General features: G+C 38.7%; 11 protein-coding genes and 1 long non-coding RNA gene across 22 annotated transcripts; 4 read left to right on the forward strand and 8 right to left on the reverse strand.

Moving 5' to 3' along the window:
* The first annotated feature begins 3,971 nt into the window (after positions 1-3,971).
* On the forward strand, positions 3,972-10,343 carry LOC309501663 (exostosin-like 2). Its single transcript, XM_082173829.1, has 4 exons — positions 3,972-4,399; positions 5,595-5,665; positions 5,837-5,952; positions 9,146-10,343. Exons 1-4 carry the CDS (start codon positions 4,006-4,008, stop codon positions 9,537-9,539), a joined length of 975 nt encoding a protein of 324 aa, XP_082029955.1. The 5' UTR covers positions 3,972-4,005; the 3' UTR covers positions 9,540-10,343.
* Positions 10,344-11,778: 1,435 nt separating this feature from the next.
* Positions 11,779-95,726, reverse strand: LOC309501653 (vascular cell adhesion protein 1-like). 3 transcript variants are annotated; one of them, XM_082173815.1, is made up of 7 exons: positions 95,113-95,726; positions 28,473-28,780; positions 28,101-28,379; positions 27,349-27,648; positions 13,642-13,902; positions 13,295-13,555; positions 11,779-12,345 (listed from the first exon to the last, which is right to left on the reverse strand). In XM_082173815.1, exons 2-7 carry the CDS (start codon positions 28,549-28,551, stop codon positions 12,212-12,214), a joined length of 1,314 nt encoding a protein of 437 aa, XP_082029941.1. In that variant the 5' UTR covers positions 28,552-28,780; positions 95,113-95,726; the 3' UTR covers positions 11,779-12,211. The 3 variants fall into 3 exon arrangements, with proteins under 3 accessions (XP_082029941.1, XP_082029940.1, XP_082029942.1); XM_082173814.1 differs by lacking the exon at positions 95,113-95,726 and having other exon boundaries at positions 28,473-29,086; XM_082173816.1 differs by lacking the exons at positions 28,101-28,379; positions 95,113-95,726 and having other exon boundaries at positions 28,473-29,086.
* On the forward strand, positions 14,748-20,835 carry LOC309501693. The gene is made up of 3 exons (XR_014206972.1): positions 14,748-15,029; positions 15,196-15,699; positions 20,703-20,835. It is a non-coding gene; the product is annotated as an uncharacterized lncRNA (long non-coding RNA).
* On the reverse strand, positions 50,402-52,922 carry LOC309501270 (piggyBac transposable element-derived protein 4-like). Its single transcript, XM_082173308.1, has 2 exons — positions 52,724-52,922; positions 50,402-52,349 (listed from the first exon to the last, which is right to left on the reverse strand). Exons 1-2 carry the CDS (start codon positions 52,864-52,866, stop codon positions 50,471-50,473), a joined length of 2,022 nt encoding a protein of 673 aa, XP_082029434.1. The 5' UTR covers positions 52,867-52,922; the 3' UTR covers positions 50,402-50,470.
* Positions 76,116-83,697, forward strand: LOC309501659 (exostosin-like 2). Its single transcript, XM_082173823.1, has 5 exons — positions 76,116-76,237; positions 76,997-77,424; positions 78,621-78,691; positions 78,863-78,978; positions 82,414-83,697. Exons 1-5 carry the CDS (start codon positions 76,134-76,136, stop codon positions 82,805-82,807), a joined length of 1,113 nt encoding a protein of 370 aa, XP_082029949.1. The 5' UTR covers positions 76,116-76,133; the 3' UTR covers positions 82,808-83,697.
* On the reverse strand, positions 85,706-95,114 carry LOC309501651 (vascular cell adhesion protein 1-like). The gene is made up of 6 exons (XM_082173812.1): positions 94,820-95,114; positions 94,448-94,726; positions 93,630-93,929; positions 87,789-88,049; positions 87,441-87,701; positions 85,706-86,777 (listed from the first exon to the last, which is right to left on the reverse strand). Exons 1-6 carry the CDS (start codon positions 94,896-94,898, stop codon positions 86,629-86,631), a joined length of 1,329 nt encoding a protein of 442 aa, XP_082029938.1. The 5' UTR covers positions 94,899-95,114; the 3' UTR covers positions 85,706-86,628.
* Positions 95,727-102,328: 6,602 nt separating the features above from the next.
* cdc14aa (cell division cycle 14Aa) lies at positions 102,329-122,895 on the reverse strand. Of its 3 annotated transcripts, none has more exons than XM_082174380.1 (15): positions 122,446-122,892; positions 119,583-119,673; positions 119,414-119,489; positions 117,079-117,171; positions 116,655-116,734; positions 114,668-114,734; positions 113,692-113,754; positions 113,155-113,242; positions 112,492-112,722; positions 111,955-112,093; positions 109,602-109,767; positions 109,418-109,515; positions 108,356-108,484; positions 107,882-108,257; positions 102,329-102,886 (listed from the first exon to the last, which is right to left on the reverse strand). In XM_082174380.1, the coding sequence occupies exons 1-15, from the start codon at positions 122,537-122,539 to the stop codon at positions 102,857-102,859; spliced, it is 1,821 nt and encodes a 606-aa protein (XP_082030506.1). In that variant the 5' UTR covers positions 122,540-122,892; the 3' UTR covers positions 102,329-102,856. The 3 variants fall into 3 exon arrangements, with proteins under 3 accessions (XP_082030506.1, XP_082030507.1, XP_082030508.1); XM_082174381.1 differs by lacking the exon at positions 122,446-122,892 and adding an exon at positions 120,320-120,719; XM_082174382.1 differs by lacking the exon at positions 107,882-108,257 and having other exon boundaries at positions 122,446-122,895.
* Positions 122,896-126,218: 3,323 nt separating this feature from the next.
* On the forward strand, positions 126,219-136,764 carry LOC309501648 (lipoamide acyltransferase component of branched-chain alpha-keto acid dehydrogenase complex, mitochondrial-like). Of its 4 annotated transcripts, XM_082173806.1 has the most exons (12): positions 126,221-126,506; positions 127,442-127,559; positions 127,708-127,783; positions 129,327-129,508; positions 129,607-129,716; positions 129,811-130,045; positions 131,315-131,481; positions 132,600-132,677; positions 132,797-132,988; positions 135,186-135,257; positions 136,107-136,315; positions 136,507-136,764. In XM_082173806.1, exons 1-11 carry the CDS (start codon positions 126,456-126,458, stop codon positions 136,272-136,274), a joined length of 1,449 nt encoding a protein of 482 aa, XP_082029932.1. In that variant the 5' UTR covers positions 126,221-126,455; the 3' UTR covers positions 136,275-136,315; positions 136,507-136,764. The 4 variants fall into 4 exon arrangements, 3 of the variants coding, with proteins under 3 accessions (XP_082029932.1, XP_082029931.1, XP_082029933.1); XR_014206966.1 differs by lacking the exon at positions 136,507-136,764 and having other exon boundaries at positions 126,219-126,506; positions 132,797-133,027; positions 136,107-136,169; XM_082173805.1 differs by having other exon boundaries at positions 136,107-136,764.
* Positions 136,765-137,371: 607 nt separating this feature from the next.
* On the reverse strand, positions 137,372-161,727 carry xpr1b (xenotropic and polytropic retrovirus receptor 1b). Its single transcript, XM_082173790.1, has 15 exons — positions 161,347-161,727; positions 156,107-156,158; positions 149,223-149,324; positions 147,855-148,075; positions 147,419-147,568; positions 147,170-147,253; positions 146,998-147,079; positions 146,628-146,824; positions 143,550-143,729; positions 143,244-143,409; positions 142,950-143,144; positions 142,537-142,697; positions 142,272-142,411; positions 141,752-141,973; positions 137,372-138,907 (listed from the first exon to the last, which is right to left on the reverse strand). The coding sequence occupies exons 1-15, from the start codon at positions 161,413-161,415 to the stop codon at positions 138,853-138,855; spliced, it is 2,076 nt and encodes a 691-aa protein (XP_082029916.1). The 5' UTR covers positions 161,416-161,727; the 3' UTR covers positions 137,372-138,852.
* Positions 161,728-162,373: 646 nt separating this feature from the next.
* ddr2b (discoidin domain receptor tyrosine kinase 2b) lies at positions 162,374-179,915 on the reverse strand. 3 transcript variants are annotated; one of them, XM_082173784.1, is made up of 17 exons: positions 179,820-179,915; positions 178,911-179,001; positions 175,890-175,992; positions 175,570-175,801; positions 173,574-173,721; positions 172,957-173,059; positions 172,692-172,875; positions 172,038-172,278; positions 171,821-171,886; positions 171,303-171,439; positions 170,913-171,063; positions 168,929-169,155; positions 168,731-168,852; positions 168,394-168,591; positions 164,033-164,267; positions 163,813-163,962; positions 162,374-162,824 (listed from the first exon to the last, which is right to left on the reverse strand). In XM_082173784.1, exons 2-17 carry the CDS (start codon positions 178,978-178,980, stop codon positions 162,693-162,695), a joined length of 2,499 nt encoding a protein of 832 aa, XP_082029910.1. In that variant the 5' UTR covers positions 178,981-179,001; positions 179,820-179,915; the 3' UTR covers positions 162,374-162,692. The 3 variants fall into 3 exon arrangements, with proteins under 3 accessions (XP_082029910.1, XP_082029908.1, XP_082029909.1); XM_082173782.1 differs by having other exon boundaries at positions 170,913-171,114; XM_082173783.1 differs by lacking the exon at positions 179,820-179,915 and adding an exon at positions 179,283-179,389 and having other exon boundaries at positions 170,913-171,114.
* An 11,026-nt stretch (positions 179,916-190,941) lies between these two features.
* Positions 190,942-202,967, reverse strand: nos1apb (nitric oxide synthase 1 (neuronal) adaptor protein b). 2 transcript variants are annotated; one of them, XM_082173819.1, is made up of 11 exons: positions 202,632-202,967; positions 202,344-202,553; positions 201,954-202,025; positions 197,741-197,833; positions 197,507-197,565; positions 196,868-196,976; positions 195,438-195,516; positions 195,174-195,277; positions 193,514-193,636; positions 192,830-193,001; positions 190,942-191,605 (listed from the first exon to the last, which is right to left on the reverse strand). In XM_082173819.1, exons 2-11 carry the CDS (start codon positions 202,440-202,442, stop codon positions 191,250-191,252), a joined length of 1,266 nt encoding a protein of 421 aa, XP_082029945.1. In that variant the 5' UTR covers positions 202,443-202,553; positions 202,632-202,967; the 3' UTR covers positions 190,942-191,249. The 2 variants fall into 2 exon arrangements, with proteins under 2 accessions (XP_082029945.1, XP_082029944.1); XM_082173818.1 differs by having other exon boundaries at positions 202,344-202,966.
* Positions 202,968-212,309: 9,342 nt separating this feature from the next.
* rgs5b (regulator of G protein signaling 5b) lies at positions 212,310-213,998 on the reverse strand. Its single transcript, XM_082171929.1, has 4 exons — positions 213,862-213,998; positions 213,460-213,605; positions 213,010-213,176; positions 212,310-212,910 (listed from the first exon to the last, which is right to left on the reverse strand). Exons 1-4 carry the CDS (start codon positions 213,903-213,905, stop codon positions 212,737-212,739), a joined length of 531 nt encoding a protein of 176 aa, XP_082028055.1. The 5' UTR covers positions 213,906-213,998; the 3' UTR covers positions 212,310-212,736.
* Positions 213,999-253,858: the final 39,860 nt, after the last annotated feature.

The following is a 253,858-nucleotide window of genomic DNA, read 5'->3' on the forward strand; positions in this document are numbered from 1 at the left end:
TCATAATTATGACTATGTCATTATGAAATTATGCGATAAAGTCAAAATTATGATAAACTTAGTCATAACTAGCTAAATAAGGCCTAACTATGACATACTAAGTCATAATTATATTAAAAAGAATAAAGAAAAATAACAATGATACAAACAAAGTCTAAATGATGACTGTTATAATTAGGAAATAATTATTTCTATGACATAATTTCAACTTTTCATCTCATAAATATCATCTCATGATTTATATGGTACCCAAAATTATGAGTCAGACCGGCCCAGTCAGATAAACAAGCAGTGAGTAGAAACACTCTTCTATCCTTTATATGTTGTTGCATTGGGATGTCATAAAGGCGCTTGTTCTCACCTAAACCCAGAATGGGAATGTTCAGTCCATTCGACAGCCCAACCGTAGGACAGGACAGCGCAGTGCAGCTGCTGGGAATTGTCAGCATATTTTATTTAGACCAGGGGTCGGCAACCCGCGGCTCTAGAGCCGCATGCGGCTCTTAAGCGCCGCCCTAGTGGCTCCCTGGAGCTTTTTCAAAAATATGAAAATGGAAAAAATATTTTTTGTTTTAATATAATTTCTGTAGGAGGAAAAACATGACAAACATTCTTAACCCTTTCGCACCTACGATCGCATCGGTGTGATCAGAACAGTCAGTGCATGACGTGATCAACTGCTAAATTCAAATGTGCTCTCGCGCGTTGGCTGGCGCTGAGCCAGAGACAGGCGCGCTCAGAGCTGTCATATATCACAACTTTTCAGTGTTTTCAACCACATAATGTTTATTTTAGGTTTCAGACATATAACGTTAAGTACTAAAAAAACAATACATTTGGAGTTTGTAAAATACACACTGATGTTAAAGGAAGAGGCAATAATCCTTTCCATTATAATTAGACACGTTTTATTCATATCAGATACACATTGTGTAAGTAACTTTAAAGTTTACTCTATTCTTCTTCCAGTTCACCAGCCACTTACTTTGATGTATTTCGGGAGAAGTGGATGAATTCACGTGTTGTAAATCCAACAGATCCGATTCTCTGAACTGCGTCTGCGGCCATCGCGCATAACGTTACAGCTCAACTAACGCGATCGTTATGGTGTTTAAACAACAAAATACTTCCACTTGCATATATTTGACAATCGGAATATCAGATATTTCATGCCATATCTAACAAATTTGTGAAAATTTTGAATAAAAAAGGAAAAATGACATAAAAGCAGATCATCATTCATTCAGCTCTGTTGTTGCTGCGGTGTGTCACGTGACACGAAATGACGCGTCACCTTGGAAACCATAAAGTGACACATTCTAAATAACGGTCGCCTTGAAAAACTTTAAAAAATATTTTAAACTTACGTGTGAAAGGTTTAAAGTTTTTCCACGTTGTAAAAATAATACACAAATAAATAAAACGTAATACATTAAAATTATAATGGAAGTTAAACTTAAAGCACCATCGTACAGCAGAGTAGTCACGTGGTGCGTCATTCTCTCCAGGATGCGCTGCAGGGAAAATAAACATTTAATCATGAATGCTCATTATGTATTTGTAGGCTACTTATCATTTTGATACTAGGGGGCTAATAAAGCTAATATAGACACTTACAGCATGTGTTGCCTTCATTATAAGGCTTATATAAGGCTTCTAATTTTTTGCGGCTCCAGACAGATTTTTTATTTTTTTTCGGGTCCAATATGGCTCTTTAAACATTTTGGGTTGCCGACCCCTGATTTAGACTAAAGCTCATGTGCACTTCTATGGACACAGCACGATTCGATGTGTATCAGAGAAGAAAACCCTAGTTTCTCACTAACTACCGCTCTCTGCAGGAAAGAACGCGAGCGTTTCTATAAATGTCTCTGTAAACTCACAGAATAAAACATGTGAAATGCCTCACCTATCTCTAATTTACAGATATTAGCGTCGTGAACGAAATTGTTCCGTTAAGTCGAATCTTTTAGTGAACCGAATGAACATGAATCATTTGCTAAACTGACCGAATCACTGACTCTAGCGGATCATTCGGACAAGAAAATTATAGTTATTGTAAATGCAAATAATATTTAGTTTCTAAATGGCTTTATGTTTTTAAAAGATAAATTGCTCCAACAAACTGAAATGGGATACATGGAATTATTTTTATTTTTTTTAAAAACAAAAACAAAAAAAACACCTGGCTGTATAAACCTCGTGGCCAACGCCAACCTTTTTTTTTTTTATGCTAAATAACATAAGAACATTGTCAATGAATTACATACAAATACATATACATATGATAATAATAATAATACAAAAATAATAATATTAATACAAAAACAATGAAAAAGAAAAGAGGACATGGCAAGAGATATAAGAAGGCATACACTACAAATGTATTTATACAATAACATACATTAGTGTACAAGGAAAGCTTTTAAGTGCATGTATTTTTAAATATATATATTTCTTCATAATATTTAATAAATCTTGGGGCTTTTTTTATTATTTATATATCCTAAGAGATTTAAGAAGTGAGATTAATTCAGTGTCAAAATAAGGATAGGATAGAATACCATTTGCTAACTTTTGTTTATTAATGAAGAATTTGCCATATAAAATAAAGAAATTAACAATATACTCTAGGGGTGGCCGACGCCAAGCCAAGTGGAATGACACCCCCTATGGTGACGTAAAGAACCACTGAACCGCGTTTGGAACCGATTCACGGAAATGAGTCGGACAGCCGTTCACTATAAGAAACTCAGTGCGCACGCGCGAGCAAGTAAACTTCCTTCAGGAGTCTTGGGTTATATGATGGGAACACACTTAATGAGGTACTTGTTGCTTTGTCTTATTTCAAAATGCAAATCTACTCATGTTACTGTCTATCATGACAGGTCTGTTGAGTTTATTTGCTTCATGACATGCATGTGATAATTCGTCGCATGCAGTGTCTTTCACCGTTAAAGTTTTAATTACAATGTTTTCTGTTGTTTTTAGACAGGCACACAGTCATTTTTCGTAAAACTGTTGGCATGCATGAAAGGCATCCGGGTATGATGAACATATGTGTTAGCACGTATTATTCCCTGTTTGTTGTGTTTGCTCGATGTGGACCTTTTATGTTTGCGCCATTAAACAACAACTGAAAATTCTGAGAATAAAACTTGCACAGATTGTGCAATATCTACATTTAATGTTTCCCCCTTTATTAAATTCCACCAATAAGTCCAGCTTCAGTGTGGAACTTTTTCACATATTTAGGCGAGTGGGTATAAGATTTTTTTTTATATTTTTGAAAGAAGTCTCTTGTGCTCACCAAGACTGCAAAAATACATTAACACCTGTAATATTTTGAAATATTATTATACTTTAAAATACCCTTTTTCTGTTTAATATCCGTTTATGTTATTTATTCCTGTGATGTCAAAGCTGAATTTTCAGCATCATCACTCCAGTCTTCAGAGTCACATGATCCTTCAGAAATCATTATCATATGCTGATTTGCCGTTTAATAAACATTTCTTACTATTATGAGTGTTGAAAACAGTTATGCAGCTTCATTTTTTTGTGGAAACCGTGATGCATTTAAAAAAAAAAATTATTCTTGATGAATAAAGTTCACAAGAACAGCATTTATTTGAAATAGAATGTTTTGTAATAAAGTAAAAGTCTTTACTGTAACTTTTTATATTAATGTTTTTTGAAACAAAAATATTGCATATCTCGTGTTTATGAGTATAATACATATGATCAATCATTGTCTAAGACGTTATTTCAGTAATAACAACATTTTGCTAAAAAAAAGAGAAAAAGTCACATGATCCTTCAGAAATCATTCTCATATGTTGATTTGCCATTCAATAAACATTTCTTACTATTATGAGTGATGAAAACAGTTGTGCAGCTTCATATTTTTGTGGAAAACGTGGTGCATCTCTGCATCTCTTCAAACCTCTTGTCTATTCTCCTGTCTTCAGGATTGGTTGGTGCTTCTGCAGATCATAGGGCCGCATGCGGACACACTTCATCATCATCTCTATTGTGTTGCTGCTTCTGGCCGGAGTCTCTCTGACCTTTTTATTGCCTAACAATGAGGACGGCAGGATTCTCCGACAGCTCCGCCATAGATCCAACGCCTCACTCCCCCTCCCGGACCCAGAGGACAGTTTTACTATAATCATGCAAACGTACAACCGCACCGATATACTCCTCAGGCTCCTCAATCATTATCAGGCTGTGCCTCACCTGCAGTGCATCATCATAGTGTGGAATAACCCCGGCGAGCCACCGCCCAGGAAACTATGGGATGCCCTCGGCCCACACCCTGTGCCCGTCTTCTTCAAAGAGCAGAGCGTCAACAGAATGCGCAATCGACTGCATCCGCACCCTGAGATCAAGACTGACGGTAGGTCAAGTCAAGTCAAGTTTATTTGTATAGCGCTTTTCACAATACAGATTGTATCAAAGCAGCTTCACAGTATTAAATTAAAATAATACAACAAAGTTTTTTTTTTTTTCAAGAGGAATTTATTGATTGATAAAATTAAATTAAATATCCCCAAAATATCCCCAACTGAGCAAGCCAAAGGCAACAGTGGCAAGGAACCGAAAAAACTCCATCAAGTGACCTAATGGTGTCCTAAAACTCCATCAGGTGACCTAATGGAGAAAAAAAACCTTGGGAGAACCCAGGCTCAGTCGGGGGCCAGTTCTCCTCTGGCATTTATGAGCTAGAGGCCGGATTGTAGTTTGAACTATAGGATTATATGAATGCCTGGCTGAAGAGATGCGACTTTAATCTAGTTTTAAACTGGGAGAGCGAGTCTGAGCAACGAACAGTATCAGGACAGTATAGGGGTGTGATTCTCACGTGAAGGAGAGGTGACCTGCCAGGTAGTTCACACAAAAAAAGTTAAAAATCCGTATTTTTCCCATTTAGGGTCAGGGGTCAATGACATTTGAGACTGCCCACGATAATAAAAAGGAAAAGTCTTTTAAAATCTAGATTAAAACACAAATGAGTGTACACATTTTTATTTAACGGGAACAGTGCAGATTACTAAACATTTTATTCATACAAATGTCATAAATTATTTATTCCTAAATACCGTCAAGATTTTAGGGAAGTCACATTTTAGAGCTGGGACTAATTTTGGCTTGTCATAAAAAGTCAAATAATATGATATTTTAAGAAACTTGACCGTAACACAGTCTTGAAGGTCCATTTGGACCGTTTTTACTTTATGCCCTACAAAATTATCTAAACAAATGTTAATTCAGAAATGAAAATCATGCTCATCATAGAAGTAGTGATGGTATGTATGAACCGCATTTTAATGTGCTATATTTTTAATAAATTAATAGATAAGTTAAATATGATTTCTGTCCTATTTATTTAATACAATGTAATGTTTTCTCAGAAGTATGTCAGTCAAACAGGTTTGGAACGGCATGATGGTGAATGAATTATGACAGAATTAATTGTCATTTATGGGTGAACTGTCCCTTTAAAGCACAATCCTTCTAGATTCATTACGACTGTATTTAATGTGCTCTTGTCTTTGAGATTGTACTGACCGACACTCTCTTTCACCCGGCAGCTGTTTTGATGCTAGACGATGACACATTGGTCAGTGTTCCTGACATCAGCTTTGCATTTTCTGTCTGGAAGGTAATGTTTGCCATAAGCATTGTGTTATTGACATTCTGTGGAGATATTTTCTGAAAGCAACTCTAGGAAATTTGATCTGTGTTTTACTTGACTATCTTTTTACATTCTGTTTCAATTTCTCTCTTCAGGGACAAATACATAAACTTGTTTTCATTTAAATTTGTGTTGTAGCAATTCCCAGATCAGATTGTGGGTTTTGTTCCACGGAAGCATGTGACCACAGCATCTGGTGTGTACAGCTATGGCAGCTTTGAGCTTCAGGATCCAGACAAAGGTGGAGGCGACAGGTGAGATTTGGAAAAATTCTGCATTTCCAAGTTAATGCAAAAGTCGGACATGAAACCAAAACTGACCTATAACTCGCTTCACCTCGGAAACAACTTTCCTTATATTTTTCATGGTTGAATATTCTGAAATATTACCAAGCAGTGTGAAAACATTGCTGTGACTAATAGCTGTAAAAGAGAGTGCGCTTCATACTAGGGCTAAACGATTAATCGCAATAAAACCGCACGCGATTTGGCAAAGGCTGCGATTATTTTATGCGCAGCTTGTCAGTGGAGTGCGGCTGATTGATAGTAAATACTGCCCCATTTGAACGCCAGAGGGCGCTCTCACACAGACACGATAAATATGCCCCGCCGCAGAAGCTGAATAAACAGAAGATTGAAACGCTTTGATTAAACATGACTTATAAATACACGACTGCCTTATTCTGTGTAAGAAGGCACATCATCTCACAGAAGGAGGAGCTCAACTGTCGTTATGAAGTGAGTTTGGAGTAAATGCATGTTATTAAATGTTGTCTGTTGTTGGACAAGAGGTTCATAAATGCTTCTCATGTTTGGAAAGATGTTTGACGCGTGTTGTTTTTTCAAATACTCGTTAAGTGACTCAAACTCACAGTGCTTTCAGATGGAGCAGCGTTTGCAGAGCCGTACATCAATGACAAGCTGCGCATAAAAAATTGTCGCAGCCTTTGCGATTTTAAAATCATGATAAGCCATCTCGATTTAAGTGCGATAACATGGAAAGTGCAATTAATCGTTCAGCCCTACTTCATCCCTCCTGAAAAGTGAAGCCAAAGCATTTCGATCGCCCCCTGGTGGCTGGCTGCAGTATAGGTCATAAAGTAAACCGCTATAAAAACGAAGTGTAACGTCATGATTGACAGCTGTGCTGCGCTTGCGATTGAGGGCTGCGTTTAAGTCCATTTGTTTATGCCCTTCCCTCGCTAACTTCCCCGTCTTGTTCACTCGGATGTACGACATTGCTTACATTGCATGAGTGCCCACTAGGAGAACGACTTCAGATGTTTTAAAGTTGACATTTATGTGATTAAAGTCAAGTCGACTAGCCGCTGATGACATCAGTAATGAACAAATAAGCCTGAACCTCGAGCTGAGACTCGAATGCGGGTTGCCTTGTTCTATGGCATATGACACACAGCGCTACCCACAAGGCTATTTCTCCTACATAACAGCTTATTTTGATCAGTTCTTTTGTCTTTGGGTCTTTATATTTCTCACAGATTTCTGCTCGTTCTAGATCACATACAGATAAAGCAGCGCAGTAAAGATGACATTTATATGAATGCATTAGTGAGAGAGCGATTGCGTGTGAATTAAAGGGATACTTCAGGATTTAGCATTAAGCTTTGTATTAGTAGAAAACCTGTAGTATTTTCGAATTACCGTGCTTTCCACCCTCATATCCCCCTGAGATGAGAGATTTATGTATTTTTTGTCTGGAAAAAATCCTCAGATGACGCAAAAATCGTCATTTTGCGTCATCGGAGGATTTTCTGGCCAGAGGCTAAAGACTACAGCCAATAGGAGGGGCTGTCCCGCATGTTTTCAGCCCGCCCATAGAGGGTGGGATCTCACTCACAGAATGTACACAGTATCAGCCGTCTTTCTTTGGAAGCTAAGCTAGAAGGCTCTTGTTCTGTGGAGAAAGCGGAGTAGTAGGGGTTACCATCCTCTTTCCCGGACATGTCCGGCCGTCGAGATCGTCCAAAATGTCCGGGATTCGGCTTTTGCTTTCTGCAGTCGCCATTCATTGTTTACATGCACACCTTTTGTTTCAATCTAACTGAATTCATTCCGATTGGTGAATCTGAATGTAGTGTTTACATGAACGCTAAACAAGTGATCGGTTGATGTGCGTTTTAACATTGCTAAGAAAATTCCCGCTCCTCCGTGAGAGATAGGAGATCGGCGCGTCTCAGTAATGACGCCACCGGCCTCTCATCGTTCTCCCGCGGCCGTCAGCCTCGTCCTGCTCGCCACAGTAAACATGATGAATGGCGACTGTAGAACGCAAAAGCTGAATCCCGGACATTTTGGGCGATCTCGATATCCCGGGCAAACTCGTCACGGAGACTCACTAGTAGCCTAACCTTGTTGTTTTCAACTGCGCTCTCTAACCGGGAGGCGTGGCTTGGGAGTGGCCTCGTAGAGCAGCAAAGCAAGTGCATTCTGGGAGTTGTTGTCTTTCATCCACATAAGCCAAAAATACATTTTCTGGCTTTTCTCAGTCTAGAAAGCTCCAAATTCAAAAATTTCTTTACATTTCTTATACATAAATGACCTATTTTAAATACACATTCATCTTTCCAGAGGTGAAGTATCCCTTTAATTATATCTGGCAGCGTCGCTCTACTAATAGTGAAGCTGTGGGTTTTAGTTAAGAAATTGATGCTTGAACTTTTCGGTTTCTAAGCTATTTTATTGATAAATCACAAAACAGTGTTGAGACAATACATTTCTGCACTGCTGAATGTTTCTGTGTGATCTGCATGTGATGTGATGTGTGCGCTACTGTCTGTATGTGTGTGTGTTACAATGCAGCAGTGCATTAGTTCAGAACGGCGATTAACTTACGTGTACAATAAGCGGTTTAAAACATTCATTCACCCGATTAATTTTGAGCATCCAGATGGTATAATCAAATATGTCTTGTGGTGCGCTCTCAGAGTATACATTTATTTGTCATGTTAACTTTGGAAATGGAGCGTAAAAGTGTACTTCAAAGATTTCTTATCCTGTTGCGCCCTCTATAGCCTATGATCAGCGACTAGTCGACTTCAAGTCGAAAAGTATTAATACTAAAAGTATTATTATAAGTAAATATAAATACTAAATATAAAATAAATACTAAATATAAATATTTTTAAAACCCCAAAAAGAAATAAAAATGACAAAAGCACATAATACAATTACTAAAACTTACGCTAATATGAAAAATAAAAATATAAAAGCTGATTTAAAATATGAATAGATACTATAATAGTATAGAAATAATCCTAAAATAACATTGGTTTTAAACTTTACTGATGAAGTGTTCCTTGTTGTGGACACTTAAATGCATTTGATCCCTATTTCACATTCTGAAAGTAAAATGTGTTGGGAAAAGAGCAGCACAAAAGTCACAACCACGCAATACAGCCGAATAAATGTCATTTCATCATTCCATTAGCTATTCAATGATCCTGGTGGGAGCGGCGTTCTTCCATCGGCGCTTCCTGGAGCTGTTCCGAGATCAGCCCGGTGAAGTGCACACTCTGGTGGACCAAACCCAGAACTGTGACGACATCGCCATGAACTTTGCTGTGGCACATCATCTCTCACAGGTGTCCGGACTGAAGCGCCCCTCCGGGGTGTTCGTGAGGCCCGTGGACATGCGTAACCTGGAGAAGGAAGCCAGCAGCGGGTATGTGGGCATGTGGCACAGAGCGGAGCACATGCTGCAGCGCTCCTACTGCCTCAACAAGCTGACACAGATCTACGGAGAAATGCCGCTCCGCTACTCCAACATCATGATCTCACAGTTCGGCTTTCCCAGCTATGCTAATCACAAGAGCAGGATATGATGTCAGCACATTTTGAGAGACAGGTGCAATCTCAGTAATGAGATATTATGTCATCTTTTTGGACAATTTTCGAGATTTTAAACACTTGAAAGTGCACATCTCATAATACATGAGTTTGTCCAACACAGGTTTGATGGAATTCTGCAACCGTAACATTTCTACATTCTCAGGTCTTTGTGGTTTTACATTTTTAATAGCTAGAAATGTAGTCTTAGATTCTTCTCCTTTTTTTATTTGAGAATTTATGCATGTTCTTATGATGCTATGAAAGCTTGTTTTCACCACAGAATAAAAAGTAAAAAGGATAATTATTTGTGACTTTTATCTCGCAATACAGACTTTATAACTTGCAATTGCGAGTTTATCTCATAATCAGGAGAAAAAAAGTCAGAACTGCGTGATAATACGGAACCTTTAAAGAGAGAAAATGAAGGGAAAAAATATGACATAGGAGTGAAAATGTATATTTATATTTAAAATGAAAAATACATTCTATATTATATAATGTATTTCAGTGCTTTTGCTTTCGCTCGCAAAAAAATATGTTCCCCTGAGAAAATTTGCTTTCGCTCGCAAAAAACACACAAGCTTGAACGCAAAGCATTGAAATATATTTTTTATGTATTCTTCCCATCTCCTATTTTTTCCATCTGCATGTCCCTAGAGGCTCTGTAAGATATAAACTTGCAATTGCGAGTCAGAATTGATATATAAACTCGCAATTGCGATTTATAAAGTCCAAATTGCAAGATATAAACTCACAAATCTGAGACAAAAAGTCAGAATTGTAAGATTAAAAAATTATATTTTAAGTTTTTATATGTGAATAAAATGTATCATTTTGTGGTAACTATTGATTTACATGCTGCAAACAGGAGAGAGAGAGACACTGACTGAAAGAAAGAAAGAAAGAAAGAAAGAAAGAAAGAAAGAAAGAAAGAAAGAAAGAAAGAAAGAAAGAAAGAAAGACGTGTGATTTACAGATCAAAGTGATCGCTACGAATGGAGCCAAAATAACTGCTGTGCCATAATCTATTTCCTGAGAACAAATCTGAATCCTTTAATTACAACAGCTTATCTCACACCAGGAAAAGCTTAGCAACTCCCTCATCTTTAGTTTATTTAAAAAAAAAAAAATTGTAATCAAAAACAAAAATTACATACAGTCCTTGTTACACGTTACATGTAGTTACTAAAGTAATAACAGTAAATTATGCATAATTAAATGCAACTAACCCTAAACCAAATCCTAATCCTACCCTAACCCTATAGTAAGTATATAGTTGCTTAATATTACTCAGAGTCAGCACTTAAATATATAATTACACTGTAACAATGACAGCTTAAAATAAAGTGCAACCCTCTATAGTAAGGAAATGTAGTTAATTAGTATTACTTAGTACCTGTATATATATGTTTGATATATTGCATATTCAGATAATCATACAACAACAAAAAATCTGGGGGCCACTTGTGCTGGCAACTTTTTTTTTTTTTTTTTTTGCTGGCAGGGAAATCTATAAATATTTTCAAAGAATTTAACATTTCATAATGTTTGTTCAAATTATAATTTTTTTTTTTTTTACTTAACAGTGGTCATCAAAATATGAATTTTGATATGAATCAGAAAGCTCTCAGATTTACTCAAAAATATCTTAATTTGTGTTCTTAAGATGAACGAAGGTCTTACAGGTTTGGAACGACATGCGGGTAAGTAATTAATGACAGAATATTTATTTTATTAGAGAGTATTTGGCTAAGCATCCGCTATAAGTTTATGGATATTCACAGTTCATTGTCAGGTATCAAGATATCAAGCACATGATGCAAGATAATATAAGGAAATGAGGTTAAGTAGAGAAAAGTGTAACACTTTATTTAAAGCTGTCAGTATTACTGTGTAATTATACATTTAAGTACTGAGTAATAATAACTATATGTACTACTTACTATAGGGTTAGGATGATGGTTTGGTTTATGGTTAATTGCATTTAATTATGCATAATTTATAGTTATTATAAGTAATTAATGAGTTTTAATTTTTGGGTGAACTGTATATACGTTGTATTTAGAGATTGTCCATCAAATATCCATCTTATTAGAAAATAACACTGTTAGTATAAACGCTAAGCCTAAGCTTAAAGCAGCTGAGGGCTACGCAGAGGTTTGAAGTCGGCTAGTTGACGCGCTTGCCGTGGCCGCTTTGTTTGGTTCAGAAATAATGTAACAGGAGTTCAAGTTCTGATTTCCTCTCTGTCTTGAGAGATATGATTTATTGTTACACAAGGTCTTCATTATCCATAACGGAACAATTTTCCATCTTCATCGACACTGTCACATTATCAAACATACACCCACCGCATCCGTGGCGGTCAAAAACTAGTTGGCCATTTCCCCTCTGGCAACACCTGTGTCTGATTACACCTACCCTCCTAAGTAGATGAGCCCCATTTAGCTATGCCATGACCATAGTACCACCTACTGGCCAAACCTGGAAATAAACGCTGAAATGGCTCTAACAGTTAGTAATAAAATGACTAAATAAGTACAGAAAACACAGCCCAGCTATGTATTCACCTGGCTGTCTATGAGACATTTACAGTATAGATAATGTCCAGGTGAATGTTCCTTTCAGATCAATGCTTCATTTTGTTGATGTGCTCTTCATCTGTTTAGCTGAGTGTGATGTTACTGGAGTTTGTCCTGGCTTTCTTTCTGCAGTATCGGATCAGCAGCCCAGCGATAGTCAGCAGTGACACCGACCCTGCAGTGGGCAGTATTGCCATTTTCACCACATCGGGTAGTGCTAGATTTAAAGGGTAAAGAATCATTGGAGTAGAGAAACATCATTGTAAGTGAAATATTATATTCCAGCCTTATTGAATAAGTTATGATTAGTGCTGTTGTATAATGTCTCAGCCAAAGGGGGTTGTAGATATTTGTATGACTTTTTTTTAATTAGAGGCAGTCATGGCCTAGTGGTTAGGGAGTTGAACTGGTAACCCAAAGGTTGCTGGTTCGATTCCAGAACCGGTGGGAAATGACAGGTGCCCTTATCGCTCCCCGGGCGCCACACAAAGGCTGCCCGCTGCTCTGGGTGTGTGTATCCACGTTTGTATAATGTGTTAACTACTCACTACTCTGCTCCTAATGTGTGTGCATTAACTTGGATGGGTTAAATGCAGAGGTCATATTCCAAGTATGGGTTACCATACTTGGCCATCACTTTCACTTTCACTTAAAGTTATACTATGTGACCATTTTTTTTTTTTAAATAATAAAATATAAATAATGAGCAAGTACATCATAAAACCATCTTTCAAAATGTGTTACCATAAATCAGTATGGTAGGCCTATAATAATTATTCCCGTTTTAGAGTTGTCAGCATGGATTTGCCAGGAAACTGTATACTTTCATTATTCCTCCGCGCATGTTTATGTTATGTCCATAAATAAATTATAGAATGTCAGGCAGGCTACTATGATATGCACTGAAAGTAGCTTAAAGCCACAACAACTGAATCTGTAACTGAAACGAGTTTGCGAGCAAAAAGGGAAAGTGACAGAAGCTACCCGTCATAAAACATGAGTCAACATATTTGATCACAGGAGTTGAGTCATTGTCCAAATTGAAAACTGAAGAATATGAATAAAAACTATAATAGCCTATAAATACTAAAATAAGACTGGTGCAAAGTGACTTCCCATGCAAAGACATTTACTAAGCGAAATCTCCAGAAATGTTCCAAACTCACCTTCGACTGTAATGTTGATTGTGCTTCTCTCAGTGCCGAAGTCATTTTTTGCTTCACAAATGTAAATCCCTCCGTCTGTTATTTGGACTGATGGGATGTTTAAAAGCACAGCTTGTTTGTTCAAAGCTCCTGACGCAGCGCTCTGTTTATACAGAGTCAGTCCTGCTGACCCATCGTCTGAAGAACACAATATGGTTATGTTCTCTCCTTCTTTTGGGTCTCCTCTTTGGCTTAGCTGGATTTTGGGGATGTTTGGAGGACCTGCATTTAAATGGAGTTTAAAGATCATGGACAGGTTTAAAATGGTTAGCCAAGACAGCTAATCTTATCCTGATTCATTTACCCACCTTGAACAATGACTTTTACCCTCCTTTGCTGGCTTCCCACTGCATTGCTTGCATCACAGCGGTACCAACCTGCCTGAGACCTGGAAGCGTTATTTATTATGAGCTTTTCATTCTGGCTCTTAATCTGTGCAGGTTCAGTCTCCTCTTTCCACCACAAGATTGTTGGTTGGGGATCTCCATCTGCCTGACATGTTATCTCCAAATGTTCACCAAGCTTTATTGAGGGATTATTACTGGAAATTGTAATAGTCCCTGGACCATCTTAGAAAGAAATGTAGAATCAATTATGACAAATGAAAAGTGATTTAATTTAATTGTTAATAAACTTGTATTATTGAATATTCCGTGTTCAGTACAAGTTAAGCTCAATCGACACCACTTTTGACAATGTTGATTAAAAATTCCCATTTATCTTTCCTTTTCTTTAAAAATAAGCAAAAATGTTGGTTAAAAGGTGCTTAGGCTGTGGTCATGCTAGACTTTGAGCAAGCACATTTTTTACGGACTCCGCAATGGTCATAATATGACATCACACTCTGCTGCGTTAAAAAAAAATGTATGCAATCTACTGCACTTCTGCAGATTTAAAGTTTGCGTTTTTTATTTATTTAGCTAAGATCTTCTATTGGACACACGTCTTCACAAGATACAAATTCATAGGGCAAAGTTCACCAACACAGTGAAATCCATACATGTTTGCATTTCCTGTCTCCAGCATAAAATTTAAGCTTCCCCGGGCGCCGCCATTGATTAGCAGACCATCACCTGCTGTTAGCATTCCATTGACTCCCATTCATTTTGGTGTCACTTTGACAGCGAATAACTTTACATCTGAGGCGTTTAAAGACTCAATTTGTCCATTATTTATTTCTAAAGAAACACAAAAATGTATAAAAGGCTCCATTACCTTGTATCTTACGTTATGGCCCCGTAGAAGCTGTTTTTGTAAAAATAGGCTTACGATTGCGTCATAACCACGCGACTCTCTGTCACACAGTAGAGAGATTACCGTATGGACAGGAGGAGAAGCTCGCAGGCAATCGGGGGGACGTGGAGGCAAAATGACAAAATAATTAATCAGAATACTTAGCAAAAGTTGCTCCTGCTCCTAGCTCATGGACACCTCCTGCTCATGGACACCTCCTACTCACACTCTCCGTCTCTGCAAGTTTCGGAAGGGAATGATTCAGATTTCTCTTGGCACAGCTACTAGAAGACAGACGGGTTGCTCACGTCTCATCTACGTCGTCAAGCTCAGTTTGAGTCTGCGCAGTACGCTCGGCCATCAGGAAGTGAGTGCTTCTAATTGACTTCACTTTTCTCCGTTGAATCCAATGGGGTCGCTGTGTCCATTTATATTACTGTCTATGGCAGTGGTTCCCAAACCTGTCCTGGAGTACCCCCAACACATTTTCTTTGTCTCCCTAATCAAACACACCTGATTCAACTCATCAGCTCATTAACCCGTGTGATAATGAGCTGATGAGTTGAATCAGGTGTGTTTTGATTAGGGAGACAAAGAAAACGTGCAGTGTTGGGGGTACTCCAGGACAGGTTTAGGAACCACTGGTCTATGGTACACTTTGTACACGAGTACAATGTGCTATTTGTTTACTTTCAGACTGACGGCAGAAGGTCTGGACTCCATAACAGTGTCATTGGCCAAGGACAGCCTAAGAGGACGTCTGACTGACATGTCACATTTCGTTATGTTTAGGGGCATGAAAATGTAAAATCAATGTCCCTACAATATTTTAGACTGGTGTGTTTGTTTGTTCGTGTTAAAAATAGAGTTGTTCTGGCGCTGGGATGTGTTGTCTTTGAAGTCATGATGAGTGTTCGTTGTTGCTGTTATCAGGCAGAAGGGAACTGTGCTCTCTTGGCGCTCGTGCACAGTCCTAACAGATTTACAGCGATAACAGGAAAATAATGCAACAAAGTTTGTTTCGGCTGTATAGCAGCTCTAGTAGAAAATAGCGTCATAGTCCAGCTTAAGTAAGTTCAGTGATGGTTAATTTTTGTTGTAAAAAAGTGATCAATTTAGTGCATATATGTCAAGTCAAGTCAAGTCAAGTTTATTTGTATAGCGCTTTTCACAATACAGATTGTATCAAAGCAGCTTCACAGTATTAAATTAAAATAATACAACAAAGTTTGTTTCAAGAGGAATTTATTGATTGATAAAATTAAATTAAATATCCCCAAAATATCCCCAACTGAGCAAGCCAAAGGCAACAGTGGCAAGGAACCGAAAAACTTCATCAAGTGACCTAATGGTGTCCTAAAACTCCATCAGGTGACCTAATGGAGAAAAAAAAAACCTTGGGAGAACCCAGGCTCAGTCGGGGGCCAGTTCTCCTCTGGCATTTATGAGCTAGAGGCCGGATTGTAGTTTGAACTGTAGGATTATATGAATGCCTGGCTGAAGAGATGCGACTTTAATCTAGTTTTAAACTGGGAGAGCGAGTCTGAGCAACGAACAGTATCAGGAAGACTATTCCAGAGTTTTGGAGCCAAATGTGAGAATGCTCTCCCTCCTTTGGTGGTTCTGGATATCCTAGGTATGACCAAAAGCCTTGAATTTAGTGATCTTAAAGAGCGCGATGGATTATAGGGTGATAAAAGATCCGTTAAATAGACTGGAGCTAAGCCGTTTAGGGCTTTATAAGTCAGTAGCAATACCTTATAATTAATACGGAACTTTATAGGTAACCAATGCAGTGATGATAAAATCGGTGTTATATGATCATATTTTCTTGATCTAGTAAGAACTCTAGCCGCGGCATTTTGGACTAACTGTAGCTTGTTTATTGAGGATGCAGGACAACCAGCTAGTAAAGCATTACAGTAATCCAGTCTCGAGGTCATGAATGCATGAACTAACTTTTCTGCATCAGAAACTGATAGCATATTACGTAGCTTAGCAATGTTTCTAAGGTGGAAAAAGGCTGTTTTTGTAACATATGAAATATGATTTTCAAAAGACAGGTTGCAATCGAGTATAACACCCAGGTCTTTTACTGTAGAGGATAAAGTAACAGGACATCCTATGATGTTAAAGTTGTATTGTGCGAGGTTTTGTGGGCGGTTTTTTGAACCGATAAGTATTACCTCTGTCTTGTCTGGATTTAATAAAAGAAAATTACGGGTCATCCAATCTTTTATATCTTTAACACACTCTGTCAATTTGGAAAATTTTGCGTTTTCATCCGGCCGTGATGAAATATATATTTGAGTGTCATCAGCATAACAATGGAAACTAATTCCATGTTTCCTTATAATATTTCCAAGTGGCATCATATATATTGAAAATAACAGAGGGCCTAATACAGATCCCTGCGGCACTCCATAGTTCACTGGAGTTATGATCGATTTTTCTCCATTTAAATAGACAAAATGGTAGCGGTCAGATAGGTATGATTTGAACCAGCTTAGTGCTTGTCCTTGAACACCAGTATAATTTTGTAGTCGATCTAAGAGTAATGTATGATCTATAGTATCGAACGCAGCACTAAGATCAAGTAAAACTAGTATTGAGATACAGCCTTGGTCAGAAGCTAAAAGTAAATCATTTGTGATTTTAACGAGCGCAGTTTCAGTGCTATGATGCGGTCTGAATCCAGACTGAAACTTTTCATAGATCTCATTTTGTTGCAAGAAAGAGCCCAGTTGAGCGGACACCACTTTTTCTAATATTTTAGACATAAATGGAAGATTTGAAATGGGTCTATAATTTGCTAGATTATTATGATCTAATTGTGGTTTCTTAATGAGAGGTTTTATAACTGCCAGTTTAAATGTTCTTGGAACATGACCTAAAGATAAAGACGAGTTAATAATATTGAGGAGAGGATCTTCCACTACAGGTAACACTTCTTTCAGTAGTTTAGTTGGTATAGGATCTAATAAACATGTTGTTGTTTTAGATGAAGTGATAAGTTTATTTAACTCTTTTTGTTCTATAGTTGTAAAGCACTGTAATTGTTCTTTCGGGGTGATAATTGAAGCTGAATTATAAGGCGCGATTGAAGATTGAACGTTTACAATTGTGGTTCTGATGCTTTCTATTTTCTCAGTGAAGAAGTTCATGAAATCATTACTACTGAACTGTAACGGGATATTTTGTTCGGGTGGCGTCTGTTTATTTGTTAGTCTAGCCACGGTGTTAAATAAAAACCTTGGATTGTTTTGGTTGTTTTCTATTAGTTTGCGGAGGTGCTCAGCCCTGGCCGCTTTTAGGGCCTTTTTATAACGTGACATACTGTCTTTCCACGCGATTCTAAAGACCTCTAAATTAGTTTGTTTCCATTTACGCTCTAAAATACGCGTTTCTCTCTTTAAAACATGCGTAGTATTGTTATACCATGGTGCTTTATTTTTCTCTCTGACCTTTTTTAATTTAATAGGTGCAACCTCATCCAATGTTCTAGAGAGAATGGTGCTCATAGTGCTAGTTAGTTCTTCTAGTTCATCTGTTTGTTTGGGTTCAGGCAGCAGCTGAGACAGATTAGATAAGCAATTTGAGAAATTATCTATGGTGGATGGGAGGATTGTTCTGCCTGGTTGATAACGCGACGCCGCATGACATATTACAGCAGTACGTAATATGCAAGTTACCATGTAGTGATCAGTGACTTCATCACTTTGTGGAATGATATCTATATCGGTTGGATCGGTTCCATGTGATATAATTAAATCGAGTGTATGATTAAGACGATGTGTTGGTCCGGTGACGTTTTGCTTGACCCCAAATGAATTTAATAAATCTGTAAACGCAGCTCCTAACGCATCATTTGGATTATCTACGTGTATGTTAAAATCTCCAACAATTAGTGCTTTATCGACATTGACTAATAGGTCTGAGAGAAAATCTGCAAACTCTTTTAGGAAATCAGCGTAAGGCCCTGGCGGTCTATATACGGTAGCCAAGGCTAGAGATAATAGGGATGTTTTTCTAACATCTAAGAGCGTAACATTTAGTACAAGTACTTCAAATGAAATAAACTTATAACCCGTTTTCTGGGTAACATTTAGAATATCTTTATAAATGGTTGCAACACCTCCGCCACGACCAATCAGACGGGGCTCATGCTTATAACAGTATCCAGGAGGAGTAGACTCATTAATACCGAAATAATCATTTGGTTTAAGCCAGGTTTCAGTAAGGCAAAGTATATCGAAGCTATTATCTGTGACTATTTCATTTACAATAACTGCCTTAGGTGTGAGTGATCTAATGTTTAGAAGACCTAGCTTTAGAAATAGTTTTTGTTTACTAATAGCAACATTTTCTGTTTTAATAACAATTAGATTTTTCCTAGATCCTGCATTAGATTTATTATTTGATCTCACTAAACGAGGAATAGACACGGTTTCTATGCAATGTTCTACACTAGTATTTATATCAGTTGAATTGGTGCAGCAGAGACTATGATTTGGACTTTTGGTTACTAGTCAAAGGGTATTTAACATTTTGGAGATGTTATCTGACAGAAGATCCGCTCCGAATCTGCTTGGGTGTAAGCCATCAGCACGGAAAAGCCTAGGACGCTCCCAAAACAGATTCCAATTATTTACAAAGAGCAGTTTCTGCTCATTGCACCATGACATTAACCATTCATTTAGCGCAAATAATCTGCTGAACTTTTCATGCCCTAGTCGGTACGTGGGAAGCGGTCCTGACACAATGATCGTTGTTTCAGGCGATGTGCTGCGTACCGTATCGATTAGATTCCTGAAGTCTTTCTTCAGAATCTCCGTCTGGCGCAGCCTGATGTCGTTCACTCCCGCGTGCAGGACCACAGTTCCGACGCGCTCGTCACCGTTCAGGATCTCGGGAACGCGAGCAGCGATTTCAGAAACACGAGCACCAGGAAAGCAGTGACTTTGCACCTTACTTTTACCTAACGTAGCGTGTACATGCCGAACGATGGAATCGCCGATGATCACAGCATCGCGTTCTGTTTCGCGTAGAGGGGAGAAGCGGTTTTGTGTCGATAACTCGAAAACCGGGAGGGTCGGAGAAAGTCTTGGTCTAAACCTGACTCGCGTCTTCCGCTGCGGAACCACCCAGGCTTCGTGGTGGCGTGTTGGAGCCGGAGTGAACGAGACCATGGCTGATTTCGACCGATGCTGAGGAACGCACGGAGTAGACGCGGTCGGAGTCAGCGGGTTAGTAACGTTAAACACTGATTTGTGTGCATCGGCGCGTGATGTTTCAAGAGCCAAACACCGGTCTCTCAGCTCGGCCTGTCTCAATAAAAGGTTGTGGATCTGTTTCTCAACAGCTTCCAGCTCAGACTGCAGTGCGTGAAGCTCAAATGTGTCCTCACCTGCACCAAGCGGTAGACTACTTACATCTGATATATTCGCCATTTTAACAGATGGACAGTGAGTTAGCAACGAAGCTACCAGTGATGCTATCAATATTAATACTAATTTATATTATAAGTTTGTTTGTAAGTGAGTGTGGAGAAGACGCGTTCAGCCGTGATCCATGGACGTAACCTTTAAGAGTATGCAGCGTTGGATCACTAATAGGCTTGAGACGCGTCTGCTCAACAGTCCGCGTTGTAACTATGAGGTTTTTTAGGTTTTTTAGTGGTAGGGGTGTAGAGTAGACGCACGATAGGCGAAAAAAAAATGTTTGTTTATAAGTGAGTGTGGAGAAGACGCGTTCAGCCGTGATCCACGGACGTAACCTTTAAGAGTATGCAGCGTTGGATCACTAATAGGCTTGAGACGCGTCTGCTCAACAGTCCGCGTTGTAACAATTAGGTTTGAGCAGTAACATTAGTGCTTCTCAGTGAGGAAAAGTAGAAAATGTTCGTTGTAAGCGAGTTTAAAGAGAAAAATCAAGAATTATAAATCAAATCGATAGAGCTCCAAAAACAACAACGCATTCAGACGCAACGCATGATAATAACAGGACAAGACATTACTCACCGTGTTTGTTGAGTGTTTCTTACTCACCTGAGCTTTTCTGAACTCAAAGGCGCGAGCGCGCGAGAGAAAATAAATAAATAAAAATAGCTGAGCGCACACGGGTGGCGTGTTTACAGTGAGAAATATGAGCCACATATTATGAGATATATATGAGCCACCGTGATGTCATCGTCCAGCTCAGTTCAGTTCTCATATAATGGTGTCAATGCAGGAAGATCAATAATATTATTGAATATCACGTTCAAATAACAGGTTCTCTTACGAGAGGTACTCTCGTACTGCGTAATATCTTACGCTAGGGGAAATCTCTTTTCCGCGAGATACTGAAGCCAAAAAATTATCCTTAATTTTGAAATAATGTAAAACGCGTTGCGGCAGCATGCAGACATAGGCGAGACAGCTCGCGCGCCTATTGGCTGCCCTGCGGCAACTGCAGCAGCCTATCGATAAGGCCCTATCGTGACGTCATCACCAATGGGGGCGCTTCGCGCCCCATACGTCACGTCCCGCTGAAACGGGCGTGGCCTGGGGCTATAAATATAGCATCGAAAGGCTAGCTTACCGATTTTTCATCTCTTCAGCGGAGCTCACGCATCGCTGGATCCAGAGAGAAGAAGCCGCGCCGTGGAAACAGCATTTCAGCGGGACGAGTTCGGTACCTGGAGTCGCTGGGCGCGCCGCCTTCAACCACCGTTCCTGCTACGCTATCCGGCGTTATATCCTTTCATTGCTTTGTGTGTGTTCGCCGCCGCGACTCACACTCCCTTTCTAAAAGAGCAGAGCGTCTTTTTCAAGATGTCTCGTCCATCCTGTGGCTCGTGCCGAGCCCCACTCAGCGACGGGGACCGCCATGTCATCTGCGTTTCCTGCCTGGGTGAAGGACATGCGGCTCTAGCGCTCGCTGACGGCGGATGCCCTCACTGCGAGCTTATGCCTATGGCGACTCTGAGGACTCGCATGGCAACTTTCCACGAGCCTGCACCCCCCGCTTCGACGCCGCGCCGTAAAAAGCGCCGTGCTCAGCGGATCCCTGAGCCTCCCACCGAGAAAAGCTCGCCGGTGCGCCTGCCAGCTTCGCCGTCTGCTTCTCTCGAGTCTCTCACTCCCGGACAGTGGCCGCCGCTGGCCGCCGCTTCCGCCGGAGATGACAAGGAAGAAGCGGCAGTTTTCGAGGAGGACAACTGCTCTATCCTGGCTTCGGACAGCGAGGATTGGGCGAGCTCTGTGGACCTCGCCCCTTCTTCTGCCCGCGAGTCGTCAGGAAAACGGGCCAGCATTGAAGCTGAGCTGATGCGTCTGCTCACACAGGCCACAGAGAGCCTCGGCCTCGAGTGGTCCGCGCCCGCCGAGCCTACACGCAACCGTCTGGACGGCTGTTTTCTGCAAGGGGACCGCGTTTCCACGCCCTCAAGACCCGCCCCGTTTCTTCCTGAGCTTCATGAAGAACTGGCAAAGTCTTGGAGCGCCCCTTTTTCAGCCAGGCTACGTTCCTCTGCTTCGGCGGCATTCTCCGTGGTGGACGGTGCCAAAGACAGAGGATACCTCGCTCTCCCTCTAGTGGAGGAGGCGGTAGCAGCCCATCTTTGCCCGCCCTCTGCTGGACGGCGGACTAAGACGGCGCTACCTTCAAAAGCCTGCCGCGCTACTTCCACCCTGCACAGTCGCGCTTACACCGCCGCTGGGCAGGCTGCATCAGCGCTACACACTATGGCCACTCTCCAGATCTTCCAAGCTAACCTTCTCCGAAAGCTGGACGAGGAAGGCACGGAAGTAATCAACGTGGCGGATTTAAGGAGCGCTACGGACCTCGCACTCCGCGCTACGAAATCCGCTGCACAGGCCATAGGGCGGAACATGGCCTCTCTCACCGTTGCTGAGAGACACCTCTGGCTGACGCTTTCAGAAATGCCGGACTCGGAGCGCTCTGTGTTCCTCGACGCCCCCGTTTCTGCTACTGGCCTCTTTGGATCGTCCGTCAAAGATTTCGCGGACAGATTCGCTGAGGTACAAAAGACGTCGCAGGCCATGAAGCACTTTTTGCCAAAGCGCTCTAGCTCCGCATCAGGCCGCTCTAAACAGCCGTCTGCTCGCAGCTCGCAGCCACCGCCCCCCGCCGCCGCTTCACAGCGTCGACAGGCCCGGGACCAGAGACCACGCTCTCGCTCTGCCGGCCGCCGCCCCCCACAGCGTGGGACTCGGCCGAAGGTTGAGATGAAGCCCGAGGCCTCAAAGTCTTCCTAGCCAGCTTAGGAAAACGACGGTGTTCAAGCCCCGCTGCGGCCGGGTTTCCACCAAAACTTCCCGCTCGTCCAGTTCCATTACATGCGACTGTTCCAGTGTACTCTGCAGTAAACAAGTCGGTTGCATTACCCGCTTGCCTGTACACAAACGCCGTTTTCACGGCGACCCAGATAAATCCTGTAAAGAGCGTATTTTCTGGTATTCCGGCCACGGCCGACGGTGTTATGAGTGTAGTAAAAATGCCCACTGCCCAGTGCCCATTCCTACACACAGACACAGCCCGCCCCACAGGGCTCGCGCACATAAAATCGACTCATGTCGATTGCGCACAGAATGTAGTGAACGTGCCCACGTCCCAGTGCCCACAAACACTACACGCTGCATGTCTCTTGGTTTCTGTAAAAACGAAACCAACACACATACAACCGACTCAGGTCGATGGTGTTTTCAGTGCAAATGTGCCCGCTGTCCTGCGCCCACATTCACTCACAGACATGACGAATCCCTCGGTTTCCCCCACGCTCGCCGTCTCTCAGCTACCTGCCGTGAGAGAGCCGAGCGCGGGCGAACCGCCCGCTGTGATCAAAACACTCCCCGCCTCGAGCGCTGCAAATGCGGTGTCTATAATACAGCATACCGAAGCTCCCCGGTCGCCACTATGTCACGACCAGAGCTCCAATCTCATTCAACCCTTAGCTATGCACGCACATGCGTGGGCAAAGCTTCCCGGTGTATCAGAATGGGTGCTGAACATTATAAAAAGAGGCTATTCGCTACAGTTCGCTCGACGTCCCCGCCGTTGTGCGGTGCGAGTCGAAACCACGGTAGAAAAGGAAGTAGCAAGTGTACTTCGTACCGAAATTGCGAAGCTGTTGAGCAAAGGGGCAATAGAGCCTTTATCTCAAGCTCAGAGCGAAGGGGGGCTATACAGCAGATATTTTCTGGTTCCGAAAAAAGACGGGGGTCTCAGACCCATTCTAGATCTAAGACAACTGAACGTAGCGCTTTCAAAACGCAGGTTCAGAATGCTCACAACCAAGAAAATCCTCGCGCAAATTCGCCACGGGGACTGGTTTGTGTCAATAGATCTGAAAGACGCGTATTTCCAAATACAAATAGCGTCACGTCACAGGCGATTTTTGAGATTCGCCTTCGAGGGCCAGGCTTATCAATACACAGTCCTACCGTTTGGCCTGTCCCTAGCACCCCGTACATTCACGAAGTGCATGGACGCAGCCCTCGCTCCCCTGAAACTTCGGGGAATGCGAGTTTTGAACTACTTGGACGATTGGCTGGTTCTAGCTCAGTCACATACGGAGCTCATAGAACACAGAACCATTTTACTCGAACATCTCGAGAATCTGGGTCTCAAAGTCAACTGGGCGAAAAGTTCACTGTCTCCCAGTCAGAGAATATCTTTCCTGGGCACAGAACTGGACTCGCTGTCAATGACAGCTCAAATATCGCTACAGCGCAGATTGACTATTCAGCGCATGACAGAAACCTTCCGCCGCGGCACTATAGTCCCGCTAAAGAAGTTTCAAAGGATGCTCGGTCTCATGGCAGCAGCATCCACAGTTCTCCAGCTGGGTCTGCTTCGCATGCGCCCACTGCAGTTCTGGCTACAAGCGCAAGTACCGCGTCGAGCATGGACTTCAGGTCTCTTTCGTCTCAAGGTCGATCAGGAATGCGTCTCAGCACTGATACCCTGGAGAGCGACCGACTGGTACCAGTCAGGTGTAAGCCTGGGGACTTCCTCGAGTGTGAAGGTGGTGTCCACGGACGCCTCCACCTCGGGATGGGGAGCACTGCTCGAGGGCAGACCGTTTTTTGGCCAGTGGTCAGAACGGGAAAAGCTTCTGCACATAAACTGCCTGGAAATGATGGCAGTCGACAACGCGCTGAGGCGCTTTCGTCCCCAAATAGCAGGACACCACGTCTTGGTCCGCTCGGACAACATGTCAGTGGTAGCCTACATAAATCGCCAGGGAGGCATCACATCCCGAAACCTATACAGGTTAGCGAAACGCCTCCTGGTATGGGCTCAGCACAATTTGCGCTCGCTCAGAGCAGCGCATGTGCCTGGCCACCTGAATGTGGGACCAGACAGACTGTCCAGGAACAATGTTCCAGCAGGAGAATGGTCACTGCATCCGCAGACAGTCCAACTGCTGTGGCAGACATTCGGCAGAGCAAAGATAGACCTGTTTGCGTCTCAAGAAAACGCTCACTGCCCGGAATTTTTCTCAAAGAGCAGGGATGCGCTGGCCCACGTCTGGCCCCGCTGCCCGCTCTATGCCTTTCCCCCCATCACGCTCCTACCTCAGGTATTAGAGCGGATCAGGGAAAGCAGATGCTCAGTGTTACTGGTTGCTCCGTTCTGGAAGAACCAGGCTTGGTTCCCAGTTCTTATGCAGCTGACGAGCACTGCCCCATGGCCAATACCAGTGAGGAGGGACCTCCTCTCTCAAGCCAGGGGCTCGATCTGGCATCCTCGCCCGGAGCTTTGGTCCCTACATGCGTGGGCCATCAACGGGTACCCTCTGATATCCCAGAGGGAGTGTTAAACACGATCATGCAGGCTAGAGCTCCCTCTACGAGACGGCTCTATTCCTCAAAATGGTCAGTGTTCTCCAGCTGGTGCACAGCACGCGGCTTTTCACCCCTGGACTGTGGAGTGACGGAGGTTCTCTCCTTCCTACAAGAGCTACTGGGTGAAGGCAGAGCCCCATCCACGCTCAAAGTCTATGTGGCGGCTATAGCAGCGTTTTCCAAACCAACGCTTGGTCAGTCACTAGGAAGGAACGATCTGGTCATTCGGTTCCTTAGAGGAGCTAAGAGGTTAAATCCTCCCAGACCTCCCTCAGTCCCCATATGGGACCTTTCTACGGTCTTGGAGGCCATGAAGGGTGCCCCATTTGAGCCTATCCAGTCAGTAGATATCAAACACTTGTCTTTCAAAACGGTGTTTCTTCTGGCTCTCGCTTCAGTGAAGCGCATAGGGGACTTACAAGCGCTCTCAGTGAGCGCGACGTGTATGGAGTTTGGGCCAAATGACTCGAAAGTCATACTCAAACCAAGGCACGGGTACGTCCCTAAATCCCTCAATACACCGTTCAGGGCCCAGGTAATTTCCCTGTCTGCCCTGCCGGTCTCTAACGAGGAGAAGGACGCCAGCTTCCTTTGCCCAGTCAGGGCGCTAAGGGCTTATGTGTCCCGCACGTCTGTTTTCAGACAGACGGAGCAGCTCTTTGTTTCACTCTACGGACGTTCTAAGGGACTCGCCGTTTTGAAACAGAGCCTATCCAGATGGATAGTCGATGCTATAGCGCTGGCTTACACCTCTAAGGGCTTGCAGTGCCCATTGGGTGTCAGAGCGCACTCCACGAGAGGCGTGGCCTCGTCGTGGGCTTGGTCTAGTGGGATTGCCTTGCAAGATATCTGTATGGCGGCAGGCTGGGCCTCCCCGTCTACATTTATAAGGTTTTATAACCTAGAGGTTCCCGCTCTGCAAGCTAAGCTGCTTTCAGTCTAGAAATCGGTACTGTCTGCCCCGAGTACGTCCGGCCCAGAATACCAAAATAGCGCGAGCAACGCTCGTTTAGATCGCGCAGCTCTATGGGCAATGTGTAAGACCCACTATATTCATCAGTCCAGGCCGGGGTCGCCCTGACTGAGTAAATACCATCACTATAACTGTTCTTATAGGATGCTGCATTACAGGAATGATGCTATTCTAGCCACTCTTCCTGGGCTCTCTGTGAGTCACTTATGATCATGTACTACATGAGCCCGGGCACCTGCCCTTGGGACTTTGGTGCTGGATCATAGCATGCACGGCGTTTTACACTGTTTCCCCTAGCGTAAGATATTACGCAGTACGAGAGTACCTCTCGTAAGAGAACGTACTCGGTTACTAACGTAACCTCGGTTCTCTCTAGAGAGGAAACGAGTACTGCGTATCTTGCCGTGCCTGCGCACGCTCCGGTTCGCTCCGGCGATGAAAAACCGGTAAGCTAGCCTTTCGATGCTATATTTATAGCCCCAGGCCACGCCCGTTTCAGCGGGACGTGACGTATGGGGCGCGAAGCGCCCCCATTGGTGATGACGTCACGATAGGGCCTAATCGATAGGCTGCTGCAGTTGCCGCAGGGCAGCCAATAGGCGCGCGAGCTGTCTCGCCTATGTCTGCATGCTGCCGCAACGCGTTTTACATTATTTCAAAATTAAGGATAATTTTTTGGCTTCAGTATCTCGCGGAAAAGAGATTTCCCCTAGCGTAAGATATTACGCAGTACTCGTTTCCTCTCTAGAGAGAACCGAGGTTACGTTAGTAACCGAGTACGTTTTTCACAAAATAATTTATGCATGTGCTGTATAAAATCAACATTTCTGTTTTTAAATCTTCTAGAAATTGGCCACATTCTCTTTCATTTTAAGTGCCTCACAACCTAAAAGAACTTGTGCTGAACCCAGAATATTCCTTTAATAAAATTTAGCCAGTGTTGCTCTACAACTTACATTCAGCATTCGAATTACGAGTTTTTTCCAATCCAATTTCAGCGATATTCAGTGTTGCCTTGCAACTAATATTCTTGCCCAGATCCGAGTCAGACGGCGTATAATTGAACACAGAGGAATAACTCAGAACATTATCAAAAGATTCTTCAGGTTGATCCACATGGAGTGTCTTATCTCCACGAAGCCACTCAATTTGTATCCTCTCCAGAGGGTAAACGTTGTGGACCGTGCAGTTGAGCTTCTGTGTTTGGTTTGCTATCAAACTCTTTATTTTGGGCAGTACAGGATCTTGTGGAAATGCTGCAAACAATACACTTCATCATAACAGCATCCAAATCATTTACCATAGTTACCATATATTGAACATATATGTTGAATACTGTTCATTTGCTACTGCCTAGTCTAATCGATTCCAGTTATTACTGATAACATTTCTATCAGTACTTAGACAAGCAGCATTATGTAGTCATTTCAAAACAAAAGTATAACAGCAATTGGAACAACAATAAAACTGTTACTTGTAAGGAATGCAATCATCAAATAGTAACTTAACAATAATTATACGAATAGTTGAAATGAATAATCATGGCCAAACTGGAGTAGGTAGGTATTATTAACAAGGAATATTTAGTATATTAATCCTGGTAACTTGTAGACCTACTATTAGCCTAATTATAAATGTTAAAATGGTTTTCCATATCCATAAACTCAAAATCACGTCTAACTGGGAGAACAGGAGAAACATTACTTACAGAACACTTTTATATCTGACGTTCTCTCTTTGGTTTTTCCCTCACAAGTAGCTCTACACACCATTTTAATATTGTGTTCAGTTGTGATGTTCCTGATCAGCATGCGGGAAACAGTCTTCTCATCTTTAATTTTTCCGCCGTGAAATGTGTCCTGTAATGCTCTCCACGTGAAGGTCACATTAACTGGACAACCTTTCACGTGACAGATCAGCTCCAAATCCGTACCAACATGTTTAACTGGCTTTGTTGGGGTTAATTCTATTTCAAAGTCTTTTTTTTCTGTAAAAAATACAAAATAAATGTCTACTGTCAAAATTATGAAATGTAGAAGGTTAAAATTGTTTAAAAAAAGTGTAAGCTAGTTCTTCTTACCTGTTATTACACTGAGAATATTAATCCACAGTGCAAAAGTGATGCATTTCACTCCACACATCTTTCTTTCGTTGTGCATCAATTCAGCATGGATTCAGAATATTGTTGGATATTCCCAGAACGGCTGTTTCTGACCAAGATACTGATCAACCATCCCCCCTGTTCCTTTTTACTTTCTTTTTCTTCAACCAAACCAAATCCATTTGGTTCACTTCTCTGTCAGACTCCAAGCCACACCTGCTCACTTTTTCCTCATATTCTCCAAATTGTGCATATAACAAAAATGGTAGAATACTTTCATTTCTTACCTCCAATAACCGTGTATAATACTATACAATAAGGATCCATTTGTCAACATTAGTTAACATGAACTAACAATGAACAATACTTAGAATGTATTAATCTTAGTTAATGTTAATTTCAGCATTTATTAATACTTTATTAAAATCTTAGTTAATGTTAATTTCAGCATTTATTAATACTTTATTAAAATCAAAAGAGTTTGGTTCCAATGATAAACATCATAAAAAAAAAAAAAATTAGTTCCTGCAAAAATCAGTATTGTATCTGGTCGGTATTGAAAAGTGCCGGCTGTTGCTTGTTCTCACACGACGCAAGAGAGTAAAGAAGAGGGCAAACTTCAAGCCAAGTCAGCTTCCCAATTAAAACTCTGTGAAATAATACAAACGATGTTGACTGTGACAGTCATGAAGAGTATCTGCCCATTATGCCAGCCTTTTGAGAGTGACCATTCACTGATTTCTTAATGAATGATAAGTTGTTGAATGTTTTTAAAAAGAATATTGTTATAATTATGCAATGTATTTATAGTATGCACAAGACAATCAATTCAATACAAAGATGTCTTAAATATGAATGTAATTTTCTGTAGTCTAATACAAGAGGTGTCATGTGCAAATCAGTTGTCAATCTTCTTTACAGTTCTATTTTGAACAGTTTTACACAGATATTATATTAATGCAATGAATTTATAGTATGCACAACACAAGAAAATGAATGTGATTTTTACTCATTGTTTAAAACTTGAAGCATAACTCTGGCATTACTCAACCCATAGCCTTGTTGAGCAAGGTCACTGTGAGCTATTGATAGCTATTCCTTCACAATAGCTTGTGGTGACCTTGCTCAACAGGGCTATGGGTTGAATAAAATCTTTAAAAATATATTTTAGGCCTACAAGTGATATAAAATTGATACTATAATATGTGAATCTTCTTTAGTGTTCATAAAATTGATACTATAATATGTGAATCTTCTTTAGTGTTCTTAATATGACGAAGTATGTGTTTTTGTATGTGAATCTTCTTTAGTGTTCATAAAATTGATACTATAATATGTGAATCTTCTTTAGTGTTCTTAATATGACGAAGTATGTGTTTTTGTATGTGAAACTTATTATACTAATATTATTATACTAATAAACTTACTTTGTTGTGTATTTTCAACAGTTTCAATATGAAAAATAACTTTTATATTGATTCAATGGATTAATTGCATTTTGAAAAAAAATTGTCATGGATTTATTGCATTTTGGGGGGAAAAACCAACCATTTTTATAATAAATCTTTGAAAATCAAAATCTGGATTTGAATTTTTTATGTTATTATAATCTCAAAATGCTATGTGAAAGTTTGAAACAGAAAATAGTGGTTTTCATTTTGCCACTTTCTTGGTAAAGAAATACATTTTTACTCAAATTAATCAAAATGGATTTATTGCGTTTTCGAACCAAACTCTGTTAATTGTATTTAATGGATCTGAACTAACATTGAACAGTTGTATTGTTTATATTCAAGAACAGCTGGGACATTTTGTAAAATGTAACATAAAAAAATAAAAAAATATTCTCTTTAACCTTTATTTAACTGGCAATAGTGCAAAGGAAAATTTTCCAATGTTCACTGACCAACTTTATTGTATTTTGTAAATATAATTTTTATTTTATTTTGATGACTGCAACACACTATAAAAAATTTGGGACAAGTGCATGTTTACCACTGTCACATCACCTTTCCTTTTAATTACACTTTTTAACCGTTTGGGAACTGAGGATACTAATTGTTGCAGTTTTGATATACTAAGACAGCTGCTCAACAGTCCGTGGTCATCGTTGTCTGATTTTCGCAGTGGTAACGCTGCTCGGATTAATGCAAATGAGACCGCTTCAGCACTGGCTACATGGCTGAGTCCTGAGATGGGCATGGTGCACACTCCGTGTGGTCTTCACACCGATCTGTCGCAGAACCTGGTCATAACTTGCCTTTCTATGGGCCGGAGTGCCCTTAAAACAAGTGTCTAGTCGCGTTGTTGTTACAACAGATGTCTCAAGAACGAGCTGGGGCGCTGTGTGGAACAGGCATGCAGCTGGATGGGACCACTGCAGTGGTATACCAATTGCCTGGTTTTGCTGGTTTTGACCGTTGCTTAAGGGCAAGCACGCGTTGATCCGTACGGAAAACACTGACCGTTGCGTACATTAACCACCAAGGCGGGGTACACTCACGTTGCATGTCACAACTCACCCACCATCTCCTCCTCTGAAGTCAGAAGTGCGGCTCAAATCGCTCCTTGCTGTTCACATCCCGGGCGAGCTCAATCATGTGGCCGACACGCTCTCACAACAGCTCTACACTTCCGGGAGAATGGAGACTCTATCCCCAGGTGGTCCAGCTGATATGGAGTCGATTCGGGGACGCACAAGTAGACCTGTTTGCCCACCAGGAGTCCTCCCACTGCCAGTTGTCCTATTCCCTGACCGAGGGGACCCTCGGCACGGATGTACTGGCTCACAGCTGGTCCAGGGCCTACGCAAGTATGCGTTTTCCCCAGTGAGCTTGCTGGCACAGACACTGTGCAAGGACGGGGAGCAGGTCTTGATGGTTGCGCCTTATTGGCCCACCCGGACCTGGTTTCCAGCCTTCCCTGGCAGATTCCCCTGAGGCAGCCTGCTTTCTCAGAGACTTGGCACCATATGGCACCCACGTCCAGACCTCTAAAACCTCCATGTGTGGCTTCTGGACCGGACATGGAGAACTTAAGTGGCCTACCACCGGCGGTGGTAGATGCTATCATTCAAGCCAGAGCTCCCTCTACTATGATCTTATGCTTTAGAGTGGAGTCTGTTTGCTGAGTGGTGTTCTTCTCAGCTGCATTTTCAGTCAGTGAATCGTGCCTTGAGTTTGGGCTGGCACTGTCTCACATGGTCCTGAGACCCCGGCCCAGATATGTGCCCAAAGTTCTCACCACTCCCTTAAGGGACCAGGTGGTGAACTTGCAAGCACTGCCGCCGGAGGAGACAGACCCTCGTTGCTGTATCCCGTTCGGTCGATCAGCCATTGTACTGGGCTAGATGCCCATTTGCTGTGATTCTCTCTTGGTAATCCCATATGTGTAGTCTGTGTTACCTTAGAATGAGACATTTCTATCTGCATACACCGTGGGCCCCCTTATATTGAAATAGCCATTTTCACTGGCATGTTTCTACAGGACCCCTAAATGGACAAACGTGTTTCGTCACTGTTTCTTTCTCTCTCTCTCTCTCTCTCTCTCTCTCTCTCTCTCTCTCTATATATATATATATATATATATATATATATATATATATATATATATATATTGTGGTAGATTTTTCCCTAAACCTAACTATCTGGGGCGTCTTCAATCGACACCCAATTGATCTTATTAACTGGGGGCGTCTCCAAATCGACACCCAATACCTTTATCTGGGGCGTCTCCAAATCGACACCCAATACCTTAATACTCTAGCTCTTGCATCTTCAGTCGACAACTGGCTGAGTTTCTTACTCTAACTAACTTGCTTCCCTAAACTAGCTCACTTCCTGCGCAGGAATAATCGAGTAAACAGGAATAAACAGACTTCCACAAATGTCCTTTAAATGCTTTAATCACGGCCAGGAGATCTTCCCGAGCAGTTCTCAGGGAATCTCTCCCAAGAGACAAGGCCGGAGGATCTCAGACAAATTCCATTGAGAATCCCACCAGAAAACACGGATACAATAGATTTTATAGAATCGAGACAACAAATAAGATTATCGTGCAGGGCTCCAGACTGCGACCAAATGGTTGCATTTTGCGACCAAAATTTGAGAGTGTGCGACTGAATTTTCCATCCAGTCACACATGTGCGACCAGTAAATTTGTTTTGTTTTTACACATTAAACGGAAGGGGCACGTCAATGAATCCGGAATGTGTGGCAGGCCAATGAGTGTGAGAAGAATTGGGAATGGCCACTGTAACTGGCTAATGTGTGGAGGGGGAGGGTCCTAGAGATAATCGAGCGCGCGTAAACGTCCGTGGGAAGGAGACGGAGACAAATATCAATGTCACAGACACAGCCGGATGATGATTCAGAATCAGAGGTTTGTGAGGTGATAAAGGCCCGAACCCACCATTTTCGGGAAGACTGGCTGCGAGAATTCAGCTGGTCGAGGGTACTGTAAGGAGACGAACTTAATGAACTGCGAATGTTGCAGTCGCTACCCCAGAACTGCGGGGAAAACGAAGTTTGCAGACAGTGCAGGCACTTCGCAGTTTAAACACAATATGCTAGTTAGACACAATCTCAGCCTCAAGCATAGAGTATGCCGTGACGTTAATAAATCAAAACAATATGAAAGCGGAAAAAAAACTGCGCTACTCATTTCTGCGTCACGGACCGTTTAATAGTTCGAACCAATAATAGACAGCGCAGAGCTTCTCTCGCCAGTCGCGGGCGGATCTCGATTACGCGACACCGTTACATCATGGAGATCCAGTGAAGAAATCCATTGAGTTCGCGACAGAATTAATAACATCGCTGCGAGATCCAGTGAGAAACATTCAGATTCGACGTGGAAACGTGACGTGGAAACCAGGAGAAACATGTGCCATGAACGAACAAGTTATAGAAGGCTTTAGGTCCACAGATCAGCAACATTCACCATGGATTTAATGTAGTAACACTAACTGTAACTATGGTATACTGTGGTTATAACAGTAGCCTACACATATCTTTTTCCAGCACTTCAAAACTATAATATCATATTTAAATGTTGTTTTTAATGTGTTGACCAAAAAATTTTTTGTTCATCCTTTAAAGATTGTCTCTATTTATAAAACTAAAAGTTTCAAGAAGTAGGAAAACTCACACTTATAAAAAAAATAAATAAAAAAAAGATTAAATTACCATTATAAACATAGCTGCTGAGGGCGCTTATTGGCTATTTTCACTCCCTAATATCTATTTTGTCACTCATTTTGCTTTTGAATTAAAATTAACTTTATGAATGATAATAGTTAATGTCTTAATATTATCTACACCTCAAATTAAGCTCAGTGCTTTGTCATCCCACAGTGCTACCAGATACTTTCTGTAGAACTTAGTGCCGCTGCCCTCAAATGTTAGTCTGTAGCCCTGTGAACTTAAAATAAAACTGCACATTGTAATTTCTGTACGTTAAGTCTATTTATTATCAAAGCATTTGTCAGTAATACAGTTATTTTGGGGGAAAATGTGAATAATTGCATTGCAAGGTGATTTAAGATGTGCCCCTAAATTTTCTGCTTGCGCTCCTAAAATTTTAAGTCAGGGGCTACAGCGCACCTAATAAAAAAAGTTAGTCTGGAGCCCTGTCGTGACTAACATGCCACCTTCAATATGATTGTTCAATTGGTTAAAAAAACCCTACCTTTTCCCTCTGTCACTGGCACAAGCAAACTCTGTTTTTGTGATTACTTATCACAAGGTTTGAGAACTAGTCATCTGTAGTTTCACTTTCCCTATTTGTTATTTACAGTGGGGAGAACAAGTATTTGATACACTGCCGATTTTGCAGGTTTTCCTACTGACAAAGCATGTAGAGGTCTGTAATTTTTATCATAGGTACACTTCAACTGTGAGAGACGGAATCTAAAACAAAAATCCAGAAAATCACATTGTATGATTTTTTTAAATAATTCATTCGCATTTTATTGCATAACATAAGTATTTGATCACCTACCAACCAGTAAGAATTCCGGCTCTCAAAGACCTGTTAGATTTTCCCTCCTGTTCTCCACTCATTACCTGTATTAACTGCACCTGTTTGAACTCGTTACCTGTATAAAAGACACCTGTCCACACACTCAATCAAACAGACTCCAACCTCTCCACAATGGCCAAGACCAGAGAGCTGTGTAAGGACATCAGGGATACAATTGTAGACCTGCACAAGGCTCGGATGGGCTACAGGACAATAGGCAAGCAGCTTGGTGAGAAGGAAACAACTGTTGGCGCAATTATTAGAAAATGGAAGAAGTTCAAGATGACAGTCAATATCCCTCGGTCTGGGGCACCATGCAAGATCTCACCTCGTGGGGCATCAATGACCATGAGGAAGGTGAGGGATCAGCCCAGAACTACACGGCAGGACCTGGTCAATGACCTGAAGAGAGCTGGGACCACAGTCTCAAAGAAAACCATTAGTAACACACTATACGCCGTCATGGATTAAAATCCTGCAGTGCACGCAAGGTCCCCCTGCTCAAGCCAGCGCATGTCCAGGCCCGTCTGAAGTTTGCCAATGACCATCTGGATGATCCAGAGGAGGAATGGGAGAAGGTCATGTGGTCTAATGAGACAAAAATAGAGCTTTTTGGTCTAAACTCCACTCGCCGTGTTTGGAGGAAGAAGAAGGATGAGTACAACCCCAAGAACACCATCCCAACCGTGAAGCATGGAGGTGGAAACATCATTCTTTGGGGATGCTTTTCTGCAAAGGGGACAGGATGACCGCACCGTATTGAGGGGAGGATGGATGGGGCCATGTATCGCGAGATCTTGGCCAACAACCTCCTTCCCTCAGTAAGAGCATTGAAGATGGGTCGTGGCTGGGTCTTCCAGCATGACAACGACCCGAAACACACAGCCAGGGCTCCGTAAGAAGCATCTCAAGGTCCTGGAGTGGCCTAGCCAGTCTCCAGACCTGAACCCAATAGAAAATCTTTGGAGGGAGCTGAAAGTCCGTATTGCCCAGCGACAGCCCCGAAACCTGAAGGATCTGGAGAAGGTCTGTATGGAGGAGTGGGCCAAAATCCCTGCTGCAGTGTGTGCAAACCTGGTCAAGAACTACAGGAAACGTATGACCTCTGTAACTACAAACAAAGGTTTCTGTACCAAATATTAAGTTCTGCTTTTCTGATGTATCAAATACTTATGTCATACAATAAAATGCAAATGAATTACTTAAAAATCATACAAAATCAACGATGTCAAAACTAGCCCAAAAGCAGTAGCAAATACCTTTGCCAAATATTATGAACAATTATATAAGGGTCAACATCAGGAATTGAAAGAAGAAAAAAATACATGAGTTCTTTCAAAAATTTAAATTAGACAAGTTGACGGTGGATGAAGCCTCTGCGTTAGTAGAGCCAATTAGAGAAAAGGAGGTGAAAGAAACAATTATTAAATTAAAAAATAATAAAACACCAGGAATAGACGGATTTGCAGGAGAATATTATAAAGTGTTTGTTGATGACCTCACTCTGATATTATGTAAGTTATATAATTATGTGTTAAATTCAGGGAATCCTCCAGAGTCATGGTCTGAGGCTATCATCACAGTCCTGCATAAGGAAGGAAAAGATCCATTGCAGTGTTCTAGTTATCGTCCTATTAGCCTCCTGTGTGTGGACTATAAAATATTAACATCTATTTTAGCAACTACACTGTAAAAACTAAAGGAGCCTCAAATATCCTGTCGGATACTCAAGGAACTTCAAAATGTAATTTAAGTGCCTCAAAGCTCTTTCTCCTATAGTAGCCTAGGGTTACTGGAGGAGCATTGACAATCTTTGAGGTTCTTGCTGGAACTTATGGGATCCTTTAAGCACTTTGTATTTAGTTCAGAGGTTCTAGAGTCACCTTTTCATTACCATGAGAGCTCGAAGTGCTTTGGGGGAAAGAGGAACTTGAATGCGATAAAAGGGTTACTGGAAGATCTTTTAACATTTAAGTGGTTCCTGGAAGATCTCTTATGTTAAAGCCAGCATCTGGAGGAATAAGATTATTAATATCCTATTATTATTATTATTATTATTATTATAGGCTACTTAAGTTTGATTCAGTATACATACCCAGGTGAAAAAGACGTAGGCTACTATAAATGTATTAAAAATGTACTTGAGTGTGTTTTTAGTATAGGCCTACAATACAAATATACTTTAATGCATTTGTAATACATTTAACAGTGGCCTACGTCTTTTCACCTGGGTAGCTTACATTTATTTAGTATCTAGGCCTATTTTATTGATTAATTTAAACCTTAAACTACAAAACTAAATAATAATAATATTAATAATATGAAGAAGAAGAACCAGGAGGAGAAAAGTTTTAAGTTAAAAGTTTTATTCTGTCACGAAACTGCTGCTCTCTCCTCTGCTGTCGTCGCTTCAGTGATGCTCAGCTGATCGTCATCTGGTTTGAAAGTAACTGCTCCTCTCATCAAAGCTTCCGCCGTTTGTTCGGCTCTCCGTTACAAGGTTTGTAAACTCGCCAAATAAATATAAATACAGAGTCTACTCACTATATATTCAATCACACATATATATAAACTACATTTATTAGGCTATACAATACTACGTTTTTACAGTGTTTACCACTCGTTTATTGCACAGTATCTGGTATGAAGGTTTTAGCCGCGATGCTAGATCCCAGATAGCAACATTGTTTCGGCCCGGATACGGCCCACATCTGGCACTTGTGGAATACGGATCTGGCCCACATGCAGCGTGGAATGACGGCCCTTGTGTGGCCCACTCCTGTTTGCCAGATCTGGGCCAGAAGCAGGCCATAGCAATGCCACATGTCAGCCAAGAGCAAAGAAATAAACCAGAACTGGACCTTATCTGAGCCATAAAATCTGTGTATATTAAATATGGAGTCATTTCAGCCTAAATAAGCCTGTTAACAAGCAGAATCACTGAAGGAAAGAAGAGAACAGAAAATGAGACGAGCAGAAACACATGTGAACTACAACTGACTTCAGACACAGCCTGAGATGAAATCAACTGAAGAGAAAAGAAGACATTAAATCTGTGAAGATCTCAGCAGAGGAGGATTAAACAACTCCACAAACAGCATTACCAGCTTCACTTATTACTAACCAGACTGACTTTATTTCTGTCAGACGTCTACAGAAGTTTTTATTGAGATTTAACAGAGGTTTAACTCTAATGTGTTTCATTTAAAGTCACCATAAGAGTGATTAGTGTTTCCATTAGTTGGGATCTTAACTCTTATTATATCTTTTGTCTTTTTTGGCCGCTGTGACAGTGTGTTTGTCAAACACATTTGCAGCAGCAAAGAAAGCTAAAGTGAAATGAGTTCAGGTGATGATGGTTACCTGTTGATGATTTTATATTCATCATGAAATAACCTTTTTCACTGATGTTTTTGGAATCTAACAATTGTGTTGTTGCATTAATATTGTCACAACACAAACCCTGTGTTACTGCAGAATGAGATCCAGCAATATCATAACAAGATAGAAGACTTTATCAAACATGAGCACAAAAAAGAAGTTTAATATGACACACACAGACATCAACAATCAGTGTATGAATCTCAACAATGGTGACAATCAAAAGTACTTTGCTGCAATGCATGCTGGGTACCAGCATAGTGCAAAATTCCCAGAATGCATTGCAACTTGAATAAATTATGCAGCTGAATTGTCCTATAATTTTGTTTGATTCTAAATATTTGCTTTTATCTTTTGCTGTTGTTTTTGTTGTGAATTAATAGCTTTTCAGTGATGTTCTGAATTTATCTGTTTATCTAAATATTTGTGATTGTCACCATTGTTGAGATTCATACGCTGATTGTTGATATCTGTGTGTGTCAGCATAAGTTAATCTTTTGATCTCATGTTTGTTAAAAGCTTTAAACTGATTGTTATAATATTGCTAGATCTCATGCTGCAGTAACACAGGGTTTGTGATGTGACAATATTAATGGATCAACACAATTGTTAGAGTCCAAAATCATCAGTGAATCAGTCTATTTCATGATGATTATAAAATCATCAACAGGTAACCATGATCACCTGATCTCGGTTCACTTTAGCTTTCTTTGCTGCTGCAAATGTGTTTGACAAACACACTGTCACAGCGGCCAAAAAAGACATAAGTTATACTAAGAGTTAAGAGCCCAACTAATGGAAACACTAGTCACTCTTATGGTGACTTTAAATGAAACACATTAGAGTTAAACCTCTGTTAAATCTCAATAAAAACTTCTGTAGACGTCTGACAGAAATAAAGTCAGTCTGGTTAGTAATAAGTGAAGCTGGTAATGCTGTTTGTGGAGTTGTTTAATCCTCCTCTGCTGAGATCGTCAAAGACAACTTCTTTTCTCTTCAGTTGATTTCATCTTAGACTGTGGCTGAAGTCAGTTGTAGTTCTTGTGTTTCTGCTCGTCTCTTTTTCTGTTCTCTTCTTTCCTTCAGTGATTCTGCTTGTTAACAGGCTTATTAAGGCTGAGATGACTCCATATTTAATATACACAGATTTTGTGGCTCAGATAAGGTCCAGTTCTGGTTTATTTCTTTGCTCTTGGCTGACATGTGGCATTGCTATGGCCTGCTTGTGGCCCAGATCTGGCAAACAGGAGTGGGCCACACAAGGGCCGTCATTCCACGCTGCATGTGGGCCAGATCCGCATTCCACAAGTGCCAGATGTGGGCCGTATCCGGGCCGAAACAATGTTGCTATCTGGGATACGTTGATCTAATGAACAAATGGAAATTATTGACTTATTGTCTTAGATTGATTTAGTCATTCAATTCAACATGTACAACTGTGTCTTCAAATTGCTGATATAGCCTGACAGTGTTGTGCCTGAACGCGTTCATTGAACGATAGTTCATGAACTCGTTCATATTTTGGGCGAACGTGATCTGAACGTAGGCTACTCTATTACTGCCTGATGAACGTTACTGTGAACTCGTTCATTCTGATGTCTGTGAACGGCACGCTCTCTCAGTTTAACTTCGTTCAAAAGGGTGCAAGATTTCTATAGAAATGTATTTGTCCCGTTCGGAACCTCCGTTGTCCCGTTTATTGACGCTGATCTAACCACTGTAGGCCTATGACTGAACAACACGGCACTTGATCACGACACCGGTCATCATCCAATCACAGTCCACACTCACGCGCATCAGACCATACGAATAACAAACTCTAAATTGAGAATTCAATTAATTATTATTTTGGGACAAATCATTATTTGATTTGCGCACAGAATCCTCCGCTGTCTGGTCGCTTCGATCCGGACTCGCGCTAACGGCAAATCCCTTTCACTGTCCGACTGGGTTTTGATTTCGGCAAATCAGTTTTAACGAATTCAAACAACGTGATTATTGTGAGTCCAACATACATCCAGCCACGCAAGAAAGCATGAAATCGTCCTGAGGGAATAATATACTGATGTGATTTGCTGCCCAAGAAACATTTCTGATTATTATTAATGTAAAAAAAAAAAAAAAAAAAATCAGGATTCTTTCATGAATAAAAGGTTCAAAGTAAATTTATCCAAAATAAAAATGAGTGTCCCTCATTTTCCTGTAAAGAACCATGCACGATTGTCCCGCATTTGTTTAGTTGGCAACCCTACCCTCAATGCTATGTAAACCCTGGTTGGATAAGGATTTTAAAATTGGATATGAAGATGAAATCTGACGCATAGTTTCAGTGTTAAAACTGATAACATAATTGCTGTCTGTGGTTTTATATGGGCTGTGGCAATAATTTTGAAAAATAATAGCTCAGCAACATATGGAAAAAAAGAACTGAACTAGTTCATTTTTTGGAACTGTGAACTTTAGTTCAAAATTTTGAAGTTTGAACTATGAACTGAACTAGTTCATGAACTGAACTTTGAACTAGTTCATTTTAAAATTTGTGAACTGAACTTCCCCAAGTGAACTTTCCCAACACTGTAGCCTGACTAATTTAGCTGATTCCTGCTGTCGTCATTGGCGTTTTTTATGAATAACAAAAGCAGGTTAATATAGTTTGGTCTGTTTTTGTTTAGCCTAACTTTAAAGCCATTTACTGGTCAATAAATATTTGTGAATAATCAGCTTTGTTCTTTTGTTTCCCCAGAACAACCAGTACATTTCTAAAATAATCTGAACATTTCAGTGGCAACATTGAATTACAGTAAGTTACCTATACACCACATGCAAGTACTTTATTACTATGAACTTTCTCTGTGTGAAAATGTATTGTTTGACTGTGTACTTGTGTTTTTTTAATCAGTTATTCTCTGAAAAAATTCCCTCATGCTCTCAAATCTCATTCATGTTACTCGGAAAAATAATATCACAGGTTTGGCGCCAATAATGCTATGCATTTTTTCTTATATCTTTATCATTTGCATTTGAAGACATTTTAACTCTGAATTATAACTTCAAGTTTAGTCTTTTTCGACAAAAAAAGAGGAAAAAGCTATTATATGGCTTCAGAAGACTTATACACAACCCATAACACATGAGCTGGGAACTCATTGATTATTTTTAGGATCTTTTCTGGGACATTTTTGGAGCTTAACCATTTTTACATAAATTGTTGCATTGAATTGAAAACGAATCTGCTGTACCTTTTCACTTTTCTAACTCTTTAAGTACCTCACATGTCCCTTGTGAAGATTTTATTATTGATTGCATTTTATGTTGCAGCGAGTTGAATTTCGTGAAATTACACAGGCAAAAAAGTCCATTGATCATTGTCAGCAGTGTAGCGACGTAATGTATGAAGCACAGCTCACACAGGAGTCACTTTCAAGCAGCTTTCTGTTGGTCAAATCTAGCAAATTCCAGTAACCAACTTGGTCCCATAGTGACATTTTTTACCACAAACGAAATTGCTGATCCTGTGGATTCTTATTGAAATTACTGGAATTCTACTTCTCCATCTCTACCTCTACTTCCTCTATCTTGTTTCATGAGAATACTCAACAACCATTTATGAACACTGTTGATTCAAGTCACACATTTAAGCTTTTCAAAAGGCATAGTACATTACAGTCTCCAGTCTAACGGCATCCCAGACTTCAACACTTTATGATTCAAAATAGCTGAATAACTAATCATCAGAGATTTCTGTATAGAGATAAAGGTTAGGATCATAATTTTCAGGAATATTACAGCACAATGAGTGCATATTAGCACTGGTTGTTTGTTTTTGGCATCTGATAGAGCTTTTGGACTTGAAAACAGTGATGTCAGACTTACCATCGGACTGAAACACAAATGTTTTAAAGTTAAGTGAAGATGGACATTTTTAATTAGTCAAAATAAGATAAAAATTACATTGATTTATTTCGTGGAACATATGTGTTTCCATGCATTTTGTTGAAATGTCTTTTCTTGTATAGCCTATTGCATATACTTGGTTGATTATTCATGTTGCTTATGTATTATACAATTTTTTTGTGTATTCATTGATATTAATCTATAGTTAGCTTTTTTTCCCATGTGTATGGAAGTGTATGTATAAAAATGAATATAAAATATGTAATAAACAATTCTTATTTTGTATTTGGTTCAATTTGTTTATTATAATAGAAGTCAAAGGTAACCATAGTTACAACATGAAATTAAATATTAAAAAAAATTTAATTTGGTTCCTGGAGGCACCCAAAGTGGTTCCACACAGTGCCTAATATAAGAGTTCCTCAGGAAATTTGTGTGGTTCTTCAGAGAACCGCCCCTTTTTAAAGGGTGCCTAGAGGATCTACAGACGGTTCCGCCGGTGTGGCAAAGTGAAGAACCCCAAAAGGTTCCTCCAGGCACCTTTTATTTTTACAGTGTAGAGTACAAAAATACATTAGGAAATTAGTAAAACCAGATCAGACGGGGTTCATTTCAGGTCGCCAAGGGACAAATAATATAAGGAGAGCATACTCAAACGTCAATGCTTCTCAGCTTAGATGCTGAGAAAGCATTTGATCGGGTAGATTGGCAATTTTTAGAACAAACATTAACTGAGATGGGCTTCAGTGAAAAATTTACATTTTGGTTTTGGCTGTTGTACAAGAATCCCAAATCAAAAATTAGAGTTAACGGACATTGCTCTGACTTTTTTTTTATAGATATGATTCTCTCTCACCCATTCTTTTTGCTCTCAGTATCGAGCCTCTAGCGGAGGCAATAAGACAGGATGTCCAGATTGAGGGGGTTGAGGATGGTGGGGGGAGAGTTCATAAAATGTCCCTTTTCGCTGACGATATCCTGCTCTTTATAAAACATCCCCTTACTTCAATACCTCGACTAATGCAATGCCTAAAAGATTATGGAGACATTTCTGGATACAAAATTAATCAAAATAAATCAGAGGCAATGATGATATCAGGTATATGGCCTAAACAACTAAACGAGATGGAGTCATTTCACTGGTCTAAACAAGGATTTAGGTATTTGGGGATTATTATCACACCTGAAACTACAAGACTTTTTGAGGCAAACTATAATAAGCTAATTAATCAAATAAGGAGTGATTTAGTTCGTTGGGAAGTTCTTTCTTTATCTCTGTTTGGAAGAGTTGAGACCGTAAGGATGAACCTGCACCCAAGTTTCCTATTTTTATTCCAGTCATTGCCCATAAGAGTTCCAATTTCCACCTTTAATACGTTAAACAAATTAATTTCTCAATTTATATGGCAACACAAAAGACCTAGAATTAAACTTAAAACACTTCATCTGGCTAAAAATAAAGGAGGTTTGGCTTTGCCAAATATAAAATTGTATTACTGGGCAGCTCAACTAGCAGCAAATGTGACTTGGATCAGTGGAGATGAGGAAGCAAAGTGGACTCAAATAGAGCAAGGGGAAGTTAAGGGTGCACAACTGTCTGCCCTACCCTTTATGGATCTAAAATATGTCAATAAAATTAAAATTGAAAATGAATGGATAAAACATACAATAAAGGTATGGGCAGAAGTAAAGAAAATGCTTAAGGATGTTGGAACAATTTCTCGAGCCATGCCCATAGTGGGTCATGTAGATTTTCCACCTTAAATGTGTGACCATGGTTTTAGGAGATGGGCAGTTAAAGGCCTCTTTATTTTTAATCAGCTCTTTGAAGAAACACACTTAAAGTCTTTCACACAGCTTCAGGAACAATTCGATCTTCCCTCAAGTGATTTTTATAGATATTTGCAAATAAGGCATTACATTATAAACCATAAGGAAAAATAAAGAATTGGCAAAATCCCAAATGGCATAGAACAATATTTTATCACAATTTCATAAAAACACCTCCCTGTTTGCAAACATGTTTCTCATCTTTATAAAAGATTGTTAACAGACATGGTTGGAAATACTTACAACATTAAGGAAAAGTGGGAAATAGAAGCTAATACAGTAATAGAGGATGAGTTATGGGATAAACTCTGTTATAGGTGCCATAAGGGAATTAATAGTCAACAGTGGAAGGAATTTGACTGGAAAATTAAAATACTTTATTTTCATACCCCTCTGGTTATTTCAAATTTTGTAAAAGACTCCTCTGCAGCTTTATGCTGGAGACAATGTGGTAAAACAGGTGACCATACACATATATTTTGGGACTGTCCAGTAATCCTTTGCGTATTGGAAAAATATTAAAGAAGAGATGGAGAAAACTGTAAAAAGAGAAGTTCCCTCAAATGTACAGTTTTTCTTACTGGGTGTTATATCAGTTGATGTTTTCAATGCTGACCAAAGATATATTTTACGTGTATTACTACTAATTGCCAAAAAAAACATTACTGCTAATTGGAAGTCTGTGAAATCACCAACTGAATGGAAACAGAGACTAAAACAGATTTATATGATGGAAAAAATGAATGCATCATTACAATTGAAAACGGACCTTTTTAATCAGAGATGGCACATGGTTAAAGAATATTTAAATAAAAAAAGTGTTTATTTTTATTTTATTATTATTATTTTTTTGTTATGTACATTATATATTTTATATCATTATATGGCTGTATATTATTGTATCATGTTTGTTGAGATGTGAACATTCATATTAGGTGCAGCAATATATATATATATAGCCTACAGAATATTTTTATTTATTATTATTATTATTTTTCTCTGTATTACTTTTGTTATTTTACCACTTGTCTCAGATAATGTTCCTTTTGTTTTGTTTTGTTCTGTGAAAAATATAAATAAAAAGTAAAAAAAAAAAAATATATATCATACAATGTGATTTTCTGGATTTTTGTTTTAGATTCCGTCACTCACAGTGGAAGAATACCTATGATAAAAATGACAGACTTCTATGCTTTATAAGTGGGAAAACCTGCAAAATCGGCAGTGCATCAAATACTTGTTCTCCCCACTGTATACACACACATACACTCAAAGTCAGAAGTTTTCCCCAAAGAGTGTGGAAACATTTAAAAGCATATGAATTTCGTTCCTGCAAGAAAAACAAATGTTAGTTGATTATATATATATATATATATACACACACACACACACACACACATATATACTGTGTGTGTGTGTATATATATATATATATTTATTTATTTATTTATTTATATATATATATATATATATATATATTTATTTATTTATTTATATATATATATATATTTATATATATATATATATACACACACACATATATACTGTGTATATATATATATATATATATATATATTTTTTTTTTTTTTTTTTTTTTTTTGATGGATTTTTTAATTAATCAACTTTAATTGCATTACAGAAATAAATTATATTTTTTAAAGTATATTAAAATAGATAACCATCATTTTAAATTGTAATAATTTTTTTCTGTATTTTTTATCAAATAAATGCAGGCTTGATGCGAATTCTTTAAAAAAAAAAAAAATAGTATAGTATATAATATAGTAATGTGTGTGCACATTTTTGACTAGCAGTACTGTAGCCTACTATTATATTATTGCTGCAAAATTATAAAAAAAAAATTTTTTAAATAATAAAGTCATCCTTTCCCCTGTTGTTGTCAGCCTACACTTCACATAATAGGCCTGTAGGCCTGTGCTTCATTTAACAAACTATGATAGTTTCATCAAATGGTAAACAGTGTATCAATATAGACTAAATACAAGTGACCTGAAAACTATAGGCCTACTTACCATTAATGCTACTTTTGGTGCTGGTTTTGTGCAGTGCTTTGTAGTCAATTAACATCCATTAGTTCAACGATGCAGATTCAGATCGCTTCATAAATGTAAATTCGTCTGTCCATGTAATTTTCAAACTATTTATTTTATAAATGACCGGAAAATTGAGAGGGGGTTAAGCGAAAAATCGGCAGCTGGCAGCAGGAAGTAGCTGCCACTGGCAGCTGACGTCAGCTGACGCTAATAACCGGAAGTCGGAGGAAAAAAATGTTTAGTACTTATTTAAATAAAATACTTCTATTAGTAATTATTTTATATTATTTGATGAAAAAAAAGGTTTATCAAATATAAATCAAGTAACGAAGATCATAGACAAAGCCTAATACAAAAAAACTACAATTAAGCTACACTTGAAATTATGAATTTGTACGTGTATAAATATATTTTATGAATGAGTGTACATGTTTGTTAAATAATGAAATCTATACATACAGAAATAAATGCCTGTAATCATATTGTATATTTATTAAATATACATACCCATTTATTAAACTTAAATAATGAGAACAGGCAAAGGCAAAATTCCTTTCAGGATAAATCTCTGTCCAAATAGGCCCTATCTTAATTAAATTATAAATATTGTAGCTAATGTAGCCTATTTAAAGGTTTTTCATAAAAAAAAATCAATTGGAGTGTTCAATCCAGTTGTTTCAACTGGTTTCGCAGTTTTAGAATGTTTGAGCAGTGTGTATGATTGTCAACAATCTGGCCTTATTTAAACATGAACTGCAATTTTAACGAAACGCGTTCATGCCAGCTAGAAACGAATGCGAGTGAGCAGCAGATACAGAGCGCTTTAATTCGCGATCAACCTCGTTTTATTGTAGTCCTATAAGGTGAATTCAAAAAGGCATTATTTTTCTTTGAAGCAACAAAGGCTAAATCATTTGTTATAGTTGTTTTTTTGTTTGTTTTTGTAATTAGTGCGGATAACGCAGCGAAATATAATATAAGGATTTTAGATACACCGTCTGGTGCACCTGGACATATCATCAGTGATGTAACCTAGGATCACGGGGGTTTTCGGGTCTTTCAACAATCAGACCCCCTCCCCTAGGCGACCCAGCCGGGGTGATCAGGTCCCAGCTTATGTCCAGGTAGCGCTACTACCCTACACGCCATACCTCTCCTCTCCTGATCCACAGACACCTTGATGCTACTTCTGCAGCATCAGTGGCCAACTTGATGGCCCTTAGCTGGCTCGCCCCTGTGATGCCAAGCATTTTGTAGGCCCTGCAAAGGGATTGGCCCACAAATCCTCGACATCCCACTTCGACGGGTTGGCATATTGCCCGCCACCCATTGCTCCGGCAACCCTCCACAAGCTGGGAGTACTTTGCCTTCTTTCTTTCATTGGCCTCCTCCATGCGGTCCTCCCAAGGCACTGTGAGCTCCAAGAGAATTACCTGCTTGGAGGCCTCTGAGGTGAGCACAATGTCTGTGGTCTTCACTGGGCGGAGGCTCTTGCTGTGGCTAATTCCACTGCAGATAGAATCCGCTACGGCTTTTAGGACCTGGTCATGCCGCCAGCGGTAACGCCCTTCGCCCAGGGCTTTTGGACAGCAGCTCAGGATGTGTTCCAACGTTCCTCTCCTCTGGCAGAGGGGGCATGCTGGTGTCTCCACCTTTCCCCAGGAGAAGAGGTTGGATGGACTTGGCAACACGTCATAGACCGCCTGGATCAGGAATTTTATCCTGTAGGGTTCAGCCTTCCAAAGCTCAGTCCATGTGACTTTGCGCTCCACTGTTTGCTCCCATCTTGTCCAGGCGCCCTGTTGCCGCATCCCAGCCATCTGACAAGCTCGCTTCTCCTCAACTCCTGCACGCACCTCCTCTAGGATCAGCGACCTCCTCTCTTTCCCTTCCGCCTTGTCGTAAGCGAGGAGTTCTTCTGCTGCCCAGGCCAGCTCTCCCCTGTGCCACTGAGCCCACCAACACCTTTTGCCGTAGCCTTGACTCTGCGTCGTCCACTGCCACGGCAGCCCTCCACTTCCGCCCTGTCCTGACCTCAATCCCAGCCTGGGCAACCTTTGGATCACTGGAATCCCGATACTGTAGGACCTCCCTGGACCGCGTCACCATGAACTCCTCGCTCAGGCTGCTCATGGGAAGCTTCAGCTTGTTGTTCTGCCCATATAGAGCGATGCTGCTCAGGCTTCGAGGCAGTCCCAGCCACCTGCGCAGAAACCTGCTGATCCTCATCTCAAAGCCTTCCACCGTTGAAATGGGGACTTCATACACCAGGAGGGGCCAGAGAATCTGAGGGAGAATACCGTGCTGGTAAATCCAGGCCTTGAACTTGCCAGGAAGGCCAGACTTGTCCACCACGGCCAGCCAGGTCTCCAGGTCTTGGTTGGTCGCTTTTGTGGAAGCTGCGTCTCTCAGGCTGCAATTGAACACCTTCCCCAGGCTCTTCACAGGTTCCTCTGTCAGTGATGGTATCTTGGTGGTGCCAAGTGAGAAGTGGAACTTGTCAGTAACCTTCCCTTTCTTCAGCACGAGGGACCTTGAATTAGCCGGCTTGAAGTTCATGCGAGCCCAGGACATCAGCTCCTGAAGACCGTTCAGGATCCACCTGCAGCCTGGGAAAGATGTTGTGGTCACTGTCAGGTCATCCATGAAGGCTCGGATGGGTTGCTGTCTAACTCCAGACTTAGAGAGGGGCCCCCTACACTGCATTTCCGCAGATTTCACCAGCATGTTCATGGCGAGTGCAAAAAGGATGACTGAGATTGTACAGCCAGTGATGATCCCCTTCTCAAGCTTGTGCCAGTCTGAGGTTGTTGTTCCGGAGGAGACTCTCAGATGGAAGTTGGCATAGTAGTCCAGGATGAGGTCTCTGAACTTCTTCGGGGTGTGATGCCGGTTCAGTGCCTCTTCGACCAGCTTATGGGGTATGGATCCATAAGCATTTGCGAGGTCCAGCCACAGCACAGCCAGGTCCCCCTTAATAATATATAATATATAGCCTATTATAAATATAATATATAAATTATGTATTTTTATGTGTATACATATAATTTATGAATGAGTGTACATCTTTGTTAAATAATTAAATATATACATACAGAAAGAAATGCCTAGTAATCATATTGTATATTTATTAAATATATTTTTTATACATATTAAATATACAACATTTCAACTTACATAATGAAGTCCTGTCTAAAAGAAGAAGAAAAAAGAACTTTGTCTCATCGATTACCTTTATTTAAAATCATATTTTGCTATCATTTAAGTTCAGTTTTACATTTGTAGTACTACTGTAATACTGTTATAGTGTTAGTTCAGTAAATACATTGTTTGTTACAGTTATTTTAGATTCAGAAGGGAATGATTCAGATTTCTCTTGGCACAGCTACAAGAAGACTTACAACTGTCAGACAGGTTGCTCACGTCACATCTACGTCATGAAGCTCAGTTAATGTGACGGCCCGAGTGGTGGCCGCACAAGAGCGGTAATGTGGATGTATCCAAACACGCATACACGACACACGCACACACATATGCACACATTTACACGAAGGACATTAATTTCAGAATAAGCTTAAGTTATACTTTTATTCATTTTCATTTGTTTCGGTATGATAGCATAGTAACCACATGAAACACAACATCATATTCATTCATTCATTCATCATTTATTGTTAGGTTTGCATAAGTTTACATTTACAATACATTGTTACTGATTTGAAGTGCACACAAATTAGTTACGTTGTATCTGTTATTTATATTTGTTTCTATTTTGAGTTTAAGTTTACCGGTGATCAACTTCAGACATGGTCCGCTGCAGCCGCATCCTGGTGTGACGAAAAACTAGAGTCCAGCAGGAACACCGTATTTGAGCTTATTGGTTCCGCCCGGACGTACCATTCACTGGGAGTTGCCCGGGGGGAGGAAGGGACGTTGATGTATATATTAATTGATTTATTTAGTTGTACATTTATGATATTTGATTACATTTTGCTTTATTTATCTTTATTTACAATGTATCTCTGTTTGATTTGATTTTGATTTATGTAAGGTTATATGTTGTATGTAAAGTTAAATTGTTTCCCCTCTTAATTTGTAATGGGCCCATCCTTTCCTTTATAAGCTGTTGCTTTGTTCATTTGAGCAGGTCAGTTTTAGTTTGTTTGGTTGGTTTTTGTCTAATTGTTTTGATCTCATTGGCTGTTTGTTTATTTTTGTTGTAAGTGTGTAAAGTTATTTTTTTCTTGGGTTCAAATAAAGACCCATTTTTTTGTGCAAAGCTTGTGTTCCTTGTTCTTGGCTTCTTGGTCCCTCACATATGGTGGCAGCGGTGGGATATTTCAGTCAAGGACACAAAGCTGTGTTTTGTTCTTTTCTGCCCCTCGAGGCTGTTTTTTTTTCCCCCTGTTAACCCTCTGGGGACTAAGCCCTTTTTGGTCCGTTTTCTCTATTTTTACATTTGGGCTTATAAACCATATGTAATGGAGATGGAACACCATGTGTTTGGTATCTATGGATTCAGAAGACCCAAAGCTAACATAAGAATGCATGTAATGTGTTTATAAAGGAAGTATGAGTAAAAAATTTACAATAAACTAGAGAATTTCAAAAACGAAAAATTTATTTTAGTCATTTATTACTGAAAATCACACCTCACACAACAATAGTGAAGAGTTTTTGAACACAAAATATATTTTTCAAACCCTTTGCTTGACAGATATTTGTAATTGTTCAATCAAAAATGTAAAGAACCATGAAATAATTAACTATATACAAACAGTCCCAGGCGTTTTTTTCTCAGGCATGCCAGTGGGCAAAGCAAGGCCTCTCCAGGAAGTTGCAGAGGGCCACCTGGCATGCCCCACACTGCCAGGGGGTCTTGTTGTACACTCTGCTTGCCTTGCAGTGCTCACAGTACTTTCTGGTATCTGCAGGCTTGTGTGCAGGGTTTGCTGGGTCCAAGGGGGCAATGGGCAGGGGTGTGTGATGAGTCGTCCTGTCTGCAGCCACTGTTGTCTGAACCTTAGATGTCACCCCAGCAAGTTGAGCACAGAGCTCCTCCGTAAAGGCTCTGTGTGTCAGCGGTGTACTCTTTTGCTCTTCACACAGTTCTTTGTGGAGGATGTAGCTGTTGCATGTGGCAATGTCCACAAAGTGTAAGAACATAGTCTTATACCATCTATGCGCTTTGTGGTGAGCAGAAGTGTACTGGATGAGCTGATCAGACAAGTCCACACCCCCCATGTATTTGTTGTATTCCACAACTGGAGTGGGAACTGGAATGCTCACTTTCTCCCAGGTTCCATCTCTCTTTTTTTGCCTTCTCGCGACCTTCTCAGATGTGTAGGCTTGATGGATGGTCGAGCAGATGGACACCTCTCTTGTGTCCATCCACTTGACAAAGAGCAAGTCCCCATCTCGGATCCATCTGATTGTGCCTCTTTGGGATTTTTTGGAGAGGGCATTCACGGTGGATTTAGGGGTTTCCTTCCTCCCCTCTCTATATGTACCACAGGCTCTAAAGTGCAGAGACGACAGGTGTCTGAATAGCTGAGGGTTTGTATAAAAGTTATCACAATAAATGTGATAACCACTTCCCAAATACGGTTTGTCCAGGACGCCCACAACTGCGTCATAGGAAAGTCCAAAGCCAGTGGGGAACTTTGCCTTCCCCGTGTACACAGTAAAGCTAGAAGTGTATCCATTTGAAGAGTCGGCCAAGATGAACAGTTTGAATCCCCACTTAGTTGGTTTGTCCTTTATGTACTGTGTCATCCCTGTTTTGGCTTTTGTTGCCACCATCCTCTCATCTATTGCCAGATTTTTGTTTGGCTGGTAAAAGGACTTGCATGCTGCCTTGATTTCTGTCATCAGAGGCTTGAGGCGAAACAGTGGGTCATGGTCTGATGTGCCCTTTTTGCTGTCATTCACAACGTCCTCAGCCGGATCGCTCATGTGCACATTCGAGGAAATGCAGAGCCACCTGTCCCTTGGCATCACTTTCTTTGGAAATGGCACTGAAAATATGTTTTTTTGCCTCCAGTAAGCTTTCACTGATCCAAGTTTTAGCAGTCCCATGAAAATGACAAGTGCAAGATATTTTAGAAAGTCTGTGGGGGTGACATCAGTCCATTTGAATTGCAGTCCTTCTGCTATCCTCTTTGTAGCTTGCTTATTTGTGTTACTGCACAATTTTCTGATGACATTATTACTGAAAAAATGCTGGAACAAATCAAGTGGACTGTACACTTTGGATTTATCCAGTTGCACTCCTGGGGGCCTGGCAGGGGCAAACCTGGGAAGAATGGGTGCCACATCTAGATCGCTTTCGGTTTTCCAGTGTTGTTCAGGTGTTGTACGGTGTGGGGAGCGATCACGGCTCAGTGTGGGCCTCTGAACACTCTGTGTAGATTGTCTGCGTCTCCTCCTCGGTGAAAGCTGAGGTGCTGGTGCCGGTGTTGCTGATGTGCTTGGCTGGCTCAATCTCCTCCTCGGTGGAAGCTGAGGTGCTGGTGCCGGTGTAGATGACGTGCTTGGCTGGCTCAATCTCCTCCTCGGTGGAAGCTGAGGTGCTGGTGCTGGTGTTGCTGATGTGCTTGGCTGGCTCAATCTCCTCCTCGGTGGAAGCTGAGGTGCTGGTGCCGGTGTAGATGACGTGCTTGGGTCATTATCATTACTGAAATAAATGTAAAAGGAGAGAGCAATTACACAATGAAACTGGAAGCTTCTTTTTGTGTCAAAATTCAATGTAGAAAAAATAAAAACTCCACTATAAACTCATGTAACCCTATGAAACTCCACTGTACACTAAAAACACATTTCACCTCTCTTGACCTGAGCTTACAGTGAAGGGTGAGATGGTAAGTCAGTTTATTGAAACAAATTTCACACCACTCTTGAACTGAGCTGACAGGGAAGGGAGAGGGGGGTACACTAAAACAAACATTTCATGTCTCAATCTCTCTCTCTGACTAAAAATCCAATACATACAAATACTCAAGATGCATGAGACAATAAATAATGATAAAGAGGTTATTTGAAGTTACATACCAGTCCTCAAATGGATCTTCCCCATCCTGGTAAAATATTTCGTCATCTGTCAAAAAGCTGTCAGCTTCGGATTTCTCCCCGTCACTTTCCAGTAATTGTTCCAGAACTTGTTCTGAGGTAAATCTTTTACTGCTTGCCATCATAAAAGTGCTAAAACAATAAAATAATAATGCTATAACTGCTAATATGCTATATATATATATATATATGAAGAGTTCAGATGCAAAAGCCTCTAAATGCCATCTGAAATTTTCTTATAGAATGATCATTTTTATCAAGCTCGTATATTTAAATTGAATAATTTCACTTAAATGGCAATGAAGATTACCTATTAATTGTCATTTAAGTGAAATTACTGAACTTAAATATACAAGCTTGATAAAAATGATCATTCTATAAGAAAATTTCAGATGGCATTTAGAGGCTTTTGCATCTGAACTCTCCATATATATATATATGTATGTATAAATATTATAATCGTTCTGTCTCTCTCTCATATAAATCTCTGTTCAAAAACTCCGCACCGTTCGCTCTCTGTCTCCTTCTCCACTCAACGCTGTTTGCGTCATATCATTTACTATAGTACCACCCCTTGCAAGGCTACAGAGTCCTCTGATTAGCTAGAATAAGTCATGGTAACCTTCCTCTGATTGGGTAAGAAAAATATTCCTCCCAGCGGCAATTTTTCCATTGGTCTTTGCGCGTGGAATACTCCTAACAACATCGATTTCATTGGCCTTATACGCAGTGGTATTGCGCAACAAGGAAGTGTGTATGCCATATACCTTTGTTTTCAGCGGAATCTGAGGAAGACGGCAAAAAAGACCGCATCTCTCTATCATTAATAGTTTTTAAGATAATTACCAATTTGTAAAAGTATGCCATTTTGGGCGGTACCGCCCAATCCGTCCCCAGAGGGTTAATATGAGTCGTACCTCAAAGAGAGGTGGGCCTAAGGCTCCTCCCTTGCAGCAAGAGGAAGAAAGGGGTGAGGAGGACCAGGACATGGTAGAAGGAGCTGAAGGAGGTGAAGCAATGGGAGACAGAGAGGTTTCGGTGACTGAGTTGGCAAATCTGCTTCGAACCCATATGGCCAGGACGGAAGGCCGGGAGACTGTGAGACAGCAGGAGCAGGTGGATCAGGAGCGACGGTTTAAGGCTCTCCAGCACCAGTTCGGGCTTTTGCAAATAGAAGTCCAAGCACGCACCTCTCCTAATCTTCACTTATCTGATGTTGACCGGGAGTCCCGGGAAAGGCCTAATGCGGATCCTTTAGATTCTGATGGAAACTCCGTGGCTTCAGCTCATCAGCAGAGTTTTAATCAGGTTGGGAACAATATAGGCCCACCATTATCTCAGATACCTCGATTGGAGAAGCTGAGTGACACGGATGATGTAGAACACTTCCTTGTGACTTTTGAAAGGATTGCTGTTGCTTGTAGGTGGACTAAAACAGATTGGGTCTGGCATTTAATCCCTTTGCTGACTGGTAAAGCAAGAGCAGCTTATGTCCATATGGATGTGAACGAGTCTACTGACTATGATAAAGTGAAAGATGCTATATTAAAGAAATATGATGTCAATGCTGAAACTTATCGACAAAAGTTCCGTTCCTTATCCGTAGATCCATCGGAGAGTCCCATAGAGCTTTATAACCGGCTCAAATAACTCTTTGGAAAGTGGATCCAGCCTAAGAGGAAACAAGTGGAGGAGGTGAGTGAAATCATCATTCTGGAGCAATATCTTAGAATGCTGTCCCCTGAACTCCAGGTGTGGATTCGAGAGAGAGATCCTAGAACCGCAGCGGAAGCAGCATCTTTGGCGGATGTGTTTGTTGCAGCCAGAGGAAAGAGTAAGCCGGGGGCTTGGAAACCTGTCAATGACCGCCGTTCTCTCGACATGCCTCACTTTCAGCAAAGGAAGTCGGAGGGGTCTGGTAAGCCCTACGTGAGGAATCCTACTTCAGCCAAATTAAATTTTGCTCCTAAACGACCTCCCATATGTTACCTGTGTGGTCAAGAAGGGCACACTAAGCCAAATTGTCCGAAGATCTCAGCTCAGCTTACACAGCTATGTTTCGTGCCAAGGAGGGAGGTAACCAAATCCCCAAGCTCTTTGAGAACTACAAATGTGGAGATAAATGGTGAGAAATTGACTGCTTTGATTGACACCGGCAGTGATCAGACTCTGGTAAGAAGAAAGTTCATAAAACCCTCGTTGATCAGTACAGTCAACAAATTACCTATTTGCTGTGTACATGGAGATGAGAGACTGTTACCAACCGCCAATGTTTATGTCAAAATCGAAGAACAGACTTACCTGGTGGAAGTGGGGGTTGCTGATAACTTGTCTTTCCCTGTGATTCTGGGTCAAGATATACCAGTGCTGCTGGAGTTGTTGCACCCGACTCGACAGTGTAACGTGGTGGTGACCAGAGCAAAGGCCAACCAGTCAGAGGGGATTGAGCACCAACCACAGTGTGTTCGAGAGATGGTGTTACATCTAAGTCACTCGATTCCTTGGGCTGGCCACCTGGGGAAAAACAAGACTACTGCATTGAAGAAACGTAAAGTACTTATACTTTACGTTTCTTCAATGCAGAGATTGAGACCGGGGTGTCGAAGAGGAGAAAGACTAGAAGAGAAAAAAGACAAGAAAAGGTAAAATATGCTGCTCATACAGTGTCTGAAAATATGGCCTGTGACTTACCTGTGAACTTCCAGGTGCCCACCAACATCGTTCAGATGCAGCAGGAAGATGCTACTCTCACAGAGTGCTTTGCTAGAGCTGCAGAGGTAGGAGAGAAGCCTCTAGATGACAGTACAGCCAGATACGTGATAACGAAGGGAATACTCTACCGAGAGATCGGGGTCCAGAAACAACTTGTGGTTCCACAGTGTGTTCGAGAGATGGTGTTACATCTAAGTCACTCGATTCCTTGGGCTGGCCACCTGGGGAAAAACAAGACTACTGCAAGAATCAAAAAGTGTTTTTTCTGGCCCGGTTTGAAAGTAGATGTGGCCCAATTTTGTAAAAGCTGTCCTGTTTGCCAGAAGGTTTCCCTCAGACGTCCATCAAGAGCACCACTACAACCACTTCCTATTATTGGTACTCCGTTTGAGAGGCTTGGAATGGATGTCGTTGGTCCAGTGGAGAGGAGTCGCTCAGGGAACCGTTTCATGCTGGTAATAACGGATTACTCCACCAGATACCCCGAGGTATTTCCGTTAAGATCTGTGAAGGCGAAACCTGTAGCTACTTCCTTGGTCCAGTTATTTTCCAGGGTCGGATTTCCTGCAGAAATTCTAACTGACCAGGGCACTAATTTCATGTCTACCTTGTTGAAGCAGGTCTACCAGCTCTTAGGAATTAAGAGTCTGCGTACTACTCCCTATCATCCCCAAACGGATGGGTTGACTGAGCGATTTAACCAGACTTTGAAGCAGATGTTAAGGAAGTTTGTCAGTGAGACTGGTCAAGACTGGGATCAATGGTTGCCCTATCTTCTATTCGCTTATCGGGAAGTCCCTCAAGCTTCCACAGGCTTTTCTCCTTTCGAGCTGTTGTATGGCCGTGATGTCAGAGGCCCATTGGCTCTGCTCAAGGAGATGTGGGAAGGGAGTCCTGAAAAAGAGCCCACCAGTGTTGTTTCCTATGTTCTACAGATGAGGGAGCGTTTGCAGAAGATGACCGGTTTGGCTCAGAATCATTTGGCAGAAGCCAGCGGAAAGCAGAAGACCTGGTATGACCCTCTGGCTCGAGAAAGAGATCTGGAGGTTGGTAAAAAGGTACTTGTCATGTTGCCTAGTCGAGAGAGTAAACTGCTAGCAAAATGGCAGGGTCCTTACGAGATCAAGAAACGCCTGGGTCCTACAACTTATGAAATCAGTATGCCGGGTCGAGATCGATCTAGTCGGGTCTTGCACGTCAACCTGTTGAAAGAGTGGGTTCCTCGTCCTGAAAAGTCACAGTCACTGATGATTCGCTGTATTGAAGAGGAAGAATCCGATGAGCAATATCTGCCGCAGCCAGTTCCTGAGGACATTGGGTTAGATCATCTAACAGCTTCCCAGCGGTCACAGGTACAAGTTCTCTTCAATTCAAAGGTATTTTCTGAATATCCTGGGTTTACCAACTTGATCGAACATGGTGTAATACTGAAGCCTGATGCTGTCGTGAAACGCCAGAGCTATAGGATACCTGAAAGATTGCAGGGGACCTTGCAGGAAGAGGTAGACCTTATGCTCCGCTTGGGTATTATTGAGCCTTCGAACAGTGAGTGGTGTCACCCCATAGTTCTTGTGCCAAAAAAAGACGGGAGTATAAGGTTCTGTATAGATTTCCGATATCTCAACTCAGTATCACAGTTTGATTCCTACCCTACCCCTCGCATAAGTGACCTAATTGATCGTTTGGGCCAATCCCAATATCTCACAACCATGGACCTTTCTAAAGGCTATTGGCAAATTCCACTGACTCCATCCTCGCGGCCCTTGACTGCATTCAGAACACCAAGGGGCCTTTTCCATTTTAAGGTGTTACCTTTTGGCCTTCATGGGGCCGTGGCAACGTTTCAGAGGTTAATTGACCAAGTATTACGTGGCTTACCTTTTGCTGCTGCATATCTTGACGATATTGTCATTTACAGTAACACCTGGGAGGAACATGTGCAGCATCTCCGAGAAGTCTTGCAGCGTCTTCAGAAGGCCGGTCTAACTGTCAACCCCACCAAGTGTGCTATAGCTAAACAGGAGACTGAATACCTGGGATATGTCATTGGCCAGGGTGTTGTGCGACCGCAAGTGAAGAAAGTTCAAGCTTTGGAGAAGTGTGCAGTACCCCAGACACGTAAGGACCTGCGATCATTTTTGGGGATGGCTGGATTTTACCATCGCTTTGTCCCTAACTTTTCCAGCAGGGCTGCTCCATTAACGGACATGGTGGGGGCACGTTGCCCGAACCAAATGCAGTGGACTGAGGAGAGATTGAAAGCCTTCCGAGACATCCAGGGAGCTTTGACAACCAGCGCTGTGCTACACAATCCTGATTTTAGTCGTCCTTTCGTTGTACAGACTGATGCCTCTGAGAGGGGACTAGGAGCCGTTCTATTGCAAGGACCGCCAGAGAGTCGACAGCCAGTGGCTTACATTAGTCGTAAACTGTTTCCGAGAGAAGTACGTTATTCAACGGTGGAAAAAGAGTGTTTGGCCATAAAGTGGCCGTTGGATTCCCTACGATACTATCTACTAGGCCGTGAGTTTACCCTAGAGACTGATCATAAAGCATTGCAGTGGTTGGAGAAAATGAAGGATTCTAATGGAAGGATTACAAGATGGTATCTCGCCATGCAGCCCTTCAGATTCAAGATACAACACGTTTCTGGTAAAGTCAACGTTACTGCTGACTATCTCTCCCGCTCTACTGGCGAGATTCCTGAAGGGGGGGGAAATGTGACGGCCCGAGTGGTGGCCGCACAAGAGCGGTAATGTGGATGTATCCAAACACGCATACACGACACACGCACACACATATGCACACATTTACACGAAGGACATTAATTTCAGAATAAGCTTAAGTTATACTTTTATTCATTTTCATTTGTTTCGGTATGATAGCATAGTAACCACATGAAACACAACATCATATTCATTCATTCATTCATCATTTATTGTTAGGTTTGCATAAGTTTACATTTACAATACATTGTTACTGATTTGAAGTGCGCACAAATTAGTTACGTTGTATCTGTTATTTATATTTGTTTCTATTTTGAGTTTAAGTTTACCGGTGATCAACTTCAGACATGGTCCGCTGCAGCCGCATCCTGGTGTGACGAAAAACTAGAGTCCAGCAGGAACACCGTATTTGAGCTTATTGGTTTGATTTTTTTTATTTTTTTTTATTTTTTTATTTGACATGGACATACAATGACATAGGACGAACCATATGTATTAGTATGAGTGTTACAGCACACATGCTAATTTTCAACACCTGTCCACGGGAGGCTTTTAGCAAAGAAATACAATATCAAGACTAATATCACAATAATAATAACGATATTGACAAAAAATAACTACAGTATACCATTTAGCTAAAAAAACAACAACAAAAAAACAAAACAAAAAGAATAAACAACAAAACATCAGAATCAAAGACTATTAATAGTAGGCAATTCATGTGAGCACTGTTGCTTTGTTTTTAGCCATTGTTTAAGTCCTCTTTTAAAAGCATTTCCATCGGTCTCTAATTTTAAATCAGTGGGTAAAGCATTCCAGAGATTTGGCCCCTTTACTGAGAAAGCAGACTGACCGAACGAGGTCTTACACTTCGGGACTAGACAGTCACCTCTGACAGTAGCTCGTGTGTTCGCCCGATGAGAGCTTTGACGCCTACTTACTAGTTTAGAAAATGATGGTGAGACATAATTATTTAGACATTTATAAACCAATGTAATATAATTAAAATCAATAAAACTTTCAAAGCCCAAAAGCTTATGCTTTCTCAAAACATCACAATGATGCCATCTCATGGGTTTCTTGTCCATAATTTTTATTGCCTGTTTGTAAATTGAGAAAATTGGTTTTAATTTAGATGGAGATGCTTGTGACCATGATGTAATACAGTATGATAGATGTGAAAATATCATTGAATGCATATATAGTTTAGCAGTGTGACAAGACAAATCCCTTCTGATAAAACGGAAACAATTTATAGTTGGTTTGACCTTCTTGCAGATGTGCTTAACGTGATTATCAAAATTTAAATTTTTGTCCAGAATAATTCCAAGATACTTGACTTCATTTACCGCTTCTATTACCTCATTTTTTATCTGTACCTCAAATATATTACTTATAGGCCTATTTCGTATAGAGAAACACATGGAAACGGTTTTTTTTAACATTAAGAGATAAATGAGATAACTCCAGCCATTTAGAGATATTCTGTAATGCCTTTGTCAGGCACTCACCTGCCAGACTTGGTGTTTTAGCAGAAACATGAACCACTGTGTCGTCCGCATACATCTGACAATTTACCCCCGGACAGCATTTTGGTAGGTCGTTTATATACATTGTAAACAGCAATGGGCCAAGTACAGACCCTTGCGGTACTCCCATGTTGTTAGCATGTAGAGGTGACTTAACCCCATTGACCCGAACACATTGCTGTCTCCCACCCAAATAAGACCTAAACCACTGTAAAGCTTCAGAGGATATTTTAAATTGATTCAATTTATGTAGTAAAATACAATGATTTACAGTGTCAAATGCCTTTTTTAGGTCCAGAAACACTGCCCCGACAACATTTCCTTTATCCAGTGTTTCTTTAATTTTGTCAAGCAGATAACAGTTAGCTGTTTCTGTTGAATGTTTGTTTCTAAATCCAAACTGCAATGGATAAAGCAGCTGGTTAGACTCTAAATGTTCCGATAGTTGCTCTGCGACAATTTTTTCCAGAATTTTAGAAACTACCGGAAGGATAGCAATAGGCCTATAATTGCTTGCTACTTCCTTATCACCTGATTTATAGACTGGTACTATTATTGCTGTTTTCCAGCTCTCTGGGAAAATGTTTGTTTGTATTGATAAATTTACTAAATAAGTAATTGGCTCTAACAGACAGCTTTCATATCTCTTGATTAATGCAGCATGTATGTTGTAAATGTCTTTGGACCTGGAGTTACTCATATTTACAATCACCTTTTTAACTTTATCACAAGATACCTCTTTAATACAGAATAAGCCTGTGTGGACATTGTCAGGCTTTTCAAGAGATGACTCGATACACTTAAAATTACTAGCTAAATCTTGTACAGATTTGATAAAAAAAGTATTAAAAGCATTTGCAATAGCCTCATTACCATGAATCAAGTTATGACAAACTTTAAGACCACTTATTTGTGAGTATTTTTTTCTGCTTGAATTGGATAGTCTATTTATATGTTGCCACAATTTAGAACTATTTCCACTAGCTTCTTCAATTAGTTTAGAAAAATAATTAGTCTTGGCTTTTCGCAACTCTGCTACTACTTTATTCCTCAAGCCTGTATAAATAAGGTGGTCAGTAATTGTTTTTGTTGACAGAGACTTTTTAAGAGCAATATCTCTCTTTTTAGTGATCTGAAGGATGTCATTATTAAACCATGGTAAAGAGTATTTCTTAGGGGATTTTTTCCAGGTTTTTGTATGATTACTTGTTAGATCATGTAACACAGAGTTAAAATAACTTATACTGTTGTTTAAGTCTGTTTCTTTAAATACCTTTTCCCAATTAACTTCCTTTAAATCATGTTCAAAATGTATTTCTCTAGATTTGGGAATTCCTGTTGTTATAATTGGATTTTCCGATTTATTATGGTGAATTAGACGTTTTTTGGTTAGCTTTCTCACTATCAGTGTCATGTTATGATCTGAAAGGCCAGTAATGAGATTATATGTTTTTGTTACTCTCTCTGGCCTATTGGTGAAAATCAGGTCTATAAGAGTTTCACTCTTTCTAGTAATTCGAGTGGGTCTATCAATCAGCTGTTTGAATTTAAATTTGTCCATGGATGCCTTTAGTTGTAATTTACCACTTTTAACCATCCAATTAATATTAAAATCCCCAAATATCATACATTCACAGCGATTGTCAACAAGAACAAGAAGATTTTTCAAATCGTTATAGAAATTCACATCATAACATGGAGGATTATAAAGCACAACTACATTAAATTTCATGTTTGGAGAAAGAATTACATTTAATCCCAAACACTCCATATTTACTTTCAAATCAAGTTCCAACATTTTAAAATGCTCCCTAATATAAATTAAAACACCCCCTCCCCTTCCTTTGACCCTATCTTTCCTATAGCAAGTATATTCTGGTATATTAATCAAGTCAGTAGGAACATTTCGATTTAACCAAGTCTCAGATATACACAAAAAATCTAAATTAGAATCAATAAGTAAATGATGTATCTGGTCTATTTTCGGCAATATGATTTATTCCATGTGTTTTGACCCTCACGGGACTCGGTCTTTGTTGACTTTTCTCCACCGTCATTGACGGGCCGTCATAAAATCGATCGTTTGTAGCTGGTGTACGTAGGTCAGTGTGAGGTACATAACTCACCCCAGTGTCCGTGATAGTGGTCCCAGACTGATCAAACGCTGCCGCCGCTCCTGCCCCTCCCGTCAGACACTCCGAGCCCGGAGTCTGCAACTTTAGCCACTGCTTGAGTCCATCCTGCTCGTCCAGAGCACCTGTTGATTCACTACCACCCGGCTCCGCATCCCCACCAGAAATGGCCGGACCAGCCCGTCCACTCGACCATGCATCCCCTCGCGAACCACGTCTACGAAAACCCCCTCCGACCAACTGACACCCAGGGGCAACGCATGCAGCTCCACCGGAAGAAATGCTTTCCAGCATCGGAGTTAGGGTGAGTAACGAAGATGTTTTAGATGTTATAACGGACTGGAGTGTCACTGTCTGCAGGTGATGCTGACTGCATCTGAATGATATCATGCGCTGTTGAGTTAGGCTCTGAGTGAGAAAGTGGTCCAGGATTCAAATGAACATCTCCCGATAGTAGCAGCAGTAGCAACAGTATTTTGGCTGAAGACAAGCTATTTGTACGCCGCCTTGTGATTTTGAACGCTGGCTTAAAAACCAGGGCTCTGCCATTATTCAGAATCCGTGTAAAGGCTGCGACATAACCAAATCCAAAGAAATATAGTTGTGGTTTTTCTGATAAAATGCCCAGTGGATCAATGATAAAGAGATGATTAAGATGAGTCTTTGGTGAATTGCCCGTGAGTAAAACAGGCAGCAAAACCAAGATGCCACAGGTGATCAAATACATGCCGGCATTGCTTTGCTCGTGTTTGCCTTTACTATTACAGCTCTGTTTCACACTACCTTGCCGCAGATTGTTTGAAGGCCAAATAATTACCTTAAAAAGTAGGCTGAAAAAATATCTGATGGCAATTTTAAAAGGTTTATAAAATCCTAGCACATGAGTGGAGCCTTCCAAACCACTCAAGACAGGTGCTGCCATCTTGCCCCCATCAATGGAAAGTTGTTCCGCCCGGACGTACCATTCACTGGGAGTTGCCCGGGGGGAGGAAGGGATGTTGATGTATTTATTAATTGATTTATTTAGTTGTACATTTATGATATTTGATTACATTTTGCTTTATTTATCTTTATTTACAATGTATCTCTGTTTGATTTGATTTTGATTTATGTAAGGTTATATGTTGTATGTAAAGTTAAATTGTTTCCCCTCTTAATTTGTAATGGGCCCATCCTTTCCTTTATAAGCTGTTGCTTTGTTCATTTGAGCAGGTCAGTTTTAGTTTGTTTGGTTGGTTTTTGTCTAACTGTTTTGATCTCATTTTCTGTTTGTTTATTTTTGTTGTAAGTGTGTAAAGTTATTTTTTTCTTGGGTTCAAATAAAGACCCATTTTTTTGTGCAAAGCTTGTGTTCCTTGTTCTTGGCTTCTTGGTCCCTCACAGAGTCTGCGCAGTACGCTCAGCCATCAGGAAGTGAGTGCTTCTAATTTGCTTCACTTTTCTCCGTTGAATCCAATTTCACAATCCACTGTGTCCATTTATTTTACTGTCTATGGCTGCACGGAGTTTCCCTTCCCCCATCGGAGAGGCGTGGCGCTAGCAGTCTGCCAAAGCTAGTGCTGCTGTTGGCTGCCGGCCAACTTTCACAGACACTACTAAACAGCCCTGCAAATCTACATCGAAGCTCACAAACCAGAATATATTTCAGTATATATATATATATATATATATATAAAAATTCAAGCTAAATTGTAATATAACATGGATGTGGGTGAGCCAGAAGTCCAACTTGGAGCATCAGCTGCTCCAGACCCCCCACAGTGGCTACAGGCTGTGCTGTCACAACAAAATAAGGAACTTCAACATGCCATTTCACCTCTGCTCCAAAGATTGGAAGCGACAGAGGCTAGTTTGTCTGCCCTCACGCAGCAGCGTCATGCCAGTAAAGTAACACGTGGTCCCCACCAACATGACGACTCTACCACACTTGCAGCTGCCCCTGATAGAACCCTTATGACAGATTGAGATGCTACAGGGCCTTCAGATGCTGAACAGCTTTTTTGCTGCTGAGCTCGCGGTCATTGATAGACACGTACGGAGCCCAATTATTTCCTCCACACCTGGCCCCGATGTAAGACCTAGAAGCCGTGCACAGGGACCCAGCCATTATAATGGCTCTTTCAACTTGGGCCCAAACATGCACACACCTTCAACTGCTGCAGCGCCCACCCATCACCTCACAACCCCTCGTGGTAGAGCTTCAGATGGACCTAAAGCTAAACTTGACACTAACGATGGTAAGGATGACTGGGACTCCTTCATCATTCCTTTTGAGCGCAGAGCTGTCATTTACAGATGGAGTACAGTAGAGAGAGTGGATAAACTCCATGAATGTCTACGAGGAGCTGCTGTCAGATATCTGTGCTCATTACCCGAACACATACGTGAAGATTACTTTCTGCTGAAAGAACAGCTGGCTTTCCGATTTGGCCAGAAAGAACCTCCCACCACAGCACGGAGGAGACTTGGAGAACTGCGCCAGTCTAAAGAAACTGTTTCGGAGTTCGCAGAGGAGGTTCACAGGCTGGTCATTTTAGCTTATCCTGGAGTTGACACTGAGCTCAGGGAGCAAATTGCTGCTGATGCTTTTCTCAAAGGGCTGTGCAACCAGAAAGTGGCATACAAGGTTATGAACCGTGACCCTGTATCACTGGATGAGGCACAACGGCTAGTATCATCTTATGAACACAATTTCAAAGCCACACTCGGACGAGACTTTGATCTGAAGGGGAGGACACGTAGAGTATCCTGGGCTGATCAAGACATGGACTCTGATGAAGAGCCACCGGCCTTGCAGTCACGTAGAGTGCAGTCACAGCCGGGTTACACAGCACCAGTTGCAAACACTCATTGATAAAGTTGAAAAGCTCCAACTAGCCATAGCCTGCCTGCCTCCTTCCTCTTCTGTTGCTCTTCCTTCTTCCGTAAGACCCACCCAACAAATAAATTCCAGTGTGGCAGTTCAGTCAGAGAGAGGACGTGCAGCTCAGACCTCTTTCAAGTCAAGCAGATACAGACAGCAAAATACCAGCCCCACCAGAGCTTCTAGCGGGCCATGTTTCCAGTGTGGAGAGGAGGGACATTTCAAACGAAACTGCTCACGGTCCCCCAGTCCATCTACAAGTCCCCCTGCAAATACTGTGGCCAGAATGGAGCCCTCAAATCAAAATCACTCCGAACACGCAGAGCAGAGTCTGTCTATTGTACATGTGAGCACAGCTGAGAGTTGAGGGCCCAGTTTAATGATTTTGCTGACTGTTGATGGCGTACCAGTTAATGCAGTTATAGACACGGGTGCTGAGGCTACAATAATGTCTGAAGAGACGTACAGCAAATTACCCGCTAAATCACCTTCAGGACTGAAAAATGTGTGTCTCCGAAATGCAGAAACTGGAAGGGAGATGTCAGCAACAGGCGGAGTAAAAGTGGAATTCAGAATTGGCACAAAGGTGTTGGAGTGGACAGTTTGCATTGCACCAATTCGTGATGCCCTGCTCTTGGGCTTAGATTTCTTAAAAGCTGCTGATTTCACCATACATGCCTCTGGTAAAGTGTTTATGGGCTCTGAACTCATGCCAGCCTATATATCCGAAGGCAAGGGCCCAGACTATGCCATTTCGAGAGTGATGTTAGAAAGTGATGTCACTGTGCCGCCAGAGTGTGAATGTTTAGTTTGGGGTGTGGTAGACGATCCAAAACTAGAACTCCCGGCTGTTCTAGAGCCTGTTAGCCTGGCTGATGGAGTGTCTTCAGGCAGCATCATGATTAACATGGAACAGAGGATCCCAGTCAGGCTATGCAATGTCACAGCTTCCAGTAGACCCTTATTATGAGGAGTCTGTTTGGGTGTGCTCTTCGAAGCATATCCTGATGCTCAAGAGGAGGGAGATAGAGCCTATTTAGTTCCAGGCGACACTCCATTGTATGCAAAAGGCGGGAACTCAGTGCCACAAGATCCTGACAATGAGCCTCCTGATGAGCATGACATAAGAAGGGTGTCGTCACCAAACGCTCTTGACCTTCCAGAGCACCTCAGACAGTTGTTTACTTCTGCAAGCAAAACGCTCACTGAACAGCAACAAGAGATGTTAGTAGCTCTGCTGAGTGAATATCAAGCAGTTTTTGCAGCAACTGATGATGATCATGGGAAGTTTTCTGCTTTGCAGCACAGCATAGACACAGGAATGTCTAAGCCTGTTCGATAGCCAGTACGACGTACCCCTTTAGGGTTCTGGAATGAGGAGGAAACACATCTCAAGAAAATGCTTGATTCAGGTATTGTTGTCCCCTCAAGCTCAGAATGGGCTTCCCCTATTGTCCTTGTAAGGAAAAAGGACGGGGGGGTCCGCTGGTGCATAGATTATCGCCAGCTTAATGATCTTACCATCAAGGACACATATCCCCTACCAAAAATAGAGGAATGCCTGGACGTGCTGGGTGGTGCAAAGACATTCTCAACACTTGACCTTCAGTCAGGATATTGGCAGATTGAAGTGAATAAAAAAGACAGATCCAAGACTGCTTTTGTGACTAGGTATGGACTATATGAGTACACCAGAATGCCATTTGGTCTGTGTAACGCACCCAGCACATTTCAGAGGGCCATGGAGCTGGTTCTACGAGGGTTGCAGTGGGACACTTTACTGATATACCTGGATGACATAATCATCTTTGGTGAAGATGTGGAACAGTGTATGGAGCGCCTAGCAGAGGTTTTTCAGAGGTTGCAGGAATATGGACTAAAGCTGAAGCCCTCAAAATGTCAGCTGCTAAGAGACAAAGTCCTGTTTCTTGGTCACGTTTTGAGCGGCGAAGGAATTAAGACCAATCCAGCCCTCATTAGTGACGTTAGGAACTAGAAGACCCCAACCAGTGTCCAGGAACTCCAGTCTTTCCTGGGTCTGTGCAACTATTACAGGAGGTTTGTTGCCAAGTTTGCTGAAATCACTACACCCTTGACAATGCTACTCAAGAAAGGGAGTCCCTTCTCCTGGGAAGAGGAGCAGAACAAGGCCTTTGCACATCTTAAAAGGAGCCTCACAACTGCACCCATCTTGGTGTTCCCAATTACATCTGGACAGTTTGTCCTGGACACTGATGCGTCCAACCAGAGCATTGGAGCAGTGCTCTCACAGTTACAGTGGGGGGAAGAGAAAGTTTTCTCATTTGCCAGCTGTCTCCTCACACCAGCTCACCAGAGGTACTGTGTCACACGTAAGGAACTCCTAGCAGTTGTCAGGTTCACAAGACAGTTCCACCACTATTTGCTGGGGTCTAACTTCTTACTCAGGACGGATCACAGCAGTCTAACGTGGCTATACTGGTTTAAGAGACCAGAAGGCCAACTGGCTAGGTGGCTTGAAGAACTCAGTCAGTACAATTTTGTCATCGAGCATAGGCCAGGTACACACCATTCCAACGCTGATGCTCTGTCCTGAAGAACTCTGAATGAAGAACCTTGTGACTGTTATCAAGCAGGAAGAGAGCTAGATAGCTTGCCATGCAAGGGCTGTCGCTTCTGCCGAAAGCTCCACCATCAGTGGGCTAGATTCGAGGAAGATGTCGATGATGTCATCCCCTTGGTGGTAAGACACACACACTCCCTTGACCGTCAGAATGAGGGTACTTGCACTAACACTCCCAGTGATGTTAATGAAGTAGGTGAGGACAACCCAGGTCCTTCCTCAAACTGGCTGCAACCACTGAGTCCCGAAAGTCTCAGGGAAGAACAGTTAGCTGACCCAGACCTTTCAGTTCTACATAAATGGATGTCTGATGGTTCTTTGCCTGCTAAGGAAGAGGTCATGATGCAGAGCCCAGCGGTTCGCAAGTACTGGCTGTGTTGGTCTCAAGTAGAGATGCGACATGGGGTCCTCTATTACCGGTGGGATGATGTCAATGGAGGTATGTCATCTCTGCGCTTACTTGTTCCTGTTTTCCTGAAGAATGAGGTTCTCCAATCCTGTCACAATCCAGCACAAGCGGATCATGCAGGGGAGGAAAATACGCTTATGCACCTCCGCAGGTGTTACCAATGGTACAATATGGGGAACGATGTACACCTTTTCGCCAAGAAGTGCCCACAGTGTAGTTCCTGTAAAACAACCAGTCCAATGGGGAGGCCCAAGCTTCAGAACTACCAGGCTGGAGCGCCAATGGACAGACTACACCTTGATGCCCTAGGACCATTTCCAGAGTCCAAGACAGGCAACAGGTACATCCTCGTTATAATTGACCAGTTTACTCACTGGGTAGAGGCGTTCCCTGTCCCCGAACAAGGAGCTGAGACAACAGCAAAGAGGTTGGTGTTTGACTTCATCTCACACTTTGAGATTCACACTGACCAAAGACGGAACTTCGAGAGTTTGCTCTTTACGGAGGTTTGTCGTCTGTTACAAGTAACCAAGACCGAGACCACACCATATCATCCGGCTTCAAACGGGCAAGTGGAAAGATTCAATAGAACGCTCTTGCAGATGATACGGTGTTATGTGGATCAAAGTCAGCGGAATTGGGATGAGCATCTTCCCTTACTCACTGCAGCGTACAGGAGCACTGTACATTCAGCGACAGGTTTCACACCAAATCAGCTGATGCTGGGGCGAGAAGTTTTCCAGCCACATGACATCTGGCTAAGGATGAACGAGGTTACCAGAGAAGCTAAAGGTACACCTGAGTTTGTCCAGGAACTGCGAGCTAACCTCCAGCAGGCTCATCAAGTAGCGCGCCAGAACTTACGCTCCGCTCAGACTCGCCAGAAAAAGGTCTTTGACTTACGAGCCAGAGAGAACTCCTACCAAGTAGGTGATCTTGTGTCAATGAGGGTCAGTAGCAGGAGAAAGGGCTACAGTCCAAAACTCCAACCCCCATGGCAAGGGCCATTGGTCGTCACAGCACGCCTTGGACCAGAGCTCTACAGAGTCAGGGACAGACGAAGTGAGAAAGTACTGCATCATGATCGTTTACAACCCTATCTAAGTGACCACATACCTGCCTGGATGCAGCGTCTGCGACACAAATACACCTGCACTGAGGAAGGCTCCCTGGTTCCAATCACTGCTCAGATACCTGTTGCCACAGGGGCAGAAGCACCAAACCCGTCGTCCTCTGACAACTCTGTGTCGGAAGAGCCTCTGACCCTTGTAACTCTAACTGTGACCCTATTCCCTGTGGAAAAGAGGGGACGAAGACAAAAAGGGGGCGACTTATAGTGTTAGTTCAGTAAATACATTGTTTGTTACAGTTATTTTACTTGTATGCATAATGTGTTCTTATTAGCCAATCAGATGTGGCTACGTCATTACATAGGGATTAGTTCACTGCTTGTTTACGTTTAGCATCAGATGCTCGTAGACTCCGGTGTGGATGGTTGTATATAAACCCATCAGCGCTGGGCAAGAGCATAAAACCCCCGCTGATGTAAAGTTGTGTCTTAATAAGTAAAGTAAAGTTCCTGAACATACTCTCTTTGTTGTGTGCTTGTGGCCATGGCCTCTATCATTTTTATGGAGTCGTCCGCATATTTAATAATGGTCCTATTTACATATTTGCTCTGACACATGTTTGTATATAGAATTCACGTGAAGGAGAGGTGACCTGCAGGTAGTTCACACAAAAAAAGTTACAAATCCGTATTTTTCCCATTTAGGGTCAGGGGTCAATGACATTTGAGACTGCATGCCCACGATAATAAAAAGGAAAAATCTTTTAAAATCTAGATTAAAACACAAATGAGTGTAGACATTTTTATTTAACGGGAACAGTGCAGATTACTAAACATTTTATTCATACAAATGTCATAAATTATTTATTCCTAAATACCGTCAAGATTTTAGGGAAGCCACATTTTAGAGCTGGGACTAATTTTGGCTTGTCATTAAAAAGTAAAATTATCTGATATTTGACCGTAACACAGTCTTGAAGGTCCATTTGGACCATTTTTACTTTATGCCCTACAAAATTATCTAAACAAATGTTAATTCAGAAATTAAAATCATGCTCATCATAGAAGTAGTGATGGTATGTATGAATTGCATTTTAATGTACTGTATTTTTTATAAATTAATAGATAGGACAGAATCATATTTAACTGTTCCTTTAAAGCACAATCCTTCTAGATTCATTACGACTGTATTTAATGTGCTCTTGTCTTTGAGATTGTACTGACCGACACTCTCTTTCACCCGGCAGCTGTTTTGATGCTAGACGATGACACATTGGTCAGTGTTCCCGACATCAGCTTTGCATTTTCTGTCTGGAAGGTAATGTTTGCCAAAAGCATCATGTTATTGACATTCTGTGGAGATATTTTCTGAAAGCAACTCTAGGAAATGTGATCTGTTTTACTTGACTATCTTTTTACATTCTGTTTTCTCTCTTCAGAGACACATAAACAAACTTGTTTTCATTTCCATTTGTGTTGTAACAATTCCCAGATCAGATTGTGGGTTTTGTTCCACGGAAGCATGTGACCACAGCATCTGGTGTGTACAGCTATGGCAGCTTTGAGCTTCAGGATCCAGACAAAGGTGGAGGCGACAGGTGAGATTTGGAAAAATTCTGCATTTCCAAGTTAATGCAAAAGTCGGACATGACACCAAAACTGACCTACTTACTTAATACTTGTTTCTGGACTTATTGTCCATGATTCATTGGAGCACATTATTCCAAAGGAAAAATAAATGTATAACTCGAATCTGAAACAACTTTCCTTCTGCTCTTTTTATTGTTCGTCCCCTCCCCAATCAATTTCTGATAGATAAGGTTTGCCTTGTCCTATATGGTTGAATATTCTGAAATATTACCAAGCAGTGTGAAAACATTGCTGTGACTAATAGCTGTAAAAGAAAGTGTGCTTCATACCTCCTGAAAAGTGAAGCCAAACCATTTCGATCGCCCCCTGGTGGCGTGCTGCAGTATAGGTCATAAAGTAAACCGCTATACAAACGAAGTGTAACGTCATGATTGACAGCTGTGCTGCGCTTCCGATTGAGGGCTGCGTTTAAGTAAGAACGACTTCAGTCGACATTTATGTGATTAAAGTCAAGTCGACTAGTCGATGACGTCAGTAATGAACAAATAAGCCTGAACCTCGAGCTGAAACTCGAATGCGGGTTGCCTTGTGCTGTGGCATATGACACACAGCGCTGCCCACAACACTATTTCTCCTACATAACAGCTTATTTTTATCAGTTCTTTTGTCTTTGGGTCGTTATATTTCTCACAGACTTCTGCTCGTTCTAGATCACTTACAGATAAAGTAGCGCAGAAAAGATGACATTTATATGAATGCATTAGTGAGAGAGCGATTGCGTGTGAATTAATTATATCTGGCAGCGTCGCTCTACTAATAGTGAAGCTGTGGGTTTTAGTTAAGACCCGCCCGCCCGCTCCACTTTTTGAAAAGTTTGATTGATTCACAAGAATGATTGACAATTAGGAGGACCAATAGTATAGGTTACCCACCAGGAAGTAAAACATCCTCCGCTATACCTTTAAGAAATTGATGCTTGAAGTTTTCGGTTTCTAAGCTATTTTATTGATAAATCACAAAACAGTGTTGAGACAATACATTTCTGCACTGCTGAATGTTTCTGTGTGATCTGCATGTGATGTGATGTGTGCGCTACTGTCTGTATGTGTGTGTGTTACAATGCAGCAGTGCATTAGTTCAGAACGGCGATTAACTTACGTGTACAATAAGCGGTTTAAAACATTCATTCACCCGATTAATTTTGAGCATCCAGATGGTATAATCAAATATGTCTTGTGGTGCGCTCTCAGAGTATACATTTATTTGTCATGTTATCTTTGGAAATGGAGCGTAAAAGTGTACTTCAAAGATTTCTTATCCTGTTGCGCCCTCTATAGCCTATGATCAGCGACTAGTCGACTTCAAGTCGAAAAGTATTAATACTAAAAGTATTATTATAAGTAAATATAAATCCTAAATATAAAATAAATCCTAAATATAAATATTTTTAAAACCCCAAAAAGAAATAAAAATGACAAAAGCACATAATAAAATTACTAAAACTTACACTAATATGAAAAATACAAATATAAAAGCTGATTTAAAATATGAATAGATACTATAATAGTATAGAAATAATCCTAAAATAACACTGGTTTTAAACTTTACTGATGAAGTGTTCCTTGTTGTGGACACTTAAATGCATTTGATCCCTATTTCACATTCTGAAAGTAAAATGTGTTGGGAAAAGATCAGCACAAAAGTCACAACCACGCAATACAGCCGAATAAATGTAATTTCATCATTCCATTAGCTATTCAATGATCCTGGTGGGAGCGGCGTTCTTCCATCGGCGCTTCCTGGAGCTGTTCCGAGATCAGCCCGGTGAAGTGCACACTCTGGTGGACCAAACCCAGAACTGTGACGACATCGCCATGAACTTTGCTGTGGCACATCATCTCTCACAGGTGTCCGGACTGAAGCGCCCCTCCGGGGTGTTCGTAAGGCCCGTGGACATGCGTAACCTGGAGAAGGAAGCCAGCAGCGGGTATGTGGGCATGTGGCACAGAGCGGAGCACATGCTGCAGCGCTCCTACTGCCTCAACAAGCTGACACAGATCTACGGAGAAATGCCGCTCCGCTACTCCAACATCATGATCTCACAGTTCGGCTTTCCCAGCTATGCTAATCACAAGAGCAGGATATGATGTCAGCACATTTTGTGAAACAGGTGCAATCTCAGTAATCTCAGGTTAACATGAGGCACAATTCCACCGCGATCCTTCAACTCATTCAAGTGACGGATGAGAAAGTTACTCACTCCAATGGCACGACACAAACCTGCAACAAGAAGAGGGGACATGATCAACTGTCTGAGTTACTGTCATTTGTTCTTGGAGTTGTTTTCCCTCCAAGAAATTATGTCACTTCAAGCAAGTCATGTGATTTAGGGCATACGCTTAAGATTATAAAAGGCAAAAAGCACTAATGTAACAAGGTGGACTGGAGTTTGAGGGACACAAACTAATTTAATGATTTTACACATTTAATTTATAAGTAAAGGGGTATGGCAACATTCAAAAACAAAGAACAGAACGTTTTAGCACATTGTGTTTCAAAGTGTTAGCATGTTAGGCCTAAAAAGAGAAATAAAGTTATGTTAGAAACATGGTTAGTTTAATATACAGTTTACTATTTTATTAATTTAAAAAATTCATCACAGGGTACATCTATTTAAAATCCACCAAACTGTAGGAATGGCCCTATGTCTTATCCCGCACTCCTGTAGAGCATAAAGCACCGCCTCATGACTGTAGCCTCCATGATGAGATGTCCCTGATGAATGAGAGACCACAAAAATTCAAAACTGTTACGCTTGTGTGTATGTAGTGACAATAAAGACATTTGACACTGCTCAAATATACACAAATCATTACTGGTAAAGAGTACATGTTGCCAATTTTGGTGTCACTAACAAAAAACTGGCATTTCTGTTGAGAATTTTTTTTTTTATTAAATTATTTTTTAGTCTTGTCAGAGGAAGAAAATGTCTGTCTATCATACAAACACACTGGTCAAGCTCAGACAAGTATAACCTAATAATCCAGGCCACATATTTCAAATTTCACATTCTATGGCATTTGTCCACCCTGTTACATGACATATTTACAATGCAGAGTGTAACAGGGTAGGTGTTTTAAACTAATAAAGCCCATTACTAGCTGGGAAAGAACAACATGCTAACAGAAGATTGACATTTAGAACTTTAACAGATAAAATCTATTTTTCATGTTCAGTATAATTAGAAATAACAGGGTGGACATGTTATGTTTTACGGCAGTGTTTCTCAGTGTTTATTGGGCCAGCGCCACCATTATCTAGGTCCGCTACCGACAACACGACAAATGGATTTGAAATGTTTGCTTTAATGTGTCCAAGGATGTGCTGGTGTAGACGATGTTGCAGACCTTCTTTTTTTTTTTTTTAAGTAGTTACAAGTTTCAGATCGTAAATCTTTGACGTCGTAAAAAACACCCCCCAAAAACACCTCAAATCCCCCCTTTGGAAAATATTGCCCCTGATGTTCTCCGAACGCCTCCATTGAGAAATGCTATTTTATGCCATTAGATAAATCTTCAAAAATTATGAAAAAGAGAGAAAAGTGTATGACTGATTCTTACTTTGTTCTTGGAGTTGTTTTCCTTCCAAGAAATTATGTCACTTCAAGTAAGTCATGTGATTTAGGGCATACGCTTAAGATTATAAAAGGCAAAAAGCACTAATATAACAAGGTGGACTGGAGTTTGAGGGACACAAACTAATTTAATGATTTTACACATTTAATTTATATATATATATATGGTTCTTCCTATGCAAACCCTTCTGTTACTAGGTAGGAACAAATTCTGTTTTGATGATAACTTTATAATCACCAGGTTTCAAGCCCAGTCATCTGTCTAGTTTCATTTCCCTTATTTGTGATAACAACCATAATAAAAGGGGTATGGCACACGACCAAAGTAAAGGGGTATGGCAACATTCAAAAACAAAGAACAGAATGTTTTAGCCCATTGTGTTTCAAAGTGTTAGCATGTTAGGCCTAAAAAGAGAAATAAAGTTAGATGTTAGAAACATGGTTAGTTTAATATACAGTTTACTATTTTATTAATTAAAAAAATCCATCACAGGGTACATCTATTTAAAATCCACCAAACTGTAGGAATGGCCCTGCCCTAACAAACGGCTGTAAATTACCTATGTAAAGTCTATAGAGTCTATGGAAACCCATTTTGTTTGTTTGATAAATCTTAATTATGACATAAAAAGTCATAATTATGAAATAAAATGTCGAAATTAAGACTTACTAGGCTAAGTCATAATTATGACTATGTCATTATGAAATTATGCGATAAAGTCAAAATTATGATAAACTTAGTCATAACTAGCTAAATAAGGCCTAACTATGACATACTAAGTCATAATTATATTAAAAAGAATAAAGAAAAATAACAATGATACAAACAAAGTCTAAATGATGACTGTTATAATTAGGAAATAATTATTTCTATGACATAATTTCTACCTTTTATGTCATAATTTCAACTTTTCATCTCATAAATATCATCTCATGATTTATATGGTACCCAAAATTATGAGTCAGACCGGCCCAGTCAGATAAACAAGCAGTGAGTAGAAACACTCTTCTATCCTTTATATGTTGTTGCATTGGGATGTCATAAAGGCGCTTGTTCTCACCTAAACCCAGAATGGGAATGTTCAGTCCATTCGACAGCCCAACCGTAGGACAGGACAGCGCAGTGCAGCTGCTGGGAATTGTCAGCATATTTTAGACTAAAGCTCATGTGCACTTCTATGGACACAGCACGATTCGATGTGTATCAGAGAAGAAAACCCTAGTTTCTCACTAACTACCGCTCTCTGCAGGAAAGAACGCGAGCGTTTCTATACATTTTTCTGTAAACTCACAGAATAAAACATGTGAAATGCCTCACCTATCTCTACTTTACAGAACTTAGCGTCGTGAACGAAATTGTTCCGTTAAGTCGAATCTTTTAGTGAACCGAATGAACATGAATCATTTGCTAAACTGACCGAATCACTGACTCTAGCGGATCATTCGGACAAGAAAATTATAGTTATTGTAAATGCAAATAATATTTAGTTTCTAAATGGCTTTATGTTTTTAAAAGATAAATGGCTCCAACAAACTGAAATGGGATACATGGAATTATATATTTAAAAAACAAAACAAAAAACAAAACACCTGTATTAATAAAACCTCGTGGCCAACGCCAACCTTTTTTTTTTATGCTAAATAACATAAGAACATTGTCAATGAATTACATACAAATACATATACATATAATAATAATAAATTATATTATTATTATACCAAAAATAATATTTATACAAAAACAATGAAAAAGAAAAGAGGACATGGCTAGAGATACAAGAAGGCATACACTACAAATGTATTTATACAATAACATACATTAGTGTACAAGGAAAGATTTTAAGTGCATGTATTTTTAAATATATATATTTCTTCATAATATTTAATAAATCTTAGGGCTTTTTTATTATTTATATATCCTAAGAGATTTAAGAAGTGAGATTAATTCAGTGTCAAAATAAGGATAGGATAGAATACCAATTGCAAACTTTTGTTTATTAATGAAGAATTTGCCATATAAAATAAAGAAATTAACAATGTACTCTAGGTGGCCGACGCCAAGCGTGAATGACACCCTGTGGTGACGTAAAGAACCACTGAACCGCGTTTGGAACCGATTCACGGAAATGAGTCGGACAGCCGTTCACTATAAGAAACTCAGTGCGCACGCGCGAGCAAGTAAACTTCCTTCAGGAGTCTTGGGTTATATGATGGGAACACACTCAATGAGGTACTTGTTGCTTTGTCTTATTTCAAAATGCAAATCTACTCATGTTACTGTCTATCATGACAGGTCTGTTGAGTTTACTTGCTTCATGGCATGCATGTGATAATTCGTCGCATGCAGTGTCTTTCACCGTTAAAGTTTTAATTACAATGTTTTCTGTTGTTTTTAGACAGGCACACAGTCATTTTTCGTAAAACTGTTGGCATGCATGAAAGGCATCCGGGTATAATGAACATATGTGTTAGCACGTATTATTCCCTGTTGGTTGTGTTTGCTCGATGTGGACCTTTTATGTTTGCGCCATTAAACAACAACTGAAAATTCTGAGAATAAAACCTGCACAGATTGTGCAATATCTACATTTAATGTTTCCCCCTTTATTAAATTACACCAATAAGACCAGGCCAGTGGGTATAAGATTTTTTTTTATAAATTTTTGAAAGAAGTCTCTAGTGCTCACCAAGACTGCAAAAATACATTAACACCTGAAATATTTTGAAATATTATTATACTTTAAAATACCCTTTTTCTATTTAATATGCGTTAAATGTCTTTATTCCTGTGATGTCAAAGCTGAATTTTCAGCATCATCACTCCAGTCTTCAGAGTCACATGATCCTTCAGAAATCATTATCATATGCTGATTTGCTGTTTAATAAACATTTCTTACTATTATGAGTGTTGAAAACAGTTGTGCAGCTTCATATTTTTGTGGAAACCATGATGCATCTCTTCAAACCTCTTGTCTTCTCCTGTCTTCAGGATTGGTTGGTGCTTCTGCAGATCATTGGGCCGCATGCGGACACACTTCATCATCATCTCTATTGTGTTGCTGCTTCTGGCCGGAGTCTCTCTGACCTTTTTATTGCCTAACAATGAGGACGGCAGGATTCTCCGACAGCTCCGCCATAGATCCAACGCCTCACTCACCCTCCCGGACCCAGAGGACAGTTTTACTATAATCATGCAAACGTACAACCGCACCGATATACTCCTCAGGCTCCTCAATCATTATCAGGCTGTGCCTCACCTGCAGTGCATCATCATAGTGTGGAATAACCCCGGCGAGCCACCGCCCAGGAAACTATGGGATGCCCTCGGCCCACACCCTGTGCCCGTCTTCTTCAAAGAGCAGAGCGTCAACAGAATGCGCAATCGACTGCATCCGCACCCTGAGATCAAGACTGACGGTAGGTCAAGTCAAGTCAAGTTTATTTGTATAGCGCTTTTCACAATACAGATTGTATCAAAGCAGCTTCACAGTATTAAATTAAAATAATACAACAAAGTTTTTTTTTTTTCAAGAGGAATTTATTGATTGATAAAATTAAATTAAATATCCCCAAAATATCCCCAACTGAGCAAGCCAAAGGCAGCAGTGGCAAGGAACCGAAAAACTCCATCAAGTGACCTAATGGTGTCCTAAAACTCCATCAGGTGACCTAATGGAGAAAAAAAAAAACCTTGGGAGAACCCAGGCTCAGTCGGGGGCCAGTTCTCCTCTGGCATTTATGAGCTAGAGGCCGGATTGTAGTTTGAACTGTAGGATTATATGAATGCCTGGCTGAAGAGATGCGACTTTAATCTAGTTTTAAACTGGGAGAGCGAGTCTGAGCAACGAACAGTATCAGGACAGTATAGGTGTGTGATTCTCACGTGAAGGAGCGGTGACCTGCCAGGTAGTTCACACAAAAAAAGTTAAAAATCCGTATTTTTCCCATTTAGGGTCAGGGGTCAATGACATATGAGACTGCCCACGATAATAAAAAGGAAAAGTCTTTTAAAATCTAGATTAAAACACAAATGAGTGTACACATTTTTATTTAACGGGAACAGTGCAGATTACTAAACATTTTATTCATACAAATGTCATAAATTATTTATTCCTAAATACCGTCAAGATTTTAGGGAAGTCACATTTTAGAGCTGGGACTAATTTTGGCTTGTCATAAAAAGTCAAATAATATGATATTTTAAGAAACTTGACCGTAACACAGTCTTGAAGGTCCATTTGGACCGTTTTTACTTTATGCCCTACAAAATTATCTAAACAAATGATAATTCAGAAATGAAAATCATGCTCATCATAGAAGTAGTGATGGTATGTATGAACCGCATTTTAATGTGCTATATTTTTAATAAATTAATAGATAAGTTAAATATGATTTCTGTCCTATTTATTTAATACAATGTAATGTTTTCTCAGAAGTATGTCAGTCAAACAGGTTTGGAACGGCATGATGGTGAATGAATTATGACAGAATTAATTGTCATTTATGGGTGAACTGTCCCTTTAAAGCACAATCCTTCTAGATTCATTACGACTGTATTTAATGTGCTCTTGTCTTTGAGATTGTACTGACCGACACTCTCTTTCACCCGGCAGCTGTTTTGATGCTAGACGATGACACATTGGTCAGTGTTCCTGACATCAGCTTTGCATTTTCTGTCTGGAAGGTAATGTTTGCCAAAAGAATCGTGATATTGACATTCTGTGGAGATATTTTCTGAAAGCAACTCTAGGAAATTTGATCTGTGTTTTACTTGACTATCTTTTTACATTCTGTTTCAATTTCTCTCTTCAGGGACAAATACATAAACTTGTTTTCATTTAAATTTGTGTTGTAGCAATTCCCAGATCAGATTGTGGGTTTTGTTCCACGGAAGCATGTGACCACAGCATCTGGTGTGTACAGCTATGGCAGCTTTGAGCTTCAGGATCCAGACAAAGGTGGAGGCGACAGGTGAGATTTGGAAAAATTCTGCATTTCCAAGTTAATGCAAAAGTCGGACATGACACCAAATGTCGGACATGACCTATAACTCGCTTCACCTCGGAAACAACTTTCCTTATATTTTTCATGGTTGAATATTCTGAAATATTACCAAGCAGTGTGAAAACATTGCTGTGACTAATAGCTGTAAAAGAGAGTGCGCTTCATACTAGGGCTAAACGATTAATCGCAATAAAACCGCACGCGATTTGGCAAAGGCTGCGATTATTTTATGCGCAGCTTGTCAGTGGAGTGCGGCTGAATGATAGTAAATACTGCCCCATTTGAACGCCAGAGGGCGCTCTCACACAGACACGATAAATATGCCCCGCCGCAGAAGCTGAATAAACAGAAGATTGAAACGCTTTGATTAAACATGACTTATAAATACACGACTGCCTTATTCTGTGTAAGAAGCCACATCATCTCACAGAAGGAGGAGCTCAACTGTCGTTATGAAGTGAGTTTGGAGTAAATGCATGTTATTAAATGTTGTCTGTTGTTGGACAAGAGGTTCATAAATGCTTCTCATGTTTGGAAAGATGTTTGACGCGTGTTGTTTTTTCAAATACTCGTTAAGTGACTCAAACTCACAGTGCTTTCAGATGGAGCAGCGTTTGCAGAGCCGTACATCAATGACAAGCTGCGCATAAAAAATTGTCGCAGCCTTTGCGATTTTAAAATCATGATAAGCCATCTCGATTTAAGTGCGATAACATGGAAAGTGCAATTAATCGTTCAGCCCTACTTCATCCCTCCTGAAAAGTGAAGCCAAAGCATTTCGATCGCCCCCTGGTGGCTGGCTGCAGTATAGGTCATAAAGTAAACCGCTATAAAAACGAAGTGTAACGTCATGATTGACAGCTGTGCTGCGCTTGCGATTGAGGGCTGCGTTTAAGTCCATTTGTTTATGCCCTTCCCTCGCTAACTTCCCCGTCTTGTTCACTCGGATGTACGACATTGCTTACATTGCATGAGTGCCCACTAGGAGAACGACTTCAGATGTTTTGAAGTTGACATTTATGTGATTAAAGTCAAGTCGACTAGCCGCTGATGACATCAGTAATGAACAAATAAGCCTGAACCTCGAGCTGAGACTCGAATGCGGGTTGCCTTGTTCTATGGCATATGACACACAGCGCTACCCACAAGGCTATTTCTCCTACATAACAGCTTATTTTGATCAGTTCTTTTGTCTTTGGGTCTTTATATTTCTCACAGATTTCTGCTCGTTCTAGATCACATACAGATAAAGCAGCGCAGTAAAGATGACATTTATATGAATGCATTAGTGAGAGAGCGATTGCGTGTGAATTAAAGGGATACTTCAGGATTTAGCATTAAGCTTTGTATTAGTAGAAAACCTGTAGTATTTTCGAATTACCGTGCTTTCCACCCTCATATCCCCCTGAGATGAGAGATTTATGTATTTTTTGTCTGGAAAAAATCCTCAGATGACGCAAAAATCGTCATTTTGCGTCATCGGAGGATTTTCTGGCCAGAGGCTAAAGACTACAGCCAATAGGAGGGGCTGTCCCGCATGTTTTCAGCCCGCCCCTAGAGGGTGGGATCTCACTCACAGAATGTACACAGTATCAGCCGTCTTTCTTTGGAAGCTAAGCTAGAAGGCTCTTGTTCTGTGGAGAAAGCGGAGTAGTAGGGGTTACCATCCTCTTTCCCGGACATGTCCGGCCGTCGAGATCGTCCAAAATGTCCGGGATTCGGCTTTTGCTTTCTGCAGTCGCCATTCATTGTTTACATGCACACCTTTTGTTTCAATCTAACTGAATTCATTCCGATTGGTGAATCTGAATGTAGTGTTTACATGAACGCTAAACAAGTGATCGGTTGATGTGCGTTTTAACATTGCTAAGAAAATTCCCGCTCCTCCGTGAGAGATAGGAGATCGGCGCGTCTCAGTAATGACGCCACCGGCCTCTCATCGTTCTCCCGCGGCCGTCAGCCTCGTCCTGCTCGCCACAGTAAACATGATGAATGGCGACTGTAGAACGCAAAAGCCGAATCCCGGACATTTTGGGCGATCTCGAAATCCCGGGCAAACTCGTCACGGAGACTCACTAGTAGCCTAACCTTGTTGTTTTCAACTGCGCTCTCTAACCGGGAGGCGTGGCTTGGGAGTGGCCTCGTAGAGCAGCAAAGCAAGTGCATTCTGGGAGTTGTTGACTTTTATCCACATAAGCCAAAAATACATTTTCTGGCTTTTCTCAGTCTAGAAAGCTCCAAATTCAAAAATTTCTTTACATTTCTTCTACATAAATGACCTATTTTAAATACACATTCATCTTTCCAGAGGTGAAGTATCCCTTTAATTATATCGGGCAGCGTCGCTCTACTAATAGTGAAGCTGTGGGTTTTAGTTAAGAAATTTATGCTTGAACTTTTCGGTTTCTAAGCTATTTTATTGATAAATCACAAAACAGTGTTGACAATACATTTCTGCACTGCTGAATGTTTCTGTGTGATCTGCATGTGATGTGATGTGTGCGCTACTGTCTGTATGTGTGTGTGTTACAATGCAGCAGTGCATTAGTTCAGAACGGCGATTAACGTACGTGTACAATAAGCTGTAAAACATTAATTCACCCCGATTAATTTTGAGCATCCAGATGGTATAATCAAATATGTCTTGTGGTGCGCTCTCAGAGTATACATTTATTTGTCATGTTAACTTTGGAAATGGAGCGTAAAAGTGGACTTCAAAGATTTCTTATCCTGTTGCGCCCTCTATAGCCTATGATCAGCGACTAGTCGACTTCAAGTCGAAAAGTATTAATACTAAAAGTATTATTGTAAGTAAATATAAATACTAAATATAAAATAAATACTAAATATAAATAAAATTACTAAAACTTACACTAATATGAAAAATAAAAATATAAAAGCTGATTTAAAATATGAATAGATACTATAATAGTCAAGTCAAGTTTATTTGTATAGCGCTTTTCACAATACAGATTGTATCAAAGCAGCTTCACAGTATTAAATTAAAATAATACAACAAAGTTTGTTTCAAGAGGAATTTATTGATTGATAAAATTAAATTAAATATCCCCAAAATATCCCCAACTGAGCAAGCCAAAGGCAACAGTGGCAAGGAACCGAAAAACTTCATCAAGTGACCTAATGGTGTCCTAAAACTCCATCAGGTGACCTAATGGAGAAAAAAAAAACCTTGGGAGAACCCAGGCTCAGTAATAGTATAGAAATAATCCTAAAATAACACTGGTTTTAAACTTTACTGATGAAGTGTTCCTTGTTGTGGACACTTAAATGCATTTGATCCCTATTTCACATTCTGAAAGTAAAATGTGTTGGGAAAAGAGCAGCACAAAAGTCACAACCACGCAATACAGCCGAATAAATGTCATTTCATCATTCCATTAGCTATTCAATGATCCTGGTGGGAGCGGCGTTCTTCCATCGGCGCTTCCTGGAGCTGTTCCGAGATCAGCCCGGTGAAGTGCACACTCTGGTGGACCAAACCCAGAACTGTGACGACATCGCCATGAACTTTGCTGTGGCACATCATCTCTCACAGGTGTCCGGACTGAAGCGCCCCTCCGGGGTGTTCGTGAGGCCCGTGGACATGCGTAACCTGGAGAAGGAAGCCAGTAGCGGGTATGTGGGCATGTGGCACAGAGCGGAGCACATGCTGCAGCGCTCCTACTGCCTCAACAAGCTGACACAGATCTACGGAGAAATGCCGCTCCGCTACTCCAACATCATGATCTCACAGTTCGGCTTTCCCAGCTATGCTAATCACAAGAGCAGGATATGATGTCAGCACATTTTGTGAAACAGGTGCAATCTCAGTAATGAGATATTATGTCATCTTTTTGGACAATTTTAGAGATTTTAAACACTTGAAAGTGCACATCTCATAATAAAGAGTTTATCCAACACAGATTTGATGGAATTCTGCAACCGTAACATTTCTACATTCTCAGGTCTTTGTGGTTTTAAATTTTTAATAGCTAGAAATGTAGTCTTAAATTCTTCTTTTTTTATTTGAGAATTTATGCATGTTCTTATGATGCTATGAAAGCTTGTTTTCACCACAGAATAAAAAGTAAAAAGGATAATTATTTGTGACTTTTTATCTCGCAATACAGACTTTATAACTTGCAATTGCGAGTTTATCTCATAATTCTGAGAAAAAAAGTCAGAACTGCGTGATAATACGGAACCTTTAAAGGGAGAAAATGAAGGGAAAAAATATGACATAGGAGTGAAAATGTATATTTAAAATTAAAAACACATTCTATATCATATAATGTATTTCAGTGCTTTTGCTTTCGCTCGCAAAAAAATATGTTCCCCTGAGAAAATTAGCTTTCGCTCGCAAAAAACACACAAGTTTTACGAGCGAACTTAAACTTTCTCAGGGGAACCCAAAAGTTTTGCGAGTGGACACAAAGCATTGAAATATATTTTTTATTTATTCTTCCCATCTCCTATTTTTTCCATCTACATGTCCCTTTAGAGGCTCCATAAGTTCTCTTATAAATTCAGAATTGATATATAAACTCGCAATTGCGATTTATAAAGTCCAAATTGCAAGATATAAACTCACAAATCTGAGACAAAAAGTCAGAATTGTAAGATTAAAAAATTGCAATGATCTTTTTATATTTTAAGTTTTTATATGTGAATAAAATGTGAGTATCATTTTGTGGTAACTATTGATTTACATGCAGAGAGAGAGAGAGAGAGAGAGAGAGAGAGAGAGAGAGAGACACGGAGACACTGAAAGAAAGAAAGAAAGAAAGACGTGTGATTTACAGATCAAAGTGATCGCTACGAATGGAGCCAAAATAACTGCTGTGCCATAATCTATTTCCTGAGAACAAATCTGAATCCTTTCATTACAACAGCTTATCTCACACCAGGAAAAGCTTAGCAACTCCCTCATCTTTAGTTTATTTTTTTTATTTTTTTTAATCAAAAACAAAAATTACATACAGTCCTTGTTACACGTTACATGTAGTTACTAAAGTAATAACAGTAAATTATGCATAATTAAATGCAACTAACCCTCAACCAAATCCTAATCCTACCCTAACCCTATAGTAAGTACATGTAGTTGCTTAATATTACTCAGAGTCAGCACTTAAATATATAATTACACTGTAACAATGACACCTTAAAATAAAGTGCAACCCTCTATAGTAAGGAAATGTAGTTAATTAGTATTACTTAGTACTCAAATGTGTAACTACACTAACAAGGACACCTTAAAATAAAGTATAACCCAGAACTGTTTGATGAATTAACTTTCACTTTTGATTGCATGTGTTCAGAAGCAGATAAAGAAGCAGTCTGATCATTTTGCTTCACTGGAGGAACAATGGAGGGCTTGTCTGTTGACACATGGAAATATAAAAAATGTTGACCATATAAAGTGGACCCAACCCCCCACCCCCCTTCAGACTAATAGCTGTGTAGACTACAATTGTGGGAAATTTGCCCTGCAATGAGAAATGTATCCAAAATTTGTCTCCGACAAAGTGGATTTGTGCTGATTGACGCTTCATGGAACCTTGAGAAACCTATAATATTTCACCATAAAAATGTAAGATTGCATAGATTGCTTTCCTGCCAGTCTCTCTGTCTGCATCCTTGTCAAAAATGGGTGAAAATTGACTTCAAAACAAAAAGCCATCAACACAGAACATCTCCTTAGGAAGGCAAATGAGAGATTTTCTCAAACAGCTCAGGATGTTAGAGGTCAGCCATTACAGAATCAAGCGCATAGACAAAACAACTCGGACAAACGTTATAAAAACCTAAAAGATCACTGGATCTTTACTTCTTTGCGTTTACACAACAACAATGTACTTGCGTTTTTGAAAAGTTTTGTGTACAGGCGACACCATTGTCAAAAATATTCCAGTTTACACAGATCCGTGAAAACGACTAAAAACGCCGCATTCTGCTGCCAGGCCAGTAGTTGGCGATGTCACTTTGTAAAGAAACACAAATTTGTTTTTTTGTTGTTTATACTGAGACGATAACAGTATCGTTTACAAAAACTTGCACTTTGAAACCTGATTTTAGGAGTTTACGTTTTCAGGCTGCCCAAAACGCCATTGTCGTGTAAATTAACAACCAAAACGCATAAGTAAATGGGCCCTAAATGAAAGTATGAATACTGAGTAAATATTTTACTCAGTTAAAAGAATCTAGCTAAAAACATACTTGAAAGTAAAAAAAAGAAAGGAAAAAAAAGAACTTCATTTTATTTTTATTTTTTTAAGCAGTTCTTTATTTTGATATATTGCATATTCAGATAATCATATAACAACAACAAATCTGGGGGCCATGAAACTTTTTTTGTGAAAATGATCAAAAATGCTGGCGGTGGCCAGTTTATTAACTATATTATATTATATTTAATATAACATAAACTTTATACACTCCCAGGTAAGAACATCTATAAATATTTTCAAATAATTTAACATTTCATAATGTTTGTTAAAATTATAATTTTTTAAAAGTTTATACAATTTAATTTAAAAAAATAAAAAAGCGTAATAGTGGTCATCAAAATATTTTGATATGAATCAGAAAGCTCTCAGATTTACTCAAAAACATCTTAATTTGTGTTCTTAAGAGGAACGAAGGTCTTACAGGTTTGGAACGACATGCGGGTAAGTAATTAATGACAGAATTTAAATTTTTGGATGAACTAACCCTTTAATCAAGTAAAATCACTTGATATAACCATACCCCTAAGAGCACTTAAACTGCAGCAGTGTATTTTAACACCCGGAGTGTTGGAACAAAGGATGGAACTTCCTGAAGAAATCGTGTACTTTGACTGATAGGAAAACTGAATGCACAATGCCTGTGATAATTAACAGGTCAAATAAACTCATTACATTGTTTTTGGAGGAAAAGGGAAAGTCTGTGTGCTTCAAAGTTTAGAGAAAGGAATTTCCTTTTATCTGTGCCAAGATTTCAACACACGCAGTGTGTAAAACAGTGGTTCTCCGGTTTTAGGCTATTTGCTGAATATGCCATGTGCAGTTACGTACAGATTAATTAGAGAGTATTTGTCTAAGTATCCGCTATGAGTTTATGGATATTCACAGTTCATTGTCAGGCTGATATTAAGCACATGATGCAAGATAATATAAGGAAATGAGGTTAAGTAGAGAAAAGTGTAACACTTTATTTTAAGCTGTCAGTATTACTGTGTAATTATACATTTAAGTACTGAGTAATAATAACTATATGTACTACTTACTATATGGTTAGGATGATGGTTTAGTTTAGGTTTAATTGCTTTTAATTATGCACAATTTATAGTTATTATAAGTAATTAATGACAGAGTTTTCATTTTTGGGTGAACTAACCCTTTAAGTGTCCAAAAACTTTTTGGGGACACTGTATATACGTTCTATTTAGAGATTGTCCATCAAATATCCAACTTATTAGAAAATAACTCTGTTAGTAATAAATTGACTAAATAAGTACAGAAAACACAGCCCAGCTATGTATTCGCCTGTCTATGAGACATTTACAGTATAGATAATGTCCAGGTGAATGTTGCTTTCAGATCAATGCTTCATTTTGTTGATGTGCTCTTCATCTGTTTAGCTGAGTGTGATGTTACTGGAGTTTGTCCTGGCTTTCTTTCTGCAGTATCGGATCAGCAGCCCAGCGATAGTCAGCAGTGACACCGACCCTGCAGCGGGCAGTATGGCTACCGGCAGGTCTGCCATTTTCACCACATCGGGTCGTGCTAGATTTAAAGGGTAAAGAATCATTGGAGTAGAGAAACACCATTGTAAATGAAATATTATATTCCAGCCTTATTGAATAAGTTACGATTAGTGCTGTTGTATGTCTCAGCCAAAGGGTGTTGTAGATATTTTTATTACTTTTTTTTTTTTAATTAAAGTTACTATGTAAAAAAAAATTGTTCAAAATTAATAAAATATAAATAATGAGCAAGTACATCATAAAACCATCTTTCAAAATGTGTTACCATAAATCAGTATGGTAAGCCTATAATAATTATTCCCGTTTTAGAGTTGTCAGCATGGATTTGCCAGGAAACTGTATACTTTCATTATTCCTCCGCGCATGTTTATGTTATGTCCATAAATAAATGATAGAATGTCAGGCTATATGATATGCACTGAAAGTAGCTTAAAGCCACAACAACTGAATCTGTAACTGAAAGGAGTTTGCGAGCAAAAAGGGAAAGTGACAGAACCTACCCGTCATAAAACATGAGTCAACCTATTTGATCACAGGAGTTGAGTCGTTGTCCAAATTGAAAAATGAAGAATATGAATAAAAACTATAATAGCCTATAAATACTAAAATAAGACTGGTGCAAAGTGACTTCCCATGCAAAGACATTTACTAAGCGAAATCTCCAGAAATGTTCCAAACTCACCTTCGACTGTAATGTTGATTGTGCTTCTCTCAGTGCCGAAGTCATTTTTTGCTTCACAAATGTAAATCCCTCCGTCTGTTATTTGGACTGATGGGATGTTTAAAAGCACAGCTTGTTTGTTCAAAGCTCCTGACGCAGCGCTCTGTTTATACAGAGTCAGTCCTGCTGACCCATCGTCTGAAGAACACAATATGGTTATGTTCTCTCCTTCTTTTGGGTCTCCTCTTTGGCTTAGCTGGATTTTGGGGATGTTTGGAGGACCTGCATTTAAATGGAGTTTAAAGATCATGGACAGGTTTAAAATGGTTAGCCAAGACAGCTAATCTTATCCTGAGTTCATTTACCCACCTAGAACAATGACTTTTACCCTCATTTGCTGGCTTCCCACTGCATTGCTTGCGTCACAGCGGTACCAACCTGCCTGAGACCTGGAAGCGTTATTTATTATGAGCTTTTCATTCTGGCTCTTAATCTGTGCAGGTTCAGTCTCCTCTTTCCACCACAAGATTGTTGGTTGGGGATTTCCATCTGCCTGACATGTTATCTCCAAATGTTCACCAAGCTTTACTGAGGGATTATTACTGGAAATTGTAATAGTCCCTGGACCATCTTAGAAAGAAATGTAGAATCAATTATGACAAATGAAAAGTGATTTAATTTAATTGTTAATAAACTTGTATTATTGAATATTCCGTGTTCAGTACAAGTTAAGCTCAATCGACACCACTTTTGACAAAATGTTGATTAAAAATTCCCATTTATCTTTCCTTTTCTTTAAAAATAAGCAAAAATTTGGGTTAAAAGGAGGTGCTTATGCTGTGGTCATGCTAGACTCCGCAATGGTCATAATATGACATCACACTCTGCTGCGTTAAAAAAAAAAAAAAAAACATTTCAATATATAATACATAAAAAAAATTAAAATATGCAATCTACTCCACTTTACTGCAGTGCTGCACTTCTGCAGTTTTAAAGTTTGCGTTCTTTTAATTTAGCTGATCTTCTATTGGACACACGTCTTCACAAGAGACAAATTCATAGGGCAAAGTTCACCAACACAGTGAAATCAGAGCCCGTCTACGGAGAGCCTGGCCACTCCCTTTTAAGTCCTATTGTTCCGAATTTTGGTTGTAGTTCCACCAGAGTTCCACTGGGGGCAATCGCCCTTGAGTGCAAAATGAATGGGAGTCAATGGGGCTAGACAGCTAAATTTGTCTCTTTCACCCGATTGCCGTTGAGAAATCTCAGATTTGATAGTAGGTTTTGCAAGTTCAACATGGGTTATAGGTCGAAAGTTGAATGAACGAGTACTTATGTCCTTTCGATTTCTTACAGGTTGAGTTGTTGTTGCCCGTAACACGCTAGCATTCTGCTAATGAACGCTTGATTGGTCAGTGAAGGACTGATTACGACCAGAGATACCGCTTGATGGCATCGTGTGTGTGTGTATTTTCGGCGTGGTCTTTTAAAACAACAAAACAAAAACTCATCTAGCACGTGTATTTACCCGTGTCAGCTGTGTTGTCGATGCCTAGAGAGAAAAAAAAAGTGCAGAGCGCGAAAGCACCAAAGTGACTGAAGGATTGCCGTAAAGCAGTATCTCTGGTCGAACGATGTGTATGATGTCACTGACATTTTAAAAGACTTTTTAAAGCAAATAAGTAACTCTAAAAAATCTAACACCCAGCCATGTGTAATTTCTTTGCATCTCCTTTCGAATACAACATTCAAATTACTAGACAAAAAATTATATCCTGAGAAAAGTGGATTTTGAGGGGTATAGCTTCATAGACCTCCATTCATTCTGCACTCGTCCTGTGAGCGCCCTCATATGGAACCAGAGTGGAACTGCAACCAGTTCAGAAGCCGGAAGTTTACTGAGAGTGGAAGCTCTCCCCTTATTAGACATTCTCTGGTGAAATCCGTAGGGGAGAGTGGGGTGATTTGTGCCAGGGGGGAAGTAGTTCCACCCCTTGTTCTGGAAAACCATAGAATAATTTGGTCATGTGACCACATAATTTTGAAAAGCAATCAATTTTACTCATCCTCCAAAGAAGAGAGATACATGGCATGAGAGTTAAGCACATTTTAGTGCAAAAAACTGTTTTTTCCCTTTCAAAGTACATTTTCTATGATTAATGTTTTTTGATTGTAGTGTCTGGACAATTATAGACAAGTTTGAAAACATTTCACACATGTTTTAGTGCTTTAGTAGGCTACACAATGAGTCTATACAGTAAGCATGATGTTAGCTCTTAACTGCTGGATCATGCTAATTATTCAAACTTGTGGGTCTGGGGTGATTTGTGCCAAAGGGCATGGGGTAAGTTGTGCCAGATCCAGACCACCTAGAGACTTACATACTCACAGGGGATAATCTTGAGAAGTGAGGAGATGGGCATGCCTCATCAGTGTTTGACTTAGGCCTACCTGCTATTTGTTTAATTTAGCTAACACTGATTTCAGTTTTGAGTTTGCACTATGTTAATAAAGATAAGTTTTATTCAGTTTTTAAGTGGCCTAAGTCACAATAGGATGTTTAGAAATTAGCCTAGTAACTTTATTCTTATGTTACATAATTGACAGACAGTGTTCTGTCAACAGGCATCTATTGCCAAAGCCTTTTTTGCCTGAAATGATTCACAAATATCATATATTGTGTTGCTATGGTGCTCTAAATGGTTGCTAGGGCGTAGCTTGATAGCTTCACAATGATCCTGAGAGACTGATTGGTCGTCTGAGTAAAATGAGCCCGCCCCCTTGTCTCTGTGACACTGTGATCCAGAGTTGTGTTCAATACAAAATCCCTATGCAATTGACCATAGTAGGAAAAATGCATGCTATGGTATTCCAGGGTGACAATATCTAAATAAACCTTAAATTAGTCATTTTGTATTGAATTTGTCTTGCTTTCATATAGCATACGGTTCATAACAGTAAAATGTTCTGTTTTACTTCAGAAAGCACTGGCACAATTTACCCCAACATATTTCCCCAAAAGGCACAACTTACCCCGCACCAGGGGCAAGTTGTGCCATGAGACCACTTTTTTCCCAAAAGCTATATTTCTGAAACTATTTATTTCAGATCCAAAGTAATTATTCTCAGGGATGCACAACATCCTGAAATACATGCACATCCTTAAGTTGAAGGCATTACTGTCATGGCCTCACTTTAAAGTCACTTTGAGTAAAAACTGGCACAACTCACCCCAGGGCCGGCCCGCGGCATAGGCGGTATAGGCAAATGCTAGGGGCGCCACTCATCCATAGGGGCGCCAGAATGAGTGAACGAGTGAATTTTTTTTTTTTTTTTACATTATTATTTTTTTATATATAATACTATTTTAAAACCATTAATTCGAAATACTACCAAAAAAAAAAAAAAAAAGGCCGGCTCACCAATCGTCCCCCGCCCATCGAGTGCTTGAAGTGCGTCAGAAACAGAGCGCGCGCGCGATTAGTTGTTGGTAATTTGTTGTGTAGCGTGCGCGACTCCGCATCCAATGTAGACAGCACTGCTTTTGTTAACACACAGCTCGTAGAAACGGGCCTGGCAGCTCGCGCCAGTTCTAGACGCGGTGAAAGTTTCCTGATTGTGACGGAAGGCCGAATTTACATGACACATTATAAATGAGCATTATAGTCTGCGATAGATACAGTGCCAAAAAGAAGAGAAGAGGATAAAAGGGGATAAAGACAGAGGTAAAGTGATGTAGTGAATGAACAATTTATGGCATAGGAGTAAGATACTATAATTTCATGGCAGTTATTTTTACCTTAAACTTAATGTTAGCAGTTGTTCTGAGTTCTCCAGAGTCCCCAGACTGTGTGGTTTTGTAACAATCATGTCAGTTTTAAGACGCATTTTTTATTATCACTTTTTTATTAATGTTTTACTCTACAGTTGTGCAGTTGTGGGGATACAGTACAGGCCAAAAGTTTGGAAACATTACTATTTTTAATGTTTTTGAAAAAAGTTTCTTCTGCTCATCAAGCCTGCATTTATTTGATCAAAAATACAGAAAAAATTATAAATATTGTGATATATTATTACAATTTAAAAGAATTGGTTTTCAATTTATTATACTTTAAATTATCATTTATTTCTGTGATGCAAAGCTGAATTTTCAGCATCATTACTCCAGTCTTCAGTGTCACATGTGACATCCAGTCTATCACATGATCCTTTAGAAATCATTCTAATATTCTGATTTATTATGAGTGTTGGAAACAGTTCTGCTGCCTAATATATTTGATGAATAAAATGTTAAAAAGAACTGCATTTATTTAAAATAAAATAAAAATATTTTCTAATTATATAAATCATCTTTACGATCACTTTTTATCAATTTAACACATCCTTGCTGAATAAAAGTATTGATTTTGTAGTGTATATTGTTGTTACAAAAGATTTCTATTTTTAAAACATTTAAAAAAATTTTTTTTTACTATTTATTTATCAAAGTATCCTAAAAAAGTATCACAGGTTATGAAAAAATATTAAGCAGCAGAACTGTTTCCAACTTTGATAATGAATCATCATATTAGAATGATTTCTAAAGGATCATGTGATAGACCGGATGTCACATGTGACACTGAAGACTGGAGTAATGATGCTGAAAATTCAGCTTTGCATCACAGAAATAAATGATAATTTAAAGTATAATAAATTGAAAACCAATTATTTTAAATTGTAATAATATATCACAATATTAAATTTTTTTCTGTATTTTTTATCAAATAAATGCAGGCTTGATGAGCAGAAGAAATTTCTTTCAAAAACATTAAAAATAGTAATGTTTCCAAACTTTTGGCCTGTACATTTTATGGCATAGTAATGATATTTATTTACAGGTTTATTCAAAATAGCAAAGTTCACATTAAATCTTTATTGTAAATCGTGCTATAAAAGATAATGGGGACTTGACTTGAATGCTATGTAATGCTCTTGGTATTTGTGTTTAGGCTGTAATGTGTGTGTGTGTGTGTGTGTGTGTGTGTGTATAGGCCTATATATATATATGCTAAATCATGAACACAATGACGGGGTGAAATGGGCTGTGATGCATGGGGCGCCAGGTAAAATCTTGCCTAGGGCAGCAAATTGGTCAGGGCCGGCCCTGACTCACCCCACTCTCCCCTACAGGTTTGCATTTCCTGTCTCCAGCATTTAAGGGGCCGTTTACATGACATCGTTTTCAACTAAAAACAGAGAACTTTTTATGCGTTTTGGCCATTCATTTACATGACAACAGCGTTTTGAAAACGATACCGTAATCGTCTCTGTGTAAACAACAACAAAAAAATTATTTGTGAAAACAAAACGGTAACATCATGCGTATTAACTGTTCAGTCTAGGCGCGTAGTGTTTCTTTACAAAGTGACATCTCCAACTACTGGCCTGGCAGCAGAATACAGCGCTTTTAGTCGTTTTCATGGATCTGTGTGTGAACTGGGATCGTTTTGACAATGGTGTCGCCTGTACGCGAAAAATGTAAAGGAAAAACGTTTCAGGTTTTATAACATTGTTGTCGTGTAAATCTTGTGTAACCAGACTTTCAGACTGACGGCAGAAGGTCTGGACTCCATAGCAGTGTCATTGGCCAAGGACCGCCTTAGAGGACGTCTGACTGACGTGTCACATTTCGTTTTGTTCAGCGTCATGTTTAGGGGCATGAAAATGTAAAATCAATGTCCCTACAATATTAGACTGGTGTGTTTGTTTGTTCGTGTTAAAAATAGAGGTGTTCTGGCGCTGGGATTTGTTGTCTTTGAAGTCATGATGAGTGTTTGTTGTTGCTGTTATCAGTGGCGGAAGGGAACTGTGAACTCTCTTGGCGCTCGTCACGCTCGTGCACAGTCCAAACAGATGAGGGCTTCAATCTAGCGCTTAACGCCGTTGTGGAAACTCTATTTGTTCTAATGAAAAGATGCAGTTGGCTCGATGTAAGGATGAAACTATCAAGTCAAGTCACCTTTATTTATTTAGCGCTTTTAAAATACAGATTGTTTCAAAGCAGCTTTACAGCGATAACAGGAAAATAATGCAACAAAGTTTGTTTCGGCTGTACAGCAGCTAACCACATTCTCTTTCATTTTAAGTGCCTCACAATAACCTAAAAGAACTTGTGCTGAACCCAGAATATTCCTTTATTAAAATTTAGCCAAGTGTTACTCTACAACTTACATTCAGCATTCGAATTACGAGTTTTTTCCAATCCAATTTCAGCGTTTTTCAGTGTTGCCTTGCAACTAATATTCTTGCCCAGATCCGAGTCAGACGGCGTATAATTGAACTCAGAGGAATAACTCTGAACATTATCAAAAGATTCTTCAGGTTGATCCACATGGAGTTTCTTATCTCCACGAAGCCACTCAATTTGTACCCTCTCCACAGGGTAAACGTTGTGGACCGTGCAGTTGAGCTTCTGTGTTTGGTTTGCTATCAAACTCTTTATTTTGGGCAGTACAGGATCTTGTGGAAATGCTGCAAACAATACACTTCATCATAACAGCATCCAAATCATTTACACGTTTTTTTTTGTTTTTTTTTTACTTCCTGTTTAAATCATAAAACAATAAAACATATTACCATAGTTACCATATATTGAACATATAGGCTATGTTGAACACTGTTAATTTGCTAGTGCCTAGTCTAATCGATTCCAATTATTACTGATAACATTTCTATCAGTACTTAGACAAGCAGCATTATGTAGTCATTTCAAAACAAAAGTATAACAGCAATTGGAACAACAATAAAACTGTTACTTGTAAGGAATGCAATCATCAAATAGTAACTTAACAATAATTATACGAATAGTTGAAATGAATAATCATGGCCAAACTGGAGTAGGTAGGTATTATTAACAAGGAATATTTAGTATATTAATCCTGGTAACTTGTAGACCTACTATTAGCCTAATTATAAATGTTAAAATGGTTTTCCATATCCATAAACTCAAAATCACGTTTAACTGGGAGAACAGGAGAAACATTACTTACAGAACACTTTTATGTCTGACGTTCTCTCTTTGGGGTTTCCCTCACAAGTAACTTTACACACTATTTTAATATTGTGTTCAGTTGTGATGTTCCTGATCAGCAGGCGGGAAACAGTCTTCTCATCTTTAAATTTTCCGCCGTGAAATGTGTCCTGTAATGTTCTCCACTTGAAGGTCACATTAACTGGACAGGCTTTCACTTTACAGATCAGCTCCAAATCCGTACCAACATGAATAACTGGCTTTGTTGGGGTTAATTCTAGTTCAAAATCAGTTTTTTCTGTAAAAAATACAAAATAAATCTCTACTGTCAAAATTATGAAATGTAGAAGGTTAAAATTGTTTTTAAAAAGTGTAAGCTAGTTCTTCTTACCTGTTATTACACTGAGAATATTAATCCACAGTGCAAAAGTGATGCATTTCACTCCACACATCTTTCTTTCGTTGTGCATCAATTCACCGTGGATTCAGAATATTGTTGGATATTCCCAGAACGGCTGTTTCTGACCAAGATACTGATCAACCATCCTCCCTGTTCCTTTTTACTTTCTTTTTCTTCAACCAAATTCATTTGGCTCACTTCTCTGTCAGACTCCAAGCCACACCTGCTCACTTTTTCCTCATATTCTCCAAATTGTGCATATAACAAAAATGGTAGAATACTACCTCCAATAACTGTGTATAATACTATACAAAAAGGATCAATTTGTCAACATTAGTTAACTACACTAGTTAACATGAACTAACAATGAACAATACTTCTACAGAATGTATTAATCTTAGTTAATGTTAATTTCAGCATTTATTAATACTTTATTAAAATCAAAAGAGTTTGGTTCCAAAACGCGATAAACACCATTTAAAAAAATAAATAAAAATTTGTTCCTGCAAAAATCAGTATTGTATCTGGTCGGTATTGAAAAGTTCCGGCTGTTGCTTGTTCTCACACGACGCAAGAGAGGAAAGAAGTGGGCAAACTTCAAGCTAAGTCAGCTTCCCAATGAAAACACAGTGAAATATCAAAAAAGGAAGGATGTGCTGAACTTGCTCTCTGAAATTGGTGCGAGTGCCAATGATAATGTACTCTCTCAGTCACAGACAAACGATGTTGACTGTGACAGTCATGAAGAGTAGCTGCCCATTGTGCCAGCCTTTTGAGAGTGACCATTCACTGATTTCTTAATGAATGATAAGTTGTTGAATGTTTTTAAAAAGAATATTGTTATAATTATGGAATGGATTTATAGTATGCACAAGACAACCAATTCAATACAAAGATGTCTTAAATATGAATGTAATTTTCTGTAGTCTAATACAAGAGGTGTCATGTGCAAATCAGTTTTCAATCTTCTTTACAGTTCTATTTTGAATAGTTTTACACAGATATTATATTAATGCAATGAATTTATAGTATGCACAACACAAGGAAATGAATGTAATTTTTACTTATTGTTAAAACTTGAAGCATAACTCTGGCATTACTCAACCCATAGCCCTTTTGAGCAAGGTCACTGTGAGCTATTGATAGCTATTCCTTCACAATAGCTTGTGGTGACCTTGCTCAACAGGGCTATGGGTTGAATAAAATCTTTAAAAATATATTTTAGGCCTACAAGTGATATAAAATTGATACTATAATATGTGAATCTTCTTTAGTGTTCTTAATATGACAAAGTATGTGTTTTTGTATGTGAAACTTATTATACTAATATTATTATACTAATAAACTTACTTTGTTGTGTATTTTCAACAGTTTCAATATGAAAAATAACTTTTATATTGATTCAATGGATTAATTGCATTTTGAAAAAAAAAATTGTCATGGATTTATTGCATTTTGGGGGGGAAAACAATAAATCTTTTTTATAATAAAAAATCAAAATCTGGATTTGAATTTTTTATGTTATTATAACCTAAAAATGCTATGTGAAAGTTTGAAACAGAAAATAGTGGTTTTCATCTTGTCACTTTCTTGGTAAAGAAACACATTTTTACTCAAATTAATCAAAATGGATTTATTGCGTTTTCGAACCAAACTCTGTTAATTGTATTTAATGGATCTGAACTAACATTGAACAGTTGTATTGTTTATATTCAAGAACAGCTGGGACATTTTGTAAAACTTAACAAAATTAAGAATCTGTGTTTTATTTATTTATTTTATTTTATTTTCTCTTTAACCTTTATTTAACTGACAATAGTGCAAAGGAAAAATTTCCAATGTTCACTGACCAACTTTATTGTATTTTGTAAAAAAAAAAATGTATTTTGATGACTGCAACACACTACAAAAAAATTGGGACAAGTGCATGTTTAACACTGTGTCACATCACCTTTCCTTTCAATTACACTTTTTAACCGTTTAGGAACTGAGGATACTAATTGTTGCAGTTTTGATATACTAAGACAGCTGCTCAACAGTCTGTGGTCGTTGTTGTCTGATTCTCGCAGTGGTAACGCTGCTCGGATTAATGCAAATGAGACCGCTTCAGCACTGGCTACATGGCTGAGTCCTGAGATGGGCATGGTGCACACTCCGTGTGGTCTTCACACTGATCTGTCGCAGAACATTCAGCCCCTGGTCATAACTTGCCTTTCTATGGGCCGGAGTGCCCCTAAAACAAGTGTCTAGTCGCGTTGTTGTTACAACAGATGTCTCAAGAACGGGCTGGGGCGCTGTGTGGAACAGCAGCTTCGACCATGCAGCTGGATGGGACCACTGCAGTGGTATACCAATTGCCTGGTTTTGATCGTTGCTTAAGGGCAAGCACGCGTTGATCCGTAGGGAAAACACTGACGGTTGCGTACATTAACCACCAAGGCAGGGTACACTCACATCGCATGTCACGACTCACCCACCATCTCCTCCTCTGAAGTCAGAAGTGCGGCTCAAATCGCTCCGTGCCGTTCACATCCCGGGCGAGCTCAATTATGTGGCCGACACGCTCTCACAACAGCTCTACGCTTCCGGGAGAATGGAGACTCTATCTCCAGGTGGTCCAGCTGATATGGAGTCGATTCGGGGATGCACAGGTAGACCTGTTTGCCCCCCAGGAGTCCTCCCACTGCCAATTGTCCTATTCCCTGACCGAGGGGACCCTCGGCACGGATGTACTGGCTCACAGCTGGTCCAGGGCCTACGCAAGTATGCGTTTTCCCCAGTGAGCTTGCTGGCACAGACACTGTGCAAGGACGAGGAGCAGGTCTTGATGGTTGCGCCTTATTGGCCCACCCGGACCTGGTTTCCAGCCCTCCCTGGCAGATTCCCCTGAGGAAGGACCTGCTTTCTCAGAGACTTGGCACCATATGGCACCCACGTCCAGACCTCCAAAACCTCCATGTGTGGCTTCTGAACAGGACACAGAGAACTTAAGTGGCCGTGGCAGTGGTAGACACTATCACTCAAGCCAGAGCTCCCTCTACTATGATCTTATGCTTTAAAGTGGAGTCTATTTGCTGAGTGGTGCTCTTCTCTGCTGCATTTTAGGTCAGCGAATCATGCCTTGAGTTCGGGCTGGCCCTGTCTCACATGGTCCTGAGACCCTGGCCCAGATACATGCCCAAAGCTCTCACCACTCCCTTAAGGGACCAGTTGGTGAACTTGCAAGCACTGCCGCCGGAGGAGACAGATACTCGTTGCTGTATCAGCCATTGTACTGGGCTAGATGCCAATATGCTGGGATTCCCTCTTGGTAATCCCATATGTGTAGTCTTCCATAGTACGGCTTCCCCGTCGGTAAACCCGTTTTTCCCTGGGCAGTTTCTGCTCTGCCTCTGCATTGGTAGTAGTTTCATCCCTGTCTAGGCAGGACCTACCGTAGTGATCTTTCCATTTGTAGCACTGCCCTGTGGTCCATATGTGTATCTCCCACATGTTACCTCTGTATGTGCAGGATGTGGCCTTCGTAGCGTCCGTCTCCATTGGACTAGGTTCGCTTCCCCAGTGTTAATAACACTGGTCATGGCTGAAAAAAGGGAATTGAGAACGAAGCACTCTTGCCGTGAAACATCACGTAAGAGGAACAGTAGCAATGACCGTTGGTATGGAGGACTATTTTTCCTTGGGCTTACATGGGGGTCTGGGTAGGTTATGACTGTGTGAGGGCAGTTGCCAAAAGGGCACGCTACAACTTACCAGCATCTGCGTCTCCAACACATTCATAACACAGTTCAGTGGCTGTAGCACTTTCTACAGGGACCCCAATACATTCAACCGGCACATCCGGGAACTTAACTGTCAATTTCATAACCGCCCCTTTTTAGAGGAAAACAAACCAGACTTCCCATAGACTTCAATACAAAATAGCGGCACAAAACAACGTCCGTACACAGCCGGCAGACGTGAATAACTTCAGAAATCACTTGCATGAAATATGTCGAGTAATTATATGTCCACCCTGCCTTCAATAGAGCGTGAATGATACATTTATAAACTTAATTTGGACAACTTAAAAACATCTCCCTTCATTCTACCAGCGTCAAATTGGTCTAACAACCCCACCCAGTGGCCAGAAGTGTCTTACCCGGACATTTACTCGTACCTCATCGAGTCACCAGGTAGCCAGTGAATGATTTTACTTCGGTTTTAAGAAGTAAACATCTTTAAATGTATATATTATGTCTTTATATTTAGAGTAGCTACTGAGTGCACTTTTCTGTCCAGCCATACAACTAGCCTGATTTAGCTTTCGATAGCATCATCCGTAATTCATGATATTTCCATAACAGCAAGATATGGATGATGATGGCAGGCAGAGATGGCCATAAATACATGGAAATGTATTTAAAATAAAAATACAAAATACTGTGTGGAAAAATTTATTTAAATACAAATACATAATAGGGGTAGCCTACTGTGAATTTTTTTTTTTTTTTAAATACAAATTACATTTGTTTTTTTCCAAAGGCTTTAAAATACAAAATACTATTTTGTATTTAAATACATATTTTACATACATGTTTCTAAAATACTGCCCATCCTTGATGACATGTAGCCTGGGCTAGATGATAACAGACATACACTGAAGACAGCCCAGCAGTTATCTATCTAATATAACACGATGATCATTATATATTGTAAAATATTGGAATTGTGGGAAGCTTACATAACTTAAAACTGTATGCTTAAGGTTGCTAGTGTCCTGCTTTCTTTCTAATCAAGCTTGAGATGTCAATGCATTTTTACTGAGATAATATTGTTCAATAATATTTAGCCTGTCTGTGCAGTGAAGAGTATCATACTTTATTTTAATGATGGTGTTGTTTCATTTATAGGAATTTACACGGCAAGCAAAATGAAAAACTACAAATCATTAGAAGCGCAATGGTATTACTTCTCGGCGTATCGCCTGCAGCCATAATTGCCTTCTGTCCGGATATTTCGTTTTACATGGCCAAGGAATACATTTCAATTTTGGGTTTTTACAAATATTATTGGTGCACCCAACCACACGACAACTCTTTGGCATGTTTGTAAGGGTTAGTACACATCCTCAATCCGATACTGTGTATGGCGGTCGCCGGTTTGTTTTCCCCTAAAAGTGGGCGTGAACCTTTTCAGAGACGTTCTATGACGCTACGCCGGTTGTGTGTATACGTTAGTATCAACGTAACGTTGAACGTGACTGACTGAATGGGAACGTCTCGGTTACTGATGAAACCCTTGTTCCCTGAATGAGGGAACGGAGACGTTATACCTGTAAGACTGGAGTCAAGCTGTCTAGACTCAGAAAGGGCTACTCACTGAGAAACCAAAATACTTTTCTGGAAATTAGCATTTGAACTCTCTTTTGCAAAATGAGCATCCCCACCGGAGAGGCAATCACATTGAGTCAATCACCTTAGTATGTCTTAATTTACATTTCTTTCCCTTCACCCCCTCTTCCCCCATCTCTTCTCCACATGCCAAGATCATCTGAAATTCACCCAGAAATCTATATGGTTTAATGTGAACAATTATCATTCAACACTTTACATGTTTGGTATCATTTGAAATGTACGACTGGTACAAAGGTCTCATTCCCACAGAAGTAAACCAAAAGGTAATAAAGGTTTTAAGAGTTTAGAGACATTTTGCTTACTGTGGTGGTTGTGCCCTCTCCCAGGATCTTTAATGCAAATTACCTTTTGTCCTCAGTAAGTTGTAAACTACCTAGGTCTATGACCCTAGTCAATGCAAATTCCTATTGCAAGTTCATGCCCCACATTGAGGGATGTTTTGTCTTGGTCTGGGTATTTAAATAAATGCTGAAAATGGCTCGGGGCGATTTGATGTCAGATCAGCCTGTAATGCTGAGTGTCCTCCACACACTCGCCATTATGTATTTTTCTAATGTCAGGTATGCATCTTTTACTCATTATTTCTGAGCATTTGATTTTATTGTATTTATTTTCTTTGAATTGATTATGTAATTGGCATGATGCATTTACCTGACTAATAATAAATTGTTACATTTTATTTTATTTTGACTCTGTAATTATAACTCTAGTAGATTAAGTTGTATCCATTGTTACCGAAAATCTGCATCAGGTTAGTAATGGACTAAAGTCCAGTTTTGAGTGAAGCACAGGGCACGCCAACTGAGACTTTAGAGTTCCGGCTAACTCTTCGCACTGGTTCAAGTGTACTTAGACTGCAAAGGCTAATAAAGGAAATTTCTGTTTAGGACTACAGAATGTTGCTTGACCAACCTACATAGGGTGAGCCGGACCTCTGTTTATTGTATTATTACTAAATGTACGTGCAAACCATGGCATGACCAAACCAAAGCTACTATGAGAGAAAGTAATGTTGGTCGGCTAATATCTGTAGTAGTACTTTTCTGGAAATTAGCATTTTAACTCTCTTTTGCAAAATGAGCATCCCCACCGTAGTAGTCATGACCTCTGACTATAGATAGTGTTATGTTAATTCAAGTGTATAGAGATCTATGGGGACTAAATAAATTACTTTTAGAGAGCAAGCATGGGAGCGGCCCTCTAAACAGTATAGTCAATTATCTCTGTCCAGTGACCAAGACTGGCGAGTTTGTGATCATGTTAAATTGCCGGCGCAAGACCCTAAGCAACATTGGTATCCGAATGAACAAGAACAATAAGAGTAAAGAGTTAAATAGAATAATCAAATGTATAGATAAATTATCATATAAATGACCAATAACCAATTGGTATTCCAACCTAAATTCGAGGTTGCGATAAAATGGAGTCAGATAAAAGTTTAATTAGAATTAAATTACTTTGCTACACAGAAAAGACAGAACACGCAGGTATCCTTTACCTGCTCTATTGGAAACCATAGTTTGGCCGATTAGGCGGGCCTTACACGTCCCTCCTGCCACAACCCTGAACCACTGCAGAATGGCCGGGATCCCTGTCTCGGCTCCTCAACTAAACGTGAACGAGTGATTGATTGCGAGCCAGCCTAAATGACCCATATGTCCGGGTTGGAGTGGCTAGGCATGCAAATCTCACTCGCCAATATTTGTTGGCCCATCTTTTTTTACTACTCTGAGGTTATTGGGGCTCCCAAGTGAGACCCCAATATGTCAGTATCGACATAACGTCTCTGTTCACTCCTTCAGGGAACGAGGGTTATGTTTGTATTACCTTAGAATGAGACATTTATATCTACATACACCGTGGGACCCCTTACATTGAAATAGCCATTTTGCGCTGGCATGTTTCTACAGGAGACCTAAACGGACAAACACGTTTCGTCACTGTTGTTCTTCGTGCAAAGAAGCCGGAGTTTTAGACCCTCGAAAACAGAGACTGACGGACTAACCCCGTATATACTAATATGTATATATATGTATATGTGTGCGTATACATTTTTTTTAATAACACAAAGAATAACCACCTCACAGCCTTTACAAATGAAGAGATCTGTGTAATGACAGCGGTTTAATGCATCTAAAGTATATTCCAGTTATTAAGGTATTTTCAAGTTATTAGTTATCTGTACAAAATGTTTTAAAAATCATGATTTCTGTACAATCATATTACTAAACATTACTGAATCAGTAACAGTCATGTGATCATACATGTATATTTCTTCAAACACACATTCATACTTTCACGCACTCATGCAAAGACACGCTGCTAAAATTTTCATTACAATTGTGACTTCCTACAAAATCGTGAGCTACTGTAATGTTAGTCACAAACAAATACCAGCAGATATGTTTGATTTTGGATGAAGAAAAAAATTAATTACTAAATACATTTGTGAATAATACATCAGACTTACATATATTATTTTCTAAATTGAAACACTGTATAAATGTATTAATGAACACTTTACGCCCAGTGTGTGTTTAACATTTTATCAGCTTTTTGGAGAGATCCGTCCACAGAATGATTCGTCCATGGTTAAAAGGTCAGCTGCGGCCATCAGTGTATAATTACAGCCTTAGTACTGAGCATATTCAGACTGAAGGGACTGTGGAAAGAGAGATTGACATTTAAGAAACTGATATGAAAGGACATGTGCATTGTGCAAAGCATTCTAAAGGCTGGAATTCAGTACACAACTTATAAAATCTGAACAGATTTTAAAACACAGAGGTTAAAGAGAAAAACCGTGCATCATACATTAAATGACTGAGGATCACATACTACCAGACTTTCAAGTCATTCCAAACACAAAAAAACTTGTGCAGAAACAAGCACCTCATTGCTAGGAGATGCAGGACAAATTAAAACAATGATATTCTCATACTAGAGAGATTCATAGTCTAAAGCTAAAAAATCTAAGTCTGTGACCATCATACACAATGTGATTTCTCTGTGAGATTTGCCAACTGTCCACAATCTGCAGACTGACCTCTGACTCCTCCAGAGCGCTAATTGGGAAAAAGAAATCTAGGCAATAAACTTAATTTAATTTCAGCTTTAATGGGATTTCTAAACAGAGGGAAATGGAATTGGCTTTAATAGCACACTTGAATCTAGCTTTTATGGCGTTAACATTATCTAAAAGTATTTCGTAGTAAGAAATTTAATATACGACTCAAATTATAGCAATAGATCACTTAGGAGCTGGCTGATAGATCCTTAACTCAGTTGGTAGTGATCAAGTAGTTATCCACATAGGACAGCTGATTGGTTGCTGTTGCATCAGTGACCAATAAGCTGCAGCTCAACATTCAAATACTGGTAGTGTTTGCTGTTAACAGTCTGCAGTGCGCTTTCAGAAACCCTTCCCCATCCCCAGCTCCACCGGTCTCATGGTGTCAGGGTCCTGCCCTGACAGTCTTGTCTGTCTTGTGCTTGTTACTGTTTAATGTTTCCTTGTTTGGCTCTGTCTTTGTTCTCTTACGAGAGGTTCTCTCGTATTGCGTAAGTAAGCTTACACTACGGGTAAAGTCATCTTTTCTCGAGATATTGAAGGCAAAAATGATCCTTAATTTTGTATTTATTGTCAACGCATTGCAGCAGCTAGCAGACCTAGAGCGGGCTTACTAGCGCGCTCATTGGCTGCTCTGCGGCAACTGCAGCAGCCTACCACTGAGCCCTGCGTGACGTCACGCCCAATGGGGGCGCTTCGCGCCCTCACGCGTCATAGCCCGCCAGGATGGGTGTGGCTTAGCGTATATAAGGACGGCTCGGGGGCTGCTTACCTGATTTTTCATCTCTTCAGCGAAGCTTTCCGCATCGCTGGATCTTCTGAGAGAAGCCGACGCCGTCTGACTCAAGCGACAAAGCACGCCCAGGACAGCGCCTGAAGAAGCCAGACGATTCTCGCCACCTTCAGCCATCCGTGCCTGCTACGCTATCCAGCGTCATATCCTTCTACTGCCTGTGTGTGCTCGCCGCCTCGACACACACTTTCTCTAAAAGAGCGCGAGGCATTTTACGTACAAATGCCTCGTATTTCCTGTGGCTCTTGCCGAGCCCCGCTCAGCGACGGAGACCGCCATGTTATCTGCGCTCTCTGCCTGGGCCATGACCACGCAGCCCTCGCCCTTTCCACGGCGGCTGCGTCCACTGCGAAGAACTGACCATGTCGACCCTGCAGGCTCGACTTGAGATGTTCGACGCTGAAGCTGCACCTCCGCCCGCCTCCGCTGGACCACGCTGCAAGAAGCGTCGCTCCCAGAGGCTACCGGAGCCTGATATGGCCTGCAAGCGCTCGCCGGAACCTTCCCCCCTCGAGCCTCACCTTCCCCTTCTCCGCGCTCCCTCCCGGATGCACAGGATGCTGCCCTCACTGTCGACGCCTCGGGAGATGAAGCGGACGAGGACGCCATCAACGACAGCTTCGTTTCGTTCGGTGGACGCACCAAAGGCCTCGCCACCTCGAAACAGAGTCTGTCCAGGTGGATTGTTGACGCTATCGCGGCAGCATATGCGTCTAAAGACCTGCAGTGCCCTTTGGGCGTTAGGGCTCATTCCACTAGAGGCATGGCCTCTTCGTGGGCTTGGTCCAGCTGGATTTCTATTCACGACATTTGTACGGCGGCAGGCTGGGCCTCCCCTTCTACATTTGTTAGGTTCTACAACCTAGAAGTTCCCGCCCTGCAGGCTAGACTGGTCTAAGTTGCAGTCTAAGTTGCGAGTATGTTCTGCTCAGGTTCGTTCACGCGCAGGCTACTCTCACGCTAATCATAGCTCCCCTGGCTGAATTACACTGTGAGGATAGTTATCCACGTAACAGTATGGGCCGCTCTGTATTCTTTGCCTCATGATACTGTGTGCTTATGTACATGTACTGGCCCACCCAGGTTGGCCGTCTTATTCCCACTGATCTGTGTCCCCCGGGTGTGCCCTTAGGACTATATGTGGTTGATGCTGGCGCGCACGGCGTTGCAAGTAAGCAATTTACACAATACGAGAGAACCTCTCAAAGAGGGAACGAGTATTGCGTAACCTGCCGTGCCCGCCTCGAGCTGGTATCGCTTCAGTCGATGAAAACCAGGTAAGCAGCCCCCGAGCCGTCCTAATATATGCTAAGCCACACCCATCCTGGCGGGCTATGACGCGTGAGGGCGCGACGTCACGCAGGGCTCATGGCTAGGCTGCTGCAGTTGCCGCAAATTTCAGGTCCATTGTTTGTCAATAGTGCAGCGATCTATGAAGCACAGCTCACAAAGAAGTCACTTTCAAACCTAGTAGCTTTCTATTGGACAAAACGGCGAATTCGTATGACCAGTTAACCGATCACCTGGATTCCTTTTCAAATGACTGGATTATGACCATGAAATTCACCAAACAATGGTATACTGCACCTTTATAATATTTATGAGGAACACCCCAATATCAGTAGTTATTTGCTGGAAATCTTTGCCTCCGCTGCAGCTCAAATCTTATTTGTATTTGCATATATTTCAATTTGGTGAACTAAGTCTATCACTTTTTTTTTGTTCCACGGAAGAAAGAACATACATGTTTGGAATGACATGAAGGTGAGCAATGCCCCATTCACACCACCAGTGACAAACAGCACGCATGTTATACAGTGTTGGGGGTAACGCATTAAAAGTGACATAATCAGATGACTTTTTTCAAGTAACTTAAAGTAATGCATTACTTTTAAATTTACAACAAAATATCTGTTACTTTTTCAAACAAGACAAGCTACTTTGTTTTGTTAAATTACACAAATATACTTTATGTATTTAATCTCACTTTATTAACAGGTGTCTATTTAACATGAACTTTTTTAATATCTCCGGTTGCTAAATAAACCGTCAGGCGTAACCAGGGAAACCAAGTTATTGTTTGTAAAAACTTTAGATTTCAATTGTAAAACTAATTAAAATATAAACTAATGTTTTAAAAATGTGTTATTTGGCAAGTGACCATGGTATAAGCGGGTTAATGCCCTTCGAGGTGTCCATTGTCTACTGTATCGAATGCCTCCTCCAGATCCAGCAACACAATCCCAAATAATTTGCCTCTGTCCATTTCTTTTCTTATATGTTCTGTTAAAAACATTATCATTGACTCTGTGGAGTGCAGCCTCCTAAAACCCGACTGTAACTGTACAGTATATTACACTTAGAGTTATAGTCTTCAACCTGACCATACATAATCTTTTCCATCACTTTTGATAAAACACTTAAGAAACTGGCCTATATTTGTTACACTCTAACATACCACCTTTCTTATAGAGGGGAATCACTCTTGCTTATTTTAACTCCCTAGGAACCTTACATTGTGTAATTGAAAGATTTATAATATGGGTCACCATAGGAGTAATACATTTAGCTGAGTCCTTAATATACTGTACTTCCCTGGAATATTAATATCTAACCCTGTCACTTTATTACTTTTGATTTCCTTAGAGTTTTTAAAAACACTACTCTCGAAAAATGAAAAACCACCAGGTACAATACCACATTTTTCATAATACTCCTTAATTAATGCATCATTAAAAATGCCAGCTCATGCTTGAAGCTTATTAACCAATTTTTCAGCAACAGTAGTGAAAAAAACTACTTAAAATAATCTGCTACCTTCTTCTGATCAGTCATCAATCTTCCATCTACATTAAGACTTATTCTTGAACATTTACCCTTTTTTACCCTATTTGTCTTTTTTCTATACCCTAACTCATTTAAACCTCCATAATTTTGTGTATCCTTCTTCAGTTTACTGATCTTGTCCTTCAATTTTATCTTATCTTATCTCATCATTTATTTAAATTCTAATCCCTTTTTCTTTAAAACTATCATTACGTTCCTTAATTATCTTTAAAATACTGTCTGTCATCCAAGGCTTAGTCCTTTGCTTGATTATATTAGTGTGTTATGGTGCCTAACAGCGTCAAAAACACCACTTTTACATATCTTAGAGTTATCCGATACCAATATAACATCAATAATAGTTTTGCTTTTAAGAGTAATTCTATTTGGATCCAAAATGATCTGTTTTTTTAATGCATATGATTTACAAAAGGAACTAAATTGTTTAAAAGGTTTACTGTTCTATATGATTTCCTTGTAAACAAACAGATATGATATATGGGTGGAAAAGAAACTTTCAGCGGTCTCAGTGAGTTTTATTCATACATTGATAGTTTTTGTTAGTAAGATGCAATGAACAGTTTAACACTGATGCAGTTTCTGCTGCTTAAATGTTAATTATCAGGGACAAGAAAACGGATTATTGATGAATGACGTTTAGGAATTTTTGGGCAGTATGAGCAAATTCTCTGTCACTGGTGCTGTAAATGGGGCTCAAATGATGACCGAACTTTTAGATTAACCCTACTGTTAAATGATAAAATCACATTGATTATAAAAATCTAACATAAAGATAACAATTATACTGTAGCACAGAAGTGAGGCCAGAGGAAAATTTGAGGAAAAACCTAAATTGAAGGGAAATTAGTAGCAGAAAGAAAATAAGCTGAAACAGCAGAAGTAGCGAGTGAAAATCAAGGGCCGAAGAGACGACGAAGGCGAACACAGTCTGTCAGACGGTCACTCACTGGAATGGATCTGCTGAGGTAGCGTCCTGGAAACCCACTAAGCCCAGCGCGGAACGGACCTCTCCGAGGGCTCGGCCGACTATAGCCGCCTCTGTTCATAGGCCTAACTGTACGACTAGCACTAACGGTGCTTGATGCAGTGAGGCTGTTGAGGTTAGCGTTGGCTTCTTGATTGAAGTTTACATGGGAGGGAGGAAGTCGGGGGTCAGCAGTGGTGTACCCAACGCTGAAGCTGGATGGAAGTGCTGGGGAACACTGGGTTAGGGCAGGAGATGGGGAGGGCACGAAAGAGGAAGGAGGTGTGCTGGTTTCATCATCACTGAAGTTGTTGTCATTATAGAGGTTGCCGAGGGAATGGGCTAAACGGGGACTAAAGCTGTTCAGGATGCATAAAGGGGGGTTAACAACATCTGTAATGAACCCTATCCAAAAAAAAAAATAAAACACCCAGGCTGTGCATTCACTTCAATGTACCTTTTTAGATTACTGGCGGAGGATGAAGGGCTTCGCGTCAGTCTTTGTGGTGCAGTGGTGGAGGAGAGGAAGAGAGGAGCTTTGGAAGAATTGGGAGGGGAAATGTTGCCCGGTGCTTGGGTAATCCCACTGCCAAAAAATTTAAAAGACGAATAGCAGAGCAGTTTATTAAAAGGAAATGTTGAAATAAACAAAAATGTCCTCATGAAAGGAAGGAAGCTTTCTCTCCAGTGTAATACTTCAATATGAGCAATCCTTTTCAAAACAGGAGGTGAATTTAAATCTCAGCAATGCTTTTGTGCATTTTGAGTGAAATTAACTTTTTCACCAAATAGCCAATTTTAATTTTAATTTCCCCTATTTTACATTTATTTTACCCATCATCTAACACTCACTTAGATGTTCATCTTTAAAAACAATATACATTTTTCGTTCCAGCACAATGTACTGTAATCTTGTGATGTATGGAGTTTTGCATTTAAAGTTAATCATTTTAGTTGTTTAGTCTGCTTTTTTATATTCATTTAGACAAAATAGACAAAATTATTAACATATAATGGTTGGTTATCAGCTATAACAAATATTAGCTTTTTGCTACTGACCAGAATTTTCACCATTGCACCTTTACTTATTGTACCTAATTTATTATAACTTATATAATAAAAAAAAGAATAATAAAAAAAGAATTCAGAAATTACCCAGATTATCAATATCATTAAATATGTTATTAAATCTGTTTCTGACTCATTGATTGGCTTTATCTAATCACTTTTATTCAGGCAAAACTTTACTTTTTAAGTTGAAAGACGTGTCACTTCTTGTCCAGTGTGTGACCCTCTTTACATTTTGTTTTGCTAATGTTGGAGTCTTCTGGTTGGAGAACATCATAAACTGCCAAATTGGCTAGTGAGTTGATATGCATTTTCTTTTCGGCATTTGGCGGGTTGGCAGGTGTTAAACTTCAAACCCTTTAATTCAAAAAATAAGTTCTTCTTACAACCCAGAGTGATTTCATTGGCTTAAAGAACACTCATTCTTTATTTAGTGTAACTGAAGGTCTACCTAAGCACTGTGGTTGTAGATCTGGGGTGGCGTTGGCCCTTTAAGGCTAGTAGTTTGTCTCCTTGCGTTGGAATCATGTCCTCCTCTCTGAACTCATTCTGTAGTGTAACAAAACACAGTGTCAACAACAATTGTACTGTATTGTGCACTCAAATATGATAGGTGGATTCAGTTCCTTCCGCACCTCATCCACACTTGCTGGCTTCAGAATGGTGCTGTCGATGGACATGTTGTCCACGCTGGAGATGAGATGGGACATGTTTCTCTCCTGCTGTCGGCTTTGCCTCAGCTGCTGCTGCTTCTGCATTGAGCGATGGAGATCACCTTGCACCCACATACTGTGCTGCTTCCTTAAGACAGAGAAACAAAGCACTTCTGAACATGACCTCTGTGTAAGACTTGATTTTACTGCTAAGAAAAAAGCTGAGATCAAATCCCCTGCAATAAAACAATAAAACACACCCCTGGAGAGAAGACCTCAGAGAAAGAGCACGGGACATCGCCCTGTGACACGCCCACATTTATTTCCTCATTTATAATGTATCCTCCATCTCCCTACTCCCTTCCTTTCCCCCTGATTCAAGTCACTGAAAGTTCACTGAGAATGTCTATTATCACATGCGATTGGTAAAATGGTGTCAATTTCATTGCAGTCATTGGTATTATGAAAAAGATTGAAAACTTAGGAGAATTCTGTTCTCCTTTTTGGGTGGTGTCTCTTCTCTGATAATTCTCTCCTCTCCCCCGAAACCAGGTGTTACCCCCTGGGGTACATGAATAGTGGCAGAGCAGTCTTTGGGAATCTGTAACCAGAAAACCCCAATGCAGTGCTGTGTCAGTGTCTTCCTGAGTCTTGCACTCGGAACACACTCACACACCACTGTGTGTCTCTGTCAGGTGCATTTCTTACTCTTAGAGTCATCTTTGAGCAATTGATGTTATGTATTTATTATTTCTGATTTGGCTTTTAATTGTTTACTTGTGTAATTGGCATTATACATTTTTACCTAGCAAATACATTTTTAATCTTGATTTATTCTGTGTGATTCTGAAATCATTATTTCTAGTATAGATTAATGTGGAGTCTGGTGTTTCCTCAAATCTGTGTTTAGGGTAGATCAGGGGTGCCCAATCCTGTTCCTGCCGATCGACTCTCCAGCACAGTTCGTCTCCAACCCTAATCAAACACACCTGAAGCAACCAATTAAGGTCTTCAGGATCACTTGAAAATTAAAGGCAGGTGTGTTTGATTAGGGTTGGAGATTAACTGTGCAGGACAGTCGATCGGCAAGAGTAGGATTGGGCACCCCTGGGGTAGATCATACCGAGGGACCAATGAATGGAGCAGGGAGCACATCATTCGGATGAGAAATGTCGCGGTCTGTCTTAAAGGTGACATATTATGCCCCCTTTCACAAGATGTAATATAAATATATGGTGTCCACAGAATGTGTCTGTGAAAATTCAACTCAAAATACCACCCAGATCATTTATTATAGCTTGTCAAATTTTCCCCATTTTGGGTGTGAGCAAAAATGCACCGTTTTTGTGTGTGTCCCTTTAAATGCAAATGAGCTGCGGCTCCCTGCCCCTTTTCAGAAGACGGCCAATCCTTTACACAAGCTTCAGATACTCTGTCAATAACAAAACGCAAATCTCTCTCATCCAAAATCTCAGAAATAACCAGTAGCGGAGTGCAGCCTTACGGAGAGACTCAGGAAGAGGTTGCAACTGCATACATGCATGTATACATGCATGTAGTTGTTGTGGAGTTACATTGATTAATCTCATCCACTTGCATGTACTGTTATGTTTAACTTTTACACAAGTTGACACAGTTCCCAGTGGACAGCTGTGACATTTATTGGTCAAATAGTGTTTTGTGCTCGTCTGTGCAGCCAACGACAGAACAGTTTGCATGCTTTGCTCCAACTTTTCCCATTGCGTTAGAACTGGTTACACTGTTGTTGTGGGTTTTCAGCGGCGCCGTGGGTGGAAACCTGCAGATTAAGGGGCGGTAATATCATAATAAGATCCCCTTCCTACGTCAGAAGGGGAGCGAAATCTGATCTGCTTATTTTTTGACATGCTTGCAGAAAAAGGCTTACCAAAACAAAGTTACTGGGTTCTCAATTTTTACATTTTCTGGGTTGGTAGATGCACCGGGGATCTGATTATAGCACTTAAACAGAAAAAATAAGATTTTCATGATTTATCCCCTTTAAAGGGAAATAGTTCACCCTGCATCCTCTAACCAAGATCAGAACTGGCGAGTTTCTGTCCGTGAGCTGACGATTCGCGACGTGCAGTCTCAAAGCGACACCGGGTCCCTTAATGAACAAATAATTGAAAGTATGGGATACCTAGAATAACTAAAGATCTAAATTAAAGCATAATCAATATTTATGATTATTTTCTAATAAGAAACACAATCCACGCAGTTGGGCTGACGGGTGGTTCTTACATCTGAACTGTTTTGTCCCTATGTGTCTCAGTTTATCTGTAGACTCTTTCAGTTACTGACTGTTTAGACTTACTGTTCGAGAAAGTGCTGCTGTGGTCCAATGACGGAGCCCGGCCTGCAGATTCGTATCCAGGCAATGGCCTCAGGCGCTGTGAAGCGATAATGCTTCATCAGGTAGCAGCCTATCAGAGTGCCTGTCCTGCCAAGGCCAGCTGTGCAAAGACAGTGGGAAAATAATTTAGTGGAGAAAACAAAACAATTAAAAATTACATCTGAGACACGTCTCTCTGTAGGCAAGGGCGTGGTTAGCTGGTACGCTCTGATGTCACAGGGTACCACAACTTCCAATAGGAAAATTAAACTGCAGTAGCCACCGTTCAACCTGAAGAGGGCAGCACTCAGACGTTTTTACACCATATACTGTAGAATTAAAACACTTTAAACCCAAATGTCAAAACATTGGACCCACCATGAAATTTTGGCCAGAAAATGTCAGGATCATACAATTCTTCTACTCCACTATTTTACATACAAAAGTGTACCTCACTCCAGATGAAATAAAAACAAGATGCTGTTTCGTCACAAATCTAGATTCTAGAAAGTGTCTCACCCTTGCAGTGGACGGCCACGGCACCCTTTGCGCTCTCACAGATGTGTAGAAAGCGTCTTGTGAGGAGATCACTAGGTGTGGTGCCGTCTATGAAGAACAAGTCGTGATGTTCAAACCCGGCATCTGTGAAGCGTCGCCCTTCATAGATTTTCTTGTTCAGTCGCACAACATCTGTCACACTGTGCTGCCGGAAGTAGGAAAAGTACGATTCTGGAGCATGGAGAGGATAACCTGAAAGAGCCAAAACAAGTCATCAGTTCATAAGTGAGTTACTCCACTGATACTATCAGTTCACAAGATCACATTTACAAATATTCAGAGTTAAAGAGTATGCGTATTTGGCGGGCTGTTAAAATGCATCTGATCACTCTGCACAATAATCTAAAAACAGTGTGAATCAACACTACAACAACTAAAGCAGCAAACATTACAAAATGTATGTCACTGCCAAAACTTTTGGCCATGACTGTAAATGGTTTGACAAGCCATTTTTAATGTTTTCCTATTCTTATAGCAAGTTTAACAGGGTTTTGGGAAACAACTGCCATTGAATAAAGAATAAATAGCAACAGGGTTAACATTGATCCAATAACCACTGGAATCTGGTATTTGTTAGGACAGTATGTACTAGCTTTTAGGTGTAAATCTAATGTTCCAGCTTACCGTTCTCTATTTTGCTCTTGGGATGAGGTCCACTGAAGGCCAACAGTTTTCCTGGCACAATCCAGTTAAAATCACCATTTTCCACACGCTTGTAATGCAAAAGATGAGAAGATACACTAAAACTTCTGAATCCATTAAAAATATACATAACTGCTTAATTAAAGTGAATTTACATGAGTCTTGTGAGCTTTTAAGGGATCACAATGGGACAATAGACAGTGTCCCCAAATTAATAGACACTTAAATACATGTGAAATTGATTACATTTGCAATGACTTTTAACCAGTAAAGTACATTTTCCTCAAGTTCACACAGGTTTTATATCAGAGTAAACACAAGTGAAGTGTTTTGCTTACAAAATATATTTTTTTCTTTAATAAAAGCCACTTGATTTGATATTTTGATATTGAATGCTATTATTATCACAGTTATTCAATGTTAAATGGTCAAAACTTTTTGGGGCCACTGTAGAGAATGAAGCAGTGCTGTACACTTTTTATATCTAGAATGAAATATTAATATTAAAGAAGGTGATACCTCATAATGTTCATATTCTTCAACATCAAAATTCTCAAAGTCAAAGAACCCGTGCTGCAAGGCCTGAAGAGAAAATTAATTAAGAATAAGATTTACGTTTCATTAAATAAAGGCAAATCATGAATCAAGAATTCTATGGCACATAATGAAAATCTAAATGCTTCTAAGGAAATGCATATTTCCAAATGAGTCCATTATGCATAAATCTTAAGTTGGGTGATACTTCACCCAAAAATTTAAATTCTGTCTTCATTTACTGTACAAGTTGTTCCAAAAAGGTATGATTTTTTTTCTTCTGCTGGACACAAGAGAAGATATTTGGAAGAATTTGGGCAAACAAACAGTTGATGGGAAGTCAATAGGGTCCCATCAACTGTTTGGTTACCAACATTCTTCAAAATATCTTCATTTGTGTTCAACAGAGGAAAGAAACTCATACAGGTTTAGAACAACTTGAGGGTGAATAAAATTATGACAAATCTTTCATTTTTGGGTGAACTATCCCTTTAGGATAAATCATTGATGCTTAAAAAGATAAAATGGTAAGGTTTTATTCAACCTCACATACTTAAATCATGTCTCAATTACAAGCACTACCATTCAAGTTGTGTAATATCACTGCCTATCAACCTCATTTCATTCCCGTTAGATATTTCCCCAAACTCTCCACCCACAAATGCCTTTCTTTGTATGCTGCTTCCTGTTAGAAAGTTATCAGTTATTGTGTGGCATGTCCTTAATGTAATCCGTCTACTAGAGCCTGTGCCAATTCTTTCTCCCGTGTCAGATTGAAAAGACAGATAATTGGACTAAAAGATTACGTTCTGGGGATAAAGTTCATTGTACGTATACACTGTCCAGCCTTGGTCCAAAAAATGGGTCAAGAATGTCACAAACTTTACCTTTCCTACTGTAAATATTAATAGTTCAAACAGATGGTGCTATTGAAACAATCTCTTCCCTTTAATACACTTACCTTGCGCATTCCTTGTAAACAGTCTAATATGGTTAGATCATATGTGCAGTTCCCAAAAGCAGCATCTCTATATGGAAATAAAATAACATTAAATAGATTATGTAATAATAATTATAAAAAATATAGTTTTTTGGAAATGTATGATAAAGTGTGTGTGTGTGTGTGTGTGTGTGTGTGTGTGTGTGTGTGTGTGTGTGTGTGTGTGTGTGTGTGTGTGTGTGTGTGTGTGTGTGTGTGTGCAAACCTACCTCAAAATTGCCTACACTAGGGTAAGAAACATGTTAAATAACTTGCATATGATTGCGTATTGAAACAATGTATGATTCTCTATTCTGAAGATATTAAACAAAGTCTATTTTTAGGGGTAAGATTTTCACTTCTCTGCATCCCTTCAACATTGAATATCTTCTTGTCCTTTTATTCTTATACATAACTGCATACCTTCTGACTCTTAATGAGCTCTTAATCTTATTTTTGAAGTGATTTACTGATGAACTTGGCTATTTAAATCTTAGATGCTCTGCTATTGAATTATTATCAGTTGTATATAATTAAGGACAGGAATAAAATATTTTTTTGTAAAATTATATATTTTTAGACATTTTAACATTTGAAATGAGTTGAATTCCCTATCTGTCAGTCACTACAACGTTATGTCGACTGACAAATGGCATCCCTATGAACTATGTTATGTTATGAACCACTGAACTATGTTACGAGAGTTGGAGACGCAGATGCTGGCAAGCTCCCAAGTGAGACCCCATTTGTCAGTGGACATAACATCTCCGTTCCCTCCATCAGGGAGCGAGGGTTGCATCAGTTACCGGTATCATTCCCAGTAACGTCTTTTGTCAGTCGACATAAAGTTGTAGTGACTGACAAATAGGGAACGTCTTGTTTACTGATGTAACCCTTGTTCCCTGATGGAGGGAACGGAGACATTATATCCCTCCTGCCACAACTCTGAACCACCGCTGAATGCCCGGGACCCCATCTCGGCTCCTCAGCATAAACCTGAATGAGTAAATGCGTGCCACCATCTTATATACTTGTATGTGCGGGGGAGTGGCTTGGCATGCAAATTCCACTCGCCAATTCCATTGGTTGTTTTTCTAAAACTCAGAGGTGATTGGAGCTCCCAAGTGAGAGCCCATTTGTCAGTCGACATAACGTCTCTGTTCCCTCCAAAGTTCTGAGAACTGTTAGCTGGGTTAGAGTACTAAAGATGAGTGTTTCAATTGTACTATGGTACTGTTTAAGCTGTACCTGACATAGGTACAACTGGAACAAAAAGTACTTTTTGTCTTTATGAACTAACTGTGGAAAATATGAACTATTTAAAGTTATTATTGATCATTATTTCTTTAGTTGCAAATGTTTAATGACTAGTTTTTGTGTTCCAACATGTTCCAATTGTTTTCGGTCTACACTACCGTTCAAAAGTTTGGAGTTGGTGAGATGTTTTCCTGTTTTTGAAAGAAGTCTCTTATGCTCACCAAGGCTTCATTATTTAAAGTAAAAATACTAATATTGTGAAATTTTATTACAAATTCACATAACTGTTTTCTATTTGAATATATTATAAAACTGTAATTTATTCCTGTGATCAAAGCTGAATTTTCAGCATCATTACTCCAGTCTTCAGTGTCACATGATCCTCCAGAAATAATTCTAATATGCTGATTTGCTGCTCAAGAAACATTTCCTATTATTATCAATGTTGTTTAATATTTCTGTAAACAACTTTTTCCAGGATTCTTTGATGAATAGAAAGTTCAAAAGAACAGCATTTATTTGGAAAAGAAATGTTTTGTAACAACGTTGATTCATTTGATGCATCCTTGCTAAATAAATGTTTTAATTTCTTTTTAAAAAGGCCTTTTGAATGGTAGCGTACATACAGTAATATATAAGACTACGGTAATGAGGTGTGACTAGCATGATGATCAGATCAGATCAGATTGAGCATGTGTGTGCAGTATCTCACCTGAAGGGCAGGTATGACACATTGGTTCCAGAGATCAGGGCCCGGTACACTTCCTCTGGAGTTCTTTTTAAGTAGATTACCTGAATAAAGAAGCGACACATAATTAGCAATTTCTCTAAGAGACTCTGAAACAAGAGCTCAACATGGTGTGAATAGCTCTTGTTCTTTTAATCATTTTGTCCCCAAAACATGAGAGGTAAAAATGAACAAAAGGGGTGTCCAAAGTCAGTCCTGGAGGAGGGCCACTGTCCTGCAGAGTTCAGCTCCAGCTTGCCTCAACACTTGCCTGGAAGTTTCTAGTATGTCTAGTAAGGCCCTGATTAGCCGACTCAGGTGTGTTTAATTGGGGTTGAAGCTGAACTCAGCAGGCCCTCCAGGAGAAGGATTGGACACTGTTCTTATAGAAACACAGAGCTGGACTCACTGCATAAGCACCGATGAGCACGGCTGCATTGGCTCTCTTTCGTTGGTCATAACTGGTGTAATGGATGATGCGCTTTCTGGACAGAGTGAAAGACTGCAGATATACAAAAGACATATTCATGTTCAGATAGTTCATCCAAAAATGACAATTCTGTCATCATTTATTCCCCCTCATGTCATTCCAAACCTCTATGACTTTCTTTCTTCTGCAGAACGCAAAACATGTTAGGTCAAATGTTCATGCTGCTTTTCATGCTCACTTTAAAAGTAGTCCATATGACTTGCCATATTTCAAGTCCTCTGAAGCCAGAGCACAGTAACTCGCTTGACGCCGGCCCTAAATATAGTGCATGATGCTTATGGACTACAGATGTACTTTCATGAAGCCTTTTTGTAATTTTTGGATCTTGACAACCATCTCACCATTCACTTTGAATGTATTGAAAAGAGTAGAACATTCTGCCGATTACATCTCCTTTTTTTGTTTAATGGAAGAAAGAAATCCATACATGTTTGGAACGACATGACGGTGCGTAAATGATGGCAGAATGTACATATTTGGGTGAACTGTTCCTTTAATAGTGTATATAAGGATACTTAAGACTCTGGTTGTCATCCATATGCTTCTTGCCTTTTTATTTTTGATTTTGCTGTTTTGTGTAGAATGATACTTCATTAACAATGTCTCAGGCAGAGGAAGATGAAGTGAATTACTCAGTTTACCTGCAATCTATTTCTCATTACATTAAGCCAATTAAGTACATTTGGAATTGTATTGTTATTTAACCCTGTAATTCCTGGCATAAAATAAAAGTCTGTTTTTTTTGTTTGTTTTTTGGAATGGGATACTTTATTTATATGACCAAAAAGTAATTCTGATAGCTTGTAATGTAAATCGGTAAGATCTATAAAACAGTATAGCATATTACATGCATTAAGAGCTTATGTGTTAATAAGTTCTGTAGTTTTTATTGTGGGGGAAAAACAATGCAATGCAATAAAATGACGGTGGAGAGATGAACAAATAAACGTCCCTCAAAAGCCTAATGTATCATATTTGACACTCATATTTTAACATGGTTTTTCTAAAAAAATAAAAATAAATAGAAAGCAAAGCTAAGTTACTTCAGGTCAGTAAATGTTCATCTCATCAGTAAAGACTTCACAGCAAAATATGGGAAATGACATAGAGTGCCCTAAAAAAACACACTTCAAGTGTATGAATGCCACTACATTAGTCAATACCAAACCTGGAGTTATCTGTTTTAAAGAGAGATAATACAATGCAACAAACGGAAATTAGGTTTAAAATGATAAAACAATAGATATACTGTTAAAAATGAAAAGAAAATGCATTTTGGACACTTTTTGGTTGTCAAACATTAGTGGATCATGTTGTAAATCATACTCTGCTAGGAACTTTGTGAACTTGAGAAGAACCGACTTCATACATACACTAAAAGAAATCACCAAAACGCTAGTGGTTCAAAAGTCAAACATGGCAAACGATGTTCTGAGACAAGCTGAACACTCATTTGTTTTCAAATGCCACTTGGTTTAATATTTCAAATCAACAAATTCCAGATGTTTTATGTGCTACTTTAGTCCAAATATTTTTTGTACCCACTTCACACTAAAGGACAAGCACATACTGTCCAGAAACACCTTGAGCCCTATAGCCCTTAATCTGTCAGCTCCAGATACAAAGATAGTCATTGAAGTTCAATCCTTCATGCCAGAAACTTCTGTGGTGTCATTATAGAGACGTGTAACTCGCAGTAATAGAGCGCTCTCTGCTGCTCACTGCAGGAACTGCTTCCGACTCATTATACAGTCTTGCAACACATCAAATAACTTACTATTAATATAAACAGTATGACCATGGCTGCTGGTGGTGAAGGGATGTGACCACAGTTAAGGTTTTACAAAACTGAACTATTAATGGTGATTTTCATTTATTTTTGTAAGGCTGGGCTTAACCTACCTATTTACAGGGGATTAGCCTTCATCGTTTTCCAGGAAAGCATATTTAAGTTCTGTTATGTAAGATTCATACATTTCTATATACTCATATTCACATGTTTTGAATTTTGACCTTTTTTTCTGGAATGAAAGGAAAATGGTTTTGAAGTCTAATTTATTTTAGGCAACCAAACTAATTTGTCTGCTAACTAAAAAGGCTGTTCTCAATGTTAATCAATCAGGCCAAATATGAAAATGAAAATAGCCTATTTGATCAGTGAGTAAAATATGAATTTCTGGTGAAGGAATACATCAAGCACTGTAATGCAAACACTGAGCCATTTGATTCAAAGAAGATGATCTGATGATCTTACCTTTAGTTTTTTGTTCAGTTTGCAGCAATATCTGTACAGCATTGCCAGATTGAGGGGTCCAAAATCTGCATAAAAGCTTGAGACAGAAATGGAAAATAAAGTCATGAAATGAAACAATCAAATATGAGCAGAATTTTACATGGTCAGTTAAAAACTTACAAAGACTTACTTTTCATATATAAATTCATCATCTGTGCAGAAGAAATGTGTGTTTGCTGTGCTCTTGGGTTTGCCTCTGAGAGTAGCAAAATACAGTCGATCTGGGGGAAAGAAAATACAAATGAATACAGAAAAAAAGAGAAAAAGTAAACGATGAAAAAAAAAAGGTGCTGCCTTAATTATTTAAGTACAATCAACTACTAGGATATTCAAGCAATTTCCATTTAAATCTTGAATATCGTATAACTCACAAAAAAGTTGAAATTGCTTAACTTATTTTGATGAGTTACAGCAATGTAAAAACATATGTTGTCATAATGTATTGATCATATAATTTTCTACAGTGCAGCAATCTGAAGATAAACTGCAACAGGAAGCAGAATGTAACAAATTTAAATTACTTTCATTATATTATGTATTTGAATGTACATGAATAACTGATCTGTAAATCATTATATATTGTTTTAATAACACTCGTGAAATTTATTACAAAGTGCAACATTTTGTAACATTAAAACAACATTTTGTTTGACTAATTCTGGCATATTTACATGGTGCAACAATGTTCATGAATATGCATGGCAAATAAACCAATAAATAAGCATACGTTATGCTAGGATATTGATGTTATACTACATTTGCATATGATTGGGCAGATTAGAAAATAGATTTTAAAATATATTTGCCTTTGAACCTTTGTTTTATTTTATTTTAAAAACGATATAGTAACTATATTCATCTTATTACCTTTGATAAACTCAGAAGATCCAAGCAGCTCATTGTCATCTCCCATTTTATTTAATACTGAAACTTCAGGATGTTTAAATATTTCCACGAGTTTCTTTTCGTTCCAACGTGAAGTTATACTGGAACATCCGGTAATTTTGAAAATAAATGTGTTTAAAAATAAATCCGTTATAACGAAGACAACACAGTCCTGTTATAACCCACTTCTGTGTCCTATAAGCTCTTCTGTGTCGAGAATAGACTGCAAATCCTCTAAGTCTCTTCCGAACCGAAGGTGAGTTAAAAACATCATGTTTTCCATCAGTTTAACCTCATATATGTTCGTGTCCTTCGGTTTTCCGTAATGTTTTGCACTTTTATTGTGCTGGAGTTCCCTCGCATGTTCTTCCACGGCTGAAAACTTCACGATACAAGTTAAAGAGACATATCCTAGTTACCACGTGCCACACCACCACACATATGCGTGTTGCTAAGGAGGGGGCACTTTCGACCAATCAGAGGACGCAGAGCCTGCTCTGTTTTGGATCACAGCTTTTCTCAGTTGCTTTGATACATTTCTCGAATCATCCTTAAGATTAGAAAAACAGTGTGTGCATTTATCAAACCACTTCGTACAAACAGCAGCACACAATGGATTACCTGCAAAAGCGTGTCACTCGCTCAAAATCTCAAAAGAAAATTTATGTCAGTGAACAAATGAGTGCCATAATTTTTCAAAAACAAGATAGTCAAAATGCTTAGCCACGTTGTCAATATAACAGTTTACTCTACTCTGTCAGTATTTTCAGATGTGAACTATTTTGATGACAATGATTGAAAATGCACAAGACGGCACTTTATCTGTATGGCATATATATACATTTCAACTGTACAATTTTACACAGTACTCTATATGGGATATGGATTGCATGAATCTGGACGGGATTCACAGTTACACTTTTACTGAATGTACTGTATGAACACACACACACACACACACACACACACACACACACACACACACACACACACACACACACACACACACACACACACACACACACACACATACATATATATATATATATATATATATATATATATATATATATATATATATATATATATATATATATATATATATATATAATGATTGAAAACATGATCCACAATAGTGCCCTCATTTAATCAGAAACATGTCTACAATCTGGGCCTCTTCTATCTCTTCCTCTGGTTTACCTCTGTACTCTTCCACCACACATCCTTACTTTTCTTCTTCCTGACTGTTGATCCTGTTTGTTTCCTTATTCTTTTTCCATTGTCGGAATTTGTAACACTGTGTTGTGCTCTGTCTATACACTACATGCTTGCCAAATGATGCAACTGGTTGATCAATGGTTGATCTAGTGCTTTATATTCCCCTTCATTAATGAAATTCAAAATTCACCTTCACAATTCAGGACACATTTATAAAAATAAAAAAAGTCTAAAAGAAATGTATAGAAAATATGCTTGACAGTTTATGACAAATAGTTCAACCATCTTGCATTTAATGACTTGAGATGTTTTGAGGGGATGTTGAGATGTTATTCAACAGGGAACTATAATATAGTTCCCTGTTGATATAAAGTATAATATATTTTGATCAACATGACATAAGCATTGATCATGTAGGAAACATCAGACAATTGTACATAATCAATTGCATTACTGTACCAAAGCATTTACAACTTGTTCAAAATAACTATAAATGTTATTTATGATGTGCACAAGTGACTAGATAATGTGGAGGTTGAACAAGTAGTTTTAGGAATTTCAGTTGTGATCTTAGAAACGCACCAAAGCGACTGAGAAAAACTGTGATGCATGTTACATGATTTAGCCACAGGAAGGGACAGGAATAAGTAATGTTATTTTTGCATCCAACTTTGTTGAAGAATATATTTCACATATTACCCAGGAACATATTTATAAGCCTACCTGTGAAATAATTTGAACTTTGCAGAAATGTAGATAGATAGATAGATAGATAGATAGATAGATAGATAGATAGATAGATAGATAGATAGATAGATAGATAGATAGATAGATAGATAGATAGATAGATAGATAGATAGATAGATAGATAGATAGATAGACAGACAGACCTGTGATGTGTGTTATCCAGGCTGTTGGTGGCACCATGGCTGGACGCCTGCGCTTAAAGCGCCAGTGTCCCCTCCAGGCCGGCACATGGGACATGCCTTCATTGAGGTCCGTAAATGGAGGAAGAGGATATTGCTGATGAAGAATCACATCCTTATGTCGTCCCCCATTTAAACTGGAGGCAGCCGAACATAATTTGAGTCACAGAACAGAAGAAATAAGCTGCATTTCTCCAGAACTCCTCGCAGCTCAACCCGCCAAACTGCTACGAAACAAAGGTAAGAGCGGCTCAAGTGACCGCCTCGGGTTACAGCTCGACTTCAGAAAGGCCCGGCTCCGGTGCTGTCAAAGGTTTTCGGTTACTCTCAATTCCCATAGAGGTGGGAATGTCACTGTTGAATTCTCACTCTGATTGGGCTTGAGATACGACCTCTGTGACACATTGGTATTGTCTCCATCAATCTCTGCCACTATAAAGCAGCATGGGCTTTTCACCACTGCAGCCGTCTGGACTCCCTTTCTCTTGTTCAAGGGTCAGTGGCTGTGGGACAGTGCTAAGGTAACACCTGAGATGAAGACATGCTTAGAGGCCAGAGTCCAAATGGAACAGGGTTTCTTATAACAGGCAAGGTCAACCACAGCGTTACAGGAGAGCTTATCAGCGCTGTAGATATTTGAGAAACACTGGAAGAAGACTCTTCCCCACAGGATGCGGATGAAATGAAAAAAGCACCAAGATATTACAAATGCTGCTTGACATGACATGATTTTTAACATTATTATGACATGGCTGACTGATTGGTCAATCACAGCATTCTAACATCAAATATTTTTGTATAATGACTGCTAAACTGTATTATTGACCATGTATTGTTCACTATAAAAAGTAATTCAGGGGACCTGTTGTAACCGGTCCTACTCGATTTGAACCAGCATCTTGCGCGCTAACAAGGATACTAAAGACTACAGTCTCTAGCATCAGTCGCTAGTGCGCCTCTTGAGATCAGGGGAGTTTACAAGCACAGCTCTTACTAGATTGGCTTCGTTTCAGTCACCTCCCCAAAACCTCACTCCCATCTAAGTCACGGCACTAAATGTATCCGGTCCTACTCAACACGCTCCTAGCGACATTGAGTAGGACCATGGGAGACAGCCGCGCTAACAAGGAGGCTAGTGCACCTCTTGAGTCCAGGGGAGTGAGGTTTACATGCACAAACCTCAGCTTGCCTCCATTACGTTACCCCAAAAATTGCTATTCATTGATTTAATTGAATGTTTAAGTTGCAAACATTATTTTGCTTAATTCTGTGGATATAATTTATAATAAAAATAATTTATAATAAAAAAAACTTGAAATTGTGTGTAATGTAAAGTCAAATCTCTGCATTATTATTAGAATTTTTTTTTTAACAATTAAGGTCAGCTCAATGTAGTTTGTTGGTTGAACAATTTGATCAATCATTTGAAGTTGTCATTACTCAAAAAGATTGAGTAATTGATTATATTTAATTTTTTTTGAGCCAACACATTATTTTTCACAAATGTGTTATTGTTAAAACTAGGCTATTAAAATGGCTGAAAAACTTAACCTTAAAAAAAAAATCTGAAATGTTACCTTTACTTGGCAGCTAACTGAAATACATTTGTTTAAATTAAAGTACTAGAAAGACAAAAGCAACTAAAATGAATTAAAATGAAAACCAAAAATCTAAATATAAAAAGCTAATTCAAAATATTGATAAATACTATATATAAATAATACTAAAATAACTTTTTCCAGTTTCATAAACATCACTGTGGTCTCTTTCTTCTGATATAATAAATTAAAAAAAGTCTAATTATTTATTTTTTGATAGGAAGCTGGATCTTCCGATCATTATTGCAAAATAAACCCTGACAGTTTATTTTATTTTTAATATGTCTTTTGTTAATTATAATCAATTTAATTAAATAATTTGTATAATTGTAAAGTTGGAAATGATGCTTCTTTGTCATTTTATTTTAGATTAGGTTTGTCAAAAAATTACTACAAGGTTAGAAGAGATAGATGAGATGCTGTTGTGTTGCTATAAAATTGTAAAATACCATATTAATATATCAATAATTAAAGGTTTTGATTTCAGAACATGAATTGCTTTCATTCATATATGTGTCCTTTAGGCAAAATGTCATTATACAGAAAACGCGTCAGAGGAGTGATATTAACGAATATTGGGTCAAATGAACTATTGGGATCTGTGTGAAGATCCTGAGGACACAACACAACACAAGGCATGAGAGAATATCCTCCTTCAGTCATGTGCTTCATCTCACCAGCACACAGTCATGCCTCATCATCGATTCTCGTCTTAACCCGATCATTTCAATCAGCCAATTAAGCAGCATCTTAAGGAGCTGTGGGAAAAGACAGCCAGGGTCAAGGCTGACGTGATAATCTCACCATGAGAAGAATGACTGCTGAACTATGGGGGACAAGACATCCCAGAGACTGGGTCACCTGACCTCAGCCATGCAGTGCAACCAAAGCCGGAGTAGATGACAGCATATGGATTAACTCAATATTATTGTTTATACACTGTAACATATTATATGAGACAGCGTATGTTTTTAGATTGCTTTAACTCATCAAAATAAGCATATTTTAATAAGTTATACAAGACAACTCCACATTAAACATCCACATTGATTGTACTTAGAAATTAGAAGGAAGCAACTTTTTGGCTTTAAACATAGTCAAAAATTAGGAGAACGAAAAATAATGTCTGAAGCTGTTGATTAAAGCAAAATATAAAGTAGAGAAGAGGTCTGAAATAGTGTTTAATAAGTTTTCTCACACACAACATACACTGACCAACCAGGAAATCCCATGTGGTTTCCATCAGGAATTTCCTATGGGGTTTTATAATGCCTTTAACGAAAAGAAGGGCACTTTATTGACTTAAATGAGCACTTGTAGTGTAAAAACTACTGGAAGATAATAAAAAGTTTTTAAATGTGCACTTTGTAATAATGTCAAAATAAAAGTTTTACTTCAAAGTACGTTTAAGATTATAATGTTTACATAATCTTTTGTCAGGCTTTGAAGATACACTTATTTTGATGTATATTGACTATAACATAGCCTACTAAAGCACATGTAAATTACTATAAGTTGTTATAACCGTAGTGTGTTATTCCATACAGTTATTAGATTGCAACTTCATTATACTTACATTATGCTACACATTTTAATAGAAATGACATTAAAGTAGGCTGTATTTTACTTTACCATAAATGCTTGTCAGTAGGCTACATACTGTATGACAATACACTTCAATAAGTAATTGTGAAATTACATAAAGATGTAGGCCTACTTTATACTTAGAGTAGGCTACTAATGTGGGTCAAAATATTACGTTCAGTTCGCACTTATAGGCTATTTTCGTTTAAAATATTATTACCGTTATAAGTAGCCTACTTTAGTAGGCTTCTTGCAGGTCTATAAACATATTTGAATAGACTTTCACGTTTTGTTTTACGATTAAGGTTGGATTAAGATCTACGATTAAGGTTGCAAATTCAGCATATACGTTAATAAAGATAAAAAATTTAAAGTTGTTAGTTAACGTTAATGAGTAAACATATTTGTTTTTCAATTAACTTTAAGATATTTTTCACTTCAAATAATTTTATTATACGGCGAAATCATGTTTACATGCTTGAAAAAACTAAACACTCATTGGCTGGTCAGTGGAGGCGTAAGAATGACGTCAACAAGCGTAACAAACAAGAGGATGCAAGATGAGAGATGACCAACACCACTTGGGGTTCGCAATTACAGGAAGTCCTGATTTGATTTCTCCATGATTATGTAGTAATAAGTGGTTGTAGCATTACATTTGAGTTGTTTTTGTCTTACAATGTAAATGTATTGTTGTCATACTCTCGGTGAGTCGGTTGTTCATATCTCGCAGTTTCTGGATGATGGAGAGATCTCCTGTGTTCATCATCTCTGGGAGGGTCTTGGGCAATCATGGCGGCGATGACATCAGTGCGGAGCTCTCTGAGAACACTGAGGCGTCTGGTGAGTTTAGAGACATTGTGCTTTCATTAAACGAATATAACGCACCGTGTTAGAGTTTCCTAGTCGAATCACTTTCAGCAAACACGCACAAATTGAAAATATAATGAATTGCTGAAATGTTCAGTCCTGTGTCCTGTCCTCTGCTATAGTCAGTGTATATTCATTAAAGTCACCATGAAATCAAAATGGGCATTTCTTATTGATATATATTTTTTTATTGGATAATGCAGTATTTGTTATTAATAGTTTATCCATGCACATATAAATTTATTTGCCCTCATAATCTTTCATTAAAAAAACTTCTCTGATGGGTGATGACGTGTTTACTGACGCAAGGGCTGAGATCACAGCAATAGCAAACAAACTACAACAATTCAATGATCCAATCAATTCCCATTAATCCCGCCCTACATTGTTTCTTGTTGGAGAAGCCATTTCGCTTGGATATATGTCACAATAGGGATCAAGAGACTATTGCAACTTTGTTTCATGTCGACTTTAAAGGCACACTATGCAAAACCAGCAATGCTAGTTTGAGAGGTGGCGCCCCGACAAATCTTGCGAGAATCGCGACTTGCTTGTCGGCACGACGTCACATACATCAACAACATATGAAGCAGCCTCTATGGAAGACACTAGCATGCATTTCAGACGTGAATCATGGCAGAGTCGACGAAGATAGCATGGTTGGAAGAGTGCAGAGACGGTTTTGCATTGCCATATATTTTCACTGATCCCTGGTGTAAAACCTGCTTAGTGTATTAGTTAACGCATTTGCAGAAATGCTGCTGCGTTTAATTGACCCAGTAATCCCAGTCTGTCTCAGATAACTTGGTTTAAGTGGAAACTTTTTTCAGGGCTAGTAAACCTACCTTTAGCATCCTGAGCAAAAAAAAAAAGTTTAATGGTCTTGCCTTTGTACATCAAATCCCCAGGTTGTATCCCATCGCCTCCAGCAGTGTCCCAGGCTCCAGGCCCTTGGACCAGCCCCTGTAGTTCACATCTCCACACCACTCACTTCAATTCACTGGAGAGGCCTCAGATCCAGCCATGGTATGTGTCGGAAAGATGACATTCCCATATATGTTCAAACAGGCTTATTAGCTTGTACGACATATTAACAAGCCCTGACCTTTCTGTTAATGTCATTGCTGTGGTAATAAACTGGACTGTTGCAGTGTGCTTTTGTTTATACTTTCAGTGGCCTCTGGACCAGTGCTGCAGTTCAAACTCTCAGATATTGGAGAGGGCATTATGGAAGTGACAGTAAAAGAGTGGTATGTTGATGTGTTTGAATTTTGTATTGTAAACATGCTGAAATAGATCTTAATCTGAGCCTTGAGTTTTGTCCCTAACAGAAGACTTGCTTCAGTGGAGCCACCAAAGTTGCTCTTAGACTATAGGATCATCTGAGGTGTTTGTTAAGACGAGGGTTCTCAAATATTTTTGTCAGATTTTAAAGGTGTTGTATGTAATAATAATTTTTTTTACTACTAAAGCTTGAAAAACATGTTTGCAGATATTTAGGAAACATACTAAGTTCACATACTCGTTTCTCAGTTTTATCTCGTAATTCTGACTTTAGAACGCGATTGTGACTTTATATCTCACAATTCTAACTTTATAACACGCGATTCTAACTTTATAACGCGATTGTGACTTTATATCTCGCAATTCTGACTTTATAACCTGCGATTGTGACTATATCTCACAATTCTAACTTTATAACACGCAACACGCGATTGTGACTTTATATCTCACAATTCTGACTTTATAACACGCGATTCTAACTTTATAACGCGATTGTGACTTTATATCTCGCAATTCTGACTTTATAACGCGCGATTCTAACTTTATAACGCGATTGTGACTTTATATCTCGCAATTCTGACTTTATAACCCACGATTGTGACTATATCTCACAATTCTAACTTTATAACCCGCGATTGTGACTATATCTCACAATTCTGACTTTATAACCCTCGCGGGTTATAAAGTCAGAATTGTGAGATATAGTCACAATATCACAATAGTTGTGACTATATCTCACAATTCTAACTTTATAACCCGCGATTGTGACTTTATATCTTGCAAATCTGACTTTATAAACCGCGATTGTGACTATATCTCACAATTCTAACTTTATAACACGCGATTGTGACTTTATATCTTGCAAATCTGACTTTATAAACCGCGATTGTGACTATATCTCACAATTCTAACTTTATAACACGCGATTGTGACTTTATATCTCGCAAATCTGACTTTATAACCCGCGATTGTGACTATATCTCACAATTCTAACTTTATAACACGCAACACGCGATTGTGACAATATATCTCGCACATCTGACTTTATAACACACAATTGTGACTTTATAACATGCGATTGTGACTTTATATCTCGCAATTCTGTCTTTATAACAAGCAATTGTCATTATATCTCGCAATTCTGACTTTATAACATGTGATTGTGACTTTTGTATCTTGCAATTCTGACTTTATAATATGCGATTCTGACTTAATAACTTGCAGTTGCGGGTTTATATCACGCAATTCTGAGACAAAAAGTCAGAATGGCGAGATGTAAACTCGCAATTGCGAGGAAAAAAAGTCGGAATTGTGAGATAAAAAGACGTAATTACCTTTTTTTATAATTTTGTTATTCAGTGGCAGAAACAAGCTTCCAAAGTTACGGCCTAAATATTAGTGGTGCAAAAGAGCAATCAGAAAATAGCAAAACATGTTTATTTTACGGATTAACCCATTCTAAATAATAAATAATGGTGAATATTCCAAGCAAATTTATGCTGTATGCAGGTATGTCAAGGAAGGGGACAGGGTCTCCCAGTTTGACAGCATTTGTGAGGTCCAGAGTGACAAAGCATCTGTCACTATCACAAGCCGTTATGATGGCGTCATCCGTAAGCTGTACTATGATGTAGATGCTATCGCACATGTTGGTTCACCTCTTGTAGACATTGAAACGGACAAAGCGTTGGGTCAGTCACAGCTGTGGATCGTATTTTTAATATTCACTTTGAACTTGGAAATGTCCTTCCATCTCTGTCATTGTGCACTAATGCTGTTTGTCCTGCAGAGGGCGACCCAGAGGAGGATGTGGTAGAGACTCCAGCAATATCCTATAACCAATTGCATAAAAAAAACCAGGCGACACCAGCGGTGCGCCGTCTGGCCATGGAGAACAATGTAATTGTGCATGGCATCAGACTGTAACCCACCTATCATTGTGGCTTTATTGAGTTCTGTATAATTCCTAACCTCTAAATCTGTCCTCTACCAGATTAAACTAAGTGAGGTGGTCGGGACTGGAAAAGATGGCCGTATTTTAAAAGAGGACATTATCAGTTTTTTAGCCAAGCAGACAGGAGCCATCCTTCCTTATGAGGTCCAGAAAATCCCAACACCTGTGATTTCCTCTGCCGAGACCCCTCCCAAAGAGGAGACGCCCATCATGGCACCTCTGGCGATCCCGCGACACATCTTCTCCGGCAAAGACAGGACAGAGCCTCTGAACGGTGAGTTTGAGTGTGTTTCATGTTCTTGGATGTCGGTCAATGATTTGTTTGTAAGTTAACATTAGTTAACCACATTAGTTAGCAATGAACTAATAATGAACTGCACTTATACAGCATTTATTAATCTTTGTTAATGTTACTTAATGCACTGTGAACTAACATGAATAAACAAAGAACAGCTGTATTTTTATTAACTAACATAGATTAACAAAGATTAACAAATACGGTAACAAATGTAATGCTCATGGTTATTTAATGTTAGTTAATGCATTAACTAATGTTAACTAATGAACCTTATTGTAAAGTGTTAGCAATATATTATGCAAATTCATGATTACAATGACTTGAACACACCTTTTCAATTTATATATATATATATATATATATATATATATATACATACATATACACACACACACACACACACACACACACAATTTATTTTGTTTAAATAATATCGGGCACCACAAAGTTGTAAATAAAAAGTTTATTCTTATTTCTTAAATTTCATGTGGTGCGCCACATACTAATACTAATATTTATTAAAGAGATAGTTCACTTCAAAATTTAAATTCTGTCACCATTTACTCACCCTCAATAAATGGTGACAGAATTTTAATTTTGAAGTGAACTATCCCTTTAATTAACAATTCATGATTTGTGTAAACAAACTTTTTACCTTGAAAAATATAGTAAACAACTTTGAAAATGATGATTAAAATGTGTACTCTTACATATATTTGATGTATGGAAAATATATAACTTTTTACTTGTTGGTTACACCACATGACATTTTCAGAGTCATTCAATTAAAACTGTTCTTGAAAAACCATATGAAACCAATATAAGTACAAAACGTACCCTTTTAAAAGCCCTTTCACAGCAAGAATGATCATTTTTTTTATAAAACTATGACTAGTAACTATATATTGTTTTTAATAAGCGCATTGCTGTTATGTCGTCTGCCGATTTAAATGCCTGAGATCTTTGCGGGGATTTTGATTAGATTTTTTTTATCGTTTATCCCCCAGAAAAAAAAAGTAATTCTAAAAAGTGATTCCAACAATATCGTTCCTCTGTGTCATTATAGTTGTGCTGTGGACTTCCCTATTCTTATAGAACTATATAGTCACAGGTGTAAACTGACCTTAAGTTAAGGTTTAAGACCTTAAACTATACTGCCATTTCTTTATCATGGATGATGTTATTTGTCATTGACTTGCATGTTTGGCTATCTTGAACATCTCTTCTATATGGTGATAAACACAGGTTTCCAGAAGGCCATGGTGAAGACCATGAGCGCTGCTCTGAAAATTCCTCACTTCGGTTACTGTGATGAGGTGGACCTGACGCAGCTAGTGCGCTTGCGCTCGGAGCTGAAGGACATGGCCGAGTCTCGGGGTGTCAAACTCAGCTACATGCCTTTCTTCATCAAGGTGCTCTCCTGTTACACTTGGTGTTACACCAACCACCTGTTTCTGTTTATACACATTAAAAACTAAAGGGCCATCACGCTATAAGATTTTTAAATATTCATTTAAATATCCATTTTTTGTAGGTAAACTCTGAAATATAAAAATAACCAGTAATCATGAATGGCGGGAAAAGTCGTTGATCAGATTGTGTACGATCACTTCTCTAATGGCTTTTTGCTATGTAAGTATTAAAGGCACACTATGTAATTTTTCACCACTAGAGGTCGCTTATTCAAAACAAAGGCGTAGCTTGATGACGCCTTGATTTCGGGGAATCATGGGAGTTGTTGTCCTCACCTCTACAGCCGGTGGAGAATACAACGGGACTCGGGCTGAAATCATATTCATGGATGACCGGTAATGTATTAAAGATTTATTAACGTTACGAAAGCCGTTGGAGCGAAACGAGACCGCTGGAGTGATTGCTAATGAGAGATGAGCGCGACACACGGCTCGAGAGCAGTGGAGCTTTTATTATACCCGCTTCTTCCAGTCATGTGTATGTGGGGTAACACAGCGCTGTTTTATCATATTAGATACATTTGACTGTGTTGAAAGGTGTTATAATGCTACTCTGTGTGTTCGCTCGGCGGCTGCTATATGAGACACGTGATACACACTGCAGTGAGCTAGATCCATATTAGACATGGTAAATATGGTTCTCGCGATAAATCAAGAAAACGAGATTTAATAAAAAAAGTGTTGAGCTGTATAACAATGATTCGTTTTCTGTCGATGAATGTGTCCTCACCTGTCTAATAAAACACATAATATATTAAAGCTTATTTGGTGTTTCCATGGCTACAAAATAAAACCAGAAATCGAGGGTAACGTGGGTATGATGTCATTGATAGGCAACGCACGGACACAGTCGGTGTTCTGGTTAAAACTGCTTATTTCTCTGGATTTAAACATTCTTAGAAACATTTTGTGATAATGTAAGTACACAAATCAACAAAATATATAACATTGTTCTAGTGGGTTTTGGATATTTGGATTATTTACATAGTGTGCCTTTAACTCCAGGTGTTTGGGGTCAGATTTTAATTCTAGATTGTTTTTTCTACTGTTTTGTTCAGGCTGCATCACTAGGGCTCTTGCAGTTTCCTGTTCTCAATGCCTCTGTGGATGAAGGCTGCCAAAACATCACATTCAAGGCAAGACAAACCCCAAAACACTCCAATTACATCACAACCTTTCTTTTTGAGGCTCATGGTATGCTGAAATGTCCTAAACAGCACTATTTGAATAACAGTTTTTATTTGTGTTCTCTCAGGCGTCTCATAACATCGGTCTGGCAATGGACACTCCTCAGGGCCTCCTGGTGCCCAATGTGAAGAGCGTTCAGGCCCTCAGTGTTTTTGACATTGCTGTGGAGCTTAACCGTCTGCAGGCTCTGGGTTCGGCTGGACAGCTGGGCACCGCTGACCTCACTGGAGGAACTTTCACCCTCTCCAACATTGGCTCGGTGAGGCGCCGTCCACCTGACTTCAGACTTCAGAAATAGGTCAAGTGTGTATTTTCTGCATCCACCAATGGAATTGTCTAAACAGTTTCCCAAAAATCCTCATCTTCCATATCTCAGACGAACAGGTAGCCTTGTCCCAAACTCACGTCATTTGTAGTGCTGGTTTGAAAGTATTGATTACTCCATTTTAATCGATTCTCATTTTGGGGATAGTTCACCCAAAAAAGTTACCCTCAAGTTTCAAACCTGTATGAATTTCTTTCTTCTGCTGAACACAGTTGAAGATATTTTAAAGAATGTTGGTAATCAAACAGTTGATGGACCCCATTGACTTCCATAGTATTTTTTTTGTCAATGGGGTCCATCAACTGGAACAACATGAGGGTGAGTAAATTATGACAGAATTTTTTTACTTTTGGGTGAACTATCCCTTTAAATCCCAAGAATCTATCATTTTAGTCTATGCTGTTTTCAGTTGATGCATGAACAACACTTCACTTAAAGGGATAGTTCACTTTGAAATAAAATTTTGGTATGTTTTAGCTTACCTCAAGGGCATCCAAGATGTAGATGTCTTTTTTTCCGCAGTAGTTTCAATTTTGATATTTTTAGGTCAAACCGTTCTTGTCTGTCAGTCATATAACGCAGGTCGATTGTCACCACCTCAAAACACAAGCACAGAGTCCAAATTAAAACAATTCCCCATCGTCCAAATTAAAACAATTCCCCATCGTCCAAATTAAACAATTCCCCATCGTAAGTACACATTAATGGCCTAAGACACGAAACGAGCGGTTTGTGTGAGAAAACAATTCATTGGAACGAAACCGTAGCCAAGGCGACATCTAGTGTATATATCTATACCCGCCCGCGCTCTCAGATCACTTGGACGTGGCTGTGTTCAAGAGGTAAAAACGATATAAATACTGTTCGTTTTCTCACACAAACCGCTCGTTTCGTGTCTTGGGCCATCAATGTGTACTTACGATGGGGAATTGTTTAATTTGGACGATGGGGAATTGTTTTAATTTGGACTCTGTGCATGCTCTTTGAGACAGTGACCATCGACCTGCATTATATGACTGACAGACAAGAACGGTTTGACCTAAAAATATCAAAAATGAAACTACTGCGGAAAAAAAGACACCTACATCTTGGATGCCCTTGAGGTAAGCTAAAACATACCAAAATTTAATTTCATAGTGAACTATCCCTTTAACATTACTTGTAGTGTCCCTTCCATCCAATAATCAGATTCAAACAATGAATACCATTTTGATGCTATTTAATGTGGCGTGACAGATCGCTGTAGCTTCAGATAGCAAGTAAACCTTTCACCTCTTCCTCTTTACTACTAGTTACACCACAAAATAAACACGAATGAACATCAGAGAGTATGTTAAAAGAAACAGAACAACTTACTGAAATTTCATGTAATCTCCCAATCAGTGTTTCAACCGCAGAAAAACAGCTTGTAAACAATGTCACATAATGTTACATTTACCTCAGAAAACCCATTCAATGACCATTAACTTGATAGTTAGCTAGAAAAATGAACACTAGAGAAAAGCATTTTTGCTAAATATATCCACTATTTACATATTAATTTTATGCTTACTCAACCCGTTCTTCAATAGTTCAAGTATGTTTGAGTAAATTCATCATGATTTTTTATTTTTATGATAGCTACTGCCTAAATGTAGAAAAACCTTATGTGCAATTTAAACGTTCTAACCTTTAATATTATAGTAATGTACCAATTGAAAGGATTCACTGTACAGTTTACAGCATTAGAGATTTATTTATTTATTTTTCTTGAGGAAAATTGACATGTTCCTGATCCGATAGAATTGAGACCAATCGCAAGCTTGTGATTTAGTGTCAATGCTCAGCCTGAATCATTCGTCCACTGGAACAGATTGCAGTTCGGCCACTAGTGATGCATAAATTACACCCTGTACTTGGTCTTAAACACTATGTTACCCTATTTGGGTCGCGACTGCAGCCGCCCCGAATGTTGGGCCTCATGATCGTTATCCTGTTTGGAGGATATATATGAGGGTCTGGAAGGTCTAAGCGTTTCTTTTATGGGTTAGCAGCCCTCAAACAACAGAAGGCTTTCAATGGGCTTCTATTTGCGATCTAGCGATAATCTGATCTCTCCTCATAAAATAATTTAAGTAATTTTTTCATTTAGATTGGAGGGACGTACGCCAAGCCTGTGATTCTGCCCCCGGAGGTGGCCATCGGAGCTTTGGGAAAGATCCAGGTGAGCTGCTTGTTTTCTTCACTCTTTAATAAAAAAAAGGAGATGATTGTTGAATCATTGGATCCACAGTAAATAATAGTGATTTTTTGCTGCATTGCTTTTGTATATTCTATAGCGTATTATAATAACCCATACATGCCGATATTTTGCACTTTTTGTCACATCTATTAATTTATTGAAAAAACAAAGTTTTTGAAAAATGAAGTTCATTCACACTATGGCTTCAACCACTGCAGAACCTCAAGACTGTGTATCAAGGTCAGATATTCTACTAAAATCAGATAATTTGTCATTTTTTTAGGACTTTTATGACAGGATTAGTTCAGGTTGCAAAATGTAATGTTGTGCCACTACCCAAAACTTTCAATGCTATTAAAAAATAGATTTCTAAACTTACTACGATACGTACGCTCGCATATATTCAAGGTTTAAGGAAAATGTAGTTATATACATCATCACATGACATTTTTAGAATCATTAAACTGAACTGCTCTTGCAATGGTTGAAGTTACATGAATACAGTTCATGTGTTAATATGAACTTTTTGTTTTATAATCACCATATAATGTATCATTGTTTGAAGATTTTTATAAATTTTTTGGCCAATATCCAATATGTAGTGATTTTCAATAGAAATCCAAGCGAGGGTGAAAGATTTCCCCCCGCAGAGTTCGTGTCGGGTTCAAGTTGTCCTCACTCGGCTGACCACTAGAAGTGGTTCTGTGTGAGCTGTGCTTCATACATCGCTACATTATTGAGAATGGGCTTTTTTTGGGCTAAATTTTCAGTGATATTCCACTTATTTGACTGTGCCTTTAAACTTAAAGCCGTTTCTCTGCTCTGCTGCAGGTGCTGCCCAGGTTTAACTCCCGTGATGAGATAGTGAAGGCGTACATCATGAACGTCAGCTGGTCCGCCGATCATCGTGTCGTAGACGGGGCTACCATGTCCCGCTTCTCCAACCTGTGGCGGTCTTACCTGGAGAACCCAGCTGCTATGGTCCTGGAACTCAAATGAAAGCTGCTCTGGAAATGAGATCTCCGCTGGAGTGTCTTTAGGTTACTTACAACTGTAACACAGTGTTGTGGCTCTCATCATGAAAACACACGTTTCTGCTTTCACATTCATTTATGGGAGGGAAAAGACTAATTTCTTTCCTCTAGATGCCTTAATTTTTAAACTATGCATCATAAAAAACTTGCGTCATGTTAATGAGTGTTTTTGAGTGGGTGGTTTTTCTAATGCACAGACGGAGGCTGATACTGACTGGCTCTTGGACAAGCATCTGGACTGTAACATCTCATTGTTTGCTGACTTTCTCTGAGACTTCATTCACACAAGCTTCTGTAGAGCTGACAGACAGACACTTCATCTAAAACCACTTGTGTGCCAATGTGACTGGATGTCAGAGTAGAGAAAGGACCATCATGTAACTGTTAAATGAACAATTGGACCACGCATGGATAGACTACTAAAATGTGATGGGAATAAAGGTTTTTTTTGGCAAGCTGCATTGTGTTATAATTTTCTAAATTCCATTAAATATTGTGGTTAAAAGACACAATCACATAAGATGAATAGATTCAATTTAGGCTTGACGCACAAGAACAAGCCTCATTGGTTTTCTTGCGGGAGCTCAAATGAGCTTAAGTGACAAGTGAGAACAAGTGTTTGAGCTTCTGTTTACCATATTGGATCAGTGTTTATATATGAATAAAAGCCTAAATTAAAGCTGTACATCATATAAAGCGATTGTGTCTCTTAAGATTTGGATTACAATCTCTTTATGAACTTTTTGGAGCAGCAAAGTTTTGGTTACACGGTCTTTCAATGGGGAGACTGAAATCTCTTAGGATTCATTACAACTTTTTGAAGAAAAGCTAAAGTCATATAATGGGTATGAAATGACATGAGGGGGAATAAATGACAGCGTTAAAATTTTTGGGTGAAATATCCATTTAAGAATCACACATTTAGATTCAGATTTCAGAAACCAAAGAGTAGTTTTAGACTAAGTTTGAGCTACAACAAGGCAATCTTGTAAATTTTTGTGGTTTAGAAATCTCAATCTGAATGCATGTCTAAAATGAGTTTAAATACCACGAGAAAACATCAACAGAGAAACTTTGTTTTTTTATATTTTTGGTCCAAGCATTTACTTGGGACAGTAGTACATGACATAGTATGTGAGGTGTAGCCGGTGAGAGTCTTTGAGTCTTGCAGCGTAGTTGAATCTTATGAATGTCTTACAATGATCTCGTTCACAGACAGCAAGGTCTTCAGAGGTACAAATGCACATTTCCAACTGGAATGGATTATAAAACATCATACGAGAACTACCTGGGCATAGTCATTCAGAAAACCATCCTTGCCTAATGTCTCATCATGATTTACGCAACAAGTTTTACGAATGATTCACACAGAAACTCGTTGTGCTCGTGTATCAGTCATAAGCTTCATCTGAAAAGAAATGGAAGGTTTCGGTTCTCCCTGGAACCTCTGAAACCCTCAGGTGGTCTGGAAGTTGCTCTGGAAGACACTGACTGAAATTAAAATAAAAAACGATCAGAGACCTGGAATGCTACTCGAGTGGAATGTGACGAGAGAATAAGGTATATGTGTGTTTTTCACACTTTAAAAAAAACAAAACAAAATGGAGTTTCAGGAGGATCATATGAAGGAAGTTCGCTTTAAAATGAAGGCTAAGGAAATGTTCTCAAGGAATGCTTTAGATATTTGGCTAGCTCTTAACACGAGCCTGACACTTTTAAAGCAAAAGGGGTTTTTCTCTTTCTGGGTCTACAAAAGCAGCACCTCTTCAAACTACACTGACTATAAGACACATGACAGAAAAATGTTTAATAACAAACAGAGGTATAAATCCCATTTGGCATTTTAGATTAGGTAACTACGTCGGTGGTTTGTGTTTAAATCGACTTCGAATGGCAAAGTATTTAATAACTATAAATATCAAATTGGTATTTTTCATTCAGAGCCACCTGAGGGTTGGTCAAAAGCATGCAGAGGTCCTGGGTAAAAGTCCAAGGTTTAAAGCAACGTTCAAGGCATCTCTCCTTCACATAAATAACAATGAAATGTACATTCAGAAAAAAAAGTAGAAATGGCCATTTTCATGAATGAGGGTAAACCAGTCCATGTGCTACATGAATGTCTTCATACCCTCCTCATAAAAGTCTTGAAAGAAAGTATCCAAACCGATTGACTGATCACACCTGCTGCAATGAGGTGTCCACAGTCAGGTGTTTGATTTGTATGAGCGCAGTCCAATCAAGCGGTTTGTGAACTGACACGCTGTCCTTTGAATTCACTTGAAGATCCACATATTGTATCTTCCCAAAAATGATCAAGGCAGCAACGAAGGAATCGAAAACAGTACAGTAACTAAGAAGTGTCCGCTCCTGTTGTGAGCTCATATGCATGTACGAGTCAGTGAGATGTTGTGAGAAGTGTGTGTGTGTGTGGTTTAGTCAGGCAGCTTTGTGATGGATTGATTGGATAGCTTCTGAAGAGTCGAGGCTCACTGAGGTCTATGGTCCTTGAAAAACACTTTATCAAGCCATTGCGGACGCAAAGGTCAGGTGTCGTCATCTGTGTCCTCTATCAGGACTTTGGTGTCTCGGACTTTCGACCTGAAAAAAACAAAAAAACAAATTGAGAGATCCTTGAGTTATCAAACTTTCATCATGAGAGCATCTGTATGATGGTGCTCAGAAGCTTACAAGGCAATTTTATTCACCAAATAGGGTCCCTGATGTCCCGTTACTTTTTATTAAAGGCACAATTTTTTTTAAATATGTTCTTTAGTGAGAATTTAAATTTGGAAACTGCTAAATTAACTCATATAGGTCAACAAATCAAGTCATTTTCTCAATTCAATCGAGTTTTCAAAGATTTGACAATCTTTTTGTTTTAAGAAAAACAATAATTTTTCTATTACAGGAAACATGCATTCATCAATAACTACAAACTTAGAAATATCTTATTTTATGCTAAAACTACAACAGTTACTCAATTAATATCATAAACAACATATTCTGAAGGTTAAACTGATCTGAAACCCAAAAATACAGCTTTTTTTTTTTTTTGGGTTTCAAGCCCTATTTTGCACCCTCTCCATTGAAAGTGCCACAAAGTGTTGAAGTCCATGTAAAAACTATGTGTTTTAAGGATGAAGTTGCAACGCTAATAAAAGGATAAGCTTTTTGATTTTGGTATCTTTAATCTCAGACAATGCTATAGCATCTAAACCAGTTGTTCCCAACCAGGGGGCCTCTGCAAACTTTCAAAGGGGACTCAAGATGACTAAAAATGATTTAAGATAAGGAAAAAAAGCATTATGATAAGCTAAAAATAAATAAAAATAAAGGTATTTCTTATTTTGTTTCACTTCAAGAAGTAAAAAACCCGGATTTAGAAAAAAAAAAAATGTATACATGAGGCAGCGTCATTTAAAAGTGATTTCGAGAGAAGTCAGGTCAATTAATAAAATCTTCAAACTCTGTAGGCAGTTTAAAATGAATATACATATACAAGTAATGCATATTCAGTAACAAGTAACAAGTAATTAAAACAACTGGAAAAGTCAGGCAAATTCATTGATTTAAAATTCAAAAGTTTGGGATCCCTGAAGAGCGTTCATTTCTTAATACTTCTGGACTCTTGAAATGTAAAATAATTATTTGATACCCTGCTAATTTTGTAAGTTCGCCCACTTACAAAGAAATCAAGGGTCTATAATTTTTATGGTAGGTTTATGTTAACGGATTGAGACAGAATATCAACCCAAAAATTCAGAAAAACACATTATATAAAGATTGTAAATTGATTAGCATTTGATCGACCGAAGTAAGTATTTGATCCCCAAGCAACCAGCAAGAACTCTGCCACTTTAAGAAAGTACTCCTAATGTCAGTGGAAACCTGTCCACAGAATCTGTATCTTCCATTCCAACCTCTCCACCACCATGGGCAAGACCAAAGAGCTGTCAAACGTCAGGGACCAGATTGTAGACCTGCACAAAGCTGGAATGGGCTACAAGATCATCAGCAAGAAGCTTGGAGAGAAGGAGACGACTGCTGGTGTGATTAATCGGAAATGGAAGAAATACAAAAGGAAAAAATCAATCGCCCTCGGTCTGGAGCTCCATGCAAGATCTGGCCTCATGAGGTAAGGATGATCATGAGAAAGGTGAGGGATCGGCCCAGAACTACACGGAGGAGCTTGTTAATGATATCAAGGCAGTTGGGACCACAGTCACCAAGCAAAGCATTGGTAACACACTACGCCCCAATGGACTGAAATCCTGAAGCGCCCGCAAGGTTCCCCTGCTCAAGAAGGCACATGTTCAAGCCCGTCTAAAGTTTACCAATGAACACCTAATGATTCAGAGAAGGCTTAGGAAGAAAGTGCTGTGGTCAGATGAGACCAAAATTGAGCTCTTTGGCATCAACTCAACTCGTCGTGTTAGGAGGAAGAGAAATGCTGACTCTGACCCCAAGGACACCATCCCTGCAGTCAAGCACGGGGGTGGAAACATCATGCTTTTGGGCTGTTTCTCTGCTAAGGGTACAGGACGACTTCACTGTATTGAGGGGCTGATGGACTGGGCCATGTACCGTCAAATCTTATAAGAGAACCTCCTTCCTTCAGCCAGAACACTGAAGATTCAGCATTCAGTCATTCTTCCAGCATGACAATGACCCAAAACATACCGCCAAGGGAACAAAGGAGTGGCTCAAGAAGAAGCGTGGCCTAGCCAGTCTCCAGACCTTAATCCTATAGAAAATCTGTGGAGAGAGCTGAAACTTCGAGTTGCCAAGCGACAGCCAAGAAATCTTAAGGATTTTGAGAGTATCTGTAAAGTGGAATGGACCAAAATCCCTCCTGAGATGTGTGCCAACCTGGTGACCAACTACAAGACACGTCTTACCTCTGTGATGCCAACAAAGGTTTCTCCGACAAGTACTAAGGCATGTTTTGCTTGGGGATCAAATACTTATTTCACTCACTGAAATGCAAATCAATTTATAACCTTTTTAATTTTAACGGATAGAGACTGAATATCAACCCAAAAATTCAGAAAAAAAACACTTTCTGGATTTTTGGGTTGATATTCAGTCTCTATCCGTTAAAATAAACCTCCCATAAAAATGATAGACCCTTCATTTCTTTGTAAGTGGGCAAACTTACAAAATAAGTAGGTATCAAATAATTATTTTCCACACTGTAATTTACAGAAACTAGGAATGTCAGGCAATTGAATATTGTTGTGGACAAAGAGAGGAGTCAAAAAGGATGAGAACCACAGATTTAAACCAATTTGACAAAATCTTTTCATGTTTAAAATTAAATTCAGCTTATGTAGATTCATCTGACGTTTCTTTATGTTGCATCTATTGCCAGCTGCTTTTGCTGTTCAAAGCTTGTTTTAATGGATTCCATGTCTGGATTTATGTCTGTGTGGTTGCACGTACTGGGAGGAGAGGCGTGGTCTTTTCAAGGACATGCTGTAGCTTCTCTTCCAGTTCTTCTTTCCTTTTCTGTTCCTCACACCATCCTCCTGGTCCATCATTTGCTCCAGCAGCGTCAGGTCATCTGCATTCAGAGGCGCTACTGAGATGTCCCGCACCGCTCTGAACTCACCACAGTTATTCAGGTGTTCGTTCTCCAGACGGAAGAAGTTCCAAACAAAGCGCCTGAAACAGATTATGAGGGTAAGTTACTTTACTATTTCCAGCTGAAAAATAATATGCCATTCATTTAAGGAGACATTAATAAGGATGGGGGCCTGATGAATAAAAACAGATGAAATGGCTTCTTGATTGTCATGGCTTCAGATTGGCCAATATAGCGTTCCAATAATGCTAAAATACACAATAGCTATGTCATGAAAAACATGTTCATCAAAGAGGTAAACTATTAACCACAGGTTGTGGGTAGGAATAGGTAATGAGTCACGAAAACAGGCATATGGATATATGCAGGTATGCTCACCTGAAGACCTCCAGAGGTGCGAGGATAGTGGCCAAAATATCAGAAATGTTGGGGTATGTAGTCATAATCCCGAGGGAAAGCGGAATGGTCCATGCAAAGCGCAAGATTACATCTTCTATTATGGCACAGTAATAGTAAGCCTGTTCAAAGAGAGCACACAAATTAACAACAACGAATCTGTCCACAGTGTAAATGCTGTGTCTGTTCACTACAAAATTATTTAAATAAGACAACTTAAGTGCCAACAGTGTGTGTGTATTCTTACTTTCTGTGGATATACTATCTCCTCTCTGAGAAGGGTGTTCTCCCCTGCGTTTTTGTCAAACAGACCCCAGTCCATCTTCAGGTCCCAGATTAAGGTGTAGCAGGAATTAATGATCTTGCAGGCAATCATTATATACAAGAAGACCTGACCTTCCTGAACACCTAATGATAACAGACAGGTAGTGACATGAGAGAACATCACAGACATAAGAGAACACAGGACTGCACGTTTAGCCACATGACGTTCCTCAAGGTTCGATGTGTGGTCCGCTTTTAATCTCTAAAAAAATATCATACACCATATTTTACCTGACAAAGAGTGCCTTTCACACTTGTTTTGAGTGGAAACAAAAAAATGTCATGTTGGGTAAACAAAGAATTGCAGGTAAAGAATGTAACAGCTCAGGTGCTTACTTTCATGAGTCTTATAGAGCGCATAAAAGATGACCACGAAGAAAGTAGTGGAGTATTTGCCAGCATTGACCAGGTGAGGGAAGGCACGCTTTGTGTCCCGGTAACGCCTCAGGCACTGCACAAACCGGAACCAGGCAGGCAAACACTGGATTACAGCTCGTACTCCATATGAATATGAGTGACAAATCGCTCCATCTGGTTTGAAAACAAAAACACATTAACATTTCATAATTGACTGCCCAATAAAAGCATGATTAAATTAAAATGCAAGGACATTGATGTGCATCTGGATACCTTTACTCAATAGCTTCCCCTCAGAATTGGTCCAGGTCAGCTCTATACTGTAGAAGCAGATCATGTACTCCAGATCCATCAGAAGCACTACTAGAGAGTTGAGTTGGTCAGCCAGCCAGAAATCTGCAAACCCAACTCTGTGAAATGGAGCTGTGACCACCCGAAACTACGAACAGAAAAGGGTGGAAAATAAAGGAGGAGGATTTGACCAATTCAATCAATAATTTACAAATGGAATAATGAAAACCTTGAAAATCACAACGAATGCTGATGTGTGATATGTATTTGGATTCTCCTGGCCCTTACCAGTAATTTGAGCAGCCAGAAGCGAGATTTGTAGTAGCATGTTTTGAAAGGGTTGATAAGGAAGAAGAAGAAGAACCCATAGAGAGCTAGAGGGTTCACTTGTATAGGGATCATTGTGTCCTTAGCGAAGAGGCAGGACAGAATACTGACGCACCAAAGAACTCCAAGGAAACCAGCAATCTGCACAAAAACAGAGTGAAAAATGTATGCATATTTAAATATATAGGTTGTCATCATATTATAATACTTAAAAATTCCATATTTATACCTCATAAAACAGATATTTAAACCCATATATGTCAAAAATGGATTCCACCTTCTGTGAAATCTGACATCTTTACTAAGAGAAGCACAGTTTAAGTAATCTAAAGATACATGTTCAAGTACAACCCTGTGCCAAAGTGTTATTGAAGGGGCTTTTTCCGATAGCCAATTCAAAAGAATACATTTTCTTGCACAAAATGATAGAAACTTATAAAGCATCTTTTTATGTTTATCTGTAGTAATGTCATCATGTATTAAAAACAGCATATACATTGGGTCACAGCCCGTGTTAATAGACAAGATAGCATCTACCGTCCTAAGGCAACCCAAAATCTGAATCTCCCTACAAAACCGAAAACAATGAATAAGATCTCTCTCCTCTGTTTCACATTTCGGGCAAATTGAGGAGCTTGTGCCTCAGAAAGGGGGAGAGGAGAGCTCCGTGTAAGATTTTAAGTTCTATTGCTTTTACTTAGTTACATATACTCAGGGTCTCTGCATTATTCCAGGCTTCTTCCCATTGATCGACTGTGATTTGTACATTAAGTATTCTTTCCCATGTCTCTTTTAGAAATTACACATCTGAAGAACCACAATCCTTAAGAATCTTGCAGAAGGAACTTTTAGATTGTCCAGGTGTAGAAAAAGCTGCCTCTCCACAGCCGATATAGTCTATTAATTGTAAATAGCAGAAAAAAATCCTGCCGTGGGATGTTGTATTTGTCAACTAGTTGGTCAAATGACATCAACATGTGTCCATTAAATAATCCCTGCCATGAGGCGAGGCCCTGAATCTGAAGCCTGAGTCTACAGTCCCCAGCAGGAAGTCAGTTACCACAAATAGGAGTAAACGCTGAGGTGAGCTGAGGTCTATCCTCCAAGCGTCTTATAGACTGCCATACATTGATAGTACAAATTGTGATAACACTTTTACTGCAAGCGAATTTCAAGGATTTAAATCTATCTGAAAGTAGATTTAAAGGAAATTTGCTTGATTAACTTTTTTTCAAATCAAACCACACGGATCTGACCATATAAATGAAATAAGCCAACCATTCAATTTCCTGATGGTTTTATGTGTGAAGTTTATCTGAATCATTTGAATGGGGGGTAATCTCGGAAGAATATTCATCTTCAGAAGAGAGATCTGACCTAGCAAAGAAATAGAAAGAATATTCCACCTTTCTATATCCACTTGAATGCACTCAAAATGCAGGAGAAAGTTTGACTTTTACATTTGTTCGAAGGAAGGGGTAACATTTACATTTATTCATTTAGCTGACGCTTTTACCCAAAGCGACTTACAATTGCTAATTATGTCAGAGGTCGCACGCCTCTGGAGCAACTAGGGGTTAAGTGTCTTGGCACATTGGTGTCTCACAGTGGATTCGAACCCGGGTCTCTCACACCAAAGGCATGTGTCTTATCCATTGCGCCACCACCACCCCCTGGTAACATTTATGTCTAGTTATATCAAGCCCTCAGGAAACCATCTGAAAGGAAAAAAGGGTAGTGTTTGGGCTATTTGTTTTAATCCACCAAAGGATTGTCCATGATTTATTGAAATTAATTAATATATCCTGAAAAAAAAGCCAAATCTGTTAATCGTGTCTATAAGAGCTGGGGTAGATGTTTCAGGATTCTGCATACGGGTTAATCTTGTGTTGGCTATTTGCTACTGTTAACCCGCAAATGTTAGTATTTATTCTTATAGCTTCTGCTCTTAGACATTTGATCGCTAAAGCAAATAAAAGAGACAAACTTGTCTCGTACCTCTCCCAACTCTCGCACAGCAGAAAGAGGCTTGTGATACAATAACTTGACCCATTTGATAAAATGCTCAGCAAGACCATATTTATGTAACATATGAAATAAATATGGCCATTTGATGCGGTCAAATACCTTTTCCGCATCAAACGAAATCACAAGATCATCTATTGATTTCTGCTTAGAAAACTGTATCAAGTTCAGTAACCTATGCAAATTATTGACTGAGTTGCATACATATTTTTATTTTATATTGTTTTTAGCAAGGCAGAAAATATGACAGAAGCTCTGCACTGCAAAATCTATAAAAGCATAAAGTAGCTGTCAAAACACTTTTTTAATGTGCGCAATCTGATTATTTTAAATGCACTTACACCCCTCCCACCCCCACACTAACAAAATAATGGCGCTTTTCCACTACACAGTACCAGCTCGCCTCGGCTCGCCTCGACTCTGTTTGGTTTTCCACTGTGTAAAAGTTGTACCTGTACCTGCTTCCAGGTACTTTTTTTCGTACCACCTCCGGCGAGGTTCCAAGCGAGCTGAGGCGAGCCGAGGCGATACTAAAATGTGACGTGAAAACAAGGCAGACTGCTGATTGGTCAGAGAGAATCGTCACTATTCACTGCGTCATCATTGCACACGCCAGACGGAGTATCCTGAATAAAAAACAGCAAAAACAAAAACATCCAAAAACAGCATACACTCGATTTCCTCCATTGTCCTGTGCGTGTGGGTAGCGGGTGTATCTCGCGCGTCTCGCGTAAAAGATTAAGTCACGGCAGTTTCCTGCGGCGTCGCTATGACGACCAGGTACTATTGTGGAGGTATTATCTGCAATGGAAAACGGAGCGAAAAGCGAGCCGAGCCGAGTTGAGCTGGTACTGGTAATGGAAAAGCGCCATAAGTGACCTGAAAATTTACAATTTCAAACTGTAATTTTAAAATGTTATATTATCACAAGTCTACGCTTGTCTTTATTTCACAGAACATAAAAATAGCATTCACTGTACTGCTCAGAACTTCAATGACAGATTTACAAGTTACCTCAAAGAGATGTTGGTGGGACAGGTTGTTTCGGGGGTTGAGCTCGAATATTAAGACGTGGTTCACGCCAGCCTGTCTCCAGCCATATGTGTTGATGCCCAACAAGAAAAGGAATTCGATGAGCAGGAAACCACCCCGATAAATTCTTACCAGCGGCCACACATTCTCCCGCTCTTCACCAAGCAGTTTTCCCACAACTACAGGTGTGCAAAACACGAAATTGTTAAAATAGCAAAAGTACTGAATCCTTGGGTTTCAGGGTTATATTTCTGTTGTTATCCATCTTTGATGTGGTAAAGAAAAGAAGAAGCCTTGTGAAATTTGACTTGATAAAGTAACTAAAGGCAAACTATCATTAGAGGTTATATACCTGTGATGATGACTGTGACTGTTAAAGCGACGAAGATGCCACAGTAGAGTCCCACTCTAAAAGTGGTCCATGCTGGTGCAGGCTAAGATAAAGAGCACAGGATGGTGAGAGGTTTATGTCCTTTTAACAGTACTAATGAAAAGGTGTTCTAGTGAAGGTCACAGTGTTCTACCTGCGCTGCTCCCAGTGGGGGCACTCGGAGCCTCTTCATAGCTTTCTGTCGGTCTCCTCCTTCCAGCTCTGCGGTAACAAGAGCCTGGGGATTTGAGAACATGCTGTTAGAATAACTAACCACTGTGCTAGTTTGATCAGGCTGTCAAATTCAATTCCTCTTTAAAGCAGAAAGGAGATGAAGTATTTTATGTTTTAAATGCTTTATGTTTAAGTAGAATGAGTCATTTCACTGTAAAGTGTACGGTACCTCGGTTTCAGAGATGAGCTGAGTGATCTTCTTACAGGTGTAAAAAGGAGCCACTTCAACATGAAGCTCACGCCAATCAGCACCTCGCATCGTCTCAAAGATCTTGTCATGCTTCTTTAAAATCTTCCGAAAACCTGTGAAGTTTAGATTCTGACAGGGAGAAACCATTACAACTTTAAATGAGACTGATTTTTAAGTCAAAGAACAGCTAAAAATTTATAAAAATCAGAGAATTAAAAAAACGAAAAAAAAAACAATATGACGCTAACTGGATATTAAATAATATGGGAATAAAAAATAAAACAACTGAGTGAATAAAGTGATCATGTGTGTAAATGAGCAGAAGGTTCCGTCTAGTCCTTTATATCAAATGTCATGACTAAATTCATTACTTGAATACATTTTCCAAACATCAGTTTGTGGTGTGCTTTCAGACCTGGTAGTTCTGCAGCAGGATAAGGCTGAGGTAGAACTCGCTGAAGGCCAGCTGCAGGTCTTTGATATTGCGATGTTTGCAGCGCTCCTGCTGCGACAGGTGGAAGACAGCGCGACGACGGCGCAGGCCCGTGGCTCGACGGCTCTCCCGCTGCGCGTCCAGAGACGACTGCAGCTCATTCTGTAGCGTCGCGAAACGCCGCTGTGCTTCGGCAAGCTTCTCTGTGTCATAAAAGGGAAACATCATGTATGTAATGAAGCTGGATGGAACTATGGTCAGCAAGAGAAATATTAGTCAACACAAAATTGCAAATGAACAGTAACCAATCTACTTTCCTGGCCTACACAATTTATTTTAGGTTGATGTCAGCAATTCCTTCTACCACCTCATTCTGAGAAGTGAATCCCACTTTTCAAGATCAGATCAGTTTCCCAAAGAATAAAATCAAATAACTATCCACTAGGGCTGGGCCGATAAACGATATTGAATTTAATTTAATTTAGAGAACTATGATAAGCTCTGGACATTTTTACTCGATATGGATTAATCTAACAGCTTATCACACACCAGAAATAAACACGTCAACAGCCAGTCAGTGCATGTTGCTAATAAGTTATTTCTGAGTGTCTCTTTGTGAATGAACAGCACGGTTTTGTCTGATACACAAACTCACAGCGTTCAGTTTTCAGCGTTCAAATAATAGGCTAGGTGAGTGAAATTATATTTATATTGTCTTGCTGTATAAATGTGTCATTTTCTGTAAATTTTTTGTCTAAAAGTGACCCAAACAAAAAGCCCTTTTAAAAAAGTTCCTTGGGAGGGGATCCGACCGCTAACATTTAGTGTGCCTCTATTTTAAAACCCACCAGCAGCCACAATATACGGTAACAGTTTATTTTAAGGTGACGTAGTGACACGTACTCACTATAATAATAATAAAAGTAAATTATACAAGGTACCAACCCTAACCCAAACCCTATCATAAGTACATGTGGTTAATCAATATTACTCAGTGCTTATTTGTGTAATTACACTGTAACAAGAACAACTTCACCTTAAAACAAAGTGTAACCCAATATACAACTGGACAAGGACATAAATGAGAGTAAGAGAACCATGTGAGTGAGAGAAAGAGAAAGCAGGTGGTTATTTAATGGGATATGATAAAATAACATGGTTTAATAACCTGGTTTAATGGCAGTCCTGGCTTTGAATCAGGAGCTTTACTGTCTGTTTTCGAAAAGTTAAATCTCTGTGTGATGGGTAATCTGTCACTGTAAATACTAATGACAAAAAATGGAAACAACAGGGAGCAGACACAAACAGTGAGCTTTACCTCAAACAAGTCTAGTGTTTACACATGGTTACCTGAATAGAAAGTGTTGATTTTGGCCAGCTCCTTCTCACATGTTTGGAAGAACTTCTCCTCAAACTTGGCATAGTATCTCTTGACAGTGTCTTCATCTGTGACTAAAAGCAAGAAGATAATGTGAAAACGCAATTCAGGAAAAACAAAGAAAAAGATAGGAGAGAGATAGCAAGATATAACATTGTTCTGTCTCACAGCTCAAAGGCCTGAGGTTGTGCGTATATTTGAGGGAAGGAGAAAACAAGCAGAGCTCTTTTTACAGAGCAGTACCTCGGGTTCTCATGTTGGGCCTTGTGAATATGATCTCTGGGTCTGAAACATCACTTGCTAAAACGTAGCAATTTTTGCACACTGCCCACAGAAAATACTATTCTTGTCCAGATTACAATTTCTTTGCAAGAGATCTCAAGGACATGAGTTTGGCTCAAGCATTTAAAGAAAAGATTTGAATGAACCTTTTTGCAAGTTAAACCTGATTAAAATAAGGGACAAAAACAGCATGAATCAAATAAAGTCATCACCCAGGTTGCGAACAGTGGATTACACCCTTTTGAGGCTGTAAGCTATTGGGGATACTCTTTCACACCAACAAGAATCAATTCATCTTGTGGTAACCTTGTTGAATTACCAGGACATAAGTTAATATTTGTGTGTAAACTATGATGTATAATTTTCTAGGATTCTTTGATGGATAGAAAGTTCAAAAGAACAGTAGAACATTTTTTGTAATGTCTCAATTTTTTTGGTAACACTGTATTTAGTGTCACTGTTGATCAATTTAACGTGTTAAATTTGCTAAATAAAAGTATAAAATGTTCTCGAACTTTTGAACATCGTTTGTGTTCTGCAGAAGAAAGAAGTCAGTCCAGGTTTGGAACGATATGAGGGTGAGTAAAACGACTGAATGTTCATTTTGGGGTAAACTAACACTTCATGGAATCCCTGTATAATTATTCTGCGTCATGTCTTTCCAAAATCCTTAGTCTGAGAACCAAGAGTCAAGGCTAATTAAGTCAATTTGGTCTTAAATCACAATAATCATAACAGTTCATGGGTCATGGGCTTCAAACATTTACAGTTAGAGGGCATGTGAAGTTTCTGTTGACTGTAAATACTTTTGACACCATAGAGACGTAACTGCATGATATTCCTCTCCGAGGGACAAAACACAGAGCGCAATGACAGTAAGTCTGGCTGATACTGTCCAGACGGACAGACAATGAATCACTATCTCAGGACTCTCAGACTTGGGAAAATGACTCATGGCTTGAAATACCTAAACTGGGAGCATTGCCTCCTAAATTGTGAGTTTCACACTAGCCAAGTTTCCATCCAGTTTTTGTGCTGTTTTATCATTGACAAAGTGAATATGCGTAAAAAAAGAAGAAGAAAAAAAGGTTTACCAAATTTAGTGTCTCCAGCCGGTTTTCATCCAATTGGCCTTTTACCGATAAAATGGAGTGAGCAATGACGTCATCCTTTAAAAAAATGCATTGTCGCATAGAACCGTTTTCAGAAATGAAACTTAGGAATTTCACACGGTTCCGGTATTTAAAAAAACAAAACAAAAAAACACTACCAGTTCTGGCTAAGAACCAATTCTCGGTTCCAAACCCTGTATATGTGTATATCGGGATCATGCACAGTCTGATGCGCCTGTGCGAACGCTTCGGATCTGTCAGTCAGCACGAGCAAGATCGTTTTGTTTACATCAGCATGAGTTTGAAAATCACATTTCATTGGATCAGACTAATGCCACTGAGAATTCGCTATGAATATTCACAAAGCTGGAATGCTGCGCATTAAAACGATGCCAAACTTGTGCTGAGAGGAAGCGCCAGTCGTCGAGAAGCGAGCAGAGAAAAGCGGTCATTTTCATGGACAAAGGTAAAGTACTCCTCTCAGAAAACACACAAATAAAGATACTTTTAGACGTTTAATCGCTATTTGGAGCATTGGGGTCGCTAGACGAGGGCTTACTGAACTCATTTTTGTCAGAACCTCAAATTCGACCAAAATTTACATTTTTGACTTGTTTTGCCTGTAGCCCGAAATTAGCCTGTGCGCATTTTGACTCATTTTGCCAGCACGGGTCACAATCAAAATTACTCAACCCTACTAAGTTAAACGGGAAAAGATTGTATCGACATTTGCAAAATGTTATCAATAATTAGCATTTCCATCAGCTACATCGGGAAACAAAACAAAAAAACTTTGGATGGAAACCTGGCTACTGGCGTACCAGATACATTTTAAGTGTAACTCTTAAAACAAGGAGGCAAACGGCGAGAAAACCGTTACATGAGTAGGCTCACAATGTGTGTAGAATCCACAATGTGAGGTGAGGAGGGAGAGGGAGGTTTACTTTACACACAATATTACTCATGTTTCATCTGTCAAAGCTCAAGTACTGTGGCAGGTGTGTTTGAAAAACACCATCATCTGACAAAACTAAAACAATGTGACTCCCAGCTGTGATTCTTGAAACACTACACTCACAAAACAGCCAATAATCCTACACTTCCAAAACAAACAGTGTTTGACCGACAGCGGTTTATTAGGCTTCGTTCATAAATTAGTTAATGTTTTTCAAATGATTCATTGATGTGCAAGTTCTATTAGGTAGATAAGATTTATAAGGAACTGCTTCCCTGATCAAAGTACTAAACCATAGCAGTCACAAGTGTTGAAAACTGCATCTGAGCGAGCAGTTTTCTTATCACATGACACTTATCGGTTACTATAAAACCCTCAAGTAAACATGTAAGAATTATTTTGGGTTATGATGGCCTAAACCTTATGAGGTTTAGCGAGTTCAACACTTTGAAGTGAAAGGGTTAAGAAGATTCTGGGTTATTCTCACAACAAACTGTTTGATTTGATCTGATCTGATCCTGTGTTAATACTGGATTACTCCAGCTCTACAGCAGGGAGTCCCTCTCTGTATTGGTTTAGGTAACCCTCCCCAGTGAGACCTTCAGCAGGGTCATTGTGTCTGGCCTGCTATGCAAACACACGGCTCAGTTTCATATCAGCTCGGCAGGGATTAACATACACAGCTCTCCCTTTTAGCTGGAGCTCCTGAGAGAGAAAATAAACTACAGTGTCTCTGTACTTGAGAACTTTTGAGCTGAAATCTTCCAGGGAATGCATGACCTTGGAGAAGGACCCTCTGTGATTAAAGACCTATAGCACACAACGGTTATGGACTTTTGACTAGTGATAGATCGATATATCTGCCAAATGGCCATTTTTACATTACTGGCTGATAACAACATCTGCAAAAAGTCACTGAAAAACCCTGATTCTTTCGTCATTCCAGGTCTGTTATTAAACTCACAAAAAAATAGCTCAAACTAGGGCTGCCACACCTAATCAATAAAAATGACAATACAAATCATTGACAACTAATGTCACTATCGATTGTGTGAGCTGTGCATGCAGAACCTTCTTCAATTACATAACTTTACAGTAATGAAAAAAGTATTTCTACAAACCAACCAAAAAACACAGATGGAGAGCAACATTGACAGGGTTGAAAAATTTGACATTTGGGCTTAAATTAGCATATTTATTTGAAATTCTACTTGTAATGCAAGTACTGATATCTTTTTATGAGAACAGTAACTAATGGGATTTTGCATTGTACTTGTGTACTAGGATAAAATCTCCATTAAGAAATCTAGAGACCATGATCTCACTCTGAACACTGAAGTACTCACAAATAAAGATGGTCATAATCGCTCGCGTAACTGTACGCAAAACACTTAAAATTAGAGGTTTATGACTTCAAACACCTGCACTATCAGCCCTTTCTCATATCCGTCATCAAAAAAAAATCAGCATCTTATTAACGAAAAACCCTGGTCATGCAATTTCCCCTCCAAAATCATAGCTTTACTTAAACAATCCCATTAACTACACTTATCACCACCCAGAAAAACCACAAACTTTGACAGAAGATTATAGTTATTTCTAGATAATCACAACTACCATCATCCCACAGCTTAGAAAAACACTCAGTATGCAGGTTTATGGCTCTCTGGGAGCTTTAGCACTGTTGTAGGAAAAATGAGCATCTGGACACGTGTGTTTGTGTGTGTGCGTGCGTGTGTGTGTGTGTGTGTGTTGTAACCTTTGGATGTAAATCACTACTTATCTGAGCACTCAAACAGTCCTCTATAAGTTTTCCATAAGCTGTGGGCCTTGCGCTGAGCCCGGGGAACTAATAGACAACGTTTTTCTCTATCACCCGTTTAGACATTATATTCTGACAAAGCAATTAAATTACACACCGTGCCAAAAACAACTAGGCCTATGCTTCACATGTTCACTGTAGTGAGGCAACTTTACACTGACTTCAGGTCAGGATTTGTCATTTCCAGTTATTGGCATTAAGACAGGTGGGAACAAACCAAAAAGACACTGAGGCAATAACTATTTGCCTGTTTGAGAAATACTGTGGACTTTGATTGTGAAAACGGCCTGATGATAGTCAAGTATAATGGTTCTATAACATGGTGTGATGCCACTGGGAGTTTTACTGATTTTTGTTGAATATCTGATACTTAAAGTAAAGTTAAATCCGCCACCTACAAAGAACAACAGGCACTAGTAAGAATCTGTAGCTAGCTTGATCTTGGGAACCTTAAGAGGGAATAGCAATCTCTAGATGGAGGCTATTAATGATTATGCACCAGAAGCCATTTACAACATAATAAACAATTAATAGAAGTTGGGCAAAGGTTTGATGTCCTTAGTTCCATAAATGACCCAAAGTAAATGTAATGTAAAGGCACTGGACATAATCTTCTTAGTATCACAATGCATTCATACTTTAAAAAAAAAACTATAGTTATTGGTGGCGCATATGCATTCCTGAGATGAGACTTGCTCAGGCCTTACATTTCTGACATGCAAGCAAAAGACAGTACATTACCATGACATAAAAGAACATTCTGTACCTGCTGAAACTGCACAAACTGAACCAAAAACAAAGCTTTTTTGTGTGAAAACATATGGGTGAAGTCAAACACAGAAGCTCGGAGCAGCAGAGACACTAACAGGTGCTTGTTTTTGTACAAACACCAATGAACTGCAAGCAAAGCAACTTCAGATTGTGCGGGTTGTAAATTTCATACACACATATTGTTTGCTTAGGTCTATTTTTATTACCACACAATAAATTATCTTAACCAATTAATCGTCAAATAATCGGCCGCTTACTCGATTACCAACATAATCGTTAGTGACAGCCCTAATATTTGGCAATTTTTACCAATATTATATCATTTATTAATCCAGCTTAACGTTTATTTTTAAATCTAATTACTGTTCATATAATACTACAAACTGAAATGTATAAATATATTACATGTTAATTCACATTGGTTCATAATGCATTAATAACTTATACAACTTGAAAGTTAAAAAAATATGTACAAATGAATCTAGATTAAATAATACTTTAAAAGTATTTTTAATTGTTAGTTCATGGCACCTAATGTATTTACCAATGTTAATATGAAACCTGATAGTGTTATATGTAAAGTATCAAACCTATAAATTGTTTTCTTTTATAACCGTGTGCTAATCTGAGATAGTGATGCAATGATGCAAACTCAGCACTGTGCTCTGCTGTTATCTGATAGAACCATGACATCTTAAATTTGCTAACCTGAGGTGAAACTTTGCCCTTCCTCTTTTAAAAAACCACCATTGATTTTGACTGATTACTGATTTAGATTTTTCATTTAAATGAGTGTTTGGTAAAACCAACTCAGGGCAACATTGATAGATAGAGAACCACTGTCTAATATGATCAAACTAAGGGGTTTAACTAACCTGACAGAAAACCCAAACTTTTCCACCATAAACTACTTGATTCATTTAAAAAGGGATTGTAAACCAACAGATGCTGGTGTTTACATTGTACTCTGACAATGATATGGAGGAGGAGGATGGGATTGCACTAGTAAGTCACATAAGTTATTGTGTATATGCTCTGGATATATTTGTTAAGGTTTATGAACTAGATATAGCTCTAAACAAAGTCTAAGAGCAGCCCTTAAAGGTGATTTGTGTAATTTCTGTTAAAATAGTTGATCCTATAGACCTTATGTAGCCCCGCCCCTTTTCAGCGCTGCGCTCGTTGTCTTTTGACTTCTGGTCTGTATTTTCACAGCGATTTTGCGTGTTTATTAATGAACGGCTCGTTTTAAAATCTTCCCGGTCGACTGACATTTGTTTAGTCATCTGCTTTACACATTACAGTCCTCATGATAACTTTCGTTAACTTTACATTAAGTAAATCCACTTCAAAAGCGAATTACTCCTGGACAGCAATGCCATAGAAATATACAGGGCGACTGCAAAAACGGAAGTCAAAATCAATATTCTAAAGATGGCGGCGCCCTCGTTTCTCTGGCGCATAAGGTCTATACAAGCTAGATTCTAACCAATCAATATTACACTTCATTTACACTTGCATTCTTGAATCCACATGAAGTCTAAAAGCCCGTAGAGTCTACCATGTGTCATTTTAGGTTTCATAAGTGTGCTCACGAGCTCCTCCATTGTGGCCACCATGCACCCTTGATATGAACTTCTGCCAAGCTCACAACGAGGCAACAAATGTCTACCAGACAATCAAAGCATCAGTATGTCACAAAATTGCTTAGGGTGCCATTTGGGACAGGGCCTATCTGTATTTGTTTGACTGACCAAAGTGACATGGGAAGCCTGGAGACCTGATTGAAAGCTTTTTTTTTGTGATTCCATTTAGTGGTCACAGAAATTAGACTTCATTGTTAATTTTATGAGCTGATTTCTAAGGTGCATGTGTGCATGCAAACAGACATAGATAGGTCACATATGCATTTACCTTCGATTGATGGGGCTTGATCCTGGGCGGAGTACAACATTTCTTTAAAAGCCTGTGGAGAAGAGAAGAATATGAAACACCATTTCCAGAGGTCAGACAATTGGCTTTCATATTACACAGCAGCATGTGACTGGCACTGTGCCCGTGCTGACTGACGAGGGAACCTCTGCCAGGATACAGACGGAGTGAGAAGAAAGACATGAGTTCTTGAGTACAGAAGAGGAAGCACTAAAACTAAAAAGAATAATAGAGGAAATGGGTGTTTTTAACTTTGTCCGAAACTAGAATCAGATATCCCCTAGAAGAAACACATCATGTCCTTTAAAAAGAAAAAAAGAAGGACAAAGCAATGGCGTCGCAGCAATTCTGCAGGGATGCACCATTTGATTGGCCAATATTAGTTTTAAATCTGAGATCAGTTTTTTTTATATTAAAACACACAATTTCACATCACTTCAAATTTTAATGTGTATGAATTATAATACGCCCATTTTTGGGAGTAATCGCTGTATAGTTTAAGACAGAAAAATTCAACTACAAATTAGGCCTGCGCAATCAAGACAAAACCAAAAGTGTTGATTATTTCCCTTGATATTTTAACCTCTACTATTAATGTTGATTAACAGAACTAGAATTCATCAACAGAAATTAGAAATCATAACAAATTAGAAACATAATTTAGGCCTACATTATAAATTATTTTTGTGTGGGGAAACATTAGGCCAAATTATTCTTTATAAGTACTTCAGCTAGACATCCAATACAAACTGATAACCATTTCTGAATTAGTTTATTGCCGTTTTATGCATCAGTAAATCAAGACAGTGACATTGCTATTGTTATTGTTAATCATCGTAATTTCAGGAGGGATTGACAGTGTTACGCAGAACTATAATTTAGGCCATTCAACTAAGTGTGTTCCGATTGATCGGGCTCCAATAGTTATTGGCCGATAATAGCTTAAAAAAGTTTGCTTCACTACATTAACTGTTCTACCAGGTGTCTGAAAAGGTGTCAAATACACAGAAATATGCAAAAATGCTTGGTGAGCCTTCACGTAAACACAGTCAGTTATGTCTTAAAGGGTTAATTCATGTTGAAATATTTTACCATTAGCTAATAGCTAATACTTAGCTATTTCATATGCAAAGATGTCAGCCAATCACAGCAGAGGGCGTTTACACTGAAGTCTCTCACAGACACGCCCCTTCAAACACAGCGTTCAAATCAGAGGCTAAAATCAGTGTAGGAAAAGTGCCTTTTATTTCTAATTCATATTTATGCCAGCTTAAAGATGGATGTCCTAGGCTATATCAATTTGCTTTATTCTCAGCATGCTTTTCAATTACTATTAAGATTTTACTTAATATGAAAAACTACAATGATATTGTGGAAGGAGGGTATTTTACTGGCCTTTATACGACGCACTAGGTGAAAGGTCATACAACGCAGTGGAGAAACAGTGAGAAGTGAGAGAGGCAGTAACTTTGCCAGTGGAACTCAAATCAATTACAACATATCAATATTTGGCTTGCTCTATATTAGTTGTTATGCCTCATCGTTACATCACGAGATATTGACAGGGAAACAATTGCTGCCCATCAAGCTCCTCTAACTCATCACATGATATTGTGTCTAGGTGTTCATGATATCCCAAAAATATTTTTTCTTCTTGGAATTTTCAGTGGGAACACGCTACTCACTATTTAGGACTGCTCCATCCAAAGAGTTTCCTACTCAACTGGTAGAAATTTAGCTTCAACACTCCGCACGAACAACATTTGGATATGTAATAATAGCGCACATGTATCTGGATTAAGGTTATAGCAAGCTGCCATGTAAGTTTGAGGTTGATGAATGATAGGTGAACGTTTGTTTGCCTGCAGAGTTTGCAGATCACTTTTTGGGGGTTATTCTTAACCCTCTCAAAATTATCCAGTTTGGATCTTCTGTCTGACATAATTATCACATGGACCGTGTTAACTATCTGTTCGTCGTGGACTGCATGACTTCACCATTTCCTGTGGAGTTATTTTTTTTTCTGCGACCAGTTAAAATTTGGTTGACCAAACCTCTCCACATCAACTAACGTTTGGTCGACTATTTGGGGGCAGGACTACTATTCATACAAAAAAAGGCATAGAACAGTGCATAAGCACACAAATTGGGATGCACCTTATCTTTCACAACTAAATGGAGAACGTAAACAAAACAGAAAAACAGTGGTGCTGGAGCAGAGCGATTGTAGAACGCTTTGACTGCTCAAATATTGCAAAAAAAACTGTTGTTGAAAAAGTGATGTCCAAATGACATGCAGTTCTGCAGTATATAGTACAGTCAAGTCTGCTGCAAAAACAAAATCCTGTAAGAAAACATGAGCTCAGAGGGATCGTGGCCTTGACGGCAGCATCAGGGATGTTTACTTGTTCTACCAGCAGGCCAGCATTCACCACATTACCATGACTGAGAAAAGGTCCTTGCCTCTAGTTTGGACTTCAGCAGGCTTTTTGAAAGAGCAATTTGCGTGCTTGTGCACTATTCTATGTCGTACTGTAGTATAGTGCGAGTAGTGTTTTCACACTGAAAATTCCCCCCCCAAAAAAGTGCACTTTAGATACTCGCATGATGCACTTCATTAACCGGAAAAAGTGTGGAATGTTCAGGGCTCCAAACTTCGACCATTTTTCCTGCCGGTGCGACCAAAGTTTGATATGGGTCGCGCTGGCATGACCACAACGTTGCCCAGCATCAAATGACAAACGAAATGAAAGCGGAATGAAACTGCGCTACTCATTTGTGCTTCACAGACCGTTTATTTCTTCGGATCAATAATAGACAGTGCAGCGGCACGAGCTACTCGCCAGTCGAGGGCCGATCTCAATCACGCGTCACCGTTACTACAGCACTGGGAGATCCAGTGAAGAAATCCATTGAATTCGCCACAGAATTAATACAATTTCTGCGAGATCCAATGAGAAACATTCAGATTCGGTACGGAGTTTTCTGTTTTAAACCACTGATATCAGATCAAACAGCGCTGACGTGGAAACCAGGAGAAACACTTATAGAAGGCTTTCAGTCCACAAATTAGCAACATTCACCATGGATTTAATGTAGTAACACTAACATTAACTATGGTATTGTGACGGAAATAGTCAAACGCTTACGAGTACGTGTATCTTTTCCCAGCATTTCAAAACTATATCATCAAATTTAAATGTTATTTTTGTAGTGATGACTAAAAAAATTTTGTTCATCCTTCAAAGAGTGTCTCCATTTATAACTAAAAGTTTCAAGATGTAGGAAAACTCGCACTTTAAAAATAAATAAAAATAAAATAAGGATTAGGCTAAATTACCATTGTAACCATTAGGTGGCTGCACAGGAGAGCTTATTAGCTATTTTCACTCCCTAATATCTATTTTTTTCACTCGTTTTGCTTTTGAATTAATATTAAGACATTATGAATGCTAATAATTAAAGTTAATGTTATCTACACCTCAAGTTAAGCTCAGTGCTTTATTGTCAACCTCTGAGTGCTACCAAATACTTTCTTCAGTGGCTCCGATGCTGCTGCCCTCAAATGTTAGTCTGGACTGGAGCCCTGTGAACTTAAAATAACACTGCACACAGTAATTTATGTACGTTCATGTCTATTTGTTACCAAGGCATTTGTCAGTAATACAGTCCAAATGGGGGGGGGGGACTGTGAATAACTGGGTTGCAGGTTGATTTAAGGTGTGCCCCTACATTTACTGCCTGTGCTCCTAAAAAAAATCAGTTAGGGGCTACAGCGCTCCTAGTGAAAACAGTTAGTCTGAAACCTTGTAATGTGTCATTAGGGTCACAACTTTCCTCTCACTTCTCTTTCCGAGCGTCAGGAATCATGTGATAGCCCACACAAAACACGAAAATCAGCATAAAAGGCGCATATCTCTAAATAAGCTGACATCAGCTTTGTTAAGACTGTGAGACACAAAAAAGGGTCACAGAACATAACAGACCGACACATTCACGTCCAGCTACAGTGGGCAAAACAAGAGAGGAGAAAAACAAATTGTCCTCAAGATCAAAACGAAGGCGGGTGAGATGGCATGATAAAGTCTAAGTGTGGCGTAGAAAACAAATCCTTCACCAGTTGATTTTCCACCATCATTTATATTTGATTCAAGCATGTACAATCTCAAACACTCCCTCGCAAACACAATACGCCGTGTACCACTCTCAAAAAGGGATGATGTCTAATTAATTAGCCAATGTCCAAGAGGAAGGCAATAATCTCATTATGTGTAGGCCATTAAACCCTGAAGGAGCTGCAGTACACTAAAGCCCTGTCAACTCTAACCCAGTCCACTGTCGGAGACAAAGAAAACTGCCTCGTATGCTCTCATGTGAAATAATGAAATTATGTAGTCTGCTAAGCATTACTCTTTGAAGCTCTGTATCACCATCATATATGTTTGTTTTGAGAGAATGTCTCCTGTAGGTAAATACAGACCTGTCAAAATCAAGATGGATAAAAACTGCAAGGCAATGTCGAAAACATGAAAATTAACACATATGCACATAGTCATTCCTAAAAATGTTATGCTTTAAGTAGAGATGAAAAATGTAGGTTTTCAGTACTATTCATCTAACACTATACTAGATTTTGGTCATTTGTATGAGCTTGATTTAGTTGTTCACTCTGTTAATTCTCAAATATTAAGTTTACCCAATAATCCTAATGTAATTCAAATCATAGTATTAAGGATGCATCCGTTATATTTCCAGATCTGAAGCAAAAACATAATTTAATGTCCAAGCTGAGTGTTTAGAGAATTTTGTACATCAACAATAACATGTATCAGTAGATCATGGAATTGAGTGGATTAGCGGGTATTCGTTTGATGAACTTGAAACTATCGTTAATTTTCCTATAATAACTAACGTTATATATTAATAAAGATGAACACGAAAAGTGCGAAACATCTCTAGTCTGGACTCATTCACCTGCATCTCTGCTGCTCATACAGACTCACGTTAGCTTTAAAGGCTATCAGCTGTTAGCTTTCGGTTACAGACTACGTTACCCCTGAACAGATATTACAGTTATTAATCACACAAATCCAGATTTAAGCCTGTCTTTCGTTTGAATATTACATTATAATGACAGGTGACTTGTTTTCGACAGGTTCAATGAGCTTAAGGGAAACTGTCTGATGTAAAATAGCTCAACGTTGCTTTAATTCATCTCTTACCTCATATTGAATGTATTGTTTCCTCCACTCCGGGGTGATGTGGGCAGATAGATGCTCGGTAAATTTCATTTTTATGAATTTTCTTGGTGTTTTTTTGTCTGAGGAGAGTCTCGCGCTGCTGGAAAATTACCAGTGAATCATCGCGAGCAGAAAATCACCCTCAGATTAACGGCTGTTTTTCGCTGCTCCGCGAGACACATATTCAGGGGAAATATTGCGATATTTTCAAACAGCCGACCCCAGTGTTCCTCATTATCCCCTCAGGTGATTTTTCAAGTACTGCGGGACGCTGATAGCAGTGGTTTACTGGGCTGCAGGAGCTCCAGACAGAGGTCTTTTCTGCCTGATATCTGAGGCTGAAGCTCCAGCGGCAGCCATCATTGTCGGAGAATGACGTCAAGGCACGTCACCGCAGAGAGGATGTTTTCCAGCTCGCGGTATGAACACTCATGCCTCTTAAAATAATTACTGTGAATTATAGAAGTGCGAAATCAAGGGCAGGTTAATCTTAACAAAAAGGCCGATAGGTAAAACGTTTCTCATCGGATGAAAGCACATCTGAATTCGCGTCACGTAAAACGGCTTGTTTATCATTGATAGTTCGTTACAGCGTATCTAGGCTGAGTGACATGTTGCTCAACCGAGTCCAAGGCTCAATCTACAAAGCAGCACTGCCTTCAGCCTTGTTATATTGCTGTGCTGTCCACTCACCTATTAACGTTACTCTACAAGATCACTTTTGTCCGTTACATTGATTTATTAATTTTTTTTAAATGTACGTATCATGTATTAATTCGTTAATTCATTCATTCATTTTATGTTGCTAAAATCTGATAAACAATTAAATATTCAAAATATATATTTATATATATTTTTATATATATTTTCAACATTCAACGTATGATATTTCCCAGATCCCCCACTTTGAGCACAAAAATATCAACAGAAAGAAAGTATAAATATTTCATTAGGAAATTATATTATCTCCCCCTCCCCCCAAATGAAGAATCATTTCCTTCCCAGTAAGTCAGCAAATATGTATATTTAATAAACAATGACAACATGAACAGAAAGCACTGAGAAAAAGCACAAAATAACATTTTAAAATAATTACAAAACATTATTCCCATTTAATTTCCGTAACATAATATTTAATATGTATAGATTCAATATGTTTATAGGTCTATGTATGATTTTCTTATAAATATATACTGAAATTAGAAGGATATTGCTATTACAATAAGCTGGACTTTTCTCACATCTCCGAATTTTTCTTAAGAGCTAAAAACATCTATAGAGGGTTGAATCATGTGTGGGGAAAAGCTGCACTGTACAGCCGCATGGAATTAGTCATATTGTCCCATCAGTGTGCTGTGGATCTCCAGGAACGTGGGTCTTTCTCTGGCATTTCTCTTCCAGCAGTTGAGCATGAGGCTGTACACTGAATCAGGACAGCAGGCTGGCTTTGGCAGATAGACCTGAGGGGTTCAAAAAACAGCTCAGCACTGACACCTTTTGTTTTTTCCAGGTTATTACATGGATTTTTCCTGACTCATCTTGCAGTGCCAGCTATTTTTAGGTATTGGAAGGGGGGTATAAAGGCATAGACCCATAAAATGTTCATCCAATCATTGCGCTCGGTCCAAATGGGGTCAATTTTATATAATTTTAAATATAAAATGAATAATAAAATACCAGAAATAATAGTTGAATAATACAAATTAATAATAAAATACAGTAATAAACTAAAATTAATTAGATTAAGATGAATTAAAATGCACAAATAAAAATATTTTGTCAACAAATTAACATTAAAATATTATATTATATTATATTATATTATATTAAATTAATTAAAATAAATTGTAGAATATATATTTATAAATGTGGGAAATTACAGAATTGTTAAGCATTAAGCCGCTTGTCCACCAGCGTCTCGATTTCTGACGCGACGCCAAAGCCCATTCATTTCCAATGGAACTACGTCAGGCAGCAAAAACGCCCCCGCAAAGCATGATGGGTCGCGTCGCGTCGATTTGGTCAACAGCGGCGCTGCAAAAAAGTATCTCGGTGGATACTTTATGCAAATGAGAGCGTCAAAACGCGGGGCAGCAGCCAATGGAAACTCGGCGGCGAGAATTTGTGTATGGCCGTTGCTATGGTTTCATATTTTTTTTTACATTTTTCCCGGCGCGAAAAGCAGCGAAAACGTCACTGGCGTCGCGTCGGAACAAAAATTGATCGGACGCTGGTGGACAAGCGGCTTTACACAAAGGAATATTGTAATCAAATTAGTTAATTTTTTGTATTACTGCATGATATTTTAATATTCTGTAGGTCTCTGATGGGTGATTTCCCAGATCTGTAAAGGTTGAAACAGCCTATATATGTACATGAAAATTATTTGCACAGATACTGAAAGACTTGGCTTGCCATTATTATGATTACATGCATTGCAAGTCTCACCTGTTTGTTTTGGTCTCTAAAAAACTCGCCCTTGTTTTCGATCACCTGTTCATCTGTAAACTGGGCGTACGGCTGCTCCTTGCACAGGGTTAGAATCTCCCACAGGGTCACCCCGAATGCCCACACGTCACTGGCCATGGTGAACTTACCCTGTAGAAACACACATGGTCAAACAGATGCGAGTTTAAGGCGCCGCTATATTTGAGTCCATCAGTCTTACCAGAAGGATGCTCTCCCAGGACATCCAGCGGATGGGGAGCACAGCTCGTCCCTGTATGCGGTAGTAATCTCCACGATACAGGTTTCGGCTCATGCCAAAGTCCGCGATCTTGATGGTGTTACTTGTGCCCACTAAACAGTTGCGTGTAGCGAGATCACGGTGAACGAAATTCAGAGATGACAGATACTTCATTCCAGAGGAAATCTGAGAGGCCATGTAGATCAGTTTTCTGTAGCTAGAGAGAAAAAGAAGACATTTACAGTATTTTATGCAAAATTTCCATCTCATGAAACATACTATTATATGGCTTCAAAAGACATGGAATAGTGCAGAATTCAGATCAACAACTCTTGAGAGTAGTGTTTGCACTGAAATAGAAACAACCGTGTTGTTTATTTAAAGTGCATTTTTATATTGGTCCAATAGAAAATCATGGTTTCTGGTTTGTTCAGTTTGTCTAAAAGCTATTGACGCTCCCTATTAGGGGTGTAATATTATGTCACAATATATCACAATACAAAAATGCAACAATGTGTATCATGATTCATGGATAGTGACAATCTGTATTGTGTATACCCAAAATAAAAAATGACTGTGCATGAAAAAAATCTAGTTTACAGAGTTTTAGTGTCAGTACTACATTAAACTACTATATAATGTTGAATATAAAGTCTAATAATGCAATGGGTGAATATTTGTGGGTCCTGATAATGCTAAATGTCTTATGTTACCAGTAAAAAGTGGCCTACATTATTTTAAATAGATCTAGTCAGTGACAGAGAGCAAGCATATTCGTCTCAAATAATTCAGTATTTTCAGCTTCAGAATCATGAACACTCTAAAAAATACTGGGTTGTTTCAACCCAAAATTGGGTCAACTATGGACAAACCCAGCCATTGGGTTAAATTTGGTAAATTACATTTTTAACCACATGTTTGGGTTTGTCCATATTTGACCCAAAATTGGGTTAAAACCAGAGATGGGGGACTCGAGTCATATGACTTGACTCGAGTCAGACTTAAGTCGCAAATTTTAGGACTTGAGACTTGCTTGACAAATATTAATAAAAGACTTGACTTGACTTTGACTTGATATTCATGACTTGAGACTTGACTCGGACTTGAGGTAAATGACTCGAAATAACTTGTCTTTTTAAAAATAAATATCTGTATTTGAACGCACCGCAACAATCACGTGACGCAGCAGGAACGCGCGCTGTGTGAACAAAAGCCGTGATAATGCAGTGTCGTAGTGATGACGCTGAAGCGCGGGATCGTTCGCCAGCTGTGAAACGGTACGTAATGCGCAAGTTTATGATCGAATCAGAGAAGAAGAAAAAAATGCACAAGCGTGGCAAACTTAAGACGCTGCTAAGACATTACATGTCTTTAGGGGTTGTGTGTGAACGCAATCTCTGATTCCGGGAAATCACTGGCACTGCCAGACTGGCAGTGTGAATGAACCTAAATCAAACGAACCCGGGTCAAATCTTGGGTCACTTTATCCGTGTATTTTCCGGAATCTCTGTGTGAAAGGGGCTTTGGTCACACTCCCTGACAAAGGCTCATTAGCCACAACGCATTTGTCCAAGTAGGCCTACTTGTCACCTGATTTTAAAATATTAAAGCCATGATGAAATAAAGGCTTTCTATATATTTTTAATAATATTCGAGTGCCTTGGGTTAATGATTTTTTTAATGATCTGAATAATCCCTTACATACAAAAGCACAGAGAAAAAATATTTTCTTGAAAATGAAAATCGGGTTAAAATATGTTAAAATATGCCATATTCCAGTTTTTCTTACCTGCATGCATCCCTTTGTACTGTCTAGTTATATGCTACCAATATAGTCTGCTATGATCCCAGGGTTGACTTGAATGTTAAAAGAAATATAAAAAACATGTAACTGTAATTTAATAATAATTAATAATGCATTGGTACAGTCTACCGTTCTCTGGGATTTGTTTTCATGATAATCGAATGTAAAGAGTTTTATCTCTAAAAACTGTTTAGCTTATAACGCTAGTATATAGGGCATAGAGTAAGTAAAAAGAAATCGCTAGTTAATACCACTAAAAGATTGTAAAAAGACACCTACACACAAAGAAAAAAAACATACAGACTTTCGAACCGAACCATGCATACACAAATACACAAAACAAAAATTCAAACTTGCAAGCACAACCATGCACACATGCAAACAAACAATACACTCTTCACTCATACACACGCACACACATTCACTCACAAATATTAATGAATCAATCACACTCAATCAAATCACCTCTCTCTCTCTCTCTCTCTCTCTCTCACACACACACACACACACACACACACAGTCAAACACAACCATGGACATGCAAACAATACACTTTTCACACATACACATGCACACACATTCATTCACAAATATTAATAAATCACTCACTCACACAGATTAATAATGTACAATAGTCAATCCACCTGATTGACAGGTGTAAGTTTTGTGTCAATTCAATTATTACTGTTTTTTTCTTGTTATTCTTTTGTTAAAAAGGAAAGATCTAACTTGTTGGGATGTGTTCATGTTCCATAAAGGGGATGCCAGTTTGAAGAATGCCATTTGGTGGCATAGGAACCATTATACTTGAATTGTGAATTGTTTAATACCTTTTAATGGTCTTCTGCAATGTTTGAGGCATATTTATTTTTCATGCTTTAATGTTGGCCTAATTTGAATTTCAGTTACATTTACATTTTAGGCTATGTAGTTTGAAATTTTTTAAATTGTTTAAAAAATTTTTTTTTTATTGTAGTAACCACTCAGCTGTATGTGGAAATGCATATTTAAAAAAAAAATGTTGCAAATAAAACCATAGTCCACAGCTTATGTAGTTTTAACTTATTTTAATATATAAATTCAGTGAAATCATCAAACGTTTGTATGACTTGCCAGTGACTTGTGACCCAAGCTACGACTTGACTTGACTTGCTTGACATAAAGCAGTGACTTGACTTGACTTGACTTGCTTTTCACAAAATTGACTCGGACTTGCTTGAGACTTGAAGGTTAAGACTTGAGACTTGCTTGTGACTTGCACATGTGTGACTTACTCCCACCTCTGGTTAAAACAACCCAGCATTTTTTAGAGTGAATATTTTTATTCTGGTGTCACCATTGTCCTGTGCATGGGGTTTCCAGCACTAAGTCCAAGCTTATTAATTTACACCCACAATGTAATATCAAATTTAGCATTTTAATCAACAGTACATTTTTTGTTAACCTTTTACCATATGTCTTGGAGTATCGTAATAAATATCGAATCGTGACGATGGTATCGTTACTTACACCTCAAATGAAAAGGAACAGTTTGGGGGTAACGAATTACAAGTAATGCAAGTTATGTAATCAGATTACTTTTTTACTATTTTTTTCACTATTAATTATTACATTTAAATTTACAATAAAATATCTGAGTTACTTTTTCATTTATTGACTGACACCTCGTCTGTGCAGATGTGTAAACATGATGGTTATTGCAGTTCTAGACTAATGTGAACATGCATGAGCATACATTGCTGTAACACGACCATATGAACACACTGTAGGCATGTTATGTTGTTAAGGGATAGTTCAAAAACAGATTCAGTATTCCTCAAAATGAATAAAAATAGTCAAATGCAAACACAGAATATTGCACAAACCCGCAATAATTAAATATGTTAAATGCAAATATACTTTATGTATTTAATCTCACTTTATTAACCAATGTCTGCTGACCTTCAATGATCCAATTCAACCATACTACTTAGCAAACGTTATTTCATATAAACATCACATTTGTTTTATTTTTTGTTTCTATAGCTGACGTATGTGTTGAACTTTCTTCTCCTGTGTCCTATACTTCTGAGATCCAAACGTTTGTTTTAGCAGTACAGGCGTGAACAATAAACATTATAAGATCTTTTGAAGAGAATATTCCAGTCTTTATTTATACTAAGTAAACTAAATTAAACATTGACTAGCAAAATGTTTTTTGTTTTATCTTAAGTGAAAATTCTACTTTCGTATACATAATTTAGCTTTTATATGTGGTGAAAATAAGCAAAAACAAAGAATATTGACCTACATTAAATAAATGTTTAGTCTCTACAGAAAATATATTGATTAAGTCTTTTTAAAACATCTTTTTACTTTGTATGAATATTTTAGTCTTTGCGAAAAAAGAAATGTTTTGTTATATTAAATAAAAATGTAAGGTTTAAATAAAACCATAGATATGGTTTGAAATAATACTACTAATAATAATAATTTGGCTGTATTTTTTTTAACTTGGTCCAAAGAATCATTTTATTGAATTTTTTTCAGTGTGATATACCTGATGGTAGCCGAGTCACCGTCCTGAACTCCTTCATCCTGCAGCTCATGACGGGACAGGAACTGATTGAGGTCCCCGTTCTCCATGTACTCCGTGATCATGCACAGCGGATCGCTCTCAACGCACACCGCCAACAGGCGAATGATGTTCGGGTCTCTTAATCGTGAGATGATCCTGATCTCTTTCAAGAAGTCGTTCCTGAAAATGTAGATTTCCTTGAGGAAAGTTTAAACTGTCCTAAAATGGCTGGACAGCATCTGTAAAGCAAAAAAGCAGTGCTTCTCAGCAACAACAGGCACGTGACATGGATTGCAGGACACCTGCACCTGTGTGTTACCTGGCATTTTTGTTTGCGTCCTCTCTTAGAGTCTTGACTGCTACGAGCATTGGCTCGTCACTGATGTCACCACAATGGTCCTTCATGAATTCCTGCATTCCCTCAGCTTCACACAGATGAACCTGCGGCAGGTATGAACACATATAACAAATAACCTGACCAAGAATAGCTTTTAGGCGAAGAGAATTGTTCACCAACCTCTCCAAATTGTCCTTCTCCAAGTTTCTCTTTAAAAGTCAGTCTCTCCCTTGGAAACTCCTCCAGAGCTCCGTCCCGTCCTGGAGATAAGGGCATGTTGACCACAGTGACACGGTAACTGTGAGCCCCGGTGGTTTCCTGCTGGGTCACGATGTCTGCCTCTGCGTAGTGTGGGACCTCATCTGTAGGGTGGCCCGTAGAGGGTTCGGAAGGGGCATCGATCATTGCTGTAACACAACCATATGAACACACTGTAGGCATGTTATGTTGTTAAAGGGATAGTTCACCCAAAAATAAAATAGCTGGGTAACACTTTAGTTTAGGGTCCAATTCTCACTATTAACTAGTAGCTTGAATATTTCTAGGATATTGGCTGTTTATTAGTACTTATAAAGCACGTATTAACACCTAGGTGTATATGACATTCTTCTTTCAGACGAATACAATCGGAGTTATATAAAAAAATATCCCGGCTCTTCCAAGCTTGATAATGGCAGTGAATTGCAACCAACATTTTGAAGCTCAAAAAAGTGAATCCATCCATCATAAACAAACTCCACATGGCTCGGGGGGGGGGTTAATAAAGGCCTTCTGAAGCAAAGCGATGAGTTTGAATTTAAAACTATATAACTAGCTTCCGGCCAAACGAACATATGGATTCCACAAGTGTAAAGCACAACTTATGCGAGTAATGCAACGTACTGCTGATATTTACGCTACGCCATGACACACTACATTACATCTGACGTCACAAGTTGCGCTTTAGACGCAAGTAGACTGCGAATGGCCATTTGACCAGAAACTAGAATTGTACTTTGTCACATGTTAAATATTTATATTTTTTATTTCACAAACTCATCGCTTTGCTTCAGAAGGCCTTTATTAACCCCCCAGAGCCATGTGGAGTTTGTTTATGATGGATGGATTCACTTTTTTGAGCTTCAAAATGTTGGTTGCAATTCACTGCCATTATAAAGCTTGGAAGAGCCAGGATATTTTTTTATATAACTCCGATTGTATTTGTCTGAAAGAAGAAAGTCATATACACCTAGGATGGCTTGAGGGGGAGTAAATCATAGAGTAATTTTAATTTTAAAGTGAACTACTCCTTTAATCACTATGGCCATATTCTACATCCCTTAAATGTGTAATATTTAGGAGGATCTGTTGACAGAAATGCAATATCATATACATCGCGGGTCCCCTTACATTGAAATAGCCATTTTGCGCCGACATGTTTCTACAGTAGCCCTAAACGGACAAGCATGTTTCGTCACCGTGTTGTTCTTCGTGCAAAGAAGCTAGCCTAAAGTCAGCAAATAAAACACTGACACAATGATGAACAAGTAACAATTATATTCGCAATAACATATAATTTTACTGAATAATCAAGTAAACTTGATTTCTTCATTTATCTTTGTAAAGAAACCTCATTGTTTAACTGGCTACTCTCTGCGGTCTCAGACGATGACATCTTTCCCTATCGGCCATCGTAACTTCTGTTGGTTGCAATTCATAACCTCACCACTAGATGTCGCTAAAAATTACACAGTGCACCTTTAATGTTGCCCAATTCCTAAACTTAACATTTTACAAACCTTTACCTTACTAACTATTAATAAGTAGTAAATAGAAGTGTATTGAGGCAAAGGTTGTAGTTAATAGTTAGTTAATAGTGAGAATTGGACTCTAATCTAAAGTGTGACCAAAATCTGTCATCATGTCAGCTAAATGAATAAATTTAAATGTCATTCCAAATCTCAATTGTTTTCAATTGACTTCAACTGTATGGAGAATTTTCCTTCAAAATAGTGTCTCCATGTGTTCCACAGAAGAAAGAAAAACTTACAGGTTTGGTGTGACATGAGGGTGAGTAAATGATGACAGAATTTTCCTTTTTGGCAAAATTTTTCCTACATACACATAATGAGCATATTATGAGCTAAAAAAAATCCATAATTCTTGAACACTGAGCAGCCCTAACCAAGGTTTTCCGTAGCCTGAAATTCTGGTAGTTTCCGTAAAAGTTGGGATGGCTCCTGATAGTCAGATCCCATGGGGAAAATCCTTTCATACGTGGAACTGGATTCAACATCACTGGACAGAGAAGAGTGACGGTGTGCGAACGCCTCTCTCTGAACAGAAAGACGCACAGTCAGCTCATCGTCCAGCATACGCCGAGAGGCCTGTACATGTTGCAAACATGTTACATTAATAACCACAAGCTGACAGGGTCAGTTTGACTGTATTGTCATGATATGCAGCTTTCTATTGCAAAAGATTACCAATAGTCATTTTATGCTCAGCAAATGTACAGCAGGCTTCAAACTCGAGTGTATGAAGTTAAGGTTGACGTTGAAGATCATAATCTTACCTTCTCAATCATCTTCTGCCAGACCTGCCGCCATAGTATGATTATTATGATGGCCAACAGAATGGCAATAATGGCCACCAAACAGCCTATTAGGATCCGTGTGTGGCTGTCATCAATTTTGTGGGTGGGATCATCCCCTGAAGAATATTAAGCATGGAAAAGATGATATAAAATGTTTATATTTCACAGAATCAAAAGTTCTGTGCAAATGGACATCTTTTCATAAAGCTAATTATTGAGTTATGTTCCAATGATTCTATAAAAAGTCGACGTTATGATTTCTCCCATTCACATACAGTGAAAATATTCATTTTAATATGCTGCAGCATTATGCTAAAACTCAGCTTGATCTTGTGTATAAAAATGTTTTTTCTTTTAAATTTATGTGGCCATTGCATGAAGTAATGAACATCGGGGGGCGCTCTTGCCTGCAAATTCATATTGTACTGTACAACTGTAACAACCAAATGCCACCACAAAGAATTATGAATGGTATGTAAAATAATTATATCATTTACCTGGATAAATACCTGGGGGTTGGTTACGTTTACGAGGAACAAGAGAGGTGTTGTACATCTCTGTATCTGAAAGGTGAATTTGGGTGAAAGACATTTTAAACTGTAGCAGTACTGTATTTGTAGTAGACTATTATTTATGCAAAAATGAATAGGCCTAAAAATAAGTGAACTGATAAGAAAAGGAGAACTAGAGATGAAAGAGCTAAACCTCTATTACCTGACTGGAAAGCAATTTCACTGAACATCATCCAGATGCCATTGAATACAAAACGGCACTTAATTGCGCTGGCCATGCGGTTGCCAAGGGCAACAGTGACAAACCGAGCACTTGGACTGATGTTGTCCGCTTTTGGCTTGAACAACACAGGATTGGGCTCCCAGTCTGAATCCGAACGGAAGTAACACATGGCCTGTCGGAAGATTTTTACTCCCCATGTGTACATGTTGTTGCAGTGGACCTATTTAAACAGAAGGATTTCCATTTAATACAAAATAATACATACATACATACATACATACATACATACATACATACATACATACATACACGAAAAAGAAGTAGGCCTACACTTTAAAATATTAATTTATTAATAATATCAATTTCTGTTGATCCCAGGTTGCTACGGTCGACAAGTGAACCGAATATGTCCCCTCCCTGTCACCATACAAAAAGATTAGTAAAACATAAAAGATTTAAAATGTACTTTAAAGGAAAACTTTTAATTTGACATTATTACAAAGTGCACCTTTTAAAAGTGAACTTACTGTAAGTGTGTCAGTGCACTCTTTAAGTACACTTAAGTGGCCTTTTATTTATTTAAGTACAGTTTTTAAGGGACATGTAGTAGGTATTTCAGTAGATCAGACAAACCTTCATTGATGTGAAATTTCGGACCCGGTCAAACGTAAATGTCATCTCCACTGAGCCACCAGAGAAACTAGCATTGGTCCAGCCCACATAGTCATAGCCAGGCCAGACACCGTACACCTGACTTTTGGTGAAGTCATCTAAACCCCAGCTTCCATCAGTGAGCTGCCCAAGACCTTCTGTCATGCTGAGAGAATAAGAAAACCTTGTTGTTTAATTTGTATGACATGGTGATATTTGCTTTAGTGTTTAGTGTGTGATCCTCTACCTGTAACTAATGGCTCCGTCATACACAGTGTCATTTAAGTGGATTTGTTGGCCTCTGGAATTCATCTGTTGGCCAGAAGGGGCGCTGTAGGATACCAGACCATCTGCAGCACAGAGACTTTTTTTTGTACCAAACCAATGTGAATAATAAAGTTGTCACTCCTTCCCATACAAATACAACTAATGCAGACTTCAGCTTTCAAGCTTGCAAAAAAGTTGCCAAAGCATTAAAAAAGTAGGCTATTGGGGTAAACAGATCACCCTCTCGTTATCAGTATATATCAGGAAATATCAGTCCAAACAACAGACCAAAATTTTTATTTATTTTATTTATTTATAAAATTGTATTTACTAAATGTCTTGACATTTAGGAAGAAAGAAAGACAATGGAATGACAAAATTCAAATGATGAAATGAGTAAAGGCTGAATCAATCCTATAACGGCTTGAAACACATTCTACACTGAATGTGAATGCAAATGCTTGAAGCTTTTTTATGCATAGTTGCGATCAGACATTTTAGGTAACTGTGTAACCCTTTTTCAGTTTGTTAATGCCACAGCCTGCATTTGAGTACTTGCACAAAGAATGTTTCTGACTTAGAAAGAACATAGTTTACCGAGCCATTCACAGCCGTAGAGCTCCACCCTCATGCACACAATCATAGAGGGGTCAGTCACAGGCACGAAACGCACAAAACGAGCAATAATGGGAGGCTCCAGGTCCTTGAGCACGACATCATAGGCATTATTGTTCCCTTCGATGATCTAGAGAACACACAGACCATGAAATGACGTGAAACATTTCACAATAAACATCATTCTTTAAGGCTTAAAGTGATAGTTCACCCAGAAATACATGTTTTGTCATAATTTACTCACCCTTGTGTAATTCCAAAAATACAGAGCCTCTAAAGGGACATGGATAGTGATATTATTTCCATCCAAAACGTTTTGCAAGCAAATGCAAACTTTCTTGGGAGAATGCAAAAGTTTTGTGAGAGAAGCCTAAAGTATAGAAATATATTTTTTCCATACAATGAAAGTCATGAGTGTGATGAAATGATAACAAAGGTAAGATTCTGGATTTTAAAGAAAAAGAGCTGGAGAGGGACATAACCAAACAGGGATAGCCGGTAGGCACACAGCAGTGAGTTGAACACACACCTGGAGCAGTGGGAAGTAGGGCTGCACGATTAATCGAAATGAAACCGCACGCGATATGGCAAAGGCTGCGACTATTTTATGCGCAGCTTGTCAGTGCAGCACGTCTGATAGGTAGTAAATGCTGCTTGCTCTGAAAGCCAGAGGGCGCTCTCACGCAGACACGCCCCGCCGCAGTCATTCCAGTAAATCCCTATCGGGCATCATACTATCGCTGTAGCTGAATACACAGAAGATTGAAACTCTTTGATTGATTAAACATGACTAATAAACACACGACTGCCTTATTCTGTGTAAGAAGCCACATCATCTCACAGAAGGATGCTCAGCTAAGTGAGTTTGGAGTTAAAGCACGTTATTAAATATTGTCTATTGTTGGACAAGAGGTTCATAAATGCTTCTCATGTTTGGAAAGATGTTTGACGCGTGTTGCTTTTTCAAATGCACGTTATAAGTGACTCAAACTCACGGTGCTTTCAGATGGAGCAGCGTTTACAGAGCCGTACATCAATGACAAGCTACGCATACAAAATTTCATAATCGTGATAAGCCAAAGCAGTTTAAGTGCGATTACATGTAAATCGCGATTAATCGTGCAGCCCCTAGTGGGAAGCCATTTTTGCTTAGGCACCCAGGGAGCGATTGGGGGTCATGTGCCTTGTTCAAGGGCTCCTCAGTTGTAGGTAATGAGAGTGGAAGAGAGCGCTGTACATTCACTCCCCCTACCTACATTTCTTGCCGGCACTGAGACTCGAACCTGTGACAAGTCCGACTCTCTAACCATTAGGCCACAACTGCCACGCATGATTAACACATATCTTTTGCTTGAAATGTTATGGACAGCAGCTACGCTAATTATTTTCCATCTGCTCTCTTGTCTCTTCTGTAACTAGAGATTACGCCAGCTCCAGCTTGGATACAGCCTCTTATGAAGATTTCAGATGCCCAAACACTGGTAAAGAGAGGACGCCAACCAATGCCAGGTCTTCAGATTATGTAAACTCTGAATCAACATGCAGCACTGCCAAATTGTCTATATATTGTAATCATTATCACAACTTGTAATAACTGCTTTAATGAGATCATTGTTTCTGCCTAAATAAATACATGAAGTTAGCTAACTGCATGATTTGTATTATCTTTGAACTGTACATTTTTTAACATATGGACATTTATTGGACACAGTCACCTATTACTCTAAATTCCCAGACAGCAACAAAGTGTCGGCCGAGATCCGGGCCACATCTGGTACATGTGGATACAACGCGTACCAGATGTGGGCCGACACTATGTTGCTGTCTGGGTTGTAATGTAGACATTTTCTGCATTTTCTGTAAAGCTGCTTTGAAACAATATGGATTGTGAAAAGTGCTATACAAATAAATGCAAAATGAATTGAATTGAAAGATCGCAGTCTCAATGGAATTGATAGAAATAACACTGCAGCCTCACCTGTCGACCTTGCCGGTCTCGCCAGGAGACCCAGCGGGTGCCGTCCCGGCTGTATTTTATCTTGTATCGCTGGGCAAACTCATTGCCCACTCCGTCTGCGTGCCGTCCCTGCGTGCCAACAAGAGTGAGAAAATGGAGAGTACGAAGGTCAATCTGCAGAAATTCTTTTAGACGGTCTGGTTCAGCCATGATGTCCGGACACCAGGCCCCATCTCCATCATCAAACTCCAATCTGGAACAGAAAGGGATGCGGTCGAGAAAATAACTTCTATTAGTGTTTCTGATCAGTTTTCAATGTGTGATCAGAGTGTTGGATGTACCTGCCATATCGAGCTGCAGTGGACTCTGACCATTGGCTGGAAGCAGAAATATCTTCATCCTGAATCTGGCCTCCAGTCATCCCAAGCGGGTACCTGCAAATAGCTATCACAGGATGACATTTAGGAAGGTTAAATAACACATATTGACAACACAGGCATTTTCCATGCATTTCGTTGTGATTTTATTATACAGCTTTTTTTTTATTATTTTTTTCTTAATTAGATGTTATTTTTATATTTTGTATTTTATATTTTTACTTTAATTTTAGTAATGTTGTTGTGCATTTTTGTCATTTGTATTGGTTTCAGTTTTTTAAATGTCTATATCGTTTATTTTTTTATTTTTTTTTATTTTTTTTAGGACTTCAAGTTAAACCAAAGAGATAGTTTACCCAAAATATTAAATGATGTCATTATTTACTCACCCTGATGTCGTTCCAAACCTGTAAGACTTTTGTTCATCTTCGAAACACAAATGAAGATATTTTAATTAAATCTGAGAGATTTCTGTCCCTCCATTGACAGGCTACGCAACTACCACCTTTGGCGCTTTTCCATTACCAGTACCAGCTCAACTCGTCTCGCCTCGCCTCGTCTCGGCTCGGCTCGCTTTTCGCTCCGTTTTCCATTGCAGATAGTACCTCCACAATAGTACCTGGTCGTCATAGTGACGCCGCAGGAAACTGCCGTGATGTAATCTTCTACGCGACACACACCCGCTACCCACACACACAGGATAATGGAGGAAATCGCGTCTGGCATAGTGACGACATAGTGAATAGTGACGATTTTCTCTGACCAATCAGCAGTCTGCCGTGTTTTCACGTCACATTTTAGTATCGCCTCAGCTCGCTAAGAACCTCGCCGGAGGTGGTACGAAAAAAAGTACATGGAAGCAGGTACAGGTACAACTTTTACACAGTGGAAAACCAAATAAAGGCGAGTCGAGGCGAGCTGGTACTGTGTAGTGGAAAAGTGCCTTTTGACACTTCAAAAAGTTCATAAAGAGACCATAAAACTAATCCATATGAATTTTTTAAGGGGGACTGGGTGGAAATTTAGGGAGCTGAAGTCCTCCTAAAATGTGCCAGTGTACTGTCATAGGTGTCACTGCCAGTGACACCTATGAGAGTACTGTAATAGCACAAACAGTCTCCTCTGAAAGAAACTAGACCTTTCTTGAAGGAGAAATGATCCTGAGTTCTTGGGTCAGCTGTAGTTTTTGGGACTGAACGCATCACCTTTTTTGTATCCTAAAGTCTAAGGGCTGTAGCTCTGCTCTGGAGAGGTGGTCACACAACCTCTACAACGTGAATCCACACCCCATAAGCAAATACCCAAAATACCACTCAACCCCATCCATGAGGCCTCAGCAGAAAACAGAGAGACTTTTATGTTCATGCCAGGACAAAGCTCACCATGTACCGAAGGGCTTTCTCAGCTTTGAGTAGTTCTTTCTCTTAAAAAATATTTTAGGTAGAAATTTTAATTATATCTGTTGTTTCTGTTGCTGCAATGGAGGCTGGACTTAATTCATCATAGACATATTTTTTTTTGTCACACTATTTACCTGTAAACACTTTCTCTAACGTTAGTGTATGATTCCCGTTTTTTTTTTTTTTTTTTTTTTTTTCTAGAATGTTCTGGGAACCAGAAATAGTTTGCTGGGGGAAAGATTATTTCAAACTTCTGCCTTTTTTAAAATTCTATATATACAGTATATCCCAACACCACTGTAACTTAAGGCAGCACTTCATATGAGTAGTGTAATGATAAATAGACTCCACTGTACGGGAGTACGAATTGGAAAACTCAGTCAACCAGTGAATAAATACTTCACATCCCTCTAAATTTTATTTGTAAGGCTTGGCATTTAATAAGACACTGGACCTCTAGCATACAGTAGCTTCCTCCATCCCCTACCTAACGTCAATGAAATGCCTGTGGTGAAACACTATAATAAATCTAATGGGACATTTCAAATACTGTTAAATCAACAGTTTTTGGAAGTAAAAAATGTCTTATAATTTACAGTGAAAAGTTTTGTACATTAGGGTTTTATGTTACATATTATGTTGTTAAAGTCTAAATGGACAATTCTTGTTTTTGTTTTTTTGTTTTTATGGAATATTAATGTATTTCTTTATAAATTATTTATCCATGCACATTTATTTTTTTATTTTTTTTAATCGTTTAATTCACGCGTCCCCGTAATCTATCAAAATAACTTCCCCTTCCTCTTGCAGCGACATCATCTCTTCTCTTCTCTGATGATGTATTTACTGGCGTGAGGGCGGGACAACCTGTCACGCACATGACATCACAGCACTAGCAAACCACAACCATCCAATCAATTCCCCATGGACAAAATCAAGTCCCGCCAAACATTTTTTTCTTTTTCGAGAAGCCGTTTCATTCAAACATGTGTCACAATAGGGAAGACAAGACTATTGCAACTTTTGTTTCATGATGACTTTAAATAATGTTTATTGCATTATTTTAATGTCATGTGTTTTACCATGATGGTGTTTTGTGTGTATGGCATTTTGCACCTTCTGTATTTACCTCATATTTATGAGTTTTGATTTATCATGTGGCTTTCTCTTTACCACCTGTGCTTTTTGGTGGTTGTCGCATTATAAAGATCAGAAAAAGAAGAGGTATTTTAGTAATTCAGCAAGTTATTTGATCATTATATCAGTAAATAAAATATATATATAGCTACCGTATTTTTACGGTAGTTCTGACAACTACAACTGCCTTTTTTTTTAATTATGTATCAGATGTAATTTCCTCTTGTTTTTCTTTTAATTCTTTCATGATTTATTTACACATTGACACAATTGCAGCGGAAGTAATGCTGAAACAAGTTCTCCAAAAGTCTGTGAAAAATCAGAGCTATTATATTGATGAATTCACAGCACATTCGACAGAAAAATTTTGCACAATATAATGGTATGAATTAAAAACTGTTCCTCCTTTAATTTAGAAGTTGTATTAATTGTTCTGCATTTCACTCACCAGGGTTGACCTGTGACTTCACGGCTCCGACCAGAAGCAGGACAGTAATGTATTGTCTCATTTGGAACATCTTATTGTATGATTTTAATTCCTGTAAACAAAATGAAACTTAATTTAACAAACGATTAGTTTAGCATAACAGTGTAACTTTATAAGCAACGGTTGTTTCAGAATTAGGGCGAAGAAGATAATTATTCAAAAAATAATTAGAAATGTTTAAATATAATATTTAATATAATATATATTAATATATTTAATCAATATAATAAGATTACATTATACTAAAATGTATTTGCATTACAATAACCACATTCTTACATTTTTAATACTTAAAAAAAAAAAAAATCAAGACTTGTCAAAACATAAACCCACAAGATGAGGAACAAAACGGCTCTTGTAGGGGTGTTTGCCCTCAGGTCAGTAAGTTCTCCCGGTATACAAAGTCCACTATGTGAGTGGTGTTTATTTATGTTGCTTACGGCTCCAGTCAGATGCCTGTGGGAGAGCAGTACTGTATTTACAGTCATGTGGAGGGGTGACCAATGGGAACTTACTTCTTATGGAGCACAAAAGTCTACTACAATCATAAACACCAATGTGTGCTTAATACTTCTCTATATAAGCAGCTACATTATTTTACTGAATTAAAAAGTAAAGTTGACAGAAATGTACCAAATTTTACCTATATGTAGGTTACAAAATACTGTAATTTATTTTTTACTCATGGACAACAGTTGATTTAAAAAATGTTAAAAAAAAAATGTCGATATACTTTTTCCAATCACTGTCCAGAATTATTGGTATTATTTAAAATGAATTGCCAGCAAAGACTCATAGCTTATAAAACAAACTAATAATCTAATTTAATTAATCAAGTGAAACATCCTACAAAACACAAGAGACACTTACCACTTTCTTTAGTCATAAACTCAAAGATCACTGCCTCCTTAAGTATTAGCCTTTAAGCAAAACATAATCCTCCTCGTCTTCACGATCCATCCTGAGGGAAAGTGAGAGGCTGGGGCGAGTGCCCCTCATACAGGAGCAGAAATAAACAGAGAGAAAAAAAGATACAGTCAGCACCATTCTGGGGAAAGTCCAAATAGCCCAGATTTCATCCTGAGAAACAGAAGGTTTTAATTATCGCAGAACCCTTTCACATTATAGTTCACTGTTTTCACAGTAAAACTATATATATATATATCAGTGTTATTTTACTCTTGATATACTATTATATATTTTTTTAATCTTTTTTTAACATTTTATTTATTGTATTTTAATTTTGGTTTAGTCTGGTTATATTTTTATTTAGTTTTGGTTAAGTTTGATAAATTTTATTGAGTGTTTTTTTTTTCTTTTCTTTAAAAAAAAAAAATCTATAGTTTTTTTTATTAAGCTTAAGTTTTAAGTTTTTGTTTATTTAGTTATTTTTGTTCTTCATCTAAACGAAAAGGAGAAATGCTCTCTGAGCAACTTGCTGAAATGTAAGTGTTTTTATATTTATTTCTGTTAATTTTTCAGTTAATACATTTTTTATGGTTTTACCCTTAATTTTTAGTTAACGACAATATATACGCGAACGCTTATGCGTGAGCTGGTATCTGAAGCATGTGTGGAAGCATGCCAATTTCATTGGCCAATGCTGTGGTCAGGTGACGTAGTGTAAACATGTCAGTAAGACTATAAATAGGCATCTGAAACATACATCATCAGATTATAATTGTCTGAAGGAAGAGTCATGACATTGATGCTATGGGATTGGTAATACCCACATCGCCATACTGAAAAATACCTGACCATTGAGGTTGTGAAGTACACATACTGTATACTGTACACAAACCCTGTGGACCACTGAATGGATTAACCCAAAAAGACTCAAGTAGTAGTAGTAGTAGACGTAGTTTATTTGAACATGCACTGAAAAAAAATTATTAGTTGAAATTAATTAATTTTTTTATCGATTTTATCTAAACAAATGCATTAAGGTGAACTGAAATTGATTAAGTTCAACTTAATGCATTTGTTTAAATGTAGATAAAATCAATTGAATGCAACCACTTACGATAATGTTTTTTATTATTTTCAACGAATATTTTTTTTTCAGTGACGTAAAGAAAAACATAAAAGAAAATATATAGATATATATAGATATACATACATACATACATACATACATACATACATACACACATATATATATAATACAATTAAAAGAATAAGGACATGGACTTGCACAAGCTTCCAAAATTTTTGTAAGTAATTCAAATAAGAAATTCCCATGTTCAAAAAGGAGTAGGAAGAAGTTAAAAAAACAACTTTTCTTGTCCTACCCCCTTTCTCTATTTTTATCCTTTAATTAAATACAAAACAAGTAAATGCTTTACATATTTACATACACATACACCGTATATCTACTTACAGTACCTACACTCACCTAAACACATGTATACACATAGACACAGATGCATACCTTCATGCATACACATACACATTTCCATCTATCTTCTTCGTTTCCGTCTATATCAAACCGAATTAAGTTCTTTTCGTATCCATTCAATATATTAATTTTAAATATTCTCTTAAAATTGCTCATTGTTGTACATGTTTTCATCTCTTTATTGCTGTTGTTCCATAAATTAACTCCTTTGGTTGTAATGCAGTGATATTTAGCATTTGTTCTTATAAGTGTCTTTTGAAATACAAAAGTTCCTCTTAAGTGATTCTTGCTCTCTGTCATTTGAAATAACCCTATATTTTTCGATAGCTGTTGATTATTTAATTTATACATAATTAGTTTTAAAGTCAACAATATTTCAGAATTTTAGTGCTTTTAGTTTGATGAAAAGAGGATTAGTTGGTGCTCTATATAAGTGCTTTTATTTACAATTCTTAAGGCTCTCTTTTGAAGTATTGGTTCAGTGTTCGTTTTGTAAGTGTTTCTCCACACTTCCAAACAATAGGTAACATATGGAAGTATGAAGGAACAATACAACGTGTACAATGAGTGTTGATTTAATAGGTATTTGGTTTTATACAGTATTGCAATTAATTAATTAATGTATATGTGGCTTCCAACATAATTTTTCATCAATAATTACTCCCATAAGTTCTTTTACTTTTTCTATTTCAATATCATTTATCATACGTTTTTTTGTGTCAATTTGTTGCACGATTGCCAAAAATTAAGATTTGTGTTTTGCTTAAGTTCAATGTTTGTTTATTTGCATCAAACCAGCTCTGTATCTGTTTTAATTCATTTTCCACTGTGTCCAAGAGTTGATCCAAAATTACCCCAGAACAGATGAAATTAGTGTCATCAGCAAATAAAATGGTTTTAATTTTTTTTGACACCTCCCATTCATTATTTATATGCAAATTAAACAACAATGGTCCCAACACTGACCCCTGGGGGACCCCACAGGTAATTGTCTTTAACTTTGATTTAAGGTTTTGCAATTCTACATATTGATATCGATTATGTAAGTAAATATTTAACCAAGAAAGTGCAGTCCCCCTAATATCATATTTGTGTAATTTCATGATCAATAAATTATGGTCTACTGTATCAAATGCCTTCGTGAGATCCAAGAATATCCCCACTGCATATTTTTGATGTTCTATTGCTGTTGTCATTTCTTCTACAAGTTGAATAAGTGCATGTGAAGTTTTCCTATTAGCCCTGAAACCATATTGCTGATCACACAGTATATTGTGTTTATTAATAAAATGGTTGAGCTTTGTAGAGAAAATGTTTTCTAGTATTTTTGAGAACTGGGAGAGCACTGAAACTGGTCTGTAGTTTGAAAGTATATGTTTTTCACCAGCCTTGTATATTGGTATCACCTTTGCCATTTTCATTTTATCTGGAAAAACTCCAGTTTTCAGAGATTGATTACATACATGCATTAAAGGTTTAACAACATAACCAATACTTTTGACCATACAGTAAACATGTCAATACCATTCCAGTCTGGTCTTAAATGTTTGAACAATCTCAATAATTTCTTTTTCACCAGTTCCCTTAACAAGATTCACTAATGTTTACATTCTTACTTAGCACATCATTTACACTGCCAGTCTTTGCACGCTCTTCAGTTAAACCTGGACCAACTCCAAAAAACAAAACAAAAAAAATTTCATTTGCAGCTAAGGTCATATCCTTAACCTCTGTATTGTTTTTAGTCAGAAAATAGTAGAATCTCCTGTTTTGCCTTTTTTATTCTTGATAATTTCATTCAGCACCCTCCAGGTGTTTCTTATTTTGCTTCTGTTGTCCTCCAGTAATTTACTGTAATAGTTCTTTTTATTGCTTCTCGTAAATCCTTTGTATGTCTTATATTTGTTTTCTGCTTCCTTTGTCCACTCCACTTCTTTAAGAACTCTTTATATAATACATTCTTCTTCATACATGCATTTAATATTCCGTTAGTTTTTTCATCAGATTTCTGTTTTACTTCTTTCTTTACCAGAGGACAGTGTTTTTCATAAAGTGATTAATCACAGGCTTCATTCACGTTTTCTACATACACTTTGCCCCAGTCTTGTTTCATTAAATCCTCTTTGAATGTATTAATGCTTTCTTGGGTAGTCATTGTGTATATTTTGTTGTCCTTCCTGGTCTTAGTGTAGCTGTGTGTTTGCAAAAACTGGCAGATGATCACTGACGTCATTTATTATTAGTCCACTTTCAACTTTATGTTCAATAACATTTCATTGGTAAATATAATATCAATTAGTGTAGCACTAGTTGTTGTAATTCTGGTTGGTCGAATGATTGAGGGATATAAACCGGTACTCATATTAATGAACTTAATGTTTTGTTGTGCTCTTGTGGGTTGAGCAAGTCAATATTAAAATCTCTGCAGATAAAACATTTTTTTTTGTTATTGCTATTACTGAATATTTCTGCAATTTTTTTTCCTTTAACATGTCAATATTGGATCCTGGTTTCCTATAAATGCTGCTAACTAGAATGTTATTAGATTTTTCCATTTCATTTTGTACTGTGATGCATTCCATGATTGTATCTAGGACAAAAGACATTTTATTAACTATTTTACATTGATGTAAAATGTACCCCCCCACACACACACTCACACACTCTTTGATTGTTTCCTGTTGATAAGAAACAGTTCGTATCCCTCAATCTCAACCAAATCATGTTGTTCTGCCGTGTGCCAAGTCTCTGTTATTGCAATTGCAGTAAAAAAAATTCCCACTTGTTTTAGGCAGTGTTTGATTTTTGAAAGGTTTGCAATAAGACTCCTGCTATTAAAATGTATTATTGATATTGTGCCATCCATTTTTATGTATTCTTTAAACTGCTCAACTGTGTAATATTCGCACTGGCTGTGAGTACCAATATAAAAGTTATTATCTGGGTCAATATCATTTTCAATATCTTGTGGTTTATGTTCGGTATATTTGAAAGTTTCCATGTTCAGTTGTTCATGTGAAACAGATGAGTTTCTGTAAAAGTTTGTCATGGTCATTGCGTTTGATAAGATCAGTTCAGTTTGTATTCAGTTACCTTATGTAGGCCTATGTTGCTCTTGATTCATTCCTTCTTCGAACTTATCCAACTCGGTGATATCCCTGATGAGGAGCACTTTCGCTGTCTCAGGTGTCGACCCATGTAATTTGATAAATATTTTACAATTTCTTACCCATGTTGCCTGGATCTTGTTTTGTTTTCTGAGTATGTGTGCTTTTCTAGCGATGTCAGCGTTTTTCTTGGTGAGGTGTTCATTGATGTAAACTTCTGTCCCTTTAATTTCCTTCCCTGTCTGAGTGCTGACTTTTTCTTTCTGTTCGTGAACCGGATTATTATCAATGGAGAGACCGTTTTATTTTTGCTTGGCAGGGTATGACAAGCCTCAATGTCCCCGCATCAACATAAATGCCTTTGCTGTCCAAAAAGCAAATCACCTGTTGTTCCAGCGACTCCTTCTCCTCCTCGGAAGCTTCACTCACTCCGGCAGCGGTGTGCCCAGCAAAAGCACCTTCTCAACGTAACCCGGCCTTGAATGCAATGTTGTGTTAGCTATTTTACAATAATGAGCCAGACACACACGTAATGCTAAGGTAAACATCTCGCGTTATAACTCTCGTGTCACCTCCTTTAGGTCCATACAACAACAGTAACATTACTCTCAACATACCCTTTACAGAACACCTCTGACTTTTAAGAACACATTTTTCTATTGTAACATTTAGGACAGATACATCTTTGCAGCACCTTCAACTGTACATTTTGCTACAGGTCACACTATCTGCAACACATTCTCATGAACAAACAAAAACATTCACATGAACAAACACAGTGAACACAACTTTCCCTTTTTTTCTCTACAAATTCAGTCGTTCAGGAGGTCATGACACTCATTGTCACATAAGGTTCTCTACTCATATCTGTGTCTCTGGACAGGGTTGTGCTACGTATATTGTCTATTTTCAGACATTACAGTCTCTGGGATTCCATGGCAGCTAAACACATCCTTTAAAGCTGCAATGACAGTTTTGGCTGTGGCCACATTTAGGTATGCTACTTCAATGTAACATGCTCTGCCCTATGCTGTGAGCACGTGCTGCAGTTTTCCACAAGCTGACTGATGTGCACAGACAGTCCTGGCCACCAGATAGCCTGGCTAGCCTAAGCTTGGCACTTGACTATACCCTGGTGACCCTTGTGTATACTATGGGGGATTTCTTGCCTCATGCTGTTGGGAATCACGATTCTTTGGCGCCTGAGGAGCAGCTCTCCAGCTATGGTAAAACTTTCCCTTTCAGGCCAATATGGCCACAACTCAGGAAGAAGGGACACCCAGTGTCACATTTTTGGATGAGTTTTGCACAGATTTAGCACTTGATTATTGTATTCAGCCTTGTTTCTGTAGCTAGGGGCATCCACAAATGTGAATGTGTGTTTCTCTGGAGCTCTTGTCAGCAGTTATCATTTGCTTACCAGGCACATTCGCAATGTCAAAAATGAACTTCATCAGCCTCTGACGGAACCACAGTATTTGTGGAGGGAGCTCCTCTAGCGCTTTGGTGCTTAGCAGTGAGAACAGCGGTTTCTGATCCATCTTCAGTCTGAATTTCAGGGAGAGGAAGTAAGATGACAGACGTTCACAAGCTCACTTGACAGCAAGGGCCTCTTTCTCTATCTGAGCGGGGACGACAGTGCAAATGGAACAGCACCCGACTCTGACTAAATTTTGTAGGGCTCCTTTAATTTCGCCAAGCCATAAAAAACGGAGGGGTATTTGAAATGAGGTATGACGCTGTATTAGAGTGAGGGACTCTATTGCAAGGAACTTAGACAAACCAGAAACTACATACATTTCCTGTTCTGTAGTTTTATCTTTAATACAGTACTTAACTGACCTTTAAATTGTCCCTTTACATCTAGCTTGTGATTACGTGGCCTAAACAGCACTTTACCTGATGACTGCAGAGCTCCATATTTCTGGATAGATAAGCTGCTGCTTGCTTCCACATCTCTGGCAGGGGCTGTAGAATAAAGCCCAGAGCCTGAGACAGAAGGTCCCTCCTGGTCGGAATATCCCACGGAGAGCCTTCCCGGAGTGATTTTATGTCCGAGAACCAGACTCAGGCTGGCCAGAATGAAGCCACACACAACAGGCGAACTCTGTCCTGACGAACCCTCACTAAAACTCCTGGGAGCAGACAGTCCTCAGTAAGGTCAGTCTGCTTTGGGCCCAGAGCAGAATTTGCTGTGCCAACCTGAACAGGGGGCGTGAACACAGTCTGCCCTGGTAATTTATAGGAGACTACAGTTCAAACAAACACACTGTAGCCCCTCAGGTCTGGGAGGAAGTACATCAGAGCCAGGAATACAGCCTTCATCTCTAGGCAATTTATGTTCCAGAAGAGATGTTGGCCTTCCTAGATCTCATGGGAAGGCTGACCATCCAGGACCACTCCACCAACTAGTGAGGGAGGTTTCTGTGATCTCAGGCTTGTGATGACAGCATGCCTCCAGCATGGGACCCAAGGCAAGAAACTGGGGTCTCTTCCACATAGAAAGGGTACATACCTCTGCACATACAGTAACTCTTATTATTTTAAGAGTTTTGTACAATGGATGGAACCCTCTGCTCCTGAGCTACAACTTAAATGGTCTCATGTACAGCAGCCCCAAAGGTATCACATTGGCAGTTGCTGCAAACAGCCTCTGACATTTGGCTGAAAGCGATTTCCCGACCTCGCCTGACTTCTTTCATGGCAGTAAGTATGGACTCGACCTGAGCAGGAGACAAAAGCGCCTTCATGGAGTTCTGAGTCCCATACCATCCTAAAAAAAGCTGTTCTCGACTCGGAGAGAGCACTTTGGATGCCATTTCACTTATACAAACAAACAGGGTAGACACAATATCTTGCTTTCTTTCCACACAAACACTCAGCTTCCTGAAGACAAAGAAGCTGATGACATTTCTTTCAGGCGCATATTTATAGTCTTGATTATGCGCCTACGCTACGTCACCTGACTGCAACATTGGCCAATGAAATTTAAATTGTTACAGACACCAGCTCAGGCAGAATATCTTCCATAGCGTCAACGTTATGATGCAGCACTGAGTTCTCTCGAAAGGGAACACTTTATAATCAGTCACGTAAAGAGAGATGACACAACAATAATAAAGGCAAGACAACAAAAACTTAAATTATTTTTATTTATTCTGTTTCGTTCATTCCACGACTCTTCAATATATGAGTTTATTTAAACGAAAATTAATGCTACAACACAGCAGCCTTCAGACAATACTTGAGCACAAAATACACAGTGTAAGTATTACTTGCTACACTGAAAGAATAAACAGTATTAAAGATAAAATGCTGTTATACCATTTGAGAAACTATGTGATATTATCTCACAAATAATTTCACTTTATATTAACATTGGTATCAATGGAGATGTACTGTATGTTTAGTGTATAACAGTTCAAGCTGCTCAGCTGCAAAATTGACAGTGAAGATCAAACATGCTTTACACATGGAGTTTAACATCTCGACAGAACATTTCTCTCTCTTTAGCATTGCTGCACAAAATTGTATAGTCAAGCCTGGCACATTAAAAACACTGGCAAATAAAACAAAATATCATTAAATGCCCACAAAGACAACTTTGCATTGCGCTTGAACATCATAAAACATGTGCAATAATAAAAAGTATTTAAATAAAAAATGCCATTAAATGTATGGCTGTCCATATCCCTTTAAAAAGAACAAAGCCATAGTCTAGTTTCAGGGCTCACAACATTCCAGGCTCAGGGCTTACATATTCCAGCTTCAAAATAATACAATGCAATCAAAGAAATACAGAGAAGTCAAATACTTCTTGAGACTCATGTTAACTGACCAGGGACCACTGTAGACACTTAGCTTTAAAGGTTAATCCAAAATGTATATACAGTGTATATATATATATATATATAAAAATAAATATATGCCGGGTCCATTGCAATGCATCAAAGACAGGCACTCTCACTGCAAGTGCGCGAGCCTCGCCGAATTCACAGACCCTAAAGAAAGCGACTCCTTTCTAACTAAAGTACTTTATTTCGCTTGTTCTCACATTGAAAGAAATCCTCTCGCAGGTGTGCCAGGGGATTGGTTTTTCACAGTCGATCTTTCACATAGAAATAGCTTGGCGTTCAAGGGGATGGCTTACCAATGTACGGTCCTCCATTCAGACTCTTTCTAGGTCTGCGCACTTTCACGAAGTGAGACAGCAGTCTCTGTCTCTGAGACAGAAGGGAATCAGCATCCCGAATTGACTCTATGACTGGCTCATACTGGCCCAGTCAAAGACCGAGCTGGATGCTCACAGATCCTTGCTCCTCAGCCATTTGAAATGCCTGGGACACAGGATCAACATTGCTAAGAGCTCGCTGTCTTCCAGCCAACGGATCTCATTCCTGGGAGTAGTCCTTACTGCAGCCCAAATATGGGCCACGCTCACACCAGAGCAAGCCTTGACGATTCAACAGCTTGCAGCGTCTTTCAGGGTCAGGGTCTCTTCAGCTGGGCCTGCTTCCCATGCGTACTGGCTGACGTACTGGCGTACCCCTACAGTACTGGCTGAAACCCAGAATCCCAGCCCAGGCATTGGCATCTCGGACGCCTCCGCATCAGGGTGGATCATGGCTGTATCATGGCCCTGACCCCTTGGAAGGACCAACACGGGTTGGGGAGCTCTGTGCAAGATAAGGTAAACTTCCGGCTCCTGGTTGAGCACGTAAAAAAGGCTTCATATCAACTGCCTGGAAATGTTGGAAGTCTTTCTGGCCCTCAGAACCTTCCTGCCAGATCTGAAAGGACACCATGTTTTAGTCTGGTTGGACAACATGGCAATGGTGTTCTACATTAACCACCAAGGTGGACTCAGATCGAGGCATCTGTACAAATTGGTGAGACGCCTCCTCTTATTGGCACAATTCAATCTGTGCTCGCTGAGAGCGGTGCATGTGCAGGCGAGATTTAACCAAGGGGCAGACATGCTGTCCCGGGGCAACGTGTCCACAGAAGAGTGGACACTTCACCCCCAGACGGGTCGTATGATCTGGAGTATCTTCGGGAAGGCAGAGGTCAACATCTTCGCCTCAGAAGACAACTCTCACTGCCCAATATATTTCTCTAGAGCCAGGGACATGCTGGCCCACGAATGGCACAGTCTTCCCCTATGCGACTTCCCTCCAGTCGCACTGCTCCCTCAGGTCATCAGACGGATCAGGGAGGACATACGCGCAGTCCTTCTTGTGGCCCCCCCTGAGTTGACACAGCAGCTCTCAGCAGCCCCGTTGCCAATTCCCCTGAGGAAGGACTTCCTTTCCCAAGCGAAAGGAACAATCTGGCACCCCCAACCAGAGTTGTGGGCCCCTTCACTTCTGGCCCCTCGACGGGAGCCGATGAACCTAGAGCTTGTTGGTCTTTATATCTTAACCTTGACACTCCTGGGCCCTTATCCATGCGCCCTGGGCCAGGGCCCCAGAACGATTGTGGTTCCGCAGTTCTAAGCACGGCACGATAGGACTAGGTTCCCATTGTGTCTAGCAACACAGTACGTGTGACCCGTATCGAAAGGGAACATAACTTCGGTTCACTGAGATAAAGGGAACGACCTTATGCGCCAGAGAAACGAGGGTGCCGCCATCTTTAGAATATTGTCTATTAACTTCTGTTTTTGCGGTCGCCCTGCATATTTCTATGGCATTGCTGTCCAGGAATAATTCGCTTTTGAAGTGGATTTACTTGATGTAAAGTTAACGAAAGTTATCATGAGGACTGTGATGTTTAAAGCAGATGACTTAACAAATGTCAGTCGACCGGGAATATTTTAAAACGAGCCGTTCATTAATAAACATGCAGAATCGCTGTGAAAATACAGACCGGAAGTCAAAAGACAATGAGCGCAGTGCTGAAAAGGGGCGGGGCTACATAAGGTCTATAATCTTCAGTAATCAAAGAAAAGGGAGTTTTCCCATTGCGTCTAGCGACGCAGAACTTGTTCCCGTTATCTCAGGGAACCGACGTTACGTTAGTAACCAAGTACTTTTTATTTATTTGAAGGTTTTTAATTTTTTTATTTATGACGTCAAAGCTGACTTTTCAGCATCATTACTCGTCTTCAGTGTCACATGATCCTTCAGAAATCATTCTAAAATGCTGATTTGCTGCACAAGAAAAAAATTCTTATTATTATCAATGTTAAAAACAGTTGTGCTGCTTAATGTTTTTGTGGAAACCGTGATGTATTTTCAAGTATTCTTTAATGAATAGAAAGTAAAAAAAACTGCATTTATTTGAAATGTTTATTTGAAATATGTTGTAACATTATAAAAGTCTACTGTCACTTTACTGATCAATATATTGCATCCTTGCACAATAAAAGTATTAACTTCCTAAAAAAAAAAACTATCTTACTGAACCCAAACATTTGAACGGTATATTGTGAAAGATTTGTTTTGTTTTTTCCATGCAATGCAAGTCAATTGGGCACAAAACAACATTGATTGAACTCAACAAGTTTATTGTATGTTTACAGGCTTGGAATGACATATGGGTGAGACATTTTTTTGAGCAGAACAACCTGAACACACACTGGCTAGGATCTGTATAATTAAACAGTGGGATGTTTAACATCTTTCAGTTTTTTTTAATATTTTTTATATACAAGCACATAAGGTGATCATTCTGACAGCTGAAGCTGCAATGCAAAACTCTCTTCACAAAGCTAAAGTGCTTAGCTGCTACCCCTGCTGGTGTGGGCTGTTTTTTTCAGCAGGAACAGTCTCTCACAAACACAGATGCACACAGTTACTGGCCCCAGCTGTCCCGGTCATCGCTCTCATCCGTGTTAGACTCATAACCGGATGCGATACCCGACTCTCTGAATCCAGCTGTGTCCAGTGCGCTGAGGAACTGGTTCCCTGGAGGAGAGCAACCTCCTGACTGATCTTCATCCTGACCCTGACCTGAGTCACGGTCCTGCTCCGGCTTCTTCTCCTGGTCTGAAGATTCTGTGAAGAAACGAAAGCCATCCAGCCGAACCAGGCTGTTTGAGAGAGGGAACCCTCCTCGAGCGCTTGGAGGGGGATTCGGGTTGGGGTCACGCGATGCAGCTGGCATGTTGGCACGCAGGGCGATTTCCAGTAGACTGTCTTGAGATCCCACTTCATGGAGGAAATGGCATAGTCAGTAAGAGAATAACTCAGAGGTGTCATCACATTTACCTTCTTTGAAAATGACAGGTTGATTATATTCTGATGCAGATTTCAACTTCTTTTAAAGGATTCTTTCACTTTAATCAAAGAAAATTTTATCATAAAATATTTATACTACCTTTCAAAAAATTGAAAGGGAAAAGCATTAAAGGGAATCTGCATTACTTTGATCAAAAATACAGTAAAAACAATAATATTGTGAAATATTATTACAATTTAAAATAACTGTTTACTATTGCAATGTTTTTTAAATGTAATTTATTCCTGTGATGTCAAAGCTGGATTTTCTGCATCATTACTCTAGTATTCAGTGTCACATGATCCTTCAGAAATCATTATAATATGCTGATTTGCTGGTCAAGAAACATTTCTTATTATTATTAATTTTGAAAACAGTTGTGCTGCTCAATATTTCAGTGAAAACTGTGATACATTATTTTTAGGAACAGCATTTATTTGAAATAGAAATCCTTTGTAACATTATAAATGCCCTTACTGTCACTTATGATGAATAAATGTATTAATTTCTTTCCAATCTTAAAACAATCTCAAAAACAACAATCTTACTCACCACAAACTTTTGAACGATCGCATATAAAATAGTAAAATCTACCTACACAAAAAATATTTAGAATATAAAGGATTTGTAAAGATTTTTTTACTACTAAAGCTGTACATACAAAAATCTTAAAATGTTTTAAATGCTGTCAGCACATTCCTATTGTACGCTTAACATATATCCAAACATACACAAAATGGTAGGTGTAAATATTACAAACCACTGCCTACAGATAGTATTGAGGTCAAGCCCAGCCTGGGACACATTTTTTGGTGCTTTTATAGACTTTCATTATATGGAAAAGAGCAGCATGAACATTTTTCAAAATTTCTACTTTTGTGATCAGTGGAAAGAAGAAAGCTAAAAAAAGAAGACTTGGAACAACGTGATCAGGAGTAAATGACAGGATTTTAATTTTAGGGTGAACTATTCTTTGAAACAGACTGAATTATCCTTTAGCCTGGCACACATCGTAAAGCTGTGTGCCAGGCTGTATGACTATAAAGCTGCTTTGATTTGTATTGTATAAAGTGCTATATAAATAAAGGTGATTTGACTTGACATGCAAGAAGTAAAGAGATAGATCTCTTGAAGGCATATAACCCGAGACTCACAGGGAGAGTTTTTGTGTGGTTGAGTGCGAAGCTCCAGCTCTTGCACGTGTTTGACCAGAAGCGAGAGATGCTGCAGGAGTTCAGTGTTCTGTTGCAGGAGCTGCTGGACTCTCGCCTGAGCCTCCGTCCTGGCGCTGGTCTCCACCGACAGCTGCTGCTGCAGCAGAACCACCTACAGAACAACAATTAGATTGTTACACTTTTGTAAGAAGAAGAATAGTGTTTACCTGTGCAAAACCTGCCACTAAGATGATAGGATATTCTGGGTGGTTGCCAAGGCACAATGTGTTTTGGGTGGTTACTTAAAGGAATAGTTCACTTTAAAATGAAAATTCTGTTATCATTCACTCAATCTCAAGTTGTTTCAAACCTGTATGAATTTCTTTCTTCTGCTGAACACAAAAGAAGATATTTTCGAAGAATGTCGGTAACCAGACAGTTGATGGACCCCATTGACTTCCATAGTAGGTAAAGAAATACTATTGAAGTCAATGGGGTCCATCAATTGTTTGGTTTTTAGTGAACTATTCCTTTAATGCTCCATGTCAAAAAAGGCCACCCTCAAGTTTCTATGAAATTGTGCTCAATAAATGTTTCAGATCCCACTATCATCAATCAATCAATCTATCAATTTATCAATCTATCAATCTATCTATCTGAGAAAGTGTTTAGACGTGATGTGACCTGAGCGGAGGCGGCTTGACTCCTCTGCTCCTGCTGCTGTAACTGCCTCTGCAGGAGCTGCATCTGATGGCTCACAGTTAGAGGGCTGGAGAGAGGAGACTCCATCACTGGTGCTTCACACACCTGCATGGAGAAAGTAGGAGATACATGCTGTTTATTACCTTTAAGATGACATTTGCTCTGCAAATGAGGGCCAATTAAGCTACTTAGTACCTAATAATCAACCATGTGCATGAACTACGATTGACACTTTGGAATCTGTTAGTTCTTTTGATATGTATCACACATTGAGAATAGTTTAGTTTATTTGTTAAGCTTAATAAGAGTGACCGTTTTCTTTAGATCAACCAATCATATTCAAGAACAATAAGATGTCATCACCATAGCCATGCCATCTTGGATTATGGAACATGTTATCTACTTACAATATACTTATTACAGTGACAACTCTTACTGGAGTGGCCTGGTGTTTCTTATTTAAGATCACAATAGTTTATGGATGACCCTTTTGTGAGTTTGAAGGTAAAACCTTTCAATCACCTGCTTAGATATTGAACCACTAGCTAGTAAGTAAAGTACAGTAAGTAAAAATCGGCATGAAACTGAAGTTGTGATTGTCTGTTCTTCCCTATTGTGACGTATATCTGAGTGTAACGGCTTCTCGAATGAAAATATGTAGGGCGGGACTTGATTCTGCCCATGGGTAATTGATTGGATGGTGTAAATTGATTTACACAGAGACCGTTTTCAAAAACTTGCACTTTGAAACCCGTTTTCAAAAGTTTGCATTTTCAGACACCCAAAACGCCCTCGATATGTAAATGAACGGGCAAAACGCATAAAAAGTTGTACTTTTTAGTTGAAAAAGGTGTCGTGTAAACAGCCCCTTAGGCCCAGAGGAACATAAAAAATTAAAAACACTGGTCTCATATGTTCGCTCTTATGATTGCTGTAAATGAAAGAAGATCAGCAGATTCACAGAACAGATTCCAGAACACACAACTTCTGCTGTATCAAAGTCCTTTTGCAAACCATTACAAGTACATGAAAGCTTTAACCTCTGTGAAAGCGCAGTTTCCTAAAAACTCCCCAGTGATCTAATACGTGTCAGCATGGACAGCTTTCATATCTTATTCATTAGAGTAAAGCTAAAATTCTAGAAGTGTCTAAAATGTGTATCCTAAAATATATAATTCATAAATTAGCACCATCATTGCTGGAAACAGTTGGCATGTTAATAAACAAGACTTACTGGAAAGAAACTACCATCAATGTCTAAAATTCACTTTTAAGTGTTATTCTAAGATTCCAAAGAAGATTTGAACTAAACTTTAGACAACTGTCTAGTAAATATCCATTTTTAGCCCTAATTTTGATCATGGCCCAGTTTCTGCCCTAAAAACCATGTGGGATGAGCAAACTGTAGCATCTATAAATAACAGAAAACAGGGAAAACTTGAGCTATATTTAAAGAGACAACACCTCAGACATCTTCTTTCTTCTAAAAAGTATGGCTTTCTGTTAGTAAACATTTTATTGAGTCAATGTGAAAATGTGAAAAAATTTAGAATTTGAACACATATTTGTTCTTGATATTCTGCTGGCTGTGGGAACTTGTTCAAACTGCATATCAACCTTATAGTCAGGCAAAGGACTTTACCTTGTCATCTTTTTCCAGGCCAGCGTTGCCTGATTTCTCAGTGGTGCTGCCAGTAACCGGATTTTCATCTTTGCTTCTCTCCTCTTCTCCTTTTACAAGCCATGCTGCCAATTACAGAATAATCAATGGAAAGTATCTAGTTCGCATAACAATATATTTTTTAATGGTTATGATTTTAATGACTGATCTAAATTTGTCTTCTATGAAAATGGCAAAACAATAACACTTCAGATGAAATGTAAGTTAAGGTCAATCTCTTCTCACCGTCGGCATTGTCTAGACTCTGTTTATGGCACACTTCAAACGCCTGACCCACGGTCCGCACTATCCTCATGGCTTGGCTCTGAGACAGACAGTAGATCTTTAAGCAACCAAGGTTTATTGAACATGTCAAACGTGCTTTTCCACATACAGGTAAACATCTGTGGATTTTTGTTTGATATGGGACAAAAAAAGCTGTACTGGGAGAGACAGAAGAATTAATTAACATTTGAGAAAGAAAGAGGGATTTATAGAAGAGGATGACAGATATAAGGGAAAGAGAAGGAGTGAGTGAGAGAGGGAGAACATTACACCCATAAGTCAATTACACATTATAGCAGTGCTGTCAAAGTGATGGATTAGTTAATTTTAGATAGACCCTGGTGCTCTGGACAAAAAAAAAACCCACGCCAAAGAGACTCATATCAAGTAGCTTATGCCAAAATCAGTTTCTTTTTCTGGAGAAAACGGCTAACCTGTTGCTGTTCAAAAAAATCCCATGAGACAAATTTTTTGCAACAGAATTATTACGAATAGTCATAAATGGTATCGGTATTACAAATTGTGGATTTGGAGAAACTTTATTAAGTGTGTGTAGAAAATTTATAGTAATTTTTGCCATTGCATTTAGCAATGTATTTTTTATTTATTTGCTGTACGTAATATTTACATCTAAATGTAAAGTTTAAAAAGACTAAATCTAAGTTTCTTTAAATATATCTTCTTTATATATTTGTATAAAAAAAATTACAAATAATTTGTATTACAATATCTTTATCTATCTATCTATCTATCTATCTATCTATCTATCTATCTATCTATCTATCTATCTATCTATCTATCTATCTATCTATCTATCTATCTATCTATCTATCTATCTATCTATCTATCTATCTAAATATCTATCAGGGCTCAGCCCAGTAATTGCTGCTTGCAGCTTTATTTTCATTACCATTTGTCGGCCAGCAGCTCGACAGCATTAACAATTCTGCTGATTTGTCATTAAGATAATGAATTGCCACAAAGATAATGTAACAGAAATGTAGATTACGTCCAATGAAAACCAAATGTTTAAGTCTGCAGGGCACAAAAAAAATTTATGGACAATATGAACTAATGTAATATTTTCAGAGGCAAGACAGCACTGACCCAAACGGGCTAGTGACTGTTTCATCAGCCGACCCAAAACTCTCTCACATTAGTCCTGGACCAGACGGCCATCCTTATTGTTGATCCCCCTGTTACTTTAAATCATCTGATGAATAAGATGACAACTAAATAATTGAAGTCCAGCATAATTTATTCACCCCTAATAAGATGTCCCATTTTGCCATTTTTATTCCTGGACAACCAATCAATATTATTAACATATTTGTGCCAAATGGAGTATTATCAAATGTCTAGAGGATTTCCTTCATTATAGTGAGGTTTACCTTTCTCTTGGATTTGAAGACATTGCAGCGGAACACGTTGCTTTTCTTGTCTCTGGCTATATAACTGAATATCTTCAGGTCCTGTGAGTCATGTGAGACGTAAAATATTCTGAAAAGAAAAAAAATGACTAATGAGCTACAGCAATTGACCTTATAACTGTATCATTGCCATGGCAACAACAAGGCCAACATGCTCTTCACTGACTTGGTTCCTTTAGCATTACAGGAGTACATTACATGTGCTCAATACATTTTTGAAATAACAACAGATTTTGGAAATACAACAGAAAATGTTACATTAAATTAGTGTCAAGCTAAAACTCAAGAAATGGATCCATTTCAGAACGATGTTGGTATTGATTGGTACTGTATTGTTTAATACAATATAACTAAAGTGGACTGCCACTAGTCTATTGATGTTACTGCTAAACAATCCGCTTATGCTCGCTGGAGACTGTTTGTTGCTATGGGGATTTTGAAGACATTCTGCTTTTTGTTGCAGCTCACGGAGCCAAATGATTTTGATGTGACGTGTGCGTGTACAATGGTAAAGGTCATCAAACCCCCATAGGCAATGTCACTCCAGTCAAGAGCAAAATTAGTAATCAACTCTATGGAAATAAAATGTGGTAAAATTACCTGAAAATGGGGTCTTGGGCCAGTGTCACTTGGCTTTCATCCCAGCTATAATCATATTTCTAACACAAATATTGAGTACATTTTTAGTCAAGAAATATATTCATAATTTATAATAATTAGTTGTATATAATTGTACAAAATTCACAACATTAATTTATATTTATAAATTAAATTAATACAATTATTAAAATGAATATTTTTTATGAATTTATGAGAAATGCTGAAAGAGCTCACCTTCTTTTTTTTCCGCAAAACTACCTTGACACCATCCACTGACACAATAAGATTGACTTTCTTCTTCTTTATGTTCTTAATTTTAAAATCATACTGAAAATGATACATAAAAATAATGAACTGAATTGAACATTTATTGAATTAAAACATGAATTGTGATATAAACTTTATCATGCTCACCACCAGTTCTGTTCGGGTCATTTTTGACCCAGTTGAGAATTAAAAAGATTGTAAAAAAAAATATATCTTTTCAAATTAGTTTTTTTATTTTTTTTTATGCTTTTTTGAAAAACAAAGATTTTATAATATTTCATTTATATTTCTGGAATGTCAAAATGTTTGTATACATGCTCATGTTATGTGTGGGTCACATCCTCATAATCTGTACCACCACTGATGAGATAGTCATATAATGTGAATAATAAGTGAAATAATTGTATAAGACTAAGAATATTGTGAAAACATCTAGGTAAGCAATCACTATCAGTTTTCACATACAAAAATCAATAGGAGAGTGGTTTTAAGATACATTTAAGTCTATATGGGTCCTTTTTGACCCGAACATAAAAGGTGTCATTTTTCTAACAGCCTACATAAAGATCAGTAAACAGTGAGAGACATACAAAAAGACCAGATGAAACAAATAAATTCATCACTACTTAGCCTTTGAGTAAGACACATCACTTAATTTTACAGAATAACTGGTTCTGTAGCAAGTAAACTCGAAGTAGCATTTCGATAAAGTCACTACATAATGTATAAATAAACAAACAAGTATGAAAATTGTGAATTATAACACATACATCTCAAATCAAATAGATTCTTCTAAGTGTCTAGGAAAGGAAAACTTGCGCAACCTGCAATGATAAGACAATATATCAAGAAAGATATCAACCTCTAATGAAGATGCTTTTGCTTTTAGAAGACTTGCAGTCTTTGGAGAACTGCATAAGTAATCAAAGACTAGGAAATCCACAGGAGTGGGATTAAAGGAGATGCACTAGGCATACTAAAATGTGTCTGGGTTAAAATAACTCTCTTTTATCCAAAGATTAACGCTAACATGGACCAATAGCAAGGCGAGCTTATTTCTAAGGAGCGTGTTTGTTCTGCTGCTCTTAGTTCTCCTTAAATACATGAAATAGAAAGCGATATCAGAAAAAGATTGAGAGCTATGAAATACTACTGACTCAATTAATTGATAAACAGGAAAAGCTCACTGAAGAGATATCTTGTGCAAACATGTCCAAACATTGCACAAACATATTCTCTTTGATGGAGCAATGTTGATTAAAGTAAACCGTGCTGATGCTGCCAGCACACTGGTGCAATCTCATAGCCATAAACACAGCCACACTGGACTCAGCAGAGAAGACACGAACAAACAGGCCTTTACATTGGTTCCATATTAACAGAATAAACACCTTCCACCACAATAAAAGGGTTTCATTCATCAGTCCATAAAGTTTCCCTTTTATAATTAGCTCTTCAGAGAAAACTGTTTAATTATTAAGGGTATAGTTCACCCAAAAATGAACACAAATGAAGACCTTTTTGATGAAATCTGAGAGATTTCTGTCCCTCCATTGACAGCTACTCAACTACCTCTTTGATGCTTCAAAAAGCTCATTAAAATCATTAAACTAATACATATGATTTGAGCGGAATGTTTTTGAAGAGCCTCGATCGCTTGATATGATTTAATTTGGGCTAATTTACACATATAAACATTAATCAGCGAACATAAACAGAAGCTCAACCAAACCTGCTTAACGCAGGACAACAAACTTTATTGGTTCTTGTAGAAGCTCAAACGTGCTGCATTACACACAAGAATGAACCTCATATAATTCTTTCGGAAGCTCAAACGTGCTGCGTAACACAACAATGAACCTCATTGGTTCTTGCTGAAGTCAAACGTGCTGCATAACACGAGAATGAACCTCATTGGTTCTTGCAGAAGCTCAAACGTGCTGCGTAACGTGAGAATGAACCTCATTGGTTCTTGCAGAAGCTCAAACGTGCTGCGTAACGTGAGAATGAACCTTATTGGTTCTTGCAGAAGCTCAAACGTGTTGCGTAACACAAGAATGAACCTCATTGGTTCGTGCAGAAGCACAATTGTGCGGCGTAACACGAGAATGAATCTCATTGGTTCTTGTAGAAGCTCAAACGTGTTGCGTAACACAAGAATGAACCTCATTGGTTCTTGCAGAAGCACAATTGTGCTGCGTAACACGAGAATGAATCTCATTGGTTCTTGTAGAAGCTCAAACGTAGAGCGTAACATGAGAATGAACCTCACTGGTTCTTGCAGAAGCTCAAACGTGCTGCGTAACACGAGAATGAACCTCATTGGTTCTTGCTGAAGCTCAAACGTGCTGCGTAATACAAAAATGAACCTCATTGGTTCTTCGAGAAGCTCAAACGTGCTGTGTAACACGAGAATGAAATCTCATTGGTTCTTGTAGAAGCTCAAACGTAGTGCGTAACACGAGAATGAACCTCATTGGTTCTTCGAGAAGCTCAAACGTGCTGTGTAACACGAGAATGAACCTCATTGGTTCTTGCTGAAGCTCAAACATGCTGCGTAACATGTGAGAATGAACCTCATTGGTTCTTGCAGAAGCTCAAACGTAGTGCGTAACACGAGAATGAACCTCATTGGTTCTTCGAGAAGCTCAAACGTGCTGTGTAACACGAGAATGAAATCTCATTGGTTCTTCGAGAAGCTCAAACGTGCTGTGTAACACGAGAATGAACCTCATTGGTTCTTGCTGAAGCTCAAACGTGCTGCGTAACATGTGAGAATGAACCTCATTGGTTCTTGCAGAAGTTCAAATGTGCTTCGTAACACAAGAATGAACCTCATTGGTTCTTGCAGAAGCACAATTGTGCTGCGTAACACGAGAATGAATCTCATTGGTTCTTGTAGAAGCTCAAACGTAGAGCGTAACATGAGAATGAACCTCACTGGTTCTTGCAGAAGCTCAAACGTGCTGCGTAACACGAGAATGAACCTCATTGGTTCTTGCTGAAGCTCAAACGTGCTGCGTAATACAAAAATGAACCTCATTGGTTCTTCGAGAAGCTCAAACGTGCTGTGTAACACGAGAATGAAATCTCATTGGTTCTTGTAGAAGCTCAAACGTAGTGCGTAACACGAGAATGAACCTCATTGGTTCTTCGAGAAGCTCAAACGTGCTGTGTAACACGAGAATGAACCTCATTGGTTCTTGCTGAAGCTCAAACATGCTGCGTAACATGTGAGAATGAACCTCATTGGTTCTTGCAGAAGCTCAAACGTAGTGCGTAACACGAGAATGAACCTCATTGGTTCTTCGAGAAGCTCAAACGTGCTGTGTAACACGAGAATGAAATCTCATTGGTTCTTCGAGAAGCTCAAACGTGCTGTGTAACACGAGAATGAACCTCATTGGTTCTTGCTGAAGCTCAAACGTGCTGCGTAACATGTGAGAATGAACCTCATTGGTTCTTGCAGAAGTTCAAATGTGCTTCGTAACACGAGAATGAACCTCATTGGTTCTTGCAAGCAAACATGTTTGAACTTCTGTTTACCACAACTTGTTATGTGTGAGTTGAGAAATGTTTATACGTGAATAAAAGCCTAAATTCAATCTGTTCATCATAGAAAGTAATCGTGTCTCTTTGGACACGAAATTTGGACTAAAACGCTCAATTCATATGGATTAGTTTTACTATCTCTTTATGAACTTTTTGAAGTGTCAAATTGTCAGTTGTGTAGCTGTCAATGGAGGGACAGAAATCTCTCATATTTCTTTAAAAAGATCTTCATTTGTGTTTCGAAGATGAACGAAAGTCTTACGGGTTTGGAACGACATCTGGGTGAGTAATTAATGACAGAAATTTGGGGTGAACTATCCCTTTAAGAGCTTTGAAACCCCCTTTGGAATGTTATAAAGACATGCTATAATGCAAAATGAAGAAGAAATATGTAAGGTTTGGCAATATTTCAAGGTCACAAATTTAAATACATTCGTGACATTAAGCTATTAGTTATTAAGATAATGAAAATGTATTACCAGTAATATCCTCATTCTTAAGCTTGTTAATCAGTCATTTGTGAACAAGATATGCTATTCACACATCACTCTTTCAAAAAGGTCAACTGTCTGAATCTTCATGAAGATAATTGTACTATCCTTCATCTGACAAATTCAGGAACCCTTACCCGTATTTGTCTCATAGCAGCCAAAATTTCAATCCTGCTTTTAGGTCGCACAATATCCAGGCTCCCAATGAACTGTGGCAGAAAATGTTAAAACAAGTAACATATGATAAACTGTACATTTTCTGAAAAAGTCATAAATTGCATTCATGCCAGTGTAACAGGTGACGTACATAATGGCCACATAATGGTAAACTCTTACATTACAGTGCCAATGTAACATTACACATTAATTTAATATAATATAGTTGTTACAATCCTTTAACATGATAATTACATATTAAGTATAATCAGTACTTGCATAAGTCATACTCTGCAATTGCATGGTAACAAGTACACTAAAAATTGTGAGCCATTTAATAAACAAGTGCATTTTTGTTTCTTAATATTTACCTTCACCTCGAATGTGAGCCCATGCTGGAAATGTCCTTCAGCAGGAATCCTCTGATCCATTGAGTCGTCTACCAAATTATATTTACTTTTCTCCAGCATTATGTTATACAATAGAAATATCGTTCGATGCCTTTATTTACTCAAAACATGCTGAAGCCTCTTGGCTGCACTGATTTCTGAGGGTTTTCTCATAGAAAGATGACGGCAGTCCTGACAATGTCCAAAGGCACAGGCAGAGAGGGATTCAGCATCATTTAGAGTAAATATGATTCAGTGTTTGTTTCATACCCAAACAGAAGGTTCAAATCGCGTACGCCGTCTGTTTGTATGTCTGGATTTCCAGCATGATGATAAATATCCCAGCTGTCACCGTTGGCGCAGACGGTCCCTGATACTGAATTTCTGGGTCGTACTATGGAGAGAATGCTTATCTATTAATATTCAGCAGAGAAGCCATCGCCATTGGAAGGTTATCAAGCAACATTAGCGCGGCCAAAGTAATATTCATGAGACAAACATTATACGGTTTCCAGGCAAAGTCGGCATTAGATCATTAATATTCGTCAGCCAACCTTCAGCGTAGTAGCGTTCGTAATTTCGCGTCCATTATTTCAAAAAGGTTTGTATGAACCTTCACTGTCAGGCTGTGAAATACTGGACTTTGGAAATACTTATGCTGACATCTTGTGGTTAAACAGGTGAACGCGCCTTATGAGTGCATTAAAGGGATATATCACCCAAAAATTCTGTCATCATTTACTCACCCTCAAGTTGTTTCAAACCTGTATGAATTTCTTTGTTCTGCTGAACACAAAAGAAGATTATTTTGAAAAATGTTGGTAACCAAACAGTTGATGGACCCCAATGACTTCCATAGTATATTTTTTCCTACTATGGAAGTCATTGGGGTCCGTCAACTGTTTGGTTACCAACATTTTTCAAAATATCTTCTTTTGTGTTCAGCAGAAAAAAGAAATTCATACAGGTTTGAAACAACTTAAGGGTGAGTAAATGATGACAGAATTTTCATTTGTGGGTGAACTATCCCTTTAACGCTGCATGCAGGAAAACACCTGTCAATGCACGGTGTGTTTATGTGTGTGTGTGTGTGTGTGTGGCCTGGTATAGTTATTTCGTTGTACTAGATAATGACCCAGCAGCTAATTGTGACATAGCTAAAGGGTTTTGTGGTTTTTGATGTCACAATTTGAATTATAGAAGTGGCAATAGATTCGTTGTTTTTGATAGGCTACTTTTGTTAAATAGAAAACAAAAAAGGAATAATTTAATAGGGCAGATTAATCATATTGCCAATCTAGACAATTGCACTAATATAAGGGTTGTCTATATTCTAAATTAATATGAATGAATATGACAATATGAAATGTTTTTAATCATAGCCTACCATATTTTTTTGTAGTGGTTTGGATATATTACCATTAGGCTATATCACTGCAGAACCTGATTTCACCAAGTACATCATGTTCCTGGTTCAACATCTTTTTTAATCCTGGAACAACATTCCAATCAACCAATCAGATATGAGGGACAAGTTTACAGTTTATGTCAAGTTTAGGCTTACAACCAGGGTTAGGTGCTTCTTCATCAGTGTTATTCACCATCATTTCCCTCTAGTTGAGAAATAGTTAGAAATCAATTTTCAGACAGGAATGGTATTCCAGAATCAGGACATGCTATATCACTTTAGCTTTAAACCTGCTCTGTATTTTTGCTGGGGTTTGGCATAACATGACGAACACCTATAATCTGCCAATCTGTCAGAACCTTCACCATTTATAGAGACAAGCATGACCTTAATGTTCTTTTGGCTCATGGGTCTACCTCTCAAGGTGTTGAGAGACTTGCGTCATCCCCCTGAACTTGATTTTGATGTGACTATAAATAAGAGCACATAATAACACTGCAAATACATGCACTTATTGACACACCATGTGTGTTTTTTTACGGTAGAAACAGGTGAGGCGATTCTGTCTTAGAACACTCTGTACCTATTGAGTTTTATCTTATTACTTTAGGGGACTGTGAAACTTGTTGTTCCACAGTTCATTTTTTGTCAATTCGACCTCAAATCAGTGTAACAGCCCCCCTCTGAGCCGAAGAAAGAAAGAAGAGGGAGAAATGGAATGAGAACACAGGACTGACACAATACGAAGAATGAATGTTCCCTTAGAAAAATGTTAGCTTGATAACAGCAGGATGCTAAACGCTGATAAATGAAGCCAATCAGTTATAATTGTTGCTTTTTCACTAAAGCTAACATCATGCATTAGAGGCTTAAACTGAGAGATTTTTTTTACTTGTCCTTGAGAAATGAGTAGGCAATAAAATATATTTAGCCTAGAAATCTAGATGCACCCTAGCGGCAGCAGATTTTATTTTGCAGTCAAGGTGGTCTAGCAACTCTCCGTTGGCTTTCGAGCTGGAAAAACCAAACTAGTCAGGCCAATCACATCGTGTATAGAGTCGGCGGGCGGGCTTAACATAATGACGGCAGAGTTGCGACGGTTCCCTGCTACTTGAAAACAAGGAATGGCTGCTGCCGTTGGCGAACAGCAGTCTTTCAAATCGGCTTTGGCCGCGACTCTGGAAGACTAGGAGTTAAGCTTTTCTTTGAGAAAAGAACAAAGAACAGCACTTAAGTCATTCTTAAAATAGGAAGATGTATTCGGAGTTTTGCCGACCGGATACGGCAAAAGTTTAATCTATCAACTAGCTCCGCTGGCGGGAAAACGCTCTGGTTGGTTGTAGCGCTATCCTATACGCTCTATGCACGAATGCTGCTGATGTATTTCTGGTAGAATCTCAGCCAGTGTCTTGACATCCGCATAGCGCGTTCTATAGCGAAGTGTACTAGCGCCAAAACATTCTTAAAATTAATTTTCTCAGAAACGGAGACAACGATTTTAGAAACCGATTCACTAGTCGGATTTCGCATGATATGAGAGAATACTCACCCTCAAAGTTGTCGATCTAGCTCGAAATATAATTTAAAGCCCTTCTCTTTCTTACTCTTAGGTGTGACAGCTAACTGCCTCACAATATTGTTAACATCATTCACGTTAATCGCTGGAAGTTCTTATAAACAGCGAGTGTAATTTACCATTATCTCCACCAAATGCAAAAACGGTTTCCGACGCAGCACCGGATGTAACTGGGCGGGCTGAGACAAAACGCGGAAGCGATCGTGCATAGAGCCTATTGCGTGCAGAGGGAATTTGAAAGACAACCGTTTATCCCGCCTCTGGGATTGAGCCCTGCCAATGGTGAGTTCCCAGACCCAACATCTTGATGTGGGTCTGGCTTGCCAGGCTATATTTCCAGCATGATTTAGTGTTGATTTGGATTTAGTGTTAAAACAGCATTGTATACATATTTTTATACTTGAATGAGTTGTTTTAACATTTGTTTAAATATTTATTTAAAATAATTTGTTGTTGTCATTACCATTTTTATTTATTTATTTATTTATATTAATATTTGAATAAAAAATCCCCCACCCATATTTGGTGTTTTTATTTAAACAAACAATAACTGAGAATAAAGTTAGGGATAAAAACAGCAGTTAAAAACCCCTAGCTCAGTCTACCTTCCTGCTCATCGTCAGCTCATAATGTGTTTGGGAATAGAGGCTACAAATGATCCAGTCATGTGGAACAATAGAGGCGGAAAACACTGGTCATTTCTCTGAAAACTGGCCCTTCCTTATAAAGAGTTCCTCTATTGTGTCTGCATGCTCAAGTCTAACTTCACCATCATGTTCTATGAATAGCCCTGAGTTATGAATATCTTACACGGGGAGGTGAGTGTAGGATTTGTCACTCTAAACACCGGCAGTGACTAAACATAGCAGTATTTACTGCAAATAGTTTCTGCAAGTCAGTCTGTTGACGCTGTTGTTCGTTTCAGCAGCACTTAAAATAATCAAACTGCTAAAATAGTAAGTGCACCACATCCTTGATTAATTTTAGAAGAAGGAAATGTGTAAGAGAGAGGCCCGGGATCCATTTACCACTGGCAGTGTGAACTCACTGTCTAGGAATCCACAGTCCAGTTTTATTATAATAACATTAAAATCAATCAATCGACCAATCAATCAATCCATTGTGGAAATGGTGATCTTTGTCAGGATTCTTTGATGAATAAAAAGTTCAATGAACTGCATTTATTTGCATTTATTACATTTATTTATTACATTTATAAATGTCTTCACTGTCACATAATTTCATGCATGCTTGATGAATAAACGTAATTAATTCTCTCTTTTTTAATCTTACCACAAATGTTTGAATGGTTTCCACAAAAACATTAAGCAGCAAACAGTGTTTTCAACATTGTTAATTATATTAATAATAAATGTCTCTTGAGCAGCAAAGAATGATTTCATGTAACACTGAATATTGGAGTGATGGTGCTGAAAATTCAGCTTTGTCATCACAGGAATAAATAAACATTTTAAACGTATTAAAAGAGAAAACATTTATTTTTAGTTATTAAATTACAATTAAAAAAATGTAATGTTTCCAAACTTTTGACAGGTTTGTTGCATCCAATCTTAGATCTACGGCTACTGAACTGTGCTCTGAGGATGTACAGTTTCAGAATGTTAATGTTGAAGGTCTGTGGAGGGGTCTCTCTCGGCACATAAATTGACGGGAGATGATGGCTGTATTCCTAGCACTGAGGTACTTCCTCCCAGATCACAGAGGCTGTCATGTGCTTGTCCGTACAGACAAAACATCAGTAGTCTCGTATATAAATCATCAGGGGGGTCTGAGGTTTCACCCTCTTTACAGACTGGCACACCAGATCCTCCAGTGGGCCCAGGGCAAGTTTCCCTCCAGGAGGGAATTCTACATCCCAGGGCACCTGAATCAGGAAGCAGATATCCTGTTGAGTCAGGGGCTGAGGCCCTGGGAATGGAGACTTCCCTTAGAGAGGGTCAAGTTGATTCGGAAAAAGTTTGGCCAGGCGGAAGTGGACTTGTTTGCTTCTCAAGAAACGTCATAACGTCAAACGCACTACTTTCACTCCTGGCCTGTGGAAACTCTGGGTTTGCTCCCTGAGTGGACCAACTTGTGAAAGTGGAGAGTCTTCACTTCAAGATGTGGAGAATGTCAGGTGGACCTAGTTAAAGGTAGGGTAGGTAATCATTTTTCTAAAAAAAAAACATTCCAAATTTGTTTAAACTGTCTTTATATACCAATACATAATTAAAATGTAAGTACTCTGAAAAAGAAAATTTAAAAATCGAGTGACTGTAGACCTTTTAATCTGCAATAAACACAGCTCATTATTTCCATTCACTCCACCCCCTCCCTTCTGAGCTCCTTCCAAAGCCACGCCCCCAAAACACATGAACGCGCGACGCCAAACGCTCAGGCTGGAACAAGACGCATTTATTACCTGAGACGAGTGGAGAGGAAGGAGCGCAGTACATACAGTGACATCATGTCAGAATCACATGTAATAAAATACCTAACTTTATCACTATGAATATAAACAAATAAGATTTCTTTTAGTACTCACTATCAAGCTAGCATATCGATAATGGTAAAGTTTCATTCGGTAACGAGCTATATTTATAAGGCAAAACAGGTTGCATTGATACACGTTTTTCCATTATCATCAGTTACACTGTGATGAAGATGAATTTCGTGTAAGATTCATAACATATACGGTGTTTTGCATGTAAGAGTTTCCATGATGAAAACATTGTTGACTCAATGAAGACTAACGTACACTCCGAGTCTGGAGAAAAGTACCGCATCGTCGGCTCGAGGACAGGTCCGGGGTTGAGGGCGAAGCAGAGGAGGTCGTTCAAGAGTGCGGGCAGGGTCCGAGGAAGTCGTTTTTGCCTTGTTTGCCTTCGCTGACTGCATATGCAGGTGCTTTGAGCTGAATATTTCCGGGAACGGTGACATGTGATGAGTGCACGCAGGGCAGCGCGCGCAGTGGGGCTCGGGGCGGGCACGAGACATGAAGGCATCTGATTGGTTCTTTACATTCGCACCGAATGGCAGTGATTGGTCAGAGTTTTTACTGTCCTGCAGCTGCTACAGAGGTCTGATTTTTTTCATTCCTTTTTCTAAACACATAATGTATTGACTACTATCAGGATGGAAGGACCATTTCACCCAGTATAAAAAAAAGTGTTTCTGAACAGGATTACCTACCCTACCTTTAAGTGCCCGACTGGTTCAGTGCTGGAGTTCCTCCAGGATTGTTTCTCAGCTCAGTCTTTGGGGAGAAACCCGTTGGTGTCTCGTTGGTACAGGGACGAGGCCTGTAACTCATGCAAGTGTGCCATGGCAGTGGAGGTAGAAGGTTTGGCCGAGGCGCTCTTCAAGCCCATAGAGTCTGTGTCAGAGAAGTTTCTGCTCACTATCACGTCTCTAAAGAGAGTAGGAGATCTTAAGGCGAGACACGGCAGGCGAAAACATCGGGGTTTTTTTACTGGTCAATTTTGAGATTTTTGGATATTTCTCTTCAATAACATGTCTTCTTTCAGACTGTGGTGAAAAAAAGTCCCAAATACACATTTAGGTCTTTATTTTACTACATTTTGTCCGTTTGCGTCAGTAGATTTTGCATAAATTCAACAAAAGTTGTCCTTGTAAATCATCCCGCCGATCCGCGATCTCTGTCTGCTCTCTGTCATCACACACACCGCTGGAAAGCAATCTCTTCACTGTACAATGCTGTCAGATCCAAATATGGTCATTTCCTTTTTATTCTCAACCAATCGTGAAAGTAAAAGGGCTGAATGCGCAATCTCATTGGCTGATGATAAATCTTTAAAGTCGGCATGAAATCAAAATTTACCCTATTTACTTTGTTAGCGCATATTACTAGTCTTGTGGTGAACAATTAATCCGTGCAAGTTAATACACAGAAAAAAATTGTTTGCCGTGGTAATCTTTAATCAAAGTCTGAAAAGTTACTTCCGGTCTGAAATGTCATCCTTTTCTGATGACGTAGGCTTGACGGCTTGGGTTGAAAAAGTCTTAACCACTCCCCTCAAACCGTTAGTCTGCTATGAGCAGAGATGGAGAGGAGGAGCACTAGAGTAAAACTCTGCCCTCTGTTCAATATTCCGTTTCACTTGGAAATACGTCACAACACTGGAGAAACTTTAAAGCCCGTTTTCTCAAAATGACCTTTCTCTCATTCTCCAAGTCTGAAATCTCCACTTCAGTAGCACCTATATACACCACACTCTCCAGTCTTGTACCTAGTTATATTATGAAGACATTTACAGAGGGATTTGTAAATATATTATTCCTAGCCTGATTTATATAACATTTTATTCCAAAAAACATGGCGAAAATCATTTTTTTAAGGCTATTGAGACAGTATATTCTGATTTACAGCATAACAAAAGTAGATATCCATAAATCCCTCTGTATTTTTTTCCCCCATCTAATAAGTGAAAACAATGAAAAAATAATTTTTAACCTGGCTTTATCCAATACTCAGATTTCGTTTTTTATACAAATTAGCGCATATTTAATTAGATATTGCTTAATTTGCATATTTAAACATTAAATTACAGAAAACTTGTAATACATTTTTTTCTCATCTTAATGTAGGTAATCAACTGGGAAAGTTTCATGGTGATATCTGCTAGTTAAAAATGTTACCCTATTCACCTGTAGTGTCTCGCCTTAAGGTTCTGTCAGTTGCCCCTTCATGTTTAAAGTTGCCTCCGGCATGGTCAAAGCCTTCATTCACCCTAAAACAGTTTATGTGCCTATAAGGTGCCGACTAATGTGGCATGTTCTATAGTTTTATAGGCCTTCTGTCCTCCACACTTTTAGATTGTTGCGTCCACGGAGATGCCCAATGGTGTAAAACCGACTGGCTGTTGGTATGCTTCGATTTTCCCAGGTTGGGTTCACCAGCATCTATGCAAAGAATTGACAAGTGGATAGTTGAGGCAATTTCTTTGGTGTAGCCTACAAGACACGTGGCCTTCCCTTACCTCTGGCCATTAGAGCACACTCAACTAGGAGTAGGGTGGCTTCCAAGGCCTAGTTATCAGGGGTTTCCCTTCAAGAACTGTGTGATCCGGCAGGATGATCTTTTCCACACACATTTGTGAGGTTCTATTGCCAGACTTGGACTCTTCACCAGGTTCTCGAGTGCTGATGTCCTAGCCTTTGCTCACCATGATTCACACTAGGACAGGCGTTTTTCAGTATGACATAGTGAGTATTCACATTCCCATAGCATCATCTCCGATGCAATGTAAAAGTTCCCTCGAAAGGGAATGTTTTGGTTAAGACTGTAACCATGGTTCCCTGAGTAGGGAGTAGCTCCACCAGTGATTACACATGGTTTTCAGACGCAATCATGCAGAGATATTCTCAAAGCTTCATCTCCTGCGTTGGAACCACTGTGCTAATGACCCCTTGGTTATAACCAGCTATATGACCTTCAATAATTTTTTTTAATTTTTTTTATGTATTCTTCTTGGTTATAGATGTTTGGAGATGTTTTCCAGATAATTACATTAGAGGTCTTCTTTTTTCGCTTTCTGTGTTCTTTAAGTCACTAGTGCACAGATGTTTATTTTTTCTAAAGAAGTAGAGAATAAAAAAAGATCTCTTAAACCTTTTTTTTTTTTTTAAAGGATTAAAATTATGGTACATTTTCACAAGATTCTTAGAATATAGTCTTTACTACAAGCAATATTGAACCAGTTTGCCTCATTAATATCTTAATCGTGAGAATGATTGCATCTACTGTGGTCTTCATAGGGTTTTAAAGGGCAGCATGAAGGGGGTGCAGAGCAGGTGACTCAGAGTGGGCGGCTGAAGCATCTCAGTGCCATCACAACAGAAGGTAAACAGGATCCTGCAGAGGCGTGGAGTGGGTGAAATGAGTGGACCACGCAGTCACCATGGAAACCAGCCTCAGCTCCACAGAGATTTCCTGGAAAAAACACCTCTGGTTGTCTGTATATTCTCGAAAAAACTGAATTATCCTGTTGGTAGCTGTGAATTATGCATGTATGTGAATAGAGTAGATTTAGTCTTTATGAGGCTCATTGAGAAAGGCGCCAGGCATTGTGTGGTGAAGGTGACTAAGAGCCTCCATTAGCCCATGTGAGTGGGATGTGTGGGGAGAGGAAGTGCAGAGGGGGATGTTTATGACGTATTTCATCATGACAGTTCCTTTTAGCTGCACATAAAATCCAAAAAGCAAAATAGAATAAAATAAAATCCGAAAAGTAAAGAAAAAAAATAAGACTATGTTAGTGGGGATATGTGGGAAGAGAAAATGGGGATGCCTCTTCATATTTTATTATGACATTAAAGGCATAGTTTACCCCCAAATTAAAATTGTGTCATCATTTACTCCCCTCAAGTTGTTCCAAACCTGTATGAGTGTCTTTCTTCTGATGAACACAAAAGAAGATATTTTGAAGTGTTGGTAACCAGACAGTTTACGGCACCCATTGACTTCAATAGTAGAAAAAACTACTATGGAACTATCGAAATCAATGGGTGCCTTCAACTGTTTGACCAACATTTCAAAATATCTTCTTTTGTGTTCAGCAGAAGAAAGACACTCATACAGATTTGAAAGAATTTTTTATTAAATTTAATAAACATTTTTGGGTGACCTATCCCTTTAATGTCATAATAAAATATGTAAGAGGCATCCCCATTTTTTCTTCCCGCAAATCCCACCAACATAGATTTATTTTATTTTATTCTATTTTGCTTTTTGTATTTGATGTGTATTTTATTTCATTTTTGGGTCCATCCATTTCCATTTAGCTGCACATAAAATAAAATAAAATAAAATAAAAATATAAAAAAATCTAATCAAATCCAAAAGCTAAATAAATAAATAAAACTATTATATAACTATAATATATTCTACATTTCTAAATTGAGTAATAATTATTCAAAAAAGATAAATTGCTGAAGACAAATGTTTGAATGTAAAAAATTTATTCAAGTTTTTTTTCAATGAATAAATCATTGAATATCAATAAATAACCCACAATTGTTCATCAAATATAAATAACACTATTTTCAATATAACTTTTCAATAAATACTAATAGGCAATACAAAAATACACACACACACACACAAAATTAGTTTGACATAAATGTGCAAAAGACGTTCCACTTTCACAGTTATTATCCAGTGCTACAACCTTGATCTTCCTGCTGTGTGCTGCTGTGTTCATAAAATGAATGTTCTTTAATGCCCAAGGCCTTCCAGTCTGGCTTTGGTTCTGTTCCGTCCTCCTGAACCTCAAGAAACCGGTTCAGATGGTTCACTGACTGTCCCACAAATGCAGTGTTTATCTGGGACGCATTCCACTGCTGCTGTCTTTAGAGTGGCCATGGGTAATTTAACCCAAATGTTGTGTGATTAGTTCCTGGTAGACTGTTGACTTGAGGAAACGAGGGTAGCAGTCTTTCTCCATGAGGGTGTAAATTTTACTCTGGGCAAGGTTGAAGCAGGACAGGGTGGGTTGTTCCATATTATTCAAAGTGATGGTTTTAGTTTCGTGATCAAGATTAACCTGAAAATATGCAGAGAAAGGATTTGCCATTAGACTTATTCATGACATTTTTTATTAAGAATGAGTCTTCTGTGCTATTGACATTCTTAGGAAATTTACCTCTTTCGGTGCGTCAGAGCAGATGAACTCCTCATAGATTTTCCTGGCCTTGGAGCACAGCTTTGAGGAGGTCTTCGTGTTCCTGTAGTCCTCACAGGCCAAATAGAAAGCAATATTTTCCTCACTGTACTCAGATGACAGGAAAGCTGTGAAAGCGTACAGTCCATCTGCAAAGAAACATGAAGAAAACATTAGACGACCCTGATAGTTTTCATCCTACAGCCTGAGAATGGTATGCTTTAATATTGCAACTGTAAAACTGTTAACCTGCAATTGTATATAAAGTGCCATTTTTACCTTATTTAACCTATGAAGTTAGTTTTGTTGGTGTAAATTAATGCATTTAGGTTGATTTAGTGATTCTAAATAGTATTTTTTGATTTGAATAAGTTAATTGAAATGTTATCTTTTTTCTTTTTCTCAGTGCACCGTTCCCACTGATAAACTCACCTTTGTGAAGCAGGAGTTCATGGAAAGACTGGCTCCATTTGTGTCTGTCCTCCAGAGTTAGCTTGGTAGTTTTTTTTGAGTGACCCATGATATTAAGCTCTTGCTTTAGCAGAAAATTCCCAAACCGAGTCGTGAGCTCCTTCGCCCTGTAAGGAACAAAATAATCAATCATTTAATTGGGGGAAAGTACTTATAATTGATAAAAAGACATATATTATTATTGAACAGTTATTTTATATATATTCAAATAAAATATTATATCATCATTTAAAAATGTAGACTTAAAGCTATACTTAAACTAAGGTCTAGTTGACATTTGAGCTTTTCTCACTATTCTGGCAATTTATAATTACTAATCTTTAGTAGTATTTTCTTTTTTTAATAAATACAAATGAAACATACCTTTCCAGACAGGTGGTTGGCAGATGCTCTAGTGCTCGGCACATGTTAGCAGGTCCAAAGATTTCCTACTATGCTCCACAAGTGGCTGTCTAATAGTTACTGTTGTCTGAGACTTTTGATTCTGTCTTAAATGTCAGCAATGCTGGGCTATTTATGTAGTTTCACCCTCCATGACATCACTTGGCTCAGCCAATGAAACACAAGCTGTGGAGGGAGGGGGTGTTTCTGCCCTTCAAGCAGCCTTTGGTCTTCAGGGAATCATTTCCAGTAGAAAGCAATGTCGTAAAGATTCTCTTTTTTTCCTCTGACTGACTCAATTTGTTGCATAAAACACTGGAAATGGATTGGACATATTTCAAACTTTTATTGGATAATAAACCCAAAAAGGAAAATTCGGTCATAATTCTAAACATCTATGAATTTATTTTTATATGTGAAAAAGAAGAAGAAAAAAATTAAAATGCATTTTAAGTGCTTTTTGCTATTTGCATACATTAAAAAATAATGAGATCTATTGTTGTTTTTGGACCCCATTGACTTTCATAGTATGAAAAAAAAAAAACAGTTCTTCAAAATATCTTTTGTTTTATGTGCGTGAGTAAATGACAGAACTTTCCTTTTTGGGTGAGCAAATTTCCTCTTTGAATTTCTGATGCCACTGTGTGAAACCACAATATTTATTTTTATAACTTTGCATGTTTTATCAGTTGGTTAAATACTGTAACTATGAATAGTTTTATAGATCAAAGAGATAATTTTTATTGACGTAAATGTATAGAGTACCTACACAAAGTCATTATTAAATAACTATAGGCTAATGTTTCACGTGGAAATGTATTCCAACCACATGTGTGCGCAAATGGGGCCTTTTTCTGCATACAGGAAGTGATGGGGGGATTTCAGTAGACAGGAGGAAGCCCACCCACGCGCCTTACAACCCCTGCTGATGTCACGGACTTACTCTGTATGAACCCGTCTAGCATTCGAGCGGAGGGTCTTAAAAGCATTGTCGTAAAAACAGGAAATAGAGATAGAGAATATGTGGCAGAAGTCAGGGTAATTGAGAATGAAATGGGAAATCTGTTCAGTTGATAAGTTGATTATGATTTCCTTTGTTCCAAATGTTTTTGTTTTTTGTTTTGTTTTTGCATCAAAGCAAAAAAAATGTATGCTATTTTGAGTTGAATGCAAATCAAATATTTATCATGCTGGGAGGAAATGCTTCTTGATTTCTTTTGATAAGCAATGAGTATTATCTCAGAGGAATTGTAGCTCTGAGGTTGTTTTTTTTAATATACTTTAACTGACAACAACAACAACAACAACAGAAAAGGTCAGAAAAATTTTAAAGAAAATATGGATTATGTGGTAACGTATAAACTAACTGGTTTTATTCAAATCAAAAATATTATTTAATATGAATAAATCCCCTAGTGAAAAAAAACCTATACCAAAATGTGTTTAAGATACATTTATTTCATACTAAGTATATTACAAATCCATTAACATATTTACTGATATATCGCTTGAGACTTACTGATATAATTCTAATTAAACTTTATTGCACAATGCACATTTCTTAATATTAAGCCTTAATGTGTTTTAATATCACTAATATTAAGGATAGTATGATCTCTGTATAATATCAGTCTTTAAATGCAGGATATTTAAAGTTTACCAAGTATACTTGCAATAGATCCCCTTTAGCACAATCAAATAAATGAAGTATATCTTTAGTTGGACCTCAGCACTATTTCTGGATAACTAAAGAGCATTAAGCACAGAATTAGTTGTTTCAATTTAGCAGACTTTAAGTATGCCAATTTAGTATACCAAAAGTACAAAACAGCACATTTTAGAGTGGCCTTTTATTGTGGCCAGCCTAAGGCACACCTGTGCAATAATCATGCTCAGCATCTTGATATGCCACACCTGTGTGGTGGATGGATTATCTCGGCAAAGGAGAAGTGCTCACTAACACAGATTTGTGAACAATATTTGAGATAAATAGGCTTTTTGTGTACATAGAAAAAGTCTTAGATCTTTGAGCTGATCTCATGAAAAATGGGGGCAAAAACAAAAGTGTTGCGTTTATAATTTTGTTCAGTGTATATTAAGTACATAAATATGTAAATGCATTTGTAGTATACTTAGCATAAAGTAAATGCATTTCAAAAACATTTAAGTATATTTATTTTTCACTAGGGTCAACTTTAGGTTGAACCATGAATGTTATATTCAAGTGTTGCAGAAATAGAACTTCGAGGTACTGTCACAATTGCAGGTTACCATTTTTAGATTTAAAGTCGTCATGAAACGTAGTCTTTTCGCCCTTATTGTGACGAATATCCAAGTGAAACGGCTTTTCGAAAAAAAAAAAAAAAGAAAAAAAAAAAAGAAAAGATTAGAATCAGGAATTAATTGGATTGTTGTGGTTTGATAGTGCTGTGATGTCATGTGATTGACAGGTTGTCCTGCCCTCACGCCAGTAAACACATCATCAGAGAAGAGAAGAGATGAGCTGCAAGAGGGAGGGGAAGTTATTTTGATTAAAGATATTTTGATTTTGTTTACATGAATTTTAAAATATAATGATGTGCACAGATAAAATAATTCATAACAAACACTGCAATGTTCCATAAAAAATAAGAATTGTAAATTTCGATTTCATGGTGACTTTAAGCAAAAGAGATAAACAATAACAATGAAATCTCATTTGATATTTTCTTAAAGCAACCTGTAAACATCTCCATTAGCAATAACATGCTCTGTTTACTGACTTCTCAGTGCCCGATATTTGATTCCAGCAACTGTGAACTTTATTACATTAATTTGGATGACAAAAATATGTTGTGCTCGGTTTACATGCTCAATCAAAGGTCAGTGTTTTTGGGGACAGAGTGTTACAGCGTGTGTCTCTGGCCAGCTGTGGCATGTCTTATTGAGACACGTCCCCATCTGTCCACTATCACTTCACTCTGGATGTAAACATGTTTTCTTTGCTGTAATGCCCAGGCAAAAAATAATAATAATATTACACCCTGCATAGTAATGTGGAAAATATTATATGTGTGAAAATATAATTTCAAAAAACAAGATTTTAGAGTTGTCATTCAAGATCTAGATTTGTCATTATGATACAAATTGGCATAAACAGTCTCCAATGAGTAGTTTCCTGTGGAAGCCCAGTCACCAAAAATTTGTTTCCCATGGAAGCCCATTCACTTCAGAGAAAATAACTGCATAATTGCAACTCTTTATCTAACAATTGCGTCTTTATTAGTCATAATAGTGACCGTTTCTCATAATTTCGACTTTGTTTCTCACAAACACGACTTAATTTCTCATAATTGCAACATTTGTGTCTCAAAATATCGGTCATGGAACAGAAGAGTGCAGACAAAAAGGTAAAATCCAAACTGAGTTTGAGACACACATATGTAAACAGGCGAGTAACTGGAAGGTAGATCGCTGAGAGAATACTGGCAGGGTAATGACTGTTCTTATCTGTTTGCAGGCAGAGATAACAGGTAACTTGAAGGCTGGGTGGCTTGAAGATAAGATAAAGACAGAAGAAGTGAAAGTTTGAGACGGGATCGCACAGGTAAGTATCCACAGGTCGGTTGTCGGGGAAGTTTTCAGGGATGAACGACGGGACCAGACCTAGTGATGTGAAGCGTGACTGCTTAAATGGAGTGGAGCTGATGAGGGTGAATGATGTGTGGATGATTGTGAAGTGTGTGCAGGTGTGAGGGATTATGGGAAATGTAGTGTGCAGTGACTGGTCAGGAACTGATGATTGTGACAATTTCAGTGGTTTTTTTTTCATAATCGTTACTATTTTTCGCAATGTGACTTTATAGCTCATTGCAACTTTTTTCTCTGAGAAATTACTATATTTCTCACAATTGCAAATGTTTATCTCACAATTAAGGCTTTCTGTTTCATAATAGTGACTGTTTCTTGCAGTGTGACATCTCACATTCAAACATTTTCCTCATTTGCAACTTTATATCTCATAATTTTGTATTTCTTTCTCATAATTGCAGCTTTATTTCTCACAATGTGCATTCATTTCTAATTTTACACTTGATCTCACAGTTAACTTTTTGTTTTTTGTGATTTAGGAAACAAATCTTTTTTCAGGTGGTCTTGGCAATTTACAGAAAGATACAATTTGTACTGCTCCTAGCAGTTTAGCTGGATCTCTATCTTGCACACAGCTAAGCGTATTGTTGCTGTTGCCGGAAAGCTGCACGTCCCTGGAGTTTGGTTTCCCATTTCCGTTTAACAATGGAAATAATTAACAAGGAACTGTGAACCACAATGGCTCTCTGAAATTTGGCTCAACTTATGGGAACAATTCAACTGCACAATATACAGTCTTGATAAACAGATTCTGATGTGAATTGTGAAGGCCATATCATATTGATTTTAGGTTTATGCCCATTTCTAGGTTAAAGGTTGTATAATGAGGTTACTTTGTTAATAGCTCATCAATTTTGAATGAAATATCTGTTATATGAGCTAAAAAGGATGTGGGATGTGGCGCCAAGACGTGAGTAAAAAAGAGCTCCTTTTTTCACAACTATAATTGGGTCACATGAAGATCAATATGGAATGTCGTCATGATTGTTATGGAGCATATTATGTCTTCATAAGCCCAGCCCTGATAACTATAAATAAACCAATACCAAACAATTTTCTAATCTAATGACACTATATTAATAATAAAAACATGTTGTATAATAGACACTAGGTCAGTACAGTGTTCTGTATGAAGGCAGGAAAATCGATGTCATCAAATTCAATAAAAAAATATAGGTCAAATATATAACGTATATATGTATAACAGACGAAGGCTAGCTTTCTTTTGAATGAATAAAGTAATGTGAAATGAAAGAGAAAATAGGTGCATTAGAAGTATCTAATGCACCTATTTTCTCTTTCATTTCACATTACTTTATTCATTCAAAAGAAAGCTAGCCTTCGTCTGTTATACATGAGAACCATAAAAACACTTACACTAGATATGTGTCAGCTATAATGCTTTAGAAATGTGTACCTTTGTAGCAAGGACTTTTTTTAATGTTATTTTCAACAGACTGAACACAGGAAAGTGTCATGGTTTGAGCATGTTTAAAATTCATTTTGAACTGCATGTTTCTAAAAAATGAGAAAGTATTTACCAGTTCTTTCTGGATACTGTGAAGTATCTGATATGAAAATAATGTGTAGGCCTAGTGTTTTACACAAACACTAGTCATTGTTTTAAATACTTGTTGACTAAATAGATATTTAAACCCCCACAAACACATGATGGCACATTGTCATAGTCATGATGGCACATTCAACAGAATTTCCCTTGGGAAAATATAATCACCACTCATTTTCTGACATTTTTTTTCACAACAGAGTTTTACAAATGGTTGCCAAATCTATGTAGTGTAGTATCAAATGAACAGACCTTTCCTCAGAAAATTTTAATCGTATATCAAACATGATCAGTATCAGTCAGTAATTGATTAAATGTAGGGTAGTTGTAGACAGATAGAAACTGAGGGCCACAAACAGCAGCCACTTTTACAGTTCCTCCTGAACCAAAACAGTGAGCGTATGCTTCGTTCATGCCATGTTGTTACAGTAATTAAGAGATTGCAACCCATGATGTTCTGCAACACACAGATTGCCAGTAACTTTGTCTGTTTTTACTCTGCAAATGGTTTCAAACGGAGTTTAAGCAGAAAATGGGTTCAAACAGTTTCCGTGAATGAATCAGTGATATTGAATGATTCAGATGAGTGTATGATTCAATAATTAACTCTGAAGGGGGATCCACTGCTGCTTCAATGTATATGTAATGAGTGATTATAATCAAGGTATTATTCAATATTTTTTCCTTCTAAAAATTACATGAGTGAATTACTTTTCTACTTAGGAGATTTTAATTTGTTATAGAAGTTACCCGTGTGATTACTGAAATGTTCTTTTCATGTATTCTCTAATGTATGTATTTGATATCTGAATGCAGTAACAGTGCTCGCTCATTTAGCCCGGCTCCCAGAAATGAAATATGGAAAGATGTTTTGTTTTGTTGAGAAAGGCCCTCAACATGTGTCATCCATATACCTGTTTCTAGCTGACGAGTTAAGGTTACAGGGGTCAAACTATACGTGACTTCACCTGATTTACAGAACTGTAACTCTTTCATGTGTATTTCTCTAGAGAATAAAGTGAATATTACCTGTACTTCTTCCTGAGGAGGGAATGTATTATCAGTATGTTTTGGTAGTTTGTCCTGATCAGTGATGTAGTGGTGCCTGGAGAAGTGGATATACTCTTAATTTATGCCCCCAATATTTCTTTTAAGCGTCCTAGCAAAGGATGAACGCTCTGTGTTATAAACAGTGACATGTAAGAATACTCTTGCATATTAGTTCACCCCAAAATGGGCCTGTAGTATTTGCAAATTATCACTTAACTTTCGCTGCTTGACTTCACGGAGAAAGGATCATTGTGAAATTAATATTAGCCACAGAAGAGGTGCAGTTTTTGCAATACTGGCCCACAGACTATAGGAAGAGACAACTAAATAATTATGAATTTTGAGTGACTATTCCTTAGTCCATCCACACAACTATTCTCTCCCCTTGCAAGTAGTCTGCGCCAGTAGTTTCTTTTGTGAACTATCTCTTAGAACAGCTGCTTTGCAACAGATAGTGTAAACTTATTATGGTGGCACACTCTGGCCTACACTATATCTGCTTGGTCTGTGCACACATTTAAAAAAAACAAAAACAACAACAACATGAGTAATTGAATTATTATGGGCTATAAATGTAACTATATAATATGTAATTAACATTTATATATGTACAATATAAATGTAATTTTGGCCTATAAATGTAATAAATGAAACAATTACCATAACCTGAACATTACAAAATTTAGTTCATTGCCATGAGAATTTAAAACAGCAAAGGTAGCTGTCAAAATAATGAAAGCATTCAAGTAATGCATATTATATTGAAAGCTGGCGCTCTTGTGGTGTGGGATGCATTTTCTTGGGCCAGGCACACATTAAAAAAAAAGAAAATTTTAAGTGTTCAACTTCATCTTTCTCTCTTAATGAAAATCCCCCTTCCACGCACAAGTGGTCACTAAATGGTTTAATTGTGTCACAAACTGTGACAATAGCATGCTTTACATTCAGCAGTGGCGTAATTGGGGTCCCTAAACATTTAACAGTCAGTTTCACGCAATGTGAAGAACTCTGAATTGGCATATTATTGAGTCAAACAGAGTTTACAAACAATGCGTAATCTAAATGTATTTGTCATTGAATCATTCATTCAAGAGATTCGTTCAAAAACACTGAATCATCCAGTAATCAAACAAGTGACGTCTTTATGAGTGAGTCATTGAATCATTCATTCAAGAGATTCATTAAAAAAATCCAGTAATGAAACAAGTGAAGTCTTTATGAGTGAGTCATTGAATCATTCATTCAAGAGATTCGTTCAAAAACAATGATTCATCCAGTAATCAAACTAGTGAAGTCTTTATGAGTTACTGAATCATTCATTACATTGTAATGTTAAAATTTAAGTCGTGATTCTCAACTTATCCAGAATTGTGCAGCTCTACTCCAACTGACTGTCCTCTGACACACACTGTGTCACACAGTGATGGGCAAATGGTCATTTCGAGCCCTGACGTATGTTATTAACAAAATTTACAAGGTCCTGCTATTAAAAAGTGCTCACCTTGGTTGACGTCTTCATTCGAAGTTGTAGTTGAAAAGGCAGAATATCTGTCACTGTCTGGGGTGGGGGAATCAAGGGATCACTGCATCACTGTCTTTACTGGGTGTTTTTTATCAGAGGGGATTTAGAAGTGAGCATATGCAATGCCGACTGAAAAAGAAATGGGTATAGAAGTGGGAAGCCGTATACCTGCGTATACCCTGCACTACACCAGTGGTCCTGATGATAGTTAGCTCAGGCTCTCTTCAACCTCGAGGAAACTGCGATTCCCTTTTGTGTGCGAGTTGGATGTTCTGTGCAGGTCTTGTATAGGTCTCGATACTTTGGCATGCAACAACAGACCCGAAGACGCCTTTCTTCGACTTCCGAGGTCACCGCAGACCTAAATCTAGGAATCGTGCAACAACTATCTTGACTAATGGCGACATACTCTCACATCTATCCATGTGTGAAGATTTGTTTAGATTTTATGTGCTCTTAGCCAATCAGAAACTGCAACCTGAAGCAAGGACGTAGCTTAGACCTTGGTGAAGGGTATAACTGCTGTGATCTTTGTAACTGTAAGCGGGGCGGCCTATGAACACCGAGTGAGTCTTGAAGCTGACTTCTGCTGATGAAACTCTAAACCCATCTTCAGTAAAACTTTTTCAATTTATTATAATTCTGACTCCAGGTCTTCATTCAAACATCTGGTCCTTGAGTCCTAAACTGTTACCCCCTAACAACTCATAGTCACATGTTTCATTACTGAATGATGTTTCTGAACAAATCGTTTGAATGAATAATTCACTGACTCACAGCTAAAGTCACTTGTCACCCCAGTATTTTGTTTTGACAAATTTCCAAACTGACTTCAGATAAAAAAATGCCCTTCCGAATCCTTGAATAAGTTCAGTTAAAAATCCACAGAAAATACATTAATTCAATATGATTCAGATTATGATGAACAGGATGTAGACAATGACATGTGAATGGACGTCTGTGGGGATTGCCCATGCTACTCTTCAAGTGAATATTGGATTTGCCCAACATTCTGGATAACTGGAATTTAACTGGAAGAAGTGCAGACTTATGGGAATACAGCAGTCTTTAAAATATCATAAACTGGCAATTGTCCCAGAAACTGTGGGCCTAAAGAAATTTCAACTTTCCCTCAAATCTGCCAGAAGAGGTTTTAAAATATGAAGGTTCAAAGGGTCTTGTTGCTAAAAATATGAATCTCCAATTGTGTAACTGGAGGAACAGTAACAGATCAGATTAGAGCAGGAACTCTGCTGGATAATCTGAAAAAATTAACCTGACAAATTAGGTTATTTCAATAAAAGTAAATATCATTTGCTAGTATGAACAGGTTCTTGGGGTAAAAATTGTGCTCTAATGTCTTTCTGCCTTCAGGATTTAATATAAAATATACATGTATGTGTATTTTTCTAATAGTGTGTATCTTCCACCCAAAGCATATTCTCAGCATGACATTTTATGGCAATAGAGAATGAAACTTGCATTCAAAATCATCTGAAGGGTTTTCAGTGAAGAACAGCAGGGGTCTTTGAATAGAACAGTGGTCTGCATTAAGTATATCAATCTTCCTCAGTTTTCTGCAGAATTAAGCACTCCCAGAGATACCTGGAAAGATAACAGGCCAACAAATGAAAATGGCCTCACCACAGGATGTTTTCATACATAACACTTAATTGGGAACATTGTAATACTTGTGCCGGTTGAGCACTGATATTTCTTTAAATGCTGAGATTGGCTTCATTACACAGCTAAAGCTTAAGCAAGCTGGTTTTATTAGACGAAAGAACAAAAAAGTGTCGCATATTCACACATATATGACAGCAAACTGTGACTCTCCAGCAGCTAGTAAGGGCAAAAGGGGGCAATGGGTTTATTCGTGACACATCGTTGCGTGATCGTCTTTTTCTAGAGATCATTCCACCTATGTAGGCATTAAATTAACTTTTTAAATGAACATTTTCTTAAAATTAATTAATTCTTCCAATCATGGGCGTAGGACATGGGCCGGGGGCACTTTTAATAAAATGTAAATTCATCCTTCGCACTTTTTTCAGACAAGTGTGTTCATGTTGAGGTTTTCATAGACCAACGTGAATAATAGGTTTAAATTCAAAGAGACAAGATAGTCCATTCATGACTATGCATTATGGAGCGCTTAATGTATGTTTCATTCATACTCAAAACCAGAGGGCGCTCTCTTGCAGAAATTCCAAAACAAATTCATAGAAGTAATAACTTATGACATTGGACCTTATATGGACAAAGGCATATACACTGAACAAAATTATAAACGCAACACTTTTGTTTTTGCCCCCGTTTTTCATGAGCTGAACTCAAAGATCTAAGAATTTTTCTATGTACACAAAAGGCCGATTTCTCTCAAATATTGTTCACAAATCTGTCTAAATCTGTGTTAGTGAGCACTTCTCCTTTGCCGAGATAATCCATCCACCTCACAGGTGTGGCATATCAAGATGCTGATTAGACAGCATGATTATTGCACAGGTGTGCCTTAGGCTGACTTGCATTAAGCTTTGTATCGTTAGAAACCCAGTCATATTTTTGAATGGTCGTGCATTATTCCCTCATTTTCCCCTGAGACGGGAGAAATACGGATTTCAGTGTTGCGGTTCCTGCTAATAATTCGTAATTTTGCATCATTCTAAGCAGGAAGTCCCATATCTTTGTAGAGAGGTTGAGATTACAAACACTCGTTCCTCATTTTTCCAGGGGGTGGGACCCACTCACGCTACAGACCTATTACAGATCAGTGGATGGGACTTCACTTGCAGAAACTAAAAGCAATATCCGCCATCTTGTTTGGAAGTTAAGCTAACCGGCGCTGTGGAGCCAGATGTGAAGTTACGACAATGGCTGAAGGTACTCAATATGAAATGGAAGAAGAGGATTTTGAGAGCTTCCATGAAACTCTATACGCACTGTTCTTGAGCTAATCTGAAAGCCACACAAAGTTTGGAGGTCTGTAACTATTGACTCTGCAGAAAGTTTGCGAAAGTTTGCTGTTGTTCCCCAATTGCTTCTACTTTGTTATAATACCACTAATAGTTGACCGTGGATTATTTAGAAGTGACGACATTTCACAAATGGACTTATTGCACAGATGGCAACCTATCACGGTACCACACTTTAATTCACTGATCTCCTGAGAGTGACCCATTCTTTCACAAATGTGTGTAGAAGCAGTCTGTATGCCTAGGTGCTTGATTTTATACAACTGTGGCCATGGAAGTGATTGGAACACCTGAATTCAATGATTTGGAGGAGTGTCCTAATACTTTTGGCTAGAGTACATACATAGTGTTTTTCAGGTTTCCAGTGTTTCATTGATTTATCGCTTTCACATGTTGTCTTGTTAATTATCATTGTGTATTAGTCATGTCAGCTGTGTCTCGTTTCTTTGATTAGTTCACTGTGTATTTAAGCCCTGTGTCTGGTTCAGTTGTCCGTTATTGTTGCGTTTACTGGCTGTTCTGTGTTCAGAGTCCTGAGTTGGTTAAATAAAGCCTGAAATCTGGTGTGATTAGATCCTGTTTCAACCTCATTTGCAACTGAGTGGCAATATGTAAATATTTCACCCATTAATATTTAATAACATTAGTTGCAGAAAACCAAAATGTATTCTTGATTAGATGGGGTGTTGTGGTGTAACAGTTAAAGATCTAGACTAATAATTAAAAGGTTATGTTCACCATTGTGATCTCGATCCAGACACTTAACCTCATGTAACTCTAGAGGGACTGTCCCTGTAATAAATTTACTTCCGTGACCTAGATGAACTAAATTCAATTACTGAGTGATTTTATAGTTGGACATTGATTCGTTCAGTTTTAAAATAATGAACCTAGTGAAATGTGAAATATATCCACTGTTATTGTATCCATGTCAAAATGAGTTATTTTGTTTGTTTTTATCTTCTTAGCTCATAAAGGTTTTGCAAGCAATCCCATGGCTTCCATAAATTGTCAGTTTATTTTCTTATATAAAATATGCTTCTTGGAACACAATCATTATTGAGTGGAAAGTGAGAAGACAACCTTTGTGAAAAAGAAGTGCACTTTTTTGTTTTAAAAGTGCACTTGTACTTCAAAACTTAAAAGTATAATTTTTTTAAAACTGTACCTTCACATAATATTCACAAAATAAAAGACTTTTGTAATACTATTAAATAAATAAATAAATAATTAAATACATTATAAAGTGCACTTTGTAATAACTTTTAACTTTAAAAAAAGTTTTACTTTAAAGTATTTTAAATCATTATGTATTTAATCTTTTGGTGTACAGTTCTTTTGATGTATAATTTTAACTGTATTGTGTTATTTGAATTTACATTTAAATTTGATATATTTTGCTAATTTGTAGATTCATCATTACACATGTGTAATTACAAATATACTGTATCTACATATCAATGGAAGTGACATTCAAGTAGTAACTACCTTAGTTAACATGAACTAAGAATGAACAATATTTCTTCAGCATTTATTAATCTTAGTTAATATAATTTCAACGTTTACTACTACGTTACTAAAATCAAAGGTTGTGTTTGTTAACATTAGTTAATCTCTGTGAACTAACATGAACAAACAACATCTGTATTTTTATTAACTAACATTAACAAAGATTAATAAATACTGTAACAAATTGCTCCTTGTTAGCTCATGTTAGTTAATACATTAACTAAATGTTACCTAATGAACCTTTTTGTAAAGTGTTACCCACCATATTTCAAATACAACAGAAGTAATTATGAAATTAAATATAAAGATGTTCTTAAGTCCTTCTTAGGTGTGTCAAAAAAGCACTCTAAAGTTCAGCTATTGCATTTATTATACATTTACTCAACTGTATAACACATTTTCATTTGATTGTAACTAACATGCAATTGAGTTTCTGAAAACAATACATTCAAATATATTGTTTTAAAGTATATTTTTCCATAATAAATACACGTATTAAAAGGAGTTGTTTTTCACAAGGGAAAGCCCAGTCTATAACAAATCAGGAAGTTTTGCATCTTCTTAAATGGTCCAACCCTTTGCCCTTCTGTCCCTAAAGAGAATATTCTGGCCACATCCTCCTCTGTAAATTCCCAAATTCAAAAGATGGGATGAATTTAGTGCTCCGTCAAAAAGAGCAATGGTGTAACGCAACAATCCCCAGTAAGAAGCAGCCATGAGTGCTTTGACTCAATCTGATGAGTAATACAGTAGCCTATATAGGAGACTGAGAGTAAGACAGTGACAGACACCGTCCTGCCCACACTCTGTGTTATGTGTAGCTCAAATCTCAAGGGATTTCCTGAACCAAGTTGTGTTTAACCAACAACAGTTGGCAAATGAACCAGCAGAGATGATTAATTCAGTTGACAGATGAGATCTAAACTCAAAATAAACAGCTCACTGATAAGAGCCTTGACTGAAGCCTGTAAATGAGTGTAAAAGCAAAACTGTGTTTGTTGTTTCTGTGACATGTCACGTCCTCCCTGCGGTTGCTGGAACTCCTGGGCCGGGCTTATGCTTGAAGAGATTATTATTAATAATAATAAATAAATATGATATGGATGTCAAATGTCAATGCTGTGACTAATAATTACAGTTTTAAAAGACAGTTGGGGGATTGCTTGCAAAAGACAAACTTGCCCATATGATGAAATGTCACTTTTGTTGTTGTCTAATTTACACTATCATTTAAAGTTTGGGGTTAGTAGGATTTTTCTAGGTCTCTTATGCTCAAAAATACTGCATTAATTTGATCAAAAATACAATAAAAACAGTAATATTGTGAAATATGTAGGGCTGTATTCTTCCAGTCGATTAGTCGATTATTTGGTCGATACGTTCTGGCTCGACCAAAATTCTGATTGGTCGATTTTTTGCCGCGTTCATTTCATTAGTTTTGTCGCGTTCATTTACCGGTAATCAGTTTTGCAGCGTTCATTTCATCAGTTTTGCCGCGTTCATTTCATCAGGTGGAAAGCACTAATTGCTAATGGGGGTGTTTTCAGAGCACCCCTGTTTCACAGGTAACAGTCTGTCTTCAGAACACCCCCCTTGTTTTCACTTCTTTTGGATTAGCCCAACTCACCGGAGAAGACGGACAGATTGAAGAAAGTAGGCTACTAGAAGGTTTGCTGAATATTACTTGATCTGGTTTGTTTAATAAATATTATTTTTTTTATTAAAGTGGACGTGCCTTTTGTGTTTAAGAGTAAAAGCTTTAAGTTAATAGTCTATTCGTGTCTCAGCCGCGAAGCTGAGCTCCTATGTTCAGCCCATAGACTGTAAAAAATAGGTTCAGCCTCACTCTGTGCGAGCTGCACAGAGCGGCTGAAATTATAGAGTCTGTCAGTTATTATAATACATATGACAGAAACAATTGTCTAAATTATGTTACATATTCCTCAAAAGTTCTTGTCATGATATCACTAGTTGACAACATAGTACTATTTTCGGAAATCATAGGCTATGATATTGCGCAGGTGCACGTGATGCAACGCTGTCAGAGCCGACAGCCGACAGACTCGTGTGTCAGACTCATTTCAGTGCAAATTAATTACGTCAAAAACGATTTAATACTGCAAATAGCCTACTAGTTTTTTTTTATATGTTTATTTATAATTCATTTAGGCGGACAACAAGGCTACCAAGTACTGCGCACAGTGCGCAGCTAATTAATTTAACGTTTTTTTCTAACGTCATTTTTAGTCGATTTTTAGTCGAAAACTTCAGGACTTCAGTCGACCAAGATTTTCTTTGGTTGAGTACAGCCCTAGAAATATGATTACAATTTAAAATAATTGTTTTCTATTTGAATATATTTCAAAATGTAATTTATTCCTGTGATGGTAAAATTTAATTTTCAGCATCATCACTCCAGTCTTCAGTGTCACACGATCCTTCAGAAATCATTCTGAAATGCTCAAGATATGATACATTTTATTCAGGATTCTTTGATGGATAAAAAAACTCAAATGAAAGGCATTTATTTGAAGTAGACATCTTTTTTAACATAAATGTCTTTACTCTCACTTAAATAATGACTATTTAATGGCAGTTTTTTTAAATGTGACTTATACCTTTTACTATTATATATATATATATATATATATCATATCATATCATACATACACACTATACACACAATAATAAAAACACACTAATGTTGATGACCACTCAAATAACACACTATTCCCACGGCTGTGTGCTCTTAAAACACAGTAACTGAGCTTTTCCACCATTTTGGCATATGGGATATATATCCCATATGCCAAAATGGTGGAAAAGCTCAGTTACTGTGTTTTAAGAGCACACAGCGGTTGGAAATAGTGTGTTATTTGTGTGGTCATCAACGTTAGTGTGTTTTTCAAGCAACAGCCCTGCTCGATCTGGTGTAAATGCCTCTCAGGTTGTTCCGTAAACAACACTCAAGTGATACGTTTAAGCACACACTACAGTCCACATATCACCAAGAGAACATCATTCATTTTAAGATGGTCTTGGTAGACTATTGAAACCACCAGAGAGCAGCAGAGTGCAACTAGAAGATCCTTATAGCAATTAGTGTAAAAACTTACCTTCAGAATGACTTGGATTACACTGAAATATGGTTTGAATTACATATGAACATTGGAATAACATCAGGAACTAAAATATCAACAACACTGTAGTTTTTATACACTTTAAACCCATGTCCCTCTCTGATAACTGATATCTTTGACACTTTAAATGCCTTAATCTTTAGAGCAATCTGATGTAACGAGGAGCTGTGGGTTTACTGCTCACCTGAAAACTTGGATTTAATGATTTTATTAGTTACTTTATATTCATAAAGGTTCTCAATTGATTGCTCATGTTACCTGCCCTTTATCAAGGGCCTTCATTGTAGATTGGACAGTTGTTGGACAACCAATGAGGACACAGTTTGTTGTTGTTGTTGTTGTTGTTGTTGCTACTACTACTTGACAAGGCACATAAAATAAGTCAGTATATGATCAAATATGAAGACACACACTTAAACACAAAAGTAATTTTTTGGCTAAATTCTATTAAATTGCAGACCGTCTCACAGTAAAGAGCTGCATGTAGTATTCAGAAACCCTGTTATTAGCGATACTGGTGGCCGTTAAGTGAACTGCAGCCCGAAACTTATTCCTCATGCTTGAACTTGTGCACACGTTACGTACAAAGACACCGAACGTGATTCAAATCCCCAGTATAATCAGGCGAAATTCTTTTTCATATTTTGCTTAGAAGTAAAAAAAATAAAAATAAAATAAAATAAATAAATAAATTGGAAATACCTGCAGCGAACATCCAGATGCCGTCTTCACAGATGAGAGTTAGGGTTAGAGGAATTGCTCTGCACTTTCCTCTCAATAACAAAATAAGCACAACAAAAATGCACAACAACCATAATTAAGAAAGCACCTAGCAGAGCACGTTGTGGATGTTTGTACCAGCTCTGCAATTCACCAGCATCTTGTCGACAGATGAGGTAATTAAAATTACATTGTTATGACAGTTTGATTAAAGTATATTTATAGGCTATTATTATGTTAAAGGTCTGGCAGTGTGAGGCTATAGTTTGAATTAACCCCTTTTCTTTATCTGACACATTGCAATTCAGCTCTGTACACTGTGGGAGCTGGGTTTGCTAATGCTAACGCTAGCGATGCACCCTTGCGCTTCTCCGCGTCAAAGTTTACGTGAGATAACACTGCCATCTTGCGGGCTGGTTTAGCCTAATTCCAACACAGATCCACTAGTACTCGAATCTTGGATGTAAATAAACAATTAAATAAATATTGATACAGGGGAGATTACATTACAGCTTTCTTATTTCTGCTTTAACATTTATTTCATGCTAGTTTAGGGTTTTTTTCCTACCTTTTTTTAAAAATTATTAATAATTTAATAAAACATTTAAATATAGAGACAATATTATATAGATTCATTTACATTTTTTATTAAATTATATTAATAAGGTAAATTATATAGGTATATTATTTGTATTATTGAAATATATTTTTTAGGCATTAACTCAATTTAATGTTTTATTAACAGCCCGGTGTTTTAATAATTTGTGGCATTGTTGTTAACTCATTAAACTGAGATGCTGTGCACACTGCGTGATTGTCACTCACGTGAACGAGCACCGATTTGCCTACGATTTCGGGAATTTGTCTGCGATTTCGGAAAATCTGTCGGCGAGTGAAAATCAGAGCTAAAATCGTGCAGTGTAAACTCTACATTAGCGAACGAGTCAGTGCACTAGAATAAAAGGGAAAGTGATAAAAGCGAGCAAATGAGTCAAGACGGTAGCCTGCAGACAGAAGGCTGTTATAATTTTACATCATCTTAAAGAGATACTTTACCGTTTTTTCATATTAAACTATGTTATTCCCTTAACTAAGACGAGTTGATACATACCTCTCTCGTCTCAGTGCGTGCACTAAATCCCTCTGTCTTGCGGCGAAACTTTGTTAGCCCAGTTCATTTAATATGGGCCAAGCAGAGAAGCTACCAAACACCTCCACGTTTTCCCTATTTAAATACAGTTACTCGCGAAGTGTAACTCGACCTAGAACGGTGACACAAAACAAAACGTTGCGCTTTTCTAAGCGTGTAAAATGGATAACTATTTTGTATGGCGGAATACCATAGCAAGTGCTTGTAAGCACTTCGACTTGGCGCAGTAATATCTTCACTCGTGGAAAAATCCTCTCACCGGCCCCCGCTCCCTCTAGTGAAGATATTACTGCGCCAAGTCGAAGTGCTTACAAGCACTTGCTATGGTATTCCGCCATACAAAATAGTTATCCATTTTACACGCTTAGAAAAGCGCAACGTTTTGTTTTGTGTCACCGTTCTAGGTCGAGTTACACTTCGCGAGTAACTGTATTTAAATAGGGAAAACGTGGAGGTGTTTGGTAGCTTCTCTGCTTGGCCCATATTAAATGAACTGGGCTAACAAAGTTTCGCCGCAAGACAGAGGGATTTAGTGCACGCACTGAGACGAGAGAGGTATGTATCAACTCGTCTTAGTTAAGGGAATAACATAGTTTAATATGAAAAAACGGTAAAGTATCCCTTTAAGGGAGCATCCGAATGCACAAATATTTTCATATTGAAATTGATATTGATACCTGCTGATATAAAAAGATATTCACTTATATGCAGGAGCAGAACGCACATGCTAGTTTGCAGTCGCCTTTAGTCCTTTTGGTGTGTTCAAGCGCAACTTTTTGGCAGAGAAGCAGCTGACGAGAGGCGACAACACAGTCAGCTTTCGTCGCTGCTAGTTCTTTGACGTCGGTTTAGTGTGTCCTGGGCTTTAGGTTAATGAGACTCGCTCCTTGGGTAAGAAGGTTGCAGCGGCGATTTCACAGAGACTAATGATTCTTTGTTGGACGGGAAGAGTTTGATTTAGGACATGATGGGCTCTGGGGGCGGGGCCAAATGCTGGGAAACTGTGGAGGAACAGAGGTGAGAGGCGGCTATTTATAGGCTTCCTCTTTGGCTGGATCATCTGAACTTGCTCCTAAAAGTGCACATTCAATACAATTAAGCACACTTCTTTTTCAAAATGGAATGCAAAAAAGAGAAGATAGTTAACTAAATAACTTTAACTAAAGCAGAACTTCCTGATTTGAATCTTTACTTTGATTATGTGCTCAAGCTAATCACAGGTTTAATTCTTCACCACAATGGAAATCCCCAAAACTCAAAACACTCTTCCCAGTATAACAGATCATTAAACATCAATAAGCCCCCCTTTTCTCATTTTGCTCAAAGTCAAATACAATAAGACTTAATTTTAACATTTACTCTCCCCATCCATGTCCACACTGGGAACTAGTAATCCCCTGCCCAAATTAACCAAAATTATTCATGTAGTCCCAAAACAAACAATTTAACACGGACGGCATGTAATGAAATTAGCTTGTGGCAAAAATAAAAATCAAGGAATGCTGCACTAGCTCATTTTAATTAAGTAAATTGAGCTTGCAGTGTGTCTATAAAGCACTGTGTCTATTAAGGCTATTTTCTTCAAACCTGTAATAACTCCAAGCAGATACCTGATTTCCCTTTGTCTAACTGGTAAATAAAGTCCATATAGCACGTAAAAGATCCATAAACTCATTCACACACAGATCAGATTTTCCTCTCAGTTGATTTATTATAGAACATGATTAAAGAGAGTTTTAATGTAGTACTGAACACTAATAACATATTTGTCTGAATGATCAGATGCATTTTGACATCCGCAGTAGGTTTATTCTCCATTACATTGTGCACATTAACTGTTACATTATGTTTCATAGTGGGTGGTGCACAGAATAATTTGCCCTAAAGCCTCAGATGAACTTGCTGTGTGTCCCACAATGCAAACAAAATGAGTGAATCACTGTTGCTTGAATTGCAGATTGTACAACAGACATTAATGCAGTGCAAAACATATTTCACATTATGAAACGATATGAATACAAGTAAGAAACATTCGAGAAACAATGCCATAAGCAATAAAAGGTTAATAAAATAAATGTATAAAGCATTTTATGTGTACTTTGACTCAGAACTTGGAAAGTGAGACCAAAACCATTAAAGAGCAAATTTGTACTGAGTGCATTAATAACAGTTTGATTGCAATTTAGTGAAATCAGTGACCAAATGACAAAAGTGCCGACTTTGAGAAAAAAGGATCGTTCTTAAATGAGCTACTTGACCATCAGCCTAAAGCGCGGCCCGGGTCAGTGATGTGACCCTTTGCTTTCTAATTTAAACAGAAAAACTCTCTCAGCAGGGATGGAAATGGGGTGGAAAGTGCTTCTTCATTAAACTTGCAAACATTAATGTCAGTCTGAGTGTCGAAAGCGTTCAGTAATTGTAATTGCTGAGAATCTGCGCTGGATAATGAATTCATACACTCAACTTGCGCACGACCCATAAGCATGATAGGTGTTGGTGCAGTGCATTTTCACCTTATAATTCACCCTAATGTTACTATAATGCCTTCATGTACGGTACACTCATCTCTCTGTGTGACGAATGTGAATGCTAGTTCTGTGATTTATGACTGTCATTAAGACATCTAGCTACTGAGCCTACATCTACATTCATCCGGATACATTTGGAAATGCCGTTTTCATTTCAAAACGCTCCCTGTCCACACTAACTTTTTCAAGCGTTTTCCACAAGTTGCTCATCCACATTTAGGACATCTGAGAATACTTAAATCACCTTACTGTTCATGCATAAAACATACTAGAAGTCCACAAGATGATACAGAGAGAGCAGACATGATAAAGTTGTCATGCTATTCTTATGGCGAGAAAAATATGTCTCAACATAAGATCTCGAGGCCACAACATTACATTGTGTGTCCACGACATAAGGTTAAATTGTATAACTCAAAAAGATTATCTTGTGGCCACGACTTATCACGTTCCCATGAGTAAATATGACGTTCCCACAAATTAATATTTCGTGGCCACGACATATTATCACGTTCCCACATGTATATATGTCACGGCCAGGACAAAACTATAGTGAATCGAACATGTCCCCTCCTGGTCACCGTAGGAAGTATATAGCAGGCACAAAAATGTTGGGATAACCATAGATATCTATGGGTACAATATGTGTCACATGACTAAACATGCATCAATTGTTTTCAAATATCTCCATTTTCACAGTCCACACTACAATGCGAAAACAGGGTTTTCAAATTTATTCACTTGGGAAAGCGTTTTCAAAAAGCTCTGTGTTCTTTGATAACAACACCTTCTCAATGTGGATGGAAGGCCAAAACGGAGAGAAAAAAATGCGTTTTCAAACGAAAACATATTAGTGTGGACAAGGCCTGATGTTGCAAAGTAAACACGGGCATGCTTCTAAAGCTGATGGCTGACTTCATTCGCTTTCAGTAATACTATTTATTTAGTTCATACTAACTCCTTACCTTAAGCATTACAAATACAAAGTTCTGTCATGAAACTCTAGATGGTGCAGGCTTCTGAACTCAACGTCCTTGCAATCACGTCATTCTGTATAGGGCACAGCTGATTGGTTCCTGCTAGATCAGTAGCCAATGAGCTCTCTGCTCAACCTTTAAATACTTGGTCAGCATTTGCTGTAGCAGTTGCAGTGAGCTTTCAGAAACCCTCCACCTTTCCCAGCTCCACCTTTATCTGTATGTATGCTATATTGTACAGCAGCAGAAAGTCTTGCTCACAGCAGCATGTCTGGTCAGCAACAGGTTCTGTTTGGTGTGAGGTCACGCCTTCTGGGAGGGTGGGAGAACTATCACGATTCACAGACTCTACACCAGAGTGAATTCTGCACCAGAATTCAGCCAAGAGTCCACACCAGAATGCTCTCCAGAGTCCGATCCAGTGAGGGAAATTCCAGAGTCCGTTCCAGTGTGAGAAATTCCAGAGCTCAAACCAGAGATCGTTGCACTATCCATAATGGCTCTAGTATTTATGTGTGTCTGGGCCACACACAGATCCATTCCAGCCCCTGAGTCCGCTCCAGTGTCGGCTCCAGCCCCTGAGTCCGCTCCAGCCCCTGAGCAGAGTCCAGTGTCATCTTTAGCCCATGAGTCTGCTCCAGAGTCCGCTCCAGCCCCTGAGCACAGTCCAGTGTCATCTCTAGCCCATGAGTCTGCTCCAGAGTCCGCTCCAGCCCCTGAGCACAGCCCAGTGTCATCTCTAGCCCATGAGTCTGCTCCAGAGTCCGCTCCAGCCCCTGAGCACAGTCCAGTGTCATCTCTAGCCCATGAGTCTGCTCCAGTCTCCGCTCCAGCACCTGAGCACAGTCCAGTGTCATCTCAATGTCATACCTTTCTCTAGCCCATGAGCCTGCTCCAGAGTCCGCTCCAGCCCATGAGTCCGCTCCAGCCCCTGAGCACAGTCCAGTGTCATCTCTAGCCCATGAGTCTGCTCCAGAGTCCGCTCCAGCACCTGGGCACAGTCCAGTGTCATCTCAGTGTCGTACCTTTCTCTAGCCCATGAGCCTGCTCCAGAGTCCGCTCCAGCCCATGAGTCCGCTCCAGCCCCTGAGCACAGTCCAGTGTCATCTCAGTGTCATACCTTTCTCTAGCCCATGAGCCTGCTCCAGAGTCCGCTCCAGCCCATGAGCCCACTCTAGAGTCTGCACCGGTTCATAACCTCATAGCTCCTCCCAAAGAAGATTTTGGTGTGGGGGTGGGGCTATACATCCCCTTACATAGTGGCCGAGTCAAGCTCTTGTGTCAGGGCCATGGAGGGAGGATCCTCTCTGGCTCCCTGAACTGCCGGTGCCTCACTGGCTCCTTGTTCTGATGGCACCTCAATTGCTCCCTAAACTACTATCGCCTCCCTGGCTCCACCGCCCTGGTCACCTGCCTCCTACTGGCCAGTTTTTGTCTGGTGTTTAAGTACACACTGCTACTTCGCTTCTCATCCTTTGTGTTGTTTAATTAAAGTTACTCTACTATTTGAACGGATACCTTTCTCATCGTCATCCTTTGTGGACCAGATTATGACACTTGGCAACTAAGTTTGTTAAAACACTAAAATTAGTAAAACAAACACTGAAATAAAAATCAATCAAAGCTACATAGAAATATTAAAAAGAAAAACGAATAAAAATGACGAGCACATAACTTTGCTGAAACTTAAAAATTGAAAATAGGGTACAATGGGGCTAAAGGCGCACAGGGGTAAAAGACTGTTTTCCTTCATGACACTAGATGGCACAATAACTTGCTATAGCACTTTCCAAAACATCAGCTTTTTTAATCTAATATTGATTGATATTTGATTTGATCTAATATTTGATGTATTTTTAAAATGTTGTAGATTTAAGGAACAAATGAGAATCGCTAAAAGTATTGAATATATATTTAAGACAAAGGTCTTCTTAATGATTTTCAGTTTTGTTCAAGGTAAATAAAGCAACATTTTTTCAATATAGGAAGAATATGTAAAAGTATGATATTTGGGGAAGAAGGTGCCCCTGCTGTTGGGGCTAAAGACACAATAATCAGTGTTGGGCAAGCTGCTTGGAAAATGTAGTGAGCCAAGCTAGCAGTTACTCTACATTAAATTAAACTTCACTACACTGAAGCAAACCCAGTGCGTTTCCAGGCTGGAATGTTTGTTATTGTTTTGGTCTGTGATACTGCACATTGCCAATTTGCCAATTTTTATTGTCCATTGTGTTGTTCCTGTTGCATGTACTCAAAATGGCAACCCGTGTGAGAGCCCGTGTGTACCTATTTCGGCCACTAGTTGTCATTATTACATACTGCACCTTTAAGGTGTCCCTTCAGCCCTGTTGTACCCTATAAAAATAAAACGTTATTCAAAATATGAATAATTACAATAATTGTATATAATACTATACCGTCCTTCGGATGAGACGTAAAACCGAGGTCCTGACTCTCTGTGGTCATTAAAAATCCCATGGCACTTCTCGTAAAGAGTAGGGGTGTAACCCCGGTGTCCTGGCCATATTCCACCCATTGGCCCTTACCAATCATGGCCTCCTAATAATCCCCTTCCATTGAATTGGCTCCATCACTCTCTCTCCTCTCTCCACCTATAGCTGGTGTGTGGTGAGCGCACTGGCGCCGTTGTACTGTGGCTGCCGTCGCATCATCCAAGTGGATGCTGCACACTGGAGGTGGTTGAGGAGAGATCCCCTGATATGATTGTAAAGCGCTTTGGGTGTACAGTAGTACATATGAAAGCGCTATATAAATGCCTCATTCATTCATTCATTCATACTACTAAAATAACACCGCAGCTATAGGTCAGGGATTTGAATCTCAGGGACCAGAATGTCTTAGACACTCTTCTGACCAGTTACAAACAACTTAGCAACATAACAACATGTAAACCTTTAGACAATGTTCATTTATTAGCATCGGACCTAATTTATACAAACACTGTAATAATTATTCTACCAAAAAATGATCCATTTGCACAGAGAACATACAAACTGTAATTCACTGGGGACTGTAAAGCAACACAATTATTATGCATGTGTGTAATGTCATCCTAAGGGTGCAGCTCAGTGGGTGGAGCTGTAGTCGTATTTCTCTCTGCACTTTATGGCGGCAGTGAAACGCAGGTTGTAAATGCACCTCAAATGAGGCTCCACACTTAGACAAAGGTTTTTCTCATAGGACAAACAAGGGTATCTGAGTGTCTTGTCAGTTGCAAGGTGGGTTATGGGAGTCTAAATGAGATCATGTCACCTTGAATTTTATCACTGCGTAAATTGCCCTCTACATAGGATAATGTGACCCGGGCTTAGTTGCTTCTGTCTGGAAAATTGGGTGGAAAATCACATAATATTGAAGACCACTTCTGAGTGATGTTTCTGGAGGAGGGTCATTATGAAAATATGGTGACAAATCAGTGCTTTGTACTTTCAGTTATGAAAAAGATTTCAAATAGTCAAAAAACTCCATATGCCTGGCACCATTTTATCAAAGAGTTTCAAGTTTGTTTTCATTTATATAGCACATTTAAAAACAGCAAACATGGCTGACCAAAGTGCTGAACAAAACACAAGATAAAGAGACAAGGGCAAACCCACACATTCATGACAGAAGCTCACAATAAAGAAAAAAAGTAGGTTTTAAGAGAAGATTAAAAAACCGTTAAAGACTGTGCCGATCTGATGTAAACCGGAAGGCTGTTCCACAGCCTAGGGCCGGCAATAGCAAAGGCCCTATCATACACACGGCACAATGCAGCGGCAGGCGCGACGCAAGTGTTTTTCTCCTGAACACACCTCGTTTTCAGGTGCATTGTTGGCGTGTTGCTATTTTGAGGCAACTGAAACAGACTGCGCCACTGACCAACAAAAATCAATGGCGCAATATAATTTTTTTTTGTTATTTAAAGGGTGCATTAGTAATATGCGCCTATTCATGGGTTTCATCAGGTCCCTTTCCACAGGTGTATTAATCAAGCACTATGCAGTCTGCATTCATAATCTTGGTGCTTGATTTTATACACCTGTGGAAATGGACCTGATGAAACCCATGAATAGGTGGGTGCACAACGTGCGTACACTCTGCTTATTACACACACAGGGACAGCGCAACAGCGCACAAATATGCCAGATATTAAAAATGAAAGGATTACAATGTAAAAGATTATTATTGTGTACATAAAGATATGATGGAATCCGGCTTGTCCCGTAGATGGTCTGCTTGCACGCTTTAACATCGCGCACGAGCAGATCCGTTTCCTCTCTGGAGAATCGTTCAGTCTTAGACAGTAAATAGTGAATCTGCCATGGCGCGAGCGCAACTGGCTTTTAAAGGGAATGGGAGATGAGACTCTGGTTGGTTTATTTCATGTTATGCACAAAACACACCCATTACTCATTAAGAGAATGGGACAACCCTTTTAGACCATGCGCCGTGCGCGCCGACCATTTTTCCCATTGTTAAACTAGCAAAAGTGGATTCGGACACGACCTAAGTGCACTGCGCCGTGCGCTTTAGACCATGCGCTTTAGATCGTTAAAATAGGTCCTGAAGAGACCGTCTTTAAACCCCTCCTTTCTGAGAACCGACTCTGCTCTGATTGGTCAGACGACCAAGTCTGATTGGTCTACCGCTTACTAGGGCTGAACGATTAATCGCAATAAAACCACACGCGATTTGGCAAATACTGCCCAATTTGAACGCCAGAGGGTGCTCTCATGCAAACACGATAAATATGCCCCACCGCAGAAGTACCATAATGCGCATCATTCCGGGAAATCCCTATCGCTGTAGCTGAATAAACAGAAGATTGAAACGCTTTGATTAAACACGACTGCCTTATTCTGTGTAAGAAGCCACATCATCTCACAGAAGGATGCTCAACTGTCGTTATGAAGTGAGTTTGGAGTAAATGCATGTTATTAAATGTTGTCTGTTGTTGGACAAGAGGTTCATAAATGTTTCTCATGTTTTGGAAAGATGTTTGATGCGTGTTGTTTTTTCAAATGCATGTTATAAGTGATTTAAACTCACAGTGCTTTCAGATGGAGCAGCGTTTGCAGAACCGTACATCAATGACAAACTGCGCATAAAAAAGAATCACAGCCTTTGCGATTTTAAAATCGCGATAAGCCATCTCGATTTAAGTGTGATTAATCGTTCAGCCCTACCGCTTACAGCGCATGTCGGAAATCAAACGCCTATTACCATATGTAAATTTTAGCTATTGAAGCTTCCTCAGCACTTGTAAACGCAGTGATATGAACAGTAACGATGGCGTCGACTTTACCGTATCAATTCGAGCCTCAGTCTTCATCCTTTGGAAGTCCTTCTGGACATGTTGACAACATGAACCAAACTCTTCCAGGCTTCAGCACAACTTTTGTGTTTGAGGATGGGTCAATGTAGATGCTGTTCGCGGGCGGGCCAATTAAGGTCATAGGCTGGCATTATGCAAATTTATTACAAACCTACATAGTTAATTTTTATTTTTATTAATTACTGATGTCTTGTTTCAGGTTGTTCAGAGTCATTTATTTCTTTTAAGAGACTTATTATTTGTTGTGCACTTTGATCTCTGAAATTTTGCAGACCTTCACAAATAGCTATAATACACTCTGCATGAAAGGTAATATAAGAAAGAGCATAACAGGAGTATGTTAAATCATATGGAGAAGTTTGATTAATTTTCAAAAAATAAATAAATATTAGTCAAGTTTATGAAAATCTCGTATGCCCTTCTTCTGCTACAACACTTCTACACTGAAAAATTGCAAGCTTAATGGTAACATCTAAATTAAATTACTTATTCAAGTGAAAAATATTAATTACACTGAATCAATCTAAATGCATCAATTCATACAAGCAAAAGTTTTATGCATTAAATCAGGTGCAATGAGCTTAAGGTAACACTACTTTTTAATGTATGTGTCATTTACATTTAATTAAAAAAAAAAATTGGGGGGAGGGGGATTGGCATTAGCATAAAAAGCTAATCAAAAGAATAATTTAAATAATTTAAAATAATGTATGTTAGTATGTTGCTAAGCTAATATCACAACACATTAATAAAAATAAAAGTGCATAGTGTAACCCCTCAGATCCTACTTGCCCCGCTCCTTTTTGCGGGACTCGAAACGGCGTCTCCAGCATGGGAGGCGGGCGCACAAACAAGGACCCTAAAGACTGCAGTCTCTATAGAGTCAGTCGCTAAAGTGCCTCTTGAGGCCAGGGGAGTGAGGTTTACTCGCATGGCTAATAATGTGAAACTATTTAATAAATATTGTTTCAGTTTTCAATGTTATATTTATAGTCAACACTCCTCTTACAGCATCCACCATCTTGTTTTCATTTTGCCCACTGAGCTGGATGCAGTGGATATGTGAACATGGGAAGTTGCCTTGGAATCCAACCAAAATCAGGTATGTAATGTCGAGGCAGCATAATTATGCTTTATAATTATGCTGCCCACATTTTTGGAACAGTCTCCACATCAGGTGTGTGTCTGTGAGGAGGCAGCTCACTAGATTTTCGAACAGTGCGACAATGCCAAAGCAGTTTTCAAGGAATCGTGCCAGCGAGCAAGCCTAGGGTGGTAAAGGCAACAAGAAACTAACTATGAGGGTTATGTTGGATAATCATGTGACTGAACTAATTTTTTAAAACATACACAACTCAGACATATAAGACTTTTGGCTAGTCTTACAATATGCCTACTAATTAGGAAAATAAATCACAGGAAAAATAGCTGTGCTGGGAGACTGGCAAAATGGCTCACTGCTGTCTCTCAAGACAAATTTGTCTCAATTTCTCCATCAAAGCCTCAAAGCGTCCTGACAGTCCTATTAGGGGACCGCCCTCAATATCAATGACTGTGCATGTGGAGCGAGAAAGAACACCAGAAGAAGACTTGCGAACACCTGAATTAAGAGTAATGAGGACAGAACCAGATGGAGACATCTTTTCATCTCAAAACTCCATCAGTGTGGGCAAACTCCACTTTAGATAAAAGACCATATTACACACATTAACCTATATGTCTACCTTAGGTTTATTCTTCAACATGCAGTGCTGTGTCTCGCATCAAGATTTCAGTTAAACGAGGTGTCATACTGATTTTGTCTGAGATGGTATTGGGGGAGATTTATCCTTTGGCAGACACCATGGTTCATTCAACCAAATTTCTAAGTGAATTAACAGTGACAGACTGGCAGCAGACATGATCGATTTTGTCGTTCATTTGATCGAGAGCTTGGTGAGGGCATTCTCGCTTTCATCTGAAGACTGCGAGGCTTTGAGCCCAGGCAACATTTGAGAGCGAATCTGCCCTTTTCAACAACCAAATCTGTAATTCATTCAAAATGTCTTTGCAACCCTTGTGAAAACAGCTCTCAGATTTCATCAAAAATATCTTAATTCGTGTTCCGAAGATGAACGAAAGTCTTACGGGGTTGGAACAACATGAGGGTGAGTGATTACTGACAGAATTTTAATTTTTGGGTGAACTAACCCTTGTGGTGGATTTTTAATAGATAAAATAGAAAACTGAATATTAAACTAACCATGTTTCTAACATCTAACCATACTTCTCTTTTTAGGCCTAACATGATAACACTTTGAAACACAATGTACTAAAACGTTCTGTCCTGTGTTTTTGTATGTTGTGTTGCCACACCCCTTTTACTTTGGTTGTACGGGTGTAAAAATAACAAATATGGGAATTGAAACTAGACAGATGACTAAGTTTGAACCTAAGTTTGATTAACAATGAAGTAATCATTAAAACAAAGTTTGCTTTAGCTAGTAACAGAAGGGTTTGTCTATGAAGAACCAATCAAATTCATATAATTTTGCCATACCTCCCTATTCTATAAAAACTGTTGTATTCGTGTTAGCTGGTGGGATTCTCAATGGAATTTGTCTGAGATCCTCCGGCCTTGCTTCTTCTTGGGGGAGAATCTCTGAGAACTGCTCGAGAGATCCTCCGGCCATGATTAAAGCATTTAGAGGACATTTGCAGAAGTCAGTTTGTCGAATATTCCTGCGCAGGAAGTAAGCTAGTTAGGGGAACAGGTATTAGCACCCAGTCAACGTCGATGTGTAGACACGCTAGAGTATAGGATTAGCACCCAGCCGACGTCGATGTGTAGACACGCTAGAGTATAGGATTAGCACCCAGTCGACGTCGATGTGTAGACACGCTAGAGTATAGGATTAGCACCCAGCCGACGTCGATGTGTAGACACGCTAGAGTATAGGATTAGCACCCAGCCGACGTCGATGTGTAGACACGCTAGAGTATAGGATTAGCACCCAGTCGACGTCGATGTGTAGACACGCTAGAGTATAGGATTAGCACCCAGTCGACGTCGATGTGTAGACACGCTAGAGTATAGGATTAGCACCCAGCCGACGTCGATGTGTAGACACGCTAGAGTATAGGATTAGCACCCAGCCGACGGCGATGTGTAGACACGCTAGAGTATAGGATTAGCACCCAGCCGACGTCGATGTGTAGACACGCCAGAGTATAGGATTAGCACCCAGCCGACGTCGATGTGTAGACACGCTAGAGTATAGGATTAGCACCCAGTTGACGTCGATGTGAAGACACGCTAGAGTATAGGATTAGCACCCAGCCGACGTCGAATTTGTAGACGCGCTAGAGTATAAATATTATAGGCCCAGGTAGACTTAGGTCAGATGAGATAGGACTTAGTTAGGTTTAGGGAAAAATCTACGACACCCTTTAATACTGAATCATTTAGCAGACATCACTTAGATGATGGAGTTTAAGTATGCAAAGCGACTTAAAGGCCCACTGAAATCAAAATTTTAGTTTTTTAGCTTTTAGTATGAATATGTTAGCCTTAAGGTTATGAATAAGTTAGTATGAATATGTTAGCCTATATTAGCCTTAAGGTTATTAATAAGTTAGTATGAATATGTTAGCCTTAAGGTTATGAATAAGCTGGTGTGTTCCAAAACAATGCAAAATTTGCATTTAGGAGATATTAGCATAAAGAACTTACAGTCTCTCTGTTCCGCTAAAATGGATCACGGATTTCTATGACGTCACCGCAGACGTCACCTTCTTATCACATCTTCTGTCCAATCAAATGCTCTCTAGAATATAAAGCGTCCCACCCCCTATGCTATAAATACTACCTGGCCAAAGCGACCGTTGAAACGTCACAGAGCAATATGGGTTGGAGATGTGAGTTCAGTTGCTCAAACCCTCAAGTTTTATTCCGTTTTCCAACTGTATGTTGGTTAAGAATGAAATGACTAGAATTTTATTCACACCTCTACTATTGAATCCAACGTAATTGAATCCAACGAGCATCCATCTGTGCTCGGATTCGCTTCCATGGCGCTGTCAAGTACGACTTGCAGTCTGTGAGGTAAACTAAACACTATTGGCTATTTGAAAAGGGAGAGAAGCCATTCAATATGTCCTGCCTTAGCTTCCTGTTTCAGTGGGAATTACGCATACAAAGCTGCGTGTTCCAAGGCACTTCACTGCGCCTTTAAAAATGAGGAGAACAATAGAAGCAATCAAACCAACTATAGGGCAACAATATGAAAGTGCTGTGACTAGTCCCAGTTAGTCTAGCACAGTTTTTTTTTTAAATAAATAAAAAGTAAATAAATAGATAGAAAAGAATAGTAAGTGTTATTATTAAATAATCCTATGACTGCACTTAAAAAATGCAGACCTGAATCGTTAATTGAACCGCATTGAATTTTAATGTGAATCGTCTCCAATCGAATCAGTCAGAATTTGCAAAAAACGTTCTTGAATCGAATCGAAATCGTATTAATTGTGAAACGAATCAATTCACTGTCAACCAAAAGATTCTCAGCCTTAAAATATATCCGATGCACCATTAAATCATCATAATTTATAAAAGATTAGTAAAACTGAGTACACAAATACTGTTTTAGATGCTGTAAATATGTCCATATTGTACATTTGAACGTTTTCTATGTACACAAATGCTATGTACACATTTTTAGGAGATCAGGCTTCCAAGTTTGAAAGCAATTTGTGAGCTTCATTGGCTGGGAAGATTATATTAGCGAATATATTGCACCAGTGATTTTGACCACTTTTACAATACTTTTGAAGAAAGTATCTATTGGCTGTTCAGACTTTAAAACCCTGAGGATTGATTTGATGGAAAGCTCAGTGTTTTTTTTCTCATCTGCTAGAGCCCAGCGCACCTCATGCCCCCTGCCCAAGCTGCTCTTGACCTGTCTGACCCCTCCGGCCTTTCAATCAGACATGTAGCTTTCAAACAGCAACGGAGCAAAACAAGAGTTTTCAGCCACTTTTTTTTGATGGATTCATGTTTGAATCAGATTGCAAACTGTTTTACATATGGGGATGTAACATTAAAAGCATTGGCTTCAAACATGTTGCTTCTTGTTTGTGTACCAGTGTAAAGAGAACAGAACAAAAACTAGTATAATCTGAAGCAGAAGGTTCTCTATTATTCAACAGATAAGTATTTTACAAACAATCTACGGCAGACTACACATATCATGGATGACCAGATGGGGAAAGTTGTAACATGTACAATAAAACAAGGTATATGTTTTATATATTTTTTTATTTTGTAATAATAATACATAATTAAAATTAAATTGTATTTATTTCCTATTATTTCAATTAAAATATAAATCATTGAAGAATTATTTTACCTAATAATATTTGTAATAATTTTGAAGTGAATTTGATTACTTAAAGTATTGTATAAAAATGTTTTCTAGTGGTACAAACTGTTACCGCCCACCTGGGTTAGGTTGTAACAACAGCAAAATGCTGTACTTGACATTCATTTGCACAGTTTAGGGATAAGTTGTAGATTTTAGGCTACTTGCATTTGTAGATAATTTGGAAATAATACATTCAAGAATGGTATGCCAACATTTTTGACAAAGCGTTACAGACGTTGAAAGAAAATGTGTTCCTGTCTCTCGGCTCGACTGACTCCCGATCCCTCACCTTGTTGCAGTGTTTGTTTCCACAGTGCGATCGGCCATGGTGCAGTAAATTGCGTGATTATTTATCACCAGGTTTTGAAAGCTATGACTTCCAATGTCTCGGTGGACTGCACAGATGCTGACGTGGACATTTTTTTACATGTTCCTTAATTGCAAATCTGTCCCCTCTTGTTTCCTTGGTGCACTTGCGTGGATGTCTGATTTATGTAGTGGTGTTTGTGTGTTGTTATTTTTTTAATGAGTTTTTCATAAACTAAAATTCCCTGAGGCTACAGTTGGTGAGCATTTGAATCCCCTACAGTTTTACTCTGCTCTTATAACAGATAACACGCTGCTGCTGTTTTACTCCTTTCAAATTATTTTTAATAAGATTATTAAATATAGTGTTTTCTCAAAAGCAATGCTTATTTTGTATTCCATTGTAAGCTTGTCTTTTATCTTTTGTTGTATTCAATGTTATTGTTGAATGTTGAGTAATAACTGCACTAGTCTGAGGAAGCTGCATAATTCCTCTAGTGGAGGTTCTAATAATATGCTGTTTGATGGGGCGTGAGCGAGCATTTGCATAATGCTCTGTTGGTGTGAGTAATGCGTAAATAACAGCCTTTTGCTTGGTTTTTTCATTACTTTCAGTATTGTAGCCTATCACTCCAAAAAAGAAAGACTTCTGCTGGACTGAATTCTCTTAAGGGAGTTTAATTGTTCTGAATTCACATGCATGGTAAAGGAGCGGATGGATTTTCAAACCGACTGGTTGTCACTGCAACTTAAAAATCTGTCTGGACAAACTTTGATAAAAGTTTCTAATGACCTTAAAAACCTTTGTTAACTGCTTGAAATGAGCTTAATTCAAGAAATTGAGATCTATGCATCAGATGTCACTCCTGGGAAGTAAAACGGATTTTGCGAGTGTGGTACAGCTTTCAATTACAGTTCAATAAACAAGAAGAAAAAAAAAATACGTTAGCGTTGATCATCGAAATGTCGTGGGTGGAATTCAGTCATTTCAGATAAGTCATTTTAAGTTTTGTTTTCATTGTCTCTACTTTGCCTTAGTTCCAGTTCGTTCATTGTCATGGTTTGTAATTAGTTCCACACCTGTTTATAGTTATGCTAATTATTCCGTGTATTTAAACCTTGAGTTCTGTCAGTTCTTTGTTCAGTTTTATTAGATTGCGTTGTGTGCTTCGTTACAGCCACGTTACAATTAAAAAAATATAGTTCCTTTGAATGTGTTTTAATCAAATTCTTTCACAGTTTCCCTCTTCAAGGTTGTTGAAGATTAGTTGTTCCTCTAACTTTTCAACATCTATGGTGGGTGCCCCTCACCCGACAAACTACATCACTAGCATACAATGCCAGAGGAACGTTCATTCAAACCTAACAATAGCGCTTGTCTATTTCACTTCAAGGACTCCAATTCTTGGCCATTATGTTTTGCACTGTGCCCCATTAATGTGCCAGAACTCACTGAATATGTAGTTCACAGCGAGGGAGCTATAAAACACCCCAGGTTTCGCTCCCCGTCTGCTGCATACAGCATGTGTATATGTTTGTGAGTGTGAATGCCTGCTGATTCTTACATTTTCTTTTCTCCATTTGTGTGACAATTGCAGGGCATCACTGACATTCCTTTAAGAAATGGTGTTATTCAGGATATGGCAGATTGACTCGGGACCTAGTGGCGAAAAGCCAAGGCAAGACACTTTTCCTGTTTTTGCACCTTTCCTTTGTATTGATCATTCAGGCTTTTAGCTCTTTTACAGCTCAACTGTTCATTAACACCAGCACATACCTCCTGCCCCCATGCAGCATTGAAACCTCAGAAACAGGGAGAAAGCCAGCGGAATAGATTTATTGTTTCAGCCACTCCATGTAAAAGCAAGCACTGATGCATCTTTCAAAACGTAAAAACAATGTGGAAGAATGTTTTTGGCCTTTTTACATTTTATTTTTGATGTCCTTCGGCTCCATCTGCTTTTTTCTTTGAGTGAAGATACAGCCTTTTAAGAGGGTTGAGATTCAGATCTCCAGATATTTCTACTCTTATCAAAAACATCATTGTGACATTCCATATTTCATAGATGAGTTTTTGTACTTTACCAGGCTCTAGAGAGAATATAAGAGATCGACTATACATTTTAATGCAAACTGTGTTTGGGCGAAGCTCACTAAACCTGTCAAGATGATGTCAGGCTACTATTTCACTCCAAAATCAAAAGACATTATATTTCTTTTTTAATGAAAATGTATTTTGGTTTTCGTTGTGACTTTATGCAAGCACATGTTTTGCTATACTGCTACATTGCACACCTCAGAAGGGAAAGAGAAAGCTAAAATGTATATTTTCTATACTTTTCTTTTCAAATAAGTTTTTTTTTTATTAAGATGTGTTTTTGACTTGAATGAGTCAAAAACAGTGCCGTTTGTCATGAACGCGAGTACAGATCTGAGAGCCCTGAATGGGATTTTTGTTTTGTCTCTGCAAATATTGTCTGAGATTTTTTGTCTGATCACTGTGCATATTTGATTGCATTGTGATATTTTGTCTTTTATCTTTATGACTAATTGGTATACTTGTTTGTTATTTTCTCAGTACAGTTTTCCGGAGTTCTAATCCCCATAGTCTGCATTTTCTTACGCTGTGGGTTTTGCTGATGTTGTTATTCAGCTGTGTCCATCTGCATTTATACTGTCATTGTGAATTACAGAACTGTCAGTTTAGTGGCCCACTTAATCTCAGTGACTCGCAGTCTTGTCACTGTATTTTCTTTTCACGGTCTGAAAAGTAGAAAATTCTCACTCCCGTACAAAAGATATGAGGTTTGCTTGTTTTGAAATATTTCAAGCAGGTTTCATCAGAATAATGCACATCTCCATTGAGCCCTTGAGCAGTGGTTCTAAAATTATTTGCTCCCAGATTTTACTTTGGAAATCAGATGACCCAATTTACAAATTAAATTGTTCATAATAAAAAAGTAAATACAAATGCATTAAGGTAAAAACTATTTAATTCAATAAAATCAATATTATTACTTTATATTTAATTGTACAGTACAGTTGTGTCGGCCATCACTGATGTCCGGTTATAGTGCTTCAAACTCCAGTCCAGTGGGAGGCAGAATGGCATATTTTACCTAATGCCAAACAGTATGGCTATGATTGGAATGACACACTAACTTACTGCTTACTGCCCAGTACACAGTGCATACTTCTATAATTTTAGGAATAGTGTTTGAAATAGTATACAATATGCAACAAATAATGTTTCAGAGTAATATGCTACAGTGTTGTCAAATGACAAACATTGAACATTAACTCAATACCTTACAAATATGATACCTCAAATGTACTTACTATTTTTTTGTATGTGCAAACCTGAGTGAAAATGTCCTTCCTTTCGACTGTCCTCACCAACAGACTTGATTTGACCGATAAAAATTCAGTTTGTTGGTGTAGTGACTGTAGTCAAGTTGATTTGGTGAAATTAAATCAGGTTTTTCACTTAAAATCAGTTGATTACATTTTATTTTGCTCGACAAATAAATGTACACTGAATTTTTTTTTATACTGGTTTGATTTAAGTCAAAAATATAATCATCATGTTTGAATCAAATTGTCTACATAAGGCTAGCTAATTTTAAGGGTTCAGGTATAGCTCCTTACATGAACAGCTATACCACTTTGTACTGAGTAGAATACTTCAATTATACAAAAATAACTCAGTATAGCTGGGGTTTTTTTCACATCATCACAAATAAATCTACTGATAGATTATTCCCCCTACACATTCGTTAAATAGGCTATATTTTGTCAGCATAAAAAGTTATTGTTATGTAGCCAAGTCAATAGGGGGCGCTGTTGTGGGTATCCGCGGAAGGTGCGATTTGCCTTTATATACACCACTTCCCATGAGTAGAATGGTTGCAATGCCTGAATCGTTTGGCATGCGGGTGGTTGTTGGTCGTTGGAAGAACTGTTCCAAAGTTCTGTTGATTTTAGATGTCTGCTTTAAATGCGTTCATGCTGGTTATGTTGAGCTGGATGAGCGGTGGATGCTGAATGGTCGGTACAGCATAGCATAGGCAAATCGCACCTTCCGCGCGATCGCACGATACAGCGCCCCCTATTGACTAATATTTGGTTTAACCTCTAAGCGGTGAGGGAACTTATCATTATAACGGGTTCAGTTTCAAGCCAAAATGTGCTTCTTAAAACTTATGGCCATGATCGCATCGCGCTGCAAATGAACTACTACGGATACACTTGGTGCATAGATCATAAACCATTCCTATAGTTTATTTTTGGGCAGTTTTGTCTTGGGTGCAAAAATGAGCAAAAATGTGTTTATATTGAACGTAATGGTCTAAAAGCTCTTGCTAATTTACACAGGGTTCTACTAAACATTGATGCCTTCAAGCAGAATTGAACTTATTTGGACTTAACAATGACACTCTTTTCTTTTTAGAGCTCTATTGAAGCATTAAACTCTGTTTGCATCACAGAATCATTATTTTCCTGTTTATCACTGTGAAGCTGCTTTGAAATCTATTGTACAAAGCTCTAAACAGGCTAAAGACTACTTGATTGGACTCGATTGGAAACGTGCCAAAAGTAGCCTACAATTTATGTGCTACTAACGCTAGTGTTTACAGAAACACTGCTTGTTCTACAGTAACATGTAAAAGGGTTAGATTTATAATTATTCCCCACCTCCAGTTCACTGACGCCACACTCTTCACAAAGATGAAATGTCACATGGAGCTCATTGCGTTGTGGGAAAATTCACATACTATGCATACTGCAATATAGTAGGAGTTTTGTTGGAGTATGCCATTCCAAACACAGCTTCCATACCGATTTCAGTGTTCTTGAGTTGTGTGTAGCAGATGCTGGCAAATATAGAAGGTCATCCGTGTATTCCATGCATACAAAAAATTTGCATACTACACACAGTATACAGATACTGGATACTGCAGAAATAGTAAGAGTAGTATGACAGTATATGCCATTTCAAACAGCTTACGTGAAAGAGTAGTATTTATAAATTCACAGTATTCATAAAACAGTATGTTAAAAGTACCCAGATGACCGACTGTTTCTGGCATGAGGCCGTGAGAGAGGATTTGTGAATGGCAGTGAAGCATGCAACTGACACTGGTAGGTCACATGACAATGGCAACATGGCGGATTTAGTACTTCCAGATTACATTCATACTACACATGACTATAGTGATCTATTGTCCATGGGCAAAGATGTTGACATTTCAGTATCAGAGGAGCAAGCAAGGGCAGTTGAGGCCGCTACAAGGGATCAAGCTTCCTCTTAACTGTGGTTTCGATTTCGTGCTGGTCGAATTACAGCATCTAAAATTAAAACTGCATGTTGCACTGATCCAAAACAACCATCACAGAGCTTCATCAAAAGTGTGTGCTATCCTGAGTCATACAAATTCCCATCAAAAGCCACTCCCTGGGGATGTAATCATGAGAAATTTGCACGACACAGGTTTGCAAGTGTGCCATTCTTGGGTGCTTCTCCCGGTGGCTTTGTTTCTTGTGATTGTTGTGGTGTCAGTGTAATTGAAGTGAAATGTCCATTCTGTGTGAAAAGTGACAAGTTAGACAGTGTATCTCACTTGGAGAAGGACAGTGAAGGGAAACTGACACTTAACCGAAACCACCAGTATTTCTACCAGGTGCAAACTCAACTTGGGGTGTGCAAACTGAAATCTGCCCATTTTGTTGTTTGGACAGAAAAGGATTTGCATGTTGAGCAAATTTTATTTGATGAAGAATTCTGGGGTATGATATGCCAAAAAAACAAGAACATTTTCGACACAGCCATTATGCCAGAGTTAGTTGGCAAGTTTTACACAAGGCTTTCATCTATCATGGCCACTGTGTCCTCACAACCTGGAATATTTGCCTCAGCTGAATCACATGGCTCTGATTGTGCTGCAAGTGCCAGTGACCAAGAAAAAACCTGGTGTTTCTGTGGCCAGGTTGAGTTTGGAAAGATGATTCTATGTGAAAATGCAAAATGTCATATTAAGTGGTTTCAACAACTCATGCATTAATGTAAAGATTGCACCAAAGGGAAAATGGTATTGCCCACAGTGCCAAAAGCTACCTCAGTCTCTGCCAAAAAAAAGGAAAGAAACCTCCAAAGCAATAAAACAATGTTTAGTTGGCTGCTGTGAAGTTTTGCACTTCAGGCACTTTGTTTTAATGTAGGTTCAATTATATTTAAATCCTTTAGAATTGTGACAAAAAAAAAAAAAAGTGATACTCAAGTTACATACAAAATTGTGTTTACAGTTAGTGTATTGCACTATAGTATAATGTATCATTTATAGTAGTGTATAGTTTATAAGTGTTCTGATAAAAGTGTGTTTTTCCTTTAATAAATCTGTGTTCTGATGATAGTGATATGCTGTGTGTTGTCTTCCACAACAATACAATAACAATGACTTAATGACATTGATATTTTTATTGCCAAAGTTCATATAAAAATATACTTTAGTCAAATTCAACTACTGATGGACAAAAGTTCACCAGAGCACAACAGACAAGTCCAATATTATCTCTGGTACAATACCCGTCACTATCTTTGCACATCAAGAAATCAATTGGCAATATCCCCCCCAAAATAGTATATTTCTGGCGCACACAACCAATCACATGCTCAACATGAATCCTGATGTGGGCAATTTTCCTTGTGGTTTCTAAGTCAACGGGAGCTAACTGTGACTTTCCACGAGTGAAGGCTGGAATTTGTACATGAGCCGTTCTACAGCCTAAAGTGGCCTGAATATTAAAGTCACGGTCAGCAAGAACTAGATCACCAGAAAGTATGTTGTCCAAAAAGCAAGTTTTGTCACTTACTCTTCCTCCCCATGCATTTGAAATGTAGGAGACTGTGTCCTGGGGTGTAACTCCAATCAAGAATATAACTGTGATATGGCTTGTAGGAAGACCATGTTTCGGCCCTGGGTATAAGGTTAGACGGACGTTCTATAAAAACCTCAAAACAGTCAATAATAGGTCATCTTTTTGGTAAAGATCAGAGAAATACAGCACATTTTAGCTCATTTTAAGAATGATAAGAATAACATTAAGTCATTAATGCCACATGCGGTAGCTTGATATGAATTATATTATGTCAATGTCAGCTTTATTTATGTAGCACATTTAAAATAGCCAGTGTCCTATCAAAGTGCTTTACAGTAAAATAAGCAAACAGTAAAATTGTTTTTACTATTTCTATTAAACATATTATTATCATTACACTAGAAAATTTGTTAAGAGCCGCTGCAATGAACATTTCACTTACCTGACAAGAAATGTGTCGAACAAATCCAGATGTTGTCCAGATTTTTCCCTCGTAGATCCTGTTTGAGCTCTGCCAACCACAAGCGCCTCCTTTCCTCTGATAACTTCTGGCATTCCTCTCCCTGGTTTTTAATGGAAGTCGATAATATTCCAAATGTTTTTCACGATCTGTCCTACTGGTACAACCAATAATTAAACATTTTCCTTGATAACTCCAGTGCCTGTGATGCGGAGTGCCACCAACAACGCGACTTCCGGTCTGATGACGCATCGTAAAAACCCTCTATACTATTTTCCCAAAAAAGTTTCATTTTAATAATGTAAATGTAGTGTAACAATTAAAAAAAAATAAAAAAATTCTTATACATCTTAATCATTATTTTCAGAAAGGTTCAAATATATTTTCAAGGTAAAATGTATTTTAACAAATAGCATGAATTATTAAGTTTTTTGGGAGTCACATCACATAACATTTTACTACCTGTACTAACCTTTATCTGATATTCGGAATGAGATCTGATAGGCAGAATGAAACTGAAGTAGCAACATATCATTCGTGACATACATCCGAGTTTAACAGATCATCGAAAAAGAAAAAAATGTAGGTCGGGAGTGTTTGGATTTTGAGATGTGGGCATTGCTCTTAAAAGTGAAGGCAGATGAACACCAGCTTGCAGGCCTTCACCAAAAAAAAATAATAATCCAGTTATGAGATTTAGATTAAACATTATGATGTCAAACATTTTTAATAAACGACCCTTATGAATGGATCATTTGTATACAATACTATCTATAGCATAAATTTAGAAAATAGATGAATGTTCATTTCCTGCTGACTTTAAAAGAGGTAT

This window comes from Leuciscus leuciscus (assembly GCF_965113295.1).
Source record: "Leuciscus leuciscus genome assembly, chromosome: 6".
Taxonomy (NCBI): Eukaryota; Metazoa; Chordata; class Actinopteri; order Cypriniformes; family Leuciscidae; genus Leuciscus; species Leuciscus leuciscus.

Bases quoted from the DNA above. Each gene is read 5' to 3' on its own strand.
- LOC309501663 (XM_082173829.1), top strand. From the start codon at position 4,006: ATGCGGACACACTTCATCATCATCTCTATTGTGTTGCTGCTTCTGGCC. The intron at 5,666-5,836 runs GTAATGTTTGCC...TTTGTGTTGTAG, and splicing joins TTGCATTTTCTGTCTGGAAG to CAATTCCCAGATCAGATTGT. The intron at 5,953-9,145 runs GTGAGATTTGGA...TCATTCCATTAG, and splicing joins GACAAAGGTGGAGGCGACAG to CTATTCAATGATCCTGGTGG.
- LOC309501653 (XM_082173815.1), bottom strand. From the start codon at position 28,551: ATGCACAACGAAAGAAAGATGTGTGGAGTGAAATGCATCACTTTTGCA. The intron at 27,649-28,100 runs GTAAGTAATGTT...TATTGTTTGCAG, and splicing joins GTCAGATATAAAAGTGTTCT to CATTTCCACAAGATCCTGTA. The intron at 13,556-13,641 runs GTGGGTAAATGA...ATTTAAATGCAG, and splicing joins GGTAAAAGTCATTGTTCAAG to GTCCTCCAAACATCCCCAAA.
- LOC309501270 (XM_082173308.1), bottom strand. From the start codon at position 52,866: ATGATGGCAAGCAGTAAAAGATTTACCTCAGAACAAGTTCTGGAACAA. The intron at 52,350-52,723 runs GTATGTAACTTC...CATTTATTTCAG, and splicing joins GAAGATCCATTTGAGGACTG to TAATGATAATGACCCAAGCA.
- LOC309501659 (XM_082173823.1), top strand. From the start codon at position 76,134: ATGAGTCGGACAGCCGTTCACTATAAGAAACTCAGTGCGCACGCGCGA. The intron at 76,238-76,996 runs GTACTTGTTGCT...TCCTGTCTTCAG, and splicing joins ATGGGAACACACTCAATGAG to GATTGGTTGGTGCTTCTGCA. The intron at 78,979-82,413 runs GTGAGATTTGGA...TCATTCCATTAG, and splicing joins GACAAAGGTGGAGGCGACAG to CTATTCAATGATCCTGGTGG.
- LOC309501651 (XM_082173812.1), bottom strand. From the start codon at position 94,898: ATGCACAACGAAAGAAAGATGTGTGGAGTGAAATGCATCACTTTTGCA. The intron at 93,930-94,447 runs GTAAGTAATGTT...TATTGTTTGCAG, and splicing joins GTCAGACATAAAAGTGTTCT to CATTTCCACAAGATCCTGTA. The intron at 86,778-87,440 runs GTGAGTTTGGAA...CTTTAAATCTAG, and splicing joins AATCAACATTACAGTCGAAG to CACGACCCGATGTGGTGAAA.
- cdc14aa (XM_082174380.1), bottom strand. From the start codon at position 122,539: ATGTCCCATGTGCCGGCCTGGAGGGGACACTGGCGCTTTAAGCGCAGG. The intron at 119,674-122,445 runs GTCTGTCTGTCT...TCTTTCCCCCAG, and splicing joins CTGGATAACACACATCACAG to ATCGACTGTATTTTGCTACT. The intron at 113,755-114,667 runs GTAAGTGTATTA...TTTTCTCTTCAG, and splicing joins GTTTACAAGGAATGCGCAAG to GCCTTGCAGCACGGGTTCTT.
- LOC309501648 (XM_082173805.1), top strand. From the start codon at position 126,456: ATGGCGGCGATGACATCAGTGCGGAGCTCTCTGAGAACACTGAGGCGT. The intron at 129,509-129,606 runs GTCAGTCACAGC...TTTGTCCTGCAG, and splicing joins TGAAACGGACAAAGCGTTGG to AGGGCGACCCAGAGGAGGAT. The intron at 132,989-135,185 runs GTGAGGCGCCGT...TTTTTCATTTAG, and splicing joins CCCTCTCCAACATTGGCTCG to ATTGGAGGGACGTACGCCAA.
- xpr1b (XM_082173790.1), bottom strand. From the start codon at position 161,415: ATGAAATTTACCGAGCATCTATCTGCCCACATCACCCCGGAGTGGAGG. The intron at 142,698-142,949 runs GTAAGCACCTGA...TGTTATCATTAG, and splicing joins GCTCTATAAGACTCATGAAA to GTGTTCAGGAAGGTCAGGTC. The intron at 138,908-141,751 runs GTACGTGCAACC...TGTTTTTTTCAG, and splicing joins AGACCACGCCTCTCCTCCCA to GTCGAAAGTCCGAGACACCA.
- ddr2b (XM_082173782.1), bottom strand. From the start codon at position 178,980: ATGTTCCAAATGAGACAATACATTACTGTCCTGCTTCTGGTCGGAGCC. The intron at 175,802-175,889 runs GTACATCCAACA...TTTCTGTTCCAG, and splicing joins ACTGCAGCTCGATATGGCAG to ATTGGAGTTTGATGATGGAG. The intron at 164,268-168,393 runs GTATATCACACT...TTTTCTCTCTAG, and splicing joins GGTGACTCGGCTACCATCAG to CTACAGAAAACTGATCTACA.
- nos1apb (XM_082173819.1), bottom strand. From the start codon at position 202,442: ATGCTGGAGAAAAGTAAATATAATTTGGTAGACGACTCAATGGATCAG. The intron at 193,637-195,173 runs GTAAAGTCCTTT...TTCTCCATGCAG, and splicing joins GCCTGGAAAAAGATGACAAG to GTGTGTGAAGCACCAGTGAT. The intron at 191,606-192,829 runs GTGAGTCTCGGG...TCCTCCATGAAG, and splicing joins ACCACACAAAAACTCTCCCT to TGGGATCTCAAGACAGTCTA.
- rgs5b (XM_082171929.1), bottom strand. From the start codon at position 213,905: ATGTGCCGAGCACTAGAGCATCTGCCAACCACCTGTCTGGAAAG. The intron at 213,606-213,861 runs GTATGTTTCATT...TGTTCCTTACAG, and splicing joins CCAACCACCTGTCTGGAAAG to GGCGAAGGAGCTCACGACTC. The intron at 212,911-213,009 runs GTAAATTTCCTA...GCATATTTTCAG, and splicing joins GCTCTGACGCACCGAAAGAG to GTTAATCTTGATCACGAAAC.